The sequence below is a fragment of the Hyla sarda genome, chromosome 4 (genome assembly GCF_029499605.1).
Source record: "Hyla sarda isolate aHylSar1 chromosome 4, aHylSar1.hap1, whole genome shotgun sequence".
In the NCBI taxonomy this organism is placed as follows: Eukaryota; Metazoa; Chordata; class Amphibia; order Anura; family Hylidae; genus Hyla; species Hyla sarda.
In genome coordinates this window covers 372,910,333-373,198,690 of record NC_079192.1, presented here as the reverse complement: position 1 = coordinate 373,198,690, position 288,358 = coordinate 372,910,333, and the positions used below count along the sequence as shown (strand labels likewise).

At 44.1% G+C, this 288,358-nt stretch overlaps 1 protein-coding gene, 1 long non-coding RNA gene and 1 pseudogene across 8 annotated transcripts; 2 read left to right on the top strand and 1 right to left on the bottom strand.

The window, feature by feature from the left end:
* The first annotated feature begins 96,715 nt into the window (after positions 1–96,715).
* Positions 96,716–96,884, top strand: LOC130267921 (U2 spliceosomal RNA; annotated as a pseudogene).
* A 60,912-nt stretch (positions 96,885–157,796) lies between these two features.
* LOC130267294 (uncharacterized) lies at positions 157,797–284,876 on the bottom strand. Of its 2 annotated transcripts, XR_008843131.1 has the most exons (4): positions 284,704–284,876; positions 210,501–210,727; positions 180,812–180,892; positions 157,797–158,090 (listed from the first exon to the last, which is right to left on the bottom strand). It is a non-coding gene; the product is annotated as an uncharacterized LOC130267294 (long non-coding RNA). The 2 variants fall into 2 exon arrangements; XR_008843130.1 differs by lacking the exons at positions 210,501–210,727; positions 284,704–284,876 and adding an exon at positions 192,913–193,037.
* On the top strand, positions 192,972–272,098 carry LARP1 (La ribonucleoprotein 1, translational regulator). 6 transcript variants are annotated; one of them, XM_056516818.1, is made up of 19 exons: positions 192,972–193,379; positions 236,014–236,075; positions 242,262–242,327; positions 250,325–250,484; positions 252,542–252,670; positions 255,670–255,819; positions 257,326–257,488; positions 259,230–259,374; positions 259,485–259,659; positions 260,301–260,473; positions 263,052–263,441; positions 267,858–267,981; positions 268,569–268,774; positions 269,135–269,241; positions 269,402–269,559; positions 269,648–269,792; positions 269,878–269,987; positions 270,069–270,196; positions 270,936–272,098. In XM_056516818.1, the coding sequence occupies exons 1-19, from the start codon at positions 193,145–193,147 to the stop codon at positions 271,131–271,133; spliced, it is 3,024 nt and encodes a 1,007-aa protein (XP_056372793.1). In that variant the 5' UTR covers positions 192,972–193,144; the 3' UTR covers positions 271,134–272,098. The 6 variants fall into 6 exon arrangements, with proteins under 6 accessions (XP_056372793.1, XP_056372795.1, XP_056372796.1 ...); XM_056516820.1 differs by lacking the exon at positions 192,972–193,379 and adding an exon at positions 216,632–216,842; XM_056516821.1 differs by lacking the exon at positions 192,972–193,379 and adding an exon at positions 216,983–217,040.
* Positions 284,877–288,358: the final 3,482 nt, after the last annotated feature.

The following is a 288,358-nucleotide window of genomic DNA, read 5'->3' as shown; positions in this document are numbered from 1 at the left end:
TGAGCCGACCGGAGTGAAACGTTCGGTCCGGTCGGCTCATTTTTGCGCCGTATGCGCTTTTACAACCGGACCTAAAACCGTGGTCAACCACGGTTTTAGGTCCGGTTGTAAAAGCGCATACGGCGCAAAAATGAGCCGACCGGACCGAACGTTTCACTCCGGTCGGCTCATTGAAGTGAATGGCATACGGGAGCACATACGGTTACATACGGGAGCGCGAGGTTTTAGCTCCCTCCTGCCGTATGCGCTCCCGTATGGGACAAAACGTAGTGTGAACCCACCCTAAGACAGGACACTGCTGCATCCATTGATTGGCTGAACTGACCAGTTCCTGCAGAGGAAGAAGTGGTAAGCAGCAGGGACCAGGGGTTGTCGGATGGGCAGTTGTGGGGGATCAGGTAAGTTAAGCATTGCTGCTTTATTTTTACACCACATCCAACCATGTGCAAAATAATTGTTCTTCCCTCACAACCTCTTTAAATCAAGCCACCACTGGAATGTCATAGACAAACCATTGTATTACAGTTTATTCTACTTCTTCTATATGATTTCCAGTAGGAACACAAAAATACATAAATAATATAAAAAATTATAAAAATCCCTACGGTCAACTCCTTCTACGATACTGTGAATAATTGTTTGCTAGATTTCATAATTGTACCGAATTGTTTTATATATTTTGTTTGGTCTACAGACCTCTTTGTTATATTACTGGAAGCTGCTGTATGTCTTGCTATTCTTTCTATAATAAAAACTTCATGGTTTGACCATTATAAAAAATTATAAAAATAGAAATTTATCAATATTTCCCCATTTTTTCCCTGTTTCTCTTCATATTCTCTTCTTAATTTTTTTTTTTCAAATTTCTTCTAATGGAACAAAATTGATAGATGTATAAAAAAAATTATCTTTAAACAATATTTGTAAGTAGGGTAATACATTCCTGAGACATACTGTAGAATTCTTGAATTGGATATCATCCTGCCTATTATTTATTTGAATTCTTCTGAAGAGAATATTGTTTTTGAGTTATTTTTGGAATTTTTGGAATGAGATCAAAATCACATTTTTCCAAATGCGATTTTTTAATTAATAGTATGTTATCTGTTATTACACAACAAAACACCACTGATGTAAAGTCAAGCTATGATAAGGTATCCAGGGATTGAAAAGTAATTACGTTTAGTTGTCCAGACATTTCTCTGACCTAAATTGAATGTTGTAAAACCTATTTACTGACTGTAGTTCGCAATCCAAATCAGTTTCGAGCCCCTCCTGCCCTTCCATGAGTGACACAGACCAGCTGCTGTAGGTATTGAAAGGCTTCTTAAGATGTCAGACACACTGCAATAAGGAACGAGGAAAATTCTCCAGACTGTGTTAAAAGGACGAGGGCTTGGGAGGGGCTGAATCTGTTAAAATTGCAAGAGTTCTGAAGGCGATGAGGTCCACAAGAGAGGAAACCATACCAGCATTACAACCACATGTCACCAGAGTATGCTCTGGGAGAGTCTGTGCAATCTGAAAAGAATTATTGTCTTCATAGCAAGATTACAAAGAAGCAACTAATCATTAAAGCCCAAAGGATTTGTAAAAGGTCAAAAATATAATACTTTTTTATGTTATTTATATAGCACCAACATTGTCCAGATCAATGTACATGGAAGGCACTGAAGGCATACACATGACTATAAAAAGAACCCCATGCAGATTATGGGGTCAGCAGAATATTTTTTATATCTGACATACTCACCTGTCCCGGTCACCCATTACTGCCTGTCCAATGGTTTCAGGTCATGGCTGCTTTTGGCTGTTCCCTATGATGTGTTTTCGCAGTTATGGGAAAACACTGTCTACTCGGCCAGTCACTGGGATTTTTTATTGGGGAGAAGAAGGACACAGTGTTTAATCTTAGAACACGATCCCATTATTCTAGGAAAAAAACTTGGTATGACCCTTGCACTGGTTCGTACTGCTCATATAGGCCCATAGCAGCCATTAAGAATTCTTCTATGTCTTTGAATAGAAGCCACAATATGCCCCAGTCCAGTACTGTGGACATGCAACATGTAATAATAAATACTCTCTCGTACAAATAGCTATTTTATGAATCCATCAAGGACTTAACTATGGTCTACACTTGGCTACATGCACTAGCCCACAATTTCCATATATTCTGACTGATACTAAGGATACTACCAATAATCTATATAATATTAATGATGTCAAGAAGGTGTTGCATGGTTGAGTGATTTAGGATCATTGCTTTTTCAATATATACTAGTAAGTAATACTTCACCTCTAAGCTCCTCTGAACCTGGCTGACATAGGTCAGTGCCCTCAGCCCATACATTTCTCTTTGACTGAAGAGGGGATTTCTTTGGGCATACTTTACAGGCATAAATTTAGCTGCCATGCTTTGATGTAAAGAATATGGACATTTGTTTTTGTTTGTGACTGTTGCTTATCAGCTTATTGCCTCATCCTTGTCTCCAAGAGTTGCTGCTTAGTCAGATTTCTTTGCTTGTGTCCTACCAAGGAGGGCAACCAGGACCACCTTAGCTGCCAGACTCTGCTGATAAGGATGATGGATGAAAGGGAGACTGGCTCCACTGATGGTCCTGAGGCTTCTTGGGATTTTAGTAAAGTCAGGATGGTCTATGGTCCCAATGAAATGTCAGATCACTTGGCAGAAAGAAAGGGCGAAGAAAATCTAAAGTGTCCACAGGATAAGGAGAAGGAAGCAGTATCATTATAGGTTTGCAAATAGCATTCATTTAAGGGGTAGCTTTTTTAGCATGATAGTATCAATTGCCTCTCAACTACAAGGGGGAGGGGATTTTGGAAGAGATAGCTGTTGGCCAAACATTGGCTAACAGCTATCAAACATTGGTAGTGGGGCATGGCGGGGTGTGAGGTCCAGGGCAGATGTTGTTACCTAGGGGCAGATGGTATTAACCCCTTGTGTTCATGACGCCCGGGCATGGTTTAGCCTTACCACCCGAAGGTATACCGCTGGATCCTGGGCTAGGCACAGGGGCAATGAAGACACCGACACCAAGTTACAGACAACGGTAGCTTTACTGAGGGTAGACAGTTAGAACAGTCTATGTAGTACAGCCAGGGCCTAAGGAGGTGACACAGAGGCCTCGCAGGCTTGCTGGGACTTGTAGTTGGAAGGGAGAATTTAGTGGAGGCCACGATGGGTAGACAGATGACTTGACTGACTTGTGACTGACAGGACAGTGACTTTATCTTACTTGCACTTGACTTGTGGCTGCAGGACTTGATGCCTCCACTACTCTGGACATACACACTAGGCACGACTTTACTGGACCTCAGCAGGAAGCAAGAGAGAGCAAGAGAGAGAAGCTAGCTCCACCCTGGGTTTATATGGGGGAGACTAGCAGGGAACCTTTGCGGTCAGCTGGTCACTGGTAACACCTGGGTAACAATCACATGGTACATTTTATTAACCTCTTTAGGACATAGGACGTTCTGGAACGTCCCCACTACCTGGGGTTTGATGCCCAAGGACGTTAGAGAACATCCTGTTGTATTTCCGGTCTCTGCCGCGCGCCGGGCAGAGATCGGAACGGCATGTCTGCTGAAATCTTTCAGCAGGCATGCCATGCAAATGATGAGGGGGGTCCCGGGACCCCCGCATGTCGGCGATCGCCAAAAATCGCATGTCAATTCAGACATGCGATTTTCTCCTATTCCGGGCTGATCGGGTCTCTGGTGGCCCGATCACCCGGAAAATAGGGCTGCTCGGACCTGTGAGTGACAGACCCCAGCATCCTGCAGGGTAGGAGTGAGGTCGCAATGCTGCGATCTCCTCCCATCCCCTGCCATTGGTCAGAACTGATTCTGACCAATGGCAGAGCAGGACGGTGGGTTGCCATGGAAACCCCCCCGTTCTGCCCACCCCTGGATGTCAGGCAGAACGGGGGGAGAACATGGATGCCGGTACCTGGAGGAGAAGACTCGTAGGGCACGGCAATCATCGCAGATATTCATCGGAGATCCCGGCTCAGGTAGGGAATCGACGGTGGGGGGGGGGGGGGAGAAATGAAACTGAAAGTAAAGTGATTTTTACTGTGGCAACCACTAGGAAGGCTGAACTGCAACTCCCAGCATGCCCAGACAGCTTATGGCTGTCTGGGCATGCTGGGAGTTGTAGTTTTGCAACATCTGGAGGGTCACAGTTTGGGGACCACTGTTACAGTGGGGCCCAAACTGTAGCCCTCCAGATGTTGCCAAACTACAACTCTCAGCGTGCCTAGACTGCCCAGGCATGCTGGGAGTTGTAGTTCTATAACATCTGTCCCTTCAGATTTTGCAATTTTCATGAAATTTTTGAAAATTGCTGCTCTACTTTGAAGCCCTCTAATTTTTTCAAAAAGTAAAAAATTTCCATTTTATGATGCCAACATAAACTGGACATATTTTATTTGTGAATAAAAATAAAATTTATTTGGAATATCCATTTTCCTTACAAGCAGAGAGCTTCAAAGTTAGAAAAATGCTAAATTTTCATGAAATTTTGGAATTTTTCACACAAAAAAAGGATGCAAGTAACGCCAAAAATTTACCACCAAAATAAAGTAGAATATGTCACGAAAAAACAGTCTCAGAATCAGAATATTCGGTAATAGCATCTTAGAGTTATTAATGCTTAAATAGACGGTGGTCAGATGTGCAAAAAACGCTCTGGTCCTAAGGTGTAAAATGGCCTGTTCCTTAAGGGGTTAAAGGCATAACACATCTTTTAATATACAACATATATAAAATGGGGAAACAACTACAGGGGGCCCTGAAACACTGATGAACACTGCCTGACAGGGCAGAAAAGTTACGCAACAACACAATCGTGAACTGGGCCCCCACTGTGGCATTATGAAATGTTGTACTCGTGTATTTTGCTCTCAGAAACAAACTTTTGCCATTTAATACAATTGTGTCCATAAACCTTTAATACTAGACATTTGAATGTTCATTTAGCCAACAAATCTTTCTAGGCCGCAATCAGACTCCTCTGGCAGCAGATTTCCTCCCCAAGAACAAAAGGATCAGCCATAGAAACCCAACATGCCACAAACATTTGACGGTTGACCAGTTCTGCCAAAATTGGTGTACTTGGCCAACTTTATAGTGTATAGGGGCAATTAAGCATTGCTCTAGCCAACCACTGCCCTACTGTGTACTGACAAGTGGCAAGAACCCTGAAACAGCTGTCTAGAAGGAGATTCTGGTTTGGCTGCCATTATATAGGGGAGAAGGATTGGGCATGTTTAATTTGAACATCCCAAATCCTTTGTTCCTACAGGAGATAATGCCACAGGTAAAATAAGCAATAGCTTTTTCCCCTATTACCAATGCCATAAACATGCTTGCTGAGACCAGCATTTATGCATGTGGAGAATTCGCAAGAAATATCTGTCAATTGTAATGATTGACTTCTAGCTACTGAGATCTATAGTGCAGAAAATTCACATCAATGCCCAGTCCAGGTCAATATGAACCCCCTTTATACAGAACTTTTCCATAAATTCCATTTAAAGGATTTGATGTCCTAACCACCGGACAGGCCATCAATATCAGCAGTGGTCTGCCCCCTGGCACCTCCACCTCCAAGCTGTTTAAAGAGGCCACGGCACTCAAACAAGCATAGGGTTACTGGGTGTCAGCCCCCCATTGATCTGATATGGGTAGCCTATCGAGAGGATAGGCTATTAATTTTCAAAAATTTAAAAATCCTTTTAAATGGTCAACCTATGAAAGGTTTACCAATAATAGGCATAACTTGAAACTCCTAAGCCCTAATGCAAAGTCTGTAACATAAAACCCACCCCGTGTCCTTTTATAATGTTGTGTCTTCATATGAGGCTCAAGTGCGTCTGCCACCTCAACACCCCCTATAGCCATACCTTCATGTGGGACTCAATATTCTCCTTTATCCAATTTAAATTATGCCAGGAATATGAGCTATAGGGCTTTGTCTGGTAATAATTTGTTAGTAATTGATCTTCAAGTCACCTTCATCATTTTCTACCCATACTTCAGCCTGGTCTGCTTTATTCATGTGGTATCCCTTAATGTTAAGAAAAGTCACCAGTCAATAATCCAATCACGTAATGTCCCAGAAATACCCAGCTGAAATCTATAGGGGAGCCCATCAGGAAGACTTCACCTGCCCTGCAGCACCCCCACAGGGAAAATAAAGTATTACACAGCTTCCAGTGAAATCAATGGGCTGTCTGTTTAATGCACAAACAGTTGGGTCCTCCAGAGAATTAAACACATTTTGTAGTTGCTTTCTGTTCTGGCTGATAGATTAGGGTCCTGATTCCTGAACTCTGGATTCCATAAGAAGGTATTTAAAATTGGGATTTCTAAACCACACAACACTTTAAAGTATAACCACAAAAAATAAAATCCAGCTTTTCCCTAGACTTACAGCCCTGTATGCCATGAGAAATGTGTTTTATAATAGCTTAATTGTCATTGTGTATTACAAGCTAAAAGTCTAAGACTGCCCTACTCTTATGTCCTCGTGACAGTAATTCCTATCGATTTGTAACCGGCTGCATCAACTTGTCCATCCTGACAGCCTGAATAGTGAAAACGATGACTGTATAAGTATGCACATTGATAAACATGGTCATTTGGATGCGCATAATGTTCCTATAAAAATGCAAGAGCACTTGACAGGGAGAGTTGTCATCATATGGGCATAGAAGTAGAGTTGAGACAGTCAAACCTGTAAATTAATTTACTTATAACTATTAAGCTATTACAGGAGTGTTTCAGAGACACATTTCTTACTTTAAGACTGCTAAAAGTATGGTTGAAAGAAAAAGGAACGCGTACTTACCTGCTGCCAATCCCCACCTGTACTGTTCTATTGGCTCAAAAAATTGAGGCTCAAAAAATGGCTGTTTTTAAGGCCAAAAAAATTAATATTTTTTTATTTTTAACCAACTCTTAGCATTTTGGACAATATGGGCTAACCGCATTCTCTCCCATGTCTGTGCCATGTGACTAAGACGATCTCATAATGTAAGTCTAATAGATTATTTTGCTCACATAGACACAGTGTGGGGGCACGGAGAGAAATGTGTGACCAAACAATTACAGCCATAAAATTAGACATGTCCGAACAAAGCACTGTTTGAGTTTGATAGAGCTCATTGGGAAAATAAGACTTTTTTTTTTTGGCCATTTTTAGGTTGTTCTACAGCCAACAACAAAAAACGTGGTCTCAAATGGCTGGAGGTGCTCAACCCCAAATGCAGTTGTGCATTTATACTGGGGAGCAGATCCTGCCCTTGTGGTCCGTTGCTAGGGGCGATCCCCAGCATAAAAATGCATACAATGGAGGATGCCTGCAGCGGACTACAAGTGCCACAATAGAATCCTACACCAGATAAACGGTGTGGATGTGTAACAATTAGAATAATACAATACAGGAATTTAGGTGCACTACTGTGGTAGATGTATACAATGACATTGGCTAATCCCTCAACACTGATGTTAAAATTGAGACATTTGCCAGTGTATCCTTATATGAAGGACATACCAGAGCCCGCACACCAACGCCAAGGTTTCTCAAATGGCGAGGGACCTAACGCTGTTGTCCTACAGCCCCAGAAATAGGTAACAAATCTTTCTTAAAGGGATACTCCAGTGGAAACTTTTTTTTTTTTACATCAACTGGCTCCAGATTTGTAAATTACTTCTATTAAAAAATGTTTAATCCTCCCAGTACTTATCAGCAGCTTTATGCTCCAGAGAAAGATAAGTTGTTCTGTTCTGTCTGACCACAGTGCTCTCTGCTGACACCTCTGTCTATGCCAGGAACTGTCCAGAGTAGGAGCAAATCCCCATAGGAAATCTATCCTGCTCCTGGAAGTTCCTAATATGGACAGAGGTGTCAGCAGAGAGCACTGTGGTTAGACTGAAAAGAACAACTCAACTTCCTCTGTAGTATACAACAGCTGATAAGTACTGGAAGGATTAAGATTTTTTTTATAGAAGTAATTTACAAATCTGTTTGACTTTCTGGCAACAGTTGGTTTGAAAATTATTTTCCCCCTGTGTACCCCTTTAACACATAGGATATTCCCACTCAGCAAATCATTAGTTAAGGTGGGTTACCACTGTGGCCAGTGATTGGCTCAGTGGGCATGTGCAGTGTCAGTATAGATAAAAGGAAGCACTGACAGCAGGGATCAGCAACATCGGAACAGCACCAATGGGGAATAGGTGGCAGGTAAGTATAGATTTCTTTACTTTTTATCCATACGCTTAACAGTTTTAAAAGATAAAGTATGTATGAGGAGTGCCCCTTTAATTTTGCTTTTGTAACTGACAGATCATGATTTTTTTTGAGTCCAGACTATATTTTGCTTTTCTGTCATTAAAGTCGTTCTCAGACTGACTCCATTAATATGCTAATTTTGCATTATATCTGTGATTTGTTCCAGATTCCTACCTATAGTTAACAAAAACCAACCCAATTAAAATATCCATCCATAACTTTTATACTAAGCTAAATTGTAAACTCTTCTCACAAAAACAGTCTGAACCTAATTGGAACATTAAACCATAATATCTCTCAGCTAAAAGCAATTTATACGCAAGTTTTACAGCTTAGAAATGGGGGTAAGAAAAGTGCTATTTTTTTTGTTCACATAAAAATCCATGTGATAGCCACGAGGGGTTATTAATCACTTAAAATGCTTTCAAATCCTTGTATAAAAAGTGATCAAAGGGAACAGGAATATTGCATACATGTGTATGGGAATAGAGTGTTTATGGGTATTTTTCACTAACCCCTGAGGCTTTGCGTTCGTTTTCATTTTTTTTTTTTGTTAGGGTAACTCAACACAAAAAAGTCCTCTTCCATCAATTCTGAATCCACACATTTCATAATGCAATAAGGCACCATCAATGTAGTCCAGAAATCACAGCATTGCCTCTAATGTATCAACATCAGTTCTAGTAGTAGTTAGAGCAGTGGTCCTCTTTCTTCCCTTAGCACTGACATTAGGGTTTCCTATTTCACAATAGTGCTTTCCCCTTAAAGCGTCACAATTAGGCCGCATTTGCACCATGCGAAACCCTGCCTAAATTTATTGCCCATTAACTGTAATAGCATTCCGCAATGTCATTCACACAGCAGAATTTCTGCCGTATAATGATTGATGCGGAAATTCCAATTTCTGCAGTACGGAAAAATATACGTTTGGTCTTATGTTTTTCCGAAATTCAGCTGCAGAATCCCATTGAAGTAAACGAGGCTTGATTTCGACCGAATTCTTGTGGAATTTGCGCAGAATCCATGCAGATACTTTGACTGTTCTATAAAAAAAAAGTCTACTTACTGAGCTGTGGAATAATGTGAAATTATGCTGAAGTCATGCATGAATTCGGCAGGAATTCCGCAAATATACAAAATCTCAATGTGAATGTAGAATTCATGTAGATAGGCAGAATTTCGGTCGTGTGAACGCGGCCTAAAGCTATGTTCACACACCAGAGTTTCTGCATGGAATTTCGCATGGAAATTCTGCATGAATTTATAGCCAGTACACTTCAATGGGATTCTGCTGCTGCAGGAATTCCATTGAAGTGAATCGGCTATAAATTCATGCAGAATTTTCATGCAAAATTCCATGCAGAATTGAGTGCAGAAATTCTGCTGTGTGAACCAGGGTATTTTCACACGGAATTAAGGAAACAGGGTCCCGTTAATGGGATTCTGCTGCACCGTGCACACGGAAGAATTTCTGCCACATAAATCCTGTTTCTATTTCCACAAGGAAATGCATTGCTTTCTATAAGCCAACACATTTCTGAGCGGTACATGAGCCGGCATGTTCTGCGGGCGCTCTGCTGTCAGTGGAATGTCCACACGGGGATTTTCCGAGCGGACAATCCCATATGTAAACATACTCTAAGGCATCCCTTTTTTCCCCAGTAGTCACGACTATGCTTTTTCCCAATAGCTAAAAAGGCCCCACCTTCCCTAGTAGTTTGAGCAATGCCTTCTTTTCCTCAGTTGCCATGTTTCCCCTTATAAGTTGGTATAGCTGCTGATATCCTCCAACAAAAATCACAGCAAATTCTACGCTCTCCCCTAAATTGTACAGTGTGGTCCCTCCGTTTATTTTCAGTAGTGATCAGTTTCCCATAGCACCATAACTGCAATGCCCCCATGTCTCCACAGTAGTTACAGCAGCAGCCCCTCTCTTCCTTTAGTACTTACATTAGTGTTTCCCATTTCCTGTAGTCACAGTTGTGCTTTTCCTCATCTTTCACAGTGGGACATTTTCTGCTCCCCAGTAGCTGTAACAGGCCCCGGACGGTTCTAGTAGTCATAGCAGGGCCTTTCCTTAGTAGCTAGTACCACAGTAGATACCCTTTTATTGCCCATAGTTATGTGCCCACTGTGCCTAATGAGAAATCCAACCTGATTAATAAAATAAGCAAATAACCTATTAACATCACAAAATTTGCATAAATTAAAGGTACAGTGCCTTGTGAAAGTATTCGGCCCCCTTGAACTTTTTGACCTTTTGCCACATTTCAGGCTTCAAACATAAAGATATAAAACTGTAATTTTTTTTGAAGAATCAACAACAAGTGGGACACAATCATGAAGTGAAACGAAATTTATTGGATATTTCAAACTTTGTTACTTTCAGTGCAGCAAACTCTCTCCAGAAGTTCAGTGAGGATTTCTGAATGATCCAATGTTGACCTAAATGACTAATGATGATAAATAGAATCCACCTGTGTGTTATCAAGTCTCCGTATAAATGAACCTGCACTGTGATAGTCTAAGAGGTCCGTTTGAAGTGCAGAGAGCATCATGAAGAACAAGGAACACACCAGGCAGGTCCGAGATACTGTTGTGGAGAAGTTTAAAGCCGGATTTGGATGCAAAAAGATTTCCCAAGCTTTAAACATCCCAAGGAGCACTGTGCAAGCGATAATATTGAAATGGAAGGAGTATCAGACCACTGCAAATCTACGAAGACCTGGCCATCCCTCTAAACTTTCAGCTCATACAAGGAGAAGACTGATCAGAGATGCAGCCAAGAGGCCCAGGATCACTCTGGATGAACTGCAGAGATCTACAGCTGAGGTGGGAGACTCTGTCCATAGGACAACAATCAGTCGTATACTGCACAAATCTGGCCTTTATGGAAGAGTGGCAAGAAGAAAGCCATTTCTTAAAGATATCCATAAAAAGTGTCATTTGCCACAAGCCACCTGGGAGACACCAAACATGTAAAAGAAGGTGCTCTGGTCAGATGAAACCAAAATCAAACTTTTGGGCAACAATGCAAAACGTTATGTTTGGCGTAAAAGCAACACAGCTCATGATCCTGAACACAACATCCCCACTGTCAAACATGGTGGGGGCAGCATCATGGTTTGGGCCTGCTTTTCTTCAGCAGGGACAGGGAAGATGGTTAAAATTGATGGGAAGTTGGATGGAGCCAAATAAAGGACCATTCTCGAAGAAAACCTGATGGAGTCTGCAAAAGACCTGAGACTGGGACGGAGATTTGTTTTCCAACAAGACAATGATCCAAAACATAAAGCAAAATCTACAATGAAATGGTTCACAAATAAACATATCCAGGTGTTAGAATGGCCAAGTCAAAGTCCAGACCAGAATCCAATCGAGAATCTGTGGAAAGAACTGAAAACTGCTGTTCACAAACGCTCTCCATCCAACCTCACTGAGCTTGAGCTGTTTTGCAAGGAGGAATGGGCAAAAATTTCAGTCTCTCGATGTGCAAAACTGATAGAGACATACCCCACGCGACTTACAGCTGTAATCGCAGCAAAAGGTGGCACTACAAAGTATTAACTTAAGGGGGCTGAATCATTTTGCACGCCCAATTTTTCAGTTTTTTATTTGTTAAAAAAGTTTGAAATATCCCAAAAATGTTGTTCCACTTCATGATTGTGTCCCACTTGTTGTTGATTCTTGCTAAAAAATTACAGTTTTATATCTTTATGTTTGAAACCTGAAATGTGGCAAAAGGTCAAAAAGTTCATGGGGGCGGAATACTTTCACAAGGCACTGTATAAAATAATAGAAATGATACATTTGCTGTATTCTATCAAGTACATATTTAGATAAGAGGACAGGGCAAGTTAGATACTAAGAAGTCAGAAGAATAAGAATATTCAGACACCATAGTAGAGAGGGAAGAAGGCATTCAGATCTCAGATTCCAGGCAGACCTCTGACAGGTTGAGGTGTAGGGACCAGGGCGATGACATGACTGAGTCTGTAAGCTTTCTGATAGGAAGAGAGGGTGCTGGGTGATGTGCTAAGAGCTGAGGTTCCTCAGTGGGCCCTTATCTTTCAGCCAAGGCCTGCTACTAGCTATTAAAGGGGTACTCAGGCCCTAATACATCTTATCCCCTATACACCTTTGTGAGCTCTCCGAGTGTGAAGCGTGATGACCACAGGCCCGGAGTATCGTGATGTCACCACTCCGCCTCCGTGTGACATCACGCCCCCTCAATGCAAGTCTATGGGAGGGAGCGTGACGGCTGTGAGTCGTGATGTCACGATACTCCAGCCCAGTGGTCGGCATGCTTCACACTCGGAGCCTCCAGCACTGCGGAGAGCTCACAAACATGGGTGCAGAATGACAGATTGCGGGGTTCCCCAGCGGCGGGACCCCTGTGTTCATAAATCTTATCCCTATCCTTTGGATAGGGGATAAGATGTATTAGGGCCAGAGTGCCCCTTTAAACTCCTTCACTGTATTTGCAGTGACCACTTCTGCAGGAAGGCTATTCCATGCATCCACTACTCTCTCAGTAAAGTAATACTTCTTCATATTACTTTTAGACCTTTGCTTCTTTAATTTAAAATGATGTCCTCTTGTGGAAGTTTTTCTTTTTTTAAATATGCTCTCCTCCATTATTGTGTTGATTCCCTTTATATATTTAAAAGTTTCTATCATATCCCCTCTGTCTCGTCTTTCTTCCAAGCTATACATGTTAAGGTCCTTTAACCTTTCCTGGTAGGTTTTATCCTGCAATATATGTACTAGTTTAGTAGATCTTCTCTGAACACTTTCCAAAATATCTTTCTGGAGATATAGTCAGTGGCATGAGCACTTTCCTCTTTCTACTGCTAATACCTCACCCTACACACCCAAGCATTCTGCTAGCATTTCCCCCTGCTCTATGATATTGTCTGCCTACCTTTAAGTCAATTACAGGCAAATCTCTATGGGAAAAATTAATGCAAATCAGCTATCCTTTAAAAGGAATAAAACTATCTCATACCAAACCAGAGTCTTGTCCAAAAGGAAGAGTCAACCATTTGTAGACAGCTAGCTGTTTTTCGATTCTAGCACCTCATTAGTACAGAAAAGGTTACTTGTTGGCTGAAGAGATTCTGTAGAATCAGCTCAGGGACTACTGACTCTTACTAGGGCAACAGCCGTAAAACAGCTGTCTATAGATGGGTGACTCTTCCTTCTTGGGGGAGATTCTGGTGTGCCTGGTAAGCCTTCTTCCTTCTGGAGGAGAATACAAACATTCTTGGTCAGAAAAGAACAAAAATATAAGGGTTTAGATTATATGTACCGGGTTGTAAAAATGAATGGTTTAATATACAAGCATTTGTTTAATCTATGGTCACCTTCATTGTGACCTTCCAGACATGAAAGCTATGCGAGGTTGTGTCTTGGGCATCATCAAGATCTGTATAGAGTAACTATAATTAAACATCTTTGTGTTTTTCCTCTATATATTTAATTGGAATGCAGGCCAACAAATTTAGATCTTTTGTAACAGGGTCCTTATACTGTAGCTACATATCTTTCCTGCTTCCTTTGTCATTATCTTGTTGCATGGTGGGAATTCCCAGAGCTACAAATATTCACTTCTTATAGAATCCATGACAAAAAGCAAGTGTAAAAAAATGAGGGTACAATTTGGACCTGTGGGGAGGGTGTGATGAGGGCAGATGGAATTACCCTAGGGGCAGATGGTATTAACCCCTTGTGTTCGTGATGCCAGGGCGTGGTTTATCCTCTACACCACCCTAAGGAATACCGCTGGATCCTGGGCTAGACAGGGGGGCAAATAATGACTCCAATGCCAAGTTAAGGAACAACAGCAGCTTTACTGAGTCAGACAGGTATAACAGTCTGTAACTCCCAGCATGCACTGACAGCTGAAGGGCATGCTGGGAGTTGTAGTTATGCAACAGCTGGAGAGGCACAGTTTCGAGACCACTGTGTAGTGGTCTCCAAACTGTGGTCCTACAGATGTTTCAAAACTACAAATCCCAGCATGCCAAGACTGTCCAGGCATGCTGGGAGTTGTAGTTTGGCAACATCTGAAATGCCGCATGTTGCATAACTAGAATGCCCAGCATGCCTGGACAGTATGGGCATGCTGAGAATTGTAGTTGTGCAGCATCTGGAGGGCTGCAGTTTGGAGACCAATGTATAGTGGTCTCCAAACTGTGGCCCTGTAGATGTTGCAAAACTACAACTCCAAGCATGCCCAGACTGTCCAGGCATGCTGGAACTTGTAGTTCTGCAACATCTGGAGGGCCAGATGTTGCAGAAATACAACTCCCAGCATGCCTGGACTGTCTGGGCATGCTGAGAGTTGTAGCTTTTCAACATTTGGAAGGTCACAGTTTGTAGCCCTCCAGATGTTGCAAAACTGCAACCCAAAGCATGCCCAGACAGCCAAAGGGCTGTCTGGGCATGCTGGGAGTTGTAGTTTTGAAACTTCTAGGAGGCCACAGTTGAAGATCACTCCCCTTGATCTTCAGACTGCGGCCCACCCGCACCGTCCCTGCTGCCGCCGGTCACATCTGCTTTCCCACCGCTGCTGCCACTCCCGCCGGTCACGCTCACCGCCACTGCCACCACCAAGTCCGGGCAGCCATCACCAAGGTAACCAAGGGATCATGGAGTTTGAACCCCCACCCCTCCTGCCATTGGTCGGTCAGTCCTGGAGTCGGGGCTGTTTCTGACAGCTCTGATCATCCTTATTTTCTGGGCGATCATGTCACCAGTGACCCGATTAGCCAGAAAAGGCTGTGATGCGAATCACAGTGATCGCCGACAAGGGGGGATCTCAGGACCCCCCTAGGCGATGTCCCAGGATGGCTGCTGATTGGTCCATAAGTACCAGGGAGCCGGGGCGTACCTGTACGCCCTTAGTCCCCAACATAATAAAAAAAACAAATTAAACATAGCATACTTTGCTATAACTGAAAAATAACGTCAACTTAATAATTTTTTTCTTTTTCATTCCAACTTAAGTAAACTGGTCTGACTGACATAACGAAATTATTTATCAACATAACTATACACCCAAAGATTATATATACAATGTAAACATTCTTAAATTATAAGCAAATATACAGATAATTAGTGACAAACCTAATACACTAAATTAAGTCTAGCTGTACCCATCACTAGTGTTGAGCGGCATAGGCCATATTCGAATTCGCGAATATTCGCGAATATATGGACGAATATTCGTCATATATTCGCGCATATTCGCATGTTCGTAATATTCTCGTTTTATTTTCGCATAAGCGAAAATTCGCGAATGCGAAAACTAACATATGCGAAAATTAGCATATACAAAATCAGCATAAGCGACAATTCGCATATGCGAAAATTAGCATATGTTAATTTTCGCATATGCGAAAATTCACACACACAGTAGTATTAGAGCCTTCTTTACACCGCACAAGCTGGAAGCAGAGAGGGGTGATCACTGTGATGTGTACTGTGAAAAAAAAAAACCGAATATTCGTCATTACGAATATATAGTGCTATATTCGCGAATATTCGCGAATATGCGATATTCGCGAATAAATTTCGCATTGCGAATATTCGTGAGCAACACTACCCATCACCCACACCACCCCCACCTGGATAACGGTCAGAGTCCAAACAGTACAGTCTTGTCCTATAACTGACCCACTCCAGACCACCCAAAAAGAACATGAAGTCAGCACATGAGTCCTTTCTTTCTCCACCCAAAATCCATGACCCAACCTAACTAAAACCCAACCACCTACCTATACAGAACCACAAACCCTTTATAGGCCCAAGTTCAGTGCCTGTAAGCCCTTTATCAACATTCACATTCTAAAAACAAAACAAAAAGCTAAGAAGGATGGCAATCCTGATATAAATAAATTTGAACTCTCTCCTTAACTTTACCCTAGCTCTCACTCTATCACTATCCCTTCATTAAACTAACCCTACACTTACCCTATTCCTGTCCCTTTATAACTGCCCCTAACCAAAATAAGGGTAATCGGCCTAAAAGGCCTAATACCTAGGGCACATCAAAAGAAAAACCTCTCCATAGGAGAGAGGCCCTACTGGTACCAAGACTGTTGGGTCAATACTAAACACAGAGCGTTCCACGTGTAGTACCTAACCACTAAACTAACTAAGAATAAAGTGCCCCGGGCTCGGCCACCCAGGGTCCTGAATGCCCCATAAGCCCATTCCGGATAAGTAAGGCCGGCAAGTTCACTTCAGCAGATGGAAGCACCCACCCTGTTGTAAACCCTTGTATTAACTCCTTGGGGACGGAGGGCGTACCTATACGTACCCTCAGCCCGCTACCTGTCTAAAATGCGGGGCCACGCCGTGGCCCTGCGTCATAGCGGGTCAGGCCTGGCCTCTAACAATGACAGGACCCGTGGCTAATAGCGCACGGCATTGATAGCGGTGCCGCACGCTATTAACCCTTTAGACGCAGCGTTCAAAGTTGAACGCCGCGTCTAAAGTGAAAGTAAAGCACTGTCGGTTAACTCAGGGTGCAGTTCGGGATGTCCGCAGTGAAATTGCGGCATTCCCGAACAGCTGTAAAGACAGCAGGAGGGTCCCTACCTTCCTCCATGCTGTCCGATCGCTGAATGACTGCTCAGTGCCTGAGATCAAGGCATGAGCAGTCAAGCGGCAGAATCCTTGATCAATGGTTTCCTATGAGAAACCATTGATCAATGTAAAAGATCAGTGTGTGCAGTGTTATAGCCTCCTATGGGAGCTATAACATTAAAAAAAGAAAAAAAAAGTGAAATAAAAGTGAAAAAAAAAGTGAATAAAGATCACTTAACCACTTCCCGAATAAAAGTTTGAATCATCCTCCCCTTGCGTACGCAAAATAGCGTATTTTTGGTCACTTTTTCTATCATCAAAAAATGAATAAAAAGTGATCAAAAAGTCCAATCAATACATAAATGGTACCACTAAAAACTTCAGATCACGGCGCAAAAAATGAGCCCTCATACCGCCCCATACACAGAAAAATTAAAAGTTAGAGGGATCAGAAGATGACAATTTTAAACGTATACATTTTCCTGCATGTAGTTATGATTTTTTCCAGAAGTATGACAAAATCAAACCTATATAAGGAGGGTAGTATTTTAATCGTATGGACCTACAGAATAAAGATAAGATGTCATCTTTTACCGAAAAATGTACTGCATAGAAACGGAAGCCCCCAAAAGTAAAAAAATTGCATTTTTAATTCAAGTTTGTCGCACAATGATTTTTTTTCCGTTTTGCCGTAGATTTTTGGGTAAAATGACTGATGTCATTACAAAGTAGAATTGGTGGTGCAAAAAAATAAGCCATCATATGGATTTTTAGCTTCAAAATTCAAAGGGTTATGATTTTTAAAATGTAAGGAGAAAAAAACGAAAGTGCAAAAACTGGAAAACCCTCTGTCCCCAAGAGGTTAACCCCTTAAGGACCAAGGGCGTACAGGTACGCCTTTGCTCCCTGGTACTTAAGGACCAAGGGCGTAGCTGTACGCCCGTGGGAATTTCGGTCCCTGCCACGCGCCGGACGTGGACCGGACGGGGGTGACTGCTGATATCTATCAGCAGGCACCCCGTGCAAATGCCCCGGGGGGTTCATCAGACCCCCCCATGTCGGCGATCGGCGCAAATCGCAAGTAAATTCTCACTTGCGATTTGCACCAATTCTGGGTCATACGGGTTTATGGTGATATGGGTCTATGGTGATGCCACCCTTCCTATCCCTGCTATTGGTGGTCTGGACGCGACCACCAATAGCAGATCGGGGGCGGGGGGCTTTACTTTCGGTTTCCCTGTTCTCCCCACCCACAATAGGCGGGGCAGAACGGGGAAACGACAGAGGACCGGCGCCGAAGATCCACTTACCCCGCGGGTGAGGCTGCGGGCGACAATTGGTGGAGGAGATCGGAGTCCAGCGATGTCATGCGGCTGGCTCCCTGGATCCGACGGAAGCCGGTAAGTTGCCTAGCAACATCTGGAGGGTACAGTTTGAGACTGTACACTATACAGTGGTCTCTAAACTGTAACCCTCCAGATGTTGCAAAACTACAACTCCCAGCATGCCCCGACAGCTGTTAGGGCATGCAGGGATTTGTAGTTTTGCAAGAGCTGGAGGGCCCCAGTTTGGAGATCACTGGCAGTGATCTCTAACTGTGGCCCTCCAGATGTTGCAAAACTGCAACTCCTAGCATGCCCAAACATCAGTTTGCTGTCTGGGCATGCTGGGATTTGTAGTTTTGCAACAGCTGGAGGTCCACAGTTTGGAGATTTCTAAATTGTAGCCCTACAGATGTTGCAAAACTGCAAATCCCAGCATGCCCAAACAGCTGTCTATGCATGCTGGGAGTTGTTGCGTACCTCATGCTGATGCACAACTACATCTCCCAGCATGCCCTTCGGCGATCAGTACATGCTGGGAGTTCTAGTTTTGCAACAGCTGGAGGCACAATGGTTGGAAAATACTGATTTAGGTAACAGAACCTAACTGAAGGTTTTCCAACCAGTGTGCGTCCAGCTGTTGCAAAAGTACAACTCCCAGCATGCACGGTCTGTCAGTACATGCTGGGAGTTGTAGTTTTGAAACAGCTGGAGGTTTGCCCCCCCCCCTCCCCCATGTGAACGTACAGGGTACATTCACACAGGCAGGTTTACAGTAAGTTTCCTGCTTCAAGTATTCAAATTTTTTGCCGCAGCGCATACTCCTAGCGGTAAGCTTACTGTAAACCGCCGCCAGTGTGAACGTACCCTAAAAACACTACACTACACTACAAAAACACATAATAAAGGGTTAAACACTACATATACACCCCCTTACACTGTCCCCCCAATAAAAATGAAAAATGTATTGTACTGCAGTGTTTCCGAACAGAGCCTCCAGCTGTTGCAAAACAACAACTCCCAGCATTTCCGGACAGCCACTGACTGTCCAGACATGCTGGGAGTTTAGCAACAGCTGGAGGCACCCTGTTTGGGAATCACTGACGTAGAATATCGCTATGTCCACCCCTATGCAATCCCTAATTTAGTCCTCAAATGCGCATGGCGCTCTCTCACTTTAGAGCCCTGTCGTATTTCAAGGCAACAGTTTAGTGCCACATATGGGGTATTCCCGTACTTGGGAGAAATTGCACTACAAATTTTGGGGGCTTTTTCTCTTTTTACCCCTTATGAAAAAGAAAAGTTGGGGTCTACACCAGCCTGTTAGTGTAAAAAAAAAAAAAAATTTACACTGACATGCTGGTGTTGCCCCATACTTTTTATTTTCATAAGAGGTAAAAGGAAAAAAAGACCCCCAAAATTTGTTACGTAATTTCACCTGAGTACGGAAATACCCCATGTGTGGGCGTAAAATGCTCGGGGGGCGCCCAACAAGGCTCAGGAGTGAGAGCGCGCCATGTACATTTGAGGCCTAAATTGGTGATTTGCACAGGGGTGGCTGATTTTACAGCGGTTCTGACATAAACGCAAAAACATAAATATCGACATGTGACCCCATTTTGGAAACTAAACCCCTCATGGATCGTAATAAGGGGTATAGTGAGCCTGAACACTCCACAGGTGTTTGACGAATTTTCATTAAAGTTGGATGGGAAAATGAAAAAAAAAAGAAATTTTCACTAAAATGCTGGTGTTACCCTAAATTTTTCATTTTCACAAGGGAAAATAGGAAAAAGTCCCCCAAACTTTGTAACCCCATTTCTTCTGAGTAAGAACATACCCCATATGTGGATGTAAAGTCCTCTGCGGGCGAACTACAATGCTCAGAAGAGAAGGAGCGCCATTGGGATTTTGAAGAGAAAATTTGTCCGGAATCGAAGGCCACATGTGTGTTTACAAAGCCCCCATGGTACCAGAACAGTGGACCCCCCCAATATGTGACCCCATTTTGGAAACTACACCCGTAACGTAATGTAATAAGGGGTACAGTGAGCATTTACGCCCCACAGGGGTCTGACAGATTTTTGGAACAGTGGTCTGTGAAAATGAAAAATTAAATTTTTCATTTGCTCAGCCCACTGTTCCAAAGATCTGTCAAATACCAGTGGGGTGTTAATGCTCACTGCACCCCTTATTAAATTCTGTGATGGGTGTAGTTTCCAAAATGGGGTCACATGTGGGGGGGGGTCCACTGTTCTAGCACCACGGGGGGCTTTGTAAACGCACATGGCCCCTGACTTCCATTCCAAGCAAATTCACTCTTCAAAAGCTCAATGGCGCTCCTCCTCTTCTGAGCATTGTAGTGCGACCGCAGAGCACTTGACGTACACACATGGGGTATGTCCATACTCAGGAGAAAATTACCCCCAAAATTTGTAACCCCATCTCTTCTGAGTATGGAAATACCCCATGTTAGGACGTAAAATGCTCTGCGGGTGAACTACAGTGCTCAGAAGAGAAGGAGTCAAATTTGGCTTTTGGAAAGCAAATTTTGCTTAAATGGTTTGGGGGGGAGGGGGGGCATGTCGCATTTAGGAAGCCCCTAAGGTGTCAGGACAGCAAAACAGCATTTCACTAAAATGCTGGTTTTTCCCCAAATTTTACATTTTTACAAGGGGTAATAGGAGAAAATTACCCCCAAAATTTGTAACCCCATTTCTTCTATTACCCCTTGTAAAAATTTAAAATTTGGGGAAAAACCAGCATTTTAGTGAAATGCTGTTTTGCTGTCCTGACACCTTAGGGGCTTCCTAAATGCGACATGCCCCCCCTCCCCCCCAAACCATTTAAGCAAAATTTGCTTTCCAAAAGCCAAATTTGACTCCTTCTCTTCTGAGCACTGTAGTTCACCCTCAGAGCATTTTACGTCCTAACATGGGGTATTTCCATACTCAGAAGAGATGGGGTACAAATTTTGGGGGGCATTTTCTCCCATTACCCTTTATAAAAATGGTAAATTTGGGGAAAAAACTGCACTTTAGTGCAAATTTTTTTTTTTTTCATTTACACATCCGACTTTAACGAAAAGTCGTCAAACACCTGTGTGGTTTAGAGGCTCACTGGACCCCTTGTTACGTGCCTTGAGGTGTTTAGTTTCCAAAATGGTATGCCATGTGGGGGGTTTTCTGCTGTTCTGGCACCGTAGGGGCTTCCTAAATGTGACATGCCCCCCAAAAACCATTTCAGCAAAATTCACTTTCCAAAATCCCATTGTCGCTTCCCTTCTGAGCCCTCTACTGCGCCCGCCGAACACTTGACATTCACTTATGAGGTATTTCCTTACTCGAGAGAAATTGAGTTACAAATTTTGAGAGGATTTTTCTCCTTTTACCCCTTGTAAAAATTCAAAAACTGGGTCTACAAGAATATGCGAGTGTAAAAAATGAAGATTTCGAATTTTCTCCTTCACTTTGCTGCTATTCTTGTGAAACACTTACTGAATGTCATTTTGAATACTTTGAGGGGTGCAGTTTTTATAATGGAGTCATTTGTGGGGTATTTCTAATAAGAAAGCCCTTCAAATCCACTTCAAACCTGAACTGGTCCATGAAAAATTCTGATTTTGAAAATGTTTTGAAAAATTGGAAAATTGCTGCTGAACTTTGAAGCCCTCTGATGTCTTCCAAAAGTAAAAACATGTCAACTTTATGATGCAAACATAAAGTAGACATATTGTATTTGTGGATCAAAATATAATTTATTTAGAATGTCTATTTTTCTTACAAGTAGAGAGCTTCAAAGTTAGAAAAATGCAAAATTTTCAATTTTTTCATAAAATTTTGGAATTTTTCACTAAGAAATGATGCAAGTATCGACAAAATTTTACCAATAACATAAAGTAGAATATGTCACGAAAAAACAATCTCGGAATCTGAATGATAGGTAAAAGCATCCCAGAGTTATTAATGCTTAAAGTGAAAGTGGTCAGATGTGCAAAAAATGAACAATGAAGCAGGAAGTGGTCCATGATTTCCAGCGTGTCCCCGCACTCTTATCGGGGACATCTCCGGTCATCAGAGTTCATGTAGTTCAAGTTGCCCCTTACATGTAGCTTCCCCTGAAAGCAGCATCAGGCCAAGTCCCAAAACTTCTGGGGGATCCTTTTCATGTTCAAAACATACAACCCCACACTCAGATCACGACCTGGGCAGTCCCTGAGCGCCAGAGGCTTCTGGAAGTGGGTCAACAGAACCCGTTTGTCAAGGAACTTGCATGACTGGGTCCTGATCTCCCATACTCCCAGACCCCACCGACGTATCACCTTCAGAGTCGGGATAGCATAAGCCTGAAGATATCCATGGGGTGTACGGAGGTCCTTCACTAGCCCTCTTCTCTCCAATTCCTGGATGAAATGCCAAAACTATTCCCTGCAGGAGATTACCCACAAAGGAGCCCTCTCTTTCTAGAGGTTTGAGATGTTAGCTTTCAAGAAGGTGTTCGTTAAGAACACCACCGGGTTTACCATAGATAAACCCCCTAGTCTCCTCGTGCGGTACGTAACCTCCCTCTTGACTAAGTTCAACCTGTTCCCCCATAACAGTTGGAAAAACAGGCTGTAGATCCTAGTGTTGTAAGCCTCTGGCAAGATACATACGCTGCCCAGATAGATAAACAAAGGGAGCAGGTACAATATCATCAGGTGTACCATTTCCTTGAGGGTCAAAGACCAACCTTTCCACTGGTTCACCTTCTGTGTGGCATCCTGGAGCTTACCATCCAAGTTTTTGGTGGGATAATCATCCTGGCCGAATGTGATGCCTAAGACTTTTGCTGATTCTTGGGGCCTTGGAGGGGTGTCCGGGAGATCAAACGTGGGATCCCCCCTCCCAGCCAAAGACTCTCACACTTATACCGGTTGATCTTAGACCCAGATGCCTCCGAGTAGCCGTCCACATCCGACATCACCCCATCAACCTCCTCTCTCGAGGAGACGAAAATGGTGACAATAATGATGGCCTCCGGCTCCGCTAATGGTCCGTCACTCACCCTCCTAAGGAAGGGATCGATCGCGAACACATATAAGAGCGGGCTCAAAGCACTGACTCCAGACCCCACCTCAAAAGATTGGCCAGACCACCTGAATGTGATGCCTAAGACTTTTGCTGATTATTGGGGCCTTGGAAGGATGTCCGAGGTATCAAACGTGGGATCCACCCCTCCCAGCCAAAGACTCTCACACTTATACCAGTTGATCTTAGACCCAGATGCCTCCGAGTAGCAGTCCACCTCCGACATCACCCCATCAACCTCCTCTCTCGAGGAGACGAAAACGGTGACAATAATGATGGCTTCCGGCTCTGCCAATGGTCCGTCACTCACCCTCCTAAGGAAGGGATCGATCACGAACACATATAAGAACGGGCTCAAAGGACAACCCTGACAGACTCTGGACCCCACCTCAAAAGAGTGGCAGACCACCCGTTCACCAGCGGGAAACTCTCTGCCCCTGCATACAAGCTCCTAAGCCAATTAACAAAAGTACTCGATAAGTCATATCTCAGGAGGATGGACCAGAGGTACTCGTGGTTCACCCGATCAAATGCTTTGGCCTGATCCAAGGTAAGCAAGTACCCAGAGACCTGCACTACTCTGCTCCACTGCCTCCCTGACACTAAGGACAGCACTTAAGGTGCTTTGGCCTGGAAAAGTGCAGTGCTGGGCCTCCGAAAGGAGCCGGGGTGCAAACTTCACCAACCGTTTAAACAGTATCTTAGCCAGAAGCTTCCTGTCAGTATTTAGAAGAGCTATGGATCTCCAATTCTCAATACAGCTCGGATATTTACTCTTTGAGAGAAGAATCAGGGTTGACCTCCTCATTGACTTCGGCAGAGTGCTCAAGGATAGACAGTCATTGAATTCCTCAGTCAAGAGGGGAGCTAAAGACTCTTTAAAGGTCCTGTCCCACTCAGATGTTAAGCCATCCGGACCTGGCGACTTCTTAGGGGCAAGTCCCTCGATTGCCAGTCTCACTTCCTCTTCCCTGATCTCTTCTGCCAAAATGCAAAGAGAGGGGTCTACCCCTGGCTCAGGAATGGCATCAGCCAGGAAACCCGACATCCCATCCCAGTCTAGATCCTTCCTTCCCAAGGGGTGCAAGTAGAAGGATCTGACAACCTCCAAGATCCCTGATCTGGACCGATTCAGAGATCCCTACTATCAATCAGTTCTGAAATGACTTTACTACTCACTGACATCTTGCAGTTTCTGTAAGGATCGGGCAAGCGGTACCTCCCGTAATCCCTCCCAAAAATCAAAGATGCATGTCTATCATACTGACACCTCATCAGCAAGGACTTCACTCTGGAGAGATCCTCTCGGTTACCTCCAGTCGAGACGAGAAGTTCGAGTTTCCTCCTCAGACCCTGTTTCAGGCGATACCTGTTCACGGAGCTGAGGTTTGAGAGCTGGTGGAAGAACCCTGCAACTCACTTTTTCAATATCTCCCACCACTCTGACTTACTACTACATAGGCCCAGTAAAGGTACCTGACTCTGAAGAAAATCCTCTAAGGACTGTCTTACCTCCGCTTCCTCCAGGAGGGACAAATTCAGCTTCCAGTAACCTTAACCCATCCGGGGGGAGGGGGTGTCTCTGAAACATTCAGGGAAAACAAAATCATACAGTCATCAGAGAACTCCACCTCAACCACGGACACTGCGGAAGAGACGGCTTCCTCTTTCAAATTAAACCTGTCTAATCTTGACCTGCAGCTACCTCGATGAAAGGTGAAACCCGTGTGGCCTGAGGGGCTCTGGATGTGGGCATCCTCTAGGCGAGCTTCCTTAACTATATTATTGAGGGCCACACAGTCATAAGTCAGCTGATTATTGGAACCTCTCCTATCTTGGGACCTCGCAACATTATTGTAGTCCCCTCCAAAAATCACTTGCCGTAAAAATAAAGGGCTTAATCTTCATACGACCTTTACGACCCCACCTGGTTTGTGGAGCATAGATGTTAATGAGCCGAAGCTCTTGTCTCTTCATGAAGAAATCTAAGATCAGGCCAGGCACCTCCCCATTTCTAATTCAATAACCCATCGGCATTCAACAGGAGCGGTAAAAAGGACTGCCACCACACTGTACGGCTAAGCCGCAAGAGATCAGTGGGAGGGACCGTTCCTCCACTCTGGCTTTAACCAGAGAGGCTAGATCTGACAACCAAGGAGGGGGAGGAGATTGTATCAAGGACGAGGTAATGGTTTGACAGGTCAATCAGAGGGGGGGGGGGGGGGCAGGGAAGTAAGGCTTCTGTTTTGGACCTGGCCCGTAGTACAAGGAACAGAGGGCTCTGACCTCTTCTTTCTCCCTTTCCTTTTGCCCTTTACTTTCTTTTTTGGGCCTCTCCCCATTCTCCTCATCCACACTTTCATAGTGGGAGGAATCAGAAGGGTCAGCCAAATTGCCTTCCTCTCTGTGAAGCCTCCTGATCTCCTCATCCAGCACGTTCTCCTCCAGGGCCAGCTTCGGGAGCAGGGGCCAGAGCTACCCCCGTCACGTGGGCACTCTCCAGCTCCCTACTCCTTCTACGATTTTCCTCCTGCCTTAGTTTGGCAGGGCCCTTTCTCCACCATACTAGCCCTGTTGCGCCCCCATCCCTGCCCGTACCATCCCCAGGCAAGGCAACTTCACAGCTCTCCTCAGCCGGAGTGGCCGCTGCACAGGCGAAGGCGCTAGGACAACAGCTCTGCCTACAGTATGCGGCCAGATGACCCAACCCACCACACAAAGCGCAGACCTGCACAGTACAGGCTGCGCTAAATTGTGTAGGGCTGCCACACCTGTTACAGACCTTAGGCGGCCTCTGGTAGAAGACCTGGATCCTATTTCGTCCAAGGACGGCGGCTGATGGAATGTGGGCAACTGTACTCCCTGAACGCTTGAGTTTGACGGAAAACGTCCAGGCCCCAGACCAGATCCCCTGCTCATCCAAGTTTTTCTTGGGCATATCCGTCACATCCCCATACCGTCCAAGCCAGGTCATGATGTCATAACAAGAAAGTGACTCATTACGGGTCAAAACGGTCACTTTCTTGACAACGAAATCCCGCCAGCCGGGTTCGTTCTTTGCCACTTTGTAGTTTGACCAGAAGAGTTCGAGACCCTCTGGCCGAACAAAACTGACATCAAACTTGGGCGAACCGTAGGGTTGAATCAGGGCAAAGATGTCACTCGCCCTGAATTCCATCTGAAGGAGGAGCTCAACCACTTTAGCGCTAGGTGGGCACGCATCCTCGCCCCTCCAAATCAGATGGACCACATTCCTACGGTTATTGTCCTTCCCGGTTGTCGGGAGGGACCAGACCACCTCCCCATTCTGCTCTCAGAAAGCCCCCAAACCATGCCTCTCTATCCAGAAAGACAAGTCAACCTCACCCCTTCCCTCTACCTGGATCGACCTGTTGCCCCTACGCAGAGCCTCCAGGAGGCGCTGTTGCAAATGGCCCCTAGAGCCAGACGGAGACAGGGACCCCCTGAACCCCCGGCAGCAACATTAGCATAGCTGGGGGGGGGGGGTGCAGCAAGACCAGAGGACTCCTGCATCACTATAGCCCTCAGCAATCACCCAGCCTCACTCTCCACATCCTCCTCTTCACTATCACTTAGCAGAAGCGCCACCTGTGCCGGCTCAATATAGCTGTCCTGGGTGGTGACACAGGGAGTAGAAACGGGCACAGCATCTTCCTCCAAGACCTGTACACTTTCCTCCACCTTCTCCTCCTCCTTTACTCCATCACCACCATCCTCACTTTCTTCCCCGCCACTACTCTCCCCATCATCCACCTCCACCTTCACCTTACCTGGGGATTTTCTTAGCGGCAATACGATCCTCATTCAACAGCTTCTCCTGGAAGAGACCGCTTCCTTCCAGGATTTCTGCCCTCCGCTCCTCCAGCTTCACAATCTCGCTTTTCAGCGCTGTGATCCTCTTCTTTAGTTCTGGCCTGTTCATTTTGGATCCCATGCTTGCCAGATTCTGAACTCCACGCTGGTCTTCTCTGGCCAACCTCAGCTCCTTACCACACTGCTCATACTCTGAAAACCGTGCAGTCATGCAGGAACAGAAGGTCGCGCTGGATTCCTTGGGCCCTCTTTCTGCCCACATCTCAATGCTTTTTCTCCTCGCCTTCCTTCCACTGGATCTCTGGCTTGGAACCATCGCCTGGGAAGCAGAGCCTGCATTGCTGCAGACTCTGCTAGATCTTCTCCCTCCAGCCGGAATAATAGCTGTCGCTGTTTGCTCTCCACCCCCTCCTCCAGCCTGGAAGAATGGGAGGTGGAGGCCCGGGATTCCCGGGGCTCCATGCAGGGAGACCCTTCCCAAGAGGCTGCCACACTCCTGGTAAAGGTTGATGGTACACCTGCTCTGCTCTGCTGGAAGTCTGTGGAGCTCAGAAAGGGACACACCCAACGCTGCTCACACTAAAGTTCTCTGGACTGTGTGTAGCAGAGTGAGGGAGGAAGTTTTCTATTGTATGGCTTCAGATGATGTCACAGCCTACTAGTAACGCCCCTTCCCAGTTTGTGAATCTGACTGAGCAGAAAATACAGAGCAATATAAAGGTAGAAAACTAAAAAATAATAAAAATAAAGGCAGGAGTGCTTTAAGCAATTATGTCTTTAAGCAATTATGCTCTGCATCACTCCTAAACTCTTTGTGGACAGACACTATCAAGCAATGTTTATACTATGTTTCTTGTAGTAGAAAAAGTCAGTTAGTCCGGCACTGTACCCCATATCCGAGTGATTGCACTAGAATCCCTATGGAGGAGCAAGAGAGTGGGGTGCTAAATCCAGAAAGGCACAAACACAATATTCCAATATGTACAGATAGATGTAAGGATAGCACTCACCACCTCAGGAGATCGTAAAATATTTCTTTATTGCATGTAGATCACAAAGTGACAGCGTGCAATGGAGAACATGATGTGCAGCGGGCGTGGACGCTGGGACGCCCCATCCCTGCGTCCTCACCCGCTGCACATCATTGTTCTCCGTTGCACGCCGTCACTATGTGATCTACATACAATAAAGAAAAATTTCACGATCTCCTGAGGTGGTGAGTGCTATCCTTACATCTATCTGTACATATTGGAATAAAGCGTTTGTGCCTTTATGGATTTAGCACCCCACTCTCTTGCTCCTGCATAGGGATTCTAGTGCAATCACTCGGATACGGGGTACAGTGCCGGACTATCTGTACATGATGTATATACTATACTATCTCTGGATAGTGTCCCCCACTGCTGGGCTGAGCGCTTTGCACCGCTTTTAACATGTCTTCTTTTTATTATAAAAAAAAAAGGCATGTTAAAAACGTAATGTGTGAACACAGCCATCATAACTTTATTAGCGTGGATTTTTCAACATAAATTTACGTTGACACATGAAGTGTTTAACACTTCTTCAAGGCAATATAATCTCTTTCAGTCACTGACTGGTTATGGTTCTTGAAGTAAGCCATTAAACTTCAATAACCCTGTGTATGCCATATTAAAGGGGTATTCCAGGCAAAACCTTTTTTTATATATATCAACTGGCTCCGGAAAGTTAAACAGATTTGTAAATTACTTCTATTAAAAAATCTTAATCCTTCCAATAGTTATTAGCTTCTGAAGTTTTCTGTCTAACTGCTCAATGATGATGTCACGTCCCAGGAGCTGTGCATGATGGGAGAATATCCCCATAGGAACTGCACAGCTCCCGGGACTTGAGTCATCAGAGAGCAGTTAGACAGAAAACAGCAACTCAACTTCAGAAGCTAATAACTATTGGAAGGATTAAGATTTTTTTATAGAAGTAATTTACAAATCTGTTTAACTTTCCGGAGCTAGTTAATATATAAAAAAAAGTTTTGGCCTGGAATACCCCTTTAAATCATATATTATCACATTAATCCAATTAATGCTACATTAACCTCTTAGGTGACCACATTAAAAACTTTCTGGTGCATGAAACTAATAATGTATTTGTTTTTTAAAATATCTCGGAAACCATAGTGGCACAAACGCCCATTTTGCTGCACAAAACAGCACAAATGCAGCACAAACAAATGGTGTATTTTTTTTCTAAAATTTAAGAATATGGGGTGCCAACTTTGCACAGCCCCACTCAAGAACGTCACATAAATAGAAGCTGGAACAGGGGTAACAGGACACTGCAACTTTATGTATTGACTGTGAAGTTCAGGAGAACTTGGATACACCTGGATTTAGGAAAGAAAAGACTCATAATGATGCAAGTAAAATTAGTACCATTTTACTTGTGATTAATGTGCTTCAAATTCCCTTCACCTGTTTTGTCTTACATAAGGAGCAGGAAGACGTTGACAAATACACCTCTTATTCTAAATTACTTGGAGCTGACGTGGGGTTTGGAAGTTAAGTGTCTACTCTTGCTGAACCCTTTAATTTGCCTGCTTAATCTTGTTCAGTGTGGTGTATTAGCAGATGATGGTTTTAACCCTTCTTATCCCATGTAGAAGATTAGTCCAGCAAGTACGATCTGATGCTTTCTCTCCAAGGATAGAAGTGGTTAAAGGAACTTGCATCTCAAAGGAAATTGATTGGAATTATTTCAGCTTAGTTTCAATTTAATGGTGGCCATAAAGAAAAAAAAATACTACCAGATCTCATTATTCTAAGAACCCAAAGAACATAGCTATGAGATTTAAGCCTGCAGACGTCTAGGCTTGATAAAAAATAACATCTGACCACAGCTTCAGGGGGGCTGCCATCTTGATTCCAGATGGGCTAACCTACAGACAAACTCTAACTTTCTCACTTTCACCTGGTACAGCTTTCCTATTCCTACTATCTTTCTATACACCCACTGTATATATCATAGGTGTTTAACAGTCTTGTCTTTATAAGTGAAAAGAATGAAAGGATTAAGTCTAAGTTTCCACTTGTTTTTTGTTCTGGCAGTTTTTGGATATCTGCCACTGCAGTTTTTGAGCCAAAGTCAGAAGTAGATCCATTAGGCTAAGTTTCCACTTGGTTTTTTTTCTGCCAGTTTTGCAAAGTCAGAAGTGGATCCATAAGGGAGGAGAAGTGTAAGTCTTTCCTTTATATGTCCTATTCCTTTTGAATACACTTCTGGCTTTGGCTCAAAAACTGCAGTGGCAGATATCCAAAAACTGCCAGAACAAAAAACAAGTGGAAACTTAGCCTTACAATTACATAGTTGAAAAAAAGAGTCCATCAAGGACAACCTATATCCTTATTGTATCCCTACTGTGTTAATCCAAAGGCAAAAAACCCTTTTGAGGCTGATGCCAGTTTCCCCATACTGCATGCATGACCAATGAAGATTTCAGAATTTGTGTTCTGCACATGAGAGACAGAACATTCATGAATACAAAGCCTGTTTTCTGACTATAAGTAATATTAGGGGGTCGTACTTTCTGCAGAATTTAGTGTTCTGACCCACATTCCTATTGAGTTAGTTAAATGGTGTGGCACTTCTGGAAATCCAAAGTAATCTGCTATAGCCTATAGGAAAGTATTTATTATTCCTGCAGCACCACTACAGGTGAAAAGTAACATTACACTATTCTCAATGGGGGAGATTTATCAAAACCTGTGCAAAGGAAAAGTCGCTTCTTTCATTTTTAACAAGGCCTCTGCAAAATGAAAGAAGTGATCTGATTGGTTGCTATGGGCAACTGGACAACTTTACTTTGCACAAGTTTTGATAAATCTCCCCCAATGTGCTGTACACATGGACATGTCATATCCTCCAAACTGAGAGACTTTCTTTGTAGCCACTCTCCTCTAGTAATAGATAAAACATTCTGGGCAAGATTTGCTGCACCATTGTTATGGGGTCAATCCTGCTAAAGCATTAGCTTCGGCTAAACATTATTGTTGTGCTCAGTTCCGTTCTATGCCTGTTTGGCTTTTATTTTGCACTGAATGAACCCTGAACGGAGCTTAACGGACACCACCGGGATCCAATGGGTCCCATTGACTTTGCAAGGGGTCTGTTGGGTTTCTGTCTGGTGTCAGTTGCTTTAGCGGATAAAAATTTGCAGTATTTTTTTTCTTAGCTATAGTCCCATCATTTTGAAGGACTCAGCAACAGAGTTCCTTATAACGGAGTAGAACGCTGATGTGAACTAGGCCTTACATGATTTGTGTCTATTATGACTTATTTTAGACACTTTTCTGCCACCCTTAACAGAAGGCATGGCTAAGAGGAAACTGGGCATGTCTTTATCGGAAAGGAGGCATGGCTTGTGTGCCACTTTGTGCACTAAAATTATAGAGAAAAGTAAGCCAAACAGTTGATCTAAACCTAAACTAGATTGTAGCTCTGTCAATCTGAAGAAGGGGTAGTTTCACCCCGAAACGTGTCAGTGCTGTATTGCTGTACATCAAATAAAGTTGCTGAACTCTACAACTCCGTGACCTGAGTGTGACGCTCCCTATTTGGATACTGAGCGCCAGCTGCCAAGGTAAATTTTTCTTATCCTCCTATCCTAAACCTAGACTAAGCAGTCTAAAGATGGGCTATTGGGATAAATCTGGAACATTTTTAGATTGTCTAGTTTGCACAGTATATTCGACAGTATTAGTAAATCTGGGCCTTTTTCTCAACTTGAAATTTCCAAATAGCGTTTACCACGACTTATCAAATAATGGCCAAAGCTAAGGCTAAATTTATATCTGACTTCATATAGGAAGGTTGTGCAATTGGGAACCTGAAATAATTTCCCTGATACCTAGAAATGGAAGATGCTGCTCAGTTTCAAATAATTAGGACAGGAGACGTGAAACCGCTAAGAATTTAAGTGTGCCTGTCTCCCATAAAATGGAATTATAGCATATAATGCTGATTGCTCATGCAGCTGCATGCTAAAAAAGGACCACATTTCCATTGCTTCCAATGAGAAACAGCTGAACACCTAAGCGTAGAATAGGGCAAAATAAGGCCTCATTAGCACCAGCTCCTAGTGGAAATGACCCAGGCGTATGGAGTCAAGCCCAGCAGATGAGGCGGAGGGCCCAGGGAGCAGGCCAGCTTTTAAACCTTCATTAGCTCAGCACTTTTGGCATCCCTCCTGAATTCCAGGCAGGTTAACGTGAAAGGACTCCACTTGCTGCTGCTGAATTGGATAAATATGTGAATAAAATTGCAACGTTGACCTAATCGAAGGAGAGTCTGAAGGAGAAATCTGGAGGAAACGTGGTTAAGGGAATATTCGGAGACTTATGAGTATTTGCAGGAACTTTGAAGTGATTCCAGGGGTCAATCGAAATATTTTTTGACACCCTTTGTATAAAGAACTTAATGTTATCTGTGAGATGCCCTATTAAAGAGAATCTTGTGGAGACATTTATGACCCCAGATTCATTTTGCAAAAAAGAAGCGAATAACCTACGATAAAAAATGTAGGGCTGGGTTCACACTACAGTATTTTTGAAAGGAAGTCTGCTTGGAAATTCCGGTGCAGCAGCCTTCCATTGTTTTCAAAGGGATTCTACTGCACCATACACACTGCGGAATTCTCTGTAGCTGAAATTTAAATTTAGGATTCTGATGAAAGAATGAACATGTTCATTATTTCTTCGGATAAGCTCAGAAATGCATTGAAAGTTCATACCACCTTGCCCTGTCAGTTTGGCATATACATTGGCCAGTTAAAAAGGGATTCTGACATATACTATATATACTCAATGGACAGTGGTAGTGACACGGGACACGTTCAGACCACTTTCCAAACATATACATTTATTGTGCAGTATTGAAAAACATGGACGTCTGTGATTTTTAGATCCACACAGTAATAAGAGCTATGATGCCCGCGGTATGACACATTGCTGCTGAGGCTGAAATCTAAAGTGAATACACAAAAAATCCAAGACATAGGGATCTGTCTATAGATTTGCCCTGAGTTTCCAGCAGAGAAATCTGCCATGTGTGGACCCACCGTAATTGTCCTATTAGAAATTAGCAAGCCGCAGTAGTGTTGCTAGGGTTGATACCACTCAATACGTTAGAAAGTGATGTCACCCCAAATTAATTGTTACGAGTAGTGCTGCAGCCAGACGCTCCTGCCCTGTCCTCCCGTGCTGGCTCAGCTGCGGTTCGCATCTTGGTACGCACCCGCATGCGAACGCTAGGCCGTCATTCACTTCCCTGCATCTCTGTCCCCTCCGCTGTCCCTGGCCGCCAGCGCGTGCGTCCCCGCCTCCTAGGGCGCGCGCGCCGGCTCCCTGTGATTTAAAGGGCCAGCACACCATTGATTGGTGCTTGTCTGGGCCTGACCTTATTTAACCCGCACTTCCTCTTGACCCCTGCCGGATCTTTGTGCTCACTACCCTAAGAGAAAGCGTTCCCGTTGAGTATTGTCTTACTGTGTACCTGACCATTTGCTCTGTGACCTGACCTTGCTCCTGTGCCGCCTGCCCTCTGAACTTCTAGCTACATCCCTGACTACACTTCTGTGCCACCTGCCCTGACCTCTTGCCTGTCCAGACTTCGAGTTTGCCTCATCCTTCCTGTGCCATGCATCACCTCGGCATCCTGTGTGGACAAGTCGTATCAGGGGTAGCGACCTGGGTGCTACCTGCTGAAGAAAGTCCATCCCGATTTGCTGCGGGATCTTGTGAAAACCAGCAGCACCTTAGACTCCGCTCCCCGGTACGACCCACGTCATCATCTGTACAGGTTCAGTGGATCCACTTCACCACTGCGGTTACATAAATTTTTTTTGTCTGATGTAACGAATGCCCACAGTGTAGCGTATCAGAAAGAATTATTTCCAGTACACTAATCCAATATACCAGTTGCCAAATAAACGGACAGAGCAAGAAGACGTCCCTCTGCTGCCTTCCCTTACCTAATTAAGCTGGTACATACCACCGTGACTTAAAGCTAAAATTTCTCTCTGCAGAACAGATCCACTTCACCACTGTGGTTACATAAATTTTTTTTTGTCTGATGTAACGGATGCCCACAGTGTAGCGTATCAGAAAGAATTATTTCCAGTACAATAATCCAAAATACCAATTGCCAAATAAACGGACAGAGCTAGAAGACGTCCCTCTGCTGCCTTCCCTTATCTAATTAAGCTGGTACATACCACCGTGACTTAAAGCTAAAATTTCTCTCTGCAGAACTTGACGCCCAGATGGCATTGGCTCCTCACTTCGTCAGCAGACTCTGATCCTCTATATGAAAACTATAATGAACATAATACTGCCAGACATTGTAGTCTGTGAATACAGTGGTCCCTCAACATACGATGGTAATTCGTTCCAAATGACCCATCGTTTGTCGAATCCATCGTATGTTGAGGGATCCGTGCAATGTAAAGTATAGGAAGTTATATTCACCTGTCCCCGCCGTTCCAGACCGCGTCCTCACTGCTCCCGATGCTATCCCAGGGGCTCCCGATGCTGTCCCGCTGCTCCGGGTCCACTTCGGGATCCTGCGGCTTCTTCCGCATCTTCTGCAGGGTCCGGGCCTCGCTTTCTGGTGACGTTATTACGTTGCGGCGCCGGCATGGCATGTGTAGCGACGTAATAACAACGCCGGAAAGCGAGGCCCGGAGAAGATACAGAAGACACCGGAGGATCGCGAAGTGGACCCGGAGCAGCGGGGATAGGTAAGTTAACCTGTCCGGGATGCTTAAACTGCTATACGACAGCAGCTTAAGCATTTTGCGCTGTCGGATAGCAGTTAATGCGATTGCCCCGACATATAAAAGCATTGTATGTCGATGCTGACATCGACATGCGATGGCCTCTGAGAGGCCATCGTATGTCGATTTGATCATATGTCGGGGCCATCGCATGTTGGGGGGTTACTGTATAATGCTGCCACACACTGTTCCCTCTGAATATAATACTGCCACACACTGTGCCATCTGAATATAATACTACCACACACTGTACCATCTGAAAACAATACTACCACACACTGTACCCTCTAAATATAATATAACCACACACCGTTCCCTCTGAATATAATACTACCACGCACTGAACCATCTAAATATAATAGGACCACACACTGTATCATCTGAATATAATACTACTACACACTGTACCCTCTAAATAAAATAACGCCAAACACTGTACCCTATGACTATAATACTGCAACATACTGTAGCCCATAAAACCCGTAATAATACAGACACGTGGCACAGTATTGTGGGGGTAGGAGGGGTGATGAGGCTGATATATCAGCCACATCACCAGCCCCCAAACCCCTTCATTACTGTGCCACATGTCTGCATCCCTCCCCCACATTACTGTACCACATGTCTGCATCATCACTCACCCCCCCACCCCCACATTACTGTGCCTCATGTCTGCATCATCCCTCACTTCCCCTCCACATTACTGTGCCACATCATGTCAGTCTCTCAAACAATCCTCCATCCCTCTGTAATTCACAGGGTGCACCACTCACTGCTGCTGTTCTTGGATCTCCTAATCTTCCTCACATATGCTCCACTGAACTGGTCTGACTCGGACCAGTCCTGATGGCTTACATAGTGGACGTTAGTGTAAGCACAGTCCGCCATCCATCACACTCCGCCCACACCCACATCGACGTCACATACCATTGACAGTGACAGAAGTCACTGAAGTCTGGAGTTTGGTGGGGCAGTGGGGTCACGATCGATTGGTATTCTTTTATGTAACATGATCGCATTACTTCTGTGAGCTTAATCTGCACTACAGATCAAGCTCACAGAAACAGCAAGGACACAAGCAGTTGGCCGCAGGGTGTCACCCCACCAGAGGCAAGCCGAGCCCAGCTAACCTGGTCTCACTCAGAACTTTAGGGTAAATTCAGCTTGCAGAACCCAGGTTATTCAAACATTGTTTGCATTATGTGACATACAGCAGAAAGAAAATAAACAACCAGTAAATGAAATACCATCTTTATTAATTTCATTTATAATAACAGTAACCCCAGTGAGAAACTAGCACACAAAAGACTAATAAAAAAAAACTGTAGGGTAGAAGAGCACATTATCACACAATAATTGTCCGGATTCGGCAGGCTGGAGGTGGATCCTCTGTGTCAGAGAGGGATTGGCGTGGACCGTACCGGTGGACCGGTTCTAAGTTGCTACTGGTATTCACCAGAGCCCGCCGCAAAGCGGGATGGTCTTGCTGCGGCGGTAGCAACCAGGTTGTATCCACTGGTAACGGCTCAACCTCTCTGACTGCTGAGACAGGCGCGGTACAAAAGGACAAGGCAAGAGCAAGGTCGGACGTGGCAGAAGGTCAGGGCAGGCAAGGGTCGTAGTCAGGGGCAACAGCAGAAGGTCGGAACACAGGCTTGGGACATACACAAAACGCTTTCTCTGGCACAAGGCAACAAGATCCGGCAATGCTGGGAAGGGGAAGTGAGGTTATATGAGCAGGGAGCAGGTGGAAGCTAATTAGAGTGATTGGGCCAGGCACCAATCATTGGTGCACTGGCCCTTTAAATCTAAGAGAGCTGGCGCGCGCGCCCTAGAGAGCGGAGCCGCGCGCGCCAGAACTTGACAGCCGGGGACCGGGACAGGTATGTGGCTTGGGATGCGATTCGCGAGCGGGCGCGTCCCGCTATGCGAATCGCATCCCCGTCGTCAGTGTCAGTGCAGTGGTCCCGGTCAGCGGGTCTGACCGGGGCGCTGCAGAGAAGAGAACGCTGCGAGCGCTCCGGGGAGGAGCAGGGACACGGAGCGCTCGGCGTAACAATAATAGCTAAAAAAAAAAGTACAAAGAATAAATATCCTGCAGCAACATATACAATGCATTTGGAAAGTTTTAGAAGGCTTCCATGTTTGTTAATGTGTTAGAAGAAATACATTTACTTTCTTCTCCTCATCATTCTGCACTCAATACCCCATAAGGAAAATAGAAATTTAAGAACATTTTGCATGCTCATATATTTGAAATGAGAAGGAAAGAACTGCCTGTAGAGCTCAGAGACAGGATTGTGTAAAGTCACAGATCTGGAGAAGAGGGTAGAAAATTTCTGCTGCACTGAAGGTTCCCATGAGCACAATGGCCTCCATAATTCCTAAATGGAGAAAGTCTGGAACAATCAAGACTTGTCCCACCAAACTGAGTAATCGTGCAGAAGGCCCTCGGTAAGAGATTACCAAGAATCCCATGGTTACTCTGACTGAGCTCCAAAGATCCTCTGTGCAGATGGAAAAAATTTCCCGAAGGTCGACCATCACTGCAGGGCTTCAGCAATCTGGGCTTCATGGCAGAGTGGCAAGAAAGAAACTTCTCCTCAGTAAAAAATTGCAAGAAAGCACTTAAAGAACTTTCAGAGTGTGAGAAACAATATTCTCTGGTCTGATGAAACCAAGGTTGAACTTTCTGGCCTCAATTTTAAGTATCAACTCTGGAGGGAAATAGGCACTGCTGATCACCTGCCCAATATCATCCCTACAGTGAAGCATGGTGGTGGCAGCATCATGTTGTTGGGGTGTCTTTTAGCAACTGGGACAGTGATAATTACCAGGGTTGACAAAAAGCTGAATGGAGCAAAGTACAGAGATATTATTATTATCATTATTGAAAATCTGATCCAAAGTGCTCTGGACCTCAGGCTGGACCAAAGGTTCACCTTTCAACAAGAGAAGCACATAGCCAAGACATCAAAGGAATGGATTAGAGACAACTCTGTGAATGTCCTTAAAGAGTACCTATCATGATCTAAACTCTCCCTAACCCCCACCCCCATCTGTCCCTGACTCTAACTGACACTATCCCTGTGTTTCTTTTCATTCAAAACCCCCTCTTTCTACCTGATTTATTGTCTTCTTGGCTGCTCATTCAGCCATCCTAGTGTAAGAGAGGAAGGGGGCGTGGCCCAGTATAGAGGCTGCGAACACAGCAGCCGGCAGCTCTGAATCTTCTCCTCTCTGTTCACAGCTGCATGTGCAGAGAGAAGAAAGATCGGAGCTCAGATAGCAAAATGAATGAGGGCTTGCAGTAAGGCAGATTCAGGAGTATGCCCTGCTGTGCTATGAGCACAGTGCTGGCTCCTGCCTGTCTGATTGACAGGCATTGAGCAGTGCTTAGCCTGTCTGTGTCCTGACTGCAGTCTGAGATTTAGGACTCCAGCATGAGTCTGAAATCTATAAAAAGGGCTTGCGCCAGTACTGGTAGTGAGACCATGAGTGGTCATTTTTTAAAGTGGAAAATGAAATGGAAAGAAGCATATTTTTTAATAACAAGCAACTGGAAAATTATTCTGCATACATTAATCTATAATATAACAAAAGTTTTTTTTTGATGAAAGGTACCTTTTAAGTGGCCCACCCAGAGCCCTGACTTGCACTCAATGAAAAATCTCTGGAGAGACCTAAAAATGGTTTCCACTGACGGTCCCTATCGGTCCCTGAGAGGATCAGCAGAAAAAAATTGGCAGCAAATTCCCAAATCCAGATGTGTAAACCTTGTGTCATCATATCCATGAAGACCGAAGGTTGTGATTACTGCCATAGGTGCTTCAGCTAAGTACTGTGTAAAGGGTATCCATACTCATGTCAATAAAATATTTAGGTTTTTCCCTTTTTTAATAAATTAGCAAAGATTTCTATCATTCTGTTTTTTACATTGTCATTATGGGATATTAGGGGAAATTTATCAAAACCTGTCCAGAGGAAATGTTGCTGAGTTGCCCTTGGCAACCAATCAGATCGCTTCTTTAATTTTTTTTCTTTCTATGAAAGAAGCAATCTATTGGTTGCTTTGGTTGCTATGGGAAACTCAACAACTTTTCCTCTGGACATGTTTTGATAAATCTCCCCCCATTGAGTCTAAAATGATGGGGAAAAACTAGATTTGTTTTTCGATTTTGGCACAAGGCTGCAAAATAACAAAATGGGAAAAAAGTCAAAAATGAATCCACTGTATATATTGCATTTTTTGTCACCTTACATCCCACAAAACATAGAATAAATTATGAAGGAAAAGACCCATCTACTCCAAAATGGCACCAAAAACTGCAACTTACCATGAAAATTGGGCCCCAATCCAGCATAAAATTAATAAAAAATGGTAGAGGTCAGCATATGGCGGGGGGGAAATTTGCTTTGTTTAAAGCAAACTCAATAAAAATGAATGCTTTTTTTTTCATATGATTATTTTGTTTCAGAATACATTATATGAAAAAAGACTGGTGCCATTAACTCCTTAATGACCAAGCCAATTTGGACTATAATGCTCAGACTATTTTCTTTTTTCGGTATTCTTTATTATCACATTCTAAGAGCCATAGCTTTTATTTTTATTTTTCCATTGACATAGCCAAATGAGGGCTTATTGTTTTGTGGAACAAGTTTTACTACTTTTGGCACAATATAACAATTTTTCATGGAAAAAATAAATAAATAAATAACTGAATAAATAAATAAAAGACCCACATTCAAAGACCCATAAAGCCCCTGGCTACCATGGAAATACATCAGGACCTGTCAATCATGTCACCGATCCAACAGTTGACCATGGCATGCAAGGGGTGACACTATCAGGATCTGAGGTTTCTCCAGTCCTGGCAAATAGTGTAAGGGATCAACTGTCATGAGGGAGCTGAGCTCCTGTGATCCCCAACATGGGACATAAAAATACCGCTGGTTTACCGACATAAAACACTTAGGGCTTGTCACTAAGGGTAAAAAATACAACACACCTAGCAAAAAAATAAACCCTCATGTGGCTCTGTCAATAGAAAATAAAATGTATAAATATTTAAGGCTCTTAGAAGGCAAGTAGTAAAAGGGGTATTCCAGGCAAAAACTTTTTTTATATATCAACTGGCTCCCGGAAAGTTAAACAGATTGGTAAATTAGTTTAATTAAAAAATCTTAATCCTTCCAATAGTTATTAGCTTCTGAAGTTTTCTGTCTAACTGCTCAATGATGATGTCCCGTCCCGGGAGCTGTGCATGATGGGAGAATATCCCCATAGGAGCTGGACAGCTCCCGAGACGTGAGTCATCAGAGAGCAGTTATACAGAAAACAGCAACTCAATTTCAGAAGCTAATAACTATTGGAAGGATTAAGATTTTTTAATAGAAGTAATTTACAAATCTGTTTAACTTTCCGGAGCCAGTTGATATATAAAAAAAAGTTTTGGCCTGGAATACCGCTTTAACAATTATAGCGAAAAAACTAAAAGTGCTGTGGCGGGAAGGGGTTAATGGGGTAAGAAGAATATGTTTTAATATCCAACAAGAACAAAGAATCTTGCGGGACCTTCCTCTTGACGATTGCCACTGGGGGATTGGCAGGAGATGTCAGTTCCCACCAAAATTTATTGCTTTGGGCGTCTTTTATTTAATGTGGGTGGCCAGTTTGTGATAAAACTGTGCAATAACCTCTATTTAGTGATTTGGGATTTTCCATTAAAGCCATAAAGGGTTTAATATCGGTACTGGAGTTACCAATACAGTACTCCATAGCTGTACATGTTGTATCCTGTACAAATAGTTTTTTCAGATATAATGAAATGAAATAGTTCTATTTTGGCCTAATTCCTTCTGCAGATTTTCCTGACACCCTGACCCAGAAGTGTTACAAAATACCGTAGTACCCAGGATATAAACTAAAAACTGCTTGGAACCATGTCTGCTGAAAAATTACTAATATAGAAAACTTTGCCAAAATGAATAGACATGTGTCAGCTCCCATTACCAGCACTCTGTAAATGTTATAGTCAGTCACATTATAAAGACATCTATATATGTTATCCAAATGAACTGGAGTCTCCAAACATGTGGAGGCAATATGAAATACAACCCCGGACTGCTTTCATCTTTTCACTGTTGACATGGCTTAACTGGGTGAATTTTTATGTGTAATTTAGCATATTTTAGACTCCACTGGCACTATATCGAACCCCTATAATCCATTATAATAGTTTATTATAATAAATGACGGTTTTAATTTACCCATTGGAGATTAGAATTAAGTAGCGATGTAAATGGTTGCCATTCGCAACACCTCCAAGATAGCAAGGTTACACTTAGCGACCAATCAGATTCAAGGCTTCATGTCTTCACAGCAGGTTGGAAATGGAGACATTAGGTTGGTTGCTATGGACACCACTGGCTCTTTTTGTATGTATTAGACTATGTTCATGTGACATTCAGAGCTTACAATTGGCCTGTTTGTTTGAAAAGCACTGCCAAATGTATATATACAACTGTGTGCAGGGCCAGTTTAACCCCATAAAGGGGTACTCCACACGAAAACATATTTTTAAATCAACTAGTTCCAGAAAGCTAAACAGATTTGTAAGTTACTTCTATTTAAAAATCTTGACCCTTCCAGTACTTATCAGCTGCTGTATGTTCCAAAGGAAGTTATTTCCTTTCTGTCTGACCACAGTGCTCTCTGCTGACACCTCTGTCCATGTCAGGAACTGTCCAGAGCAGGAGCAAATCCCCATAGCAAACCTCTCCTTCTCTGGACAATTCTTAAAATGGACAGAGGTGTCAGCAGAGAAGACTGTGGTCAGACAGAAAGGAAATTTAAAAAAAAAAGAACTGTGAAGCATATAGCAGCTGATAAGTACTGGAATGATTAAGATTTTTAAATAGAAGTAGAAATTTTACATAGTTCATAAGGTTGAAAAAAGACCAGAATCCATCAAGTTCAACCTATATCCCTTGTCACGATGCCGGCTGGCAGGTAGTGGATCCTCTGTGCCAGAGAGGGATTGGCGTGGACCGTGCTAGTGGATCGGTTCTAAGTCACTACTGGTTTTCACCAGAGCCCGCCGCAAAGCGGGATGGTCTTGCTGCGGCGGTAGTGACCAGGTCGTATCCACTAGCAACGGCTCAACCTCTCTGACTGCTGAAGATAGGCGCGGTACAAGGGAGTAGACAGAAGCAAGGTCGGACGTAGCAGAAGGTCGGGGCAGGCAGCAAGGATCGTAGTCGGGGGCAACGGCAGGAGGTCTGGAACACAGGCTAGGAACACACAAGGAAACGCTTTCACTGGCACAATGGCAACAAGATCCGGCGAGGGAGTGAAGGGGAAGTGAAGTATAAATAGGGAGTGCACAGGTGAACACACTAATTGGAACCACTGCGCCAATCAGCGGCGCAGTGGCCCTTTAAATCGCAGAGACCCGGCGCGCGCGCGCCCTAGGGAGCGGGGCCGCGCGCGCCGGGACAGGACAGACGGAGAGCGAGTCAGGTACGGGAGCCGGGATGCGCATCGCGAGCGGGCGCTACCCGCATCGCGAATCGCATCCCGGCTGGAGACGGTATCGCAGCGCACCGGGTCAGTGGAGCTGCCCGGAGCGCTGCAGTAGCGAGAGAGAAGCGAGCGCTCCGGGGAGGAGCGGGGACCCGGAGCGCTCGGCGTAACAGTACCCCCCCCCTTGGGTCTCCCCCTCTTCTTAGAGCCTGAGAACCTGAGGAGCAGACTTTTGTCTAGGATGTTGTCCTCAGGTTCCCAGGATCTCTCTTCAGGTCCACAGCCCTCCCAATCCACCAAAAAGAACCTTTTTCCTCTGACCGTCTTGGAGGCCAGTATCTCTTTCACTGAGAAGACGTCAGAAGAACCGGAGACAGGAGTGGGAGAAACTAATTTGGGAGAGAAACGGTTGATGATGAGTGGTTTAAGAAGAGAGACATGAAAGGCATTAGGAATACGGAGAGAAGGAGGAAGAAGAAGTTTGTAAGAGACAGGATTAATTTGGCACAAGACTTTGAAAGGACCAAGATAGCGTGGACCCAGTTTGTAACTGGGGACACGAAAGCGGACATATTTAGCGGAGAGCCATACCTTGTCTCCGGGAGCAAAAATGGGGGGAGCTCTTCTTTTCTTATCGGCAAACTTTTTCATGCGAGATGAAGCCTGTAAAAGAGAATCTTGGGTCTCTTTCCATATGGTGGAAAGATCACGAGTCACTTCATCTACAGCGGGCAAACCAGAGGGCAAGGGAGTAGGGAGGGGGGGAAGAGGGTGACGGCCGTACACCACGAAAAATGGGGATTTGGAGGAAGATTCAGAGACTCTAAAGTTATACGAGAATTCGGCCCATGGTAGAAGATCTGCCCAATCATCCTGGCGGGAGGAAACAAAATGTCGTAAATAATCACCCAAGACCTGGTTAATTCTTTCTACTTGTCCATTGGATTGAGGATGATATGCAGAAGAAAAGTTTAATTTAATCTTGAGTTGTTTACAGAGAGCCCTCCAGAATTTTGACACGAATTGGACGCCTCTATCCGAGACTATCTGTGTGGGCAACCCGTGAAGACGAAAAATGTGTACAAAAAATTGTTTAGCCAACTGAGGCGCTGAAGGAAGACCAGGAAGAGGGATGAAATGTGCCATCTTGGAGAATCGATCAACGACCACCCAAACAACAGTGTTGCCACGGGATGGGGGTAGGTCTGTAATAAAATCCATACCAATCAGAGACCAAGGCTGTTCGGGGACAGGCAGAGGATGAAGAAAACCAGCGGGCTTCTGGCGAGGAGTCTTATCCCGGGCACAGACAGTGCAGGCTCGCACAAAGTCCACGACATCCGTCTCCAGAGTCGGCCACCAATAGAAGCGAGAGATGAGTTGCACAGATTTCTTGATGCCTGCATGACCTGCGAGATGGGAGGAGTGACCCCATTTGAGGATTCCGAGGCGTTGGCGTGGAGAGACGAAGGTCTTTCCTGGAGGAGTTTGCCTGATGGAGGCTGGAGAAGTGGAAATCAGGCAGTCAGGAGGAATGATGTGTTGCGGAGAGAGTTCAACTTCCGAGGCATCCGAGGAACGAGAGAGAGCATCGGCCCTAATGTTCTTATCGGCAGGCCGAAAGTGAATTTCAAAATTAAATCGGGCAAAGAACAGAGACCACCTGGCCTGGCGAGGATTCAGCCGTTGGGCAGACTGGAGATAGGAGAGGTTCTTGTGATCGGTGTAAATAATAACTGGAAATCTTGATCCCTCCAGCAGATGCCTCCATTCCTCAAGTGCTAATTTAATGGCTAGAAGCTCTCGATCCCCGATGGAGTAGTTCCTCTCCGCCGGAGAGAAGGTCCTAGAAAAAAACCCACAAGTAACAGCATGCCCGGAAGAATTTTTTTGTAGAAGGACCGCTCCAGCTCCTACAGAGGAGGCATCAACCTCCAATAGGAAGGGTTTAGATGGGTCAGGTCTGGAGAGCACGGGAGCCGAAGAAAAGGCAGACTTGAGCCGTTAAAAGGCGTCTTCCGCTTGAGGAGGCCAAGACTTGGGATTGGCATTTTTTTTGGTTAAAGCCACGATAGGAGCCACAACGGTAGAAAAATGTGGAATAAATTGCCTGTAATAATTGGCGAACCCCAAAAAACGTTGGATAGCACGGAGTCCGGAGGGGCGTGGCCAATCTAAGACGGCAGAGAGTTTGTCTGGATCCATTTGTAGTCCCTGGCCAGAGACCAAGTATCCTAGGAAAGGAAGAGATTGGCATTCAAACAGACATTTCTCTATCTTGGCATAAAGTTGATTGTCACGAAGTCTCTGAAGAACCATACGGACATGCTGGCGGTGTTCTTCTAGATTGGCAGAAAAAATCAGGATATCGTCCAGATATACAACAACACAGGAGTATAAGAGATCACGAAAAATTTCATTAACAAAGTCTTGGAAGACGGCAGGGGCGTTGCACAGGCCAAAGGGCATGACCAGATACTCAAAGTGTCCATCTCTAGTGTTAAATGCCGTTTTCCATTCATCCCCCTCTCTGATGCGGATGAGATTATAAGCACCTCTTAAGTCCAGTTTGGTAAAGATGTGGGCACCTTGGAGGCGATCAAAGAGTTCAGAGATGAGGGGTAGGGGGTAGCGGTTCTTTACCGTGATTTTATTAAGACCGCGGTAGTCAATGCAAGGACGTAGAGAGCCATCTTTTTTGGACACAAAGAAAAATCTGGCTCCGGCAGGAGAGGAGGATTTACGGATAAAGCCTTTTTTTAAATTTTCCTGGATGTACTCCGACATAGCAAGAGTCTCTGGGGCGGACAGAGGATAGATTCTGCCCCGGGGTGGAGTAGTGCCCGGGAGGAGGTCAATAGGACAATCATAAGGCCTGTGAGGAGGTAGAGTCTCAGCTTGTTTTTTGCAAAAAACATCCGCAAAGTCCATATAGGCCTTAGGAAGACCGGTTACAGGGGAAACCACAGAGTCACGGCAAGGGGTACTGGGAACCGGTTTTAGGCAGTCCTTGAAACAAGAGGGCCCCCAACTCTTGATCTCCCCAGTGGACCAATCCAGGGTTGGGGAATGGAGTTGAAGCCAGGGTAGTCCAAGGAGGATTTCGGAAGTGCAATTGGGGAGGACCAAAAATTCAATCTTCTCGTGATGAGGTCCGATGCACATTAGAAGGGGCTCCGTGCGGAAACGTATGGTACAGTCCAATCTTTCATTGTTTACACAATTGATGTAGAGGGGTCTGGCGAGACTGGTCACTGGGATGTTGAACCTGTTGACGAGAGAGGCCAAAATAAAATTTCCTGCAGATCCGGAATCCAAGAAGGCCATAGTAGAGAAGGAGAAGGCAGAGGCAGATATCCGCACAGGCACAGTAAGACGTGGAGAAGCAGAGTAGACATCAAGGACTGTCTCACCTTTGTGCGGAGTCAGCGTACGTCTTTCCAGGCGGGGAGGACGGATAGGACAATCCTTCAGGAAGTGTTCGGTACTGGCACAGTACAGGCAGAGATTCTCCATGCAGCGTCGTGTCCTCTCTTGAGGTGTCAGGCGAGACCGGTCGACCTGCATAGCCTCCACGGCGGGAGGCACAGGAACGGATTGCAGGGGACCAGAGGAGAGAGGAGCCGGGGAGAAAAAACGCCTTGTGCGAACAAAGTCCATATCCTGGCGGAGCTCCTGACGCCTTTCGGAAAAACGCATGTCAATGCGAGTGGCAAGATGGATGAGTTCATGTAGGTTAGCAGGGATTTCTCATGCGGCCAGAACATCTTTAATGTTGCTGGATAGGCCTTTTTTAAAGGTCGCGCAGAGGGCCTCATTATTCCAGGATAATTCTGAAGCAAGAGTACGGAATTGTACGGCGTACTCGCCAACGGAAGAATTACCCTGGACCAGGTTCAACAGGGCAGTCTCAGCAGAAGAGGCTCGGGCAGGTTCCTCAAAGACACTTCGAATTTCCGAGAAGAAGGAGTGTATAGAGGCAGTGACGGGGTCATTGCGGTCCCAGAGCGGTGTGGCCCATGACAGAGCTTTTCCAGACAGAAGGCTGACTACGAAAGCCACCTTAGACCTTTCAGTAGGAAACTGGTCCGACATCATCTCCAAGTGCAGGGAACATTGGGAAAGAAAGCCACGGCAGAATTTAGAGTCCCCATCAAATTTATCCGGCAAGGATAGTCGTAGACCAGAAGCGGCCACTCGCTGCGGAGGAGGTGCAGGAGCTGGCGGAGGAGATGATTGCTGAAGCTGTGGTAGTAGCTGCTGTAGCATCACGGTCAGTTGAGACAGCTGTTGGCCTTGTTGCGCTATCTGTTGTGACTGCTGGGCGACCACCATGGTGAGGTCGGCGACAACTGGCAGAGGGACTTCAGCGGGATCCATGGCCGGATCTACTGTCACGATGCCGGCTGGCAGGTAGTGGATCCTCTGTGCCAGAGAGGGATTGGCGTGGACCGTGCTAGTGGATCGGTTCTAAGTCACTACTGGTTTTCACCAGAGCCCGCCGCAAAGCGGGATGGTCTTGCTGCGGCGGTAGTGACCAGGTCGTATCCACTAGCAACGGCTCAACCTCTCTGACTGCTGAAGATAGGCGCGGTACAAGGGAGTAGACAGAAGCAAGGTCGGACGTAGCAGAAGGTCGGGGCAGGCAGCAAGGATCGTAGTCGGGGGCAACGGCAGGAGGTCTGGAACACAGGCTAGGAACACACAAGGAAACGCTTTCACTGGCACAATGGCAACAAGATCCGGCGAGGGAGTGAAGGGGAAGTGAAGTATAAATAGGGAGTGCACAGGTGAACACACTAATTGGAACCACTGCGCCAATCAGCGGCGCAGTGGCCCTTTAAATCGCAGAGACCCGGCGCGCGCGCGCCCTAGGGAGCGGGGCCGCGCGCGCCGGGACAGGACAGACGGAGAGCGAGTCAGGTACGGGAGCCGGGATGCGCATCGCGAGCGGGCGCTACCCGCATCGCGAATCGCATCCCGGCTGGAGACGGTATCGCAGCGCACCGGGTCAGTGGAGCTGCCCGGAGCGCTGCGGTAGCGAGAGAGAAGCGAGCGCTCCGGGGAGGAGCGGGGACCCGGAGCGCTCGGCGTAACATCCCTAATGAGTCCCTACTGAGTTGATTCAGAGGAAGGCAAAAAACCCTCATACTAGAGGTAAAAATTCCTTCCCAACTCCAAATATGGCAGTCAGAACAAATCCCTGAATCAACGTTCTGTCCCTATAAATCTAGTATGCCCCCGTCTGTGCTGGTGTAGAAACCTTATTTCCTCTAAACGTAGAGGATGCCCCCTTGTTATAGATACAGTCCTGGGTATAAATAGATCATGGGAGAGATCTCTGTAAAGTCCCCTGATATATTTATACATAGTTATTAGGTCTCCCCTAAGCCTTCTTTTTTCTAAACTAAATAACCCCAATTCTGATAATCTTTCTGGGTACTGTAGTCCTCCCATTCCCCGTATTACTCTGGTTGCCCATCTTTGAACCCTCTCCAGCTCCTCTATATCTTTCTTGTACACTGGTGCCCAGTACTGTACACAGTATTCCATGTGTTGTCTGACTAGTGATTTGTATAGCGGTAGAATTATTTCCTTGTTGGGGGCATCTATGCCCCTATTGATGCACCCCATGATTTTATTTGCCTTGGCAACAGCTGCCCAACACTGGTCACTACAGCTAAATTTACTATTATCTAAGACTCCCAAGTCCTTTTCCACATCAGTCGTCCCAAGTGTTCTCCCATTTAATACATAATCCCAGCCCAGATTTTTCTTCCCAATGTGCATAATCTTACATTTACAGTTTACAGTTTATATCAGGATAGTTAAAGTCCCCCATTATTATCACGTCATTCTGATTTGCTGCCTTGTTTATTTGCCTCAGTAATTGATCTTCTGCCTCTTCCATTATGTTTGGTGGCTTATAGCAAACTCCTATCTGAATTTTTTATTTTTACCTCTATATATTTCTACTCATAATGACTCCACATTATCGTATCCCTCCCGTATATCCTCCCGTAGTGCGGCCTTCAGACTGGACTTTACATAAAGGCAAACTCCTCCCCCTTTCCTTTTTGTCTGATCCTTCCTGAATATAACCCTGTATGTTGACCGCCCAGTCACAGGTATCGTCCAACCAAGTCTCTGTTATGCCCACTATGTAATAATCCTCCTCAGACATCAACCACTCCAGTTCATCAGTTTTATTGGACAGACAAATCTGTTTAACTTTATGGCACCAGTTGATTTAAAAAAAAGTTTTCCTTGGGAGTACCCCTTTAAGGATGTAGTGATGTTATGATTATTTTTGCACTTTCAGTTTTTCAGCCTCACCTTCTAATAGCCATAGGGGCATAGCTATAGAGGTAGCAAAGGTAGCAGTCGCACCGGTGCCCTGGTACCTAAGGGGCCCCAAAGCACATTTGCCCCATAAGAGACCAGTATTATAATTGTCATATGGGGCCCTGTTTCAGATTTTGCATTGGGGCCCAGAAGCTACAAGCTACACCTCAGGCCATAACACTTTAAATTTTCCACCTACAGACCCATATGAGGGCTTGTTTTTTTGCGCCACCAATTGTACTTTTCAATGACATCACTCAATTTACCACAAAATCTACAGCAAAACCGAAAAAAATAAATATTTGTGGGGTAAAATTAAAGTAAAAATAAAAAACTAAATTTTGCAATTTCTTGGGGCTTTGGTTTCTATGCAGTGCTCTTTTTTGTAAAAAATTATACATTATCTTTATTCTGTAGATCCATAAGATTACAATGATACTTAATCAAAATATAGGTTTTGTTTTATTTTACTACTTCCAAAAAATAACCTTTTGAATGAAAATAAGTATGCCTAAAATGTTATTATGTAGATATAGCGTAAAACTCCTCCAAACCCAGCAAGTCCCAGCAAGAGTCAAACAGGCGCTTGAGACCAGGATAAAATCGAAATTTTTCTTTATTCCCATAATGCAACGAGTTTCGAAGAAGTTCCGTTTCATCAGGCATAGGAGCTGGGACAAGGTGTGTGGATTTTATAGGCGAAATCCTTAACCCCTTCAGGGGAAAAGGATTAACCCTTTACAAAATCGATTCAACATAAAGTTGCATTCATTATACAGACCAACATGCATATAAAGGTAGCAAATGCATATATTAAATATAACATAAATATACATATACAAAATATTACACAACTTTTTTATAAAGGAAATTTCATAAAATTATTTCCACAAAAATAAGCAGAAAATAGGAAAAAAAAAAAAAGAAGAAAAATCAAGAAATAATAATTTAAATAAAAACTAATATAATAATATATATGGAAAATATATAAAATTAAATATAAAAAACATATCTCAACGGGCATTTTCTAGGGTTTCATTGAGACCATCGGGAACCAAAGTAGAAAGAGTAAATATCCAAAATGCTTCCCTGTTGTTTAATCTTCTTTAATCTGGATTCGATTCGGGAAATCTTGAGGGATGTTTTCAAGAATAATTAATTTCAACGTGACCGCACAGTCTGAACTGTTTGGCCGACGTACTGAAGCCTACAGTCACAGCTCAAGAGATACACAGAAAAGGAACTATCACAAGTATAGTATCCTTTGGAAGAAAAGGATTTTTTAGTAACATAAGAGAAAAAAGACAATGTTGGGCTACCGATCAGAGAGCAGCACATACATCGAGCACGTTTGCAGGGAAAGGTGACGGGAAAAAAATTATTAATTTTTAATTTGCTCGGTGCGATTACATTTCGAAGGTTGGGGGATTTACGAAAGGTAACCCCTGGTTGGGAGGGTAATAAGCCCTTCATGATAGGGTCATCCCTTAGGATTAATCAATGTTTGGAAAGAATTTGTTTAATTTGCGGCACAATTGTAATCTGTTATAAAATTGAATTTATATGAATTATTAACAACTAGTGTTGAGCGGCATAGGCCATATTCGAATTCGCGAATATTCGCGAATATATGGACGAATATTCGTCATATTCGCGAATATTCGCATATTCATAATATTCTCGTTTTATTTTCGCATATGCGAATATTCACGTGTGAGAAAATTATGTAATAATTGTAATAGACTTGTGAAGTTTAGGGTGATAATAAAAAATAGGGAGAGAACAGTGTTTAACTAAAATAAATTATAAATAAATAAATAAATTATTTTTCTTTTTTATTTAATAGTGAATGATCCAATGCTTTCTTAATTAATGTGTCATATTCTGATTGATATGATTGAGATGGATCAAAAGATGAGGCCTCATAATAATTGGGGTCTGATAAGATATTTTATTATATAAAATGTATCATATTTTATTATATAAAATTTTATTATGGAAGGGGCTTAATCACATTTATTTAAAATAAATCTATCAGTAGTATCATCCACACTAAACCTGTTACACAGGCTTGTAGTGAGGGTGATGCTGATTAAAACGGTACTCACATTGTGTAGATTTGCCCAGCCGTTCCGCCACAAATTGCGTTTTTCTATATATGTTATAGAGGGCCTTGGGGCATGGGCGGAGCTCCGATCCGAGCTTTGGGCACCCTGACGTCATCTTTGCCAGGCGGCGGCTGTGCCCGGCTCATCAATATTCATAAACCCCCTCCCTGTTCCTTCAGCTATGTTAAAGTACTGCACATGCGCCGCTGTAAATCAATGAGAAAACGCAAAATTATTTTTCCACTTTGTGTTTTTCTGTTTGGCGTTTTTTCACTCTTTTTCAGCTCCTTGGCAGTTTTGCAAAATTGCAGCATGTTGAGCCTATGGCATTTTTTCCCCCTGAAATCAAGAAGTCTATGGGAGTAAAAAAAACAGCAAGAAAAATGCCATGTGGGTTTTAACTTTGGCGTTTTTGCATGCGGTTTTTATTCTTTCTTGGACTTTAGCGATCCAAAAAAGTGATGGAGATACCTTTTTTAATAAAATTTTGTAGGGTACCATTAAAAAATAATAATAAAAAAGATACAGTAGTGATGGAAAAATTTGTATTTAATGAAATTTAGCTTTTTTATAACAACATTTTTATAAATTCAGCGTGTGGGCAGGGCACTAAAAATGTAGCCGACAATAATAAAAATGTAGTGTGTGTGTCATTTTCACTTTTTATTCTTTATTTTTAATTTTTTTTAGGTAGCACTGTTCTATGATGGGCGTAGTAGTACCTGCACTAATTGACAGTTCGCCCGTTGCGATCCTTCTATATAATTTATAGATGCGGCCAGCTGCTCTTCTGTGGTCCCCTGCACTGCCGTATATATACACCTATTCATATTTCCCGCAGAGCTGTGATTGGCCAGATGGTTCAAGCCAATCACAACTCTCTATGGGAAATAGGAATATGTGTATGTGTCAGTGCAGGGGACCATAGAAGAGCGGCCAGCCACATCTATACATTATACAGGAGGATCACTGCGGGTGTCAGGAGTGATATCCGCTGTGATCTTTCCTTAACTGCAGGTACTACTACTCCCAACATGGAGCACACTCTGTTCCATGCTGGGAGCTGTAGTACCTGCATTAAAAGACAGATCGCAACAGGTGTCAGAAATTACACTCGCTGCGATCTGTCTATTAATGCAGGTACTACAGCTCCCATCATGGAGCAGAGTGTGCTCTATGTTTGGAGTAGTAGTACCTGCAAGTAAGAACAGATCACAGTGGGTGTCACAACTGACACCTGCTGTGATTGTCCTGTCTATAGCGGAGATGCGGAGCAGCTCTATACGGCGCTCACATCTCTGCACTATACTCCGATCGGCCACTCACTCATTCATATTTCCCGCTGAGAGCGGTGATTGGCTGCAACCATCCGGCCAATCACCACTCTGGGCGGAAAAAATGAATGAGTGATGTTCTATTCACATCACTGGCCGGAGTATAGTGCAGATATGCGAGCGCTGTATCGAGCCGCTCCGCATCTCTGCTATATTATAGACGATCGCATCGGGTGTCACGACTGACACCCGGGGGGAAATGTCTATGAGTACAGGTACTACTACTCCCATCATGGAACAGTCTGTTCCATGCTTGGAGTAGTAGTACTACCTAAAAAAATTTAAAAATAGAGAGAAAAAAAGAGAAACACACACACATTTTATTAAAAATGTATTAAGATTTAGTTATAAAATATAAAAATTTCATTAGATCCATTTTCTTCCATCACTACTGCATCCTTTTTTTATTTTTTATTTTTTGGTACCCAATAAATTTTGGGTACCAAAAAAAAAAACTGCCAAGGTGCCAAAAATGCAATTTCCACACAAATGAAAAAACGCCAGACGCAGGAAATTGCACTGCCGTTTTTCAGGTGTTTTTTCTTTTTTTTTTCAAACCAAAAAACGCAGGACAAAAAAACAAGTAGAAACTTAGCCCTAGAGCTTCACGACAGGCTGACCATGGCATGGAGAATGCCACAGTGCAGTGCTGCACATAGGGGAGGTTTTCGCCTAAGTGCACATGCCCTTAGGGCACATCCTCAAGGGACAGTAAGGCTATCTTCACATCTCTGAATGTCCGCAGGAAAATCTCTGGGCGGACATTCCGCAGTAAGTGGACCACACAGGAATGCACTGTCTCATAGATGGCTATGCATTCCCTGCGGATTCTGCAGAAACAATGGACAGGTTCATTCCTTCAGCGGACATGGAATTCGGAATTTTCATGCATGGAAGTTCCGCCATGTGCACAGTGCAGTGGAATCCTGTTGCTGTTACTTTAATGGAATTTCTGTTCCGAGGTGTAAACATAGCCTAATATGGCAATAAATCCACAGTGGCTAATTCACACTAAATGGATTTTGAAGCAGATTTTAAGCAGATTATGGTAAATCCAATAAAATAAATGTAAAATTAGCAGGTGCAGATTTTCCTGGGGAAATGCAGCGTTTCCTTTGCAGAATCTGTATCGTGTGCGGATTCATTGCGGATTTCGACTTCACCATTGAAGTCAATGCAAATAATCCACATTAAATATTTAGTTTTCTGACATCAAAAGGATCACATTTTGCGCCATTGTTTTACATTACCGCAAATTACCCAAAAACCGAGTTTCATCCATTTGCTGAGGGAGACACTGTTTATTTTGAAGCCCCTGAGCAGAGATGGATTAGGCCCCGAAACTGCCTTTGGTAGACGGACTCAGTGGCTTGTGACGCATTCCTTCACCTCCAATAGACAAATCCCTTCCTTCTACTACATAAATTACACCCGTCTCCCTCTTTGTTTGTTCAGTTTACTGTGATTGCTTAACCCGAATACTGCCGGGGTATAAATCACTGCCGGGGTCATTTATCTCACAAGCAGTCATGCCTTCATTTACTGAAGGAACCTTCTTAACTCATGATAAAGACAACCACAGATCTGCCCTGGTTCCAGTTAACAATAGGAAATGCCATGATACTGACCTCTCTAAAGTCTATATACACCCAAAGTGCTCTGCTGGGCCCCCAGACCCCAATACCCCTTTTCTCATATAAAAAAGGCATATTTTAGGTAAAGAGATCCCCAACTTTGCATCTATACTTGCAGGACAGCCAGACAAACTAGACGGATAAATTTACTGATGAAGATCAGACATTGCTTCTGAATTGGGGTTCAACAGAATCATTTGCAAAAAACGAAATAATAAAACTGTCCAGGACACAAATGGTGGTACCTGAACTTTTGTTGCACAAGATTTTGAGGCAGTCACTGCTATGGGATTTTTGTAACTCTCAGGTTAAAGGGGTATTCCAGGCAAAAACTTTTTTTATATATATCAACTGGCTCCGGAAAGTTAAACAGATTTGTAAATTACTTCTATAAAAAAATCTCAACCCTTCCAGTAGTTATTAGCTTCTGAAGTTTTCTGTCTAACTGCTCAATGATGATGTCACGTCCCGGGAGCAGTGCATGCTGGGAGAATATCCCCATAGGAACTGCACAGCTCCCGGGACGTGAGTCATCAGAAAGCAGTTAGACAGAAAACAGCAACTCAACTTCAGAAGCTAATAAATATTGCAAGGATTAAGATTTTTTAATCGAAGTAATTTACAAATATGTTTAACTTTCCGGAGCCAGTTAATATATATATAAAAAGTTTTGGCCTGGAAAACCCCTTTAAGTTTCCACTTGTTTTTTTTTTTCTGGCAGTTTTTGGATATCTGCCACTGCAGTCTTTGAGCCAAAGTCAGAAGTGGATCCATAAGGGAGGAGAAGTATTAGTTCTTTCTTTATATTTCCCATTCCTTTTGAATACACTTCTGGCTTTGGCTCAAAAACTGCAGTGGCCCCGACATACGATCATTTCAAGATACGATGGCCTCTCAGAGGCCATCGCATGTTGAAGGCAGCATCAACATACGATGCTTTTGTATGTCGGGGCCATCGCATAAACGGCTATCCGGCGGCGCAGACTTCTTCAGCTGCCACCGGATAGCCGTTTACGGTGCCCCTTGTGGTCTACTGACGATCACTTATTTGTCCTCGGGGCCCCGGCGCGTCCTCTTCAGGATCCCTGCATCGTCGGCGCTCTCCTCCAACGTCATCATGTCGCTGCGCACGCTGTTCCGTCATCAAATAGGAGCGGTGTGCGTAACGACGTGATGATGGTGACAGAGAGCGAGGATGCCGGGGACGCGGCGACAGCGATGGACGGCGACATCCAGGGCAGCGGTGGCGAGCGGTGACGGTCCGGAGCGGCGGGGACAGGTGGGTACAACCTTTTAATACCAGTGGCCTTCAACCTGTGGACCTCCAGATGTTGCAAAACTACAACTCCCAGCATGCCCAGACAGCCGTTGGCTGTCCGGGCATGCTGGGTGTTGTAGTTTTGCAACATCTGGAGGTCCGCAGGTTGTAGACCACTGTCCTATACTTTACATTGCACGGATCCCTCAACATATGATGGTTTCAACAAACGATGGTCCATTTGGAACGGATTACCATCCTATGTTGAGGGACCACTGTATTCCAAAAACTGCCAGAAAAAAAAGGCTAGGCAAGGCCTCTGGCTAGGTTTGCACAGAAGTTTTTGTTTTTTTCTGGCGTTTTTTGGCAATATTCCACTGCCGTCTTTGAGCCACATCCAGAAGTGTATTCCAAAGGAATGGGGAATATAAAGGAAGATCTGATACTTCTTGGGAAGAGTTATCAAAACCTGTGCAGAGGAAGAGTGGTGCAGTTGCCCATAGCAACCAATCAGATCACTTCTTTCATTTTGCAGAGGCCTTGTTAAAAAGGAAAGAAGCGATCTGATTGGTTGCTATGGGCAACTCAGCAACTTTTCCTCTGGACAGGTTTTGATACATCTCCCCCAAAGCGACGTCTGCACTTGTTTCCAGGTATCTTGGCCCATTTCTTGAAAGCAAATTGCTCAAGCTGTCTCGGGTGTGAAGGTGCCTTCTCCAGATGGCATGTTTTTTCAATAGGGTTCAGATCAGGGCTCACAGAAGCCAATTCAGAATAGTCCAATGTTTTGCTCTTAGCCATTCTTGGGTGTTCTTATCTATGTGTTTTGGGTCATTATCCTGTTGGAGGACCCATGAACTGTGACTGAGAGCAAACTTACTGAGACTGGGCACATTTCACTCCAGAATGCTGTGATAGTCTTGAGATTTCATTGTACCCTGTACAGATTCAAGACACCCTGTGCCAGATGCAGCAAAGCAGTAGTGTTGAGCGGCATAGGCCATATTCAAATTTGCGATATTTCGTGAATATATGGACGAATATTTGTCATATATTCGTGAATTTTGAATATTCGTTATATTCGAGTTGATTTTTAAACATTGCGAATTTTCGTCAATTGCGAAAATAATTGCGAATATAACTGATTGCGAAAATTACGTCCCTCGCGCGCATGCGCGCTATTACATCATGCGATAACAGAGATCGTTTCCTGGATGCTTGCCAGTGAGATCGCGATCGCGAATAAGTGAAGCGAAGCGAAGATGGTGGGAAGTAATTTCAGCGAAAGTGAGGAGAGAGTTCTGATTTGTGTAAGTATTTTCACCACTGTTAGTTAATTATATTTAACTGCATTTTAGACTAGATTAAAAGTTATGAATCATAACTTTTAATCTAGTCATGATATAAGATCACGCAGTGTTTCCCAAATGTGCTTTGAAAAAAGCAGTTGGGTCTGAGGTAGTACTATGAAGCACAAAGCTCAAAGGACGCTGGAAAAATGGCAGAAGCCGCTCCACTCTCAAAACCACCATGTGAATCTACAAGTAAATACTGCTGGGAGTGATCTTATATACTGGTCGTGCCAGCAAGTTTCCATTGGTTGCTAGGGAGGTTGCTAACCTCTGACAACTGTGGTTGCAGAACTATCATTGGCTCAGAGGCATAAGAAGGGCGTGGAAAATATTCGCGAATATTCGCAATACAAATATTCACAATACGAATATTCGCATGCACAAACTAATCGCCTTAGATTCTCCCCCGCATGGTCTCTAATCATACCAGCAATGCAATTATCCGTCGATGAAGATCACTATAATGTGATCTGTGTTTAAACAAGTTTGGGAAAAAAATGAATATTCGTAATCGCGAATATTATTCGCAATATTCTAAATATTCGCAAATATGCTATATTCGCTACGAATATTCGCATTGCGAATATTCGGGAGCAACACTACAAAGCAGCCCTGAAACATAAGTCTCCTCCATGCTTCACAGTAGGTCCAGTGTTCTTTTCTTTGTAGGCTTCATTTTTGCTCCTGTGAACATAGGGGGGACATTTATCAAATCATTAAGTAGGTTTTTTTTTTTTTTTGCTTAAAATTTTTCATAAAATTCGCATGTGCCACTACTAGAGATGAGCGAACTTACAGTAAATTCGATTCGTCACGAACTTCCCGGCTTGGCAGTTGATGACTTATCCTGCATAAATTAGTTCAGCTTTCTGGTGATCCCGTGGGCTGGAAAAGGTGGATACAGTCCTAGGAGACTCTTTCCTAGGACTGTATCCACCTTTTACAGCCCACCGGAGCACCTGAAAGCTGAACTAATTTATGCAGGATAAGTCCCCAACTGCCGAGCCGAGAAGTTCGTGACGAATCGAATTTACTGTAAGTTCGCTCATCTCTAGCCACTACTCTATTTTTTGTGCAACTTTTTGATTGTGCAGTGCCCTAAGCAGAAAAAAGATACTTGCTTACCAAAGCAAAAAGGAATTTTTGACTTGCAGTGGTCAGAGATTACTAAATTTACATGGAGCAGAAAAAGCCACTACCAAAGCAAAAAAAAAATAATTTGCTTACATGAAAGAAATTTATCAACAGGCTTAAACCAGTTGATAAATAAATCCCACATAAGCAAAAAAAAATTGTGAGGAAAAAATTAATAAAAAAAGGAATACATAAGCAATCATTGATAAATGTCCCCCATAGAGCTGAGGTGACTGCCCAAAAGCTCCAGTTTTGTATCATCTATTCAAAGGACATTCTCCCAGAAGCTTTGTGGCTTGTCAATATGCATTTAGGCAAATTATACATTTTTTTTCTTTTTATGATTTACTGTCCAGTATGCACACCGTTGTTCCATTCCAACAGGAGCTTCAGGAATCCTGTTTTCAAAATTGCAGGGGGTCCCAATGCTCAAACCTACCACAATCAAACACTTATCCACCGACACGGGAATAGGCGATAAGTGTCCATTGTTGCAAAACCCCTTAAATTTTACAATATAAATGATAATAAATGTTTATAATGAGAAGAAAATAAAACCCAAACAAAAATTAGATAAACAATTGATTCTCCTGATCGGTGGGGGTCTCAGCACCGAGACCCTGACCGATCAAAACATTTGATGTGACTCTGTGACATGTCAAAAGTTTTTTGACATGACAGGGACACCATAGATTCCTTACAATTGGACGTGACATGGACAGCTGTGTTATTTTGTAATCCTGAACATCCCCTTTAAAGAATTGCTCAGTTTTTTTTTGTGTCATTCACACTCAACATCACTAAACATACAGCACCATTTGTTTCATTCCAGCAGAGGAACATCTATGCGTTTCATTACTCTAACTTGATCATGTGATCACCAGTTTGACAAAATAATCACAGTGCTTCATGTGTCAGGGGGAGTCAGTCCTGTGTCAGCTGACTTCCTGTGAACTACATAATGACATCATTACCCATTAGAGCGGTCCTGGCAGCTCACAGACCCCTCCCCTCCCAACTCTATCTGTATACTACTGCTGCTATCTTTATGGGATCAGAATTTAAGTAGGTAGATATACACCTCCTCTGAGGCTTTGCTAACACATTGCATTTCTAGCAGCATTCTTATATGTTTTGGCTGTGATTTTCTCAACAACAATGGCACAGTGGTAAACAGCCATAATGTAGTAAAAACGTGTGAAAAATGCAGTAGGAATTCAATGTGCAAACACTGCCTAAAGACTTTAAATCGTCATTAAACACCCCAGCAGTCATTATGGGTCAAATCACGTTCTACTCATAGCAATATTTCTCTAAAAAAAAGTCACTTTGAATAAGAAAATGTTTAAAAACTTCATGTAGAGTGAACTGACACCAAGCCACTTAAGAGTCTAATGAGTTCACACATAAGAACCTCTACACTATACTCTTATACAGTGTGCCTCCAGCTGTTGCAAAACGTCAACTCCCAGGATGCCCGGCCAGCCAAAGGCTGAGAGTTGTAGTTTCGCAACAACTGAAGACACACTGTTTAGAAGACAGTGCTCTAATAATAGATATAATGCTGCGCTGTATAAGAAAAATAAATAGATTACCAGAGTGCTTCTTTAGGCCGGGTCTCCACTGAGTAATTTTTCGCAAAAACGCTGTTAAAAACGCCCATTTTGCTGCATGGCGTTTTTTTGCGAAAAAACGCTGCGGCCAGATGTTAGCTGTAAGTCTATAGGAAACTGCATAAACCCTTATCAACTTGGCGTTTTTGAGTTTGGCGTTTTTTTAATCCTTTTGGTGTTTTTTAGTGATTTTGGTAAAAAACGCTGGATTTCAAAAACGTCTGCTTGCTGAGGGTCTGGCGTTTTTTTCGCAAAAACGTTGCGTTTCCCCCCATAGAAGTCTATGGGAGTGAAAAAACGCAAAGAAGAACGCTATGTTGGTTTTAACTTTGGCATTTTTGCAGGCGTTTTTTAATCTTTTTTGGACTTTAGCGATCCAAAAAAGTGAGGGAGATACCTTTTTTATTTAAATTTCATAGGGTAACATAAAAAAAAATTATAAAAAAAATATACATTAGTGTTAGAAAAATTGTATTTAACGAAATGTATATTTTTTTATAAAGAAATTTTATTTAATTTTGAAACAATAAGCAATTTATGTGGGCGAGCAGGGCACTAAAATGTATCCGACAATTATAAAAATATAGTGTATGTGAGTGTCTTTAACTTTTTTATTCATTTTTAGGTAGTACTACTACTCCCAGCATGGACCACACTGTTCCATGATAGTAGTAGTATAAGTAGTACTTTGACTCACTGTCAGATTGTCCCGGCTGTCACATTTGTCAGCCGCGGCGATCCTCCAGTATACTGTATAGGCTGGCCGCTCTCCTCTGGTCCCCTGTACTGCCGTATATTTACAAATATTCATATTTCCTGCTGAGATGTGATTGGACAGAGGGTTCTAGCCAATCACAAATATCTGGGAAATATGAATATTAGGACATATACGGCAGGGACCTTAGAAGAGCGGCCGGACGGATCTATACTTTAAACAGGATGATCGCAGCTGATGTCTAGAGTGACATCAGCTGTGATCATTTCTACTACTACCCCCAACATGGAGCACACACTGCTCCATGATGGGAGCTGTAGTACCTGCATTAATAGATCACAACAAGCGTCACCTCTGACACCTGTTGCGATCTGTAAAAGTACTACAGCTCCCATCATGGAGCACAGTGTGCTCCATGTTGGGAGTAGTAGTAGAAATGATCACAGCTGATGTCACTTTAGACATCAGCTGCGATCATCCTGTTTAAAGTAGAGATGCAGCCGGCCGGCCGCTCTTCTAAGGTCCCTGCCGTATATGTCCTAATATTCATATTTCCCAGACATTTGTGATTGGTTAGAACACTCTGGCCAATCACATCTCAGCGAGAAATATTAATATTAGTAAATATACGGCAGTACAGGGGACCAGAGAAGAGCAGCCAGCCTATACAGTATACAGGAGGATTGCCGTGGCTGACAAATGTGACAGCCGGGCGATCTGACAGTGAGTCAAAGTACAGTGTGTTCCATGATGGGACTAGTAGTACTACCTAAAAAATGTAAAAAATAAAGGTTAAAAAGTAAAAAAAAAAAACACAAATGCACTTTATTAAGCACATTATTAAAAATGTACTTTTTTTTTACATCCCTACAGCATCCTTTTTTTTAATTTCATTTTTTTTGGTACCCAACAAAGGGTACCAAAAAAATGCCAAAGAGCAAAAAAAAGCTATTTCCACATATAGTCTCAAACGCAAGAAAAAACGCCAGAAAAAAAGCCAAGAATACCCAGGACAGTTTTTCTGGAGTTTTTTCTGGAGTTTTTTTGGCCAAAAAAAAAAAACCACTGCAAAAAACTCAGTGGAGACCCAGCCTAAAAAAAGCAAAGACAGATGTTCATATTTGTTGAAATTGTAGTGTCCCTTTGGTTACAGAAGTCTTCTAGAAAAAAACACTTCACACTTCAGCACGGGATCTACAGATTTTATTCCAGTGTGAAATTACTACTGTGTCTCAGTGGATGTGACGGTTATTTGGTATGACTTTATGGTTACATTATCCAATTCTATAAACCTATTTAATTGTTCTGCCAGCAATATTTACAATTTATTATTGTGGTATCAAATACTGCTCCGATTTCCACAGCATATTGTTGAATAGTTGAGGCATGAGAAACATTCCTCCTAGTTATTACTACTGTACATGTTCTGTTTTATTACTTTTAATTATACATATACATATATATACATATATATATATATATTAAAGTTTCTTTATTATAATTGTTATTATTTATAATATTCTACAGGCTGTGTCCCATATTACAGCCTATCTTATTGACATTTATTTACAACTCCTTTTAGGGTACGATCCCATGTAGCAGTAACACAGTGCACAGCAGGAAATACACTGCGTATTCTCCAATGAGCATACACATAGCTAGCCGGCTATGATGTGCAGCCCTGCCTCCAAACCTCCCTGAACATACAGGGATGCCGCCCGCTAGCTCTGTGTGTATGCTCATCGCAGAATACGCAGCATATTTCCCGCTGCGCAGAGTGAAATACTTGCTTGACATCTGCTGTTGGGGAGAATCGGGGGGGGTCCCATACACCTAAGAAGGAGTTCGTATGGGACCGCTATACCAGTATGTTGCTGGTGTATGTCAGAAGCCTATAGAAAGAAAGAAAAAAGTTGATGCCCATGTATACTGCAGTATACTGGTAACAGTTCAGTTCTTTAATGGTCCACACGTAGTTAGCAGGAAAGGGTAAAAAGGTGCACAATTAAACTAATAACATGGAACATCTTAGCAATAAGGAAAGATGAAAAGAATTATATTTGATTGGTGTTGAGGAGCGGCGTTTCAAGGAGAACCTCAGCCAAAATGTATCCCCTATTCACAGGATAAGGTATAAGTCGATGACAGCGGGGCGGGGGGGGGGGGGGGGGGGGATTAGAGTACCCTTTTAGGTATATAAGTGGTCCATACAAAAGATATGGGGAAAAACTGTTTCAGGTAAAACTCCCTCAAAACACAAGTGGGCACTCCCTCTGTCTGGAGAAATAAAGGTTTAGTTTCCAGGGGTGACATGCCAACTGTGAATTTATGACAGTAAACCAGGAACTGGTCAAAGTAGAAACAGTTAAAGGGGTTATCCACCATAAGGTGATTACCTACCTACCTGCCAAACAGTAATGGACATGCTTAGGAAGGATCTGTGCTTGTCTTGGAGCTAGATGGCTATGTTGTGAGATTACCATAATACTGTGGCTAGCTTTTTGTGAACTAGCTATTTTCTGTTGAAGTTTCCTTCTTCAACTACAAATCCCATAGTTTCTTGTTTGAGGATACTTTCCTCCCTCCCATACATCAGCCACCCCACCCATTGAAACACAAATGAGCTGCATTTCATTCAAAAGACCAGTGCTTTCTAACCAGGGTGCCTTCAGCTGTTTCAAAAATACAGTTAGTTGCAGAATGATCTCTCTCTCACCCAGCAATCGCTCCACCCATTGAGGCAGGGCAGGCTTCTTGTCATTACCTGACTAGTGATGAAATATCTCGGCTGCACTGCAACCTGGGAAAACCTGAGACAACAGTAATTTTGTATGCTGTTAAAAATAAATACTGGGGTGAAAATCACAGAAGAATTGCGAGACCACCGTCACACACAGGTACAGACATTATGTGACCTACACTAACGTTACAGCCACTGTAGCATAATCAAATAAAAAATATCCTGGAATACCCCTTTAAGACCATCAAAACAGGGTTATTTACATTCCTAGAACAAAATAACATTAATGAATTTGCAGAAATATAGAACCACATCCCCTCCACTTCATTCACCCATACTCCTTCCCTTCACCTCCTTGGTTGAACTTGAAGGACATGTGTCTTTTCTTCAACTGCACTATGTAACTAACAATCAAGCAAGTTCAACATCTTTCACCTCCACCAACCTCACCTGTGAACATGCTTGACCAGCAGCGTTTCCAGTTACGATATTCAGAAACAGAAGATGTCCAGCATGGAGATTGCAGTAAAAACATGGGTAATTTTATTGCAGCAAACCAACATATGGAGCATAAGCGCAATGCATTTTGGACCCATCTGGGTGCTTAGTCATGGCAGCATGGTTTGATGCAATAAAATAATTCCTGTTTTTACTGCAGTCTTCTGTTTCTGAACTATGGAACTGGTGAATACGTTCAAGCTATTTTTCATTTTTATTTAGTAAAACACAATAGCATGGTCTGCCATGCTTTTAAGACCCACTTAATAAATCAAATACAGTCACTAGTTGACTTCTTTAAAGCCATTAAATGTGCACTGTAGGATCCCAAAACTTTTTATGTGTTGTTACTGATGAAAATTAAAAACCTTTTGTAATATGGTTGTTTACATTTTTTTTAATATTTAATGAAGAAAAGACTCCTGAAAATCCCACCATTAGGGGTCCCCATACCTACTGGGACACTAATCAATCTTGAAGCAGCTTCAGACTTGTCCATGAGTCATGGACAAGAGATGACTCATGAACAAGGCTGCATAAGCAGACTCATCAATCACCTCCCACCAGCACAAGGAAGGGCATGCCCCCTCCCACCAAAGACCAATCACCTCCCACCACCACAAGGAAGGACACGCCCTTTCCCCTGAGAGGATTTCTAACATTGTGAGCTAATGAAAAGAGGGATTTTTATAATAAAATAGCTGATAGAGGCATACAAATTAGATGTACGTGATCGAGATTAGGCATTACGTAACATTATAATTATTTTTTGTGGGATCTGACAGGTACGCCTTAAAGTGAAAGGGGTCAGTAAACATCAGAATTCCCTGGGAAATGATAAAAGAAAACACTATACTTTCCTACCCCCGGTCCCCTGCTAGTCCTGGCACAGATCCAATTCTTCTTCCGGTCTCCGGCTGCTCATCTATTCAGCCTGCTTCTAAATTCGCAGAGCAGAACCTTCCTGCTAACCCAAACAGTGGTCGAAATGGGACACAGCTTTGGACAGTGATTGGCTGAGCAGAAAGGGCTTGCTCTAAATGCTCATCTCGGAAGCAGGCCGATGAGATGAGTGGCAGGTGATGGGAAGAAAAAAACTGCAGTGAAACCACTGGGGGACCAGTGGTAGGTAAGTGTATTTTTTCCCTATATTACCAGTGCCCCTGCATGATATTATTTTTTGTGCAGCGCAAGACTATTCCTTTAACTATTGAACACTTTTTCATCCTGATTTTTCTCAGAGCAGAATATCGGCTTTTCAGCAAGAACGTTTCAAGCACATTCACAAGTGTATAAAAAAAAGTGTCAGGTGACGCTACTAACAAGTTTCTAGTAGCTGAGGTAAATATTATGACGTGCACACACTAATAACCTAAGGATGTGACATAAACAACTCTGCTTAAAGAATCTCATGGTCGCAGGTATCAAAACAATTTTACAGCAGGCAGTAAAACATTCCACATATTGTATAAGCAAACAAAGGGGCGATAGACATACTAATCTCGTGATGGAAGCTATGTGGAATAATTGTTCTTCCTCTATTTCATGGAACATTTACCTTGTAAATGCCACAGAATTACAATTAACCAACTTCTTTATGTAAGGAAAAAGTTCTAAACATATTGTGTCCAATAAGACTTAAGAGATTTGTCTTTCACTTAATTATTTAAAAACACTGGTAGGTAGTTGTGGCTTTGTTCGCTATGAGTTAGCTCTATTAATAGATCGAAACGCGCCTAAGTGTAATTTCGTTTTTACCATTGCCCCTCAGGGCCGGCGTTAAGGCGGGGCAAACTGGGCAATTGCCCAGGGCCCCCTGCTGCTGCTTAGTGGAGGATCCAACGGGGCAATGGGGCAATTTCCCAGGGCACCCTGCGGGCTGCTCAGTGGCGGATCCAATGGGCAATGGGGAAATTGTGTGTCCATGGGAACGGAGGAGTGAAGCATCGAGGAGGAGGACACGCGCTGGCTGCCATGGTAAGTTACCAGCTTCACTTAATCTTCAGTGCTCCGACCACCGCTCCTCCGGCCCCAGGACCTACTGCTATGGCCTATAGGCCATAGCGATAGATCGTGACCCCTGACCATAGCAGCGGTAGACGGAGCACTGAAGTGGGGCAGTGCACAGACATACAGCCTCCAGCCATACACTGAACTATACTAATGTCAGGGAACATACTGCCAACCTAATGTGGGGGAACTACAACCAAATGTGGGGAGACATACTGTCAACCTAATGTGGGGGAACTACAACCTAATGTGGGGGAACTATACTGCTAACCTAATGTCGGGGAACTACAACCTAATGTGGGGTAAATATATTGCCAACCTAATGTGGAGGAACTATACTGCCAGCCTAATGTGGGGGAACTAAAACCTAATGGGGGGGAACTATATTGCCTACCTAATGTGGGGGAACTACAACCTAATGTGAGGGAACTATACTGCCAACCTAATGTGGGGGAACTATGCTGCCAACCTAATGTGGGGGAACTATACAAAAATATAAAATTGTATGTATGAGGGTCATTTTTTGCGCTGTGATTTGTAGTTTTTATCGGTGCCATTTTTGTTTTGATGGGACTTTTCAATTGCCTTTTAAATATTTTTATGGTATTTGAAGTGACCAAAAATGTGTACATCTTTTAAGTGCACTATTACGACTTTTGGGGCCCCACTTTAGATTTTGCCCAAGGCCACGCTAAGCCTAAAACCGGCCCTGTTGCCACTTTTTTCAGGTTTTTGCTTTTCACTTTTAATATGAATTACTAAAGAATTTTGTATTTTTATCCAGGAGCTGGAACATATTTTTTTTACAGTCTCCAGTGAGAAGATAGCTGTTACACACAACTGTACCACCATCGTAAAAGCTCCAGTCCTGGCTACAAGCCTTTTCCATGCCACAGTCTGATCACAGCATTATATTCTATGTTGCATTCCTCAAAGTAAGTGAAATCCCTTTTGCCAAGAGAACAGAAGGTGATTTACAGGTAGTAGGGCACCATATCAGGGCTCCAAAATTCTAAGAGCTTGTCCAGAGGTGGGGGCAAGAGTTCAACCAATTTCTCAGAAAGTTATATTTTTAGTAGGCTAGGTTTGGTATATTGCACCCAGACTCCATGCCTGTTATACATTGATAATACCCGGTTGGTTATAATTGTTCCTTAAAGGGGTTATCCAGGAAAAAAAACATATTTTTACATATCAACTGGCTCCAGAAAGTTAAACAGATTTGTAAATTACTTCTCTTAAAAAAATATTAATCCTTCCAGTACTTATGAGCTGCTGAAGTTTAGTTGATCTTTTCTGTCTAAGTGCTCTCTGATGACACATGTCTCAGGAACCGCCCAGTTTAGAAGCAAATCCCCATAGCAAACCTCTTCTACTCTGTGCAGTTCCTGAGACAAGCAGAGATATCAGCAGAGAGCACTGTTGCCAGACAGAAAACAACAACTCAACTTCAGCAGCTGATAATTATTGAAAGGATTAAGATTTTTAAATAGAAGTGTTACGCCTAGCGCTCCGGGCCCCCGCTCCTCCCCGGAGCGCTCACGGCGTCTTTCTCCCTGCAGCTCCCCGGTCAGTCCCGCTGACCGGGAGCGCTGCTCTGTCATGGCCGTTGGGGATGCGATTCGCACAGCGGGACGCGCCCGCTCGCGAATCGCATCCCAGGTCACTTACCCGTTCCCGTCCCCTGCTGTCATGTGCTGGCGCGCGCGGCTCCGCTCTCTAGGGCGCGCGCGCGCCAGCTCCCTGAGACTTAAAGGGCCAGTGCACCAATGATTGGTGCCTGGCCCAATTAGCTTAATTGGCTCACACCTGCTCCCTGGCTATATCTGGTCTCCTCCCTTGCACTCCCTTGCCGGATCTTGTTGCCCTTGTGCCTAGTGAAAGCGTTTTGTGTGTTTAAAGCCTGTGTACCAGAACTTCTGCTATCTCCCCTGACTACGAACCTTGCCGCCTGCCCCCGACCTTCTGCTACGTCCGACTTTGCTTCTGCCTACTCCCTTGTACCTCGCCTATCTTCAGCAGTCAGAGAGGTGAGCCGTTGCTAGTGGATACGACCTGGTCACTACCGCCGCAGCAAGACCATCCCGCTTTGCGGCGGGCTCTGGTGAAAACCTGTAGTGGCTTAGAACCGGTCCACTAGCGAGGTCCTCGCCATCCCTCTCTGGCACAGAGGATCCACTACCTGCCAGCCGGCATCGTGACAGTAGATCCGGCCATGGATCCCGCTGAAGTTCCTCTGCCAGCTGTCGCTGACCTCCCTACGCTGGTCGCACAGCAAGCTCGTCAGATCGCCCAACAAGATCACCAGCTGTCGTACTTGACCACCATGACACAGCAACTCCAGTCACAACTACAGCAAGTACAGTCACAGCTACAGCAGCAACAACCATCTCCTCCGCCAGCTCCTGCACCCCTTCCGCAGCGAGTGGCCACTCCTAGCCTCCGCCTGTCCTTGCCGGACAAATTTAATGGGGACTCTAAGTTTTGCCGTGGCTTTCTTTCGCAATGTTCCCTGCACTTGGAGATGATGTCGGACCAGTTTCCTACTGAAAGGTCTAAGGTGGCTTTCGTAGTCAGCCTTCTGTCTGGAAAAGCCCTGTCATGGGCCACACCGCTCTGGGACCGCAATGACCCCGTCACTGCCTCTGTACACTCCTTCTTCTCGGAAATTCGAAGTGTCTTTGAGGAACCTGCCCGAGCCTCTTCTGCTGAGACTGCCCTGCTGAACCTGGTCCAGGGTAATTCCTCCGTTGGCGAGTACGCCATACAATTCCGTACTCTTGCTTCTGAACTATCCTGGAATAATGAGGCTCTCTGCGCGACCTTTAAAAAAGGCCTATCCAGCAACATTAAAGATGTTCTGGCCGCACGAGAGACTCCTGCTAACCTGCATGAACTCATTCATCTAGCCACTCGCATTGACATGCGTTTTTCTGAGAGGCATCAAGAGCTCCGCCAGGAAAAAGACTTAGATCTCTGGACACCTCTCCCACAGTCTCCACTGCAATCTGCGCCTAGGCCTCCCGCCGAGGAGGCCATGCAAGTGGATCGGTCTCGCCTGACCCTGGAAGAGAGGAATCGCCGTAAGGAAGAGAATCTTTGTCTATACTGTGCCAGTACTGAATATTTTTTGGTGGATTGCCCAATCCGTCCTCCACGTCTGGGAAACGCACGCTCGCACCCAGCTCTCGTGGGTGTGGCGTCTCTTGATGCTAAGTCGGCTTCTCCACGTCTCACGGTGCCTGTTCGGATTTCTACTTCAGCCAGCTCTCCCCTCTCAGCCGTGGCCTGCCTGGACTCTGGAGCTTCTGGGAATTTTATTCGGGAGTCCTTAGTGAATAAATTCCGCATTCCGGTGACCCGTCTTGTCAAGCCACTCCACATTTCCGCGGTCAACGGAGCCAGGTTGGATTGCACCGTGCGTTACCGCACGGAGCCCCTCCTAATGTGCATCGGACCTCATCACGAGGAAATTGTATTTTTTGTCCTTCCTAATTGCACTTCTGAAGTTCTCCTTGGACTACCCTGGCTTCAACACCATTCCCCAACCCTGGATTGGTCCACTGGGGAGATCAAGAGTTGGGGTCCCTCTTGTTCCAAGGACTGCCTTCAACCGGTTCCCAGTGCTCCCTGCCGTGACCCTGTGGTTCCTCCTGTATCCGGTCCCCCTAAGGTCATTAAGGACTCTGCCTGCCACAGGAAATGCCTCTTCCCCCCTCCCAGTCCCATCAGGCAAGCCTCTGTGTCCCCTCATGGCCCTCGTCCTGGTGTCACACTGCCCCGTGCCAGGTCTCGCCCTCTGCCCTCTCTCCCCATTCCTACTCCTGCTGTTCTGCCTGCCGTTGAGGAATCCCTCCATCCTTTCCCGGTGTCCTCATCCCAGGGGAGGCAGTTACCGGACAAAGAGAAGGGGAGACCTAAGGGTGGGGGTACTGTTACGCCTAGCGCTCCGGGCCCCCGCTCCTCCCCGGAGCGCTCACGGCGTCTTTCTCCCTGCAGCTCCCCGGTCAGTCCCGCTGACCGGGAGCGCTGCTCTGTCATGGCCGTTGGGGATGCGATTCGCACAGCGGGACGCGCCCGCTCGCGAATCGCATCCCAGGTCACTTACCCGTTCCCGTCCCCTGCTGTCATGTGCTGGCGCGCGCGGCTCCGCTCTCTAGGGCGCGCGCGCGCCAGCTCCCTGAGACTTAAAGGGCCAGTGCACCAATGATTGGTGCCTGGCCCAATTAGCTTAATTGGCTCACACCTGCTCCCTGGCTATATCTGGTCTCCTCCCTTGCACTCCCTTGCCGGATCTTGTTGCCCTTGTGCCTAGTGAAAGCGTTTTGTGTGTTTAAAGCCTGTGTACCAGAACTTCTGCTATCTCCCCTGACTACGAACCTTGCCGCCTGCCCCCGACCTTCTGCTACGTCCGACTTTGCTTCTGCCTTCTCCCTTGTACCTCGCCTATCTTCAGCAGTCAGAGAGGTGAGCCGTTGCTAGTGGATACGACCTGGTCACTACCGCCGCAGCAAGACCATCCCGCTTTGCGGCGGGCTCTGGTGAAAACCTGTAGTGGCTTAGAACCGGTCCACTAGCGCGGTCCTCGCCATCCCTCTCTGGCACAGAGGATCCACTACCTGCCAGCCGGCATCGTGACAAGAAGTAATTTACAAATCTGTTTAACTTTCTGGAGCCAGTTGATATGGAAAAAAAAAGTTTTTTCCTGGAATACCCCTTTAATTTCCAAATTTGGATATTTACTGTAGGTTCCCCCAGTAGCAATACTTATGCCTTGTCTGCAGAATAGAGGGGGGGATATCTGATCACTTGGAATACACCAGATCCCCAGTGATCTTGAGAACAGGAGTTCCTGGGTCTCCCATGCACACTGCTACTCTGTTCATTGTGTTATAGGTGTGCCAGAGATAGCCAAAGACTATGGCCCTCATTTACTTAGAAAATCGGGTTGTAAGTCTATGTTGCTTTCTTACCCGACTGCTTTTTTCTCCTGGTATTTATTATTATGTCGCATCCTGTTTGTCGCACGTGGGTTTTGTAGGTTTTGGTTTCCAACTCCTCTGAGCTGTCGGGGAAAAATCCACAACAATTCAACAAATTCGGGTTGGAAACCTTAATAAATACGTGGGAAAGCTCAGAAATGTCGGGTAACGCCCCTTTTTCGGGTTTGGGAGAATCCACATCGGGTCCGTCGGGAAAAAATGTCGCATAGTGTTGCAGACTGGCGCACGATGTCTGCGACATGGCGCAGACAAAGATGCGACAAAAAAACCTGACAAAAGAGGTCGGGTTTAGAATAGTAAATGAGGGCCTATATTTGTATCTCTGACAGTCCCATAAACAGTATATACATTAATAATGTGCCCACTGCTGCATTGACAGGAGAATCGGGGCTCCTGTTCTAGAGATCACTGAGAGTCAAGTGTATAAGAACGCACTTTAATTAATTACTAATATAGACCCATATATATGTGCACATTCTGCGTTTAGCTGTGTATGCCTTTATATTTTCTTGTTGGATCTTTCTTTTTTCTTCTTTTTTTAAACAAAATGTTAAAAAAATGTATTACTAGAAAATGTTACTTAGTCAAAGTAGTTTTTTTTCTTTTTTTGTTTTTACAAATTAAAAGCCTTAATTTTTATTAAAAGAGCAAAAAAAACTATATGTATACAGTAATAATAAAAAATAAAGATGTTTTGCATTCCATTTATTATTGCTTTGCATAAAATAATTTCACATATTGTTAAAACATTAACAAATGGTTTGGCATATTCCAAAATAAACATACTGAAAGAGAAGTGTATTATGTTATATTATATTATTTAATATTAGTTATTCTTCTAAACAAGGCTCCATTGTGTATAGACAATCTCGAAAAATGCTAAAATTTACAATTTACAGGCAAAATACATCAAAAATGAAACATACTGTCCCGGTAATTTTTTAGGCTGAATTTTAAGAATTCTACCAGTATTTGTGGAATGTAACAAGTTTTTTAAAGCTGCAGCTGGGGAATTGTTCAGATAATTACATATTCCAGTCCGGGCGCTCCTAGCAGTAATGGACTTTTTACTTGTCACATCTGACTTCGGCTCTAAGTCTTGACGCTAACCATCCTTTTCTCAGACTTTTGAGTCTGTCATGCCATCCAGCTCGGGAGAGGCCTGGTGACAAGGCTTAGAGTGACTACAGCAGGCCTGGGACCACTAAATAGATAGAAGGAGGCACTTAGCTGTTTAGTCTACCAATCAGATTGGTGACAAGAAGTCTAGAGCCTGAAAGAATTGAGCTGAGGATGCAGCAATTTTAGTAATGTGGGAATAACTCTAGAAGGTTGGTCCTAGACCTTTAAGACTGTTAACCCTTCTTTATGCATTTTTCCAATTCAAACTAATAATTATAAAAATTCTAAATTAGAATTAAATATAATAATGTTTAATATTATTTATAATATTGTCCATTTTATACTTAAATAAATCATTCAGGAAATAAATGATGGGGGGCTTTTTACACTGTTTCCCATATGCTAAAATTGTCATGCTAAAGTTATTCTGTCGGTCAACCCAACTTAAAAAAAAATTAAACCATAGCATATTATGACCCTTTGTAACTTTTTTTTATGTAGTAAAGTTAAAGGGATATTCCAGGATATTTTTTTTTTATTTGACTATGCTACAGGGGCTGTAAGGTTAGTGTAGTTCATAATATAGTGTCTGTACCTGTGTGTGATGGTTTTCTCACAATTCTTCTGTGATTTTCACCCCAATACTTCTTTTTATCAGCATACAAAATGACTGTTGTCTCAGACTTTTCCCAGGTTGCAATGTGGCTGAGATATGACATCACTAGTCAGCTGATGACAGGAAGCCTGTCTGCTCCAATGGGTGGAGTGATTGCTTGATGGGAGAGAGATCAACCTGCAACTAATGCAACAGCTGTAGGCACCCTGATTGAAAACCACAGGTCTTTTGAATGGATGCAGCTCATTTATGTTTCAATGGGTGGGGTGTCTGATGTGTGGGAGGGAGAAAAATGGAATTATGGGATTTGTAGTAAAAAAAGAAAAAGAAAACTGAAACAGGAAATTCCAGTTCACAAAAAGCTAGCCACAGTGTTATGGTAATCTCACAACATAGCCATTTAGCCCCAAGACCAGCGCAGATCCTTCCTAAGCATGTCCATTGCTGCCTGCCAGGTACATACTAAAATCACCTTATGGTGGATAACCCATATAATACTTTAGATATTTCCACAAATAGCGATACCAATTATTATAAGTTTAGATATTGGGGGATTTTTTTTTAATAGCGGTAAAAACATTTTGATATCTTTCTAATGGTATTTTTTAGTCTCCCTATGGGACTTTACTATGCTATCCCGTGATTACTTGAACAGTGCACTGCAATATATATGTATTGCAGTGAACTGTCAAATTAAATGATCTCATATTGCAGTCTGCCTATAGCATGCTGTAGTAGAAGATCTAACATTGAGAAATCCTTGGCTACTACTACAGCCACTTTGCACGCAATGATTGATCGCTAAACGCTAAAATAATGCAGTTTCTTACTGCTAGAATGGCATTAGTGCTAGCTCCAATTCTAGTCAGTGACCACAGCTGTAGATAGCAGCTGGCAACTGTAGAGTACTTCCTCAACACTTTTTTGCCATAAATGTATGGCTGAATGGGTTAAGGGGTTGATCTGCCATATAATGTATAGGCCAACATTATGTAATGTGCTATAATGTATTCCCATAAAGTACCTTTTTTTTTTTTTTACTTAATTTGAATCAGCACATTTTAACATTTTTTTATATATTTTTATGGCATTCACAGTGCTTAAACAAATATACAATTTTAGGAGAATGCCCATTTTAAACATTTATGACATTTCCAAAACATATGTCATAAAAATACTTTCAGGACCCAAACCTATCAGGTCTCTGGGTTGTTGCCACTGGGATTAGTTAGGAATGATGTGCCTACAGGTGGTTTTCTTTCCTGATGGTATAGGGTGTGCTTATGTGACCCCCAGAATCTTTACCCATGCCATTCTGGGGAGACAAAGCTAGTTGAGCTCAAGGAGCTATGAGCAGGCAGATCCCCCATTCTCATGATTGTTGGGGATCCCAGAAGTGAGGGTTCCTTCGAGTGGATTTTTCATAAGGGTTAGATGCAGGGCTCAAGTCCTGCAGGAATTCATGGGAACGGAGTTCCTGCACTTTCTCCACAGCAGGAACGCAGTTCCCATTAGCAGGAGTCCTGCAGGACCAGCCCTTAAAGGGGTACTCTGCCCCTAAACATCTTATCCTCTATCCAAAGGATAGGGGATAAGATGTCAGATCATGGGGGTCCTGCTGCTGGGGACCCCCGCGATCTTGGCTGCGGCACCCCAGACAACCGGTGCATGGAGCGAACGTCGCTCCGTACCGGATGACTGGTGATGCGGGGCAGAGGCTCGTGACATCACAGTAAGGCCCCCTCAATGCAAGTCTATGGGAGGGTGCGTGACGGCCATCACGCCCCCTCCCATAGACTTGCATTGAAGGGCCGTGAACGTGACGTCACGAGCCTCCGGTGCTGCACCCAATGCTCTAAATGAAATGACGGGTGCAGAAGGGAGAATGCGGGGGTCCCCAGCAGCAGATTTCTAGTACCCCTTTAAGTGGAAATCTTGGGTGAGTTCCCTCACTTTTTTTCCCAGGACTTGACCCTTGTTAGATGTGTTGTGGAAGTTTAACAACTAAAATTGTGCTTTATTCAAGTGAATAGGGAGATTTCAGATGAATAAGACAGTTGCAGAAATTTCTGCAACAAATCTGCCATGTGTGAACTCTCCCTACATGTACAATATGTGTAAACCCCCCGATATAATATAATATTAGGTTTACTGACTACTGCCAAACAATGCTGAACTGTCAGTTATAGAATATATACAGCCTGCAGGAGTAGTTGTGATCTCCACACAGGAAAAATAATAGGAGAGAAATAATTTTCCCTTATACCCAATAATTCTCACCATTCTTTTGATCTTGCAAATACAGAAGAAAATACTGTCATATTTCTGGCAGAACTTGTTCTGTTACATAAGTATAAACTTCATCTTCAATACAATAGAGCGTGTGTACTTAGCAGTACTCTTTATAGTTGCACTTTGATGTGATTCAATAAACATGGAAAACTATGGACAACATCAAGCATGAGATTAAGAAAAAAATAATAATAACATACAGTGACAGGAGTTTGATCCAAAAGTAGATGAGGTCACACGTTTTCCATTCACATGTTGGTTATAACATAATGTAAATAGCACAAACGTGTTGCTATCTACAACAGCCGCTTAGGTATTTTCTCAAATCACTGTAGAAACTATCAAGTTAAATAAGTTTAGGGTACAGAACCGTTGTGGGCACACAGTAGAAAATCTGGATGGTCAGTTAATAAATATTTTAAAGGAGTAGTCCAGTGGTGAAAAACGTATCCCCTATCCTGAGGATAGGGGATAAGTTTGAGATCGCGGGGGTTACGACCGCTGGGCCCCCTGCGATCTCTCTGTACGGGGGCCAGGCTCTCCGGCCAGATAGCGAGTGTCGACCTCCGCACGAAGCGGCGGCCGACACGCCCCCTCAATACATCTCTATGGCAGAGCCGGAGATTGCCGAATGCAGCGCTTTGGCTCTGCCATAGAGTTGTATTGAGGGGGCGTGTCGGCCGCCGCTTCGTGCGGAGGTCGACACGCCCCTTCCCGCGGGCTGTCGGGGCTCCGTACAGGAGATCGCAGGGGGCCCCAGTGGTCGGACCCCCGCGATCTCAAACTTATCCCCTATCCTTAGGATAGGGGATAAGTTGTTCACCACTGGGTTCACCACTGGACTACTCCTTTAAGTGTTCTTTTAAAGGGATGTAATGTTTCACTTCAACTGTGGGGGCACTGCATGGAAATTGAACACTTGCAGTGAGGGTCCCTTGAAGATTGCAGCCCATTGATGGAAGCTCCAGACTTAAATTCTTCTGTAACATGACATTGTACCCATGACTGTTGTCATTGCCCTATTTTAGTCTTTACCCCTTCAAGGGGCTATCACAAGATTAAAAGTTATACTCCATCCATAGGGTCGGACCCCCACTCATCATGAGAGCAGAAGTCAATTGTACCCCAAGAGGAATATCAGCACACATGCTCAGCCAGAACTTTATTCACCATCTATTGCACTTCCTAACATAGCCAAGCTTAGCTTGATCACTCTATACACATGCACACTATCAGCCAAAGGTTCATGTGTTCTCATTGGAGATTAAATTAAAACTTTGCCAGACACCTCTCTGAGAACAAAAGGATCGAGCAGTTAAAATTTAAGATGCCCAATTCCTCTCTCCCATGACATCGGGAAACCCCCATACACCTTGGATGGACAGCTGGTCTCACCAAAATCTTTGTCCAATAACTTGTATAAAGACCTTAAAGGGGAACTCTGGTGGAAACAAGTGGAAGACAAGTGTTTTTAAATCAACTGGTGCCAGAAAGTTAAACAGATTTGTAAATTACTTCTATTTCAAAATCTGAAGCCTTCCAGTACTTATCAGCAGCTGTATACTACAGATATACTACTGATAAATTTGTAAAGTTGTTTCCAGTCTGACAACAGTGCTGTCTGCTGACACCTCTGTCTGTGTCAGGAACTGTCCAGATTAGGGGCAAACCCCCATAGAAAACCTATCCTGCTCTGGACAGTTCCTGACACAGACAGAGGTGTCAGCAGAGAGCACTGTGGTCAGACTGGAAAGAACTTCACAAATTTCTCTGTAGTATATCTGTAGTGTACAGCAGCTGATAAGTACTAGAAGGGTTAAGATTTTTTTTAATACAAGTAATTTACAAATCTGTTTAACTTTATGGCACCAGTTGATTTGAACTTTTTTTTTTCCACCGGAGTTCCCCTTTAATAAAGGTAAATACCAATGTTGATGCTTCAAGAACTTTTATTTAGGGGTCCAAATTGTATAAGCGGGACCTCCTGGCCATTAGCAGAAAAGTATCTTGCAGAAAGGCCAGGAGCTATGAGGAAGCTGAGGGGTGAGCAGCTGAACAGAGTCACCAAAATGTCACAGCAGGAGTGGGGCTGTGTAGAACAGAGTGGACTTCCAAGCATTGTAACCAAGAAGTGTGCCCTGCCTGTGTGAATATGCGTGCATGCCTCCAGTGAAGCAAACTTTGCGCTAAACAGTGAAAACAAACAAACATATAGCTAGCAATATGCCTGTCCCGGAGCTCTGCAGTGAGTTGGTAACCAGTTTATTGGTCAAAATCAGAAGACTCTCAAAACTCGGAACCAAAATCTGCAAAAGAAAAAAGCAGCCGGACATAGTGTAGCCCAAATGACTTGAAAAAAGGTAAAATTTTAATGCATATACTCACAAACATTAAAATCATCTGCACATATAAATTAAAAAAAACAGTATTATAAAAATGCAAAAACCCTGGGTTTTGCTCTTTGTCGGCTTCTTCCAGGGCAAAATTCAGGGTCGTGCGGTGTATATGGGGATTCAAATGTTACTATTTCTTGATATGCGCAGATGATATTAAAGGGGTATTCCAGGATTTTTTTTTATTTGACTATGCTACAGTGGCTGTAAAGTTAGTGTAGTACATAATATAGTGTCTGTACCTGTGTGTGACGGTTTTCTCACAATTCTTCTGTGATTTTCACTCCAATATTTATTTTTCCAGCATACAAAATGACTGTTGTCTCAGGTTTTTCCCAGCTTGCAATGCGGCCGAGACCTGACTCACTAGTCAGCTGATGACAGGGAGCCTGTCTGCTTCAATGGGTGGAGAGAGCAATCTGCAACTAATGCAACAGCTGTAGGCACCTGCTTAAAAACCACACTGATCTGAATGGATGCAGCTCATTTATGTTTCAATGGGTGGGGTGGCTGATGTGTGGGAGGGGAGGAAAATGGAATTATGGGATTTGTAGTCAAAAAAGAAAAGTCAAACAGGAAATACTGGTTCACAATCAGCTAGCCACAGTGTTATGGTAATCTCACAACATAGCCATTTAGCCCCAAGACAAGCGCAGATCCTTCCTAAGCATGTACATTACTGTCTGCCAGGTACGTACTGAAATCACCTAATGGTGGAGAACCCCTTTAATGTATGTAAGTATTTGAATAAAACTTTTACCAACTTTTTAGGCGATCAGTCTACACTAGGTCCACTATTCTAATTTATTTTACAGATTTTGGCTATGCTTCAGGTGGTACTGGTTAGTGTGCATAAAACCCTATTGGCAATGCATTAAAGGGGTACTCCAGTGAAAACCTTTTTTTTTTTTTTTTTTTTTTTAAATCAACTGGTGCCAGAAAGTTAAACAGATTTGTAAATTACTTCTATTAAAAAATCTTAATCCTTCCTGTACTTATTAGCTGCTGAACACTACAGTGGAAATTATTTTCTGATTGAAACACAGAGCTGTCTGCTGAATCACGAGCACAGTGCTCTCTGCTGACATCATGAGCACAGTGTTCAATGCTGACATCTCTGTCCATTTTAGGAACTGTCCAGGGTAAAAGGAAATCCCCATAGCAAGTATATGCTGTTCTGGACAGTTCATAAAATGGACAGAGATGTCAGCAGAGAGCACTGTGATCATGATGTCAGCAGACAGCTCTGTGTTTTAAAAAGAAAAGAATTTCCGCTGTAGTATTCAGCTGCTAATAAGTACAGGAAGGATTAAGATTTTTTAATAGAAGTAATTTACAAATCTGTTTAACTTTCTGGCACCAGTTGATTTAAAAAAAAAAAAATTATACGTTTTTTACCGGAGTACCCCTTTAACTATGCAGAAAAACCTCTGTTGATGAATAATATCTGTTGCTAGATAAACTAAACCAGAGGTCTCAAACTGTGGCTCTTCAGATGTTGCAAAACTTCAACTCCCAGCATGCCCGGACAGCCGTCGGCTGTCCGGGCATGCTGGAAGTTGAAGTTTTGCAACATCTAGAGGGCCACAGTTTAAAACCAATGAGCTAAACTCTTGGATGTGGCATGTTATTTGACTAGATTGCAAGTGAAGAAAAACACAAATACCTGCTCATATATGTAAATGAAGCCATACAAATCTTTTTGCTTATCTAGTGTGAACTAAGTTATAAACTGGTTACCAACAATGTGCCCACTGTATCATCCAATTGTGTGGAGGTTACCACCATGAGCGCTTGCCAAGGCAAAGGTTTACCCACTTCCCCCGGATCGGTAATTTACAACAAAACTATATTTGCTGGGCAGTAATAAAATCATGGACTAATAATGCACAAGCAGAATCTCCTCTTGCATGGCGCAGATTAAAAAACAGCTTACACATTTTTATTTGATTTTTTTTAGACAATTTGTGTCTAGGTATTTAAGGGAACGTTTATAGAAAATTCTACCACTAGAGTTCTGGTTATCATGGCTTGTGTTGACTTAATGCTACTTGACAACATTCATGCAACGTCATATAATAGCTCTGTAATGTATAGTGATCCATGATTTACATATCTCTTTATCAGCAAAACTGGAAAAATGGTTGTGACCCCGGGGCTGCACACAGGTGCGTGAGGAAATGTTTGTTGCTTTTGCCAGTTCAGCGCTAACAGTGCAGGTCCAATGTATAAATGATGGAGAGTATTAACAGTATACACTGCCACAGATGTTTTGGCTACGGTTTCTCCTTTAGATTATAGCAGTGAATGAAGAGTGTATATGAGCCGCATAAAAACATCCATTTCCCCTAGACAGGATATATACTATGTCTACTATATTTGCAATTACTGGGCATGTGATACAGAAAGCCCATTAGCAGAATATACTACCATGAGTCATAGTCTTCTAGTGGCCCATACTTCATGATAGATATAGAGGCTGAGATTTCCCCTCAATTTAGTGACTTGTACTAGTAACACAAACATTCTGTAGTTGACCATAGGCACCCTGTTATGGGGTTGGCACAGACAGCTTTCTATGGCTATTGCCTTCCTATGACTAGCTTAAAAGGGCTGTTACCAGTAAGAACTCTTACAGTATCAAGAGTATAAGAAGTGAATGTCTGCTCCATGGGAGCCTGGAGAACAGATTCCCCCCAGAGGTTAAAGGGTACCTCTCATCAAAAAAACTTTTGATATATTATAGATTAATGTATGCAGAATAACTTCACAATTGCATGTTATTAAAAAATATGCTTCTTTCTATTTAATTTCCCACTTTGAAGAAATGACCACTAGGGGTCTCCCTACCAGTCCTGGCAGCAAGCATTTCAGACTCATGCTGGAGTCCTAAACACTACGAGCTGCCAGTCTGCTTTGTTCACAAAGGAGAACACTCAGAGCTGCCAGCCTGCTTTGTTCACAGCCTGTTTGGCTGTGAACAAAGCAGGCTGGCAGCTCTGAGTGTTTAGGACTCCAGCATGAGTCAGAAATGCTTGCTGACAGGACTGATAGAAAAATACAATAGAAAGAAGCATATTTTTCATTAACATGCTATTGGAAAGTTATTCAACATTCATTAATCTAAAATATATCAAAAGTTTATTTGATGAGAGGTACCCTTTAAGGTGCTCGCTGAAAACCGTAGGACTGTTTATTATTCGTGTACAGTACAGACCAAAAGTTTGGACACACCTTCTCATTCAAAGAGTTTTCTTTATTTTATTGACTATGAAAATTGTAGATTCAGACTGAAGGCATCAAAACTATGAATTAACACATGTGGAATTATAAGCATAACAAAAAAGTGTGAAACAACTGAAAATATGTCATATTTTAGGTGGAAAGTGTCCCCAAGTGCAGTCACAAAAACCATCAAGAGCTACAAAGAAACTGTCTCACATGCGGACCGCCCCAGGAAAGGAAGACCAAGAGTCACCTCTGCTGCGGAGGATAAGTTCATCCGAGTCCCCAGCCTCAGAAATCGCAGGTTAACAGCAGCTCAGATTAGAGACCAGGTCAATGCCACACAGAGTTCTAGCAGCAGACACATCTCTAGAACAACTGTTAAGAGGAGACTGTGTGAGGCCTTCATGGTAGAATATCTGCTAGGAAACCACAGCTGAGGACAGGCAACAAGCAGAAGAGACTTGTTTGGGCTAAATAACACAAGGAATGGACATTAGACCAGTGGAAATCTGTGCTTTGTTCTGATGAGCCCAAATTTGAGATCTTTGGTTCCATCCACCGTGTCTTTGTGCGATGCAGAAAAGGTGAACGGATGGACTCCACATGCCTGGTTCCCACCGTGAAGCATGGAGGAGGAGGAGGTGTGATGGTGTGGGGGTGCTTTGCCGGTGACACTGTGAACCAGCTAGGCTACCACAGCATCTTGCAGCGGCATGCTATTCCATCCGGTTTACGTTTAATTGGACCATCATTTATTTTTCAACAGGACAATGACCCCAAACACACCTCCAGGGTGTGTTAGGGCTATTTGACCAAGGAGGAGAGTGATGGGGTGCTGCGCCAGATGACCTGGCCTCCACAGTCACCAGACCTGAACCCACTGAAGGCAAAAGGGCCAACAAGTGCTAAGCATCTCTGGGAACTCCTTCAAGACTGTTGGAAGACCATTTCAGGTGACTACCTCTTGAAGCTCATCAAGAGAATGCCAAGAGTGTGCAAAGCAGTAATCAAAGCAAAAGGTGGCTACTTTGAATAACCTAGAATATGACATATTTTCAGTTGTTTCACACTTTTTTGTTATGTCTATAATTCCACATGTGTTAATTCATAGTTTTGATGCCTTCAGTGGGAATCTACAATTTTCATAAAGAAAACTCTTTAAATGAGAAGGTGTATCCAAACTTTTGGTCTGTACTGTATGTACAGAGCAAGACAATGTGGTTGTACCCAGTATTGCAACTCAGCCCATTAAAGTGAATAGGGCTGAGCTGCAGTTCCAGAAACAGCCATACTAGTATGTAGGGCACTGAACCTTCATAAACAAACTAGGTGCGCTTAGTCCTGGTGTTCTTCTGATCATGGGAGTCCTTGACAACCCCTTATAAGGGTATCTTTAATTCTTCAATTCTGGTGTCCCAGTACAGGATGTAGCCTTGCATTGTGGTCAGCGTGTCCCCTGCGCTTGGCACAGGAGAGCTATCTCAATCCTCAGAACGTGGAGGTGAACATTGCCCTGGCGTCATGAATTGTTTATTATTACATCCACCCCATAGACACCACATATTAACCTTTTGACATGTCATACATTTTAATTGATCGGGGTACGGGTGTTTTGATCCCTACCAATAGCTAAAGCAAAGGGACAGAGGTGGTCAGTTAAACAATATGACGCTAATAGGCCCTGCTAGGCTCTCCTCGAACACTACTGTAGTGTATAGACTACTTGAATTCATCAAGTAATATATGGACTCTTTATACTTTCTACAAGAGCAGGTGATGTAGAGACTTAATAGACTTTTTAGGAGAGCAAGAGAAGTATGGACTCCACAGACTTTCTTTGAGCCTGTACTCTATTCACGTCACGACAATCAGAGACAAAGAAACAGGGGTGCAGGACTCCTCTCACTACATGTTTGTTTTAGTGACTGGTAGGGTCTCAGCACCCGGACCCCCACTAATCAAAACTTCTGTACATAATTATGACATGTAAAATATTTGGTAACATGTGAGTAATATTAGGGTAGATTACACAGGACCCCATAACTAAGGGCTCCACCACCATCAAAGAAAAATTGCAGTTGTTCCTAGTGCCTACTAGATTGCATATAAGGGACTTTGTTAAATATTTCTATATACCTCAGAAATGTACACAAAGAAGATTTGTTCCAAAACATTAAGGAAGGTCTTTGATGATTATACCCACTTTAAAAGGGTAAAGTGCAGTACAATAGCTAATTTGCTATGTTCCTACAGAAACCCTCTCTTTCTTTTGTCTATACCCTTTTTGATCATTTGAAATGATTCCAAGGACATATCAAGGAAGTATGTAAAGAAATTAGACAAGACACAAGCAAATATATAAATCCCTACAGACATTGGCCCAGATTTATCAATCTGCATGCAACCAAAACTGTCCAGTTTTTCCCCATAACAACCAATCACAGCTTAGCATTCATTTTTCCAAAGCTCGTTAACATATAAAAGTTGAGCTGTTAATGGTTGCTTTGGTCAAAACCAGATAGTTTGGGTTTCAGGCAGATTAATAAATCTGAGCAAATCTTGGTCAGACCCTATGGTGCTTCAAGGTATCGGGACCTACTTTTCTACCTCACTTTGCTCTTTGCATTATTTTCCATATATACATGTATATGTGAATATGTAAACTTTTTTGCTACTATAAAGTTCACAGAAAAATTAGCTTCGAACTTTTTAAGATAGCATTCCAAGTATGAGGATCGACCCATCCTCTAAAGCACCACTGCCCCTTTACAGTAGATTCTTAATCTTGTCTTTATTATTATCAGTAACCCTCATTCATACTATGATGTTCAGTGCCCCCTCTCCTACACCTATCCAAAATTGAAACAAAGTTTTCTAGACTTCATAATTTTTGCAGTACCTCGAAAGAAACTCAAAATGAGTGCCAAAAATAATTTTAGGTTGATTATTCCAGCAGATTCAGTGTGGCCAGAGCTGATGTATTTGAGAACATTGTACACACTAGAGAGGTGCATTAATCCAGTTTAGTGTACCTTATCCAATATTCAAAAGAAAAGATAGATTAGTCTGTCTCCAGGCTGGTTCTTATCTATGGGAATGGCAGGGGGCCGCAATCAAAGTGCTTTGCCGGGCCAAGAGAGATTAACCCCGGGACCCAGAGTACAGTTCTCAGCTGGGCCCCTCTTAACACAACAGACGTCATGCGATATACACTTACTGTATCAGCACACCTAGAAGATTGTATACACAATGTACTCTGGGTTTATATGGAATCGTTTCATACAAGTCTATCTAAAGAACAACATCAATCTTAGACTAGAATGTGCTATTTTTAGTAGCATTTTATATGGGCTTTTCATTTACATTACAGTAAATGGGTCGGGGGGGGGGGGGGAGCAATGGACCATCATGGCCTATCCTTTTAGGTTTCTTTCGATCACTACTGAAGTCAACAGTAACTTATTAAAAAAATTGGCTAATGGAAATCTAACCTGACGTACAATGTTGCTTCATCCAACCACATGTATTGGAATAAGTGGCAAAACAGAAATGAAAAATTATCTCAGACAAACCCAGACAAGCAATATGGTGTCTTTACAACATGGGGTTCTGGGTTATTATTCTGACCAAGGATATCATCTGCATGGAATTCTATATTCTTGCCATGTTTTTGTATGGATTTCCATCTCTATACTTGAATAACATATTGATCTATTGGCTTGTGGTAGGCCTCTGGGGTAGGGATAGTGTAGTTAGGGTATTGTTTCAGTTAACCCTAAGGTTAACCCTAAGGTTAACCCTATTGTTCGTGACACCAGGCTGAGGGCTAGTATGCTGAGGTAATTCTCCGGTCTATCGCCGCCCTTCCCAGTAACGATAGGTGCATGCATAAAATGACTGAAGGTCCACAAGGTAGTTGAACTTGAACTTGGATAAACTTTACTTAAAGGCTTGCGGTACATCCAATGAACAGTAACAGTCTCATTAATACAGTCTCCATACACTTCAGTGACTGACAGTTGTTGCGGACCTTGACTTTTGTTATAAGTCGCTGAATTTAGGGTAATTTGCGAATATCCGTTCGGATTTAGGGGATAGATATGGTCCGGTGATCTTGCAGAGTGCTTAGGGATCGATTATACTCACAGTTTAGAAGATATCAGCCATCGCCGCAAGGCTCGGGCCTAACTCACTGATGACAGCAGCGCAGATCCTTCCCTGTCAACAGCCCACGAGGAAAGAGAGCTAACAATGGCCGCCGCTCCCTTATATGGGCAGGGGCAGAGTCGTTTCTATTGGTCCGAGTAACTGTCACTCACCGTTACAAGGAATGATGGGTGAAATACGTCATAGGGACCTCCAAAGGTCCTTAAGCAAAAACCATAGAGTTTACCTGACCACGTGACCCGCAGGTCCTGCCACACTCCCTACAGGTAATTAACCAATTATATACATTTGTACAATTATATTTATAGAAATCCTGAGTAAACTGTAAGATAACTAATACCTAGATGAGAGGTGACAAGGGGTGGATTAGATAAGAAGAACCCCGACGTCCTAGGGACTGTGGCTATGGGGACCTCTATACAGGTACCGTATAGGATGCGGTACCAGGACACCACAAACCCCCTTACTTAAGAAAAGTCGACCTTGACGCCTGTCCCAGGCAGAGGAACTAGGACTAGACCAGGATGATACTTATAAGTTTGCTATACATCCTAAGTAAACATTGAACACATTTACATTCTCTGATATCCTTACTAGTATCTGGGCTAGACAATAGAAATCTATCTAGACATTGGTGCTATCTAGACATTAATGAAGCTATCTAACCTTTAGTTTCTAGCCTCTCAGACATTTTATTAAACTTACTATACAATTAGGCAGCTAACTGACATCTAGTTACTAGCTCCTAAGACATTTTTATTAGCTCTCTACACATTTTATGAGGCTAACTAGACATTAGTATAGCTCTATATACCTTTAGCGTCAAGCTGACTAGACATTTTACTATCTCACACATTTTTCTTTTTTGCCAACTGTAAGTTACCTGTTATTACATGAAAATTATACTGGCTAGCCGGAAGCTAGGTCACAGTAAGGTTGGCTGCTAGGGTCTATCGGCTACACGCTACTTACCCCTAGAGCACTTCAAAACAACCCAACTAGGTTACCCTTAAAAATATGTGTCTAATTCTATATTCGCAAGAGCACCTACTGGCCAGGTAGAGCATCTCACACATGTAACACAGAGAAAAGAAGTATGAGTGTACCTAACAGTGGCAGGAATTGGGTATCAATATGCTACAATTCCTAAGTGTTACTTGAATGTGAGAAATATTTTGTTTTTGTGTATTTACTAGAGACTGAGGCCGTACATTTAAGTCAGTAATCTAGAGTACTGTATGTGCAAGTACTATTTTAGCCCCTTAAAGACTCAGCCCATTTTGGCCTTAAGGACTCAGACAATTTAATTTTTACGTTTTCATTTTTTCATAACTCTTTTATATTTTCATCCACAGACTAGTATGAGGGCTTATTTTTTGCGCGACCAGTTGTCCTTTGTAATGACATCACTCATTATATCATAAAATGTATGGCGCAACCAAAAAACACAATTTTTGTGGGGAAATTAAAACGAAAAACGCAATTTTGCTAATTTTGAAAGGTTTCGTTTTCACGCCGTACAATTGATGGTAAAAATGACGTGTGTTCTTTATTCTGAGGGTCAATACGATTAAAATGATACCCATTATTACGTACTTTTATATTATTGTTGCGCTTAAAAAAAATCACAAACTTTTTAACCAAATTAGTACGTTTATAATCCCTTTATTTTGATGACCTATAACTTTTTTATTTTTCCGTATAAGCGGCGGTATGGGGGCTCATTTTTTGCGCCATGATCTGTACTTTTTTTTGATGCCACATTTGCATATAAAAAAAATTTTATTAATTTTTTATAATTTTTTTTTAATAAAATGTTTTAAAAAAGTAGGAATTTTGGACTTTTTTTTTTTTCGTTCACGCCGTTCACCGTACGGGATCATTAACATTTTATTTTAATAGTTCGGACATTTACGCACGCGGGGATACCAAATATGTCTATAAAAAAAATTTACGCTTTTTGGGGGTAAAATAGGAAAAAACGGACGTTTTACTTTTTTATTGGGGGAGGGGATTTATCAAATTTTTTTTACTTTTACATTTTTTTTTATTTTTTTTACACTTGAATAGTCCCCATAGGGGACTATTCATAGCAATACCATGATTGCTAATACTGATCTGTTCTATGTATAGGACATAGAACAGATCAGTGTTTTCGGTCATCTTCTGCTCTGGTCTGTTCGATCACAGACCAGAGCAAGGAGACGCCGGAAGCCGGACGGAGGAAGGAGAGGGGACCTCCGTGCGGCGTTATGAATGATCGGATCCCCGCAGCAGCGCTGCGGGCGATCCGATCATTCATTCAAATCGCGCACTGCCGCAGATGCCGGGATCTGTATTGATCCCGGCACCTGAAGGGTTAATGGCGGACGCCCGCGAGATCGCGGGCGTCGGCCATTGCCGTGCGGGTCCCTGGCTGCGATCAGCAGCCGGGATCAGCCACGCATGACACGGGCATCGCTCCGATGCCTGCGGTTATGCGCAGGACGTAAATGTACGTCCTGGTGCGTTAAGTACCACCTCACCAGGACGTACATTTACGTCCTGCGTCCTTAAGGGGTTAAGGGCAATCTTCCTTATTATTTTTGTTGAGACAGGTGCTAGTGATAGGCGACAGCAATAATACTACCCTCGGAGGAGCTGGGGTGTCACCTGTTGAGCAACCTACTAAAACACCTTTAGCATTCTATACATTTGTATGTACAGGAATCATTTACGTTTTTAGTGTTGAGTGTACACGTGCAACACACTGACATTTTTCGTGTACAGCTCTGACTCACTTTTTATGTACATAGACATTTGACTATCTTTCTATGTACAACCTTTACTTACTGTTTATGTACACAGACACAAAGCAATTTTTTCTGTGTACAGAAATTACATACATATTTATTAGACATTTTACACAGTCATCAACACTCCAACATGGTTCAGGAGCATTCACCTGATAAGTGCAACATTTAGCATAAGAGTTCTTATGAAACTGCTGGTATATACATAAAACAGACGTGTACGAATCAGCAGTCCACCTACACTAGGAGTCCAATTAAAGGAAAATATACAAAGTGGCGTGTAAGGATCAGCAGTCCACCTACACTAAGAGTTCAATTAAAGGGAAAGGTAAACACGGCCTTAACCACAACTCAGCCGGGTACAGTCCTTAATGAATCTCCTACAGGATAGGAGTCTCTTGACTTAATAGTCAGGCACAAGCTTAGTGGTTACATTGCTGAACTTTGAACTGGAACAATCTTAGCACAGTCCTGCTAGGCACAATTCTTGAACTTGGTTGCTGCAAAATAAAAGTGGTTAACACAAGAAACAATCTGACATTACTTTAAAGTCCCTTCAGTGAATATTCTTCTTTATTCTTGTTGTGCCTCTCTTGGTTCCCCTGTACCTCCCTTCATCAGGGGCAGGTTGTTACGCCGAGCGCTCCGGGTCCCCGCTCCTCCCCGGAGCGCTCGCTACACTCTCGCTACTGCAGCGCTCCGGTCAGATCCACTGACCCGGTGCGCTGCGATACCGCCTCCAGCCGGGATGCGATTCGCGATGCGGGTGGCGCCCGCTCGCGATGCGCACCCCGGCTCCCGTACCTGACTCGCTCTCCGTCGGTCCTGTCCCGGCGCGCGCGGCCCCGCTCCCTAGGGCGCGCGCGCGCCGGGTCTCTGCGATTTAAAGGGCCACTGCGCCGCTGATTGGCGCAAGTGGTTCTAATTAGTGTGTTCACCTGTGCACTCCCTATGTATACCTCACTTCCCCTGCACTCCCTCCCCGGATCTTGTTGCCATTGTGCCAGTGAAAGCGTTTCCTTGTGTGTTCCTAGCCTGTGTTCCAGACCTCCTGCCGTTGCCCCTGACTACGATCCTTGCTGCCTGCCCCGACCTTCTGCTACGTCCGACCTTGCTTCTGTCTACTCCCTTGTACCGCGCCTATCTTCAGCAGTCAGAGAGGTTGAGCCGTTGCTAGTGGATACGACCTGGTCACTACCGCCGCAGCAAGACCATCCCGCTTTGCGGCGGGCTCTGGTGAAAACCAGTAGTGACTTAGAACCGGTCCACTAGCACGGTCCACGCCAATCCCTCTCTGGCACAGAGGATCCACCTCCTGCCAGCCGGCATCGTGACAGTAGATCCGGCCATGGATCCCGCTGAAGTCCCTCTGCCAGTTGTCGCCGACCTCACCACGGTGGTCGCCCAGCAGTCACAACAGATAGCGCAACAAGGCCACCAGCTGTCTCAACTGACCGTGATGCTACAGCAGCTACTACCACAGCTTCAGCAATCATCTCCTCCGCCAGCTCCTGCACCTCCTCCGCAGCGAGTGGCCGCTTCAGGCCTACGACTATCCTTGCCGGATAAATTTGATGGGGACTCTAAATTTTGCCGTGGTTTTCTTTCTCAATGTTCCCTGCACTTGGAGATGATGTCGGACCAGTTTCCTACTGAAAGGTCTAAGGTGGCTTTCGTAGTCAGCCTTCTATCTGGAAAAGCTCTGTCATGGGCCACACCGCTCTGGGACCGCAATGACCCCGTCACTGCCTCTGTACACTCCTTCTTCTCGGAAATTCGAAGTGTCTTTGAGGAACCTGCCCGAGCCTCTTCTGCTGAGACTGCCCTGTTGAACCTGGTCCAGGGTAATTCTTCCGTTGGCGAGTACGCCGTACAATTCCGTACTCTTGCTTCTGAACTATCCTGGAATAATGAGGCCCTCTGCGCGACCTTTAAAAAAGGCCTATCCAGCAACATTAAAGATGTTCTGGCCGCACGAGAAATCCCTGCTAACCTACATGAACTCATTCATCTAGCCACTCGCATTGACATGCGTTTTTCCGAAAGGCGTCAGGAGCTCCGCCAGGATATGGACTTTGTTCGCACGAGGCGTTTTTCCTCCCCGGCTCCTCTCTCCTCTGGTCCCCTGCAATCCGTTCCTGTGCCTCCCGCCGTGGAGGCTATGCAGGTCGACCGGTCTCGCCTGACACCTCAAGAGAGGACACGACGCCGCATGGAGAATCTCTGCCTGTACTGTGCCGGTACCGAACACTTCCTGAAGGATTGTCCTATCCGTCCACCCCGCCTGGAAAGACGTACGCTGACTCCGCACAAAGGTGAGACAGTCCTTGATGTCAACTCTGCTTCTCCACGTCTTACTGTGCCTGTGCGGATATCTGCATCTACCTTCTCCTTCTCTACTATGGCCTTCTTGGATTCCGGATCTGCAGGAAATTTTATTTTGGCCTCTCTCATCAACAGGTTCAACATCCCGGTGACCAGTCTCGCCAGACCCCTCTACATCAATTGTGTTAACAATGAAAGATTGGACTGTACCATACGTTTCCGCATGGAGCCCCTCCTAATGTGCATCGGACCTCATCACGAGAAAATTGAGTTTTTGGTCCTCCCCAATTGCACTTCCGAAATTCTCCTCGGACTACCCTGGCTTCAACACCATTCCCCAACCCTGGATTGGTCCACTGGGGAGATCAAGAGTTGGGGGCCCTCTTGTTTCAAGGACTGCCTTAAACCGGTTCCCAGTTCTCCTTGCCGTGACCCTGTGGTTCCCCCTGTAACCGGTCTCCCTAAGGCCTATATGGACTTTGCGGATGTTTTTTGCAAAAAACAAGCTGAGACTCTACCTCCTCACAGGCCTTATGACTGTCCTATTGACCTCCTCCCGGGCACTACTCCACCCCGGGGCAGAATTTATCCTCTCTCTGCCCCAGAGACTCTTGCTATGTCTGAGTACATCCAGGAAAATTTAAAAAAGGGCTTTATCCGCAAATCCTCCTCTCCTGCCGGAGCCGGATTTTTCTTTGTGTCCAAAAAAGATGGCTCCCTACGTCCTTGCATTGACTACCGCGGTCTTAATAAAATCACGGTAAAGAACCGCTACCCCCTACCTCTCATCTCTGAACTCTTTGATCGCCTCCAAGGTGCCCACATCTTTACCAAACTGGACTTAAGAGGTGCTTATAATCTCATCCGCATCAGAGAGGGGGATGAATGGAAAACGGCATTTAACACTAGAGATGGACACTTTGAGTATCTGGTCATGCCCTTTGGCCTGTGCAACGCCCCTGCCGTCTTCCAAGACTTTGTTAATGACATTTTTCGTGATCTCTTATATTCCTGTGTTGTTGTAAATCTGGACGATATCCTGATTTTTTCTGCCAACCTAGAAGAACACCGCCAGCATGTCCGCATGGTTCTTCAGAGACTTCGTGACAATCAACTTTATGCCAAAATGGAGAAATGTCTGTTTGAATGTCAATCTCTTCCTTTCCTAGGATACTTGGTCTCTGGCCAGGGACTACAAATGGATCCAGACAAACTCTCTGCCGTCTTAGATTGGCCACGCCCCTCCGGACTCCGTGCTATCCAACGTTTTTTGGGGTTCGCCAATTATTACAGACAATTTATTCCACATTTTTCTACCATTGTGGCTCCTATCGTGGCTTTAACCAAAAAGAATGCCAATCCTAAGTCATGGCCTCCTCAAGCGGAAGACGCCTTTAAACAGCTCAAGTCTGCCTTTTCTTCGGCTCCCGTGCTCTCCAGACCTGACCCATCTAAACCCTTCCTATTGGAGGTTGATGCCTCCTCAGTAGGAGCTGGAGCGGTCCTTCTACAAAAAAATTCTTCCGGGCATGCTGTTACTTGTGGGTTTTTTTCTAGGACCTTTTCTCCGGCGGAGAGGAACTACTCCATCGGGGATCGAGAGCTACTAGCCATTAAATTAGCACTTGAGGAATGGAGGCATCTGCTGGAGGGATCAAGATTTCCAGTTATTATTTACACCGATCACAAGAACCTCTCCTATCTCCAGTCTGCCCAACGGCTGAATCCTCGCCAGGCCAGGTGGTCTCTGTTCTTTGCCCGATTTAATTTTGAAATTCACTTTCGGCCTGCCGATAAGAACATTAGGGCCGATGCTCTCTCTCGTTCCTCGGATGCCTCGGAAGTAGAGCTCTCTCCGCAACACATCATTCCTCCTGACTGCCTGATCTCCACTTCTCCAGCCTCCATCAGGCAAACTCCTCCAGGGAAGACCTTCGTCTCTCCACGCCAACGCCTCGGAATCCTCAAATGGGGTCACTCCTCCCATCTCGCAGGTCATGCGGGCATCAAGAAATCCGTGCAACTCATCTCTCGTTTCTATTGGTGGCCGACTCTGGAGACGGATGTTGTGGATTTTGTGCGAGCCTGCACTGTCTGTGCCCGGGATAAGACTCCTCGCCAGAAGCCCGCTGGTCTTCTTCATCCTCTGCCTGTCCCCGAACAGCCTTGGTCTCTGATTGGTATGGACTTTATTACAGACTTACCCCCATCCCGTGGCAACACTGTTGTTTGGGTGGTCGTTGATCGATTCTCCAAGATGGCACATTTCATCCCTCTTCCTGGTCTTCCTTCAGCGCCTCAGTTGGCAAAACAATTTTTTGTACACATTTTTCGTCTTCACGGGTTGCCCACGCAGATCGTCTCGGACAGAGGCGTCCAATTCGTGTCAAAATTCTGGAGGGCTCTCTGTAAACAACTCAAGATTAAATTAAACTTTTCTTCTGCCTATCATCCTCAATCCAATGGGCAAGTAGAATGAATTAACCAGGTCCTGGGTGATTATTTACGGCATTTTGTTTCCTCCCGCCAGGATGACTGGGCAGATCTTCTACCATGGGCCGAATTCTCGTATAACTTCAGAGTCTCTGAATCTTCCTCCAAATCCCCATTTTTCGTGGTGTACGGCCGTCACCCTCTTCCCCCCCTCCCTACTCCCTTGCCCTCTGGTTTGCCCGCTGTGGATGAAATATCTCGTGATCTTTCCACCATATGGAAAGAGACCCAAAATTCTCTCTTACAGGCTTCATCACGCATGAAGAAGTTTGCTGATAAGAAAAGAAGAGCTCCCCCCATTTTTTCTCCTGGAGACAAGGTATGGCTCTCCGCTAAATATGTCCGCTTCCGTGTCCCTAGCTACAAATTGGGACCACGCTATCTTGGTCCTTTCAAAATTTTGTGCCAGATTAATCCTGTCTCTTACAAACTTCTTCTTCCTCCTTCTCTTCGTATTCCTAATGCCTTTCACGTTTCTCTTCTTAAACCACTCATCATCAACCGTTTCTCTCCCAAACTTGTTTCTCCCACTCCTGTTTCCGGCTCCTCGGACATCTTCTCCGTAAAGGAGATACTGGCCTCCAAGAAGGTCAGAGGGAAAACTTTTTTTTTGGTCGATTGGGAGGGTTGTGGTCCTGAAGAGAGATCCTGGGAACCTGAGGACAATATCCTAGACAAAAGTCTGCTCCTCAGGTTCTCAGGCTCTAAGAAGAGGGGGAGACCCAAGGGGGGGGGGGTACTGTTACGCCGAGCGCTCCGGGTCCCCGCTCCTCCCCGGAGCGCTCGCTACACTCTCGCTACTGCAGCGCTCCGGTCAGATCCACTGACCCGGTGCGCTGCGATACCGCCTCCAGCCGGGATGCGATTCGCGATGCGGGTGGCGCCCGCTCGCGATGCGCACCCCGGCTCCCGTACCTGACTCGCTCTCCGTCGGTCCTGTCCCGGCGCGCGCGGCCCCGCTCCCTAGGGCGCGCGCGCGCCGGGTCTCTGCGATTTAAAGGGCCACTGCGCCGCTGATTGGCGCAAGTGGTTCTAATTAGTGTGTTCACCTGTGCACTCCCTATGTATACCTCACTTCCCCTGCACTCCCTCGCCGGATCTTGTTGCCATTGTGCCAGTGAAAGCGTTTCCTTGTGTGTTCCTAGCCTGTGTTCCAGACCTCCTGCCGTTGCCCCCGACCTTCTGCTACGTCCGACCTTGCTTTTGTCTACTCCCTTGTACCGCGCCTATCTTCAGCAGTCAGAGAGGTTGAGCCGTTGCTAGTGGATACGACCTGGTCACTACCGCCGCAGCAAGACCATCCCGCTTTGCGGCGGGCTCTGGTGAAAACCAGTAGTGACTTAGAACCGGTCCACTAGCACGGTCCACGCCAATCCCTCTCTGGCACAGAGGATCCACCTCCTGCCAGCCGGCATCGTGACACAGGTGTAGAATTGACATAGCTTTGCCACACCACATTGGTGAGGATGGAGTGATGGATGGCAGCATTAGAAGGGGACACAGGCTTTCTAGCCGGGATCAAAGTGGGGTAATAGGGCTTGAGCACCATCTCCAAACTAGGATGGACCCATGACTCTTTCGTTGGTACCCTGGAAGCAGGCAAACTCTCCATTTCAGAAGAGGGCCTTGGTACATACGTTGGTACCGGTGCAGGAGGCAAACTCTCATTGCTCCGAGAGGGTCTAGGTACGGTCTTTGGTGCCCGAAATTTGGGCTTACTCTCCTGAACTTGAGCAGGACTTGACCCTAGAAGGTATGTAGAAAATGAAGAACTTGGCTCTTTGCTGTACATAGGAGATGATGAACTTGACTCTTTGCTGTACATAGAAGATGATGAACTTGGCTGTTGAAGCTCCTCCTCCTTGGGTACGCTGGTGGAGGCTTTAGGAGCAGACCTTTTCGGCCTCAAGTTGAAGAGATCGGACTCCCAATCGGTTGTGGGAAAATACTTGAAGGGAAGCTGTGTTGGGGCTGTTGGTCTGGTGACCGCTGCAGCCCATTCTCTACGAAGGCTCTGGACGGGGGTGTACTCCACAATTTCACCCACCTCCAAGGTGTAGAACTTCTTATGGAGGTATGGCCTTTGCACTGCTCGCCGGTTTACGAGGATGGTCTGCCCAGTGTGGCAGTCAAGGCGTGTCCCATAACCTCTGACCTTGTCGAACTTGGCCACAGTTGCTCTTCTTCTTTCTAATGGCTCCTCCCCTTCTCGGGGGTGATCCCATTTACTAATGTACAATGCCTCCATTTCTTTGGTGTTTTCTTGCTACCGTACTTTCTCTTCATGAGGCAAATGCACGTGCTTGGGGGCATAGAGTTCTTTGTGTCGGGCCTTTAGCTTTTCCATCAATTCGGCCAGCTAGGCTTCTTGACGAGCCCTTTCTTTTTCTGCAGTTGGGATTGATGGGAGTGACTTCCCAGGTAATGGTTGAAGTACTCTGTGCATGTACTCGATCAGCTCCGGCTCATCTCCATTGCGGCAATTTTAGTAAGCACGGTCGTGCACTTGGCAAGCTTGATCGAGGTATGACCTCAGGGCTGGAGGAGGAAGAATAGGCCGCCTCTGGCGGGGTACTCACTGCAGACTCCTCCGATGGGATCTCGGCCCACGAGCCACAAGTTCTGTGGTGAGGGGACAATCTCACCGGTGATGCACCTCCAGGTGTCCCTGCGCTCTCCGCTGGAGGTGTCTCTGGCCAATCGTCATCATCATCAGGCAGTGGGGGAAGATTGCAGGCCCCCTCTTCGTCCAATGACAACCGCTGCAGACGGTCAGCAAGTTCTTGGAAAAGTCGGTCTGCGACTGCCACAACTTTTCATTGTTCCGGCGCAATTTTTCCATCTTCACCCCGTGGAACGCTGCTCTCCGCCATGTCTGTACTCTCTGGCTCCTTGTGCATACTGAAGAGATCGCTGTGTGTGGCGTCTTTTATAGTGGGCTTCCCCAAAATGGCGGCCGGCAGGAAGGATGTTATCGATGCAGCCCTGACTTCCGGTCCCTCCAGAGACAACTCCTGTGTCTCCAAGTTCCCTTTCGGCTGTGAGACAGCAACTTGGCAGCCACGCCCAGGGGCGGGGCAGGGCGCAGCGCGGGCTTTCTTCACGCGCTTTTCCGGCAGCAGTTCGGCTCTGCCTGTGCCGACCGGACAAAAGTATCGCAGCATGAACTCATTGCGCAGTTTACACATCTTAGTTGTAGATGAATTTTCGCCTCCCCCCTTACTTTTCTCGTGGCCCCCTTGTATGGTGCACCACAAGCACCGCTCCCGTACACAGCAACACGGTTTACAGCACATGAATAAAGTTTGTTTTCTGGGGGGGGGAGTACACTTTCACTAGTGGCCACTGTAGTAGGCACACACCCGAATCCTGTTCGTGATGCCAAAAAGGCTTTGTGGTAGGCCTCTGGGGTAGGGGTAGTGTAGTTAGGGTATTGTTTCAGTATATCAGGGGTTAAGGTTAACCCTACTGTTCGTGACGCCAGGCTGAGGGCTAGTATGCTGAGGTAATTCTCCGGCCTATCGCCGCCCTTCCCAGTAACGATAGGTGCATGCATAAAATGACTGAAGGTCCACAAGGTAGTTGAACTTGAACTTGGATAAACTTTACTTAAAGGCTTGCGGTACATCCAATGAACAGTAACAGTCTCATTAATACAGTCTCCATACACTTCAGTGACTGACAGTTGTTGCGGACCTTGACTTTTGTTATAAGTCTCTGAATTTAGGGTAATTTGCGAAGATCCGTCCGGATTTAGGGGATAGATATGGTCCGGTGATCTTGCAGAGTGCTTAGGGATTGATTACACTCACAGTTTAGAAGATATCAGCCGTCACTGCAAGGCTCGGGCCTAACTCACTGATGACAGCAGTGCAGATCCTTCCCTGTCAACAGCCCACGAGGAAAGAGAGCTAACAATGGCCGCCGCTCACTTATATGGGCAGGGTCGTTTCTATTGGTCCGAGTAACTGTCACTCACCTTTACAAGGAATGATGGGTGAAATACGTCATAGGGACCTCCAAAGGTCCTTAAGCAAAAACCATAGAGCTATGGGGACCTCTATACAGGTACCGTATAGGATGCAGTACCGGGACACCGCAGGCTCATTTGTCGTATATTATGCTGCTAGTTATGAGATAGGAAACAAGGGGGTAAATATTTTACTGCAATGCCACGGCAAACACTGAAAATAACGGGCTTTCCTCCAGAGTGAGAAACACTTTTTGTAGCCATTCTAGTAGACGAGGTTCTTGAACATTCTCTATTATTTCTGAATTCTGTAGAAGAGTATTAAAAATAATAAACCTAACTAAGATCATAATGAGTTGCACCTAAACTTGTAAAGAAAAATGTCCATGTCAGGAACTGTCCAGAGCAGGAGAGGTTTGCTATGGGGATTTGTTCCTGCTCTGGACAGTTCCTGACATGGACAGAGGTGTCAGAGGAGAGCACTGTGGTCAGACAGAAAATAACTATAACTTCCTCTGGAGCATACAGCAGCTGATAAGTACTTGAAGGATTAAGATTTTTAAATAGAAGTAATTTACAAATCTGTTTAACTTTTTAGCATCAGTTGATTTTATAAGAAAATGTTTTCCACTGGTTAGCAGGACCACTCTGCTACATGTAAAACTCATTCAATTGACCTTGACTACTTCCCCTATCCTCTTCATGAGGACCACATATACAGACTATATGCTAAGTGAGGCTCACAGTTTCATGCAGGTCCTACATCAGAATCTTCATACAGTATATGTCACCACTATTGAGATAGTTATGCTAACCAAAGACAAGATTGTTGTCAGTTGAAGAATGTTATATTCTTTGGCCTCTGATCCAATGTCACTAAGGTGTTGCTATAGGAAGAATCAAGATCAGATTCCCAAGATCCGAAAACAGTGCTGTTTACTAAACCAACATGGTGCCCAATGTACAAAAATGGTCAGCTTCCAGTTGACTGTCAGTCAAGAAGGACAGGGATGGGAAGGGGGCCGGACCATGTTCCTTTAGGGGCTTGGTGATGCCTCTTTGACACTTGGCACCAGAGAATTAAAGCATTTTTCTATTGCTTCTCAGTCTTTTGGCTAAGATCAAGTGTAGTATCTGTTCTTATTAGGCAGTCCACTGGTGAGGATGGATGACTGCATGGTGGAGCAGGTGTACCAGGGTTTTCTGGGGCCTCGGGTACTTTTGTGCCTCGGGGAGTGGTGACCCTGAGGTGCCTAAACTCACTGAAAGGATGAGACCCACTGAGTTGAAGCACTGCACCATAACTCTTTACCTCTGGCACTCACCCTTGGTATCCTGTCCTTCTGGCTAGGATCAGAGGAATTTTTATATATCCGGCGGGATGTCCAGGCAGTATGTCTGCCCTCATCCGCTTATTCATTTATTTATTTATTTTTTGTCACTGTGCCACTTTGCGTGTTTGTGTGTTCACAGGCTTTGTCAGGGTGTGGTAGCCCATTTTGGGTGTCCCTCCTCCTTTGTGGTCCCTTAGTAGCTTCAGTGAAAGGGACATCGAACCTGGAACCTCGCAGGTGCCTTTTTTAGTGTGATATGTTTGTGCCTCAGCTATAAAAAATATTTTTTTTTCTATGTTACAGAAGCACTGATGTGTCTCCTTGCCCTAACAGCTATCTAACAATGTCAGCAGTTCGGAACGTGAATTGCAGCTCATTGATTCCCCTTAACGTGCAGTAGGAATCAAGGAATCAAGTATGGAATCTTCTAAATATAATCTTCTGAACTACCCATGGTAGCACTTGCTGTGATGTCATTGCGTACAGCATTGGAAGAAGGTAAAACAATGAAGGCGCCGCCACTCAACTCGCATGCTGGGAAGTTCCTAAAAGCCTGCCTTGCGAATCAGTACATGCATTTTTTAATATGATAATAGGAAAAAATGTTATGAATCTCATCAAGTTTATTATATTAAAATGTCCTAATATGTTAAATAATAAGATGTAGGACCATATGTTGTACATCTTTGAAAACATTACTCTTTCTAATATATTCTCTAGAAGAGCACAGTATTCGGCACTTCACACAATGGCAGAACACAGGGAGACCCAGGTAAATAAGAAATTCCCAATAGACACTGCACAAAAAGTCCAAGTAATCCTGGTGGTGCTCACTAGTAAAGATTAGCAGTCCCACGTAAGAGCTATCAGGGACGTCCACCACTATGGGCTAGTAGAAGTGTTATGCAGCACAAAACTGCACCATAGCCCAAAGTTCTTCCCCCTTCCCTGCCACGCGTCTGTGATAGTCCTTGAATGTCTTCATTTCTGGATAAAAAATAATGATTTTCTTCAAGCTGCATTCCCGGTGAGTACCCTATTCTATTATTTCTACTGGTTCCAATCGTTCTAATATACTCCATAAGAATAGTTATTTTCCTTTTTATAGAAATCATGGCTTATAAAATCATGGCTTTGTCCAAGCTGAAGCACAGGCATGGACAAAGTCCAGTAAATGAGGGTAAGATAGTACTCAAAGTCCAGTAAGTGCTCTCCCCTGTCTGATAGTACTCCTCTGTGCTCTCTCCTGTCTGCTAGGACTCCTCTATGCTCTCTTCTGTCTGATAGCACTTCTCTGTGCTCTCTCCTGTCTGATAGGACTCCTCTGTGCTCTCTCCTGTCTGATAGGACTCCTATGTGCTCTCTCCTGTCTGATAGGACTCCTGTGTGGTCTCTCCTGTATGATAGTACTCCCCTGTGCTCTCTCCAGCCTGATAGCACTCCTCTGTGCTCTCTCCTGTCTGATAGTACTCCTCTGTGCTCTCCACTGTCTGGTAGTACTCCTCTGGGCTCTCTCCTGCCTGATAATACTCCTCTGTGCTCTCTCCTGTCTGATAGCTCTTCTCTATGCTCTCTCCTGTCTGATAGTACTCCTCTGTGCTCTCTCCTGTCTGATAGGACTTCTCTGTGCTCTCTCCTGCCTGATAATACTCCTCTGTGCTCTCTCCTGTCTAATAGCTCTTCTCTATGCTCTCTCCTGTCTGATAGTACTCCTCCGTGCTCTCTCCTGTCTGATAGCTCTCCTCTGTGCTCTCACCTGTCTGATAGGACTTCTCTGTGCTCCATCCTGTCTGATAGCACTCCTCTGTGCTCTCTCCTGTCTGATAGCACTCCTCTGTGCTCTCCCCTGTCTGATAGTACTCCTCTGTGCTCTCTCCTGCCTGATAATACTCCTCTGTGCTCTCTCCTGTCCGATAGCTCTTCTCTATGCTCTCTCCTGTCTGATAGTACTCCTCTGTGCTCTCCCCTGTCTGATAGTACTCCTCTGTGCTCTCTCCTGTCTGATAGCTCTCCTCTGTGCGCTCTCCTGTCTGATAGGACTTCTCTGTGCTCCCTCCTGTCTGATAGCACTCCTCTGTGCTCTCTCCTGTCTGATAGTACTCCTCTGTGCTCTCTCCTGTCTGATAGTACTCCTCTGTGCTCTCTGTCTGATAGTACTCCTCTGTGCTCTCTCCTGTCTGATAGTACTCCTCTGTTCTCTCTCCTGTTTGATAGGACTCCTCTGTGCTCTCTCCTGTCTGATAGGACTCCTCTGTGCTCTCTCCGGTCTGATAGCACTCCTCTGTGCTCTCTCCTGTCTGATAGTACTCCTCTGTTCTCTCTCATGTCTGATAGGACCCCTCTGTGCTCTCTCCTATCTAATAGTACTCCTCTGTGCTATCTCCTGTCTGATAGGGTTCCTCTGTGCTCTCTCCTGTCCTATCAGATGCACAGACGAGTACTATCCCACCCTCACTTCCTGAACTTTGTCCATGTCTGTGCTTCAGTTTGGAAAAAGACACGATTTTTTAAGCCATGATTCCTATAAAAAGGAAATAACATTTTCTTATGAAGTATATTAGAAAGGTTTATGTTTCGCAAGATGTACAGCATATAAAAAGTTTTTGTATCTGACAGAGCCCATTTAAGAAATAAAACAGCCACATGATATGGTCGTACAAACTGCATAAAAGAGTTACATTCGTCCTAAGTTTATTCTCCCAGCTTATCGAATAGCAATTTACCGGCCATGTGCAGGGTTTATAAATAGCCGAGCATACACTGTAACTATTTGGCCCATGTTCTGGTGCACATCTGTTAAAAAGTTTATCTTATTTTACAGTGTTACAATGTAATCTTTATAGATAATGTATCAAAATAGCTTTAAAAGCTGCTAAATTTGAACAGGGTGAAAACCTTGCTAACTCATGAATTGTTATTTTATTTTCTGATCAATACATACATTTTTCAATTTTTTGGGGAAACCTAACAATACACTAAAAAGGTGTCTTTCCTTCTAAACAATACAAGTTAGGCAAATGTTCCTGTTCTCTAGCTAGAGCTGAATTTTGTGCCCCAGAGCTGTTCTTCCTATGCAAACATAGTCAGCCATTTTCCTTTGGTCGCCCAGTCAGCCCCATAGAATCACAGACATTGCCAGAGTGTTACCCTGCAAAAATTGAATGTTGTAAGTATTTATCAGAAGAACAATACAAAGACTGAACAACCCCTAATGAAAACATTTAATGCATGGATACATTTCCAAAATTCTCTTTATTTTTAGATTTTTTTTCTGGGAAGCAAACAATGTATTCATGGCACACAGAACCTCCTTTACCAGGCGGCAGAAGGATTTTCCATCTTTACTAAGGTCAAATGTGAGGGCAAGTTCATTCACTTCTGCTTTCTCTCTACCTTGGTCTCCTAGGACTTAGTTCAAAGTAGTCAGCATCGACTGGTTCTTTAGGGAAAGCCGTGTGTTGTTTGTGAGTTGGAGACATCTTTTTCTGGAGACCACCATAACAGTTCTGAGATTTCACAGCTCCATAGGTTGACTAGTAGTGGGCTGAAGGTAGAGGAGGCTAGGTTAGCAGGGATGCAGTTATTCTAGTTGTGTGTTACATTATTGTCAATGCTGGATCAGTAATCCATGATAAATATAAAAAGTATATTGGAATACATTTAAATTGGATTTTATTGGATTATAACACATTATTAAGTATTCTGTTTTATTGTGTGGTCCAAGAAAAGGCTTATTCTGGCATTGTTGGAAGTCGGCCCTGCTATCCAAGCTGGTTACCCTGCTAAACTGCTGAAAACTGGCTTTGCTGTGGAGGTACCGTGATCCTTCAAGTTACAATATTAATTGGTTCCAAGATGACCATTGTATGTTGAGACCAGAACTCTATGGAAAGAAACCTGGTAATTGGTTCTGAAGCCACCAAAATGTCATCCAAAAATAGGAAAAAGTGAGGATTAAAGAAAAATAAGTAGATAACGCAAATCCTTACATATATAAGTAATAAAAATCTGCTGGAAGCTGTAAATCATTGTCTATGTCAGTGTTTCTCAACCAGGGTGCCTCCAGCTGTTGCAAAACTACAACTCCCAGCATGCCCGGACAGCCGAAGGCTGTCCGGGCATGCTGGGAGTTGTAGTTTTGCAACAGCTGGAGGCACCCTCTTTGGGAAACACTGGTCTATGTACAGGACAGAAGCTTCTTCAGGGTCTTTTACAGAACACGCAATGTCCTAATAAACTGGGAGTTGTAGTTTTGCAACAGCTGGAGGCACCCTCTTTGGGGTTTTGCAACAGCTGGAGGCACCCTCTTTGGGAAACACTGGTCTTCAGGGTCTTTTACAGAACACGGAATGTCCTAAAAAACTGGGAGTTGTAGTTTTGCAACAGCTGGAGGCACCCTCTTTGGGGTTTTGCAACAGCTGGAGGCACCCTCTTTGGGAAACACTGGTCTATGTACAGGGCAGAAGCTTCTTCAGGGTTTTTTACAGAACATGCAATGTTCTAAAAAAAAATTAAAATAAAGTAAAATGGAGCCGCCCTAACCTGATGTCCAAAGGAGCAGCTAACCCTGGCACAGGTAAAGAGTGCAGAACATGTAATACCTCCCTGTACTGTAGGGGGCGCTACCAGACACCAGTCAGTGCACACACTTCAGTAATACAGGTAAAGAGTACAGAACATGTAATACCTCCCTGTACTGTAGGGGGCGCTACCAGACACCAGTCAGTGCATACACTGCAGGAATACAGGGGTTTTACCAGTGAAATGTCCATCTGATTGGTCAGTTTCGCAGACTCTATAGCATTGTATGTTGAGTCTGGTTTCAAGTTACAATGGTCCAGAAAAGACCATTGTGTGTTGAAACTATTGTATGTTGAGGCCATTATAAGTTGAGGGATCACTGTATTGTTCAATACTAACACTGCTGTGCTGGTACCGATAAAACTTGGAACACTGTTGAAAGTTGACTTAGTATTGCATGGGAAGACGGTTGATACCTAGCTCTGGTATGGGGCATCCAACTCTGTTATGGGGAACTATTGAGAGCTGGCTCTAATATGGTGCAAAAATAAATAAATAAATATAGTAGCACCACCAGTTTCAATTCAGCAGAGCTATCCTAATATTGCTATCTGCATGCAATGTCAAGCCTCAACCTCATGGGCCCCAGAAAATACAAAGAAAATTGCTTTTATTCCCCAAATGACATACAATGTTTTGGTTGTTGCATGCTGCCTTTGTCAAATACTACAAGATTTTTGTTCAGTCTCCTTTGGCTTCAATATAGGGCACTGTTAAAATCCAGTTCTGTTATTGGGTTTTGCTGTCAGCTGGTTCTATTATTGAAGAATAGTTAAAAAGCTAGATTTGTTATGGGGGAGATCTTGACTTTGTTATTGGACACTGTTAAGAAATGGTTCTATGGGGCAGTGTTGAAATCCAGCTCTGCTATGGATGAACTGTTAATTTATTTATATTGGCTATGTTGAAAGCTGGCTCTATTATGGAGGTACAGTTAAAAACTAGTACAGCTGTACTGGTACTGATTAAACCTGGGGCACTGTATAAAGTTAGCTCTGTTATAGGATATCTGTTGATACCGGGTTCTGACATGGAGCAATGGGCTGTGTTATGGGGCACTGCTGAGAGTTGGCTCACTGTTGCATTATAATTCTATTATAGAAGCACTGTTAGAAGCTGGCTTTGCTATGGGTGCACTGTTGAAAACTATCATTGCTCTGCTGTGATTCATAAAACCTGGGGCACTGTATAAAGTTAGCTCTGTTATAGGATATCTGTTGATACCGGGTTCTGACATGGCGCAGTGGGCTGTGTTATGGGGCACACTGAGAGTTGGCTCCCTGTTGCATTATAATTCTATTATAGAAGCACTGTTAGAAGTTGGCTTTGCTATGGGTGCACTGTTGAAAACTATCATTGCTCTGCTGTGATTCATAAAACCTAGGGCACTGTTGAACATTGGCTCTGTTGTGGCAAAACGGTTGATACCTGGCTCTGGTATGGGGCAAATGGCGCTGTTATGGGTGAACTGTTGAAAGCTGGCTCTGATATGGGGTCCTTTTGAAATACAATTCTATTCTTAGTGTTCTGCTGGAAGTTGGGTCTATGATGAAGGAACAGTTAAGAGTTAGATTTGTTATGGGGGAGCTATTAAAAGCTGGCTTTGTTATGGGGAACTGTTGGAAGTTGGCTCTGATATGGGGCACTATGGAGGTACTGTAAAACTTAGCACTGCTTGGCTGGTACTGATGAAACCTGTGGAACTGTTAAAAGCTGACTCTGTTATGTGGGCACTGTTGAGAACTGTTAGCTGAAAACTGTAATGCCTAACCAATAGGTGAACTGCTGAAAGCTGCTTCTGGTATAAGGGAAATGTTAAAAATGCTTTATTATGGGGTTCCATGAGCCTGAACATTTTTCTCAGATGTACCAATCACAACACATATTTATTTCCTGTTTTCCCTGCTTTCCAACCCCCTCTATACAGTACATCAGTTACCTCCTTAAAGGGGTTATCCAGGAATTGAAAAACAGAGCTAATTTCTTTCTATAACAGCTCCACATCTGTCCCCAGGTTGTGTGTGGTATTACAACTTGGCTCCATTGATTTTAATGGAACTGAACTGCAGAACCACACCCAACCTGGAGACAGACTGAGAGCGTTTTTTGAAAGAAATTAGCTCTGTTTTTTTTTTTTTATACCTGAATAACCACTTTAACGGAAATCTGTCACAAGTTTCACCCGCACCAACCAAATGTACTGGCTGGTAGTGTGGGTGACACTGATTGAAATTGTACGTTCTGTGTCTGGATCCATCAATCAGTTGGTGTCTTTATTTTTCAGAATATGCAAATGAGCAGTCTTGGGGCATGGGTGGGGCCATGATCTTGGCCTCGGGCACAGCGATGTCAGCCCTGTTCAGCACTCGTCTCGGCTAACTAATATTCACTTTATTCCCCACTCTTAGGGGGACATTTATCATTAGGTAGACACAGATCTAACCCTTTACACTGCCTACCTAATTTACACTTTTGCGCAAAATTTACAAAAAATGCGTCCTTTGATAAATGTTGCTCAAATATAGAAACGCCCCCCCTTGCTCTACCGTGCACTACTTCTCTACCTCACACTTCACAGAGCTGCTGTTCGCAGACCTGTGGCGCTTTCCTGCGGTGGGCCCACAGAATTCTGACTTCCCTCCTATCCTCCCGGGTTAGTTCCTTCTTATATTTCCAAGTTACCTTATGCTAAAAAAAATTAACATGTTTCTAGGCTAATTTTCTTTTTTCATATTACTTTCAGGTTAATAAAGTGTTATGGCTGATCCCAATGCTTGTGAATTCCCTTCAGAGGTTGTAGTATAATAGTCAGTCTATCGCAAAAAGACTAAATAATCGGAGGCGGTTCTAAATCTGTATTACATAATGCTGGACAGATTCTGACAGCTTTTTACGTGGCCTCCTAGATGGTGTATATTTGTCGGGACTTTGGCAAAGTTTGTGCGTGTAAACATTAAAGACGCAGTTGATAAATCGATGTTCACTGCATAATCAGCTCTACCGTACACAGTCACAGAGAATTCCACAGTAAAACTTCTATCAAAAAGTACAGAAAAAAACAGAATTACGCAAAAAAAATTACGCAATATAGACAGTGAAAACGGTGTATATATAATGATAAATGTCCCCCTTAATGCCTACTGCACAAAGCAAAACTACAACTCCCGGCATGCCCGGCTGTATGACCCGGGTTCATGACTCAAACTTGAACTTTAGACACATCCATTACCATTGGCACAACTTTTTACCCCTAAGGATTTGGCAAATACAGGGCTACGTTTAGTGTTAAAATAATTTGCAGCCTTCTACCTATTCCACTTCATTGGCCAGAAAAAGTATGTATGGGCATTCCTGGGAATAGTGCAGAGCACCGCGCAAATAAGAACTTTCCATAATCTTCATAGGCTAAGAATTATCAATCTTCGTATTTTTGTTGGAACCCTTTCCCCTTCTGATTCTTGCTATAAAAGGAATTGTGTCTGTCGGTGTGTTTGCATTGGTGTGTCACACACTCACATTTTTCGCACTCATCTGGTTTTCATCCCCCCGGTACACGGTAATTGCTGATTTGCCGAATTTCTCTTTTAAAGAATTTCCTGATTATGGCAGCAGAAAGCAGAGAGTTTATTACCAGTGTGACCAGTGTATGACCAACGAAACCAGTTACATGCTTATCCTCACTGAGTAAAGGAAATCTGTCACCATGAAAAACAACTCTAAGCTACTATAATGTGCAGACAGTCAAATAGACATGTAAAAGGTGGTTCTTATAGAAATCTCAGCTTGTTACAGATCAACAGTTTTATTAATTTCACACATCTCATCGGTTTCATGGAGCAGTCACTTCACATAACTTGTTTTCAGTGCGATCCTCATAGTGCGTCTGGAGATCCACCAAGATAAGTTCTGCCAAAATACCAGCTCGTGCCCATCCTACTATGTTTCCGAGATGTTGGACTTTACAGCAGCCTGTCCTCACTTGTCCTAATGTAGGTTTGCACCAGTCACTTAGTGATAGGGTTGCCACCTGGCCGGTATTTTACCAGCACAGATGGTATTTTGGCTACCCTGCCGGTATTTATATATTAAAAATACCGACAATGCAATGGCCGGTATTTATCCAACCAATCCTCTAACTTGTGGATGGTTGCACCATATGCTATACCAGTGTTTCCCAACCAAAGCGCCTCCAGCTGTTGCAAAACTACAACTCCCAGCATGTTGGACTAGATAGTAGTACACTGCTTAAAAAACTAAAGGGAATACTTAACCCCTTAAGGACTCAGCCCATTTTGGCCTTAAGGACTCAGACAATTTAATTTTTACGTTTTCATTTTTTCCTCCTCGCCTTCTAAAAATCATAACTCTTTTATATTTTCATCCACAGACTAGTATGAGGGCTTGTTTTTTGCGCGACCAGTTGTCCTTTGTAATGACATCACTCATTATATCATAAAATGTATGGCGCAACCAAAAAACACTATTTTTGTGGGGAAATTAAAACGAAAAACGCAATTTTGCTAATTTTGGAAGGTTTTGTTTTCACGCCGTACAATTTACGGTAAAAATGACGTGTGTTCTTTATTCTGAGGGTCAATACGATTAAAATGATACCCATTATTATATACTTTTATATTATTGTTGCGCTTAAAAAAAATCACAAACTTTTTAACCAAATTAGTACGTTTATAATCCCTTTATTTTGATGACCTATAACTTTTTTATTTTTCCGTATAAGCGGCGGTATGGGGGCTCATTTTTTGCGCCATGTTCTGTACTTTTTTTTGATACCACATTTGTATATAAAAAACTTTTAATACATTTTTTATAATTTTTTTTTAATAAAATGTATTAAAAAAGTAGGAATTTTGGACTTTTTAAATTTTTTTTCGTTCACGCCGTTCACCGTACGGGATCATTAACATTTTATTTTAATAGTTCGGACATTTACGCACGCGGCGATACCAAATATGTCTATAAAAAATGTTTTTTACGCTTTTTGGGGGTAAAATAGGAAAAAACGGACGTTTTACTTTTTTATTGGGGGAGGGGATTTTTCACTTTTTTTTTACTTTTACTTTTACATTTTTTTACATTTTTTTTTACACTTGAATAGTCCCCATAGGGGACTATTCATAGCAATACCATGATTGCTAATACTGATCTGTTCTATGTATAGGACATAGAACAGATCAGTGTTTTCGGTCATCTTCTGCTCTGGTCTGCTCGATCACAGACCAGAGCAGGAGACGCCGGGAGCCGCACGGAGGAAGGTGAGGGGACCTCCGTGCGGCGTTATGAATGATCGGATCCCCGCAGCAGCGCTGCGGGCGATCCGATCGTTCATTTTAATCGCGAACTGCCGCAGATGCCGGGATCTGTATTGATCCCGGCACCTGAGGGGTTAATGGCGGACGCCCGCGAGATCGCGGGCGTCGGCCATTGCCGGCGGGTCCCTGGCTGCGATCAGCAGCCGGGATCAGCCGCGCATGACACGGGCATCGCTCCGATGCCCGCGGTTATGCTTAGGACGTAAATGTACGTCCTGGTGCGTTAAGTACCACCTCACCAGGACGTACATTTACGTCCTGCGTCCTTAAGGGGTTAAAGGGGTACTACCATGGAAAACTTTTTATTTTTTAAACGAACTGGTGCCAGAAAGTTAAACAGATTTGTAAATCACTTCTATTAAAAAATCTTAATCCTTCCAGTACTTTTTAGGGGCTGTATACTAAAGATAAATACAAAAAGAAATGCATTTCCTGTGATGTCCTGACCACAGTGCTCTCTGCTGACCTCTGCTGTCCATTTTAGGAACTGTCCAGAAAAGCATATGTTTGCTATGGGGATTTTCTCCAGTTCCTAAAATGGACAGCAGAGGTCAGCAGAGAGCACTGTGGTCAGGATATCACAGGAAATGCATTTCTTTTTTTGGATTTCTCTTTAGTATACAGCCCCTAAAAAGTACTGGAAGGATTAAGATTTTTTAATAGAAGTGATTTACAAATCTGTTTAACTCTCTGGCACCAGTTGATTTAAAAAAAAAAAAAAGTTTTCCACGGTAGTACCCCTTTAAACAACACAATGTAACTCCAAGTCAATCACACTTCTGGGAAATCACACTGTCCACTCAGGAAGCAACACTGATTGACAATCAATTTCACATGCTGTTGTGCAAATGGAACAGACAACAGGTGGAAATTATAAGCAATAAACAAGACACCCCAATAAAGGAGTGGTTCTGCAAGTGGTGACCACAGACCACTTCTCAGTTTCTCTGCTTCCTGGCTGATGTTTTGGTCACTTTTGAATGCTGGCGGTGCTTTCACTCTAGTGGTAACATGAAATGGAGTCTACAACCCACACAAGTGGCTCAGGTAGAGCAGCTCATCCAGGATGGCACATCAATGCGAGCTGTAGCAAGAAGGTTTGCTGTGTCTGTCAGTGTAATGTCCAGAGCATGGAGGCGCTACCAGGAGACAGGCCAGTACATCAGGAGACATGGAGGAGGCCGTAGGAGGGCAACAACCCAGCAGCAGGACCGCTACCTCCACCTTTGTGCAAAGAGGAGCAGGAGGAGCACTGACGGAGCCCTGCAAAATGACCTCCAGCAGGCCACAAATCTGCATGTGTCCACTCAACGGTCAGAAACAGACTCCACAGGTGTGGGTTGTGCTTACAGCCTAACACCGTGCAGGACATTTGGCATTTGCCAGAGAACACCAAGATTGGCAAATTCACCACTGGCGCCCTGTGCTCTTCACAGATGAAAGCAGGTACATCTGCAGAACATTCTGCTGCCTGCAACATCCTCCAGCATGATCGATTTGGTGGTGGGTCAGTAATGGTGTGAGGTGGCATTTCTTTGGGGCCGCACAGCCCTCCATGTGCCTGCCAGAGGTAGACTGACTACCATTAGGTACCGAGATGAGATCCTCAGACCCATTGTGAGACCATATGCTGGTGTGGTTGGTCCTGGGTTCCTTCTAATGCAAGACAATGCTAGACCTCATGTGGCTGGAGTCTGTCAGCAGTTAATGTAAGAGGAAAGTACTGATGCCCGGCCTTTTCCCAGACCTGAAACCGATTGATCACATCCGGGACATCATGGTGCTTTAGTCCAGGTCTGGCAGGACATTTTTTTTTTTTTTTTTAAGAGCCGAGGCAAGTGCTCTCTATCACCCAAAGTGCAAGAAAAAGTGCAAACGTGTCACACAAAAAAAACGTGCACAAAGGATGCGGTCTATCGCTAAGCTCTTCTCCAACTAGAGAGAGGCCCCCCAACAAACCTACCCTTCACCTCCAGGCCAGAAGGCGCCTGCAAGGATCCAGGTTCGATGCCCCTTTTCGCCAAAGCTACTAAGGGGCCAAAAATGCTCCTGGCTTCAACCTAGGCGTTAACCAAGGTATCAGCCGAGTAGCCGTATACTGATGGCATCTTGACCGAAGCCAAGATGCCCAGGGGTTGCAGGGAGGTGGGGAGCCAAAAGGCCACACACAACTCCCCTAGACCACCAGGAGGGACACCCAGAAGAGCTATTGCACCCTGACAATCCTGTGTGCAAATAAAGACACAAACGTGGCACAGTGACAAGACATAAAAATAATAAATAAGTGGACGAGTGCAGATATACTGCCCGGTCATCCGGCCGGATCTATAAAAATTTCCCTGATCCTAGCCAGAAGGCCGGGATACCAAGGGTGAAGAGTAATAGTACAGTGCTTCCACTCAGTGAGTTATAACACCCAGTGAGTTTCGGCACCTCAGGGTCACCACTCCCCGAGGCACAGACGTACCTCGACTCTACACCCTTCTACCTCATGGCGAGACCCGGAGGAAACAGGTCACATCAGGGCAGCCATCGAGCTGATTCCTCAGAACCAGCCCCGGAACGCCCCGGTACACCTGCCCCCACCATGCAGCACCCATCCCCACCAGTCTCACACCAGAGTTTCCCATCCACTGGCGGAAACTGATAAGAACAGATACTAAACTTGATCTTAGCCAAAAGGCCAGGTCTGGGAGGACATCCCCCAGGAGACCATCCACCACCTCATCAGGAGCATGCCCAGGCGTTGTAGGGAGGTCATACGGGCACGTGGAGGCCACACACACTACTGAGCCTCATTTTGACTTGTTTTAAGGACATTACATCAAAGTTGGATCAGCCTGTAGTGTGGTTTTCCACTTTGATTTTGAGTGTGACTCCATATCCAGACCTCCATGGTTGATAAATTTGATTTCCATTGATAATTTTTGTGTGATTTTCTTGTCAGCACATTCAACTATGTAAGGACGGAAGTATTTCATACGATTAGTTCATTCATTCAGATCTAGGATGTGTTATCTTAGAGTTCCCTTTATTGTCCGGGCATGCTGGGAGTTGTAGTTTAGCAACAGCTGGAGATACCCCTGGTTGGGAAACACTGACCTATACTATATACTGCTATATAGTCTAACACGCTGGTAGTTGTAGTTTTCGTTTGGGGCAGCTGATGTCCCACAGGCTGTATCAGGGCATGCTGGGAGTTGTAGTTAGTAACTAACTATCTGACTAACTATCAAAACAAAAATGCAAAAAATGAGCCCTGATACAGGCCCATATAAGGAAAAATTTAAAAAAGTTATAGGGGTCATAATAGGACAAAATTTCCCCCACATACGTGTATCCTGTGATGTTACGCATATATAATTGATTATGCAAATTAGCATGCCCGGTATTTTTTGGCAAGAAAGGTGGCAACCCTACTTAGTGAGCCACAGGGTGTGAGGTGAGGTGTAAGGGGCAGATGGTGTTGCCCATGTGTAGATGGTATTAACCCCTTGGTGTTTGTGACACCAGGGTGTGGTTTTCCTGTATAACCACCCGAAGGTAGTACTGCTAGCCCTAGGTCAGGCAGGGGCAATAAAGAGTCTAAGACCAGGTTAAGGGTAACTGTAGCTTTTACTGAGGTTAGACAGGTGGTACCATCTATACAGTTCAGCCAGTATGCCAGAGAGGTGGCCAGTGACACAGAGAGACCTCGCAGGCTTGCTGGGACTTGCAGTAGGTAGACTGACTATAATGCAGGCCATGGTGACTAGACAGTAGACTTGACTTGACTGACTTGATGACTGACAATTAGATGACTTTAGCTTACTTGCAATTGACAGGTGGCTGCAGATGTTTGGCTTCCCTTATATATGGGGCCCCTCTCTTTGTATCCTTACCTTCTATGAGTTTGGGTCCATATTGTATTCCTGTTACTGGAGGCGGGCCCACCACCAAGTATTGTGCCCCGGGCCCTCTTTCAACAATCATTTGGTTCCAAGTGCAGGGGTAAAGTTTAGTAAATGGAATAAACAACATGCTTGGTCTCTACTGAATACAGAAAGGTGGAGCACCCTCATCTCTGCCCCTTTTTCTTTCTGTTTTACATGCACTAACACACACTGGAAGGGGGTTGACAAAAAGGGCATCTTCTGGAAATCATGCAAATAGTTATAAAAGAAGTTTAAATGGGCACTGTCAGATACAAAAACTTTTGATATATTGTAAAGCATGTATAACCAATAGGTTTTGCAATTGCTTTCATTAGAACATTTTCAGTATTTCATACTGAAAAAGCCAGTCAAAGAACTGCCCCCCCCCCCCTGCCTGCTTGGACACATACTAGTCCTGCTGTGTCCATGCATCATCACCTATGTCATGGACACACTTCCTTGATTGACAGCTGTGAGCGCAGGGCTCAAAGCTGGAGGAAAAATTCTCTCACTGTCAGCTTGTGTCCCGCTACTGTCAGTGAGGACAAGCTGGGAGTTGTAGTTTTGCTAATGCTAGGGGAGATGTGAGCAGACAGCATACTGAGGGAGGGGGCGGAGACCTGCACAATGAGGCCACGCCCCTCCCTTTGAGAGGAATTCAGACTAGTATGCTAAATTAAAAGTGTAATAAAAAAATAAATAAAGGTGCTAGACACATAAAAATTAGATGTACATGGTGAGGATGAGGTACCGAGTGATATATTAAAAAAATGTTGTTGGATCTGACGGGTACACTTTAAATATTTTGCTTAAAAAGAGAACTTAAAATTATTCTATTCCATTGTGCTGTACAGGAAACTAAATTACCCAGAAGAAACCCACACAAACACAGGGAGAACATACAAACCCCATGCAGACGTTGCCTCAAATCCTTATCTAGGGAAAATTTACATGAATGCAAAAGATTTTCTGCAACAAGTCTGCAGTGTGTGGATCATTTCTATTAACACTTCTGTTCTATGTAAATCATAAAAGCCTAGAAAGTAAAGCCATTCAGTATGGCTTACGTGTATAGCAGTGGAAATGAATATTAGAAATATATTTCTAGACATAGTAGTCCTAAAACATTTACTGATACACATTAAGACATTAAACAAACCATTTCACTCCTTCATAAATGTTTCATTGTGACGTAGCAAGAATTTTCCTTTAGCTGTCATATATCTGTAGGAATATCTGTAATTCATTCATCTCGAATGTCCCATAAAAGCAAAGTGATGCTCAGTGCAGACCTCTGCTGGAGAAAATGACAAAAAAAAAATCCATTCACTGCTGACTTCAGGTGCTAGCCGAACAATAGGGGTGAATTGTAATGTTGAGATGGGGAAACACATATGGGGAAATTTATTTAAGACAATCAGGTTTCAACTAAATCTATATTAGAGTAAGATAGTCCAAATTTATTAGAGATGCAGGCCTCTGTGACCAGGGTAAGTGGTCCTTGGACTAGGTCCCTCATAATTCGGCTAGCTTGAGTGATGCATCTCTTTCTATTCACTGCTAGGGAGAGATGCATTACTTAAAGGGTACCTCTCATCAAAAAAAACTTTTGATATATTATAGATTAATGTATGCAGAATAACTTTACAATTGCATGTTATTAAAAAATATGCTTCTTTCTATTTAATTTTCCACTTTGAAGAAATGACCACTAGGGGTCTCCTTACCAGTCCTGGCAGCAAGCATTTCAGACTCATGCTGGAGTCCTAAACACTACGAGCTGCCAGTCTGCTTTGTTCACAAAGGAGAACACTCAGAGCTGCCAGCCTGCTTTGTTCACAGCCTGTTTGGCTGTGAACAAAGAAGGCTGGCAGCTCTGAGTGTTTAGGACTCCAGCATGAGTCAGAAATGCTTGCCGACAGGACTGATCGGGAAAAATACAATAGAAAGAAGCATATTTTTCATTAACATGCTATTGGAAAGTTATTCAACATTCATTCATCTAAAATATATCAAAAGTTTATTTGATGAGAGGTACCCTTTAAGCTGCTGGTCGGGGCAGCGACCACCAGAGGAATAGTTACCCGGGTCACTGCAGCATTGTTAAACTATGATTACTCTGACATGCCACAACATATCAGAGTGCGGCTATGTTCACACAGGAGAATGTACACACAGAAAATTTCCGTGCAGACATTGTCCCGACAGCAGAGCACCAGCAGAATATGCCAGCGCTAGGACCACTCAGAAATACACCATCTCATAGACGGCAATGCATTTCCATGCGGACTGTGCAAAAAAAAGACATGTCAATTCTTTCTGCAGAGGCTGGTATCTGAATTTCCATGGCAGATGTTCCAACAGGCCACAGCGGAATTTCTGAGCATGATTTTTCTGCAAGATTCCGCTCAAAAATTCTTCCTTATGAACATAACCTAATTCATAGTGTATCAAACTAACAATGCCTGCACTAGTTTTATGCTGCCAGCAATTTAGGCAGCATAAAACTGATGATGGGTGGCCTTTAGACCCATTTTTTTTTTTTCATTTTTGCAAGGGGTAAATGGAGAAAAAGCCCCAAAAATTTGTAGTATGGAAATACATATGTGGATGTAAAGTGCTCTGCGGGCGCACTACAGGGCTCAGAAGGGAAATCAAGAGAAAATGTTGCTGAAATAGTTTTTGGGGGCCTTGTCGTCGCATTTAGGGAGCCCTGATGGTACCATAACAGCAAAAAAAAAAGAACACATGGCACACTATTTTGAAAAACTACACCCCTCAAGGAATGTAACAAGGGATACAGTGAGACTTAACACCCCATAGGTGTTTTACGAACTTTTGTTAACCACTTAAGGACACAGGGCGTACAAGTACACCTTGACGTCATGGTACTTAAGGACACAGGGTGTACCTGTACACCCGTGGGAATTCCGGTCCCTGCCCCTCATCGGGTGGGGACCGGTCCAGAATGCCTGCTAAAATTATGAGACACCCCCCCCCATGTCATCAATTCAGATTTGTGATTTGCAGAGATTCCAGGTCAATCGGGTCCCGGTGACCCAGAAAAAAAGGGTGAAAGGTGCTATCCGAGATGGCACCTATCACCCTTTAGCAGCAGGAGTGAGGTGGCGGCCGATGAATCAGGACTCCTGCTGTGGGGGTGTCTCTAATGGCACCTGCTCCGCCCCTATTCTGGAGGGCGAGAGCAGGTGCCAGGAGTCATTACCTGGCATGGGGGCCCCAATCCATGCCATCGGCGGTGGGATCGGGGCCCCAGGGGCAAGGCAGCAGATAGGCAGGAGGACAGAGCACAGCAGGAGGAGGTAAGGCTGGCCCCATGCTGTTGCTTAGCAACAACTCCCAGCATGCACAAAAGGGCATGCTCGGAGTTGTTGTTATGCAACAGCAGAAGGAACAACTATAACTCCTAGCATGCCCTGTGGTAGTTTGTGCATGTTAAGGAGTTGTAGTTATGCAACAACTGGAGGCACATTTTTTCTATGAAAAAGTGTGCCTCCAGCTGTTGCATAACTGCAACTCCCAGCATGCATGGACAGCCAAAGGGCATGCTGAGAGTTGTAGTAATGTTCCTCTAGCTCCCAGCATGCCGTTCGGCTGTCAATGCACTGACAGACCGTACATGCTGGGAGTTGTAGTTTTACAACAGCTGGAGGCACACTGGTTGGGAAACACTGAGTTAAGTAACAAACTCTGTGTTTTGCAACCAGTGTGCCTCTAGCTGTTGCATAACTACAACCCCCAGCATGCACAGACAGCCAAAGAGCATGCTGGGAGTTTTAGTTTTGAAACAGCTGGAGGATTGCCCCCCTTATGTGAATGTACAGGGTACATTCATGCGGATGGGGGTTTACAGTGAGTTTCCAGCTGCAAGTTTGAGATGCAGCAAATTCTCTGCTGCAGCTCAATCTCCCAGTGGGAAACTTGCTGTAAACCCCCATCCATGTGAATATACCCTAAAAACACTACACTACACAAAATAAAGGGCAAAACACTAAATATACACATACCCCTACACAGTTACCCCCCTCCCCCCCAATGAGAATGAAAAACATCTGGTACGGAACTGTTTCCAAAACAGAGCCTCCAGCTGTTGCAAAACAACAACTCCCAGTATTGCCAGACAGCCATTGACTGTCCAGGCATACTGGGAGTTTTGAAACAGCTGGAGGCACCCTGTTTGGGAAACACTGCCATAGGGTAATTTTGGTATCGGAGGCAAGTGTAATTCTTGCATCTGGGTCCGTCCCTATGCAAATCCCTAACTTAGGCCTCAAATGCGCATGGCGCTCTCTCACTTCAGAGCCCTGTCATATTTCAAGGCATTAGTTTAGTGCCACATATGGGGTATTTCCGTATTTAGGAGAAATTTCCAAACAAACTATGGGGGCTTTTTCTCCTTTTACCGCTTATGAAAAGGTAAAGTTGGGGTCTACACCAGCCTGTTATTGTAAAACAAAATAAAAATTTTTACACTAACATGCTGGTGTTGCCCCATACTTTTCATTTTCACAAGAGGTAAAAGGAAAAAAAGACCCCCAAGATTTGTAACGCAATTTCTCCTGAGTACGAAAATACCCAATATGTGGACGTAAAATGCTCAGCGGACGCACAACAAGGCTCAGGATTGAGAGCACACAATGAACATTTGATGCCTAAATTGGTGATTTGCACAAAGGTGGCTGATTTTACAGCGGTTCTGACATAAACGCAAAAAAATAAATACCCACATGTGACCCCATTTTGGAAACTGCACCCCTCAAGGAATGTAACAAGGGGTATAGTGAGCCTTAACATCCCACAGGTGTTTGACAAATTTTTGTTAAATTTGGATGTAAAAATGAAAAAAAAAAATTCCAAAATAGTATGCCATGCAGGTTTTTTTTCTTTTTTCTGTTCTGGCACCATAGGGGCTTGCTAAATGGAACATGCCCCCCAAAAACCATTTCAGCAAAATTTGCTTCTGAACACTGTAGTGCGCCCACAGAGCACTTTCAGTCCACACATGGGGTATTTCCACACTCAGAAGAAATGGGGTTACAAATTTTGGGGGGCATTTTCTCCTATGACCCCTCGTAAAAATCTAAAAATTGGGGGAAAAACTGCATTTTAGTGAAAAAATTATTTCATTTACATATCCGAATTTAACGAAATGTTGTCAAACACCTGTGGAGTGTTAAGGCTCACTGTACCCCTTGTTACGTTCCTTGAGGGGTGTAGTTTCCAAAATAGTATGCCATGTGGTTTCTTTTAGTTTTTTGCTGTTCTGGCACCATAGGGGCTGCCTAAATGCGACATGCCCCCCAAAAACCATTTCAGCAAAATTCACTCTCCAAAATCCCATTGTCCCTTCTGAGCCCTCTAGTGCAACCACAGAGCACTTTACATCCACATATGAGGTATTTCCTTACTCGAGAGGAATTGGGTTACATATTTTGGGGGGATTTCTCTCCTTTTACCGCTGGTAAAAAAAAATCAAAAACTGGGTCTACAAGAACATGCGAATGTAAAAAATGAAGATTTTGAATTTTCTCCTTCACTTTGCTGCTATTCCTGTGAAACACCTAAAGGGTTAACACACTTTCTGAATGTCATTTTGAATACTTTGAGGGGTGCAGTTTTTATAACAGGGTCATTTATTGGGTATTTCCAATATGAAGGCCCTTCAAATCCACTTCAAAACTGAACTGGTCCCTGAAAAATCCCATTTTGAAAATTTTGAGAAAAATTGGAAAATTGCTGCTGAACTTTGAAGCCCTCTGATGTCTTCCAAAAGTAAAAACATGTCACCTTTATGATGCAAACATAAAGTAGACATATTGGGGGAGATTTATCAAAGCTGTCTATGTCCCACATCAATATAGAACAAACTACAGAGCATTAGGCTAGTCTATTGTGAGCCTAATTTATCAAAGGTTGCATTGGCTCTTGATGAATTCTGCGCACGGACTACTTGATCTATGCTTTAGATTGTATTTAAACCTGCTCCAGCATGGTACTTTCAGCCGATGCGACTTGTCGCTGAAAAGTCGCTTTTGATCAATACAGCACCAATGCAGTTTTCTGTCTAAAATAGACTGGAATGCATCATGTTCTAAAAATCCTCTAAAGCAAAAGTCGCAAAAAAGCTGCGCATATTTAGACTGCAACTTTCTGTGCGACAAATTTAGACAGGAAAAACCAGTCTAAATCCTTTGATAAATCTCCCCCATTGTATATGTGAATTCATATATTATTTATTTGGTATGTCTATTTTCCTTACAAGCAGAGAGCTTCAAAGGTTGAAAAATGCAAAATTATCAAATTTTTCATGAAATTTGGGAATTACTCACCAAGAAATGATGCAAGAATTGACAGAAATTTACCACTATGTTAAAGTAGAATATGTCACAAAAAAAACATTCTCGGAATCAAATTCATAAGTAAAAGCATCCCAGAGTTATTAATGCTTAAAGTGGCAGTAGTCAGATGTGCAAAAAATGCTTTGGTCCTTAAAGGGGCACTCCGGTGGAAAACATTTTCTTTTAAATCAACTGGTGCCAGAAAGTTAAACAGATTTGTAAATGACTTCTATTAAAATATCTTTACCCTTCCAGTACTTTTTAGCAGCTGTATGCTACAGAGAAAATTCTTTTCTTTTTGAATTTCTTTTTGTCTTGTCCACAGTGCTCTCTGCTGACACCTGATGCCCATATCAGGAACTGTCCAGAGTAGGAGAAAATCCCCATTGCTAACCTATGCGGCTCTGGACAGTTCCTGACACAGACAGAGGTGTCAGTAGAGAGCACTGTGGACAAGACAAAAAAGAAATTCGAAAATAATTTCCTCTGTAGCATACAGCGGCTAAAAAGTACTGGAAGGATAAAGATTTTTTAATAGAAGTCATTTACAAATTTGTTTAACTTTCTGGCACCAGTTGATAAAAAAAAAATGTTTTCCACCAGAGTACCCCTTTAAGGTGAAAATGGGCTTGGTCCTTAAGGGGTTAAAGTTGGGAGTGGAAATGAAAAATTAAATTTTTTTTCACTAAATGCTTTTTTCTTTTTTTTTTTCCCATAGGAGAAAACGCCCCCCAACATTTTTAACCCTATTTCTTCTGTGTATGGAAATACCCCATATGTGGATGTAAAGTGCTCTGCGGGCGCACAACATGGCTCAGAAGGGAAGGAGCGATATTGGGCTTTTGGAGAGAGAATTTGGCTGAAATTGAAGTCTAGGGCCATGTGAGTTTACAAAGCCCCCATGGTGCCAAAATAGTGGACTCTCCAACATGTGACCCCAATTTGGAAACTGCACCCCTCAAGGAATGTAATAAGGGGTGCAGTGAACCCCACTGACGTTTGACAGATTTTTGAACAGTGGACAGTGGATTTTTGAACAGTGGACATTTTCACGGACCACTGTTCCAAAAATCTTTCAGACACGAGTGGGGTGTAAATGCTCACTGCACTCCTTGTTACATTACATGAGGGGGTGTAGTTTTCACATGTGGGTGTTTTTTTCTGCATTTCTGTCTTAACAAATATCAGCCACCCCTGTGGAAATCACGAATTTAGGCCTCAAATGTACATGGTGCTCTCTCACTCCTGTGGCATGTTATCCGCCTGCAGATCGCTTTGCGTCCACATATGGGAGATATCCATACTTGACAAATCACTGATATATGGAACATAAATCCAATTTAGCTAATTACTAACGCAAGACCAACCAAAATAGCTAAAATTTTACAACTTTTATTAAATCCAGTTAAAACCTATAGTTACTATAAAATGGGTACAGAGTCGTCGGTCTATAATACATAAAGACTCAAAACAGGGTAGATTCCCTCCAGGGTCGATCCCCTATTTAACACCCTTATCAAACCCGACGCGTTTCCCCGTGGGTTAGATATGTCCACGGTTCATCAGGGGTTATACTTAAACCCCGGACACACAGTGGAGAAGTATATCTTATAACTTATTCTATTCAATGTATAACAGGCAGGAAGAACACATAAAACACACAGCAAGCAGGGTTAATAAATGTACGATATAGTTTCTGTGGGATTCCTCTTCACGGATAGTCTCCAATAGTGTCTTTGATAACCAATAGACCCAAGGTCCTTGATATGACCTCCAGGTTTAGTGCCACTTCCTGAATGTCAGAGTACATCAAAGAGCGCCCATATGATATGAAATAGGCTAATAAATACAATTATTTTCTTCCTCAGCAATGGCCCCTCCGTGTGTATATACTGATGATAACCAAGGTACTGTTATAGCTCCCACAGAATCCACACTTTAAAGATAGGTTTCCTTTATGTGAGGGACTATGTAGCCAATAATAATTCCCACACTTCCTATCCTTCACTGCAGAGAGGCTCAATATATCCCTGACTGCCACAAATCCACACAGGTAAAACTCCCCTGCTTGCTTAAGGTCTACCCTGTCTCCACTATGATCCGGGTACGGATAATGACCATACCAGACTCCGATCTTGTGTCACAAATTTTGGGGGGCTTTTGCGCCTTTTACTCCTTATTTTTTACACAAACATGCTGGTGTGGCCCCATACATTTAATTATAGTAAACGTGTCAGGCTGCTGAGGCCACACACCTCCGCTAGGTCCCATCCACAAGGCCACATAAAGTTCTGGACAGGTAGCACTGCAGGCTCAAGGGACAGCTGCTTGGGCCCTCCAGGAATGATTGGACCCAGGGCAGCTGCCTCTTTTTCTCTGCATTAAAGAGATCCCTGTGGCTATTTGTACACCTATAAGTCCAGTGTTTCCCAACCAGTGTGCCTCCAGCTGTTCAAAACTACAACTCCCAGCATGCCTGTACAGCTGTTTTGAGTTGGGAGTTGTAGTTTTGCAACAGCTGGAGGCGCACTGATTGGGAAACACTGTATTAGCCCAGTCAGATAGAAAAGTAAACTTATCCGCATTATGCTAACAGGCAGAAAAAACTGAATTGAGGTCAATTATATGAGAGATCAAACTCATATAAAACCCATAAAAGAATAAAAAGAAAATAAAATGTGCAAAATTGCAGCTTTTTCACCCTTCTCTGCAAAAAAGAGGGAGCAAAGGTTCTTCCAATACAGTATATATATCTAAAAATAGTGACAGTAAAAAAAATAAGAGAGTTCGTCCTGGAAAGAACAAGTCATTATACGGCCATGTCTATGGAAAAATTAAAAGGTTATGGTGTTTGGAAGGAGGGGAAGAGGAATTTAATCAGAGTGTAAATAATGGGTTAAAGATAACTCCACCCTGAACTTTTGGAAAAAAGTGGAACTATATCAGATGGGTGGCTCAACTCTTCCCTTTTTCAGAATAGATTGTGGGATAACAGGTATCGTAATTTGGCACAATATGTTGGCATTATTTATTATTTATTCATTCATTCATTCAAAATATTGTGGTTGTATAGGTAGTATGATAATATTTCTATAGACTTCTTTCTTTCCAAAACTTATGAAAAGGAGATTCTACGTATGTTTTTGTCCAAAGTCTCCACAGACCTTCTTGTCAGTAGTAGTAGTAGTAGTAATACAGTACTAGTAGTAGTAGTAATAGTAGTAGTAGTACAGTAGTAGTAGTAATAGTAGTAGTAGTAGTAATAGTAGTACAGTAGTAGTAGTAGTAATAGTAGTAGTAATACAGTAGTAGTAGCAGTAATAGTAGTAGTAATACAGTAGTAGTAGTAGTAGTAGTAGTAATACAGTAGTAGCAGCAGTAATAGTAGTAGTAATACAATAGTAGTAGTAGTAGTAGTAGTAGTAGTAGTAGTAGTAATAGTAGTAGTAATACAGTAGTAGTAGTAGTAATAGTAGTAGTAATACAGTAGTATTAGCAGTAATAGTAGTAGTAATACAGTAGTATTAGCAGTAATAGTAGTAGTAGTACAGTAGTAGTAGTAATAGTAGTAGTAATACAATAGTAGTAGCAGTAATAGTAGTAGTAATACAGTAGTAGTAGTAGCAGCAGTAATAGTAGTAGTAATACAGTAGTAGTAGTAGCAGCAGTAATAGTAGTAGTAATACAGTAGTAGTAGTAATACAGTAGTACTAGTGGTAGTAATACAGTAGTAGTAGTGGTAGTAGTAATACAGTAGTACTAGTGGTAGTAATACAGTTGTAGTAGTGGTAGTAGTAGTAGTAATACAGTAGTACTAGTGGTAGTAATACAGTAGTAGTAGTAGTGGTGGTAGTAGTAGTAATACAGTAGTACTAGTGGTAGTAATACAGTAGTAGTAGTGGTAGTAGTAATACAGTAGTACTAGTGGTAGTAATACAGTTGTAGTAGTGGTAGTAGTAGTAGTAGTAATACAGTAGTACTAGTGGTAGTAATACAGTTGTAGTAGTGGTAGTAGTAGTAGTAATACAGTAGTACTAGTGGTAGTAATACAGTAGTAGTAGTAGTGGTAGTAGTAATACAGTAGTACTAGTGGTAGTAATACAGTTGTAGTAGTGGTAGTAGTAGTAAAAATACAGTAGTACTAGTGGTAGTAATACAGTAGTAGTAGTGGTAGTAGTAATACAGTAGTACTAGTGGTAGTAATACAGTTGTAGTAGTGGTAGTAGTAGTAGTAATACAGTAGTACTAGTGGTAGTAATACAGTAGTAGTAGTAGTGGTGGTAGTAGTAGCAGAAGTAGTAGTAAAGCAGTACTATGCTAACAATCAGCTAATCTATGAAAAGTGACGCATCAAATATTAGCCTTTTGGACATGGAAATTCCAGGTTTTGCACTAAAAAGACTCTTTGTTTGTTTTAGGTACCACCAGCTGTGACACATGTGGTACAGGTTTAAGTTTATTTTTAATTTACAGGTATAGTCCCAGGATGCTGTTCACATAAAAGTGTAGAATTCTCTCATATTTACTATTTTCATAAATGTTCTTTTATTATTCAAGAAGAAACGTTACCCTCTTGTGTAAAGTTTAGATTATGCTGCCATCTTTAGGTGAAATTGGAAACTGCACTCCTAGAGAGAGTTATGGCTGCTTGCCTGGGAATTCCTGCTAGAACACTAGGGGGCAGCACTAGAATGTGAAGAATGGGTGTGCAATATTATCATTAGGACATTTTGGCTCACACTAGTGTACACTATTATAGAAGAACAGGGGCTGGTGATATTTTACAATCTGTGACCTTTGTATGGGCACTATTCTGTATGGGGTTTGCACTGCTTTATTGGATATTATTAGAGAGTTGTTATTACAATACTATTATTATGCTGCTAGAACACTAGGGGGCAGCACTAGTTTAAAAAAATGGGAGTGCAATATTATCATTAGGACACTGGCTCACACTAGTGTACACTATTATAGAAGAACAGGGGCTGATGATATTTTAGGATCTGGTGCACTTGCATGGGCACTATTCTGTATGGGGTGTGCACTGCTCTATTGGATACTATTATTATGTTGTTCTCTATTGTAATAATTATTCTAGTCGATGTGACAGGAGCAGGTTTATGCATTCTGCTATTAATATACAATCATGGCCGTAAATGTTGGCACCCCTGAAATTTTTCTAGAAAATGAAGTATTTCTCACAGAAAAGGATTGCAGTAACACATGTTTTGCTATACACCTGTTTATTCCCTTTGTGTGTATTGGAACAAAACCAAAAAAGGGAGGAAATAAAGCAAATTGGACATAATGTCACACCAAACTCCAAAAATGGGCTGGACAAAATTATTGGCACTCTTAACTTAATATTTGGTTGCACACCCTTTGGAAAGAATAACTGAAATCAGTTGCTTCCTATAACCATCAATAAGCTTCTTACACCTCTCAGCCGGAATGTTGGACCACTCTTCCTTTGCAAACTGCTCCAGGTCTCTTATTGGAAGGGCGCCTTTTCCCAACAGCAATTTAAAGGTCTCTCCAAAGGTGATCAATGGGATTTACATCAGGACTCATTGCCAGCCACTTCAGAACTCTCCAGCGCTTTGTTGCCATCCATTTCTAGGTGCTTTTTTACATATGTTTGGGGTCATTGTCCTGCTGGAAGACCCATGATTTCGGACGCAAAGCTTTCTGACACTGGGCTGTACAGTGCGAACCAAAATCCGTTGCTAATCCTCAGATTTCATGATGCCTTGCACACATTCAAGGCACCCAGTGCCAGAGGCAGCAAAACAACCCCAAAACATCATTGAACCTCCACCATATTTCACTATAGGTACTGTGTTCTTTTCTTTGTAGCCTCATTTTGTTTTCGGTAAACAGTAGAATGATGTGGTTTATCAAAAAGCTCTATCTTGGTCTCATCTGTCCACAAGACGTTTTCCCAGAAGGATTTTGGCTTACTCAGGTTCATTTTGGCAAAATGTAGTCTTGCTTTTTTATGTCTCTGTGTCAGCAGGGGGGTCCTCCTGGGTCTCCTGCCATAGCGTTTCATTTCATTTGAATGTTGACGGATATTTTGTGCTGACACTGATGCTCTCTGTGCCTGCAGGACAGCTTGAATATCTTTGGAACTTGTTTGGGGCTGCTTATCCACCATCTGGACTATCCTGCGTTGACACCTTTCATAAATTTTTCTCTTCCGTCCATGCCCAGGGAGAATTGCTACAGTGCCATGGGTTGCAAACTTCATGATAATGTTGCGCACTGTGGACAAAGGCAAATCTAGATCTCTGGAGATGGACTTGTAACCTTGAGATTGTTGATATTTTTCCACTATTTTGGTTCTCAAGTCCCCAGACAGGTCTCTTCTCCTCTTTCTGTTGTCCATGCTTAGTGTGGCACACACAGAGACACAATGCAAAGACTAAGTGAACTTCTCTCCTTTTTATCTGCTTTCAGCTGTTACTTGCTCCAGGGGAGTTTAAGGGAGCATCACATGCTTGAAACAATCTTATTTTTCCACAATTTTGAAAGGGTGCCCATAATTCTGTCCAGCCCATTTTTGGAGTTTGGAGTGACATTATGTCCAATTAGCTTTTTTCCCTCCCTTTCTTGGTTTAGTTTCAATACACACAAAGGGAATAAACCATGTGTATAGCAAAACATGTGTTACTGCAATCCTTTTCTGTGAGAAATAATTCATTTTCTAGAAAAATATCAGGGGTGCCAACATTTACGGCCATGACTGTATATGTTTATTTTGCGCAAAACTAAAGTGTGGTAGACTAACATTTTTGTCTCCTGCAAACAAAAGTTCTTGAAAACATCTGAAAAGTCATTGGTAGACTGTGTTTGTCCTATAAAAGTCAAGGGCCACATTATAGTGTATGTTAGAGTACCTTTTTGATATTACTATAACAGTAATGGAAGCCAAAAAAGTAATGTGAGTGGGGCTTTATAGATACAGTGCAGAGGTAAGTGTGCGATGCATGCAGTGCAGATCTGTGGGTGCGAAGCATAGTTTGTATGTGTGTGTGTATCATGCATGCAGTGTAGAGCAGGTGTGTGTGTGTATGTTTGAGTGTATGCATAATACATGCAGTACAGAGCAGGTGTAAGTATTTGTGTGTGGTGTAGGTCTGTGTATAATGTATGCTGAGTAGGTGTGTGTGTGTATAATGCATGCAGAGTAGGTGTGTGTGTGTGTGTGTGTGTGTGTGTGTGTATAATGCATGCAGAGTAGGTGTGTGTGCATAATGCATGCAGAGTAGGTGTGTGTGTGTGTGTGTGTGTGTGTGTGTATAATGCATGCAGAGTAGGTGTGTGTGTATAATGCATGCAGAGTAGGTGTGTGTGTGTGTGTGTGTGTGTGTGTGTGTGTGTGTGTGTATAATGCATGCAGAGTAGGTGTGTGTGTGTGTGTGTGTGTGTGTGTGTATAATGCATGCAGAGTAGGTGTGTGTGTATAATGCATGCAGAGTAGGTGTGTGTGTATAATGCATGCAGAGTAGGTGTGTGTGTATAATGCATGCAAAGTAGGTGTGTGTATAATGCATGCAGAGTAGGTGTGTGTGTGTATAATGCATGCAGAGTAGGTGTGTGTGTATAATGCATGCAGAGTAGGTGTGTGTGTATAATGCATGCAGAGTAGGTGTGTGTGTGTGTGTGTGTGTGTGTGTGTGTGTGTGTGTGTGTGTGTGATGCATGCAGAGTAGGTGTGTGTATAATGCATGCAGAGTAGGTGTGTGTGTGTGTGTGTGTGTGTGTGTGTGTGATGCATGCAGAGTAGGTGGGTGTGTGTGTGTGTGTGTGTGTGTGTGATGCATGCAGAGTAGGTGTGTGTGTGTGTGTGTGTGAGAGAGAGAGAAGACATGGGGATGTATAGAATGATATTTGTGTATGAGTACACAGTGCGGAGTTACAGCACAGCAGGGGTGCTGTTTGTGGGAAAATCAATTACGTGTGTCGTATTTTCAATGTGTTTTACATACTTTTTTTTTACATAGTTTCACCTAAATCGACAAAGGGATGTGGTATAGTTGCCAAAAATCGGCCAAACATGATGAAAATTCATACAAGGTGCTGACAAAGGGTACAGGAGGCAGAGGAGCAGCAGTCGGGGTGCACTGTGGTGGGCAGTGAGCAGCAGGGAGCTCTAGTGTGGTGAGTGGGGTGTCTGTGGGTTCACAATTGTGTGCCTGCCAGTGCTGAGGCTATATCACTGGTGCTATCTATAAGTGACTGCTACCCTGTGGGGAATCCAATGTACTGCACTGTAGAGATAAAGCATCAGCGCCATCTACAGGTCACATCAAAATACACAGCTACAAAAAGTCAAGAAAATTGCTGGTCCACCATATAGTGAGAGTATTCTAAAAGTCAAACAAATCATTAAAATTCAAAAACTGTAATATGAATTTTAATGGTGAACACAAAGAATGAAGTTCTAGAAATGTTGGATCAATTATTTTACAATCCTTTTGAAGAGCCTTGTATTGTGACACCACTTTATCATGTCTGTACTATGACATCACTGTTTATTATCCATGTACTGTGACACCACTTTATCATTTCTGTACTGTGACATCACTGTGTGTATAATCCCTGTACTATGACATCACTGTTTATTATCCATGTACTGTGACATCACTGTGTTTATTATCCCTGTACTGTGACATCACTGTGTGTATTATCCCTGTACTGTGACATCACTGTGTATATTATCCTTATACTGTGACATCACTGTGTGTATTATCCCTGTACTGTGACATCACTATATTTATTATCTCTGTACTGTGACATCACTGTGTGTATTATCCCTGTACTGTGACATCACTGTGTGTATTATCCCTGTACTGTGACATCACTGTGTGTATTATCCCTGTACTGTGACATCACTGTGTTTATTATCCCTGTACTCTGACATCACTGTGTTTATTATCCCTGTACTGTGACATCACTGTGTGTATTATCCCTGTACTGTGACATCACTGTGTATATTATTCCTGTACTGTGACATCCCTGTGTATTATCCCTGTACTGTGACATCACTGAATATTATCCCTGTACTGTGACATCACTGTGTGTATTATCCCTGTACCCTGACATCACTGTATACTATCCCTGTACTGTGACATCACTGTGTGTATTATCCCTGCACTGTGACATCACTGTGTGTATTATCCCTGTACCCTGACATCACTGTATATTATCCCTGTACTGTGACATCACTCACTGTGTTTATTATCCCTGTACTGTGACATCACTGTGTACAGTATACTATCCCTGTACTGTGACATCGCTGTGTGTATTATGCCTGTACTGTGACATCACTGTGTTTATTATCCCTGTAATGTGACATCACTGTGTGTATTATCCCTGTATTGTGACATCACTGTGTGTATTATCCCTGTACCCTGACATCACTGTATATTATCTCTGTACTGTGACATCACTGTGTATTATCCCTGTACTGTGACATCACTGTGTATATTATCCCTGCATTGTGATATCACTGTGTATTATCCATGTACTGTGACATCACTGTGCATATTATCCCTGTACTGTGACATCATTGTGTGTATTATCCCTGTATTGTGACATCACTGTGTGTATTATCCCTGTACTGTGACATCACTGTGTATTATCCCTGTACTGTGACATCACTATATTTATTATCCCTGTATTGTGACATCACTGTGTGTATTATCCCTGTACTGTGACATCACTGTGTATATTATCCCTGTACTGTGACATCATTGTGTGTATTATCCCTGTATTGTGACATCACTGTGTGTATTATCCCTGTACTGTGACATCACTATATTTATTATCCCTGTATTGTGACATCACTGTGTGTATTATCCCTGTACTGTGACATCACTGTGTATATTATCCCTGTACTGTGACATCATTGTGTGTATTATCCCTGTATTTTGACATCACTGTGTGTATTATCCCTGTACTGTGACATTCCTGTGTATTATCCCTGTACTGTGACATCACTGTATATTATCCCTGTACTGTGACATCACTGTGTGTATTATCCCTGTACCCTGACATCACTGTATACTATCCCTGTACTGTGACATCACTGTGTGTATTATCCCTGTACTGTGACATCACTGTGCGTATTATCCCTGTACCCTGACATCACTGTATATTATCCCTTGTCACGATTCGGCTTACAGGTTGTGGATCCACTGTGTCAGCGAGGGATTGGCGTGGACCGTGCTGGTGGACTGGTTCTAAGAGACTACTGGTGTTCACCAGAGCCCGCCGCAAAGCGGGATGGTCTTGCTGCGGCAGAAGCAACCAGGTCGTATCCACTAGCAACGGCTCAACCTCGCTGACTGCTGAGAAGGCGTGGGACAGAAGGACTAGGCAGAGGCAAGGTCAGACGTAGCAGAAGGTCAGGGCAGGCAGCAAGGATCGTAGTCAATATGGATAGCAGGAGATCAGGTAACACAGGCTTGGACAACACTAAACGCTTTCACTGGCACAAGGCAACAAGATCCGGCAAGGGAGTGCAGGGGAAGTGATGAGATATAGCCAGGGAGCAGGTGGAAGCCAATTAAGCTAATTGGGCCAGACACCAATCATTGGTGCACTGGCCCTTTAAGTCTCAGAGAGCTGGCGCGCGCGCGCCCTAGAGAGCGGAGCCGCGCGCGCCAGCACATGACAGCAGGGGACCGGGACGGGTAAGTGACTTGGGATGCGATTCGCGAGCGGGCGCGTCCCGCTGTGCGAATCGCATCCCCGACGGCCATGTCAGTGCAGCGCTCCCGGTCAGCGGGTCTGACCGGGGCGCTGCAGGGAGAGAGACGCCGTGAGCTCTCCGGGGAGGAGCGGGGACCCGGAGCGCTCAGCGTAACAGTACCCCCCCTTAGGTCTCCCCCTTTCTTTGTCCGGTAACTGCTTCCCATGGGATGAGGACACCGGGAGTGATTGAAGGGTTTCCTCAAAGGCAGGCCGTACAGCAGGAGTGGGAATGGGGAGGGAGGGCCCTCTGCATGGCACGGGGCAGGGTGACACCAGGACGGGGGCCATGAGGAGGCAAGGCACAGTCCAGATAAGCCTTGGGGGAACCAGGTGTAGGAGGAGGCACTGAGGCTTGCCTGACGGGACTGGGAGGGGGGGAGAGGCATTTCTTGTGGCAAGCAGAGTCCCAGTTCTTGATCTCCCCGGTGGTCCAGTCAAGGGTGGGAGAATGAAGCTGGAGCCATGGCAGACCGAGGAGGACCTCAGAGGTGCAGTTGGGAAGGACGGAAAATTCAATCCTTTCGTGGTGGGGTCCAATGCACATTAAGAGGGGTTTTGTGCGGTAACGCACGGTGCAATCCAATCTAACTCCGTTGACCGCGGAAATGTAGAGCGGCTTGACGAGACGGGTCACCGGGATGCAGAATTTATTAACCAAAGAATCCAAAATGAAATTCCCAGAGGCACCAGAGTCCAAGCAGGCCACGGCTGAGAGGGAGGAGTTGGCTGAAGGAGAAATCCGCACGGGCACCGTGAGACGTGGAGAAGCAGACTTTGAACCAAGAGACGCCACACCCACGTGAGCTGGGTGCGTGCGTTTCCCAGACGTGGAGGACGAATAGGGCAATCCACCAAGAAATGCTCGGTACTGGCACAGTACAGACAAAGATTTTCTTCCCTAAGGCGATTCCTCTCTTCCTGGGTCAGGCGAGACCGATCCACTTGCATGGCCTCCTCGGCGGGAGGCCCTTCAATCACTCCCGGTGTCCTCATCCCATGGGAAGCAGTTACCGGACAAAGAAAGGGGGAGACCTAAGGGGGGGGGTACTGTTACGATTCGGCTTACAGGTTGTGGATCCACTGTGTCAGCGAGGGATTGGCGTGGACCGTGCTGGTGGACCGGTTCTAAGAGACTACTGGTGTTCACCAGAGCCCGCCGCAAAGCGGGATGGTCTTGCTGCGGCAGTAGCAACCAGGTCGTATCGACTAGCAACGGCTCAACCTCGCTGACTGCTGAGAAGGCGTGGGACAGAAGGACTAGGCAGAGGCAAGGTCAGACGTAGCAGAAGGTCAGGGCAGGCAGCAAGGATCGTAGTCAATATGGATAGCAGGAGATCAGGTAACACAGGCTTGGACAACACTAAACGCTTTCACTGGCACAAGGCAACAAGATCCGGCAAGGGAGTGCAGGGGAAGTGATGAGATATAGCCAGGGAGCAGGTGGAAGCCAATTAAGCTAATTGGGCCAGACACCAATCATTGGTGCACTGGCCCTTTAAGTCTCAGAGAGCTGGCGCGCACTCGCCCTAGAGAGCGGAGCCGCGCACGCCAGCACATGACAGCAGGGGACCGGGACGGGTAAGTGACTTGGGATGCGATTCGCGAGCGGGCGCGTCCCGCTGTGCGAATCGCATCCCCGACGGCCATGTCAGTGCAGCGCTCCCGGTCAGCGGGTCTGACCGGGGCGCTGCAGGGAGAGAGACGCCGTGAGCGCTCCGGGGAGGAGCGGGGACCCGGAGCGCTCGGCGTAACATCCCTGTACTGTGACATCACACACTGTGTTTATTATCCCTGTACTGTGACATCACTGTGTACAGTATACTATCCCTGTACTGTGACATCGCTGTGTGTATTATCCCTGTACTGTGACATCACTGTGTTTATTATCCCTGTACTGTGACATCACTGTGTGTATTATCCCTGTATTGTGACATCACTGTGTGTATTATCCCTGTACCCTGACATCACTGTATATTATCCCTGTACTGGGACATCACTGTGTATTATCCCTGTACTGTGACATCACTGTGTATATTATCCCTGCATTGTGATATCACTGTGTATTATCCATGTACTGTGACATCACTGTGTATATCATCCCTGTACTGTGACATCATTGTGTGTATTATCCCTGTATTGTGACATCACTGTGTGTGTTATCCCTGTACCCTGACATCACTGTATATTATCCCTGTACTGGGACATCACTCACTGTGTGTTATCCCAGTACTGTGACATCACTGTGTATATTATCCCTGCATTGTGATATCACTGTGTATTATCCATGTACTGTGACATCACTGTGTATATTATCCCTGTACTGTGACATCATTGTGTGTATTATCCCTGTATTGTGACATCACTGTGTGTATTATCCCTGTACTGTGACATCCCTGTGCATTATCCCTGTACTGTGACATCACTGTATATTATCCCTGTACTGTGACATCACTGTGTGTATTATCCCTGTACCCTGACATCACTGTATACTATCCCTGTACTGTGACATCACTGTGTGTATTATCCCTGTACTGTGACATCACTGTGTGTATTATCCCTGTTCCCTGACATCACTGTATATTATCCCTGTACTGTGACATCACTCACTGTGTTTATTATCCCTGTACTGTGACATCACTGTGTACAGTATACTATCCCTGTACTGTGACATCACTGTGTATATTATCCCTGTACTGTGACATCCCTGTGTATTATCCCTGTACTGTGACATCACTGTATATTATCCCTGTACTGTGACATCACTGTGTGTATTATCCCTGTACCCTGACATCACTGTATACTATCCCTGTACTGTGACATCACTGTGTGTATTATCCCTGTACTGTGACATCACTGTGTGTATTATCCCTGTACCCTGACATCACTGTATATTATCCCTGTACTGTGACATCACTCACTGTGTTTATTATTCCTGTACTGTGACATCACTGTGTACAGTATACTATCCCTGTACTGTGACATCGCTGTGTGTATTATCCCTGTACTGTGACATCACTGTGTTTATTATCCCTGTACTGTGACATCACTGTGTGTATTATCCCTGTATTGTGACATCACTGTGTGTATTATCCCTGTACCCTGACATCACTGTATATTATCCCTGTACTGTGACATCACTGTGTATTATCCCTGTACTGTGACATCACTGTGTATATTATCCCTGCAATGTGATATCACTGTGTATTATCCATGTACTGTGACATCACTGTGTATATTATCCCTGTACTGTGACATCATTGTGTGTATTATCCCTGTATTGTGACATCACTGTGTGTAATATCCCTGTACTGTGACATCACTGTGTATTATCCCTGTACTGTGACATCACTATATTTATTATCCCTGTATTGTGACATCACTGTGTGTATTATCCCTGTACTGTGACATCACTGTGTATATTATCCATGTACTGTGACATCATTGTGTGTATTATCCCTGTATTGTGACATCCCTGTGTGTATTATCCCTGTACTGTGACATCACTGTGTATATTATCCCTGTACTGTGACATCATTGTGTGTATTATCCCTGTATTGTGACATCAGTGTGTATTATCCCTGTACTGTGACATCACTATATTTATTATCCCTGTATTGTGACATCACTGTGTGTATTATCCCTGTACTGTGACATCACTGTGTATATTATCCCTGTACTGTGACATCATTGTGTGTATTATCCCTGTATTGTGACATTACTGTGTGTATTATCCCTGTACTGTGACATCCCTGTGTATTATCCCTGTACTGTGACATCACTGTATATTATCCCTGTACTGTGACATCACTGTGTGTATTATCCCTGTACCCTGACATCACTGTATACTATCCCTGTACTGTGACATCACTGTGTGTATTATCCCTGTACTTTGACATCACTGTGTGTATTATCCCTGTACCCTGACATCACTGTATATTATCCCTGTACTGTGACATCACTCACTGTGTTTATTATACCTGTACTGTGACATCACTGTGTACAGTATACTATCCCTGTACTGTGACATCACTGTGTGTATTATCCCTGTACTGTGACATCACTGTGTTTATTCTTCCCTGTACTGTGACATCACTGTGTGTATTATTCCTGTACTGTGACATCACTGTGTGTATTATTCCTGTACTGTGACATCACTGTGTGTATATATCCCTGTACTGTGACATCCCTGTGTATATTATCCCTGTACTGTGACATCACTGTGTGTATTATCCCTGTACTGTGACATCACTGTGTGTATTATCCCTGTACTGTGACATCACTGTGTGTATATATCCCTGTACTGTGACATCACTATATTTATTACCCCATACTATGACATCACTGTATTTATTATCTCTGTACTATGACATCACTTTTTATTCAGCCAAAAATCTATCTAGTTTCTCCCAAGGGTCCGCAGGTATATGCTGGCGTTAAATTCAGCTCTGGTCCCGACATTAGAGAACCTAGAGTTCTCGCTGGGATTAGAGAACGCAATTTGCCGTCAGTGGAGGGGGTAATTTCAGAGTATGCCATTTTATGACGGGCCACGATTGGAAAGCCTCAGACAACCTGCTAGAGCAAACTGGCCACTTTCTACGATCTCTCCCACCACTAGATCATTTTCTCTAGAGCCTGATGAAATTTGAGATAATAATGATTCAAATGAACCTTTGAGAGATAAACTATCCTTGACAAATGGGCTTTTGACCACATTACCATCTGTAGGTGTCCCCTCTTTTGCGTATAAATGGGAAACAGACCTCCCTCTCAGAGAAGCAATGGTGCAACATTTTTCAACTGGTACATGAAACATCAGTTCTCGCCTCCATGAGGCAGGGTATAAAATACTATTGAGGTTGTATAGAGTTACATACATAGTTAGTACGGTCGAAAAAAGACATACGTCCATCAAGTTCAACCAGGGAATTGAAGGGTAGGGGTGTGGCGCGATATTGGGAAAGGGATGGGATTTTATATTTCTTCATAAGCATTAATGTTATTTTGTTCCAGGAATGTATCTAAGGCTGGGTTCACACTAGGCAGGGGGGAGCTAAAAGCTCGCGCTCCCGTATGTGACCGTATGCGCTCCCGTATGTCATTCATTTCAATGAGCCGACCGGAGTGAAACGTTCGGTCCGGTCGGCTAATTTTTGCGCCGTATGCGCTTTTACAACCGGACCTAAAACCGTGGTTGACCACAGTTTTAGGTCCGGTTGTAAAAGCGCATACGGCGCAAAAATGAGCCGACCGGACCGAACGTTTCACTCCGGTCGGCTCATTGAAATGAATGACATACGGGAGCGCATACGGTGACATACGGGAGCGTGAGCTTTTAGCTCCCCCCTGCCGTATGCGCTCCCGTATGGGACAAAACGTAGTGTGAACCCAGCCTAATCCTGTTGCTGAGAATTGCTGATACCACTTTACCCATATAACACTGGTCCGACCCATACAATGGATTTATCATTAGCCAGTGTATAGACCTAAAAATGAACAACTCTTAACAGGTCATAACACCCAGCTCTGCGTATTAGTGTAATAAATGGTTGAATGTCATCACAGCAATATTGGAATTATATTCCATGTGAGACATTTTCGTCTCTGATTTCACACTTATCTAATTGGACTACAATACAAAAGGAAATACATGAGGCTAATAGAAACTTTAATTCTAATCACTTTATTTGTACTCACCTGAACACTCATTTTTCCTTTTAAAATTAACATATAAAGATTAGTTTTAACCCCTTAAGGACAATAGACGTAAATGTACATCCTGATGTGATGGGACTTACATTTACGTCGTGTACATGATGCGAGCACTGGAGCACTGGCAGACATCAGCGATATCCGTCATTAACCCCTCAGATGCCGTAATCAGTACAGATCACGCAATCTTCAGCAGTGCAGGTCTTCTGGTGTTCAGCGCTCCCATAGAAATGAATGGAGCGTGTGTCGTCTGCAGCACACACTCCTTACTGAGCATGTCGGGTCCTGTCCCGGAGATCACGGGGAGACCTGTGGATAGGGGATAAGTTAATTTTTGCAATAGTTATCCTTTAAGGACAAATGGGCTGTGTCCTGAAGGGGTTAATATAGACACATGAGAAGAAGGAATTTTTCAACCCTCTGGGGTTTTTGTTGGATTAATGTGACATAACAATGCTCCACTGTGACAAGCAAAATTGGGACATCATATTTTGGATTCTTACATTACAAGTTTGAATTGTGACATCAAAATGCTCCACTGTGGCATCCCAATTTTGGATTGTGTCATCACAATGCTCCATTGTGATATAACAATTCTCCACTGTGACATCACAATGTCCCAATTAGACATCAAAATTGTTAATTGTGACATCCCAATGCTCCATTGTAAGATCTAAATTTTGGATTGTGACATCGCAATTCTCTACTTTGACATATCACAAGGGAGCATTGGGGTGTCACAGTGGAGCACTGTTATCACAACGTTCCATTGTGACAGCACAGTTTTAATTTGTGACATCACAATGCTCTGCTGTGACATAACAATGCCATTAAAATGCAATGACATCACAATTTTGGATTCTGACATCACAATGCTCCATTGTGACATGACAATTCTCCACTGTGACATCACAATGCCTCATTTACAAAGGGAGAACCAAACGTTGCACATCCTTTTGAATTGTGCAGAAGAGGGGTTCTTTTATTGACACAGCCAATATTGTCAAAATGATTAACAAATGACAGATACTCCTTAATGCTGGTATGGTAGTGTGAAGACCCATGAACATTATTATTCAGGGTCCCCAAATACACTCAGACCACCTTTGGGATTATCCAAGCATGGTAAGGCAAGCTCAGGAGCTGTATAGCTTCACCAGGGAGCTGTTCTTCTTCTGTTCTCCATTTGTGTTCCAGCACCAGATTACCTGACTGAGTGAATTAAAATATCGTCCTGACCTGTCAAAGGTATAAAGTCATTGTGTAGATGCCTGAATTCCTGCTCTTCCTGGGGGATGTCTTCTGTCAGTGCAGATGATGTTGTGCATTGGCTTAGAAAATGTGGTCAGGGGAGGTAGAAACATGAGCTGTTTTTCACATAACCTAGCAATAGACAAAGTCAGACAATGTTCTGTAACATGGTAACAGTTAATTATCTGTGTGTAACATGATGATCAATGCGGCAAGGATGTAACGTGCCCACGGGTTACATTACACTGCTGCGCAACCTGGCAACCCTGAAACACGTGGATGCAAAGTAGAAAAATTCTGCAAAAATCCCAACTAGAAGCATTACTTCATACAAAACGGCAGCTTTTCTCTTGTTCATAGGCTTTGTTTGATACAGTTGCAGGATTCACTTCTATGGTGTTGAGCTGCGCTACCAGATTCAACCAATGGACAAAAGTGGCTCTGTTTTTGAAAGAAAGCAGCCATGACGTTGTAATTACAGGCAATCCCTTAAATACTATTGAGCAGAAAAAAATATCTCCTATCCAAAGCATAGGGGATATGTGTCAGATCACGGGGAGTTCAACTACTGGAACCCCCTGTGATCTCCTGCATGGTACCCCCACAGTCCCTAGAAATGGAGCATGTCGACCCCCACGGGTAGCGATGGCTGACACCCCCTCAATGTTTCTCTATGGGAGAGCCGGAGATACAGCGTTAGGGAATCTCTGGCTTTCCCAGAGATACATGGAGGATGGGGTGTCATCTGTCATCTCGTGTGGGGGTTGACATACTCTGTTCCTGGGGACTGCCAGGGTGTCGTGCAGGAGATCTCAGGGGGTCCCAGCCATTAAACCCCCCACGATAGGGGATACATGCATGATAGTACTCCTTTAGGGCCGAGTTCACTTATGTCTACCAATCTAGCCAACCTAGCATCCCAATGTGTGATCCTGAATAGGTGCCCTCTGACATGGTTGCACTGGACTTAAAAATGCTGCATGCTATATTTCTTATTACAATACCTAAAATTCACACTATACAAGGATTAGAAAGAACACTTAAGTCTTCATTGAGAAATTACATAAAAAACAATTAAAAAGGGACAGCAGAGCTGACAACTAGAGATGAGCGAAGTTACAGTACTTCAATTTTGCACGAACCTCGCTCTGGGGCTGGAAAAGGTGGATACAGTCCTAAGAGGCTAAAGTCAGCAACCGCCAAGCCGCGAGGTTCGTGACAAATCGAATTACTGTAACTTCGCTCATCTCTAAAAATAAATTGCATACACGTTGTTACGCCGAGCGCTCCGGGTCCCCGCTCCTCCCCGGAGCGCTCGCTTCACTCTCCCCGCGGCAGCGCTCCGGTCACGTCCTCTGACCCGGGGCGCTGCGATTCCGCTGCCAGCCGGGATGCGATTCGCGATGCGGGTAGCGCCCGCTCGCGATGCGCACCCCGGCTCCCCTACCTGACTCGCTCTCCGTCTGTTCTGTCCCGGCGCGCGCGGCCCCGCTCCCTAGGACGCGCGCGCGCCTGGTCTCTGCGATTTAAAGGGCCACTGCGCCGCTGATTGGCGCAGTGGTTCCAATTAGTCTTTACACCTGTGCACTCCCCTATATCACCTCACTTCCCCTTCACTCCCTCGCCGGATCTTGTTGCCTTAGTGCCAGTGAAAGCGTTCCTTGTGTGTTCCTTGCCTGTGATTCCAGACCTTCTGCCGTTGCCCCTGACTACGATCCTTGCTGCCTGCCCCGACCTTCTGCTACGTCCGACCTTGCTTTTGCCTACTCCCTTGTACCGCGCCTATCTTCAGCAGCCAGAGAGGTGAGCCGTTGCTAGTGGATACGACCTGGTCACTACCGCCGCAGCAAGACCATCCCGCTTTGCGGCGGGCTCTGGTGAAAACCAGTAGTGGCTTAGAACCGGTCCACTAGCACGGTCCACGCCAATCCCTCTCTGGCACAGAGGATCCACTACCTGCCAGCCGGCATCGTGACAGTAGATCCGGCCATGGATCCCGCTGAAGTTCCTCTGCCAGTTGTCGCTGACCTCACCACGGTGGTCGCCCAGCAGTCACAACAGATAGCGCAACAAGGCCAACAGCTGTCTCAACTGACCGTTATGCTACAACAGTTACTACCAAAGCTTCAGCAGTCATCTCCTCCGCCAGCTCCTGCACCTCCTCCGCAGCGAGTGGCCGCTCCTGGGATACGCTTATCCTTGCCGGATAAATTTGATGGGGACTCTAAGTTTTGCCGTGGCTTTCTTTCCCAATGTTCCCTGCATCTGGAGATGATGTCGGACCTGTTTCCCACTGAAAGGTCTAAGGTGGCTTTCGTAGTCAGCCTTCTGTCCGGAAAAGCCCTGTCATGGGCCACACCGCTCTGGGACCGCAATGACCCCGTCACTGCCTCTGTACACTCCTTCTTCTCGGAAATCCGAAGTGTCTTTGAGGAACCTGCCCGAGCCTCTTCTGCTGAGACTGCCCTGTTGAACCTGGTCCAGGGTAATTCTTCCGTTGGCGAGTATGCCGTACAATTCCGTACTCTTGCTTCAGAATTGTCCTGGAATAATGAGGCCCTCTGCGCGACCTTCAAAAAAGGCCTATCCAGCAACATTAAAGATGTTCTGGCCGCACGAGAAATTCCTGCTAATCTACATGAACTTATTCACCTAGCCACTCGCATTGACATGCGTTTTTCCGAAAGGCGTCAGGAACTCCGCCAAGATATGGACTCTGTTCGCACGAGGCGTTTCTCCTCCTCGGCTCCTCTCTCCTCTGGTCCCCTGCAATCTGTTCCTGTGCCTCCCGCCGTGGAGGCTATGCAGGTCGACCGGTCTCGCCTGACACCTCAAGAGAGGACACGACGCCGTATGGAGAACCTCTGCCTGTACTGTGCTAGTACCGAACACTTCCTGAGAGATTGTCCTATCCGTCCTCCCCGCCTGGAAAGACGTACGCTGACTCCGCACAAAAGTGAGACAGTCCTTGATGTCTACTCTGCTTCTCCACGTCTTACTGTGCCTGTGCGGATGTCTGCCTCTGCCTTCTCCTTCTCTACAGTGGCCTTCTTGGACTCTGGATCTGCAGGAAATTTTATTTTGGCCTCTCTCGTCAACAGGTTCAACATCCCGGTGACCAGTCTCGCCAGACCCCTCTACATCAATTGTGTAAATAATGAAAGATTGGACTGTACCATACGTTTCCGCACGGAGCCCCTTCTTATGAGCATCGGATCTCATCATGAGAGGATTGAACTTTTGGTCCTCCCCAATTGCACCTCGGAAATTCTCCTTGGTCTTCCCTGGCTTCAACTTCATTCCCCTACCCTGGATTGGTCCACTGGGGAGATCAAGAGTTGGGGGTCCTCTTGTTCCAAGAACTGTCTAAAACCGGTTCCCAGTAACCCTTGCCGTAACTCTGTGGTTCCTCCAGTAACCGGTCTCCCTAAGGCCTATATGGACTTCGCGGATGTTTTCTGCAAAAAACAAGCTGAGACTCTACCTCCTCACAGGCCTTATGATTGCCCTATCGACCTCCTCCCGGGCACTACTCCACCCCGGGGCAGAATTTATCCTCTCTCTGCCCCAGAGACTCTTGCCATGTCCGAATACGTCCAGGAGAATCTAAAAAAGGGCTTTATCCGTAAATCCTCCTCTCCTGCCGGAGCCGGATTTTTCTTTGTGTCCAAAAAGGATGGCTCCCTTCGTCCTTGCATTGACTACCGCGGTCTTAATAAAATCACGGTTAAGAACCGCTACCCCTTACCCCTCATCTCTGAACTCTTTGATCGCCTCCAAGGTGCCCACATCTTCACTAAATTGGACTTAAGAGGCGCCTATAACCTCATCCGCATCAGAGAGGGGGACGAGTGGAAAACGGCATTTAACACCAGAGATGGACACTTTGAGTATCTGGTCATGCCCTTTGGACTGTGCAACGCCCCTGCCGTCTTCCAAGACTTTGTCAATGAAATTTTTCGTGATCTGTTATACTCCTGTGTTGTTGTATATCTGGACGATATCCTAATTTTTTCTGCCAATCTAGAAGAACACCGCCAGCATGTCCGTATGGTTCTTCAGAGACTTCGTGACAACCAACTCTATGCCAAAATTGAGAAATGTCTGTTTGAATGCCAATCTCTTCCTTTTCTAGGATATTTGGTCTCTGGCCAGGGACTACAGATGGATCCAGACAAACTCTCTGCCGTCTTAGATTGGCCACGCCCCTCCGGACTCCGTGCTATCCAACGCTTTTTGGGGTTCGCCAATTATTACAGGCAATTTATTCCACATTTTTCTACCATTGTGGCTCCTATCGTGGCTTTAACCAAAAAAAATGCTGATCCCAAGTCCTGGCCTCCTCAAGCAGAAGACGCCTTTAAACGACTCAAGTCTGCCTTTTCTTCGGCTCCCGTCCTCTCCAGACCTGACCCTTCCAAACCCTTCCTATTGGAGGTTGATGCCTCCTCAGTGGGAGCTGGAGCTGTTCTTCTACAAAAAAATTCTTCCGGGCATGCTGTCACTTGTGGTTTTTTCTCTAGGACCTTCTCTCCAGCGGAGAGGAACTACTCCATCGGGGATCGAGAGCTTCTAGCCATTAAATTAGCACTTGAGGAATGGAGGCATCTGCTGGAGGGATCAAGTTCTCCTGTTATTATCTACACCGACCACAAGAACCTCTCCTACCTCCAGTCTGCCCAACGGCTGAATCCTCGCCAGGCCCGGTGGTCTCTGTTCTTTGCCCGATTTAATTTTGAGATTCACTTTCGTCCTGCCGATAAGAACATTAGGGCCGATGCTCTCTCTCGTTCCTCGGATGCCTCAGAAGTTGAACTCTCTCCGCAACACATCATTCCACCTGACTGCCTGATCTCCACTTCTCCTGCCTCCATCAGGCAGACTCCTCCAGGAAAGACCTTTGTTTCTCCTCGCCAACGCCTCGGAATCCTCAAATGGGGTCACTCCTCCCATCTCGCAGGTCATGCGGGTATCAAGAAATCTGTGCAACTCATCTCCCGCTTCTATTGGTGGCCGACTCTGGAGACGGATGTTGTGGACTTTGTGCGAGCCTGCACTATCTGTGCCCGGGATAAGACTCCTCGCCAGAAGCCCGCTGGTTTTCTTCATCCTCTGCCTGTCCCCGAACAGCCTTGGTCTCTGATTGGTATGGATTTTATTACTGATTTACCCCCTTCCCGTGGCAACACTGTTATTTGGGTGGTCGTTGATCGATTCTCCAAAATGGCACATTTCATCCCTCTTCCTGGTCTTCCTTCTGCGCCTCAGTTGGCTAAACAATTTTTTGTACACATTTTTCGTCTTCACGGATTGCCTACGCAGATTGTCTCGGATAGAGGCGTCCAATTCGTGTCTAAATTCTGGAGGGCTCTCTGTAAACAACTCAAGATTAAATTAAATTTTTCTTCTGCATATCATCCCCAGTCCAATGGACAAGTAGAAAGGATTAACCAGATCTTGGGTGATTATTTGCGACATTTTGTTTCCTCCCGCCAGGATGACTGGGCAGATCTCCTCCCATGGGCCGAATTCTCGTATAACTTCAGGGTCTCTGAGTCTTCCTCCAAATCCCCATTTTTCGTGGTGTACGGCCGTCACCCTCTTCCCCCCCTCCCTACTCCCTTGCCCTCTGGTCTGCCCGCTGTGGATGAAATTTCTCGTGACCTTTCCATCATATGGAGAGAGACCCAAAATTCTCTCTTACAGGCTTCATCACGCATGAAGAAGTTCGCGGATAAGAAAAGAAGAGCTCCCCCCGTTTTTTCCCCTGGAGACAAGGTATGGCTCTCCGCTAAATATGTCCGCTTCCGTGTCCCTAGCTACAAGTTGGGACCACGCTATCTTGGTCCTTTCAAAATTTTGTGTCAAATTAATCCTGTCTCTTATAAACTTCTTCTTCCTCCCTCTCTTCGTATCCCTAATGCCTTTCACGTCTCTCTTCTCAAACCACTCATCCTCAACCGTTTTTCTCCCAAATCTGTTCCTCCCACTCCTGTTTCCGGCTCCTCGGACATCTTCTCGGTCAAAGAAATTTTAGCTGCCAAAAAGGTCAGAGGGAAAAATTTTTTTTTAGTGGACTGGGAGGGTTGTGGTCCTGAAGAGAGATCCTGGGAACCTGAGGACAACATCCTAGACAAAAGTCTGCTCCTCAGGTTCTCAGGCTCTAAGAAGAGGGGGAGACCCAAGGGGGGGGGTACTGTTACGCCGAGCGCTCCGGGTCCCCGCTCCTCCCCGGAGCGCTCGCTTCACTCTCCCCGCGGCAGCGCTCCGGTCACGTCCTCTGACCCGGGGCGCTGCGATTCCGCTGCCAGCCGGGATGCGATTCGCGATGCGGGTAGCGCCCGCTCGCGATGCGCACCCCGGCTCCCCTACCTGACTCGCTCTCCGTCTGTTCTGTCCCGGCGCGCGCGGCCCCGCTCCCTAGGGCGCGCGCGCGCCGGGTCTCTGCGATTTAAAGGGCCACTGCGCCGCTGATTGGCGCAGTGGTTCCAATTAGTCTTTACACCTGTGCACTCCCCTATATCACCTCACTTCCCCTTCACTCCCTCGCCGGATCTTGTTGCCTTAGTGCCAGTGAAAGCGTTCCTTGTGTGTTCCTTGCCTGTGATTCCAGACCTTCTGCCGTTGCCCCTGACTACGATCCTTGCTGCCTGCCCCGACCTTCTGCTACGTCCGACCTTGCTTTTGCCTACTCCCTTGTACAGCGCCTATCTTCAGCAGCCAGAGAGGTGAGCCGTTGCTAGTGGATACGACCTGGTCACTACCGCCGCAGCAAGACCATCCCGCTTTGCGGCGGGCTCTGGTGAAAACCAGTAGTGGCTTAGAACCGGTCCACTAGCACGGTCCACGCCAATCCCTCTCTGGCACAGAGGATCCACTACCTGCCAGCCGGCATCGTGACACACGTAACTACCCTATATACACTTAGGGCCACCAGTATATACTACATATACATTTGTTACAAAAAAATGCAGCAATTCATAAATACAGATGCACATGTGAACACTGAAAAGTCCCAGCGTCAATGGATCAACACATGGCAAATGGGAAATAGCATACCAAACCCACAGATATGAAAATTTCACAGTGAATGGAAGTAAGTCTTCTTGGGTAAACAGGTAAGTATAACAATGCACGTTTCCCATGCTCTATATGCGTATCCAGTGACTTCCACTGTGCACATACCCTCACAGTTTATCAGTATCCCAATGCCGTTTCACCATTGGGCTTCCTCAGGGAGTCATTAAACTTGTGGTTTGTATGGTATATAAGTACTTGTGCAGCCATTCAGAAGCAAACAAACATTAATTTATAAATATAAAACAACAGGTACCTGTATGCTAGCATGGTATCAGTGGCGGCCGCAATCTTGGTCTGCTCTGCGCATGCGCAATGACGTGGCGTGTCTGCCGACATCATTCCGCAAGTACTGGAACATAGCGCCTGCACAGTGCAGATCAATGGGGTTAAACAGAGTGCGCAAGCGTATATTGGAGAACTCCGTGCGCAAGCGCACAATCAAGACTTGCGGGCGCAATGTATCATGCGAATATTCAAAACCCAACTAAGCCACAAGGCTTGCGCATGCGCAGAACACAATAAACATGGCACTATATAATGTATAATAAAGAATATAAAGTATAGAATATAAAAGCCAATACCAGTGATAATATATAAGAAGAGAGACACAAAGCCCCATTATACAAAAGAGTGAGTGAAGGTGCATGTGTGAGAAAGGTGCAACTGTGATGACAAAGCATGCAAATAAGGTGACAAAATAATTTGAAAAAAAAATGAAACACACAAACCCCTAGTGAGATACCAGAATAAAGCTATATAACAAAAAAAAAGTACCTCGCGCCACGCCTTTCCGACTGTATGTAGCTGTGATCAAAAGCATTTTTTGGGGTGATGAAAGTCTGCAAAAATAAGGTAAAAACATTGCTGTACACACCATCCGCACACAGTACAAAGGCTGTGTGTAGGTTATAGCATCCAGAGTTCATAAAAGTTGCGCTTTAAGCTTAAGAAATTCATATCGTTCATATGATTGTTCTCACCCTTGCCAAATTTACAGGGGTCTAGAAAAATGAGGTACGAGGCACTGCTTAAACATCTGACATAGAGTCTGCTGAGATAAAGGGGTTATCTACTTTTGAGGTCAGGATCCCATGAAAACGAATATAGCTTTCTCCTGGGGATCGGTTGTATTCTGTGGAGAACCTCATAGCAGGTGTTTAATTCTATTGCAGTGTCACCACAGAAGAAATGAAGCAGGTTACATAATTAGCTTCACTATATTAAGTCAGTACCCCCTAAAATAAGTGTAACTTGCTGAGCAGGCCCCATTGATCAGCTGTATTCTACAGGGTAACCTCACAGAAAGTGTTCAAATCTATTAGGGGCGGACTGGGTCTTTCAGAAACAGATGCACTCTGGCTTATTGATGATGGTCCGGAATGAGGTACCCACTCTATTTGCAGAAAATCTAGGCACTTATAACAGCTCTGTTCTGTATAATATAATGCCTGCAGCCTAGTTGCAGTGAGATGATGATCATAGAGGCTTCCCACAGTTACAGTCCCATTGCATATTCCATCAACCTTGATATTGACGTTAGATTTTGGCGGTCACTGCTGACTTCCTTTTAGATTACCCCCCAGCTCTCTCGCACTCCCTAGTCCTTTTCTTCTTTATTTCAAAGTTGTGCAAACTTCCGGATGTCTTGCCGCAGCCGGTGTGGATGCCAGTGTGTTCTTGAGTACTGGTTATTGCTGTTTCTTACCAACAACTGACCATAATGCTTTAGAGGTACTCCGGCGGAAAACTTTTTTTTTTATCAACTGGTGCCAGAAAGTTAAACAGATTTGTAAATTACTTCTGTTAAAAAAAATCTTAATCCTTGCAGTACTTATTAGTTGCTGAATACTACAGAGTAAATTCTTTTCTTTTTGGAACACAGAGCTCTCTGCTGTCATCATGACTAGTGTTGCTCACGAATATTCGCAATTCGAATATTATTCGCGAATATCGCATATTCGCAAATTTCGCGAATATAGTGCTATATATTCGTAATTACGAATATTCGTTTTTTTGTTTTTTTTTTCACAGTACACATCACAGTGATCACCCCTCTCTGCTTCCAGCTTGTGTGGTGTAAAGAAGACTCTAATACTACTGTGTGAGACTGGCGTGCGAAAATTCGCATATGCGAATTTTCGCGTATGCTAATTTTGTATATGCTAATATTCACATATGTTAGTTTTCGCATACGCGAAGTTTCGCATATGCGAAAATAAAACGAGATTATAACGAATATGCGAATATTCGCGAATATATGACGAATATTCGTCCATATATTCGCGAATATTCGCGAATTCGAATATGGCCTATGCCGCTCAACACTAATCATGACCACAGTGCTCTCTGCTGACACCTCTGTTCTTTTTAAGAACTGTCCAGAGTAGGAAAAAATGTTGCTCTGGACAGTTCCTAAAATGGACAGAGATGTCAGCAGAGAGCACTGTGATCGTGATGTCAGCAGAGAGCTCTGTGTTCCAAAAAGAAAATAATTTCCTCAGTAGTATTCAGCAGCTAATAAGTACTGGAAGGATTAAGATTTTTTAATAGAAGTAATTTACAAATCTGTTTAACTTTCTGGCACCAGTTGATTTAAAAATAAAAAGTTTTCCATCGGAGAACCCCTTTAAGGTGACTGCCAAATACTGTGCTATCTTGCTGGAAAATAATCTGAAGATCTCCCTACACGTCTCTTTCAACTAATAATTTATTCACCAAAAGCAACAATTCCGAAGTAGATTTACTTAGGACTCTGCTTTTTCCCTTTCTTCTGCTATTTCTCCTGAAAATGTATGAATAATGTTCGAATCCCCCTTGTAAATAGGGCATGTCCTAAATCTGTGAAAGAGAAGAAGGTCCTAGTCAGGAGACCACCTTCTATGACATTCATATGCCATAATTAACATTTATTACAGTTTACATGCACTATCACACCTTTACCAGCAGATGTCAGCAGAGTTGTCATATAATTTCTGACAACTCTGTCAGCAGCTGATCCTGTATTAGATACTACTGAAATAAGGCGAAAATGGAGAGGTGCGCTCCTAGTGGAATACTGCGATCTTTAGGGTGCGGTGAGGCATGTAGACTCACTTTGAAGTAGTAGGCCCAGTGGGATGGCTACTTCAGCGTCCTTTGACCATGACCTCCAGGTGACGGTATAGTATAGAAGAGCAGAAAAAAGTAGAAAATGGACATACTGGATGGCGCCTTCCCCAATAAAGTGCTATGCCGAAATGGTAAAATGCAATTTAAAAGTTTCGAACCCAGACCGGGTTCTTCGTCAGGCAGTAGGTATTACAAGTATAGAGCGCGCCAACTTTACATATACAAACATTCAAATGCTACCGGGTCACAAACAGAAACATTAAATTTGATTCTTACACAAAAAATAAAAAGATAAAGGGAATACAATACATATAAGAGAACACTAAAAAGATTCCATAATAAATGCATAAAAAAGGGTTTTGAAAATACTAAGATCAGCATATTCCATAGCGCTGAATATCTCCGATTGAGAGCTCATATTTGTTGCCCATAGTACCGCCATAGTTCTATAAGGTAAGTCGGTTGTGAGACAGATCGCATCTGCAGATCGACATTTTTGCCATTTTGCAGCGCTGGAGAGCCCTGCTATGGAGGCCATTATGCTGGGAATAGTATCTATCCGGTTCTCCAAGGTCAAGTAACTATAAGGGAGATCGGCAAAAAACTATAAGGGAGATCGGCATCAGATTGGCGCATAGTTTCTCAGGATGAGTTGGTTACAGACCAGATCACAATTCCAGGTCGTCATTATTGCAGCGCTGGAGACCCCTACCACGGAGCCCACTATGCTGCGTACAATTTCTCTATGGTTCCCAGGGGTAAGTTTGCTGTAAGGGAGATTTGCATTAGATTATTCTGTATATCGTAGTTGTTTCTGACTGGTAGGTATGTTACCGCATTTTTTTGCAGCGCTGGAGGCATGTTGACACATTATTTTTTGCAGCACTGGAGACAGTGCGTAATTACTCAGGGACTTTGACGGAGAAGATAAATAGAATGTATTTGATGCATGTCATATTCATAACTTGTTCAGTGTAGCTTCTATTTCCCGGTGGACCGAATAGGCCTAAGGTGTGTTACTAAATAGATGAATATAATTAAATTGTTGCGATATAAAGTAACGGCGTTGTTCACATTGTTACATGTTTCAAAATTGTTTGATATAGCTTCAGTGCTCAAAGGTAGGTTGACCACAGGGAAAACCATCAGAATATTATTCTCTATGCTGCCATCGATAACAGTCTTTTTCATTCAGCAAGATGTGTTATTCGGCATCCATACTAATAGTCAGGGTAAGCTCATTACACTTTCTTACATTTTGTTACAGCGAAGTAACTTGTAGAGCAATTGTTCAGATTCAACAAGTGTTATATTCATAGTGGATAGTTAAGCAACATTAAAGTTTTGCAGGGCAGGTTCCCCTATTAAATGGTACATGCATAATATGACTATTAAACGTTAAAGGTTGAAGGGCCCTCCTATTGGACATAACAAGAGGATTATATATATATATATATATTGTCACAATTCGGCTGGCTGGAGGTGGATCCTCTGTGCCAGAGAGGGATTGGCGTGGACCGTGTCGGTGGACTGGTTCTAAGTTGCTACTGGTATTCACCAGAGCCCGCCGCAAAGCGGGATGGTCTTGCAGCGGCGGTAGCAACCAGGTCGTATCCACCGGCAACGGCTCAACCTCTCTGACTGCTGAGATAAGCGCGGTACAAGGGAGTAGACAAGAGCAAGCTCGGACGTAGCAGAAGGTCAGGGCAGGCAGCAAGGATCGTAGTCAGGGGCAACGGCAGGAGGTCTGGAACACAGGCTAGGAACACACAAGGAAACGCTTTCACTGGCACAATGGCAACAAGATCCGGCAAGGGAGTGCAGGGGAAGTGAGGTATAAGTAGGGAGTGCACAGGTGAAGGTACTGATTAAAACCTCATGCGCCAATCAGTGGCGCACCGTCCCTTTAAATCGCAAAGACCCGGCGCGCGCGCACCCTAAGGAGCGGGGCCGCGCGCGCCGGGACAGCACAGACGGGGAACGGGTCTGGTAAGCGAGTCGGGATGCGCATCGCGAGCGGGCGCGTCCCGCATCGCGAATCGCATCCCGGCTGGGAACATTATCGCAGCGCACCCAGTCGGCAGGTCTGACCGGGGCGCTGAGAATAGGAGAACGCTGTGAGCGCTCCGGGGAGGAGCGGGGACCCAGAGCGCTCGGCGTAACATATATATATATATATATATATATATATGAGCCATGTCAGAGGAATGTAATTAGCACATTGCTCATTATATAGAGTGATATAAGTAACCTTTGGTCAGAGGGTCACTTTAGTAAAATATATAAATATAGAATAATAAATACAAAATAAATAATAATAAATAAAAATAATTGAACAATACAAAAATTATAACAGGTGTATGAGCATTTGGAGATCAATTCGACTGGCTAAATGGTGGTCTCTACCATTTCATTAAGGCCACGAGGGGAGACAGTACTGAGCTTAAACATCCAGAACACCACATTTTTTTTAGGAGTTCGAAAGGAACTCAAAGGGACCGCCATGGGTTCAAAGGTCGCAGCAGCTTACGCTAATTTGTTCATGGAAAATTCAGTTTTATCACCATATATCATCATCTACTGCAGGTACATTGATGATGTGTTCTTTATCTGGAATGGACCTGAGAAATCTTCTGATATTCTCCTTACAACTCCGAATAGCAATGACTGGGGCAATTACATTGGAATCTAGCTCTGAAAAATCCATTTTCTGGACTTTGCATTTCTCACAATGAAAAGAATTTTATTACATCCACATTTTTCAAAACAGTCGATGTCAAATGCTATTTAAAGTTCGACAGTGGGCATTACAAACAGTGGTTAAGGAACAAGGTAGGTCCATGAAGTAAAAACTTTTCTTAATATTTGGTCTATGTTTGTTAATTCTGCAAAGCAATGGTTGGGTGGTCCTCCCTACATACTGGAGACCACAGGTGCAGTCAATAAGATAGATAGCATATGACAACTGGCAGGTCAGTCTATGTTTGAGCTGGAATGTTTATTTCGTTGTATTTGATGAAATTTCATTGACATTATGCTTGATCTATTTGCAACATTTGCATCGCTTCGATCCACACTTAAAACTTCCCACAGGTATGTCATTTTTTCTATTCCTTTGTTTATGTTGCCGGATTTGACTCGGAGCCAGTTGATTTTTAAGGGTCGGAGCTCTACGAAATGTGATATGTGGGCAGTCGGGAATCTCCCCTTTTAGATGTACATCGTTCTTTAATATGTGCCAATTTTGCTTGAGCACCTCTCTTATCCTTCCTACAGAGTTACTGAAAATAGTGATGAATTTGTTTTTTTGTTTTTGTACTTGTTTTTCTATATTTTCTTTTCTTTCATCCTTATCTGGATTCAGTCATTCCTTTTGTGTTTTCTTGCATACTTGTTGAAATGCCTGTTTATTAATCATCTTTGGATATTTCTTTTTTTTAAACCGGTTTTCCAGAATTTTTGCTTCATGTTTGAACGTTTTGTCATCTGTACAGTTTTTTTTGGAGCCGTTGGAACTGGCTGTAGGGCACCTACAGCCAATTCCAATGGATCCCAAAAAAATGTACAGATGACAACATTTTTGTGTAAGAATCAAATTTTATGTTTCTGCTTGTGACCTGGTGACCCGGCAGCATTTGAATGTTTGTATATTTAAAGTTGACGCGCTCTATGCTTGTAATACCTACTGCCTGATGAAGAACCTGCTCCAGGTTCGAAACCTTTAAAGAGATTATCCAGGAAAAACTTTTTTATATATCAACTGGCTCCAGAGAGTTAAGCAGATTTGTAAATTCCTTCTTTTAAAAAATCTTAATCCTTTCAGTACTTATGCGCTTCTGAAGTTAAGGTTGTTCTTTTCAGTCTAAGTGATCTCTGATGACACATGTCTTGGGAACCGCCCAGTTTAGAAGCAAATCCCCATAGCAAACCTCTTCTAAACTGGGCGGTTCCCGAGACAGGTGTCATCAGAGAGCACTAAGACAGAAAAGATCAACCTTAACTTCAGAAGCTCTGATAGGATTAAGATTTTTTAATAGAAGTAATTTACAAATCTGTTTAACTTTCTGGAGCCAGTTAATAGTTTTTTTTCTGGATAACCCCTTTAAGTTGCATTTTACCAATAAAACGCCATATTGTTTATTACATTTTGGCATAGCACTTTATTAGGGAAGGTGCCATCCAGTACGTCCATTTTTTTTCTGCTCGACTGTATTAGATACTAAGGCTGCTTTCACATTTTAAAAATACTTCCGTTATAAACGTCCGTCATAAAAATCTTGAAAAACGGCCGCTAGAAAATCCCATTATAGTCTATGGGATTTTTCTAATAGCCGATTTAACCCGTTATCGTCCGTTATTAATAACGGCCATTATTTTGTGACGGGTGATAGTAACGGGAGAAATAGTGCATTCACTATTTCTCCTGTTCATTCGCCTGTCACAAAATAATGGCTGTTATTAATACCGGGCGATAACAGGTTAAAAAATCCCATAGACCAGTGGTCTCCAACCTGCAGACCTCCAGATGTCGTAAAACTAAAACTCCCAGCATGCCCGGACAGCCGTTGGCTGTCCGGGCATGCTGGGAGTTGTAGTTTTGCAACATCTGGAGGTCTGCAGGTTGAAGACCACTGCCATAGACTATAATGGGATTTTCTAAAGGCCGATTTTCAAGATTTTTATGACTGGCGTTTATAACGAAAGTAGTTTTATAGTGTGAAAGCAGCCTAAGCATATGGGGGGATATTTATCAAAACTTGCATAGAGGAAGAGTGGTGCAGTTGCCCATAGCAACCAGCAATCATTTTGAAAGAGGCCCATGAATAATTAAAGAAGGGATCTGATTGGTTGCTATGGGCAACTGCTCTACTTTCCCTCTGCACCGGTTTTGATAAATCTCCCCCATGGTTCTGTATTAGATACACTGTATATTCCATTACATTCGGTATTATACACACTGTATTGTCCATTGTATTTGCTAACTTATTATTAAAAAATGAATGAAATACATAAAAGTATTACATTACTAAGAAGTCCTGGGATAATTGAAAATGCATACGTGTTTGATCACTAGTAGACAATAGAACAGTGTGAAAACATCAAGTTATTGGGGAGATTTATCAAAACCTGTGCAGAGGAAAAGTTGTCCAGTTGCCCATAGCAACCAATCAGATCGCTTCTTTCATTTTTAGGAAGGCCTGTGAAAAATAAAAGAAGTGATCTGATTGGTTGCTATGGGCAACAGGACGACATTTCCTCTGCACAGGTTTTGATAAATCTCCCCCATTGTCTATGGCTTCCATTACAGAAAGATTTGATGATTCAATGTGTTTGTGGCTGTAATATATGGTGGCAATAGGGAGAACAGGGGTTCCCTCACCCCCTGAGGCAACCATTTATCTTAAAGGGGTACTCCGCCCCTAGACATCTTATCCCCTATCCAAAAGGATAGGGGATAAGATGTTAGATCGCCGTGGTGCCGCTGCTGGGGACCCCGGGGATCACGGCTGCGGCACTGCGCTATCATTACAGCACAGAGCAAGTTCGCTCTGTGCGTAATGACGGGCCATACAGGGGACGGAGCCGCGTGACGTCATGGCTCCGCCCCTCATGACATCACGGCCCGTCCCCTTAATGCAAGTCTATGGCAGGGGGCGTGCCGACCCGCCGCGCCCCCTCCCATAGACTTGTAATGAAAGGGGTGGGCCGTGACATCATGAGGGGCGGAGCCGTGACGTAACAATGCTCCGGCCCCTGTATTGCGCGTCATTACGTGCAGAGCAAACTCGCTCTGTGCTGTAATGAGCGCAGTGCCGCAGCGGGGTTCCCGGGACTCCCCAGCAGCGGCACCGCGGCGATCTGACATCTTATCCCCTATCCTTTGGATAGGGGATAAGATGTCTAGGGGCGGAGTACCCCTTTAAAGGGGTACTCTGGTAGAAAAAAAAATATTTTAAATCAACTGGTTATAAAGAAAGTTATAAAGATTTGTAAATTACTTCTATTAAAAAAAAATCTTAATCCTTCCAGTACTTATCAGTTGCTGTTTACTACAGAGAAAGTTCTTTTCTTTTTGAATTTATTTTCTGTCTGTCCACAGTGCTCTCTGCTGACATCTCTGTCCATGTAAGGAACTGTCCAGAGCAGGAGAAAATCCCCATAGCAAACATATGCTGCTCTGGACAGTCCCTAAAATGGACAGAGATGTCAGCAGAGAGCACTGTGGACAGACAGAAGAGAAATCCAAAAAGAAAAGAACTTCCTGTGGAGCATACAGCAGTAATAAGTACTGGAAGGATTAAGATTTTTTTAAGATGTCAGCAGAGAACACTGTGGACAGACAGAAAAGAAATCCAAAAAGAGCTATGGGGATTTGCTCCTGCTCTGGGCAGTTCCTGAACTTTCTCTGTAGCAACCAGCAGCTGATAAGTACTGGAAGGATTAAGATTTTTTAATAGAAGTCATTTACAAATCTGTATAACTTTCTGACACCAGTTGATTTAAAACAAATAGTTTTCCACCGGAGTACCCTTTTAATGGAAACTGAGGAGTAGATATGTTAAAATCCAACATGTCCGAACCCCCAAACATCAGTCACCAGGGCACCAAGGGGCTTCCATATTCCATACTAATTATCAATTGATCACATAATACTTGTCAGACTGTTATCTCTTGTATGGTCCTAAGCAGAAGCCTCCCATAGACTTAGAAATTTGTCTCCCCCATTGCTCCCCCATGGAGTTATTCTAATAGGGCTGCATTATGGAATTGCTACGTATGCAATACATATTCATTCAGTATTAATGTAAGACAGTGTTTCCCAACCAGGGTGCCTCCAGCTGTTGCAAAACTACAACTCCCAGCATGCTCGGACAGCCGTTGGCTGTCCGGGCATGCTGGGAGTTGTAGTTTTGCAACAGCTGGGGGCACCCTGGTTGGGAAACACTAATGTAAGCATTGTACAAGGTGGTGACATGCATCAGAGAATCTTGACACTTCCCTGGCGACTCTGTCCATAACATACACACAGTCTCTCTGGCAGCCTGTCACTGAGGCGTCACCCTATACTATACACTCTCTCCGCTACCCAGTGACTGAACATTCAAGAACTCCCTCTATTGTATGTGTGGGGTTTTGTAAGCGCTTGTTTTGTTGGATACCATAGAGAATCAATCAGCAGGTTTTATCATGGCACCAATGCCCTGCCGCCTCCCCTCGCTCCCTGCCTGTGTGGTATTATCAGCGCTCCCTCTGCCTGAGGCCCACACCCATAGTCTGCAGTTAGCTGGGGCTGGATGCTGCTGATTACAATGCATAGGACATGGGTGCTACCACTTTGTACAGCCTTCTCTGCAGTCAGCATGTTACTAAAAATTCTCATATCAGTAAATTCCTCTCCCGTCAATGAGCAGTAGTCGTTGCCGATTGGGCAATTGCTTCACACTGACAAAAAAAAATAAAAATAAATGTTGTGTCAAGTTCATATCGAAAGTGGGAAAGCGTTGTTTTCTCTACAAACTCACAATACAATTACAATTTCATTTCAGGTGTTTATATGGCGCCAACATATTCTGCATCACTGTACAGAGGTTGTATGTTGATCGCATTAGGACTCATCATCTAATTTGACTATTTTAGGCAATTATAATCCAGACGTATTTTTTGCCTCCATATTACTGAAGTCCAAGCCTGAATGCGCGTCTATTGCTCTGAAGTGAAGGCATCATAAGTCATTAGATCTGTGATACAATTTTCTAAAACCGGTCTTAGACCTCGCACAAGTATATTGGTCAATATTGTGTGTCACTATTTCTAAGTCAGAATCAGTGGAGACTGCACAGAAAAGAACTATAAGGGTACGTTCACACGTGCAGATTTTTTAGTGGGTTTTCCGCTACGTATTTGAAAGTGGGCGGGCTCTTCTCAGATTTTCCGCGGCGGAATTTATGCTGCAGAAAATCCGCCACAATCCCTACTGACTTCAGTGTACATTCCGCCGTGGGAAAACGTCTGCGGACAGCCAAGAAGAGCCCGCCCACTTTCAAATACGCAGCGGAAAACCTGCTAAAAAATCTGCATGTGTGAACGTACCCTAAGGGTGGGTATAAATTACGTTTTGTTAATATGGGAACCAGATCTGGCTGGTGGGAGGGAAAACCGGGCGATCTCATTCACTTGAAAGAGCCGACAGGATCTATGTAGTGACTCTGGTCGGCTCATTTTTGCCCTGTATCCGTTTTTCTGACCTAAAACCTCGGTATACCATGGATTTAGGTCCAGTCACAAAACCGGAGACAGGGCAAAAATTAGCTGACCGGAGTCACTATATGACTACGGTCGGCTCATTCAAATGAATGAGATGCGGGCCGGGTCCGGCTAGGATACGGGAGTATCCGGTTCCCATATTTACAAAACGTAGTGTGAACCCCCCCTAGTAGAAAGATTTGCCTCTCTACTACATTTTGGCCTAGTTTTAGCCTAAGTGTTATCCCATGATTGAAAGCTATCTCCTATCCACAGGATAGAGGATAACTAATCAATCCATGCAAATTGGACTGCTGTGACCCCACAAATTACAAAAAGGAGGTCAATTGAGGGAATTGAGGGAATGAAACAGCAGAACCGCTTCATTTATTTCATCTGGGACTTCCAAATATTGCCAAGTGCTGAACTCAAAAGCCCCATAGACAGTGAATGGAGCATTGGCCGAGAATGCACACTGCCAATCTATTCACTTGAATTGGTGGGGGCTTTATCCCAGCTAGATGACTTTTAATCTTAAAATAAATCCTTTAAAAATACTGATGCATAATGCTGTCCCAAATATGTACGAGTAATAGTGCTCTCAAGGAGATTTAAAGGGCAGACTGCTTGAAAAATATATAAGACAAGCCCTATATCTACAAGCTTTTTGGTTGTGGCAATTACAACAACGCTCGGGTCGCCACTGATGTCCACTTCCTGGTACCCAGCCCTGACACACAAGAAATGCCAACTCAGCCAATCACTGGCCACAGCCGGGACATCCTCAGCCAGTGGTAGAATGAGTGGGCATTTACAGCTAGTTTCTGTGTCTGGCCAGGTACTAGAAAGTCATCAGGTACAGTATTAGATCGGCAGTGGTGGGGGATTGGGGAGGAAAGTAAGGCTTGTTTAGTTGGTTTGGTTTAGTCTGCCACTTTAAAATGTAAAAATGTATTGCCGAACAACCAACTTAAACCCATTGGGACAAGTTTATATTTGAACCCCTGAGTTTTCTGAGGAACACCTGACCTAAAATGAATGCTGAGCTCCGTCCCATTCATGGTCCAACAGCTATTTCTCCTGACCTCCATACGCATGCATGCCTGGCTTGGCAAACCCAATTGAACCTCTCTAAAGAGACCTGAAAATGGCTTCCAACGATGGTCTCCATCCAAGCTTGAGAGGACCTGCAGAGGAGAATGGCAGAAAATTTCCATATCCAGGTGTGCAAACCTTGTGGCATCATACCCAAGAAGACCGGAGGGTGTAATCACTACCACAGGTGCTTCAACATAGTAAAGGGTATGAATACTTATTTCATTGCAATATTTAAGTTTTTTTCTTTTCAATAAATTAGCAAAGATTTTTAACATTCCGTTTTCATTTTGTCATTATGGGGTATTCAGTGCAAAATGATGGGGGTAAACTTAAAGGGGTACACCGGTTGAAAACCTTTTTTTTTATAAAAAAAATTTTTATAAAATTTTTTATTAACTGGTGCCAAAAAGTTAAACAGATTCATAAATTACTTCTATTTAAAACATTTTAATCCTTCCAGTACATATTACTGCTGTATGCTCCACAGGAAGTTCTTTTCTTTTTGGGTTTCTTTTCTGTCTGTCCACATTGCTCTCTGCTGACACCTCTGTCCATTTTAGGAACTGTCCAGAGCAGCCCATGGGGATTTTCTCCTGCTATGGACAGTTCCTTACATGGGCAGAGGTGTCAGCAGAGAGCACTGTGGACGGACCGAAAAGAAATCCAAAAAGAAAAGAATTTCCTCTGTAGTATACAGCCGCTAATAAGTACTGGAAGGATTAAGATTTTTTTAATAGAAGTAATTTACAAATCTGTTTAACTTTTTGGCACCAGTTGATTTAAAAAAAAAAAAAGTTTTCCACCGGTGTACCCCTTTAAAGTTTTGTTTGTTTGTTTTTAGCACAAGGCCGCAACATAGCAAAAATGTGAAAGAAGTAAAAGAGTCTAAAAACTTTCCAAATACACTGTATATTCACTAATATTCTCTTCATTGTAATCTGTATATCATTTGCTATATGGCTCCATGTCACAGATCTGTGTTCTATTTTACAGATAAACAGAAATACGGTAGCAATAAACATCATTACATTAATTGAAGAGCTACAGCTAAAAAAAAATTAAATCCTTCTGGGATTCTCTGTATTAGTCGTCTTTCAGGGAGTTGGGGAGAATAAAGATGTTTTCCTTTAGGGAGAGATGTTGGTAGCTTAGAGAGGCAATGCTATCCTTAGGTGACAACTGCTGGAGATATTGGCTGTGTCTTACACTTCTGTAATACCATAAGTACTTTTGACAGTCTGGGCTATTTTAGGCCTGACTGTGTTTATTGATTTTATCTATGTGCTGGTCAAAAAGCTATAAACTTTTTTATTTTTATTTTACAGAAATACGAATTTTTTTAATTTTTTTTTCTAATTTATTTTTTATTTTAAATCAATTATTTTTCATATATTTGCCCCTTTAGCTGGAGTTTTGATTTTCACAAGTAGAGTTGTTTGGTCTCAAATAGCTTTATCAATTTTTTTGTTTTACTAAATAACTGGAAAATAATGAAACAGACAAACAGTTGTTAAAATGTTATATCTTCTTCGTAATCTGCCTCTTAAATTCACTAAATCGACAATTAGACACCTACAATTATTGGTCCTAAAATTTATTTGACAGCACAAAAAACCCAGCGCATCCTCTAATGCCCAAACTTATATTACCAAGCCATTCAACTTAGCCAACTACAAAGATGGTGGCATAATGATATCACAACCCATTGGGCAGCATCTAATGGGGTTACCCTCTTTAAAAGTAGCATTATGGACATTATGGCCCCGCTTATAATATCCCAACCTCAGTGGCAGGTCTGAGCATATGGTCTTATGTACGTTTTCATCATATTGTAAATCCTATTAGGTACAGTGTTTCTCCTCCTGAAATTCTTCAACGTATGCTCCCCACCACAGATTTATCTGAATGGATTAAAAAGGGAATTCACTTTTGAGGGGATATTAGTGAAAAAGGCATATTATTACCCTTTAATGAGGTACTCCGCTGCTTAGCATCTGGAACAAACGTCATAGCCCCGTCCCCTCATGCCATCACGCCCCGCCCCCTCAATGCAAGTCTATGGGAGGGAGCGTGACAGTCGTCACGCCCCCTCCCATAGACTTGCAATGAGGGGGCGGATGTGACATCAAGAGGGGGCGGGGTTATGATGTCATGAGCTACCGGCTCCAGCATTTGGAACAGTTTGTTCCAAATGCTGAGCAGTGGAGTACCCCTTTAATGTTATATGTAACAAGTACAGAATTGTATCTAATGACTTTTTTAAATACTTACAACGCTGAAATGGGGGGATAGAGAGACTCCCCGGGACCTGTGAATTTTTTTTTTCTTAAATCTATGGGGAATAAAGGAAGTATATCTAGGGCATACAAGGCACTACAATCCACATAGCCATTACCACACCTTAAAGGGGTACTCCCGTGGAAAACTTTTTACTTTTTATTTTTAATCAAGAGATGTCAGCAGAGAGCTCTATGTTCCAAAAAGAAAACCATTTCCTCTGTAGTATTCAGCAGCTAATAAGTACTATGATTTTGTAATAGAAGTAATTTACAAATCTGTTTAACTTACTGGCACCAGTTGATTTAAAAAAAAAAAGTTTTCCACAGCAGTACCCCTTTAAGTTTCAAGAAAATGGGAGGATTTGGGCTTATCTATTTCACAATCTTCAAGGGTTGAAATATATTCCTTACCCACCAACGTGTCTCATAACATTTCGCACTTGGAGTCATCTAGTAAATTGATATATCAGTGGTATCTTACACCAAAGTGGATGTCAAAAATGTACCCCAACATATCTCCCATATGTTGGCGTTGCAAGAAAAGGCAGGGTTCAACAACGCACCTTTGGTGGGGATGTAGGTTATTACAGCAGTTGTGGGAAGAGGTCTATAATTTATTAATAAACTTACAAGGGTCCGGCGGTGGCACTACTATTTCTAGGGGTAGAAAAAATACCATATAAAAGTCGCCTTATTGTGTTCCATGTATTGGCTATTGCTCGGATTACAGTTGCGAAGAGATGGAATACTCCAAAAGAACGGAAATAATTGCCTCCTTTCAGTATGGATGCATTATGGAATAACGAAGACTGAATTGAGTGGGGAATCTAAAACGTCAAGAATCCAGAACTTGATGTGTAATGAAATTAGGGAGAAATTAAGTGGTTTGACTTAGATAAGAAAAAGAGTTAGATTTATAATTAGAAAATAAATAATAAGGTAGTGGAGGAAAAAATGTAACAACAATAAGAAACGGGACACTCACTGGTTGTGTGAGAATGGTGAATGATTGGAAGGATGAAGTTGCTTCCTTTTATTCTTATTTATTTCCATGTAATTGTTTGTTGGTTTTTAGTTATAGATTACTGTATTGTGTATTGCGGTTTATGTTTGTTTATTATGGAAGAAAAATTTTATAACAATAATTAAAGACAAAAAAATGTAATGTAAAAACAGGGAAAAAAAAACATGATAATGCAGATACTAGATCTTGAATAAGCAGCTTGTCCACTTTACCCAGCTCCAAGCGATTGCAGGATGGCTGGCAGCAATGATGACTTGTATGCAGACAGCTAAGGCTCTTTTTACTGTTTGGGATACCAAAGGTGTTGGAAAAATGTGGAGCCTAAAATGTTTGTCTGACAGGTTCTGTGGAGGTGAGTCACGGCTGGAGGAAATAGTCATTCATGATGGTTTGGGCTGGATGGAGAAGAAAAAAAAAGTGAACAACCCCGATTAGAGAAAACTTCACCTGTGCATCAGCAAATGTTACTACTCTTTAATCCCTTATATGGTCTGTAGTAGTATGATAGCAGTATTATTTAGGCAGTATTTAGGGGCATTGCTGGATATAACTGCACTGTAATCACTTATATGGTCTGTAGTGGTAATGATAGTGGTTATGGTGTGGTGGTATTATTTAGCCATATAGGGGCATCACTGATATAATTGTATTATAATCTATTATATGGTCTATGGTAGTAATAATGGTGTTGTCAGTCTGTCAGTATAGAAGATCCTCCTCAACACAGGTGATAGACTAGCAACATTATTGTTGTTAAAGGGAACTGGGAACCTGTCATCAGTTTTATGCTGTCCAAACTGCATGCAACATAAAACTGGTGCAGGCATCACCAGTCCAGGACACTATGAATTACAATCATATGCTAGTCAACGGGACCTGCAGCTGCTCCTTATCTGCCCAGCTTGAGTCTATCCCTGGCACTCAACCGGCCTGGTAGGGAGCACCTGCGGCATCCATTCTGAGGACTAGTAACTCAGGTGGCATTTTTAAACTATGATTACTTTGAAAGGCTGAAGTGTATTATAGTAATTAATAGTGTCCCGGACTGGCGATGGGTGTATTAGTTCTATGCTGCCTGCGGTGAACGGACCGGGGTGACTGCTGATATCGATCAGCAAGTACCCCGCGCAAATGCCCAGGTAGGTTATCGGACCCCCCATTCACACCGGCGATTCGAGGCGATTCCGGTGATGCGGGTCACGTGTGGCCCGGAGATACATGGTGATCGGGGGTGTAGAACACACCTCCAATCACCTCCTGTATCTATGGGGAGGTGGCGATTTCGTCACCCCCCCCCCCCCCCCAGGATCGTTGCTATTGGCCGGACGATCATTCGACCAATAGCAGTCGTCAGGAGAGGAGTTAACATCCCCTTCTCGCGGCTCTGCCAGCTTACTGAGTTCAGTCAGTGGGCAGAGCTGCAAGAAGGAGCCAGGGACCCCCCCCCCCCCCCTCTGTGAAGATCGGAGCCCCTCAGGGCAGAAGACACCTCTTTGGAGCAGGGAAAGAATACAGCAAAGGGACAGGTAGTAGTTAAAAGTAAAAAAGTGTAAAAAAAAAAAGTAACAAAAATATAAATTCCCCCCCCCGACCCCCCTAATAGGTCCTAAAGGGTCTGCCACAATTTTTTCTGCGTGACCCTGGCCCTATTAGGGTTTCAGTGCGCTGCATTTGCCCCCCCCCCCCCCATGTAACGGTGTGTGATTTACAATCACACACTGTTATAGATAAAGTTACACCAAGCACACACACCACTTCGGTAGCAGAGGCATACGCTTTTCTTGCCTCCGACTCCGAATCTGTTAGTGAGGACGAGGAAGATCCTACATTCCTGTGTTCTTCCTCATCATCTAGTACTGATGATGAGTCCCCTGTATGGTGGCAGAGGTGCCGCCAGGTGAGGCCACGCACCCCCCATGATAGTGACCCAGTAGCCGACACTAGTACGAGCGTCCATGCCGCTCATACTAGGAGTCCGACCCCCCAGACAAGTGTACCGGAGCCCCCTTCGGGTGAACCTGTCTGGGGACCCCCAGAGGGATATCAGCCAAGGATTCCTGAGTTTTTTGGCGACTCAGGAATCCGGATTGACAATGCTGGTTACACTGAAATTGACTATTTTAGTAATTTTTTCAGTGACAGCTTTGTCAATCTAATGGTGGAGCAGATGAATCTGTACGCCAAGCAGTTCATCGCCCACCACCCAGATTCTTTATTGGCCAGGCCCAATGAATGGTACGCCATTGATGCAGCAGAAATGAGGACATTTGGGGGCGTGTTTGGGGAGTGTAATTCTTTAAATGCTACATCCAATACTCAAAATTCTGGTAATCCAGCGCAAAAACTTCAATATTCAGTGTGGGGAAGAGGCAGAACAAAGCAGTAGAAGATTCTAAGATTTTAATTTGGTCCCTTTGTTTTAAAGGCTGGGTTCACACACAGTATTTTGATCAGTATTTTTTTTATCAAAAACCAGAGAAAACTATAATGGACAGATTTGCAAATATTTCTGTGTTTTGGCCCCTCTCCTGGTTTTGGCAAAAATCACTTACCAAATACTGACCAAAATACTGTGTGTGAACCCTGCCTTAGGAACCCTTCCCAGATAGATAGCCCAGTTATAGCTATCTATCTGTAATGCCACCAGATCGTCCCACTGCTTATCTCGGCTCCTCCTTCTCCCTGCAAACTCCGGATATCCTCCTCTGTTCTGTCTCAGACGACAACAGTTTCTGCCACACCCCTAGGTGCTGCACGGGTGCACAGTCTGTTTCTTTAATGTTTGTGCATGCCCTTGATTCCTGTCATCCTCCAATCCCTGGCACCACCTATATGAGAGCAGTCCTCTCTTCCTGTGGTGCCTAAGCAATAGTGTAGCTTGTCTACAATAAATATGTACCTCTGTTTGACCCAAGGCCTCCTACCTTACTTTGCCTTTGTCTGATCCTGCTTGTACCTTCCTGATTCTCCAGTGCATGACCCGGATTGATGACCGCGCCTCTGTCTGCTGATCAAGCCTGCCTCACCTGACTGCGACTGAGCTACATAGCTCTGCTTTTCTAACAGCCTCAGCTACTACACCAAGTCTGCTCTGCTTCATTAGACACTGTTGCTGGACTAATACCATCTATAGTGTCAAGTTGCCACACCTGCCTGACCCCCGGTGCATGGGCATCTGCCATTTAACCAGGACCACTCTTGGCAATGGTGACCTTGTGTCTCCCTAGCAACTAAAGTCTAGATTCTGCATTCTGAAGAAGGATAAAGGGTGAAAACCAGGGAAACACTTAGGCCATGTTAAAGGGGTTATCCACCATAAGGTGATTTTAGTACGTACCTGGCAGACAGTAATGGACATGCTAAGGAAGGATCTGCGCTTGTCTTGGGGCTAAATGGCTATGTTGTGAGATTACCATAACACTGTGGCTAGCTGTTTGTAAACTTGAATTTCATGTTTGACTTTTCTTTTTTTGACTACAAATCCCATTTTCCTCCCTCCCACACATCAGCCACCCCACCCATTGAAACAAAAGACCTGTGGTTTTCAATCAGGGTGCCTACAGCTATTGCATTAGTTGCAGATTGATCTCTCTCCCACCAAGCGATCGCTCCACCCATTGAAACAGACAGGCTCCCTGTCAACAGCTGACTAGTGAGTCAGGTCTCTGCCGCATTGCAAGCTAGGAAAAATTTTGTATGCTGTTAAAAATAAATATTCGGCACAGGTAAGTTTAGTGTTAGGTCCCGGGCCATTTGAGAAACCTTGGCGTTGGTGTGCGGGCTCAGGTGTGTCCTTCATATAAGGATATACTGGCGAATGTCTCAATTTTAACATCAGTTTGAGGGTTAGCCATATGTCACTGTTTACATCTACCACAGTAGTGCATCTAAATTTATGTGTGACACTTCTAATGTAGCATTTGCCCACTATGGACACTGTTTTACATATGCATCTGATAATTGTTTCCTTTTTTCCTTTACCCCCCCCCCCCCTTTTTTTTTGCCAACCCCCCTTGTTCTCCTCCCCCCGTTTTTCTTTGCCTTCCGGGTCTTTGCCTTCCTCTCATTCAGGTTTTCAGTTATTCTGCCAACTCCTAACAGTAGAGTACCCCTCCCTTTATTAGCAGTATTAACACTGGGTATGTTTACCTATGTTTACATCACTGTTATCCTTATGCAAAGGTGGCTATCCTCTTGGCATTTTCCTATCTGTGATATCTATTATGATGGCACTTCTGCTGGTAAGGACATTAGCACATGCGTAGTACTGCTTCTCTATTGGCAGTCACTCTAAGTTTTACTGCATGCGCACATTGATGGACAGATTTTTATTCTAAGTCCTAACGCATGCGCACACTGTTAGCTGTATCGCAGCTGAGGAGAAGTCCCAATGGGAGAATGATGGGAGAATATCCCCATAGGAACTGCACAGCTCCTGGGACGTGAGTCATCAGAGAGCAGTTACTTCAGAAGCTAATAACTATTGGAAGGATTAAGATTTTTTAATAAAAGTAATTTAACTTTCCGGAGCCAGTTGATATGTATAAAAAAAGGTTTTGCCTGGAATACCCCTTTAAGTGCTGGGATTCTTTTAACAAATATTGTTCTACCATATCCACAAGCACCATTACTACAGTGCCAACTTTACAACTACTGGATTTTCCTCTCAGACTCCTAGGGGTGTTACAAAAATGCCATAAAAGCACCATGTTGTGTTTTTTCCACCAATTCTTCAATAGAAATCCTCACGTGATGAAAGAATCACAAATTGTAATGAAAACAAAAAAAACACAGGGGATGAAATGCAAAAGAAAAAAATACACACTTATACACACTATTTTGGGGGGGGGGACTCCACAAGAACTGTATCTTGTAAGTAAAAAAAAATAAGGGAGCAGTTTTTTTGCTGAAACTTTTTGGCCAGGAAAGAAAAAATTAGTATAATCCGAGCCTTATAAAGACAACGGTGCTCTATGGCCTCCACAAATACACATCTGAGGAAGGAGCACTGCTTTGTATGTCCAAAGATTATCAAAAGGAAAAACAGAAATCCGCTTATGTGTTGCTGTTGTGCAGCAAATACACAACAGCTTACAAGGCTCTCAACAATGACATGAAAAGGTGCAGCTACTGGGTGCCAGTTAGGATTACAGGTCCACCGGAGTAGCGAAGTATAGTTAGGACTGTGATCCTGACCAGCATCTGTTCTATGTAATCACTGAGAGCCTTATAAGCTGTTGTGTCTTTGCTACACAATAGCAACAGGTGAGTGGATTTCTACCTGTATTTCATATTTGATATTCTTTGGCCACGCTACGCTATGAGGAGCTCTGCCGAACCCCTTCTTTTTTGCATATAGATCTCTACACAGCCCTGTCTCTGAGCTCTACAGGCAGTTCTTTCCGCCTCATGGCTTGGTTTTAGCTTTTATATGCATTGTCAGCTGTGAGACCTTATATAGACAGGGCTGTGTCTTTCCAGATCCTGTCCAATCAGCTGAATTTACCACAGGTGACCCCCAATCAAGGTACAGAAACATCTCAGAGATAATCAAGAGAAATTGTAGGAGCCAGAGCTCAATATCACACGTCATAGCAAAGGGTCTGCATACTTATGTCCAGGGAAAATGTTAGTTTTTGTATTTTAATAAATTTGCAAATGTTTCTAAAATTCTGTTCTGTTTTTACTTTGTCATAATAGGATATTGAGTGCAGAATTATAGGGAAATTGTAGATTTTTTTTAAATTAAAAAAATTAGAAAAAAGTCAGAAAAAGAGTCAGAAAAGTTTCTGAATGCATTGTGGATTGAGTAAAAGAAGCTATAGACTCAGTGAACTCTACTTTGAGAAATGCTGACATCCCTTTATGTAAATTTAGAACAGGGGTCTCAAACTCAAATTATCCGGGGGCCACTGGAGGTAGCAGCTGGGTGAGGCTGGGCCACATGCGCCCCTTACATAAAATGCCCCCATCATGCGTCCCTCACATATAATGCCCCATATAATGCCCCCATCATGTGGGGGTTCCCCACATGAGGTAGTAGCAGGTTCCCCACATGAGGTAGTAGCAGGTTCCCCACATGAGGTAGTAGCAGGTTCCCCACATGAGGTAGTAGCAGGTTCCCCACATGAGGTAGTAGCAGGTTCCCCACATTAGGTAGTAGCAGGTTCCGCACATTAGGTAGAAGCAGGTCCCCCACATTAGTTAGAAGCAGGTTCCCCACATCAGATAGAAGCAGATTCCCCACATTAGGTAGTAGCAGGTCCCCCACATTAGGTAGTGGCAGGTTCCCCACATTAGGTAGTGGTAGGTTCCCCACATTAGGTAGTGGCAGGTTCCCCACATTAGGTAGTAGCAGGCCCCCTACATTAGGTAGTAGCAGGTCCCCCACATTAGGTAGTAGCAGGCCCCCCACATTAGGTAGTAGCAGGCCCCCCACATTAGGTAGTAGCAGGCCCCCCACATTAGGTAGTAGCAGGCCCCCCACATTAGGTAGTAGCAGGTCCCCCACATTAGATAGTTGCAGGCCCCCCACATTAGGTAGTAGCAGCCCCCCCCCCACATTAGGTAGTAGCAGGTCCCCCACATTAGGTAGTAGCAGGTCCCCCACATTAGGTAGTAGCAGGCCCCTCACATTAGGTAGCATTGTCATTTCCCCCCCTCCCGACTCTCACACACACACAGACAACCTTACCTGTCCTGAGCTGCGCTTCCCCGGCAACGGCCTGACGAGTGAAATCACTGACGTCCTCCTGTGCGGGTCTGCGGAGGGACGTCACATGCACAACGTCCCTCATCAGACTCGGGCCGGTGCCAGCCAACCGGAGACACGGAGGAGGGCGGGGTAAGTGAAGCCTTCCAGTGTAGTGAAGAAAACTGTGTCCTGAAGCGTTCTGTGTTCCGAACAGCTTCAAGACACAGTTTTCTTCACAACACCGGCCGTCGTGCAATACAAATGACATATACCTGGTGCGGGCCACAAGCTTTCGTTCCGCGGGCCGCAAATGGCCCGCCGGCCGGGAGTTTGAGACCCCTGATTTAGAGGAAACTGAAGTGCAAAGGGCTTACTAGAGAGGACTCCGGGTCTTCCATTAACCCTAACGGCTGTGTTCACATCACATACTGTGATATCTGCTTAGTTAATATACCTGGAATGCGCCAAACGTACATGCTAAGATTATCCAAACTTCCGCCTAATTTGACAGAGATGAGAGAAAATTGTTGCTTATTACATATTTTTAAAAAAGCCATATTGCATAGTATACTTTTTTTTAACATTCTTTATGGATAATGGAGACCTCTGCTGTCAGGAATCTCTTAGTTTTTAAACTTAACAGGGTCAATTTACATGATGTGATTGAATATAAAGCAAAATAGAAAGTGAAGCTGCAGGACCTAAACTTCAAAATAGACCACAACCTTTATAAAAACATTCTGTAACTTTTGCTTTTTATGAATTACAGTGGTGATCAAAAGTTTGGGCACCCCAGGTAAAAATTTGTATTAATGTGCATAAAGAAGCCAAGGAAAGATGGAAAAATCTCTAAAAGGCATCAAATTACAGATTAGACATTCTTATAATATGTCAACAAAAGTTAGATTTTATTTCTATCATTTACACTTTCAAAATAACAGAAAACAAAAAAATGGCGTCTGTAAAAGTTTGGGCACCCTGCAGAATTTATAGCATGCACTGCCTCCTTTACAAAGCTGAGACCTGCCAGTGTCATGGATTGTTCTCAATCATCATCTTGGAAGACCAGGTGATGTCAATCTCAAAGGATTTAAATGCCCAGACTCATCTGACCGTGCCCCAACAATCATCACCATGGCTTCTTCTAAGCAGTTGTCTAGAAATCTGAAACTGAAAATAGTTGATGCTCACAAAGCTGGAAAAGGCTATAGGAAGATAGAAAAAACGTTTTCAGATGTCAATATCCTCTGTTAGGAATGTAATTAAGAAATGGCAGACAGCAGGAACAGTGGAAGTGAAAGCAAGAGCTGGAAGACCAAGAAAAATATTAGACAGAACAGCTCGCAGGATTGTGAGAAAACGATTCAAAACCCACGTTTGACTGCACAATCCCTCCAGAAAGATCTGGCAGACACTGGAGTTGTGGTACACCATTCCCCTATAAAGAGATACTTGTACAAATAAGGTCTTCATGGAAGAGTCATCAGAAGAAAACCTCTTCTACGTCCTAACCACAAAAATCTGCGTTTGAACTTTGCAAATGAACATATAGACAAGCCTGATGCATTTTGGAAACAAGTTCTGTGGACCGATGAGATTAAAATTAAACTTTTTGCCGGAATGAGCAAAGGTGGATCAATCATGCTTTGGGATTGTATTTCAGCCAGTGGCACAGGGAACATCTCACAAGTAGAAGGAAAAATGGATTCAATGAAATTTCAGCAAATTTTGGATGCTAACTTGATGCCATCTGTGAAAAAGCTGAAGTTAAAGAGAGGATTGCTTCTACAAATGGATAATGATCCTAAACACATCTCGAAATCCACGGGGGATTACATCAAGAGGCATAAACTGAAGGTTTTGCCATGGCCTTCACAATCTCCTGACCTCAACATAATTGAAAATCTATGGATAAACCTTAACAGAGCAGTGCGTGACAGACAGCCCAGAAATCTCAAAGAACTGGAAGACTTTTGTAAGGAAGATTGGGCAAAGATACCTCAAACAAGAATTGAAAGACTCTTGGCTGGCTACAAAAAGCGTTTACAAGCTGTGATACTTGCCAAAGGGGGCAGTACAAGATATTAACTCTGCAGGGTGCCCAAACTTTTGCAGATGCCATTTTTTTGTTTTCTGTTACTTTGAAAGTGTAAATGATGGAAATAAAATCTAACTTTTGTTCACATATTATGAGAATGTCTAATCTGTAATTTTATGCCTTTTGGAGATTTTTCCATCTTTCCTTGGCTTCTTTATGCACATTAATAAAAATGTTTTACCTGGGGTGCCCAAACTTTTGATCCCCACTGTATACTCAAATATTAGTGACCTAAAGGGGATGTCCAGGAAAACATATTTACATCTACTTCTGACCATTCACTGTGTATGGCTCTGGCAAACAGCTGATCGACATGGGTGCTACATGATGGCACCTCACCAGTCAGGTCTTGATGGCCTATCCTGACGATAGGCCATAACCCCTATAATGTCCTCATTTAACATACATTGCAACCTCTCTAGAAAACCACCTTTTTGAGAAGAACATCCCCTTATGAAGACCAGTTTTTGTGTGACGAATTTTGAGTCCACCATACAATTTGCATAGTGAGAAGACCACACATGTAGAAGACTCCTTTTCGGTGCAATTTTGTGTGGTCTTCTCAAACAGTTTTCAAAGTATATGCCAACAAAAACTTCGGGTGTATACATTACCTTTTAGTCACAGCCGGGCATTAAAGGGCTTTTGGCTAAGCTGCCGTCTCTTGTGCCAGGATCATGGGAGCTCAGCTGTCAGTATGACAGTCAGGGCCTCGTAATCACTGCCAGTATAGTGGAAAAACCTCCATTCCTGGCAGTTAAACCTGTTATATGACATGGTCAAAGCATAATCATGGCATGTAACAGCACATATGGGCCGGGTTCTGATATGTTTTTATGGCAGCTAGAGTCTTTATGAAGGCCCCCAGGTCTGCCATGGATATGCCTGTATACAGCCGTGAAGGAGGCACGACTGTATAGATTGTTTGTCAGCATAGGGCTAGGTTTCCACACAGGTTTTTATCTGGCTTTTTTGGAAAATTGCCACTGCAGGTTTTAAGGCAAAGTCAGAAGTGGATCCAGTAGGAAGGAGATGTATTCATCCTTTCTTTATATTTCCCATTCCTTTTGAATACACTTCTGGCTTTGGCTCAAAAACTGCAGTGGCAGTATTCCAAAAACTGCCAGAGCAAAACCTGTGTCTATTAGTCTTAGGGACGTGACTCATGTTTTGGGTATGCAATTATAAAGTTTTAATCCCACCCTCTCAGACTCCTAATCACACTCCCTGAGCTTAGCATCCACACCCCATTTCCCACCCATCTGACTATTCAGTAAAAATTTGGGAAATGCAGGGGGATATGAAGAAAGTAAAAACAGCATTGGAATCAGGGCACCCAAGGCTACACAATTATAGTTTTGGATTGAACTTTTTAAGCTATGGACCTTATCTAGTTTAAAAATTGACTCTGAAAAATGGAACACATATCAATTAATGCCGACAAAACTTATCTAGAGTAGATATTCTTCTGGATTTTATCTTAATAGTGTTTTATGTATTAAAATGGCACTCAGAGCTGTGTACAATGCTATCCAAACAAAGCAAAATGTTGTATATTTAGCAAAGTCCTTCACCCAATTATTTATCAAAGAAGGTCACAGGACACAGAGCATCAAACTTTGTCCTCACCGCTAGGACAGTCTTTTCAGTAAAGTTGACATGAGCCCTGGCCGCCCACTCACATGACAAGGCCAGTTCATCTGATGCTACCAGTGCCATCTCTATTATTATCATGGCTGTAGACTGTGTTAGAAGTGTGATGAAAGCTTCTGCGCCTCACCAGGTACCAGGATCACCCAACTACCAGGTGGCACTTACTTCCTATGTGAAAGAAGATTTTAGGGCACCCTCAGATGTAAGTGTTACTTACACGCTCCCAATAGCCATGTCTCTTGGTTTTACTTAGCAGATAAGGGGTAGGTTTGGTTAATCATTGCTTATTTGGCACCAACTCCTCCCTTATCTGATTCTTCTTTCACCTCTTTGTTCTTGGGCATTAAAAACACTGTTGTTATATGAAATTTTATTTTGTTCTGCAGCTACTACTATGTCTGTAGAGAAAATTCTCCACCACTGCCCAGATTGTGTCTCAAGTCGCATGCAAGCGTTTATGGATGAATTGGGCAAGACAGCTGAGAGATGTCCAATCCTTATCTCAAGTCATTGGCCATCTTAAAGTAATTCTGCTGTTCACTCGGAAGACAATTTAAGGTGGCCATAAATTTGAGCCACTAAATTTAGCAAGACTGGTAAACGATCTAATGTATATGGTAGCCTCCCAACTTTGCTGCTGATGTCAGGAGTTTAGGGTCAGAAGGATCAATCATGTTGGGTTTCAACTGCCCACTTATTTTGTTCTCAGTGGTGCCTGGCAGCGCCTTTCTCCCAGCGGGGGGAGGTGAGTGTAGTAAGGGTTCAGTAGCACAGGTAAAGAAACGTGCTCACGTGACGTGAGAGTGAAGAATTTGAATAATGAAGCTGGGAGCAGGCTACAGACACAATATATATGAGGCAGGGGAGCCTGGCCAGCCGGCTCCCAGCCTCCAATGCGTGCTGGGGCGCATAAGGAATAATGCTATTTACTACCATAAGGCTTGACCTAAGAAACAGATTTAAGTGACCCATCATTTTACAGCTCTTCAGCTGTCAGATTCTCTTTAAGATAATACAGTTCTGTACAGGTTTAACTTGTATGAAGCTGTATTATGGCTCCAAGAGCACACTATGTAATCCTGCTGTATCTCAGGATGCATACAAAGTATTTCTTTGTCAGTGACCTTGCTGTATCTCTGTAGGCATACAGAGTATTTCTTTGTCAAACTGTACATTAATTCATCAGAGGAAAGAAATTATGGTAGCTCCATTGCATTCTGTATTATGAAGGTAATCTGGGGTGAATTCTCCTGTAATACAATGTTGTACTTTGTACTTTGTAATTTTTGCAAAATTAATCCAGACTCCCTATTAGGCCTCTAAATTAATTTACACCCCGACCAGATTTCAAAATGAACCGAGACCGTAACATATTATTAATCCAGACCCTATATGTCAAGGTCCCAGCACTCACATGTTCTGCTAGAAACTTTGCTTATTGAAGTCTCATATATAAGCGCATACAGGACATGTTCTTCAGCTGTCTGTTTAGACAGCTGAAGAAGTCAAAGTGTTGCTGAAATGCGTCCTATATACCCTAATAAACAATGATTCTAGCAGTACTTAGTCACCTTATGGGAGATTTATCAAAACCTGTGTAGAGGAAAGTTGCTGTGTTGCCCATAGCAACCAATCACATTGATTCTTTAAAGGGGTATTCCAGTAAAAAACTTTTTTTCATATATCAACTGGCTCCAGAAAGTTAAACAGATTTGTAAATTACTTACTGTAAAAAATCTTAATCCTTTCAGTACTTATGAGCTTCTGAAATTAAGTTTGTTCTTTTCTGTCTAAATCCTCTCTGATGACACCTGTCTCAGGAAACGCCCAGTTTGTAAGCAAATCCCCATAGCAAACCTCTTCTAAACTGGGCATTTCCAGAGACAGGTGTCATCAGAGAGGATTTAGACAGAAAAGAACAACCTTAACTTCAGAAGCTCATAAGTACTGAAAGGATTAAGATTATTTAATAGAAGTAATTTACACCACTGAAGAAGGGGTACTACTAATGTGCTTTGAACCCCGAAACGCGTTTGGTCACTGTGATTGAGCCTTTGCTAGTTTTATCCAGTTCCCACTACGGTTACACAGCGTTTATTGGAGAGTTCCTTTCTGGAGAGAAATTATTTATTTACCACCTATTATCCACCTACTTTATGGATCCGAATTGATATCTATTTGCCAAACCGGTACAGAACCCTCCACTACTGGAATATTGTTCTAAAGTTCGTTGGAGTTATACGTTTATCTGCACGTATCAATTATCTGCATCCAACGCTATCCAGTGCTTACCAGCCTCCCGCACAAGGTCAGCTGACCTGCCATCAGCTGACCTCTGACGTCAGACGCCAAGGGACAGCTCGCCGGTGAGAGCGGCTGCACATCTTGCGACCATCACGCCGCCCCGGCTAGAGCGCATCTGACCATCTTCCATCTGCTTACCAGCGGTGCGGTGAGTGGCAGAATTGTGCCAGACATTATATTTCTTTTGCAGACAACTTGAATGTGGAGTGGAAAACCGGTAATAGTGATCTAGCTTCAATATCCATTATACAAACTGATCTGTATGCTATACCTGCTACTGGACATTATTATATTACAGGACATCTTTTTTTCAGGACAATTTTAGGATACTTATTTACTTTACAGGATACAACTTTACAGGATATTTAATCATTGAATATTCATTGCATAGAAGGTTTTCTGACCAATACGTTTATCAAACAGATTTTTCTTTCTAGGAGGAACGTTTCCATTTTTTATTTTTATTTTTCATGCTTAGATCTCCATTTTTGTACACACCAGATACACTATCATTCTGATAAGTGTAGCATTATATGCAACAGTAACATAATTGTATCACTATATAACTGGCAGCTATAGTAGATACATTGGTTACATCAACCTATGTAATTGAGAGTATCATCAATACTATTCATGTTCGCTCTGTAGTGTAACACCTAATTGCTCTTATATATTTTATTGTACCTTTTAACCATTTGTGCGCCACCGTAGGGCCCTGCGGGAACGCATTATTTAATATCTTATAATAAACAATTTATTATTTATCAGTTCAATCATTATCTTTCTTTTTCTCTATTTTTTTGATACCAGACATCTACCATTCAATCTTTTTGATATTGAGCTGAGGACTAATAATCTATTTTTGCCACTTTTTCATATCTCTCTGTGGGGGAGAGCTTTTAGTTAAAGGGGTATTCCAGGAAAAAACTTTTTATATATATCAACTGGCTCCAGAAAGTTAAACAGATTTGTAAATTACTTCTATTAAAAAATCTTAATCCTTTCAGTACTTATGAGCTTCTGAAGTTTAGGTTGTTCTTTTCTGTCTAAGTGCTCTCTGATGACACGGGTCTCGGGAAACGCCCAGTTTAGAAGCAAATTCCCATAGCAAACCTCTTCTGAACTGGGCGGTTCCCGAGACACGTGTCATCAGAGATTACTTAGACAGAAAAGAACAACCTAAACTTCAGAAGCTCATGAGTACTGAAAGGATTAAGATTTTTTAATAGAAGTAATTTACAAATCTGTTTAACTTTCTGGAGCCAGTTGATATATAAAAAAAAAGGTTTTTTCCTGGTTAACCCCTTTAACCTCGCTCATTTTATTGTGATTGAGCTACACATATCTGTTTACATAATTTACAAATCTGTTTAACTTTCTGGAGCCAGTTGATATATATAAAAACGTTTTTACCTGGAATACCCCTTTAATTTTCACAGGCCTTTTAAAAAAATGAAAGAAGCGATCTGATTGGTTGCTATGGGCAACTCAGCAATTTTTACTCTAGACAGGTTTTGATAAATCTCCCCCCTTGACTTTTTTTTTACAAATACCTACCTCTATGTGCACCATTCTAAAATGAATCTATTCCCCAGACCCTTAAATAAATAGACACCACAGATCAGACCGTAACATTAATTCAGGTCCCAGACCAAACCCTAATATTACTTCTGACCCCAAACCAGAACCTAAAATGAATACACACCCCAAACCAGACCCTAGCATTAATTTAGATCCCAGACCAGACATAAAATGAATCCAGCTTCTATGCCAGATTCTAAAACTGATTCAGATATTAAACCAGACGCAAAAATAAATTCAGACCATAAAATATTATTCAATTAGATCAAAGACTAGACCCCAAAATTGGGAAGATCAGGATGTTGTATGCATGGTATATACTTCGTCCTGATGCTGAAACAGTATGCCAGCATAACTGAAAATAAACAAAGGATGGTAAGTATTGTGTCAGGGATGGTAAGGGAATTTGTCTTAAGAAAAATACCTATTGATGAGGTTTTTATGTTAACCATATTTTGGAATGATGTTTTTGGTGATGATTTTTATTTATTTATTTTTTGCATTTTACTATCTATATTTTATAATAATCCTGAAAGCCCACAAACAGTTTGCTGGAGACAAGCAGACTAAAGATTACTGGGACCATGTCCTGTGGTCTGATGAGACCAAGATACATTTATTTGGTTCAGATGGTGTCAAGTGTTTGTGGCGGTAACCAGGAGGAGTACAAGCCTAAAGTCAAGCATGGTGGTGGGAGTGTCATGGTCTAGGGCTGCATGATTGCTGCTGGCACTGGGGGGCTACAGTTCATTAAGGAAACCATGACTGCCAACATGTATTGAGGCATACAGAAGCAGAGAATGATCCCCTCCCTTTTGGAGACTGGGCCGCAGGGCAGTATTCCTACACGATAACAACCTCAAACACTCTTCCAAGGAGACCACTGCCTTGCTAAAGAAGCTGAGAATAAAGGTATATTCACAGGACATCAAGCTGCTTGGAGATGGTCTGACAGTCTTTACCTTTAACCTGCTTGTCTATAATCTTATTATTCTTTAGACAACTCTTTCTTTGACTTTCTGTAGTCAATCTTCAATGTGGTAAATACCATGACACCAAACGACTACTTTTCCCCTTATAAATAATCAGACTGACGGATGACAAGTTTGGACATCCCTTAGTTTAAAGGGGTACTCTGCCCCTAGACATCTTATCCCCTATCCAAAGGAGATCTCCGGGGTCCCGCCGCTGGGGACCCCCGCGATCTTGGCTGCGGCACCCCAGATATCTGGTGCGCGGAGCGAACTTCGCTCCGTGCAGGATAACTGGTGATGCAGGGTGGAGGCTTCTAACGTCACAGTCACGCACCGCTCGTGACGTCATGGCCACGCCCCCTCAATGCAAGTCTACGGGAGAGGGCGTGACGGACATCATGGCCCCTTCCTATAGACTTGCATTAAGTGGGCCTGGCCGTGACGTCACGAGGCTCCGGCGCTACACCCGACGCTCTAAATGAACGCCGGGTGCAGCAGGGAGATCGCGGGGGTCCCCAGCGGCAGGACGGATCAGACATCTTATCCCTTATCCTTTGGATAGGGGATAAGATGTCTAGGGGCGGAGTACCCCTTTAACAAGTCCATATTGTGACGTTATTTCCTATCTTTTCTAGGGGTACCATGATTATTGTCCAGGACAGTTTTATTATTTTGTTTTTGGTAAAATTATTCTCTTGAACCACTATTCAAAAACAATGTCTGATTTTCATCAGGTAATTTTCAGTAAATGTTTATTTATTATTACTTTTGTCAATTTCAAGTTATTTTAGGGAGCACTGTGGGTTCTAGCGATGTTAGACATCTTATTCCCTATTCAAAGGATAGGGAATAAGATGTCTGATTGTGGGAGTCCAGCTGACCAATCCCCAATCCTGCCCCCCCACCCCGGTAAGCACCACGTCCGGACCCCCGCGATCAGACATCTCATCCCCTATCCTAGCAAAAGAGTACCCCTTTATGGTAGGGTCACACGTAAAGGGTCCTCAGCTGCATATTTTACGCTGCAGATCCGCCGGTGACCCGACCCATAGTGTGCCTCCAGCTGTTGACACCTCCCCGCCTCCCTGGCCTGCTCGCAGCGGCAATGATATTTGCTGCTCCTGATGCTCGTGATGTATGTGACATAACGTGAGCAGCAGCTGATTCATTGCAGATTTGTTTGGCAGTAATGCAAATAATTTCTCACTACCTTCAAAGGCCTTCTCACCTGCCTGTCTGCAGAAAGACGACAGAAAAACCTCTAATGAGATAAAAAGGCGAACATGACCTATATAAAAGTGACATCTATTGAAGCTCTTATACAGTTTTTCCCATTGCAAGTCATGATTTCTTGGATCACGTGATTGAAGATTTCTCAGAAAGGTTGTAGAAAAAGTTATTTTTTAGGCAGAAAACAAAAACTATGGAGGTCTTTGGGAGAAAACTACTGAGAGTTAGTTACCATTATCTGGGAATTTCTCTGGGAGCCCTTTTACATGGGCCAATGGGATTAGCACTTCCCAGTGCTCAATCTTGTGGCCCTTAAATTTATCATTATCGTCCGAACATTACCTGTTTACACATGATGTGCTGCTAATATCAGGTGCAGGATAAAAAAACATTTTTGTTCTATTTTTGGACATATGCCGGACATATATAAAGCCAGCCTTAAAGGATCTACTTCTCTATAGAATTAGAAGATCCACATAACATTCTGTGTATTTTTCCGATTCTTCAGTTCTACTTTATGTAAACTGGCCCTATGTAAGTCCTCAACAAGGCATAGAGAGACATGTAGTTACCAGAAATATTGCCTGCGGACAGTGATGGGCAGAAGTTGAATTCTAAAAACCAAGTTTTTGGTGACATGGGGAAAAACAGAACAAAATATATCTACATACAAGCTGGCCCATTGGTATGACTAAAATCTTATTTACCAGTGGCCATAATATTCCTCTGGGACTTGTAATTTTATCAATGTAGGAAAACTTGGGCTGCAGTTTCTATTCAATGCCATGGGAGTTAATTTCATTGCAATTTATGGTCTTCTGCTCTGGTCTGAGATCGAGCAGACCAGAGCAGAAGATGACTGATAACACTGATCAGTGCTATGCATAGGGCATAGCACTGATCAGTGTTATCAGTCATCTTCTGCTCTGGTCTGCTCGATCTCAGAGGATTGCTATTGATAGTCCCCTATGGGGACTATTAAAGTGTAAAAATGAAAGTAAAAAAAAAGTTTTTTTTAAAAGTAAAAAAAATAAAAATATGAAAAATCCCCTCCCCCAATAAAAATGTAAAATGTCTTTTTTTCCCATTTTACCCCAATAAAGTATATAAAAAAATAATTAATACACATATTTGGTATTGCCGCATGCGTAAAAAAAAGAGCCCTCATACCGCCGCTTATACGGAAAAATTCAAAAGTTATAGGTCATCAACATAGAAGGATTTTAAGCATACTAGTTTGGTTAAAAAGTTTGCAATTTTTTTAAGCGCAACAATAATAGTAAAGTAGATAATCATGGGTATCATTTTAATCGTATTGACCCACAGAATAAAGAACACATGTCATTTTTGCCATAAATTGTACAACGTGAAAACAAAACCTTCCAAAATTTGCTAAATTGAGGTTTTCTTTTTAATTTCCCCACACAAATAGTATTTTTTTGGTTGCGCCATACATTTTATGGTAAAATTAGTGACGTCATTATGCAGGACAACTGGTCGCACAAAAAAACAAGCCCTCATACTAGTCTGTGGATAAAAATATAAAAGAGATACGATTTTTAGAAGACGAGGAGGAAAAAACGAAAATGCTAAAATATAATTGGACTGGTCCTTAAAGGGGTATTCCAGGAAAAAAAAAATAATTTTTTTATATATATCAACTGGCTCCAGAAAGTTAAACAGATTTGTAAATTACTTCTATGAAAAAAATCTTATTCCTTTCAGTACTTATGAGCTTCTGAAGTTAAGGTTATTCTTTTCTGTCTAAATCCTCTCTGATGACACCTGTCACGGGAAACGTCCAGTTTAGAAGAGGTTTTCTATGGGGATTTGCTTCTAAACTTGGCATTTCCCGAGACAGGTGTCATCAGAGAGGATTTAGGCAGAAAAGAACAACCTTAACTTCAGAAGCTCATAAGAAATTAATAGAAGTAATTTACAAATCTGTTTAACTTTCTGGAGCCAGTTGATATATAAAAAAAAGTTGTTTTTTTTCCCTGGATAACCCCTTTAAAGAACTCCAGAATACAAAAATTGTCCCCCATACTGCCGGCAATAAAAAAATTAAATAGATACATACCTTCCTTTGCTCCCCCGATGCCTCCAGTAACCAGCTCCGGCCTCCGCCACGATCCCCTCCCTGGTTGCTGGTGGTTGGCGAGTCATTCTGCACTCAGCCAAACACCGGCCGCAGCGAAGTCCCGACTCGGCCGGCGATAGGCTGAGCGGCAGCATGACGTTTTTGGCCACAGCAGCAGGTGCCGGTGTAGTGAAGTATTATGTGTATTGAAGCGTTCTCACACTGCCGCTCAGCCTATCGATGGCCGAGTCGGGACTTCGCTACGGTCGGTGATTGGCTGAGTGCAGTATGACTCACCAACCACCGGCAACCAGGAAGAGGATTGCGGTGGAGACCGGAGCCGGTTACCGGAGGCACCGGGGGAGCGAACGAAGGTATGTATCAATTTATTTTTTTACTTCCGGCAGTATGGGGGACAATTTTTGTATTCTGCAGTTTTCCTTTAAGGTCAAAATGGGCTTGGTCCTTAAGGGGTTAAAGAATTATCCTTCCCGAGAAGTTTTCAGGGAAAAATATGGAGAAATACATCACTAGTGTTGCACTACAACACCACATCGTAATGACATCACTGTAGCCACTGTGACTACTCCAGTATCATGTCCGTGTGATATCACTATAGCCACATTGACTATTACAGTAACATGTCCACATGACCTTCCCATAGCCACATGACTACCTGCCTCATGATATTTTGTCATGGCTTTAGTACTGTATGTCACTTAATGATTTGATCATGTGAATACCCATGGCTGCCTTCATGGGGAGGAACCTTTATAAAAGATTTGTAAAGAATTGTTAAAGCCATTCTAGTAGTTAGGTAAAAATAATCACTAAAATGTATCTGTCACTTTAAAAAAACTTTTGACATGTCCTAGAGAAAATGGCAGCTGACTTATACAATTCCATAGACTTACATTGTAAAATTGTCTTGCTTAGGCTTAGTTTTCACTTGGTTTTTTGTGTGCGTTTTTCCCAATAAAACGCCAAAACGGCCCCCATGGCGCTTTTTCATTGAAAAAAAGCTGCGGCCAGATGTTAGCTGTAAATCAATGAGAAATCGCAAAATTCTTTTTCCACTTTGTGTTTTTCAGGTTGGCATTTTTTTAAATCCTTTTGGCGTTTTTTTTAACTTTTTTTGCTCCTTGGCAATTTTAAAAAGTCACAGCATGTTGAGTCTATGGTTTTTTTTTTTACCTGAAATTGTGGCGTTTTTCTCCCATAGAAGTCTATGGGAGTAAAAAAAACGCCAAGAAAAATGACATGTGGGTTTTAACTTTAGCGTTTTTACCGGCAGGTTTTTATTATTTTTTGGAGATATTGATGGAAATACCTTTTTTAATAACATTTCGTAGGGTATTATTAAAAGAAATACTAAAAATATACAGTAGTGATGGCAAAAAATTGTATTTAACGAAATGTATCTTTTTTTATAACAACATTTTAATTCATTTTTAAACAGGGATCAATTTACGTGGGCGGATAGGGCACTAAAAATGTAGCGAACAATAATAAAAATGTAGTGTGTGTGTTGTTCCCTTTTTATTTTTTTTACATTTTTAGGTAGTACTACTACTCCCAGCATGGAACAGACTGTTCCATGATGGGAGTAGTAGTACCTGTACTAATTGACAGATCGCCCCGTATAATGTATAGATGCGGCCGGACGCTTTTCTATGGTCCCCTGCACTGCCGTATATATACACCTATTCATATTTCTCGCAAAGAGCTGTGATTGGCCAGATGGTTCCAGCCAGTCACAACTCTCTGTGGGAAATATGAATAGGTGTATATATACGTCAGTGCAGGGGACCATAGAAGAGCGGCCTGCCGCATCTATACATTATACAGGCGGATCATAGCGGGTGTCAGGAGTGACATCCACTGTGATCTGTCCTTAACTGCAGGTACTACTACTCCCAACATGGAGCACACTCTGCAGTTAAGGACAGATCACAGCGGGTGTCACTCCTGACACCCGCTGTGATCATCCTTCCTCCCTGAGATGCAGAGCGGCTTTCTCCTGCGCTCACATCTCTTCTGTACTCCGGCTGGCCACTCAGCATTCATATTTCCCTCTGAGAGCTGTGATTGGCTGCCACCATCCGGCCAATCCCCACTCTGGGCGGAAAATATGAATGAGTGATGTGAATTTCTATTCAGATCACTGTCTGGCCCGGAGTATGGTGCAGAGATGCAAGCGCTGTATAGAGCTGCTCCGCATCTCTGCTATATTATGGACGATCGCATAAGGTGTCAGGAGTGACACCCGGGGCAATCTGTCTATAAGTACAGGAACTACTACTCCCATCATGGAACAGTGTGTTCTATGCAGGGAGTAGTAGTACTACCTAAAAAAAAAAAAGTTACAAAAAAGTGAAAAACACACACATTACATTTTTATTATTGTCGGCTACATTTTTAGTGCCCTGCCCACCCATATAAATTGATCCCTGTTTAAAAATTTATTATAATTTCGTTATAAAAAATATGCATTTCGTTAAATAAATTTTTTCCATCACTACTGCATCTTTTTTTTTTCTTGGTACTCAACAAATTTTGAAAAAACATCAAAGGCGCCAAAAAATCATTTTCCACTCAAAGACAAAAAACACCAGAAAAAACACAAACGCAAGAAAAATAAAACGCCAAACACAGGAATATGCTGTGGTGTTTTTTCTGGCCTTTTCTTCTTGTGTTTTTTAGGGCCACAAAAAAAACAAGTCGAAACTTAGCCTTAGCATGGTCTTCTCCAAGCAAGTTCTAGCTATTGGTCACAGTCTAAACGCTCAGAGCTTGACCTATCAACAATTTTGACACATCTCTACCACATGCCAAAAGTTTTTTTTTCAAATGACAGATGTTTATATCTATGATCGATCCTTGGGATAGGCCATGTATATCAGATTCAAGATGGTCAGATTACTGTGACCTCCACCGATTAGCTATTAAACAGTTACTCCGCTACGCAGTGTCCGGAACATTGTATTCCAAACACTGTGTGCGGGCTTCCGTGTTCACGCCCGCCCCCTTGTGATGTCACGCCCTGTCATGTGACATCACGTCTCGCCCCCTCAATGAAAGTCTATGGGAAGGGGGCGCGACAGCCGTCGCGCCCCCTTCCCATAGACTTTCATTGAGGAGGCAGGCCATGTAATCACAAGGGGGCGGGCGTGAACACGGAAGCCAAGCACATCTCCATACATTCAGCAGTGCATGAACCTGGTACTGCAGTTTATCCCATTCACTCCAGCTGCAATACCAGGTACAGTTTTCAGAGCTGTTCCAGGTAGGAAGTGTCGCTTGCATTAGGGCTGCGGCCCCTTGACTCAGACTAAAATTTATGCCCTATCCTAAGGAGAGGCCATTAATATAAAAGTCCCATAACACCCCTTTATAGCGCTTGTCTCATAATAAAAAGCCACATCTGTGCCCTAATAGGGCAAGTAGAGGTCATAAATCAGGGCCTCCTGCTCAGGACTTCACTCTATGGACCAGAATGAAAATCGGCATGACGGCATCTCAATGTCTGTCAGGTAAGGCTACATTCACACTAGGATTAAGCAATACAATCGCCGGATGAATTCACACCACGATTTAGCAATATGGTTGCTGGATCCGGCGGGGAAATTGAAACCATCTGACTCCATTCGGCTCATTCAAATGAATGGGATGTGGCACTAATCTGGCAGGGATACAGCAGGGGACGTTTTTTAAATTTCCCTGCCGGATCCAGAAACCATATTGCTAAATCATGGTGCGAATTCACCCTTATGGTGTATGTACACGTACAGTATTTTGCGCAGATTTGATGCACAGGATTTTATGCTGCAGATTCCAATGTAAACTAAATGACAGAACACAGCTTCAAATCCTGCTCATCAAATCTGCACAGGATACTGTACGTGTGAATAGCAGTGGCTGCTGCATGGCAAATGTCTGGGTACTTGCCCCGGCGGCTTTTAAAAAGGAGTTGTCTTTGAAATGTACATAAATTAATATAAAGTAACGAACCAATCAAACCATTTTCATATTGATTCCATGGAATTCAGCAGTTCTGACAACATCACTTAAAGGGGTTATCCAGGAAAAAAACTTTTTTTATATATCAACTGGCTCCAGAAAGTTAAATAGATTTGTAAATTACTTCTATTAAAAAATCTTAATCCTTTCAGCACTTATGAGCTTCTGAACTTAAGGTTGTTCTTTTCTGCCTAAGTGCTCTCTGATGACATGTGTCTCGGGAACCGCCCAGTTTAGAAGAGGTTTGCTATGGGGATCTGCTTCTAAACTGGGCGGTTCCCGAGACAGGTGTCATCAGAGAGCACTTAGACAGAAAAGAACAACCTTAACTTCAGAAGCTCATAAGTACTGAAAGGATTAAGATTTTTTAATAGAAGTCATTTACAAATCTGTTTAACTTTCTGGAGCCAGTTGATATATAAAAAAAAGGTTTTTTTCCTGGATAACCCCTTTAATTGTGATGGTCGCAGTGTAATGCTTACTTTCTCCTGTGGTGTCGCTGTAGGGGAATTGATCAATTGCTGACAGGTTCACCAACTAAGGATCCGGATAGCAGGATTCTCCTGATAAAAAAAAAAAAAGGTTTGTTCATAGAGGACTATCCCTTTAAGAAATAATAATGCTTTAAAATGCACCACTACCAATACATAGGGGCTTAAAGAACAAAAGTCCAGCTGCGTCCAGTGCTTATATGATATTTATAGGTTTTAACGCAACGTAATATAGGTCAAAGTGTGGGGGGAGGAAGCTGTTTACAGTTTATAGCAAAACTATGTAATAGGGGACATGAAGGGATTTGTAATCACAGATCCGCACCCCCTCCCCTCTGGAAGCACTGGCCTGGTCGTCCCCATGCTGTGCAGGCATGCTATGGTCACATAGATCCTTTAATCCCATCCCTGTGTTCCCTGTACATTGCTTGTACAATAGCCGCCTGGGGTCTGATGCTGGCATTGCATTTTCCTTGATAGTCGAGTCTTTTTTTTTAACTCTGATTCGCTGACCAGTTGCTGACTGTGTGCTATTGGGATGCTCTAGATACATTGCAATGCAACAACCAGCGAGGGTGACTGGGTGACCCACCCGCCCAACTGTTTGATGTGGGTCATTTAGAAGTTTTCATCCTATAGAGGGGGTGACCACTAGCTTACTTCACATGTAACTTTTTGTGAACTATCATATAGCTCACTGTTTTCCAACCGGGGTGCCTCCAGCTGTTGCAAAACTACAACTCCCAGCATGCCCGGACAGCCGAAGGCTGTCCGGGCATGCTGGGAGTTGTAGTTTTGCAACAGCTGCAGGCACCCTGGTTGGGAAACACTGATATAGCTAAAGAGGTAGTCACTTTGCTTTTCCTTAATAGATCATGTAATGGTGACAGCAGGTGGTCCCTATTCAGGATGCTAGCAATTAGGCTGGGTTCACAACACGTTTTTTAAGTACGTTTCCCGCGATTAAACTAATATGGGGCATGGAACATCTTAGCTATGAGGAGCGATTAAAGGAGTTACAATTGTTTAGTCTTGAGAAGAGACGTTTAAGGGGGGATATGATAAACGTATATAAGTATATTAATGGCCCATACAAAAAATATGGAGAAAAACTGTTCCAGGTTAAACCCCCCCCCAAAGGACGAGGGGGCACTCCCTCCGTCTGGAGAAGAAAAGGTTTAGTCTAAAGGGGCGACACGCCTTCTTTACTGTGAGGACTGTGAATTTATGGAACCGTCTACCTCAGGAACTGGTCACAGCAGGAACAATTAACAGCTTTAAAACAGGGTTAGATACATTCCTGGAACAAAATAACATTAATGCTTATGCAGAATTATAAAACTACATCCCTTTCCCTTATCCCCTTACATCCTTCCCTTCAATTCCCTGGTTGGACTTGATGGACGTATGTCTTTTTTCAACCATACTAACTATGTAACTATGCATACATTTTCATTATTGAAAACGTATGGAACTGTATTGAAAACCGTATACATAGACAAATAATTGAAAACCGGATGCATCCGGTTGCGTACGGTTTGCTTGCAATATGGTTTTCTCCTGTACTCAAAACCGTTGACCACGGTTTTGTCTCCGGTTTAAAAACTGTACGGCAACCGCATGTTTTTTTAACATGGACGTCAATGGGAAACGCACATGTATACGGTTTTTACTTTGCACATGCGCATTTAGATCCTAAAGTCCGCCCCCAAGACCCCTCCCATTAAAAATGGACAAAATTTTCAAAAACTTGTTTTTTGTTTTTTTTAAATAAAACGGACGGAACTGTATGCACTTTTAAAATCAGTATACGGTTTAAAAACGCATACGGTTTACTTTTTCCCATACTGTTCCATCCGGGTTTTTTTGCCATACGGTTTTCTTTAGAAAAACGGATTGAAAACAGTATGGCAAAAACGTGATATGAACCCAGCCTAAGGGCTGGTTCCCATCACGTTTTCTCCCATACGGGAGCGCATACGGCAGGGGAGAGCTAAAACCTCGCGCTCCCGTATGCCTTTCTACGCGCTCCCGTATGTGATTCATTTCAATGAGCCGGCCGGAGTGAAACGTTCGGTCCGGTCGGCTCATTTTTGCGCCGTATGCTCTTTTTCCCCGGACCTAAAACTGTGGTCAACCACGGTTTTTGGTCTGGTTGTAAAAGCGCATACGACACAAAAATGAGCCGACCGAACGTTTCACTCCGGTCGGCTCATTGAAATGAATTACATACGGGAGCGCATAGAAAGGCATACGGGAGCGCGAGGTTTTAGCTCTCTCCTGCCGTATGCGCTCCTGTATGGGAGAAAACGTGATGTGAACCAGCCCTTAGCCAGATAATTCAGGACTCCCTTGTATTGTATACCGCAGGCAGCTAGTGATTTTTGTTCTTGTCTCTAAAGTGGGAAAGAACTATTTGCTCAGCCATAACCCCAATAATATCAGGGATCTTAAAACTATAGGGGGGCGGGGGGATTGATCATGAGCACAGCGAGTCTTCCCAGTTGCTGCGCAAAAATTCATCATCTTAAACACGTAACTTCATGAATTTGCACAAATGACAGAAAGACCCTGGATAGTGCAATAATGTTGAAAAGCTCATGCGCATTCATACCCCAGCCGGTCACTTGAGGACGTTTGGGGCTGGTGCCCTTTAAAGTGCTGTAAAGCAGTAAGGCTGCAATCATATCACACGAGAACTCACAGGGGAATTTGAAAACCAGCTGCTGCTGTATTACCGCCGGACCCATCCCGTACCCCATTTATTTCAATAAGGCTGGGTTCACACCACGTTTTTGCAATACAGTTCCCGTATTAGGTTTTTGATTTAAAAAAAAAAAAGAAAAACGGATTCCTCAAAACCTGACTAAACTGTATCAAAACGTGGTTACAAATTTTAATCCGTATACGGCTGAAAACCGTATATGGTTTGAAAAATGATGTCCGGTTGCATCCACTTTTTAAGAGAAAAAATTATAAGTTTTTAACTTTTCACTCCATTATCAATAAAGTTTCCCTTGTTTGATTGAAATTCCAAGAAAAAAACTGTGCAAAGTCAAAAACTGTACGGTGAAAACCGGATGGAACCATACGCACATACGGTTCTGTACAGGTCCACTTGACTCCCATGTTAAAAAAAAAAAGTATATGTTTCAATACGGTTTTTCACCCGGACCAAGAACCGTGGTAGGCTATGGGTTTGGATACGGGGGAAAAAAACTGACAAAACTGTACAGGATGCAAAACGGACACAACCGGATGCATCTTTTGGAATACAGTTTTCAATGAAAAGCCAATGCATACGGTTTTCAATACAGTTCCGTACGGTTTTCAAATTGAAAATATATATGGGAACTGTATTGCAAAAACGTGGTGTGAACCCACGCCTCAGCCAGACAGAGTCAGCTAGAGACTCCAGGAGGGTCATTTTTGGACCGTATGCGTTTTTGTTTCCGGACTAAAACTATAATGTGCTAGGGTTTCAACAAAAACGTATACGGTCCAAAAATGACCCAACAAGAGCCACTAGCTGGCTCTGTAGAGCTGATTGAAAAACAAAAATGGGGAACGACACGGGGCTGGTGGGGATAAGCAGCATCCGTTTTTTAGATTCTCCCGCCTCTGTATGCCCCAAACATGATGTGAAGGCTGCCTAATCGGAAACACGGGTAAAATACTGGTGCAAGGAATGAGTGAGAGGCTCTGACCATGACTGAACACACACCTCACTGTGAAAAGCAAACCGGTAGTACTGCTAACACGGAGGATTACCTCATGTTCACTACACAAATACCATAGAATAGAGGAAAGTGCATACAGTATGACTCATAGTGTATATATAACATAAATCACCTCAGGGAATGAGAGATTCGTTTTCTCATTGAATGCAAAATGTATAACGTGAAGTACAGCTACTGTGTAACATGAGGTATAACCTATAACTCCACTCAAAACTCACAAAACTAGTACCTGAGCCTCACATGCAGGAAATATGGTTAGGAATATGGCAAAAGATATGCTTATATATATCCTGGCGGGGTTCAACTACTATATCAGTAGGACTTAGGAAAAAAATACATTATAAAGGTAGGGTAACATGTAGCATATACACTGTGTATTTGATGCAAATACTATTTGATGCAAATGCGTATTGCAAAATCTATGGGTGATAATTATGTGGTGGCCAAATACAGGAGTTGTACCCCTGTACCCTTGCTGCCCTGTCAGGCACCTCCCTCCTGTGTCCCCTGGCCGAATAACCCCCCCCCCCCACACACACACACACCTGTTCTTGTGTATTCATTCATATGTATGTTATCTAATGTATTATGCCTAAAATGTGTTATAGCTTTAAGAACAGTTGACATGTGATTAACCTGATGTCATGTGATTGTAACCCAGTGAGGTATCAGAGACCATGTGACCTAAGGGTGGCCTATGGGACCCCTCCTAGTCTCCCCCATATAAGCCCTGGGACGAGCTAGTTATCTCTCTTGAGTTCCAGTCTAAGTCTTTGCTGAGGTCCAGTGCAGTCAAGTCCTAAGAGTGTGTCTGGAGTCCAGAGGAGGCCTCAAGGCAACTACGCAGCCACAAGTCTACAAGTCCACAACACCCAGTTGTACAAACGGGGTATAGTCAGTCTCAGTCAAGTCAGTCAAAGTCAACCTGTCTTCAGTCAGCGTGGCCTGCATCAAAATTGTCCCAGTCTACTATAAGTTCAAGCAAGCCCTAAGGTCTCTGAAGTCACTGGTCACCTCCGTGGTCCTGGCTAAGCTGTATAGACTATTCCACCTGTCTAACTCAGTAAAGCTAACATTGTTCCGTAACTTCTCATCAGAGTCAATATTGCCCCGTGTTTAGCCCAGGATGCAGCGGTATACCTTCGGGTGGTATTGAGAATAAACCACACCCTGGCGTCAAGAACACAAGGGGTTAATGCCATCTGCCCCTAGGGTAATTCCATCTGCCCCTAGGGTAATTCCATCTGCCCTGCATCACACCCTCTACCACAACTTCTTCCATATAAATACCCATGTGCATCAAAAATGCAGCGTATACACTACTTGAGACCCAACCCTTATGGGTTTTATGATAAATTTGATTTACGACAAGCAAAATAGACTTAGGAGACGGCACTCACCATCCTGATTTGTGCTTTATTCAATCCGTAAAAGCATCGCAAGTACAGGCGGGTATGGAGATGTGAGGCAGGGGCAACCGGAACAGGCCGTTTTGTGCGTGTGATGCACTTCCTCTAGCCGGTACAGGCTTGAGGAAGTGCATCACATGCACAAAACGGCCTGTTCTGGTTACCCCCGCTTCACACACCTGCTGTCTGCATTTCAGCTGATATGAGATTGCGGTCTAGGTGAGTGCCATTAGAGATCACAAGACACTGCGGTCTGCCATACTGTGCTCTGGGTGGCATTAAAGATCTGTGGATATTACATGTCAATCTATGAACGCCAGTAAAGAGTGCTAGGCCAAAGGTGCTCCTGTCTATGTTTTAGTTGATAATGCCAATCTATGAGTGCCTCTCTAGAGTACAGAGAACTGTATATACTATGCTATACTATGCTTTAGCTGCCAGCTAAATGCCAGCTAGTGCTGTCTGCTATGTTGTGCTTTAGCTTTCTACAATTCCGCTAATAAGACACACCCGTCAGTGGAGTCACTGGAGAGCATGCTGCTGCTGTCTGCCACTTTGTGCTTCATCAGTCTACATTCGGTGAATAAGACATGCCAGTCATGAGAGGGACTGCAGAATACCAGGCGCTGCCACCTGCTATGTCTAGAGTAACAGCCGTTGTTGTCTGCTTGTGCTCTGGAATAACAGACTTGCATGTCATGTGAACAGCTACATTACAGCTGAAATGTACAGCTAAGGCGAAGTATGGCAGGCAGCAGTGACTGGCACTGTAGACTGGCACTGTAGACTGGCACTCACAGACATAGACACAGCTGCAGCAGGGTATGGCAGGCTGCAGCTACTGGTTCTATGGACTGGTATTCATGGACTACCCCGGCTGTCTGTCATTATACCGTGCTCCAAAAGCTCTACCCACTAGGACACACCCACTCCACTGTGCCAGCCTCTACTGCAATCCTGGCACAAAACTGGGTTGGGAGTGGTTTGCGTGTTAACAAATTTGCTGCACCTGGTAATAACCACATGTTCTCAACCTTATCATATACAGTGGTCCCTCAAGTTACAATATTAATCGGATCCAGGACGACCATTGTATGTTGAAACCATCGTATGTTGAGACCATGACTCTATGGAAACCTGGTAATTGGTTCTGAAGCCACCAAAATGTCATCCAAAAATAGGAAAAAGTGAGGATTAAAGAAAAATAAGTAGATATCTAATACAAATAAAGAAAATCCTTACATATAAAAGTAATAAAGATCTGCTGGGAGCTGTAAATCACTGTCTATTTCAGTGTTTCCCAACCAGGGTGCCTCCAGCTGTTGCAAAATTACAACTCCCAGCATGCCCGGACAGCCTTTGGCTGTCCGGGCATGCTGGGAGTTGTAGTTTTGCAACAACTGGAGGCAACCTCTTTGGGAAACACTGGTCTGTGTAGAGGACGGAAGCTTCTTCAGGGTCCTGTACAGAACACGCAATGTCCTAAAAAAAGGAAAATGGGGCCGCCCTCACCTGGTGTCCAAAGGAGAAGCCAACCCTGGCACAGATAAAGAGTAGAGAACATGTAATACCTCCCTGTACTGTAGGGGGCGCTACCAGACACCAGTCAGTGCATGCACTTCAGTAATACAGGTAAAGAGTAGTACAGAACATGTAATACCTCCCTGTACTGTAGGGGGCGCTACCAGATACCAGTCAGTGCATGCACAGGGGTTTTACCAGGGAAATATCCATTCTGATTGGTCGGTTCTTCCAGCCATTGACACGTTTCGCAGATTCCAAAGCATTGTATGTTGAGTCTGGTTTCAAGTTACAATGGTCCAGAAAAGACCATTGTATGTTGAAACTATTGTATGTTGAGGCCATTGTAAGTTGAGGGATCACTGTAAATGGGATTTTTGTAAATCCCACTCACTAAATCTGGTAAAATACCACACCTGCTAAGAATGACCGCACTGACCTGACTAGGGGCTACTGTGTATACCACCTTCTATAGATCAGCCCCCCTAGTGGTAGGAGCTTACAGTATATCTGAGGATAAGGCTGTCAGTACACAGAATACAGCAGACAAGCTTGTAAAGCCAATAGTAATATTGTCTGACTCCCTACAGACGTGCATGCTTATTTCAGTAGGGTGAGGGGGGGTAGGCCATTGCCAGACACCTTTGACAACACTAAGCTCATAGGGATCACATATCAAAGTAGGTATAATATATGAACATGAAAACTTACGAGGTATTGTCTAAACTTGATATAATTGAGACACTCGACTGGAGGGACCACCTTTGTGACCTACATTACATGACTGGCCATAGCAGTATAAAGGTTTGACAAGATGAGGCTTCTGGTGATAGCAGCTGATGCCGGAGGGTTAGAGAAGCCAGGCCTGTGACAATCGGCTGATCATTGTGCCAGCTTCCATATGAAATAACCGCATTAAAGGGGCAGCCCCATCTCACACAGAGAACCGGCCCTACTGCTGGTGCTGTGCTGTGCTCTTTCTGAGCCTGCATTGTGCCATAATATTGACTCTATGTTGGGAATTTCTCATTTGCACATTTACTCCACTTTTTTAGCTACCACTTTGTCCCTTATGCCAATAATAAACGCATCAGTCGTGTGATGTATGACAAATTTGTGGATTCCCACACCACCCTTCTAGCAGGGCGAGATTGTGTAAGCTAAGCCACCAAATGCACCCAAAAAAAATCGACACCAATGCATAAAAATGACGTGAAGACGGCTATGAAAGTAAAGCGCAAGACAAGTGATAACCCCAATCATCCCCCCCCACCCCCCACCATGGACTGGTTTCAAGGCTCCATGCACATATTGGCCCTCATTTACTATTCTAAACCCGACTTCTTTTGTTGGGTTTTTTTGTCGCATCTTTGTCTGCGCCATGTCGCAGACATGGTGCGCCAGTCTGCGACACGATGCGACATTTTTTCCCGACGGACCCGATGTGGATTCTCCCAAACCCGAAAAAGGGGCTTAACCCGACACTTCTGAGCTTTCCCACGTATTTATAAAGGTTTCCAACCCGAATTTGTTGAATTGTTGTGGATTTTTTCCCGCCAGCTCAGAGGAGTTGGAAACCAAAACCAACAAAACGCACGTGCGACAAACAGGATGCGACATAATAATAAATATCAGGGGAAAAAAGCAGTCGGGTAAGAAAGCAACATAGACTTACAACCCGATTTTCTAAGGCTGCATTCACATCACGATTTCTCCAATTTCTCCATCCGACCTGAGTACACGATTTTTATAACTTAAAATCGTATGAAATCGTATATAAAGTCGGATTCATTGACCTCCATTAAAAATTCGGATCCATTACACACATCCGATTTGATCCGCATCCGATTTCACACGATTTTTGTTCAGGTCTGAAATCGTGGTCAACCCCGATTTCAGACCCGAACAAAAATCGTGTTTTTTAATGGAGGTCAATGGATCCGACTTTATATACGATTTCATACGATTTTAAGTTATAAAAATCGTGTACTCGGGTCGGATGGAGAAATCGTGATGTGGATGCAGCCTAAGTAAATGAGGGCCATTATAGCTGCTACAGCTAGGATGACACTGTGGCCCAGATTTATCAAACTTTGTGAGGGAAAACTGGAGAGATTTTTCCCCAGCAACCAATCACAGCTCAGCTAACGAGCTGTGGTAAAGTGAAAGCTGAGCTGTGATTGGCTGCTATGGGAATATCACTCCAGGTTTTTCCTTCACAAAGTTTGATAAATCTGGGCCTGTGTCTTTTGGATCACGTTATGATTCTTGTACTTATTATGCACTAAAAACCATGTGCATGTCCTATTGTTTTCATTTGGAGTCATTTTTTGGTGTGTATTTTATGCCAGAATAAGGTACATGACACTTAAATGGGTATTCTGAGTAGTTTTCTATGTGGTGATTCTTATACAGTGATCCCTCAACTTACAATGGCCTCAACATACAATAGTTTCAACATACAATGGTCTTTTCTGGACCATTGTAACTTGAAACCAGACTCAACATACAATGCTTTGGAATCTGCGAAACGTGTCAATGGCTGGAAGAACCGACCAATCAGAATGGATATTTCACTGGTAAAACCCCTGTGCATGCACTGACTGGTATCTGGTAGCGCCCCCTACAGTACAGGGAGGTATTACATGTTCTCTACTCTTTATCTGTGCCAGGGTTGGCTTCTCCTTTGGGCATCAGGTAAGGGCGGCCCCATTTTCCTTTTTTTTAGGACATTGCGTGTTCTGTACAGGACCCTGAAGAAGCTTCCGTCCTCTACACAGACCAGTGTTTCCCAAAGAGGTTGCCTCCAGCTGTTGCAAAACTACAACTCCCAGCATGCCCGGACAGCCTTTGGCTGTCCGGGCATGCTGGGAGTTGTAATTTTGCAACCGCTGGAGTCACCCTGGTTGGGAAACACTGAAATAGACAGTGATTACAGCTCCCAGCAGATCTTTCTTACTTTTATATGTAAGGATTTTCTTTATTTGTATTAGTTATCTACTTATTTATCTTTAATCCTCACTTTTTCCGATTTTTGGATGACATTTTTGTGGCTTCAGAACCAATTACCAGGTTTCCATAGAGTCATGGTCTCAACATACGATGGTTTCAACATACAATGGTCGTCCTGGAACCGATTAATATTGTAACTTGAGGGACCACTGTACTTCCCTTCCTCGCTCCCGCCACATCTATTCTCCCTTAGTCGCTTGCCATGTTTGGGGTTGGTGCATGCACTGCTTGCTCAGCCAATCAACGGCCACAACGTTGTCCCACCTCAGCCAATGATTGGTTAAATGGCCAATCCCAAACAAAGCAAGTGCTCTGCAACGGAACTGGCTCCGGGAAAACGGTGGTAGCAGGAGTAAGGAAGGTAAGTATATGTTTTTTTTATAGCAGAGAAAAGACAGCGATCGGCACTATTGAAATAAATCCAGGTGACTAGTCCACAGAGTGCTAACAACTTCCCATATCAGCAAACACCTATCGAACTTCCACCGTGCTCTACCCCATACAGATGTGACTGCATGACATCAATAGATAAAACAGAAGACGAGGGGGGGGGGGGGGCACTTGCGAGTCAAAGTCTCTCCATAGCGCAGGTCGCCAGGGATCGCAGCGTGGTGCAGTGAACAGCCCCTTTCGCGCCAAAGGCGGGTGCTTCTTCAGACTACCTAGTCTGACAAAGCACCAACCTTCGGCGTGAAAGCGGCTGCTCACTGCACCACGCTGCGATCCCCGGCGACCTGCGCTATGGATTATTAACTGCACCTTAATAAAGTCAATGGGGGACATTTCCTAATCTAGTCTATTCTGGGTATGCTTATAGACCAGCGTATGTGGTAGTCTCCTGTCTATTGTGCTCCTAATTTATCAAAGGTCTCACAGCCCTTGATAAATTCTGTGCTCAGACTTCAGGGTCTACAGCTTAAACTGCATTTAGACCTGCTCCAACATGGTCTGACATTTCAGCGTATTCTGGGCAGATGTGACTTGTCGCACAAAAGTCGCACTTGATAAATTCAGCACCAATGCATTTTCCAATGCATTTCCGTCTAAAATAGACTTGCATGCATCATGTTCTAAAAATCCTCTACAGCAAAAGTCGCAGAAAAGTCGCACATATTTAGACTGCGACTTTCTGTGCGACAAATTTAGACAGGAAAAACCAGTCTAAAGCCTTTGATAAATCTCCCCCAAAGTCTGCACCTTTCAAGAGACTTCGACTCGTAAGTGCCCCCCCCCCCCTCTTCTTCTGTTTTATCTATTGATGTTATATTTTTTTTTTTTACGTTTGGATTATGGACACTTTTGGATCACAATGTGACCCCTTTCATTTACCTTGGCCCTGACACAGTGCAATCACAGCAAAACATTACAGTAATGTTCCCCAACCAGGGTGCCTCCAGCTGTTGCAAAGCTACAATTCCCAGCATGTCCGGACAGCCTTTGGAGAAACATTACAGCAGAGCAGTGTTTCCCAGCCAGGGTTCCTCCAGCTGTTGCAAAACTACAATTCCCAGCATGCCCAGACAGCCTTTGGCCAGACATTACAGTAGAGTAGGGTTTCCCTACCATGGTACCTCCAGCTTTTGCAAAACTACAATTCCCAGCATGCCCAGACAACCTTTGGCACAACATTACAGTAGAGGAGGGTTTCCCTTCCATGGTACCTCCAGCTTTTGCAAAACTATAATTCCCACCATGCCCTGACAGCCCTTGGCAAAACATTACAGTAGAGCAATGTTTACCAACCAGGGTGCCTCCAGCTGTTACAAAACTACAAATCCCAGCATGCCTGCACAGATTTTGGCAAAAACATTACAGTAGAGTAGTGTTTTCCAGCCAGGGTGCCTCCAGCTGTTCCAAAACTACAACTCCCCGCATGCCAAAGGCTGTCTAGGCATGCTGGGAGTTGTAGTTTTGCAACAGCTGGAGGCTCCCTGGTTGTTAAACACAGCAGTAGAGAATAGGCCTTTAAACTGTGGACCTTCAGCTGTTGCAAGACTAAAACTCCCAGCATGTCTTATGATATTGAGCCCTTAAAACAGTGGTCCCCAAGCTGTGGCCCTCCAGATGTTGCAAAACTACAATTCCCAGCAGGCCTGGACAGCCGTAGGCTGTCCAGGCATGCTGGGAATTGTAGTTTTGCAACATCTGGAGGGCCACAGTTTGGGGACCACTGCCTTAAAATAACCCATTAGAAGTGTGAAAGTCCTGGAACATTCTAACGCAGTAGCTGCTGTAAAACTACAACTCCCATCATGCATAAGAGCCTGCTGACAGGCCATGCTGGGAGTTGCAGTGTGTACATAAGGGAGCACTGCTCTCTGTTCGCCTTGCACTCAGAGGCATGAATGGGGCTCCAGCTGACCCTCAGCCCGCATCCCCGCCCCCTTCCCTCCTCCCCCCCCGGACCCACCGAGGACGCGCACGTCGGCGTGTCTCAGAGCGCGGCCCCGCACAGCCCATCGCGTGGTCTTCCTTGGCTTCCATATTGCAGCGGTAACCTCGGGATTCCGCCCGGTGTGATCTAGCGCCTGGAGATCTGCTGTCCTCGTCCCCTCCCTCACGTGATCTGTGCAGAGCGGACACCGCGGCTGGTCTGCGCTCTCGTCCCCGCCCGGGAGGAGGTGGTGTGGGGGGCAAGGGACATGGCGACTCAGGTAGAGGCTCCGCTCATGCCACCGCCGCCCCTACAGCAGCAGCCGCCGCCGGACGCGGAGGTGGAGGAGAGACGATCGGACGGAGCTAAGCTGGAGCATGGGCAGGACGGCGAGGATGGTCTGGGGCGCCGGGAGTTCGTGGAGGCTCCACCGCCCAAGGTGAACCCCTGGATCAAGCCAAGTGGGGGCCCCGGCGGCCCGGTGAATGGGCAGATCTCCGCAGGTGGGTGAGATCGCTGCACTTGGGGTGGGCTGCCAATGCTGAGTACAATGCACTGTGATCGCAGGTTACCGGTGGGTGCTTTGATCTCTGTACTGGGGGGGCGGCTCATTTTTGGGGGTCATCTGATTATTGAGGTGCCCATAAGGTCACCTGCTTACTAGGCTTGTGATAAGGGGGGGCGGTGACTGCACTGGGGGAGGAGGAGAGGTGTCCATTCCCCAGTCCACCCTTTGATGACACTGCAGTCTGGCCTGGGTGGAGGAGGCTATAGAGCTGGCTCTCTACCAGCACCCAGACATTCGATGGGTCCCCACTGCCATGCTGATGACGTGATGTCGGGAGGTGGGAGGGGTCTGATCGGTGCAGTTCAGGGGGGACCCACCGATCCCTGTTAGAACCCCGGCGGCGGGGCGTACCACTCGCTTTCTAATGGACCGTTCCATGTGCAGAGTCCAACGTTCCTTTTTAGAACGTTCACGGTCCAACGTTCTACTAGCCCCGCCCACCGCTGCTACCCAGCATTCCGCTGCAGACAGGCAACGTGGGTCGCTGCTCCTAGGCCTGAGCGCCTGTGTGCGCCGTGCACTCGGGATATAACGCTCCCCCCCCCCCCCGTGCGATCGCCTTGTGTGACCGGTTACCTTGTCTCCCTATCGTACGGTCTGATCGGCTACAGGAGTGACAGATCGTTCCCTCCCCTCCCCCACCTCCTGTGTGCTCGCCATGTGGGTGACCGGAACTTCACGCTGTGTTCTCCTGGCTGCTGCAGTACTACAGCACCTGTCACTTCATGATGGGGGTTGTAGTTGTGCACCAGGTTGGAGAACATAACCCTGATCTCTTATTTGGGGGGTCGCGCAGCGCCCATAAGGTTTGGCGGGGGCCTTGGCAGACTCCCAGGCTGCAGTGTAAGGATATAAATAGCTCCCAGCCTATAAGTGGCGATCAGTGGCCATAAATCTCCGCTCCACGAGGGCAGGGGGTAAGAAGTGCTGGGAGGAGTGCACATGTGCCAAGCAGTTTTGGCACCTCCTTGTTCATCTCCATGTGCCAAGTCTACAGACTGCTATGGGCTCAACAGCAGCCATAGAGTTAAACTGGAATAAGGAAAGTTCTGGTTCTTCTCTTCCCGGCCCGGCTCCACTTATGGACCCGTGTGTAGTCAAGTGATCCCACAGCCTGGGATTCTCTGGCTGTTGCAAAACTACAACTCTCAGCATGCCTTGACGTGTAACAGCTAAAAAGCTTTGGCTGTCAGCATGCTGGGAGTTGTAGTTTCACAACAGCCAAAGAGGTATGAAGTCTAGGCATGCTGGGAGTTGTAGTTTTGCAACAGCCAGAGAGGTTTGGCTTATGACATGTTGGGGAATGCTGGGAGTTGTAGTTGTTTAACAGCCGGAGAAGTTGGCTGACTAAGTATAGTGGGAGTTGTAGTTTTGAAACAACCAGAGAATTAAGGCTGTCAAGGCATACTGGAAGACGTAGTTTTGCAACAGCTGGAGAGGTTTGGCTGTCAGCATGCTGGGAGTTGTAGTTTCTCAACAGCCAAAGAGGTTGGCAATCTAGGCATGCTGGGAGTTGTAGTTTTGCAACAGCCGGAGAGGTTTGGCTTATGACATGTTGGGAATTGTGGCTTTGAAACAACCACAGAGATTTGACTGTTGGGGCATGCTGGGAGTTGTCTGACTAAGTATATTGGGAGTTGTAGTTTTGCAACAACCAGAGAAGTAAGGCTGTGAAGGCATGCTGGGAGCTGTAGTTTTGCAACAGCCAGAGGTGTTGGCCGTCTAGGCATTAGGGCTAGGTGGTATGGCCAAATATGTGTATTGCGGTATTTTTGTAACTTATGGCAGTTCCACGGTATATAACGGTATTCCGACCCCCCCCCCCCCCCCCCCAAAAAAAAAATTGTTAGCCCAACGCTGCGCTGTCTCCACCGGGGTACTACTCGCATCACCTGCAAGCGCTGCTCTCCTCGTCCTCCTGTTTGTTGCGGCCGCCGGCGCTGACACACTATACCAGTGGTCTTCAACCTCTAGATGTTGTAAAACTACAGCTCCCAACATGCCCGGACAGCCGTTGGCTGTCCGGGCATGCTGGCAGTTGTAGTTTTGCAACATCTACAGGTCCGCAGGTTGAAGACCACTGCTCTATACTGTATCCCTATGCCCGGGCGGCAAAAGGTAAACAAAATAAACTTTAACTCATGTTCCGACGTCGGCCTTACGCTCTTCCTGGGGACGTGAACGTCGGACAGCCGTCAGCCTATCACTGGCCGCAGCGGTGTTCTGCCTCGGCCGGTGATAGGTTGAGTGCACTGTCATGTAAGATGCCGGCTTCTTACATGACAGTGCACTCAACCTATCACCGGCCGAGGCGGAACATCGCTGCGGCCAGTGATAGGCTGACGGCTGTCCGACGTTCCATTCCCTAGGAAGCTGGTCCGGACCGACGGGGAAGGTGAGTTAAAGTTTATTTTGTTTACCTTTTGCCGCCCGGGCATAGGGATACAGTATAGAGCAGTGGTCTTCAACCTGCGGACCTCCAGATGTTGCAAAACTACAACTGCCAGCATGCCCGGACAGCCAACGGCTGTCCGGGCATGTTGGGAGCTGTAGTTTTACAACATCTGGAGGTTGAAGACCACTGGTATAGTGTCATCCCCGGCGGCCGCAACAAACAGGAGGACGAGGAGAGCAGCGCTTGCGGGTGACATATGTGAGTAGTACCCCGATGGGGACAGCGCAGCGCTGGGCTAATAATGCGGGGGGTGGGCAGAACAGCGCTTGCGGGTCACATATGATTAGTTTCCCCATGTGGGGACAGCGCAGCGCTGGGCTGATAATACATTCCCGAGGGGGAGGGGCCAAACCGACATTGCGGTATGGGTTAAAATTCATATAGTGCAGCACAACAATTTCGGTATGAACCGGTTTGCCGCCCAGCCCTACTTGGCATGCTGGGACTTGTAGTTTTACAAATGTCTGAAGTATGGCTTTCAAGGCATGCTGAGAATTGTAGATTTGCAACAGCCAGAGAGGTTCAGCAGTCACTGAATGCTGGGAGTTGTAGTGCTGCACCTGCCAGGGGGTCACTGATGTGGTCACTAGGCCTCAGTAACATGTCCGCAGTGCAGCCCAAGCAGTGGTTATAGGATCGGATGTCCCTCTAGATAAAATCAGTGGGGGGGGGGGGGGGGGAAATAATCTCGTCCCACTCTTATTTACAGCTTTATGGTATTTGGGGGAAATGAATTCGGAGTGGAATCTGCTTGTGGCAGGATCCCGTAGATCTCTCGGGATTCTTCTGCTCAGTGGACACTCAGAAGCGGAATCTGACATGGATCCAAAGGATAGGGGATAAGATGTCAGATCGCCGGGGTCCCGTGTCTGGGGACCCCGGGGATCGCTGCTGCAGCACCCCGCTATCATTACTGCGCAGAGCGAGATCGCTCTGTGCGTAATGACGGGCGATACAGGGGCCGGAGCATCGTTACGTCACAGCTCGGCCCCTTGTGATGTCACGGCCCGCCCCGTCAATACAAGTCTATGGGAGGGGGCGTGGCGGTCGTCACGCCCCCTGCCATAGACTTGCATTAAGGGGACGGGCCGTGATGTCATGAGGGGCGGAGCCATGACGTCACGCTGCTCCGGCCCCTGTATCGCCCGTCATTACGCACAGAGCGAACTCGCTCTGTGCAGTAATGATGGTGGGGAGAAGATGTCTAGGGGCGGAGTACCCCTTTAAAGGGGTACTCCGGTGAAAAACTTTTTTTTCTTTTTTTAAATCAACTGTTTCCAGAAAGTTACAGATTTGTAAATTACTTCTATTAAAAAATCTTAATCCTTCCTGTACTTATTAGCTGCTGAGTACTACAGCTGAAATTCTTTTCTTTTTGAAACACAGAGCTCTCTGCTGACATCATGACCACAGTGCTCTCTGCTGACATCTCTGTCCATTTCAGGAACTGTCCAGAACAGCATATGTTTGCTATGGGGATTTCATTTTACTCTGGACAGTTCCTAAAATGGACAGAGATGTCAGCATTGAACACTGTGCTCATGATGTCAGCAGAGAGCTCTGTGTTTCAAACGGAAAATAATTTCCACTGTAGTATTCAGCAGCTAATAAGTACAGGAAGGATTAAGATTTTTTTTTTCTGTATGCTACAGAGGAAATTCTTTTCTCTTTGAATTTTTTTTGTCTTGTCCACAGTGCTCTCTGCTGACACCTCTGTCCGTGTCAGGAACTGTCCAGAGCAGCATAGTTTTGCTATGAGGATTTTCTCCTGCTCTGGACAGTTCCTGATACGGGCATCAGGTGTCAGCAGAGAGCACTGTGGACAAGACAAAAAAAAGAAATTCAAAAAGAAAAGAATTTCCTCTGCAGTATACAGCTGCTAAAATGTACTGGAAGGATAAAGATTTTTTTAATACAAGTAATTTACAAATCTGTTAACTTTCTGGCACCAATTGATTAGAAAAAAAAAATTCCACTTTCCCACTTTAAGAAGATAAATTGCGAGCTTTTGAGACTACCGAGCAGACGTACGGAGCCCCAGAATCTTGATCTGTCATTTTCTTTAGTTGGCCATTGAAAATTTAGGACTGGGTATTTTTTTTTTTTTTTTTGGCTAATGTAATTTATTTTATTTTTTTTGCCTAAAAAGATACATTTTGGCTAATAAAAAAACTGCTGTCATTTAAAAAAAATAATTTTTCTTCACTCACTGGTCATTGGTGGCATAAAGGGGTCCCCCCCTCTTATTAGTTAATGGATTTGCAATGATCGGCTAATCTGATTAAAGGAGACTGCAATCCCTCCAGTTATCGTCAGAGGAAAAATGATTGAAACAATAAGAACAGTATTTTTCAAACAGTGTCTCGAGCTGCTGCAAAACTATAGCTCCCAGCATGCCCGGACAGCCTTTGGCTGTCCGGGCATGCTGGGAGTTGTAGTTTTACAACAGCTGGAGAAATACTGTTTGGAAAATACTGAATTAGGGTATGTTCACATGTACAGGATCTGCTGCATATTTTCTGCAGCTGATGTTGCTGCCCATTGAAGTTATTGGGTAGCAAAATCAGCGGCGCAAAATATGCAACCTGTGCAAAGGCAAAGTTTCCCATAGCTACCAATCAGATCGCTTCTTTCATTTTGCAGAGGTCTTGTTAAAAATGAAAGAAGCGATCTGATTGGTTGCTCTGGGCGACTGGGCAACTTTTCCTCTGGACAGGTTTTGATAAATCTTCCCCTAAGTGTTCACACAAGACATTTAACCTGATAACGACCATGGACGTCTATTCTCGTCCAATGGCCATTAACGGGGTAGGACGCTATTAACCCTTTAGATCGCCGCTGTCAAAGTTCACAACGGCGTCTAAAGGTGCATGTATCCAGTCCCTGGTGGTTCAGTGGGGTGGATCGCCCCCATATAGGGGGGGGAATACCTACTACTGAGGTAGCCTGAGGGCTCCTACTGGGTCGGCTCAGAATGATACAGCCTGGCTATCAATCGAGCGCAGAGCACACAGGTCAATGGGATTGTATGTAATCCCATTGATCTGTATGAGGAATGAAATGATTCCTCCTAAAAGTCCCCTAAGGGGACTAAAAGTGTAAAAAATAAAAAATAAAAAAAGTTTAAAAACACACACATTGACCCTAACGTTTAAATCACCCCCCTTTTCCCAAATTTCATATAAAAAATATATAACCATAATAAAAATAAACATATGTGGCATCGCCACGTGATTAAATGTCCGAACCATAAAAATATATAATAAATTAAACCGTGCGGTCAATGGCGTACGCACAAAAGAAATTCCAAACTCCAAAATAGCGTCTTTTTGGTCACTTTTCATACCATAAAAAAAAGGAATAAAAAGCGACCAAAAAGGCAGATCAAAACAAAAATGGTACCAATAAAAATTTCAGATCACGGCGCAAAAAATTAGCCCTCATACCACCCCGTACGCGGAACAATAAAAAATAGTTATAGGGGTCAGAAGATGACAATTTTAAATGTATTAATTTTCCTGCATGTAGTTATGATTTTTTCCAAAAGTCAGACAAAATCAAACCTATATAAGTAGGGTATCATTTTAATTGTATGGACCTACAGAATAAAGATAAGGTGTCATTTTTACCGAAAAATGTACGGCGTAGAAACTGAAGCCCCTAAACGTTACAAAATGGTGTTTTTTCTTCAATTTTGTCGCACAAGGATTTTTTTCCCCCATTTCAGCATAGATTTTTGGATTAAATGACTGATGTCATTACAAAGTAGAATTTGTGGTGCAAAAAATAAGCAATCATATGGAATTTTAGGTGCAAAATTGAAAGGGTTATGATTTTTAAAAGGTAAGGAGGAAAAAACGAAAGTGCAAAAACAGAAAAACGCTGCATCCTTAAGGGGTTATTACCGCCGCAATTTTACCACTATTTACTGAAGTTTCAGTGAAATGTTAGAGATTTTTCATAATTGCAATAAGATTGCGCTATTCACTGTGAAACTGCATTTTTTTAAAATCACAATTTTGGGATAAATAGCGGTAAAATTGCGCCTGTAGTCAGCAGTTACCACAAAAAAAAAATATTCCTGTGTTAATAAAGTGTGCGCTAAATGCATCAAACTAGCAAATCTGCATTAGTTTAAGGAGCCTTTTACACGTCGGTGTTCACACACGGTAACGCACGGCGGACCATGGGTAGGGTCACACGTAGCAGATCTGCAGCAGGTTTCCTACAGCTGATATTCCACTTGCAGAATTTCCACTGCGAATAATCTTCAGGCGGATTATGTCAAGTAGAATTTCAGCTGCGGGCTACTCGCTACGGATGTACGTTGTGTGACTCTACCGTTAGGGTATGTTCACACGGCGGAATTCCGACGGAATATTCTGCATGGACATTCGGTTGAATTTCCGTGGAAATCCATATTCTGGCATCTTGTCTTGTCTATTCTTTCTGCGGATTCCACTTAGAAATGCGTTGCTGTCTGAGACGGCACATTTCCGAGCGGTCCTAGCGCCCGGCGGATTGGGCAAATGTGGGCAATATCTGTCCCTGTTTTCTTGGTGGACGTCCCGCACATTTGTGTAAACCAGGCCTTAGATTGTAATGCAGGACTAAAATAATCATCTTGAGTTGGTGAACGTTTTGCTAAAATGGTCACCCGCACTATAATCCAATACACAGAGTTATAGTACGGGAGAACAGGAGACTGATGCGGGGTCTCGGACTGCTATACCTACCTGCAGTCCGGAACCCCGATCCTCCAAAGGTCCCCCCTTTCAGCGCTGACTTGCGCTCTGGAGGTGGGCCCGCCGGCTGGATTTAAATATTCATAAGTATTTGTCTCGTGAGCGCTCAGTAGGCACGAGCCCTCACATGACCAACGCTCATGAATTTATTTATCGAGCCAGCAGGCCCACCTCCAGAGCGCAAGTCAGCGCTGAAAGGGGGGGGGGGGACCTTTTGGAGGATCGAGGCTCTGGACTGCAGGTAGGTATAGCAGTCTGAGACCCCGCATCAGTCTCCTGTTCACCTGTACTATAATCCGGTGTATCTGGTTATAGTACGGGTGACCGTTTTCCTTTAAGATGGTGTTCACACCCTCCTTTTTAATTGCAGTAACTAAATACAATGCCAGGAATGAATTTTGGGGGGAAAAAGTGTCCTCTATTCATGATCTGTTCCTGGCTTTGCATTCAATAATTTCAATTAAGAACCTGAACATGTAAACACAGCCTTAGGCTGCATTCTCACCACGATTGCAGCCTACAGTTGGTGGATCAGGCTGGGGGAGGGGAAAACCGGGAGCTTCCATACCACAACGGACCGGCGCTGAAATCCATTCACTTTAATGAGCTGACCGGAGTCAAACGGTGACTCCGGTTGGCTCATTTCTGCCCCGTATCCGGTTTTGTGACGGGACCTAAAACTGGATTTTAGCGCCGGTCCAGCTGGAGTACGGGAGTGCCCGGTTCTCCCCTCCCCCAGCGGATCCGGCAACCGTTGGCTGCAATCATGGTGTGAATGCAGCCTTACATTGGTCAACTATTGGGAACATTAATTCAGCTGGTAATTGGCCTATATAAAAGTGGAAAGATCTGATAACCTTATTTATTACCCTTTAGGGTCTATTCACACGTACAGTATTCTGCGCAAATTTCATGTAAACTAAATGACTGAGCACAGCTTCTAATCGGCAGTAACAAATCCCGCGCATCAAATCTGCACTGTATACTGTACGTGTGAACGGATCCTTAATGTTTTTTTTCACATGGGTCATAAATGTTGCAAACTTTTGCAAATCAATAGCCACATTATTTCTGGGGTTAGAGGGGTACTCAGCTGCTCAGCGTTTGGAACAAACTGTTCCGAACGCTGGAGTCGGGAGCTTGTGATGTCATAGCCCCGCCCCCTCAATGCAAGTCTATGGGAGGGGGCGTGTCATCTATCACGCCCCCTCCCATAGACTTGCATTGAGGGGGCGTGATGTGACATCATGAAAGGGGGGGGGGGGGGCTATTTCATCACGAGCTCCAACTGTTCCAAACGCTGAGCAGTGGAGTACCCCTTTAAATCAACACTGGGTATTGCTGCTGCAGATTTTCAGTAAAAAAAACTTATTTAGCTACATGCTCATTAGAGATGAGCGAACTTACAGTAAATTCGATTCGTCACAGACTTCTCGGCTCGGCAGTTGATGACTTATCCTGCATAAATTGGTTCAGCTTTCAGGTGCTCCGGTGGGCTGGAAAAGGTGGATACATTCCTAGGAAAGAGTCTCCTTGGAATGTATCCACCTTTTCCAGCCCATCGGAGCACCTGAAAGCTGAATTAATTTATGCAGGATAAGTCATCAACTGCCGAGCCGAGAAGTTCGTGACTAATCAAATTTACTGTAAGTTCGCTCATCTCTAATGCTCATGCTTCCACAGCAAAATCTGCATCTGTAAAATGTTGTTACAGATTTTGACTTTAAAATAAATGGATAAAATCTGCAAAATATTTGCAACCTGAACTGATTTGCTGCAAATTTAAATTTCCCACTGCAGCTCGTTCTCAGGCTTCTGTGCAGGTAGCCAAAATCTGGTGTTTTTGTTCCAAAAATGGATATGCTGCATTCCCCATATCCTAAACAACTCATGCACGTCACTTGCGGCGAGTTTTAGGCTTGGTACACTGAGCCGGACATATGTGAACCCAGCCTAACAATTCAAGGCGTTACCTCTTTATTAATGCAACTTTAGCAATGGTTTGATCCCTGGGGGTCCGCAGACTGTATCTAAGATCTGTGAGCGGTCTGTTGGACCCCCACAAACTGATATTGATGGTATATCATAGCAATTTGCCATCAATTTCTTTATATGACACTTTAGGTTACGTATTTTTCGCGTATAAGACGCACTTTTTCTTCCCCAAAACTGGCGGGGAAAAGTCGGTGCGTCTTATACGGCGAATACACCCCTATCGCGGCGGTCCCTGCGGCCATCAACGGCCAGGACCCGCAACTAATACAGGACATCACCGGTCGCGGTGATGCCCTGTATTAACCCTTCAGATGCGGCGATCAAAGCTAACCACCGCGTCTGAAGGGAAAGTGACACTAACCCGGCTGTTCAGTCGGGCTGTTCGGGACCACCACGATTTCACCGCGGCGGTCCCGAACAGCCCGACTGAATAGCCGGGTTAGTGCTTACAGGACACCAGGAGGGACCTTCCCTGCCTCCTTGGTGTCTTCTCCGTTCAGGGATCCCCTGTATGGCCGGCGCTCTCCTTCCTAGTCGTCACGTACGTGCGTCGGCGTGCGTAACGACGTGATGGCGGTGACGGAGAGCAAGGATGGCCGGCCGGCAGCAGAGACGTTCCAGAGCGACGGGGACAGCGATGGAGCGACATCCAAGGCGGCGGTGACGGGTCCGGAGCGGCGGGGACGCGTGAGTATTACCTCCTATGCAGTGGTCTTCAATCTGCGGACCTCCAGATGTTGCAAAACTACAAGTCCTAGGAGACTCTTTCCTAGGACTGTATCCACCTTTTGCAGCCCACTGGAGCACCTGAAGGCTGAACTAATTTATATAGGATAAGTCATCAACTGCCGAGCCGAGAAGTTCGTGACGAATCGAATTTACTGTAAGTTCGCTCATCTCTAAACACAATCTTCTTGTCCCTCATGACAATCCACCTGTCCTGGTACACAAAATAATTTTAACCACTTAAGGACCCAGGGCGTACCTCCACTCCCGTTCTATATCGCGGTGCCGCAAGCTATTAACCCTTTTAGACACAGCGTTCAAAGTTGATCGCTGCGTCTAAAGTGAAACTAAACTAATGGCGGTTAGCTCGGGGGGGGGGGGCTGTTCGGGACCGTCACAGTGTCGGACACGGGGAGGGTCCCCCCCCCCCCCCCCCCCCCCCCCCTTACCTGCCTCTGGGTTTCCGACCGCCAAATGACTGCTCAGTGCCTGAGATCCAGGCATGAGTAGTCAAGTGGCAGAATCATTAATCGATGGTTTCCTATGAGTAACCATTGATCAATGTAAAAGATCAGTGTGTGCAGGGTTATAGCCCCTATGGGAGCTATAACACTGCAAAAAAAAAAAGTGAATAAAGATAATTTAACCCCTTCCCTAATAAAAATTTGAATCGCCCCCTTTTCCCATTTAAAAAAAACCCCACTGTAAATAAAAATAAACATGTGGTATTGCTGCATGCAGAAATGTCCGAATTATAAAAATATATTGTTAATTAAACTGCACGGTCAATGGCGTACGCGCAAAAAAAATTCAAAGTCCAAAATAGCGTATTTTTGGTCCCTCTTTATATCATGAAAGAATGAATAAAAATAATCAGTAAGTACGATCAATATATATCACGCCCCCTCCCGTAGGCTTGCATTGAGGGGCGGAGCGAGACATCACACGGGGGCGGACGCCGCCCGCCCTGTGGTCGCCGGTAATCAGTCCTGGAACGAACACGCTCTGGGGACTGATTACAAACGGGGAGCCGCGTGCAAGATCACGGGGGTCCCCAGCGGGCGATAGGATTTCTACATCCCTGGGTAATTTTTTTTTTTTTCCTCTACTAAAACTGACCCCTGAGGGAAACCTGACAGACCCTATTCAAAGTCAGTGGGACCCAGCACTGTCTGTTGTGCTCCAACCCATTTAGGGTCCGTTCGGCACAAACAAAAAGTTGAACAGGGCAAAGCACAATTCTAATGTGAACGTAGCCTAAGAAAAAGTGAATGAGTTCCATAGCTGCCATATTACAAGGATCTCGGAAACAGCTCCAGCTTATACTAGCATAGCAAGAGTCCAATCAGTCTACTAGCCACAGATGCAACCAATGAAGAGGCATAACCAGGGCTCAAGTCCTGCAGGAACGGAGTTCCTGCACTTTTTCCAGAGCAGGAACACTGTTCCCATTAGCAGGAGTCCTGCCCTTGAGTGGAAATCATGAGTGAGTTCCCACACTTTTCCCCCCAAGGACTTCACCCCTGGGAATAACCCTTTATGAACATTGCCCCCAGGGTCCCTACTATTCCATATGATGCCTTTGTCTGGTACAGTATTATGCCATAAAATGTTTATTTACAATTGGTGGAATTTTATTATTATAGTTGTAGCTAGGAAAAAAAGTAACCATTTGGGGTTTAAAGGGGGAAATCCAGATGTAGCAAATATTTAACAATTGGCCCAGTACTAACCTGACCCTGATTCCCCCTCCACTTAGCTAGTCCCTTCCTAAAGATGGTCACTGAGCTATGAGCTGTTGGAATGGCAGCTGTGGGGGATCTGGCCACATGACTATAACCTTTTTGATTATTATTATATATTTTTTATTTCGCGTCGCCCTGAACAAATTGTAAAATATTTGTCTTGGAGCTCAATTCTGGGGCCCCTCTCAAAATCTGTTTAAGGCTATGTTCACACGGCGGAAAATGTGCGGAATGTCCACATGAAAAACACGTGCCGACATTCTGCACATTTTGGCTAATCGGCTGGTGCTAGAACAGCTCAGAAATGCACCATCTCATAGTTGCTTGCGGAATCCGCAGAAAGATTAGGCATGTGTATTCTTTCTGCAGACGCTGTAATAGGAATTTCCGCTGCAAAAATTCTGCCATGTGAACTGCGGGATGTTCCGTGCAGACTTTCCGCACAAATTCTGCCGTGTGAACATACTCTAAGAAATGGGACATGAGGACAAAAACAGCTGCAAGCAGTATTTTTGACCTGTCAGATATTGCTAAATAAAGAACATCAGATGAATATCTAAGGCTAGGTTCAGACTACGGAATTTCCGCCGGCAATTCCGCTTTGAAATTGCAGGTGGAAATTCCGCTTGCTAAAATGTATAGTGCAGTGAATCGGTGTCCGTTCACAAATTCACACTTCGGAATTTGTGAACGGGAAATATGCTTGGAAATTTCCACCTGAAGAATGGCGTTGCTCTTTCTTCAGACGGAACACATTGCAGTGTCCGCGCGGTCCTAGCGCCGACTGATTAAGTCAGCGCTGGCTGCATTCGGAATCTCGGGGCGGAAATTTTCTGCCTGGAGATTCCGTAGTCTGAACCGAGCCTTAAAAGGTCCTGTTAAAGGAGAATGTCCACCCCTGTTTTTCTGCCTTGATGGAGTCTTCAACCATGAATCTGGCCTTAAAGGGTTTATTCAAAAATTACAACTTTAAAAGGGTACTCCGGTGGAAAACATTTTATTTTATTATTTTTTTTTTTTAATCAACTGATGCCAAAAAGTTAGATTTGTAAAACACTTCTATAAAAAAAATCTTAATCCTTCCAGTACTTATCAGCTGCTCTATACTACAGAGGAAATTATTTTCTTTTTGAATTTCTTTTCTGTCCTCAGTGCTCTCTGCTGACACCTCTGTCCGTGTTAGGAACTGTATAGAGCAGGATAGGTTTGCTATGGTGATTTTCTCCCCTTTAAAAAGTACCCCCTTTAAAAAAACTTTTTGTAAAGACACTAAGGCTATGTCCACACGTGTGAACAAGTGTCGCATATCTTTAAAGCCTATTGAATTCAAAGGGATTTCGCAGTTCCATTCACACAGAATTTTCCCTGTGGACGTTCTGCAGCTAAAATTTCACATTGCACGTTCCACAAAAATATCACCAAACCAAAATATCACCAATCCCGCAGGGGGGAAAAAAACCAATCACGTCAATGGGCTTCCACAGTCAAAGTCTGCAAAAATTATAAGACTGGATATATTTTTGTGGAACGTGCAATGTGAAATTTTAGCTGCAGAACGTCCACAGGGAAAATCCTGTGTGAATGGAACTGCGAAATCCCATTGAATTCAATAGGCTTTAAACATATGCGACACGTGTGAACATAGCCTTAGTGTCCTTACAAAAAGCTTTATGTAACAACGGTGCCCATATATATATATATATATATATATATATATATATATATATATATATATATATATATATATATATATAATTAGTATACTATGTTTTGAGGTCCGGTCAGAAAACTGGATACGGGTCAAAAATTAGCCGATTGGAGTAAAACGGTGACTCCAGTTGCCTCATTAAAGTCAATGGATTAGGGCTTCGGTCCGGCTGGGGTACGGGAGTGCACGGTTTTCCCTGCATGTGCCCTAACTAACGTTATTTGTGACTGGAGAAAAAAACGTTACATGCACTAAGTTTTCTCCCGTCACAAATATCGTCCATTATTCATAACTGGCGATAACGAATAATCAAAAAATCCCATAGACTTGATGAGTCTTTGTGCTGGACCCCACGATCTCTAGATACAGCTGAGAGAAGCATGCAGCTGTGCGCTTCAATACTCTGGCTTGGTGCTCAGTCTGATTCATTGCAGAAGGTCCTTGACTTATAATGGACCCCATCTCCAGCGATGAGTAAAGTGCACAGCTACGTGCTTCTCCGGCTGTATCTGACTGTAACACTTTAATGTTCATCTGGTGGAAGGTTACCTTCTTTGCCCGATACCTGCCCACTATTAAAAGAATCAGAATACAGATTTGCCAGAAGATCCCATGCAAGTCTATGGGGATTCTGGCAAATCCGTATCCTGAACGCTTTAGTCTTGGGCTACGAAGTTGCGAAGACTTAAACAGGTATCCTGCTGCCGGACCAACATCGGCGTTCCCCTTTATCCCCTAGAGGGCACAGGTACAACATTGGGGACATGAACGCCAACCAATCAGAGGCTCATCATCTGTCCTGTAAAAAGGTGATAAGTTGTCATTTTGGGGTAATCCTTTATAAGGACTTTTATGCAAAGTCAAAATTCTGAATGGTCGCTTTAAATTTACCAAATATTTACAGGCATCTTTTATGCTGTTTTCTAGGTCCATCGAGGTTGAACATAGGGCTGGGCGGTATACCGGTTCATACCGAATACCGACATTTTTGTGCTGCTCGATATGAATTTTAACCTATACTGCAATAACGGTTTGGCCCCTCCCCCTCGGGAATGAATGAATGAGCCCAGCGCTGCGCTGTCCCCACATCGGGGAACTAATCATATGTGGCCCGCAAACGCTGTTCTGCCCCCCCCCCCCCCCCCCCAATCAATTATCAGCCCAGCGCTATCCCCATCGGGGTAAATACTGATATGTCGCCCGCATTCGCTGCCCCTCCTCATCCTCATGTTTGTTGCGGCCGCCGGCGCTGACACTCTATACCAGTGGTCTTCAACCTGCCGACCTCCAGATGTTGCAAAACTACAACTCTCAGCATGCCCGGACAGCCGTTGGCTGTCCGGGCATGCTGGGAGTTGTAGTTTTGCAACATCTGGAGGTCGGCAGGTTGAAGACCACTGCTCTATACTGTGTGGTATCCCTATGCCCGGGCTGTAAAAAATAAACTTTAACTCGCCTCCCGTTGGTCCGATACCGGCCTCATCTGCTTCCTAGTGAATGGAACGTCGGACAGCCGACAGCCTATCACCGGCCGCAGCGATGTTCCGCCTCGGCCGCTGATGGGCTGAGCCCACTGTCATGTAGGAAGCTCTGGCCGGCTTCTTACATGACAGTGGGCTCAGCCCATCAGCGGCCAAGGCGGAACATCGCTGTGGCCGGTGATAGGCTGACGGCTGTCCGACGTTCCCGTCCCTAGCGTAAGGCTGACGTTGGAACATGTGTGAGTTTATTTTGTTTACCTTGTGTCTGCGGCGGCAACAAACACGAGGAGGGCAGAAGGTGACATGTGTGTATTTACCCCGATGAGGGCAGCGCTGGGCTGATAATTAATTTTTTGTTTGGGGGGGGGGCAGAATAGCTCAGCGCTGGGCTGATAATTAATTTGTGGGGACGCGCGCGAGGAAATACCGTTATATACCGCGGAACTGCCGAAAGTTACAAAAATACCGTGATATGCAGATTTGGTCATACCGTCCAGCCCTAGTTGAACATCATAGTCAATGCATTAGCACTGGCCTAAATACAGTAATATTTTAGTTGCCCTGATTATATACTTTGTGCATTGCAGGCTGGTACTTCATCGCTGTATGCACCTACCTGTCTAATTTCTGACTATTCCCTTGTGTTATGATGGAAGAATTGTGACTGCAGCTCGAGAGTATAAAACGGGCTGTAACTCTGGATCAGTACAGGATAATGTATAGACTTACAAAATGACTAAACCTTTCTGATACAGATTACAGGAATTGGCAGAGGTAAAGACTAGAGATGAGCGAATTTACAGTAAATTCGATTCGTCACAAACTTCTCGGCTCGGCAGTTGATGATTTATCCTGCATAAATTAGTTCAGCTTTCCGGTGCTCCGGTGGGCTGGAAAAGGTGGATACAGTCCTAGGAGACTCTTTCCCAGGACTGTATCCACCTTTTCCAGCCCACCGGAGAACCTGAAGGCTGAACTAATTTATGCAGGATAAGTCATCAACTGTCGAGCCGAGAAGTTTGTGACGAATCGAATTTACTGTAAATTCGCTCATCTCTAGTAAAGACCTAAAAGGGGCTGCCCCCACCCCTGAAACACCAAGCTTGACCATAGGTGAACATCAAAGGGTCTCTCATTGTGTCCTGCAATAGAAGCCAAAAAGAATGACCCTTAGGCAATCCTCCTCACTTGCCAGAGGAAATAGCGGCATGTGCATAGCAGCCACACCTGGGGGGCACCTTTGTGTTTTCTCTGTGGGTGGGGGGAGTATGCGCTGACATTGCTTCTTGCTTTAAGATGCAGATAACATTAACATTACATTACAAAAGGCTTGTTAGTGGAAGAAATTTAGCATTTAGAGGACTTTTTTCCATCTTGTATCACTGGTATATGTCATAACTTTATTATTGGTGGGGGCAGCGCTGACGTTTAAAGGGGTACTCCAGTGGATTTTTATTTTTTTCATCTACTGGTGCCTAAAAGTTGCAGATTTGTAAATTACTTCTATTTAAAATCTTATTCCTTCCAGTACTTGTCAGATGCCGTATGCTCCACAGCAAGCTGAATAGTTCTTTTCTGTCTGACCACAGTGCTCTCTGCTGACACCTCTGTCTGTGTCAGGAACTGTCAAGGGTGGCAAAGATTTGCTATGGTAACTACGGTGAAAAACAATATTTTCAAACCTTTTTTTAAAAATCAACTGGTGCCAGAAAGTTATACAGATTTGTAAATAATTTCTATTTAAAACTCTTAATCCTTTCAGTAGTTATCAGCTGCTGTATGCTCCAGAGGAAGTTCTTTTCTCTTTAAATTTATTTTCTGTCTGACCTCAGTGCTCTCTGCTGACACCTCTGTCCATGGCAGGAACTACTCAGAGCAGGAGAAGTTTGCTATGGGGATTTGCTCCTACCCTGGACAGTTCCTAAAATGGACAGAGGTACCAGCAGAAAGCACTGTGGTCAGACAGAAAGGACATTAAAAAAAGAAAAGAACTTCCTGTGGAACATACATCAGCTAAGTACTGGAAGGATTAATATTTTTTAATAGAAGTAATTTACAATTCTGTTTAACTTTCTGCCACCAGTTGATTTAAAGAAAATTAAATTTCCACCGGAGTACCCCTTTAACAGTGCTTGTATGGATAACCCACTGTTGCTATCACATATCTCACATTTAATGAATTTTTTTTCATAAGATTTTACCTGCGGCTGTGGACTCGGGTAGACTTTCTCTTAGGGTAAATTTACATGAGATCAGAAGTGTGCCGGTTTTTCTTGCGGATATTCATTGGAGAAATCGGCTGAATGAATCAAGATAATGTAACAAACATCATCCAAATGCTGTGAAAATCCCCAGGATGTCGATTTGTTGCATAATTTTTCGCATTAGTCGCTGTTTTCTCAGTAGTGGTGTCTTGTGCTGGGTTTTGCTGTAAATTTTGAAAACCAAAAAATTTTTTTAAATTTTTTTTTTTTTAAACCAAGCAGTAGCTAATCGGCTCCAAAATTTGTGTGATTTTGCGGATTTGCTTCAGGATCTTTCCACATCCAATCCAACCCCTGTGATCTTACATGAGGGTGGTTTTACATGCAGCATTTTGGGGGAATTTTTTTTTATTTGTGTAGTGATTTTACTATTGTACTAAAAAAATATATACTTGCTCACGCCTGGTGTTAGAGTTGCTAAATTTGTTATTTATTCACTATAGTGTTTTTTTTTCTTTTTCATGAATGGCATTTGATTTCAAACAAAAGGCTACCATGTGAATGCAGCTTTAGAATATGTTCACAGCAGGGATGTGGAATTCCTATCGCCAGACGCCCGGGACATACAGTTCCGGGCGGCGGGCAGGTGAATTTTTCTGGACCTGACAACCGCGGAGGCGCTCAGCAGTCAGTATGGAGCGGGCTCCCGACTCCTGCACGCTCTGTGCTCTGCAGTCCCCCGGCTGATTTCAGTAAGCTGGGGGCCACCGCGGCTGGCTATTAACCCTTTAGATTGCCGCTGTCAAAGCTGACAGTGGCATCTAAAGGGACATGTGAATGCTCCCTGGTGGGCTAGTGTGGTAGATGGCCCCCCCCCGGCCCGGACAAGTGGATCATCATGAGGGACAAGTAGATTTTGCTCGTTTTTAGGCCACAGTTATACACTGCTAATTGATTTGAAAGGGAGTCCACAATCCAATTTAGCTCACGTTCCCACTTGGCATATACGCAGCATATTTCACGCTGCGCCGAATCTGCAGCAGTGGGAAATACACTGCGTATCCCTTGCTCACCATACACAATGGCGTTCCGGCAGCAGCCCCATGTGTGTAGTGAGTTTTGGAGGCGGGGTCGTGTGTTGGCGTGACTGACGTGTGGCTCCGGCTCCAAAACTCACTACACACATAGGGCTGCCGCTGGAAAGCCTTGTGTGTACGGTGAGCGAGGCATACACAGCGTATTTCCATCTGCTGCAGATTTGGCGCAGCGTGAAATACGCTGCTTATATGCCAAGTGGGAACGTGCCCTTAGACAGAATGTCCGCAGTGGGCATTCTAGACTATTAGACCCATTGGAATCCATGGGGCTTTAGACAACACAGAATTCCACAGCAATTTCAGCGGAATTTCAGGCAGTAAACATACCCTTAGTTTTATAGCAGGTATTTTGGCATTCTATGAAATGGGGTTAATCTGTGTCCAATAATCAGGTCCATATACAAATACACTGCAGAAGTCTGAGGCTACCCTTGGAATTTCTGCAGTCTATTTTGCTGCACAGACACTGTGTGAACATACCCATAGACTTTCTGTAAAATACTTTAGCAGGTGTGTAGCTTAATAAAATGGTGGAAAAACCGTTCCTCGGGATTTCCATACAGGGGCAGGTTCTTTGTAAGTGTTGGTGTTACATCCTGACAGGTGCTTCACATAGAGGGAACCGCGATTATGCGTTTTGTGCCGTTAATCTCCTAATCTCCTCCATTCCAGATAAATACATCTGCTGTATTCCCGGGAACAGATCAGATGCTCTTGGCATATGCTGGTTTTGCCATTCTATTTAGGGAAATCGGCTTTTTGGTACAAGTCTCCGCTTAAAATAAAAATGTTGCGATATGTGAATGACAGTGCCCCCATATCTAGTTGTTTTAGGGTCCTTCTTCAAGCCGTCACTGTATTAACTGGGCAGATTTCTCCTCTTAATCATCACCTATATTTTGGTCAGCGTGGCCACATGAAAACGTGGCCATCATTCACATGGTGTTGAGCTTAAAGGACATCTGCAGCGTAATTAACACTTATAAGTATTTGATCGCGGGGGGTCCGACCGTTGGGACCCCCTGTGATCTCCTGTACGGGGCCTCCGCTGTCCCGTGCAGGGGGCGTGCCAGCCGCAGCATGACGTTGCAGCCGGCACGCCTCCTCCATACATCTCTATGGGAGAGGCGGGGAGGCAGTGTTCCTGCCTCCCAGTCTCCCCCATAGAACTGTATTGGGACGGGGAGGAGACGGGGCGTCACCGTCGACCTCTAGGTTGACGCTACGCGCCTTAGCGCTCACTATGAGCGCTAAAGGCGGCGCCCCGTTAGGGAGATCGAGGGGGGTCCCAGCGGTCGGACCCCCCCGCGATCAAACACTTATCCCCTATCTTGTAGATAGGGGATTAGTGTATATTGTGCTGCAGTTGTCCTTTAAAGGGGTACCGGTGGGAAAAAAAATAAAATAAATTCGCTGCCGGCCGAAGAACGGGAGTAGGTGAGAAGACCTCCCCGCCCAGGGGACTACTTACGGCGGCGGTGACTAGTTTCTAACTTCATATCTTCATCATCCCTGGAGGCAGGAGCGTCCCCCGGGGATGGTGAGGACAACAATTTTACCCTATATAATGCTTTGCCAAGCATTATATAGGGTAAAATCTGATGATTGGTTCCCTTTAAAGGACAACTGCAGCGGTATGACACCTATCCCCAGGATAGGGGATATGTTTGATTGCGGGGGTCCGACCGCTGGGTCCCCCCCCCCGCGATCTCCCTAACGGGGCGCCGCCATTAGAGCCCCCTGTCTCCTCCCCGTCCCCATACAGTTCTATGGGGAGACGGGGAGGCACGGAGGAGGCGTGCTGGCTGCAACGTCATGCTGCGGCTGGCACGCCCCCTGCACGGGACTGCCGCGGCCCCGTACAGGAGATCACAGGGGGTCCCAGCGGTCAGACCCCCCCGCGATCACTTATCCCCTATCCTGTGGATAGGGGATAAGTGTTAATCACGCTGCAGATGTCCTTTAATTCTGGCTTGAATTAAAGTGCTGTTGTCTTTTTAATGGTGTTTCCGCTGTTCTCTCCACACCGAGGAATTTCTGTCAAGGAAATTCTGACTTGGAATTGTATTCCGCTAGAAGATTAAAGAATAGACTTCATTGCTGTCTGAGACGGCACATTTCCCGGCCCTATCACCCGCTGGATTATTCTGTGGGGATATTACGCACGTTTTACGCCCTGTGAACATGGTCTAAGAGAAAACATGAGGTTTGTGTACTTTGACGGGACAGTTGGCTAGCCCCCTGTAGACATATTAGGCCCCTGTCATATCACATTATGGAGATCTGTTCTCTTGTATGTCCTTGAAAGGAAGGTTGGGCAATGGCACAATGTTGAAGGGAAACTTTTTCTAAGTAGAAGAAATGTGATCGTATCTGATCATCCAGTTGAATTCCCTGAACATTATGTGAAAGAAGGTCTAAAGGCTATACACATGGGATTCATTTGCCTGATGGCTATCTCTTCCACTAGACTTGCATGGGACTTCGGGCAAATCTGCGTATTTCAGTGTATTTCATGCTGCGGATGTGCCAGTGGCAGTCAGAGCTTTGGCATAGCAAGCTCCCTGCTGCGACCTGGTAGCTCTGTGTGCCTGCTTGCATTTTGCAGAGCTACCCACTGCAGAAGGGAGCTCGCTCTGCAGTCAGCGCATCCGCATCCTAAAATATGCTGCTGATGCGCTGTGACCCCTGACCTTAAACAGATATGCTCCTGCCATAGTGTGATTGCAGTTACACTTAAATGAAATGTCTAATGTTCATGGACTGCTTGGGTCTAGATCTCTGCTAGTAGCATTATATAAAGGTGTCGTACTCTATACTGCTGCACTTCATTACCATAGATCTTATCTACCTGCATTTTGCCAGACATTGCTTAAGGCAAGAATGGATAGATTCCAGCAGAAATGCACAGAACAGGTTAAGCTAAGACAACTGATGGCATTCTCTTTTAGGAAAATACCTCTGACATTCAGGTGGCATAACAGGTTTCCTTCCATTTTTCTTTAATAAAAAAAAAAGTAAAGTAGGATGATGTGAAATGTTGAGTTTTGGAAAAGCTGTGATCTACACTTGTAGCAGTGTACAGCTCTGAATTAGGACTTGCAAAATGGTGGCTGCAGTCAGGTGGTCAGGTAAGGGTTAAAGCAGCGTTCAAAATCTTAAAGTAACGTGTTGTTGTCAGCGTGCCCTGTATGTTGACATAGCGTCCCTATGAGTATGAATGACAGATCATACTGTGTGCCGCCATATGGTGTTTCCACAAAGCATCATATACTCATAGAAGTGGGAATATTTCTGTAATACAGAATCTGAGTGGAGACATATAGTTGGGTAGTAGAACACTACAGGCGCCATCTTACAAATGTACAATTAGTACCATGCCAGGTCTTACAGGAAAATCAGATTTCATTGGGCCCTAACATCAGTCCAGACTTGCATATAACTGATCCATTATACGGCTTGACTTAGCACACACCGAAAGTTTATATTCTTGGAATTTCAATCAAACAAGTGAAGCTTTTTTCATAATGGAGTAAAGTTTAAAAACGTATTTTTTTTTTCTTAAAAAACGGATGCAACCAGACATCATTTTTCAAACCGTCGACTGTTTTCAACCGTATACGGGTTAAAATTTGTGCACACGTTTTTGATAGTTTAGGCTGCATTCACATCTCGGTTTTACACTACGGATGCCGGATCCGGTTGGGGGAGGGTCAAACTGTGCACTCCCGTACACCAGCCGGACCGGCGCTAAACTCCATTCACTTTAATGAGCCGACCGGAGTATACTACGGTTTTAGAACCGGTCACAAAACTGAATCCGGGTCAAAAATGAGCCGACTGGAGTCACCGTTTGACTCCGGTCGGCTCATTAAAGTGAAAGTTTAGCGCTGGTCCGGCTGGGGTACGGGAGCGCACGGTTTGCCCCTCCCCCAGCCAGATCCGGCATCCGTAGTGTAAAACCGAGATGTGAATGCAGCATTAGTCAGGTTTTGAGGAATCAGTTTTTCATTACAAACCTGATACTGGAGCAGTATTGCAAAAACGTGGTGTGAACCCAGCCTAACAGTCTTTGACTGAAAAGACCTGTAAACAATACGACCAGCAGCAACAGGCCTAATATATACTGTACTTCTAGAATAGAAACCTCGACTCCACCATGGGTCAGGCTACCTTAGTGTTTCCCAACCAGGGTGCCTCCAGCTGTTTTAAAACTACAACTTCGGGCATGCTGAGAGTTGTAGTTTTGCAACAGCTGGAGGTACCCTGGTTGGGAAACACTGGTCTACCTCATGGCCACGGAGGACTGAACCTTGTAGTTTGTATATGTACCTTGGCAACAAACTTGTGTGTGCGACTCCTCTATGACTCCCATGTTATGTTTTTCGATTCCTATGGCACCTACAATCCTGTTTGTGTACAATACTGCTCTCTGTGCTATACGAAGCAGCCATTGTGCTGATAGATGTTGGCATACAGGATTGGCAGTGTGGATTTTCACAATGCATATGTGGCTTGGAGAGGTTTAACCATTTGTCTGGGTGGGGGTTTCTTGCCTTTGCTTATCCTCTGCTAGGAGTGGAGGAGGGGGAGACCTGTTTATCCAGCCCTCCCCCCCCCCCCCCCCCCCCCGATGAACGTCTCTTTGCACCTTTTCTAAAACCAGTTTTGTCATTGCAGGTCATGGCCTTATGTAGGTTCCCACATCCATCGTGCCCTGACAGATTTCAGGGTATGATGGGAGATGCCATTTTGCAACAGCTGGAGAATCGTAGTTTGGGAAAGACTGGTGTAAAGAATAGTGTGGTGGGGATTTAGGCAAAGCTTCTAGATCTGTATCCAGACCCTATGGGGGAGATTTATCAAAACCTGTATAGAGGAAGAGTGGTGCAGTTGCCCATAGCAACCAATCAGATTGCTTCTTTCATTTTCCAGAGGTCTATGAAAGAAGCAATTTGATTGGTTGCCATGGGCAACTGCACCACTCTTCCTCAATGCAGATTTTGATAAATCTCCCCCAAGGATTTTAGGCTTCGGGGTAGATGGAGGAACACGTTTTACCTACTCTTCCCAAACTGGTACAGAAGCCTGTATGTCTGAATTGCCCCAGGCAGCTGACAAGCATAGGCAAGCTTTGAAATGCCAGTGGTCGAGTGTACGGGCTCTACTATTGCCCTTTTCTAAGGCAGTATGACCAGTTCGCTGGATGTGATCACCATAAGAACTGACCGCTATCAACCAGGAAAGTATACAAAGGATATAAAGAAAAATTACATCAAAATAATGCATTTCAATAAAAAAAATGTTGGCTTCTTACATGACAGTGCGCTCAACCTATCACCGGCCGAGGCAGAACATTGCTGCGGCCGGTAATAGGCCAACGGTTCTGACATTCCTGTCCCCAGGAACCAGGTCCGGACCAACGGGGGAATGTAGGAAGGTGCGTTTAAAGTATATTTTATCTTTTGCAGCCCGGGCATAGGGATACTGTGTACAGTACAGAGTTCCAGCATTGGTGGCCTGCAACAAACAGGAGGATGAGGAGGGCAGCGCTTGTGGGTGACATGTGATTAGTTCCCTGATGGGGACAGCGCAGTGCTGATAATTAACTTGGGGGGGGGGGGGGGAAGAGCAGAACAGCGCTGGCCGGTCACATATGATTAGTTCCCCGATGTGGAGAAAGCACAGCGCTGGGTTGATAATTCATTCCCGAGGGGGAGGGGCCCAACCGGTATTGCGGTATGGAAAAAATTTGTACCAGGCAGTAGGGATCGACCGATATCGTTTTTTTAGGGCCGATACCGATAATCAGTGGAGTGGATAATCTTATTCCGGTATAAGTTATCGGCTATTTATCCCCCTGCGAAACCGCTGCAGATCATTGATTTAAAGCGGACGCTTTAAATCAATGCACTGCAGTGGCTTTTGCGGTGCCATAGGCCGCCGCCACCCCGCTTCTCTCCCCTGCCTGTCCGGGGGTCCTGAGACCTATCACCGCCACCGCTCCCCCCCCGCCGCACTGCGCCTAGGGGTGCCTCCAGCTGTTGCAAAACTACTACTCCCAGCATGCCCGGACAGCCGTAGGTCGGGGGGGGGGGGCATTATCGGCAAGGTAATTGCCGATACCGATAATGCCCAAAATCGTGATTATCGAGCGATATCTGCCATACCGATAATCGGTCGATCCCTACCAGGCAGGAGAAAAATTTTGGTGTTCAGTATGAACCGGGATACCGCCCAGCACTAGGCAGCACCATGTTCAAAATATTAAAAGGCTAAATTTGTATCAGGTTATGGTCCTATGACTGGTTACAAGTTAGTTAGGTGAAGTGCGCGGCAGTGCGCACCTTGCTCCCAGTCTGTCACTCAAACCTGAATCGTTCCTATACACTCTAATGCAGAGAATAAGTTGGACTGAGGGCCTGGCTGGGGAGTGAAGGGCGCTGCTGCCCATTGTGCAGGATTATAACTCATAGCAGGAAAGAGACTTGGGGCGATCTACATTCTTGACATGTCTGTCAAGTTTTTTAATGAAAGGTTATGCACCAAGTAAAGGTGCTGTCCTCTTCATAAAGTGTGCTTCTTCACTACTGTATGTGTTTTTGGATATCTGGTGAGCAGAGTTGAGCATACTTATGGTAAATTGGCTTGTAGCGGACCTCGCGGCTCGGTCGTTGATGACCATAAATTAGTTCAGCTTTTCAAGTGCTCCAGTTGCCTGGAAAAGTCTGGGCTGTCAGTCTTAGGTTTCCTAGGACTGTATCCACCTTTTCCAGGCAACTGGAGCACTTGGAAAGCTGAACTAATTTATGGTCATCAACGACCGAGCCGCGAGGTCCACTACAAGCTAATTTACCGTAAGTTCACTCAACTCTGCTGGGGAGTTTGTCACATATTGCTGGCAAATGGGTTGATAAATGTGTCTAAAGCAATTGTCGCTAACTCAGTTGGTGCGAAACGCTCTGAGAAAGGTGCAAAATGTTATTAAATCTGGGGTATGGTATGCTAAAGTCCCTTCTTTATACACCTATGAAGATTGTGGACTATGGGGGAGATTTATCAAAACCTGTGCAGAGGAAGAGTGGTGCAGTTGCCCATAGCAACCAATCAGATTGCATCTTTCATTTTCCACAGGCCTCTTTAGAGGCCTGTGGAAAATGAAAGAAGCAATCTGATTGGTTGCTATGGGCAACTGCACCACTCTTCCTCTGTACAGGTTTTGATAAATCTCCCCCTATGAGCCCATCATACCTCTGGGTGTTGAGACCTTGTGGTTGGACTAGTAACCGCACTGATAGGTCAGGTAGTTAAACACTAGATAACTGTTACAAAATCAGAGTTAAACGGAGCTGCAGGGCAGCATTAAACAGCGCTGCTGGGGTTGGATTAACTATTCACGTTACAGAGCTGATGCAACAGGTCGAATGGAGAAGTCTCTTCCCCTTTATAAGACTGTCACTGTGGGCCAATTGTGTTCGCTGCTTGTGTATTATTTATTTTTTACCCTAAGGAGTCGGAGTACTTAATAGCTTAACCCAGTGTTTCCCAATCTTTTTCGGCTCTGGGAACCCCTCGGAATTTTATTAAATTTTTTTTCCGAACTTGACGAGCAAAAAGAAAACAGCTGGCAATACACTATCTATTTATCTGTGGGTGTGTAGATTACTGTGCTGCTTTACATAGCAACTTACAAGTGACATCTTCTAAAATCAGCTACGTTCCCTTCTCTTCTCCATCTGGTCCGCGCCATCATAATTTCTTCCAGTCACAATTCTTCACCGTTAAACCTGCAAAACAAACCTATTAGGCTCCACACTCTTCCAGCATCAGCCTCCAGATTCCCCTTTTACAAGTGAGGAGGAATACCGGGGCGTATAAGTGTAAAGGGGTAACAGGGGTGTAGAAAGGTGTACATGGATGACAGGGGGGGGCGTAGGGGGGGACAGAGGGGTGTACATGGGTGACAGATGGTTGTAAAGAGTGTAAGGGGTGTAAATGGATAACGGGTGTTGGGGGGGTGAAGAGGAATGTACATGGGTGACAGGGGACATAGGGGGGTAACAGAGGGGTGTACGTGGGTGACAGAAGGGTGTAGATGGGTGAAAGGGGTGGACAGGGGTGACAAAAGGACAAGGGGGTGAATAGTGGGGGTTGGACATTGGTGATAGGGGGGTGGTGAACATGGGTGACAGGGGCGGACAAGGTGGACATGGATGACAGGAAAGTGGACAAGGGTGAAAGGGGGTAACAGGTGACAAAGTAGGTGGACAGGGGTGAAAGAGGAAAGAGGGTGCATTACCTTAAAGGGGTACTTTTTATTGAACTGATGCCAGAAAGTTAAACAGATTTGTAAATTACTTATATTAAAAAAAATCTTTAATATTTAAATGTTTGTGTTGTCCACAGTGCTCTCTGCTGACACCTCTCTCTAGAGCAGGATAGGTTTGCTATGGCGATTTTCTCCTGCTCTGGACAGTTCCTGATATGGGCGTCAGGTGTCAGCAGAGAGCACTGTGGACTAGACAAAAAAGAAATAAAAAAAAAAAATAGAATTTCCTCTGTAAATTACAGCTGCTACAAAGTACTGGAAGGGTAAAGATATTTTAATTGAAGTCATTTACAAATCTAAAAAAGGAGGGGAGGGAGAGCACTCATAGGAGCAGTATCACCTTAACGTATGTATGAAGCGGTCCTCAGCGACCTCTGACAAGGTCTCCTTGCGGGGTGCACGTATAGCGGTATAAAGTATACAATTTGAATGCAAAAAGAAGCACATACGTGCACCACCGCAAAGGGGGACAATCGAGCTTGGAGGTCCGGTGGTTGTGACGGGATTTTGGGAATAAAATGTTGTTAAAAAAAAGCAGCTATTTTGGACTTATTTTTCTTTTTACGTTCACGCCGTTCACCGTACGTTATCATTAACATTTTATTTTAATAGTTCGGATATTTACGCATGCGGCGATACCAGATATTTATATAAAAAAATTTTTTTACACTTTTTAGGGGTGAAATTGGGAAAATGGGACAATTTTACGTTTTATTGGGGGAGGGTTTTTAAATTTTATTTTATATATATATATATATATATATATATATATATATATATATATATATATATATTATTTTTTTTTTTTACACTTTAATAGTCCCCCATCATTTGATTGCTAATACTGTCCAGTGCTATGCATAGGACATAGCACTGATCAGTATTATCGGTCATCTTCTGCTCTGGTCTGCTCGATCACAGATCAGAGCAGAAGACCCGTGGAAGGCAGCGGAGGCAGGTGAAGGGACCTTCGTCTACCGTTCTGGATGATCGGATCGCAGCGCTGCGGGCGATCTGATCATCCATTTTAGTGACCACGATACTGCAGATGCCATGATCTGTATTGATCACGGCATCTGAGGGGGTTAATGGCGGACATCCGCGCGATCGCGGATGTCCGCCATTACCGCTGGGTCACTGACTGCTATCAGCAGCCGGGACCTGCCGCGCATGACCCGAGCATTGCTCCGATGCTCGCGGTTATGTATAGGACATAAATGTAGGTCCTGGTGTGTTAAGTACCCGCTCACCAGGACATACATTTACGTCCGGCGTCGTTAACCCCTTAAGGACGCAGGACGTAAATGTACGTCCTGGTGAGGTGGTACTTAACGCACCAGGACGTACATTTACGTCCTAAGCATAACCGCGGGCATCGGAGCGATGCCCGTGTCATGCGCGGCTGATCCCGGCTGCTGATCGCAGCCAGGGACCCGCCGGCAATGGCCGACGCCCGCGATCTCGCGGGCGTCCGCCATTAACCCCTCAGGTGCCGGGATCAATACAGATCCCGACATCTGCGGCAGTTCCCGATTAAAATGAACGATCGGATCGCCCGCATCCGATCATTCATAACGCCGCACGGAGGTCCCCTCACCTTCCTCCGTGCGGCTCCCGGCGTCTCCTGCTCTGGTCTGTGATCGAGCAGACCAGAGCAGGAGATGACCGATAATACTGATCTGTTCTATGTCCTATACATAGAACAGATCAGTATTAGCAATCATGGTATTGCTATGAATAGTCCCCTATGGGGACTATTCAAGTGTAAAAAAAAATGTAAAAGTAAAAAAAAAGTGAAAAATCCCCTCCCCCAATAAAAAAGTTAAGTCAGTTTTTTCCTATTTTACCCCCAAAAAGCGTAAAAAACATTTTTTATAGACATATTTGGTATCGCCGCGTGCGTAAATGTCCGAACTATTAAAATAAAATGTTAATGATCCCATACGGTGAACGGCGTGAACGAAAAAAAATAAAAAAAGTCCAAAATTCCTACTTTTTTAATACATTTTATTAAAAAAAAAATTATAAAAATGTATTAAAAGTTTTTTATATGCAAATGTGGTATCAAAAAAAAGTACAGATCATGGCGCAAAAAATGAGCCCCCATACCGCCACTTATACGGAAAAATAAAAAAGAGGTCATCAAAATAAAGGGATTATAAACATACTAATTTGGTTAAAAAGTTTGTGATTTTTTTTAAGTGCAACAATAATATTAAAGTATATAATAATGGGTATCATTTTAATCGTATTGACCCTCAGAATAAAGAACACATGTCATTTTTACCATAAATTGTACGGCGTGAAAACAAAACCTTCCAAAATTAGCAAAATTGCGTTTTTCGTTTTAATTTCCCCACAAAAAGTGTTTTTTGGTTGCGCTATACATTTTATGATATAATGAGTGATGTCATTACAAAGGACAACTGGTCGCGCAAAAAACAAGCCCTCATACTAGTCTGTGGATGAAAATATAAAAGAGTTATGAGTCCTTAAGGCCAAAATGGGCTGAGTCCTTAAGGGGTTAAGGGGGTTATCCAGGAAAAACTTTTATATATATATATTTCAACTTTCTCCAGAAATTTAAACAAATTTGTAAATTACTTCTATTAAAAAAATCTTAATCCTTTCAGTACTTATGAGCTTCTGAAGTTGAGTTGTTCTTTTCTGTCTAAGTGCTCTCTGACACCTGTCTCAGGAACTGTCCAGAGTAGAAGCAAGTCCCCATAGCAAACCTCTTCTACTCTGCAGTTCCCGAGACAAGCAGAAATGTCAGCAGAGAGCACTGTTACCAGACAGACAAGAACTACTCAACTTCAGCAGCTGATAATTATTGGAAGGATTAAGATTTTTTAATATAAGTAATTTACAAATATATAAATTTCCTGGATAACCCATTAACGACGCCGGACGTAAATGTATGTCCTGGTGAGCTGGTACTTAACGCAATGGGACGTACATTTACATCCTATACATAACGGCGAGCATCGGAGCAATGCTCGGGTCATGCGCGTCGGGGGCCGGGAAGCTGGTCAGGGGGCCAGCGCACCATTCACATTTATCCCCTTCCCTTCCTGGCCTGTGACTCACGGCGTCGCAGGGGTGCGCTGTGTGCGCACGTACAAACAATGCACACGCAGGCTTCCCTCGAACCCCCTCCCTCCAATATATTCTATACTGTATTATTTTCTATATTATATATACCGTATTTATCGGCGTATAACATGCACTTTTTAGGCTAAAATTTTTAGCCTAAAGTCTGTGTGCGTGTTATACGCCGATACCGCCCCAGGAAAGGCAGGGGGAGAGAGGCCGTCGCTGCCCGCTTCTCTCCCCCTGCCTTTCCTGGGGTCTAGAGCGCTGCTGTCGGCCCTTTTCACCCCCTGGTTATCGGCGCCGCTGCCCGTTCTGTCCCCCTGACTATCGGTGCCGGCGCCGATAGCCAGGGGGAGAGAAGCGGCGCCGACAGCCAGGGGGAGAGAAGGGGCAGCGGCACCCATTGCCGGCGCCGCTGCCCCGTTGCCTCCCCCCATCCCCGGTGGCATAATTACCTGAGTCCGGTCCGCGCTGCTCCAGGCCTCCGTCGTGCGTCCCCGGCGTCATTGCTATGCACGGCGCGGCGCTCTGACGTCATGCGCCGCGCCGTTCAGCGCATAGCAATGACGCCGGGGACGCACGACGGAGGCCTGGAGCAGCGCGGACCGGACTCAGGTAATTATGCCACCGGGGATGGGGGGAGGCAACGGGGCAGCGGCGCCGGCAATGGGTGCCGCTGCCCCTTCTCTCCCCCTGGCTGTCGGCGCCGCTTCTCTCCCCTTGGCTATCGGGGGTGAAAAGGGCCGACAGCAGCGCTCTAGACCCCAGGAAAGGCAGGGGGAGAGAAGCGGGCAGCGACGGCCTCTCTCCCCCTGCCTTTCCTGGGGATGTATCGGGGTATACACGCGCACACACGCACCCTCATTTTTTCATGGATATTTGGGTAAAAAACTTTTTTTTACCCAAATATCCTTGGTAAAATGAGGGTGCGTGTTATAGGCCGGTGCGTGGTATACCCTGATAAATACGGTATATAATATTTATTTTACAGGCAGGGCCTGACAGTACCAGTTGGGAATCACTGGCTTAACCAATGAGTGGGAGTGAGAAGAGGGGTGGAGCGAACCCTTCCCAGCTGCTGCTGGTTACAGTCTCTATCTAGGGTTGAGCTGAGCTGGAGCTCCTGGTGATGGGCCATTGATGATCGTAAGCTGTCGGTCATGGTAGGGTGGGGTACGTAAAGGTGGGGCTTTAATCTGTGGGGAAGGGGTACGTCGAAGACATTGCTTTGTTGTTGTGTCCAAAAATAACTTTCCTGGTGTTGGAGCTGTAATTGTGCGATTCATGATGATTCTATGATGATCTGCTTGTTTTGATATATACACAACTTTCTATCGTCAGCGAGCAATGGGCTTGAACCCAAAGTATAGCAGATGACGTGGCCCATGGATGGTTGAGCTAATCCGTTACTAGTCCTGGTTCCAGTGTCCTCCCCCTAGATCCCACTCTTATTTGTCTCGCACATCAATCATGCGTATTTGATCAGAATACTATCAGATCCTTGGGACAGCTGTACAGAGAACTACATTGTGTCATGGCTTTGTTATGGGCGTACTCAAGGATATCAAAGATTTCATGGCTCGGTATTTGTACACTTTAGATGTTTGCTTTGCTGCCACATGACTATTGGTAACCCTTTAGTGCCGTATTCATAGCTGGCATTGTGCTGGGGCTGCTTGTACCTGAACTTCCAAGCGTCTCGATTTCTCCCTTTTTTTAAGTCTTTAAATAGAAGTGGGGAGTTTCCATTGCGCGCCTTCCCAGGGGTCTTTTTAATTTGCACGGTTGTTTGCAGAAAGTATATTGGGCGCTGTACCTGGTATCACCTGCCTCTCCATACACCTTGGATTTCTACGTTAGCAGCTGTGTTCATCTCTCCTAAGGTGAGCCTTGTGGAAGAGTAGTTCTTGCATTGTGTTCAGGTATCAGGAGGCCCTGTATGAACAGTGGATGCTTTACAAATAGAACGATTTTCTCATCGGTATGCAATGTGCCCTCGTGGAATGACATATGTCAACCTTCCCTGTGTTAAAGGGAATTGAATGGGGGAGAATACAGGAAGGCAACCTTAGGATCATGCAAATAGTCAGCCAGACCCACTGATTTCTGTGCCTTACGTGTATGGGGGAGGGGGTTACTTGGCGAGAACAGAAGGATTAAGCATGTTGCATTTCAACATAAAAAATCCTTGGTTATTACAGTATATGAGCTGCCACCAGGGGTGTCTGGCAGCAGATAATTCTCCTCAGAACCGATTAACACATGCACACTCAGCCAAACTGAGCATCCATACACACATGGAGAGTCAAGAAGAATAGCTTTAGCTTGAGTGTTGATCCAGAAACTGTTGAAGTTGTGTGACCACCCTTCACCTCCGTGTCCAGCTGGGAAAAAGTTTGCTGAAGCTGCAAGCTAATTGTTTCCTTTCTGCAAACTTTTGTTTCACATGCACTATCACTGGTGGGGGAGGGATGATAGGGGAGATACAATGGGGAGCCAGCATTATAATGCAGTAGGTTTATTTTATTTTTAATCACTGGTTTTGTTGCCCATGGGTAGGCAGCATACTGGAGACATTTGGACCATCTTACCTTTTCCAGTGGCCAGGGCATAGGGGCTTTCGTGGACTTTAAAGGGGGTACTCCTCTGGAAAAGATTATTTTTTTTAAATGAACTGGTGCCAGAAAGTTAAACAGATTTGTAAATGACTTCTATTTAAAAATCTCCAGTACTTATCAGCTGCTGTATGTTGCACAGGAAGTTCTTTTCTTTTTTAAATTTCCTTTCTGTCTGACCACAGTGCTCTCTGCTGACACCTCTGTCCATTTTAGGAACTGTCCAGAGTAGAAGCAAATCCCCATAGCAAACCTCTCCTGCTCTGAGGAGGTGTCAGCAGAGAGCACTGTGGTCAGACAGAAAGGAAATTCAAAAAGGAAAGAACTTCCTGTGCAACATATAGCAGCTGATAAGTAGAGATGAGCGAACTTACAGTAAATTCGATTCGTCACGAACTTCTCGGCTCGGCAGTTGATGATTTTTCCTGCATAAATTAGTTCAGCCTTCAGGTGCTCCGGTGGGCTGGAAAAGGTGGATACATTCCTAGGAAAGAGTCTCCTAGGACCGTATCCACCTTTTCCAGCCCACCGGAGCACCTGAAAGCTGAACGAATTTATGCAGGAAAAGTCATCAACTGCCGAGCCGAGAAGTTCGTGACGAATCGAATTTACTGTAAGTTCGCTCATCTCTACTGATAAGTACTGGAAGGATTAAGATTTTTTTAATAGAAGTAATTTACAAATCTGTTTACCTTTCTGACACCAGTTGATTTAAAAAATGTTTTTCAGAGGAGTACCCCTTTAATGCACAATGAAAACGTCTGCCAATATCACATTTTTAGGGGTATTGAACTAAACATAATGCATTGTTTTGGAACAGTGCAAAACTAGGGCTCTTTGTAAGGGTTACAAGTAGTCAGACCATGCTATAGAGCAGTGTTTCTCAACCAGGGTGCCTCCAGCTGTTGCAAAACTACAACTCCCAGCATGCCCAGACAGCCGAAGGCTGTCTGGGCATGCTGGGAGATGTAGTTTTGCAACAGCTGGAGGCACCCTGGTTGAGAAACACTGCTATAGAGACTAGAGATGAGCGAACTTGCAGTAAATTCGATTCGTCACGAACTTCTCTGCTCGGCAGTTGATGACTTATCCTGCGTAAATTAGTTCAGCCTTCAGGTGCTCCCGTGGGCTGGAAAAGGTGGATACATTCCTAAGAGTCTCCTAGGACTGTATCCACCTTTTCCAGCCCACCGGAGCACCTGAAAGCTGAACTAATTTATGCAGGAAAAGTCATCAACTGCCGAGCCGAGAAGTTTGTGACGAGTCGAATTTACTGTAAATTCGCTCATCTCTAATAGAGACATTGAGATGTGTGAATAGTGTCCGTACTGTTGATATCTATCTTGTTCGCTGGTGTTGATCCGGGTGTAATGCGATCTTCACTCTGTTACTGCACCTGAATCAACGTTACTTGGGTTTCCATTAACCAAAGACCGAACTTATCAGATCTGAGTGCAGGGTATGAGCTGTCGCCCAGCGATTGGCTTGGCACGTTTCGAGCATGCTGTGCCTCCCATCCTACAGGGATTTGCTGTTCCTCCCAGCTCCCAACTAGAGGTCATCATGTGCAGCCTCCGGCATAAGTCAATAGTTAGTTTTTTTTTTTTTTTTCCATCTTATGCCTGGATTATTCTTTTGTATATTGTCTTTTACATTTAGGTTATGCAAATATTCCGTTTTGCAGCTCAACATAAACAAAGCTAAAGTACCAGAACAGTTTTTTTTTAACCCCTATTTCACAGATTTTGGTAGAATGAAATATATATATTTTTTTATACCCGCAATCCATTGGTCTAGATATCCTGATTAATCATCCAACTAAAATTGGTCCGATCACCAGGAATTTTAGTCTGGCACTTTGGCTGCTCGGGGGCTGGTCTATGGGATCCATTGGTCATGTGACTGGCTGCTGGACATAACTATTGGAGGGTGAGAGGAGGTTATATGTACAGTACTGTCATGTAATGGCACGTGTAACATACCTTTTTATAGTCACATAGGCTTTCAGATAGTTTTTGCTCAGCTTTGTTAGTCAGAAAGGGTCGCCTTGTCACAGTTAAAAGGGGTTCTCCGGTGCTTACACATCTTATCCCCTATCCAAAGGATAGGGGATAAGATGCCTGATCGCGGGGGACCCCCGTGATCTTGCACGCGGCACCCCGTTTGTAATCAGTCCCCGGAGCGTGTTCGCTCCGGGTCTGATTACCAGCGACTACATGGCTGGCGGCATGTGACGTCACGACTCCGCACCGTGTGACGTCACGCTCTGCCCCTAAATGCAACCCCTTTAATGCAGCATTGTTCCGCCAAGCTTACCAAAGCCTAAAAAGTTAAACATTTTGTGTATGTTCAGACTACGGATTTGTAGCTGAATATCCGCTCGTGGAATTCAGCGAGCGGAGATTCAGTCTGGCAGCCAGCGGCAGCGGTAGGACCGCGCGGCACTGTTCCGTCACCATTGGCTGCTATGCAGTGCTTGCGCACTTCCGCACAAAGAATGAACATGTTCGTTCTTTGCGCGGAACAATTTCAGCGGCAAAATTGTCCGCCGCTGAAATTCCGCAGTGTGAACGGGTCTCGCGGAAGACTCATTCACACAGATGCTAACGTTCACTGTGCGGAATTTCACTCGCAGAATTCCGCACACGGAAGTCCGCAGTGTGAACATACCCTAAAGGCGAAATCCTGTATTTTTGTTCTTATCACCTTTCCACAGGATAGGGGATGTCTGATCGCAGGGGTCCAAGCTCTGGGACCCATCCCCCCCCCCCCCCCCCCCCGAATTCTCCTGCCTAGCACCCCTTGTGTTCTGAAGATTTGTGTTCAGAACACAGTCTTTCCTTGCGCATAGATTGACTGTGGGGGACACGTCCCCTCCATGCACTATGGGAGAGCCGGAATGTATTTGAGAGAAGTCTTTCCTTTATACCTGTCCTCCCGTTATGATCTTTTTATTGGCTTTGTATTAAATAATTGCAATTAAAACCTGAACGTGTTAAAATGCCCTAAACTTATGCAGTTGTCTGTTCCTACCAATTTATAAATGATTCACCCAACAGTTTGTGATGGACTGCCCAAAATTAGAAGTTGTCCACTAACCACACAAGCGATGGGGGTCCAACCACTGGGACCCCCACAGACCATCAGAACTGAGATCGTGTCCTGCATACTTCACCTCAGCTCCATTCACGGGACTTAACTTTTTTCAAGTTCAGCACTTGACAATGTTTGGAAGTCCTCAAGTAAATGTAGGAGTGGCCGAGCAGTTGCGCTGTAATCCATTCACTTAGGGGTACATTTGACTTCAATCCCCGTGTTCGGTGAGGGTCTTAATGGGGTACTCCGCTGAAATTTTTTTTTCTTTTAAATCAACTGGTGCCAGAAAGTTAAACATATTTGTAAATTACTTCTATTAAAAAATCTTAATCCTTCCTATACTTATTAGCTGCTGAATACTACAGAGGAAATTCTTTTCTTTTTGGAATGCTCTCTGATGACATCACGAGCACAGTGCTCTCTGCTGACGTTATTATTATTATTATAAATCTTTATTTATTGTTGTCCTTAGTGGGATTTGAACCCAAGGCCCCAGCACTGCAAGGCAGCATGCTAACCACTAAGCCACCATGCTGCGCTTAGCATACATCTGCTATGCACGGTTGCTAAAATGGACAGATGTCAGCAGAGAGCACTGTGCTCGTGATGTCAGCAGTGTTCCAAAAAGAAAGGAATTTCCTCTGTAGCATTCAGCAGCTAATAAGTACTGGAAGGATTAAGATTTTTTAATAGAAGTAATTTACAAATCTGTTTAACTTTCTGGCACCAGTTGATTTAAAAGAAAAAAGGTTTTCACAGGAGTACCCCTTTAACAGTGGACCCCTATCGATCAGTTAGCTATCCCTTTTTTCTTTTTATTGGATTTTAGGCTTCATAACAATCTGTTGTGGCCTCTGTAATGGAAATCACGGTGCAGTTGCATGAAGGTGCCTATCAAAGTCAAAAAACGCGTGCCTGACGGAACTGGTATCAAAAACTTTGTCCGAAAATAAAGTGGCCTAAGGGGGAAATTGGCTTTCATATAGTCTTGTATCACTTATCTATATTTTAAAAATTGTATGCCCCCTTTGCCAAGTCATGTGTTATGTTGGAAATATGCCCCAACATGCATCGCCTTGACTCCATTAACCATGTTATGTCAGCCACAACCACAGGGGCTTAAGGGTACGTTCACACTGCACAATTCCCGCGGAATTCCGCGCTGTAAACATTACCATCAGTGTAAATAGGTCTTCTGCTAGACCCATTCACACTGAGGAATTTCAGCGGAGGCCAATTCTGCCGCTGAAATTGTTCTGAGCAAAGAACGAACATGTTCATCCTTTGTGCGGGAGTCCGCGAGCACTGCATAGCAGTCAATGGTGACGGCTTAGTGCTGCGTGGTCCTACCGCCGAAGTGTTTTTGGCAGCGGCCGCCAGATGGAATCTCTGCTTGCGGAATTCTGAGAGTGGAGATGCCGTAGTGTGAATGCACCGTTAGTATTCATCTCATGCATGGAGCACGTGCCAGTGCTAGAATCTGTCCTCGGAGAGCCCACTGCGGTGTAGCACAGGGATGTCGCCCGTAGCCCTGGATCTCATTTCTCCAAGGTTTCAGTTGCTGTTTATGTGTAACCTGCTTTCTCAGAAGAATTGTTGGGGGCAGGGCAGTATCTGTACCGTGAAATTCCATTAATCTCTTCTTATATATAGCTTAGACCTTGACCAAAGTCACACTGGGGAAAGCGTCCTCCTTATTGAAAAACGTACACCCGGCCTTATCCACTTTTTTTTTTTCCCTTAAATGCTGGGAGGAACCTCCTATTGACTCAGGTGCTGCTTCTCATGGCCGCTCAGCTTGCATGTCAAGCTGTCACTTTTCCATCCTAAAATAGCTTCCCCTTGAAACATGTTATGGTCGGTGCAGCACCCAATGTGTGAGAGACACGTCTCCCTCCATATCTGTGACTCACAGCTGGTCCTGGCCGGTCAGGTGTGAACAGGAATAAAAGGACGCTGTACTTGCTAATGTTATCTCATTATTTATTGATACATGATAAACCTGGCAGGATTAAATGGAGCCATTAGAACTACTCTTCACCATTTCCTTCTAGTGTAAAAGGGGTTTTGAGGTCTCCTGAGGCAAAAAAAAAGTACAATTTGGCTGCCAAAATGTGATCTAAAAATTGAGTCATGATGGTGGCCATATTGAAAATCCAGTGAGGATCCCTTTTCCTCATAGATAAGAGTGGAATCTAATTCTCCGAATTTCTCAAACTTAGAATTCTGATGTTTTTTTTCTTTCCAGTGGCTCAGTATGAGTCGCTGCTGAGGTAACATTTATTGGGCTGGGCACAGCTGTTTGAAAGGAGTTCTTCTGAACGATCCATACACTTATTATGGTAGTCATTAGAGATGAGCGAACTTACAGCAAATTCGATTAATCACGAACTTCTCAGCTCGGCAGTTGATGACTTATCCTGCATAAATGAGTTCAGCTTTCAGGTGCTCCGGTGGGCTGGAAAAGGTGGATACATTCCTAGGAAAGAGGACTCCTAGGACTGTATCCACCTTTTCCAGCCCACCGGAGCACCTGAAAGCTGAACTCATTTATGAAGGAAAAGTCATCAACTGCCGAGCCGAGAAGTTTGTGACGAAACGAATTTACTGTAAGTTCGCTCATCTCTAGTTGTCATTATGGTTGTCACTCAGCTTTTCCAGTTATATACCGTATATATAAGCCGTATATATCCATATATACCGTATATATAAGCCGAGTTTTTGAGCACGATTTATCTTGCTGAAAACGCCCCCCTCAGCTTATACTCGAGTGAAAGCTCCACCTGTCAATCCCTTGATCAGTGGTCTTCAACCTGCGGACCTCCAGATGTTGCAAAACTACAACTCCCAGCATGCCCGGACAGCCATCAGCTGTCAGGGCATGCTGGGTGTTGTAGTTTTGAAACCTCTGGAGGTCCGCAGGTTGAAGACCACTGCGGCCTCCGTCCTCATCCAGCCCCCCCCCCCCCCCCCCCTGTTTTGTACTCTCCTCCCCTCAGCGAGAAGTTAGGGTGAGCTGGTCCGGGCCATCTATGCTGCAGGGACCGTCCGGGGGGATGGCTGTCCATTTTCACCAGGGGGGCCTCTTCTACGCGCTTCGGGCCCGGAGTAGTGACGTTGCCTTGACTACGACGCACAGGGACGTTGCGCATGAACCCTCCCCAGTGGTCTTCAACCTGCAGACAATGGCTGTCTGGGCATGCTGGGAGTTGTAGTTTTGCAACATCTGGAGGTCCGCAGGTTAAAGACCACTGATGAAGGGATTGACAGGCGGTGATGATGATGGGGGGGTCTGGATGATGACATGGGAGGATGATGTATTTCCCACCCTAGGCTTATAGTCGAGTCAATAAATTTTCCTGAGTTTTGGGGGTGAAATTCTTCGTGTTTTTATTTTAAACACACTGTACAATGTACCAGGCCACACTTGGTGTATGCTGCCAGAACATAGTCACTAGGGGGGGAGATTTATCAAAATGTGTGCAGAGGAAAAGTTGTCCAGTTGCCCATCGCAACCAATCAGATTGCTGCTTTCATTTTTCACAAGCCTTGTTAAGAATGTAAGAAGTAAGCTGATAGGTTGCTATGGGCAACTGGGCAACTTTGCCTCTGCACAAGTTTTGATAAATCTCCCCCCTAGGTGATTCTGTTTGTGCCTTTGAAATCAGTCGCATCTGCCTCACTCCGCTACAGTATAGGTTGGCATCCCGTTCTCAGCAGAATACAGAGACGGATACCGGTTACAGAAGCCCTTAACGCAGTGTCAACCTAGCCTTAGGTAATATGTGAGGTTATACTGACTGGGCATACCCTGAGAGTACCCTGATAGTCGTAGAATAATTTTCATTGATTTCTTAATAAGAAAGTGTCTCTATGAAGGATCTCTCCATGTTTAGCTGCTGGGCATGGAATAGCAGAGCTGTCACAAGTGAGCGTGTGTGAGATCACATGGGCCCTGATCCTGCTTTGCTCGGCCCCCTCCCCAGCTGGATTTCTTCCTTATATAAATGGCCAATCTTTGCTGGAGCCTTTCCTCCTCCTCCTCAGTCTTAGGAAAGGGAACACTTGATCCTTAACCCCTTGTGTTCTGTCTTCTGTGCAGCCTGTTTGTATTCAGGTTAATCCCGCAGTGTTGCTGCTTGACAGGAATACAGTGGCGCTGCAGCCATGTGTGCTCCAGACACGCCCCGGGCACTGTCACTGCGTCTCTGGGCCACGTCACACCAGCTACTTCCATATGTTTTCTGAAGGACGTCTTATCACTCATGCAATGCCTGCCCTCATGCTGCAAGCCCCTGATACACCAGTTATGTTATAATCTCAAGTAAAGGCTAGATAAATGTATGGCTAGGAACCCAGGGACAGCGTAGGAAGAATAACTGCAATTTTTATAGATGTTACAGTGGGGTGAAGTATTTAGTCACCAATTGTAATTTTCATCATAGGTATACCTCAACTATGAGACTTAATGAGAAAAAAAACATAAAATCACAGTTGAATTTTATTTTTTTTTTTTTAAAGAATTGTTTTGCAAATTATAGTATGGTGGAAAATAAGTATTTGGTCACCTACAAACAAGCAGGATTTCTGGCTCTCACAGACCTGTAACTACTTTAAGAGTCTCCTCTGTCCTCCACTCGTTACCTATATTAATGGCACCTGTTTGAAATTATCAGTATAAAAGACACCTGTCCACAACCTCAAACAGTCACACTCCAAACTTTTACTATGGCCAAGACCAAAGAGCTGTCGAAGGACACCAGAAACAAAATTGTAGACCTGCACCAGGCTGGGAAGACTGAATCTGCAATGGGCAAGCAGCTTGGTGTAAATAAATAAACTGTGGGAGCAATTATTAGAAAATGGAAGACCTACAAGACCACTGATAATCTCCCTCGATCTGGGGCTCCACGCAATATCTCACCCCATGGTGTCAAAATGATCACAAGAACAGTGAGCAAAAATCCCAGAACCACACAGGGGGACCTAATGAATGACCTGCAGAGAGCTGAGACCAAAGTAACAAAGGCTACCATCAGTAACACACTACGCCGCCAGGGACTCAAATCATGCAGTGCTATAAGTTTCCCCCTGCTTAAGGCCCCGTTCACACTACGGAATTCTCGCGGCTGAATTCCGCAAGAGGAGATTCCGCCTGGCGTCCGCCGCCAAAGATACTTCGGCGCTAGGGCCGCAGGGCGCTGAGCCATCACCATTGACGGCTATGGTCAGCTCGCGGAATCCACGCAAAGAATGAACATGTTCTTTCTTTGCGCGGAACACTTTCAGCGGCGGAAATATCCGCCGCTGAAATTCCGCAGTGTGAACGGGTCTCGCAGAGACCCGTTCACACTAATGTTAAAGTTCACACCGCGGAATTGCGCCCGGAAATTCTGCAGCAATTCCGTAGTGTGAACGGGGCCTTAGCCAGTACATGTCTGGGCCTGATGAAGTTTGCTAGAGAGCATTTGGATGATCCAGATGAGGACTGGAAAAATGTCATATGGTCAGATGAAACCAAAGTAGAACTTGTTGGTAAAAACTCAACTCGTCGTGTTTGGAGGAGAAAGAATGCTGAGTTTCATCCAAAGAACACCATACCTACTGTGAAGCAAGGGGGGGGGGGGGGGTGGAAACAGCATGCTTTGGGGCTGTTTTTCTTCTAAGGGACCAGGACGACTGATCTGTGTAAAGGAAAGAATGAATGGGGCAATGTATCGTGAGATTTTGAGTTAAAACCTCCTTCCATCAGCAAGGACATTGAAGATGAAACATGGCTGGGTATTTCAGCATGACAATGTTCCAAAACACACCACCCGGGCAATGGGGTGGCTCCGTAAGAAGCATTTCAAGGTCCTGGAGTGTCCTAGCCAGTCCCCAGATCTCAACACCATAGAAAACCTTTGGAGGGAGTTGAAAGTCCGTGTTGCCCATCGACAGCTCTAAAACATCACTGCTCTAGAGGAGATCTGCATGGAGGAATGGGCCAAAATACCAGCAACAGTGTGTGAAAACCTCGGGAAGACTTACAGAAAACGTTTGACCTCTGTCATTGCCATAAAAAGTATTGAGATTAACTTTTATTGATCAAATACTTATTTTACACCATAATTTGCAAATAAATTCTTTAAAAAATCAGACAATGTGATTTTTATGGATTTTTTTTCTCATTAGGTCTCTCATAGTTGAGGTATACCTATGATGAAAATGACAGGCCTCTCCCAGAAAAGCTGGGCACAGCTGCTGAATTGGCAGCTCTATGCATGGTCACCCAGCTTTCCCGGAAAACCTAATTACTAAAGCTATGTGCATGTTGCGTTTTTTCCCTGCATGTCCAGGTACATACTGGCACCTTGTCTACAAGGGTTGGTGACAGGCCCACTGAGATTACCAGACAAGGCATACCAGTCAGCTAGCGACCACATTCGGTCTCTTTCCCATAGTTGATTACTTTGTTTTTTAGACTCTATTAGCCCTGCTGTCAATACACCATGGTATATGTCGGCAACCCTTTTTTGACAGGTTGCAAATGTGTACTTCAAATCTTAAAAAATTTTTTATGGGGAAAACCTGATTTATACATAGCCTAAAAATCATGTGTTGATAGATATTTTTTACCTATATTTTACTTTATGTTTAGGTTTTAATCATGTTCCTACTTTTACTGAGTTTGGATTGGAGCGGCTTGGCTTTGTCTAATTCTGGATCACATCTGACCCATCCCTGGGTTGTGAACCTGAATTCCTGACACGCTTTCTGGATGTTTGAGCTGTGTACAGATTTCTGATCTATTGGCCAGCCTATGGTTTTTTTTCTTTGTTTTATTTTATTTTATTTTTTTAAACCGTCAGTGACCTCTTTTATACCAGGCAGTGATACACTGAACAGAGAAGCTGTGATGTGTGATTCAAAGTTAGCTGGTTCCTCTGGGCCAGTGTTTCCCAACCAGTGTGCCTCCAGCTGTTGCAAAACTAAAACTCCCAGCATGCCCGGACTGCTTTTGGCTGTCCCGGCATGCTGGGAGTTGTGGTTTTGAAACAGCTGGTGGCACACTGGTTGGGAAACACTGCTCCGGGCAATGCTATTCCTGCATTTTAATATGTATCATACATGGGGTGTAGTCTTCCAGGCTCAAAGCTTTAATAGGACTAAAACTGAATAGTATGTAACTGCTTTAATTCAGATGTTACCATTATCTTTTACAGTTCATTTCTTAATGGTTATCGTTTTGAGTCTTTAGACTGTAGTGTCATAATAAATTGTTGTTTTTTTTTCAGATCCTCCAGCGCCTGCCAAGGTGGTGAAAGCCAGTGCCAATCGGCCTAGACGAGGCAGCAAGGTAACGGTTTTTCTGCTAATCTTGTGCATGATTGTGGGTCTGAACTCATTGGGACAACTTTCACAGACTAGCATGTAGGGCTGGGCGGTATGACCAAATATGTGTATCACGGTATTTATTTATTTTTTTTTAACTTACGGCGGTTCCACGGTATATAACAGTATTTTCACCCCCCCCCCCCAAATCATGTGACCTGCCAGCGCTGTTCTATGGAGACATAAAAAGTGGAAAAAAGTTGAAAAATGTAAAAATAAAAAGTGAAAATCCCCTCCCCCCAATAAAATTGAAAATTGTCCTTTTTTTTTTCATTTTACCCCCAAAAAGCGTAAAACATTTTTTTAAATAAACATATTTAGTATCTCCATGTGCGTAGATGTCCAAACAATCAAAATATAATGTTAATGATCCCGTACGGTGAACAGCGTAAACGTTAAAAAATAAAAAGATTTACAAAAATGCGGTACAAAAATATAAAAGTATCTAGCTATGGGTATCACTTTAATCGTACTGATCCACACAATAAAGAACACATAATTTTTACCATAAAGTGTACAGTGTGGAAACAAAACCCTCCAAAATGTGCAAAATAGTAATTTTTTTTCCTAAAAATTTCCTCCCTAAAAAGAATTTTTTTTGGGTTCGCTGGGCATTTTATGGTAAAATGAGAGGTTTCATTACAAAGTACAAATGTTCTCACAAAAAACAAGCCCTTATATGGGTCTGTAGATGGAAATATAAGAGTTAGGATTTCAGAAGGAGAGGAGGAAAAAATGAAAACGCAAAAATAAAATTGGCCTGGTCCTTTAAAGGAGATATCCAGTGCTGAAAAGTACTTATCACCTATCCTAAGGCTAGGGGATAAGTTTCAGATCGCGGGGGTCCGACCGCTGGGGCCCGCGATCTGCGGTACGAGGCACCAGCAGCCAGCGAGAAGGGGGCGTGTTTACCACCGCACGAAGCGGCGGCTGACACGCCCCCTCAATACAACTCTATGGCAGAGCCAGAGCACTGCCTTCGGCAATCTCCGGCTTTGCCATAGCTCTCTATTGAGGGGTGTGTCAGCCGCCTCTTCATGCGGTGGTCGACACCCGCTATATGGCCAGCGAGCCGGTGCCCCGTACAGGAGATCGTGGGGGGCCCAGCGGTCGGACCCCCCGTGGTCTGAAACTTATCCCTTATCCTTAAAATAGGGGATACGTTTTTCAGCACTGGACTACCCCTTTAAGGTCAAAATGGGCTTGGCCCTTAAGGAGTTAAAAAGGATATGATAAAAACTTGGCAGCTTTCCTTCAAACAATTCCATTCCGTGGGTTGTGTGTGGAATAGAAACTCTATCGATTCACATGCACCCTGTGACTTTTTCATATAACTGGCCTTGTTGCCCAGAGTGACCAATTTAAGGCTAAGCTTTAAAGGGGTACTCCAGCCCTGAGACATCTTATCCCCTATCCAAAGGATAGGGGATAAGATGTCTCACCACGGGGGTCCGGTCGCTGGGGACCCCCGCAATCTTGTATTCACCCATCTGTTTTAACTGCACGCCGCGGTGCCAGCTTACAAACAGCCGGGTGGCGACCACGGGGGCCGTAGTATAGTGACGTCACGACTCCACCCCCGTTTGACGCCACCCCTCGCTGTGCAAGTCTATGGGAGGGGGCGTGACGGCCATAACTTGTGTAGCGGGGGCGGGGTGTGACGTCACACGGGGGCGGAGTCGTGACATCACTATACTCCATCCCCGTGGTCGCCACCCGGCTGTTTGTGAGCTGGCACCGCGGTGTGCAGCTCAGACAGATGGGTGGCGAATACAAGATTGTGGGGGTCCCCAGCGGCGGGACCCCCACGGTGAGACATCTTATCCCCTATCCTTTAGCCCTGAGACATCTTATCCCCTCTATCCAGAGTACCCCTTTAAATAGGCAATGTCACTTTAAAAATCTTTTTGACCAGTTGTAGTGAGATGTTACCAAATCTGATCGGTTGTGATGTGAATACTATAGGATGATCTGAGAGAAGGGCAGCAAAGTGTGTTCTCTACCAGCTCTGTGCCACGTGACCAAGACAGATTTAAGGATTGGGATCGTCCTCAGCACAGAGTTGGGAGAGAAGTGCTCGGCTATACTCACTCCTGAACTTACAGCAGCATTGGCAATTAAGTCTCAAATACATTGGCTTGCTGACTTTCATCCGATTACCTTTACCAGTGGTCTCAAAACGTGGACCTTCAGCTGTTGCAAAACCTCTAAGGGATTGGTCCCCCTATTGAAATCTCAAAAGTTTTTTTGGGTTTTGTGTTTTTTTTTAAGTGAGTTAGCTTTTTTTTTTTTTTTCTGGCAAAATTGTGGTCAGGTTGCTGTGGAAAACGAGGCCAATTTTCCTGTCTTTGCTTCCTGCATGTTGATCTTTGGAGCGGGTAAAGCTCAGACTTTCTGCAAGTTGCCGCATAAATGGTATATTTTTATTATGTATCAAGGCACCCAGTACAACATACCGTATTTTTCGCCCTATAGGACGCACCGGCATATAAGACGCACCCAATTTTAAAGGTGCAAAATCTAGAAAAAAAAGATTCTGAACTCAACAGTGGTCTTCAACCTGCGGACTTCCAGATGTTGCAAAACTACAACTCCCAGCATGCCCGGACATACTGTCCGGGCATACTGGGAGTTGTAGTTTTGAAACATCTGGAGGTCCGCAGGTTGAAGACCACTGGTATAGGAGGTAATACACTCGTGTCCCCGCCGCTCCGGACCCGTCACCGCTGCCCTGGATGTCCCTCCATCGCTGTTGCCGCGTCCCCGATGCTCCGGACGATGACGTCGTCTTTTTCCCCGGGATCCATGCTCTCCGTCGCCGTCATCACGTCGCTCCTATTGGATGACGGGACGGCGTGCGTGATGACGTCGAAGGAGAGCGCCGGCCATGCAGGGGATCCCGGCACAGAGCAGACACCGAGGAGGCAGGTAAGGTCCCTCCCGGTGTCCTGTAAGCTGTTCGGGACGCCGCGATTTCACCGCAGTGGTCCCGAACAGCCCGACTGAGCAGTCGGGTTAGTGTCACTTTCGCTTCAGACGCGGCGGTCAGCTTTGAACGCCGCGTCTGAAGGGTTAATTCAGGGCATCACCGCGATTGTTGATGTCCTGTATTAGCCGCAGGTCCGTCTTATACAGCGAAAAATACGGTAACAGCAGATTTATGTAAGTGCAGCCCCTTAAAAAATAAATACATAAAAAAAAAAAAAAAGAGCCACACACCAAAAAGCATTAGAGGGCTGACTTATCCCGGGAGCCAACGCACCAGAAACAAACTGCAGTTGGATCACAAATCTCCATTTTATTTTCTATTGTTTGTGGATATTCTTGTATAAATAAATTGGGTCCCCAGCGGTGGGACTCCCGCGATCAGGCATCTTATCCCCGGTATCCTTTGGATAGGGGATTAGATGTCTAAGCACCAGAGTACCCCTTTAAGGGAATGCAGACAGCTTGGTGCACAAAAATCTAAAAATGGTGAAACCCTGCTACCCCAGCCCTGGTTTTCCCACCTGCTACCATGTAACTTGTGCTCTCCGACCTCCTTGGATTTACATGTCAGTGCTGCCCATTTCTTGTTTTTCTAGTGGGTGACATAATTTGGTAAAAAATGGAGCAATGCTAGGCTTAGTTTAACACCCATACCAGGACATAGCATCTGTTATCCTCTGGCTACATTTATTATTATTATTTCTACTGGATGACACTGTATGTAATAGAGGGGTTGGCTATTCCACACCTTTTTATTTTTTGCAGTATATTTATGTATGTCGGGCAGACTAAGGCAAATAATCTTATGGCCTCTGATAGGCTAGTGTGCATTCAGTATGTATGTCCTTATGCCGTACGTGGTGTGAACATAGCCCTAACTATAGTCACAAAGCTTAAATCTGAAGTATATAAAGTTATAGGGATGTTACAACAAAATTCACTTAAATACTATAAATCTGTGATATATATATCTGTGTGTATGTTCAGTAGAGATGAGCGAACTTACAGTAAATTCGATTCGTCACGAACTTCTCGGCTCGGCAGTTGATGACTTTTCCTGCATAAATTAGTTCAGCTTTCCGGTGCTCCGGTGGGCTGGAAAAGGTGGATACATTCCTAGGAAAGAGTCTCCTAGGACTGTATCCACCTTTTCCAGACCACCGGAGCACCTGAAAGCTGAACTAATTTATGCAGGATAAGTCATCAACTGCCGAGCCGAGAAGTTCGTGACGAATCGAATTTACTGTAAGTTTGCTCATCTCTAATGTTCAGCATCACTTCCAAACAGCTAAAGATATTTTCATGAAACTTGGCACACATGTTACTTATGTAAACTACAAACATAGGCTAGATAATTTAACCCTAACCTACCCCCATTTGCGACGGTCTGGGTTTTTGTTTAAAGTCCCATGCAAATCTATGGGAAATGTATGTTCCAGCATGACTTTCAAATGGCTGGAGATATTTTGATGAAGCTTAATACACGTTACTTTTATGTCAAATAAAAATGATAGTTAAATTAACCCTAACCTACCCTCTTATGTGAAGGGTGGGGTTTTTGTCTTAAGTCCCATGGAAGTATATAGGACTTGCAGTACCTTACTCCAAGCTCTGCTCTGCATCTCCTGGTCAATGTGGCCACACCCCTCCCGCATGCCACACCCCATCTCACAAAGCGACGCCCACCATTTAAGCCACACCTCTTTTATTTTCACTCTACAATCTCTTAATCACAACTCAGCCCCACCTGAGGACGTAATGTGAGGACAAGTACTTTCTCCTATGTTGCTTTTCCTCCACCAAGGATAAAACGGGCAACGCCGGGTGCTAGTATCTGATAAGTGAAGGATGCTGTAAATTTCTTTGTATACAAATAACTTTGAAAAATAAAAATTTCGTAGAACTCTCTGCAGACCCTGATCAAGCATGGATTGTTGCAAGCTAGAGTTCTGGTTGTACAGGATACAATCTAAGTTTACCATAGGACACTTCTGCAGTTTGCCACCTTGGACTCTGCACGTAAGTGATTATAGGGAGGAATTAGTCTGACTACTACAATGTCTAAACAACAACAAAAAAACGTGGTCTCAAATGGCTGGAGGTGCTCAACCCCAAATGCAGTTGTGCATTTATACTGGGGGAGCAGATCCTGCCCTTGTAGTCCGTTGCTAAGGGCGATCCCCAGCATAAAAATGCATACAATGGAGGATGCCTGCAGCGGACTACAAGTGCCACAATAGAATCCTACACCAAATAGACGGTGTGGATGTGTAACAATTAGAACAATACAATACACAAATTTAGGTGCACTACTTTGGTAGATGTATACAATGACATTGGCTATCCCTCAACACTGATGTTAAAATTGAGACATTCGCCGGTATATCCTTATATGAAGGACACACCAGAGCCCGCACACCAACGCCAAGGTTTACTACAATGTCTAGTGTGATCTCAAGAATGGTACTCCTGGAATTCCCATCTGGATGGAGAAGTGGTGTGCATTCTGAACCGCCACTCCAATCCAAACTGCATGTGGCTAACCTCAGCCTCTCTGCAGACAATAGTGGCAGTCAAAGATCCCACCGCTCCATTCTGACAAGCACTTTTACAGGCCTGAGATTGCAGGGGTTCCAGTGGTCAGACCCCAAAGTGCCCCCTTCCCAAAACCATACCATACCCCTTTAACTTCCCACAAACTGCTAAATTGTATTCCAATTTAAAACCCTTATCCTTAGGGCCCATCCAGTTTTTTTTCTGAGCAGCTATCCACTTAGAAAATCCGGTTCAGCAGTCTCCCATTGTTTTCAATGCACCATTCACAATACAGAATTTCGGATCCCAGAAACATGTTCATTCTTTCCGCAGAATCCGCTCTTAAGAGGCATTAATGTCTACTGAGACAGCAAATTTCCGAGCGATCCTAGAGGTGGCTTGTTTTGCCCACGTCCACTACAAATATTCACCGTGTAGTGAATGGGCCCCAAGGGTTTGTTCACATGTACTGTATATGCTTCAGATTTTCACTGACAGGTATGTGTGAACATAACCTTTAGGAACAATATTATTGGTCAATTCCAGGTGTTTGTGTTACTCTAATATATTGTTAATGGATGCTGATAAGCAAGTACTACAGTATATACATTTTTTCCTCTTTTGGCAGGTTGGAGACTTTGGTGATGCCACCAACTGGCCAACGCCTGGAGAGATTGCCCATAAGAGCACACCGGTAAGAGCTGCTTCTACTGAAAGCTATACAGCTGTTTGTTTAGCTCATTGAATATTAGTTGTATTGAGGATAGGTAGTCGTACACCTTTTTAATAGCTGTCTGCAGAACTTGTTTGCTCGATAGCTTTTTCTCCTGTTCTTCCCGTAATATAAGAGTTCAATCTTGTATATTAAAGGTGTACTCTGGTGGAAAACAAATGTATTAAAATGAACTGGCTCCAGAAAGTTAAACACATTTGTAAATTACTTAAGGACCCCATAAGTAATTTACAAATTTGCTTAAAGGAGTACTCTAGTGCAGAGTATTCCTGCTCCGTCCTGCCCGGGCTGCAAAATAAATGAAAATGAACCATCACTCACCTCCCTGGGTTTCCGCGAAGCACCACTACAGCTGATCGGTCCTCCGGTCCATCCTCTTCATACTTCCGGGTGTAACGAAGTGTCACAAGGCGCTCAGTCTATCCCCGGCCGTCGCAATGTTCTGCCTCTGCCGGCGATAGGCTGAGCGCCATGTGACGCTTCGTTACACCCGGAAGTATGAAGAGGATGGACCGGAGGACCGATCAGCTGTAGTGACGCTCCGCGGGCACCCAGGGAGGTGAGTGATGGTTCATTTTCATTTATTTTGCAGCCCGGGCAGGACGGAGCAGGAATACTCTGCACTAGAGTACTCCTTTAACTTAATATACCCTTACGGACTAGGGATCGACCGATATTGATTTATTTTTTTAGGGCTGATACCGATAATCTGCGACCTTTCAGGCCGATAGACGATAACTTATACTGGAATATCGGTATAAGTTATCGGCTTCTTTTTTTTTTCCCATTTTTGAACTTTTGTTTTTTCCTCTTCACTTTCTAAGACTTTCAATTTTCCTCCTACAGACCCACATTAGGGCTTGTTTTTTTTTTTGCGCCACCAATTTTACTTTGTAATGACATCAGTAATTTTACCACAAAATCTAAGGCGAAACCAGAAAAAATATATATTTGTTGGGCTAAATAAAAAAAAAAAGCATTTTGTAACTTTTGGGGGCTTCCGTTTCTACACAGCGTGCTTTTCGGTAAAATGACACCTTATCTTTATTCTGTAGGTCCATATGATTAAAATGATACCTTTATGTTTTTTACTTTTGTTAAAAAAATAACTTTATTTGTAAATTAGTAGGTTTAAAATGTCCTTTTCTGACCCCTATAACTTTTTTATTTTTCCATATGCGGAGCGGCATGGGGGCTCATTTCGTGCGCCATTATCTGAAGTTTTCACCAGTACCCTTTTTGTTTTGATGGGACTTTTTGATTGCTTTTTATACATATTTTTTACAGTATATACAAAGTGACCAAAAATATGCAATTTTGGACTTTGGATTTATTAATTTTTTATAAGCTATTTTATGTTATATTTTTATAGTTCGGACATTTACACACGCGGCAATACCACATGTTTATTTTTATGTTTTTATATTTTTTATATGGAATTTGGGAAAAGGAGGGTGACTTAAACTTTTAAAAAGGAAGGGGTTAATGTGTGTTTATTTTTTTTACTTAAACTTTTTTCTTTTTTTTCTTTTCTTTAGACTTTTAGTCTCCTTAGGGGACTTTTAGGAGGAATCATTAGATTCCACATACAGATCAATATGGTTCCATAGAACCATATTGATCAGTGTGGTCTGCGCTCGATTGATAGTCTGGTCCTGCCAGGCTTTATCATTTTCAGAGTCGCAGTCAGCACAGAAGGAGAGGTAGGTCCTCCGGCTACTTCAGCAGTTCCAAAAGAACACACATGAGGGAATTCTTTCTTTTACAGTACTATGAAATTTGCAACATGGTGAATGTAATATCATTGTTGAAATGTGTCTTAATCTTACTACGTAATAACCGACGTCATTACATCAAGATTGTCCCGACTATGAATGTGATGACAGCAAAAATATTGAATTTGCAATGGTGAGAAAAATGTAATGACTGTAGTTCTATTGGTCCTTGTTGAAGGGACATAATACTGACAGATTACTCTATGGGTCCTACAGTGCCCGGACGCCCACGTCATAAGTTCTCTGGAGGTACCTACTCGTAAATTTAAGGTGGGCATCTGCTTGTCTTCTAATCCTGCTCTGTACACGTTGATTTGGAATGTGTGGTAATTGGCATGAATGGCAGCGGCCGGCCCCTGCTCTCTACTGCAGTTACATGTAAAGCGAGGATCTTGAAAGCCGCTGTGTGACACCAGGAATAGCAGGTCCCCCCGAGCAGGATTTCCATTTAGGGGATGCCCTTCTTCCAAGACCTCCCACCAGGTCTGCTGCTGGCAGTCTCTATTCTGGGCCGGGAAGCCTCCGATGCTGCATGCACTGCTCTCTGGGTGAAGGCTTCACCCCCCGGATGTATTTTTAGGATCCTGAGTAGAGAAACTTGGCTTGGGAGCATGTGGAGGTTTCGGATTTCATTAGCTCTTTGAGGACACAGGTAAGGGAGATGTTGCAGTCACTTGGTTAGAAAATGTGTCTTTAGCCAGTTTCCTGCAGTTTATACATCAAGGGTGTACGGAGCTTTAGCTGGTTGCTGACTTTGTCACATAAAGCGGAGTTGGGTCTTTGTAAAGACACAAATCTTAATTTTACACATGTAACCCATTCAGCATTGCATTGTGATAACATGGTTTGGATTGATACATTCAGTACTGCTACATCTAGACGCTGCATTTCATTACTTGTTCTGTTGTCGTCTTTCTCTTGCTTAAATGGTCATAACCTAAAATGACTGCCTGGTGACTGCCTTTTATCCCCTGGTTAATCTGCAGATTACGCCTCCTCACCTCCTGAACTAGGTGGATTACTGGACTAGACTGCAATGCAGATACTTGTACTTTTAGGAATGAATAAATCCACATGCTCACTGGCTCTTCTGCTGTTGCCGGTGTTTTGGGGCTAGGTGCCAGTCCTGTGAGTCCACCGTCTGCTGGCTACTCTGGCATTTAAAGAGTACCCCTCATGATCTTGTTACATTTTATTATCTTCCCAGTTCGCTGCCCCCATCACGATAAACCACTCCCTGCCTTTATTTATATTATTTGTTAGTTTTCTTCCTTGATATTGCTCTGTATTTTCTGCTCACTCAGTCAGATTCACAGACTGGGAAGGGGCGTTACCCAGCAGGTGTGACATCATCTGAAGCCATAAAGGGGAGAACTTCCTCCCTCACTCTGCTACACACAGCCAAGAGAAGTTCAGTGTGTGAGATGAGCTTTGATTGGATAAGGCTGCACACACCCCATAGCATTTAATTTTGGACTTCTGTCAGGCCAGCAGGAGTCTAAAGTCTGTGCAAAAGATGGGGAAAAATGTGCTCTGGACGAGTAGGGAGACACCCAGTGGCAGCTTTTTTAACCACAAATAAAACATAGAATTTTTTTTTTTTAAATAAAGTACATTAGAAAGATTGTATTTACCATAAGGAGAGCAATAGCAAAACTTTTAATGAGTGACCATTTAAATCTATTTGCAAGTTCTTGGCATTGTCTATGGTAGTGGAGGTTGTGAGTTGCAAGTACAAACATGTACCTGGACTTAGTCAGGGTGGCTGTAGGACATGTGACATGGTTGGGGGTTCTTAACAAGGTCTTGGTTATGGCCAAGGACAAAGTCTTATATGCATGGAAACCTAGTACATATAGTAATGCATTAAAGGGCTACTCTGGTGAAAAACATTTTTTTTAAATTTTTAAATCAACTGGTGCCAAAAGGTTAAACAGATTTAAGCCAATAATTTATACCGGAATATCAGTATAAGCTATCGGCCTGAAAGGCCACAGATTACCGGTATGGGCACAAAAAAAAATCGATATCTGTCAATCCCAACTTTTTAACCAAATAAGTGCGTTTAAAATCACTCTGTTTTGCTGACCTATAACTTTTTAATTTTTCCGTGTTAGCAGCGGTATGAGGGCTCGTTTTGCACTGTGATCTGTATTTTTTTTTTATACCACTTTTGCATGTATCAAACTTCTAATACATTTATCAATTTTATTTGGAATAAAATGTTATAAAAAAAAAAACAGCAATTTTGGACTTTTTATTATATATTTTTGTTTTTTACGTTTACGCAGTTCACCGTACGGGATAATTAACAAATTTTAATAGTTCGGATATTAATGCATGCCCTGATGCCAAATATGTTTAGTGTTTTTTTTTTTTACTTTTTGGGGGTAAAATGGGGAAAAACTGACAATTTACATTTTCATTGGGGGAGGGGATTTTTTCCTCCCCCCCCCCCCCCCCCCCCCACACTTTAATAGTCCCCATAGGGGACCATTTATAGCAATCATTCGATTGCTAATACTGTTCAGTGCTATCAGTCATCTCCTGCTCTGGTCTGCTTGATCTCAGACCAGTGGAAGGCAGTGGAGGCAGGTGCAGCACTGCAGATGCTGTGATCTGTATTGAACACAGCATCTGAGGGGTTAATGGTGGACATCCTTGCGATCGTGAATGTCCGCCATTACCGTCAGGTTCCTGGCTGCTGTCAGCAGCCAGGACCTGCCGCGCATGACCAGAGCATCGCTCCGATGCTCGTTGTAATGTATAGGACGTAAATGTACGTCCTTTGTTGTTAAGGGGTTAAGTAAGCCTTCATCTTATAAAGACCAAACTAGATTAGTTTAAATGACAATTCAGTCATGTGTCTAAATAACCTCCATTAATATTTGCATGTTATATGCCTCGAGTTACTGGAGGTAGAGGTTCCTATACAAATGGAAGGGAATTGTCCTATCTAAGCCAGTGAATTATCCAACACGCTGTCATTTAGGCCCCTCTTACGTCATGTTTTTAGAGTCCATCACAAACGTACACGGCACTGGCCCATTAAGGTTAAAGGAAGTGTCCTAATAAAATCATTCATCACCTGTTCAAAGATTGTTTCATGACATCACTGTAGCTCTAATCACTAGGGCCCCCGCCGATCACAAGAATATTGGTACTCCTTGTGAATGGAGCGATGGTGCGCTTATGGTGCCGCTCTAGTCACCGCTATGTAATTGTTGTGTGTGACCTCAGTCAGTCCCATAGCAGTAAATGGCGCAATGGTAGCGCCAGTACCCTGACACTGCGTTAGTTACTAAATTCAATGGGCCCGCCTTAGTATTTGTCGGAAACATTTCTTCTGTATACCAGTGATGTAGAAAAAATAGATGGGAATGAAGGCCAAGTGGCAAGACATAATAAGTAAGTTCCTTAACGGCAGAAGACGGCCCCGTGTGTAGGATGGTTAAAAAAAAAAAAAAATCAGAGTTTCGCTGCAAAATCTGCACGTTCTACATTTGGGTTTGCTGTGGATTTAATTTGTAGACAGTGTAAAGGGGGAAATCTGTGAATTTCCTTAGAATTGACATTCTGTGGATTCAGTATGCACCCCACATGCCAGTTAGGGTCTATTCACATGTACAGGATTGTGAGCAGATCTGATGCGCAGGATTTCAAGCTGTGTTCACTCATTCAGTTTACATTGAAATCTGCAGCAGAAAATCCTGCGCATCAAATCTGCGCAGAATACTGTACGTGTGAATAGACCATTAATGTGGAGATATTTTTCTGCAGCATGTGGATATATAAAATCTCATCCACATGCTGCAGCTGTATTCTGATTTCTTCCTGCATGGAGAATCTGAAAGATTTTCACTAGATGCGGAGAATAAGCATTGGTCTTATACTGGGATTGACCATTCCTGGTAGGGATCGACCAATTATCGCTATGGCCGATATTATCGGCCGATAATCACGATTTTGGGCATTATCGGTATCGCCAATTACCTTGCCGATAATGCCCCACCGTGACCGCCTGTTGCAAAACTACAACCTCCTGCATGCCCGGACAGCCGTTGGCTGTCCGGGCATGCTAGGAGTAGTAGTTTTGCAACAGCTGGAGGCACCCCTAGTTGGGAAACACTGACCTATACTATACACTACTATATAGTCCAACATGCTGGGAGTTGTAGTTTTGCAACAGCTGGAGGCTGTAGGGTTGTTTGTTACATCTATTTAAAAGGGGTACTCCACTGCCCCAGTGTTCAGATCATTTAGTTCCAAAAGCCCATTTAGTGATACCGTGATACTTTAGAAAAATACTGTAATACTCATTTTTGGTCATATCGCCCAGCACTACCCCACCGCCCTGGCCCCATTGCCTCCCCCATCCCCGGTTTTATAATTACCTGTTCCCGGAGCCCAAGCTGCTTCTTGCTCCTGCTGCTTCCTGCGTTACGCTGTGCGCAGTGACGAGTGATGTGCGCGACGTGACGTCAGTCAGTGCGCACAGTGACAGTTCAGGAGGACGCCACTGGAGCCAGATGTAGAGTGGACCCCGGGAACAGGTAATTATAAAACCGGGGATGGGGGAGGCAATGGGGCCGGTGCGGGGGGTCGGTCGCGGCGGCGGTCGCGGTGCGGCGGGGGGAGCCGTGGTGATGATAGGTCTCAGGACCCCTGGACAGATGGGGAGAGAAGTGGGTGGCGGTGGCGGTCTATGGCACCGCAAAAGCCACTGCAGTGCATTGATTTAAAGCGCCTGCTTTAAATCAATGATCTGCAGCGGTGTCCTGGGGGGGATAAATAGCCGGTAACTTTTATACCGGAATATCTGTATAAGTTATCGGCTATCGGCCCTAACCTCCACCGATTATCGGTATTGGCCCTAAAAAAACTATATCGGTCGATCCCTAATTCCTGGTAGAAACAATTCCCTTGTACTCTATATAGTATAGCTGACTGCCTATAAGTGTAACACTTGTATGTCTTATTGGGACCTAAGGATTTCATAGTGGACTCTGCATTACATTTAGGCTAGGTTAATACTACCGAATTTTCATCTGAAATTCCACTCGGAAATTCCTGTGCAGCAGAATTCCATTGCACAGTTCACACTATGGAATTTCAACAGCAGAAGTTCCGCTGCTGAAAGATCTTGCTAAAAAAAAATAATCAGAATGCCCAGAAAACATTAGTCTGTCTATGCGTCTGGCTGGGCTGAAAACTGCAGCATACCATGGTTTTCAGTCAGGACAGAAAAACGGATACGGGGCAAAAAAAATTAGCCGACCGGAGTCACTATCTGACTCTGGTTGGTTCATTCAAATGAATGAGTTTGGGTCCGGCTGGGATACGGGAACGCCCAGTTTCCCCATCTCAGCCGGATCAGGTCCCCCGTATGGACAAAACGTAGTGTGAATTAAGCCTTTCATAAGAAAACCACTATAAACACCTATTCCAATAATAGCTAATGATGACTTCCCACAATACCCCCAATCAATTGCTAGAGTGAAGGCGTACATCAACTCTCCTCCATTGATATGAATGGGACAAATCACCTGGCAATGGAGCCTTGGATTGCTTTGTATTATTGGGGACTGTGCAGCCGTATTCTCCTCATCTAATTGATTATCCTAATGACCGCCATCATTTATTATACCTGGAAAAGCACTTTAATCCTTTTTGTGCAAAAGGTTTCTCTCTAATTTTATAATAGTCTGTATGGCCCCTAATACCAGTGTCTAATGTTCAGGACTCCAGGAAAGCTGTGTGACAACGCTGTATGCACTGTATTGGTGGACGGTTCCAGATTTAGTTTTGTTTGATTGGTCACAAGTCTTTCCGCCTTATTCCTAATCGAGACAGTCTACTATTGTTAGTGTCATTAGGTCAATATGGATGACTGATCAGGTGACCAGAGTAGTGTGTGGTGACATTATGGACGTCTGCTTTTAAAAAGTAATTGTTCAGTAAGTAAGTTTTTATATATTCCATTAAAAAGGGTTCGTTATTGCCTATAGTGTTGGATGTATATGCATCATCCATGCAGGGAGCTGCACGCGTGTCACATGTAGGATTCCTCAGGTTCGTTATACTGTAGTACAGTGCTCCCCAACCTGTGACTGTCAGCATCGGCTGTCCGGGCATGAAACCTAAACAGTCCCTTATGGTAACTGGTTACTTCTTTTCCTCTAGCCTCCTCAGAAACTACAGCCTGCCCGGAAGTCATTCGGCAAGAAGGAGATGAAAGAAGAGAGCGCCGATGGGAAGGAGAACCAAAGAGTAAGATCTGATGAGTCCAGCGAGGAGAAGAACGGGGATGACGACGGGCAGAGATCAGCTCACAAAAAGAAAGGTACTTTAATAATGTCCTTAATGTGTTTCAGACTCTTAATGGTTTGTGCATTATGCTGAAGGACAGGCAGCTCTGACAGCTCTCCCCGATTACCTGCACTTTCTATGTTTAAAGGGGTTCTCCGGTGCTTTCACATCTTTTCCCCTATCCAAAGGATAGGGGATAAGATGCCTGATCACGGGAGTCCCGCTGCTGGGGACCCTGGGATCTTGAACGCGGCACCCCATTTGTAATCAGTCCCCGGACCGTGTTCGCTCCGGGTCTGAATACAGGCGACCACCGGGCCGGCAGAGTGTGACGTCATGCCTCCGCCCCCGTGTGACGTCACGCTCCGTCCCTCAATGCAAGCCTACGGGAGGTAATGTGACAGCTATCACGCTCCCCCTCCCGTAGGCTTGCATTGAGGGGCGGAGCGTGCAAGATCCCGGGGGTCCCCAGCGAAGGGACTCCCGCGATCAGGCATCTTATCCCCTATCCTTTGGATAGGGGAAAAGATGTGTAAGCACCGGAGAACCCCTTTAAAGGAGTAGTCCTGTAGTGAACAAGTGGTGAACAACTTATCCCCTACCCTAAGGATGGGGGATAAGTTGCAGATCGCGGGGGGTCCGACCACTGGGGCCCCCCCGATCCCCTTGTACGGGGCCCCGACAGCCCGCGCGAAGGGGGCGTGTCGACCCCCGCACGAAGCAGCGGCCGACACGCCCGCTCAATACAACTCTATGGCAGAGCCGGAGTGCTGCCTTCGGCAATCTCCGGCTCTGCCATAGCGATGTATTGAGGGGGGCGTGTCAGCCGCCACTTTGTGCGGGGGTCGACACCCGATATCTGGCCGGAGAGCCTGGCCCCTGTACAGAGAGATCAGAGGGGGCCCCAGGGGTCGGACCCCCTGCAATCTCAAACTTATCTCCCCTATCCTTAGGATAGGGGATAAGTTTTTCACCACTGGACTACCCCTTTAAGCAGCTCTTGCTGGACCAAGACAATCGGTGCATTACCTGGTTGACTATTGATTTAAATGATAGGTCTATGATGCTACAATTTTCCTACAGGTGAAATGTATGACTTGTGATCAGCCTAGCGTCTCTTGGGAAAGGGCCCTATTACACACGGCTATTAGCAGCAGAACAGGCAGATATCTCCCTGTGTAATAGGGCCAGTAGCTAGCCAATGAATAAGCAAACACCCATTCGTTGGCTGAGCTCTTGGCTTTAATTTCTCAAAAAATAATCGCCCGATAGCTGCACGCTTCCCCATGTGACAAGGGGATGGGTGAAAAATGAAATGACTGCAGCAAAGGGCCACACAAACTGTGGGTCACTGCCCACACTATTATGCCTTGTAAAGGGCTTGCTAACTGGGCACCAGTCTACAAGATCAGCGCTCGCTCAGAGCGTGCATACACCTGTGTAATAGTGCCCTAAGAGTCACTGACCCCAAATCTAATGGTTCAATCACTCATTCATTTTAATCTTACGAAAGTCGTTCTGCTTCCAGAGTGTTCCCATTCCCTGGAAAAGTCTGGCAAGGCACAGTCCACGGTCTCATTGCAGATTTCTTCAGGGATTTTAAACACTTGGAAAGCAGACTTTTTTATTTTAAATTTTTTTTAAAGACTAAATTGATGAATTGATGGCCAATTTATTGGATTTAGGTTCTGCAAACATTACTGTAGATATTAGAGATGAGCGAACTTACAGTAAATTTGATTCGTCACAAACTTCTCGGCTCGGCAGTTGATGACTTTTCCTGCATAAATTAGTTCAGCTTTCAGGTGCTCCGGTGGGCTGGAAAAGGTGGACACAGTCCTAGGAGACTCTTTCCTAGGACTGTATCCACCTTTTCAAGCCCACCGGAGCACCTGAAGGCTGAACTAATTTATGCAGGTAAAGTCATCAACTGCCGAGCCGAGAAGTTCGTGACGAATCGAATTTACTGTAAGTTCGCTCATCTCTAGTAGATATGCTCAACTCTGGTTGGGAGTTTTTTTTTTTTTTTTTTTACATTGTATCTTGACAAGGTTTTGTTTATGATTTTTATACTGAATTTTTTTTTAACAGGAAATAAGCATAAGTGGGTTCCCCTGCAGATCGAAATGAAGCCAGAAGGGCCTAGAGAAAAAACTGCTTCAAGGAACAATCGTCAGAATGAGCAGCAGCGTCATGCCCTCAACAGGAGTGACCCCAAAGGTACCGTTGCTCCCTCATTCTAACAATGTGGGGCAGTTAATCAATACTTGACAGCAGAAAACTGGCATTTTAAAAGTTGCTATTTTTTGCATAACTCTCAGATAAGATGTGAAGCATTTGATAAATTCCCTTGTGCACGAATACTGTCTTGTCTACCTAGTTTTCTGGGTCTAATACTTCTTGTCTACCTAGTTTTCTGGGTGTCTGCTGAAGTAGGATGAGCCTCTGTTCATTCACTATTTAAGCTTTTTTAATTGCTGAGCAAACATTTACACTTCACCCTAAGATGTGCAGTTATAGGACGTGACTCCCAGATACCCTCTGTTAAAGCGCACATCACTTCAGATCCCCGGCAATTATTTGGCTCTGTTATTTTGACTGTTTGCATTTTATTTGAAGATTAAAATATAATCTCAAAGGTACATTTACATGTCAGTTTACCTTCAGAAAAATCCATTGCAGAATGTACAGCAGGAATCTGCGGGTATGCTACGGATATGACTGCAGATTCAGTAATTCATATCCGGGCTACCGGACAGGATTTCTGCTTTTGAATCCATTTATTTCAACACAAAATCGGCGAATGAGCTGCAGTGCGGGTTCCCATTGCAAACATGTTGTTCGCGTTTGCATAAAATGTGGTGTCTGTACACTTTTCAATCAATTATCCCATTTCAATAGGAAAAGAGTTAAAGGGGATATTTTTCAGGTTTGGTAATTAAAAAAAGAAAAAAATTAACTTGTACATATTTCCCTCCTTACCAGGCTCTGGTATCAGGAGGGTCCTGCCTGGGGCCACTGACACATTAGATTATTTAAGCTGCTGATCGTAGCATCTGCAGCTGATAAAGCTCCCAGTGCCCCTCTGCCAGTCACTGACTTGGGCAGGACACCACTGTGCTCAGTCATTTGCAGAGCATCTGCTGCAGACGCTTCGATCTGCACCTCTGAGAAGTGAAGTGTCGGGCTGCATACAGGACCCCCTGTGAGGGAAGTATTTTTATTTTTTTATTTAATTTTTAAATTGCCTACCCTGGGTACATTGCTCGAAGAACAAATTTTCACTGGGTAACCCTTTTAAGATTTGTCCATTACCCTTATGCAAATTCGTAAGCACCATATGGCTGCCAGTTAAAGGGGTACTCCGCCCCTAGACATCTTATCCCCTATCCAAAGGATGGGGGATAAGATGTCAGATTGCCGGGGTCCCGCTGCTGCAGCACCCCGGGGGATCGCTGCTGCAGCACCCCGGGGGATCGCTGCTGCAGCACCCCGGGGGATCGCTGCTGCAGCACCCCGGGGGATCGCTGCTGCAGCACCCCGGGGGATCGCTGCTGCAGCACCCCGGGGGATCGCTGCTGCAGCACCCCGGGGGATCGCTGCTGCAGCACCCCGGGGGATCGCTGCTTCAGCACCCCGGGGGATCGCTGCTGCAGCACCCCGGGGGATCGCTGCTGCAGCACCCCGGGGGATCGCTGCTGCAGCACCCCGGGGGATCGCTGCTGCAGCACCCCGGGGGATCGCTGCTGCAGCACCCCGGGGGATCGCTGCTGCAGCACCCCGGGGGATCGCTGCTGCAGCACCCCGGGGGATCGCTGCTGCAGCACCCCGGGGGATCGCTGCTGCAGCACCCCGGGGGATCGCTGCTGCAGCACCCCGGGGGATCGCTGCTGCAGCACCCCGGGGGATCGCTGCTGCAGCACCCCGGGGGATCGCTGCTGCAGCACCCCGGGGGATCGCTGCTGCAGCACCCCGGGGGATCGCTGCTGCAGCACCCCGGGGGATCGCTGCTGCAGCACCCCGGGGGATCGCTGCTGCAGCACCCCGGGGGATCGCTGCTGCAGCACCCCGGGGGATCGCTGCTGCAGCACCCCGGGGGATCGCTGCTGCAGCACCCCGGGGGATCGCTGCTGCAGCACCCCGGGGGATCGCTGCTGCAGCACCCCGGGGGATCGCTGCTGCAGCACCCCGGGGGATCGCTGCTGCAGCACCCCGGGGGATCGCTGCTGCAGCACCCCGGGGGATCGCTGCTGCAGCACCCCGCTATCATTACTAGCATCGTTACGTCACGGCTCCGCCCCTCGTGACGTCACGGCACGCCCCCGTCAATACAAGTCTATGGGAGGGGGTGTGGCGGTCGTCACGCCCCCTGCCATAGACTTGCATTAAGGGGACTGGCTGTGATGTCATGAGGGGCGGAGCCATGACGTCGCGCTGCTCCGGCCCCTGTATCGCCCGTCATTACGCACAGAGCGAACTCGCTCTGTGCAGTAATGATGGTGGGGTGCCGCAGCGGCGATCCCCGGGGTCCCCAGCAGCGGGACTGCGGTGATCTTGCATCTTATCCCCTATCCTTTGGATAGGGGATAAGATGCCAGGTGCGGAGTACCCCTTTAACTAGACCGGCAGCGTCACTGCCATCAACTTTGCTGGAGGTATTGATGCGGTCATACCTAGAAATATCAAGATTTTTTTAGTTTGTTTTTAGTTTTTTCTTTTAGTTTTTAATCTGTATTGTGTATGGTTATTGCAGCTAATCCTCGTTTGTTTGAATGTAAGTTGGGCTGCAATACCAGATGCAACCCATGGAAAGAGTGGGACTGTTTCCAACATGAAGAATTCTTTGTGGAAGCTCCTAAAACAGGGATTTCCAGGACTATAAAACAGCGCAAGAATAGTAGAATAATACATTCCCTGAGGCTCCAAAACTCCTAAATGAAGGGTCAGACTATGCCATTGCTGGTAAAGCTAGGAAAAGTTTATTTGGCGCTTTATATTTTTTGCACTTTTGCTCACTACAGACATGGTGGCTTTCTTAGCCTATATAAATTGCTATAATTGCTGGTTGAAGGTTCATTCTGTTGTATGTTGGTTAAAGAAAAAAATCCATTATTTATTTTGCTGTAAATAAACCTTTAAAAAGCAAAGTATTTTTTTAAAGGAAACCTAAACACAGTTTTTTTGCTCTTATACTAAGTGCATTGTGTTTTCTACAATAGCTTGGTATCCTGATAACAAGCAGGAGAGGGACTGGCCTGACTATGACGACACTTCCAGTGTGAAAAGTGAAGGTGCCATCCGGGGCGGCTTCAGAGGAAGAGGCCGTGGACGGGGAAGAGGGAGAGGACGTGGCCGTGGGGGCACTCGCTGTAAGTACATTATATCTTAAGGACACCCACAGACCCCATCCATGTTGCCATGGAAAACTTTATAAAGTCCATAGGACTAATAGATTTTCTGCAGACTATTATGGAATTGTCTGGCATTGCCCTCTGTGATAGAATGTGGTTCCATTGGAAGACACTCTCATGCATTGATCTTTCCCCATCTATGCGTATGTACTTGCATTGATACAGTAACTTCACTGCAACACTAGACATGTGATCCCCATACCTATAGTTATTGCTGAAGAAAAATGTAAAAGTATTCCTTCTGGAAATGAATACCGCGTTACCGTCTTCACTAGGTTTGTGTCTACACTATGACTGGGCCAGACTGACAATCATTGATAATAGAAATGGTAATGCTTAATGTCAATTTGTTCATACATTTCCAGTTGGAATAAGAGAATTCTGGGATATGAGAAACTATGCTCTATTCATGGAATACAAATACAGTGGTCCCTCAATTTACAGTGGCCTCAGGTTACAATATTTTCAACATACAATGGTCCCTTCTGGAAACCATACCCAACATACAATACTATGGACAGTCCAGATCTGTAAAGCTTGTCAATGGCTGGAAAAACTGACCTATTTGGGCATTTCACTGGTAAAACCTCTGTATTACTGAAGTGAATGCACTGACTGGCTGTCTGGTAGCGCCTCCCATCGGTACAAGGAAGAACTACATGTTCTGTACTACTCTCTGTGCCAGGGTTAGCTGCTCCTTTGGACACCGGGTGAAGCTGGGTTCATTTTTTTTTCTAGGACCCTCTGTGTACTGTACAGGTCCCTAAAGAAGCTGCTCTCCTCTACATAGACAGTAATTCACAACCAGCTTGTTCTTACTATTATATATGAGAAATTGCTTAATCTGTGTTAGCTATCTATTTTAATTTTCTTTAATCCTCACTTAGCCCTATTTTTGACATTTTAGGCTCAACATACAATGGTTTTTAACTTAAAATGGTCAGCCTGGAACCAATAACATTACTTGAAGGAGTACTCCACCCCTAGACATCTTATCCCCTACCCAAAGGATAGGGGATAAGATGTCAGATCGCCGGGGACCCCCGCAATATAGGAAGCAGCACCCACCTGTAACTGCTTCTGGAAGTGCTGGAGGTTCTCTGGCTAATTCCTCCCAACCACTGGGACGGAAGATTGTGACATCACGACTCCGCCCCTGTGTGATGTCACACCCCGCCCCCTCAATGCAAGTCTATGGGAGGGGCCGTGACGGCCGTCCCCGTGGTCGGGAGGGATTAGCCAGAGAACCTCCAGCTCTTCCGGAAGCAGTTACAGGTGGGTGCTGCTTGCTATATTGCGGGGGTCCCCGGCGATCTGACATCTTATCCCCTATATGGATAGGGGATAAGATGTCTAGGGGCGGAGTACCCCTTTAAGGGACTACTGTAGTTACTAATATAGACACGTCGGGGAAGCTGATGGGACCTCTGAGTCTTGAATTAAAATAATTTTTTTCCTCCACAGCTCATTTTGACTATCAGTATGGGTACAGGAAATTTGAAGGAAGTGATGGGCCCCGGGGACCGAAATATTCCAGTAATATCACCTACTACTATGACAACACAAGCAGTTCTGAGCTGTATGGTGTCGATCAGGAGCTGCTGAAGGATTATATCAAGAGACAGATGTAAGTTGGATATTTGGGTACTTTTCTTGATAGCTAAAAATGTTTTGTGAAAATGGATACTGCAAAGAACTCTGTAATAGCTTTGTTTTTATTCTACTGGCATTGTCACGAATGTCCCTCCATAGACAAGAGTATAGACCAATTCAGTGATCGTAAACATGTGGCTCGCTAACTGATGCACAACTATCACTCCCAGCATGTTCTGACAGGACACCCCCATCCTTTGTTTTTAAGACACCCATTTTCAGAATGAAGACAGTCTGGCGATCTATGGCCACTTCTGGAAATATTCAATTTTACTTTCTGGTTATGTATTACATGATGGCCAAGTCTGCCACTTTGGACTTGGACTTTTTGGTAGAAAGTTTACACTAAAGTCAGAGGCTCGGCTTGAAGCCTTGGTCAGTAGTTCCATCAGATTTGGTGGAATGGAAAGCACAGAATTAGGCACTGTTCATCCAGTCAAAGCAATAAAGGTTGAAGAAAATCCCCGGACCCCATTATGAATCAGTAGATTCTCATTCGATGGATCCAGCACTGCCATCATTATAGTAAACCACCTCCATATTATATCTGATTGTGACATACAGACAAGGATTGTTGTCTTCTAAGGGTGGAGATAGAGATATATATATATATATATATATATATATATATATATATATATCTATGTGGAGATATATACACATATATACACACACACACATATACACACACACAGCAACAGGAGAATGCTTCTTTGGTTTTATAGATAGATAGATATAGATATATATCTCTCTATTAGCAGTCAGCCACACACATCCCCCACATGTGTGTACAATATATGGAAGACGGGTCCTGTCAAAATTGGTGGGTTTAGCAGACATTAAAGGGGTACTCCGCCCCTAGACATCTTATCCCCTATCCAAAGGATAGGGCACAAGATGTCAGATCGCGAGGGTCCCACCGCTGGGGACCCCCGGGATCTACCATGCAGCACCCACCTTTAGCGGCTTCCGGAACCGCTGGAGGTCCTCAGGCTGAGTCCATCTCGACCACGAGGACGGAGCATAGTGACGTCACGGCTCCGTCACCGTGATCGCATGAGCGTGACGTCACACGGGGGCGGAGCCGTGATGTCACTATGCTCTGTCCCCGTGATCACCAGTAATCAGACCCGGAGGGAACACGCTCCGGGGACAGATTCTAACAGGGTGCGATGTGGAAGATCGCGGAGGGACCCCTGCTATCAGGCATCTTATCCCTTATCCTTTGGATAGGGGATAAATGTCTAAGCCCTGGAGTACCCATTTAATCTATGTATGGCCACCTAAAGGGGTTGTCCTCTCTCCAGAGGATAGGTGGAAACTAAGTCGGACCACTGAGAATTCCACTGATCCTGAGAGTGGAAGAATAATGTCCTTAGTAAATGGGTAGCAGTGCACATGTATTCTCTGCACCATTCATTCTCTATGGGGTTTCTGAACATCTGGAGGGCCACAGTTTGAGACCACTGCTGTAGATAGTAAATTCATTTGTGGTCTAGTATACATGCTGCCATTCCATTCACTTGGAGGGGGAACAATTGACCTCCATTCTCATAATTGGTGGGGGTGAAACTGGTAGAATCCCCTTTAATCAGCCAGTGATTCCCTTAATCTGTGTTAGCTCCATAATAGGGAAAGTTGCCATAATAGCCATAACTGGAGACAGAAATTGCTTTACACTTACAACATTGTAATGTAATCCTATTGTTTTTCAGCGAATATTACTTCAGTGTGGACAATCTACAGCGAGACTTCTTCCTGCGCAGGAAGATGGACTCTGAGGGTTTCCTGCCCATCGGGTTAATAGCAAGCTTCCATAGGGTGCAGGCTCTCACCACGGACGTTGGGCTTATAGTCAAGGTGAGGCAGCGGATCCACAAGTCATCTGCCATCAGCTATGTTTTACAATGGATGGGGGCGGTGTTGTTTGGTTTACCTTGTAATAATTTTATGTAAATCTTGTTTTTAAGGCACTAAAAAATAGTACAGTTGTAGAAATAATCGACGAGAAGATCAGGCGAAAAGACGATCCTGACGCTTGGCCTCTGCCTGGCCCTTCTCTTACGGACTCTTCTCAGACGGACTTCACCCAACTGATCAACTGCCCGGAGTTTGTACCAAGGCAGGGACACCAGAAGGAGACGGGTGAGTGCGGCTGTGGGCAGTAGTCAGGGCTGTGTGTATTTCCACGTGACATGTCGCCCATAGAAACCAGTCGAAGCTCAGCTTTCAATTCTTAATCTGCAACAAATGAAACCTGCGTTTGGTTGGTTGCTGTCGGCAACAAGGTAAGTGTTAGATAAATGAGGCCTCAGGTCCAGGCCTGTATGCATTGTGGATTATTTCTTAATGCAGCGGTTTTCGTTTTACTTAAAATATCTATAGAATTTCCCTTGCCAACCCATTCTGACATGTAGTGTGATGCAGTAACCACCAGGTGGTACTAGTGCGAAGGCAGTGATATGATATCTGAAGAGTGCAGGGGCCTGATTCGGACTAAAAGCCCCAAACGTTGCCATGGCGACTGTGCCACATTGTTCTGTATAGTCCTGCTGTCTGTGATAAAACACTGTGTGAGGGAGATTTATCAAAACACCTGTGCAAAGGAACTTGACCAGTGGCCCATAGCAACCAATCAGATCACTACTTTCATTTTTCAGAGGCTCTCGCCACTGGTTAAAAATGAAGGAAGCAATGTGATTGGTTGCTATGAGCAACTGGTCAATTTTTCCTTTGCACAAGTTTTGATAAATCTCACCCTGTTTGATCCTCTTTTACATTTCCAGAATCTGCGCCCGGCTCCCCACGGACTTCCAGCCCCACTTCAGCTAATAAAACCGAGGAAGTCAGCAACCTCAAGACGATGCCAAAAGGACTTTCTGCCAGTTTACCAGACCTGGACTCTGAGAGCTGGATAGAGGTGAAGAAACGGCCAAGGCCTTCACCAGCCAGATCAAAGGTTAGTCAGGAAAACCTTTGTATCTGACATAGATGAAGCCAAAGTTCAACATTGATTTTTATTTTAGCCTGGTCTGGACCCATAGCCCGCTCGTGCATTGTATTAAACTGTGGTTATGTACATTGACTATATTTTACCTTGTCATGCCTTAATTTTATTCTAATGTTCCCAGGCTTTAATTTTCCAGCTTTTGAAACTGTACAACTCCCAGCATGTCCTAACATACTAGGAGTTGTTGTGTTGTGAAAACTTGTGTCACTACTGTAGGTTGTAATTGTTCTGTTACAGTTCACATTGACTTCTCACACGTTTGTGTTTGTCATGTTTCCTCGTTTTTGTAGGTTTTTCTTTAGTATTATTATTATACACAAGGTAAATCAGGAGAGGAACATAATGTGAAATTGATATGCATACATTTTTATATACCCAATAACTGAACTTTGCATTAAAGGAGTACTCCGGCGCGCACTTTTTTCCTTTTATCCCGTCCGGGCTGCAAAATAAAAGAAAACACACTTTCTCTTACCTGCCAACGAGCCCCCAGAGCTCCTGTATACTCCGGTACAGGTGTTCGGTCCCCTGGCTGTATTCTTCTTGTTAGCCCGGCACGTCACACGGAGCTTCAGCCTATCACCGGCCGAGGCGGGACATCGCTGCGGCCGGTGATAGGCTGAAGCTCCGTGTGACGTGCCGGGCTAACGGGAAGTAAGAAGAATACAGCCCGGGGACCGAACACCTGTACCGGAGTGTACCGGAGCTCTGGGGGCTCGTTGGCAGGTAAGAGAAAGTGTGTTTTCTTTTATTTTGCAGCCCGGACAGGATAAAAGGAAAAAAGTGCGCGCCGGAGTACTCCTTTAATATTGGGGGGTCTTCTGTTCAGGATCCTCTTATCCTAGCCAGATTGAATAGAGGTTATAAAGAGGGTCTCGTGTTGTAAAGAACTTGTCCTGCATTACCTAGACAACCCACTGATTTAAATGGTCTCTCTGAAATAATCAGTTGACCTGTGGTGGCGCTGCAGAGAAATTACAGCTAATAACTGGGGGTCTATGCAAGAGGACACTTGGTTATCTGATTGTCAATGGGCTTTTCTACAAATAGATTGATCAAAACAGAAAACCCTTGAGTTATACTGCCCACAAAAAGTGGTTATACTGAAATAAAAAAAAAATCGTCTTTCTTCCAAAAACAGCACCACATTTGTCCTCGGGTGTACGGTATTACAACTCCTCTCCATTCACGTCAATAGAATTGACTTGCACTACCAGACACATACTAAGGACAAGTGTGGTGCTGTTTTTTCTAATCCTTGATAACCTTCTTTTAATGTCTTTTGTTAAAGGAGTAGTCAAGTGGTGAACCCAGTGGTGAACAACTTATCCCCTATCCTAAGGATAGGGGATAAGTATGAGATTGCGGGGGGTCCGACCACTGGGGCCCCCTGCGATCTCCTGTACGGAGCCCCGACAGCCCGCGGGAAGGGGGCGTGTCGACCTCTGCACCAAGCGGCGGCCGACACGCCCCCTCAATACAACTCTATGGCAGAGCCGAAGCGCTGCCTTCGGCAATCTCCGGCTCTGCCATACAGATGTATTGAGGAGGCGTGTCGGCCGCCGCTTCGTGCGGAGGTCGACACCCGCTATCTGGCCGGAGAGCCTGGCCCCCGTACAGAGAGATCGCAGGGGGCCCCAGCGGTCGGACCCCCCGCGATCTCAAACTTATCCCCTATCCTTAGGATAGGGGATACGTTTTTCACCACTGGACTACCCCTTTAAGGCATCATTTGTTATGGGCCCGAGGTGCATTATTAAAGTCTTCTGAATATACTAATGGTTTCTAATAGAGATGAGCGAACTTACAGTAAATTCGATTCGTCACAAACTTCTCGGCTCGGCAGTTGATGAGTTTTCCTGCGTAAATTAGTTCAGCCTTCAGGTGCTCCGGTGGGCTGGAAAAGGTGGATACATTGCTAGGAAAGAGTCTCCTAGGACTGTATCCACCTTTTCCAGCCCACCGGAGCACCGGAAAGCTGAACTAATTTATGCAGGAAAAGTCATCAACTGCCGAGCCGAGAAGTTCGTGACGAATCAAATTTACTGTAAGTTCGCTCATCTCTAGTTTCTAACGCTCTTAATTTCCTTACCAGTTCTTTGTAAGTACTCCCTATGCATAAGCGATAAAATATTCTTGGACCATCATATCTCTTATTCCTAGAGCAATCCTAAGGATCAGACTACTGTACAGAAGTTATGACCACTGTATGTAATATCGAAGGTGTCTAATATGGTTTAGTAACTTAAAAGGACCCCTTAAGTTTGTCTACATTCTGCATCAGATCGATAAGGAGAAAAAAGTTCCTGTTTATTCCTATGCCCTAACTGAATATATAATTATCTCTAAGCTTTGACATGTTTTCTTTTATAACCATTTTTTTTTTTATAAATTTTTTTATCAGTACTGTATTTACTTAGGAGGAATGTAGTAAATTCTACAGTTTGGATGAATGATTGTATGTTCTTTCCAGCTCCAGGGATGCTTGGCTGCTGCTAGTACTAATGCCTCTTTTGAATTAACCTAGAAGCCAGAGGAAGTAAAGCAGTCCGTACCGCAGACAACGCCCGCCCCAGTGACGACCCCCAAACCATCCAAAGAGCAAGATGAGCCCGAGGAGCTGGACTTCATGTTTGATGAGGAGATGGAGCAGATGGATGGCAGGAAGAACACCTTCACTGACTGGTCAGATGAGGACTCGGATTACGAGATTGATGATCGGGATGTTAACAAAATTCTTATTGTCACCCAAACGCCACCATCGTTGCGCAAGCATCCTGGGGGAGACCGTACTGGCAACCACACGTCTCGGGCGAAGATGAGCTCAGAATGGGCCAAAGTAATAAACGATGGTCTGTTCTACTATGAGCAGGACCTGTGGACAGAGCAGTTTGAGCCAGAGTATTCACAGATTAAGGTGAGTGAAAGAGGGGACATTTCCAAATCTGACAGGCTGTTCATCCACACTAAACCCCAATACACAAGGTTATCATGCGGATGAGGTATAACTAACTTAAATTGGTCCCTGCCTCCATTGCAAGAATGCTGATTCTCTTCTGGCTCTGTCCTGTATGTCACTCTATCTTATGCATATTCATTATTCTTCACGCTAATGTCTGAGTCATTACAAAAGTGAAGATATGACCTTTAGAATAAACTGAGAAATTGCTTAACCCCTTAAGGACCAATACGAATAAACCTGTACGCCCCTGAAAGACCAGGCCTGTTTTTTCAAATCGGGGATGTCTCTCTTTATTAGAGAATAACTCTGGTAACGTTTTGCCAATCACGATAATTCTGACATTGTTTTTTTGTCACAAGTTGTCCTTCATGTACATAGTAAAAGTAAGCTGATATCATTTGTAGTTTTTTTTTACAATGTAAAAAAAATCATGAAATTTTTACAAAAAATTATGATTTTTTGCTATTTTAACACTAATAGGTTGCATATATTTATACATACTGACCAAATAGTTTATGAAACTTATACTTTCAGATGTCTACTTTATTTTGACGGCATTTTTTTGTTTTTCATTGACATTTTAAATTGAAATTTTGAAAATTTGAAAAGTACATCTTTTTTTGTGTGCTATGCAAGGTTTGCAGAAAATTAAAAGGTAGTAGAACATAGGAACTGCCCCCCAAATGACCCCATTTTAAAAACTAGACCCCTTAAGGTTTTCGCTAGGGGGTACAGTGAGTATTTTAACATCATAGTTTTTTGTCAGGAATTATTACAAAGTCAATGTTAAAAATTCGAAATTTGCAATTTTTCACAAATGCATCATTTGGGGGGCATATTTTTTGTGCATCACTTCTGATATTGAAAGAAATGCACCCTATATTTTATTTAGCTGCTTGTCCCATGTTCGGAAATACCCCCGCTTTGGCCGTATATGGTTCCTTGGCCGCGTGGTAGGACTCAGAAGGAGAGGAGCGCCATTTGGCTTTTAGGGCAGAACAGTACCCCCACCCCCACAAGTGACCCCATTTATATACCGCACCCCTAGAAGTTATTGGCTGGACCAGGGACCTCTCTGATTGGTCCTTGGTCGGCTGGAAGTATAACGCGTCTGTCTGTGACAGTTAAGGCTCCTGATGGATATATCCGCCATGTTGTGGGAATAAGCACCCGTTCTTGGCGAATATATCCATCACTGCTGCGGCTGGGTAGCTCAGTGTGTCCGCTCATGACTGCCGGCGGGAAATCCGCCGCTATGAGTGGACACACAAAGCTACCCAGCCGCAGCAGGGAGCTCATTACCGTGACTGCTACATAATGTGTAGGATCACATGGGGACATCCGCAGCATATTACATGCTGCGGATGTCCGCCAATGCGATCCTACACATTATGCATTTTTTTTTTATTAGGTTCATTTAATAAATGTATTTTTAATATATATGTGTGTGTGTGTATATATATATATATATATATATATATATATATATATATATATATATATATTATAAATATTTTTTTTATTTTTTTTTACACTTTTATTTTATTTATTTATTTATTTTTACACTTTTTAATGCTTTGGAATACTTAGTATTCCCAAGCATTGCAGTTATATGCTGCCTGCCAGTTTTCACTAGCAGGCAGCATATTAGGACGTGCCTCTGGCACGTCCTACAGGCAATACCCAGGGCAGACCTGGGGGGTCTTTGTAGGACCCCTGGCTGCCCAGGTATGCAGCAGCACCCCGCAATGCTCCAGGGTGCTGCAGGAGAGACAGAGGGAGCCCCCTCCCTCTGTCAGAACTCCTTACAGCGCGCGGTGACTTCTGACCGCGGCTGTAAGGGTTAAACTGACGGGAGTGAAGTGAACTTCATTCCCGGCAGTGCGGCAGGTCCCGGCCAGCCGCGGCCACACACAGCACCCCACGATCGTGATGCGGTGTGCTGCAGAGGAGACAGAGGGAGCTCCCTCCCGCTGTCATAACACTTACAGCCCGCGGTCACTTCCGACCGCGGCTGTAAGGGTTAAAACTGCCGGGACCGAAGTTTACTTCGGTCCTGGCAGTGCAGCAGGGTCCCGGCTGTGTGATACAGCTGAGTCCCTGCCACGATCTCGTGGGTGCACTGGGCAGCACCCATGAGAATAATGGACGAGTATAGACGTCCAGGTGCGGGAACGGCCGCCAACCTGGACGTCTATACTCGTCCGTGGTCGTTATCGGGTTAAACTGCAAATACCTAATGTGTTACCTAAAACACTTCCTTTTTGGAGGGGGAGGAGGTGGGAGGGAGATATTGTGTTGGACAGTCCAAGAATATGTTTCGGGGAAAATCAGATTACGTAAAGCTTCCTTGCATCAGCATATTACAAGCTGCCATTTTTCTGAATACAGACTTCTGGCCTTTGTAAAACAGCTAATATTGTGAAGCAAGAAATCTTAGGGGATGTCAAATTCCCCATGGTTTTTTCATTGATTCCTAATATAGAATTTTTCTTTAGGCATTTTGGTAATTGGCGCTAAGGTAGACAGCCAATAGGCTAGAGAACAGTTTCAGAATACCAATTTACAATTTGCCAGAGGGGAAGAGTAGCTACAAAGTGTCTCACTCTAAAGACATCTCTGGGCAGAATTTCTGCCGGAGATCGAGCCGGCAGCACTAGGACCGTGTGGAGTAAATTCCCGTCCTCATAGATGGCAATGTGTTTCTGAGCAGATCGCCCAAAAGATCCACCCAGAAATGCATTGCAATCTATGGGGCAGCAATACAGTCTGCTCGGTCCTAGCACCGCCGGCTCTATCTCTGGCAGAAATTCTGCCCAGAAATCCTGTAGTGTGAACCCAGCCAAACTGTCACAGATTCAAGTTGATCAGCAGTGGACATCTTGTGGTCAGCTTATTTGTTAAAGGGGTATTCTGGGAAGTATTATTGTAAATTATGTTAGGGCTGCTTCCAATCTGATGGAATCCAGTCCCACTGCTCAGCATTTCCTGGTGTTGGCACAGGGAATTGCCCACTCAGCCAGTACACCACTGCCTCCAGTGATTGGCCCAGCAGTTACCACCCTGTACACCGTAGGTCTGGTGGGAAAACCGCATACGGGGCAAAACTGAACCGACCGGAGTCAGTGTTTCCCTCCGGTCAGCTTATTGAAATGAATTACATACGGCAGGGATACGGGAGTGCCCGGTTTTAGCTTCCCCTAGCCGTATGCGGTTCCGTATGGCTGAAAACGTGATGTGAACCCAGCCTTCCACAGTGGATTTAGTCTCCATCAGATTGGTGTCAGGGGAGTGTGAAGTGTGAGTATAGGTTTTTCATTTGTTTTCCATAGAATACCACTTTAATGGTCCCTTCTAACTACTAGAGACAGCCTAAAACCTTGAAATCCTTCATGAAGTTCTGTTGTGGTATATCCTGCTGCCCAACAATCCGTATTGTAGAGGTGTCTACCCTGTAGTGGCTAAATGTATTGCCTGTGTGATGCGTTCTTGTCGGTCACATGCTCTTTCAGCACTTTCCAGGTCTGGCCTTGCATTCTGGATATTATAGCCCTGTGACTTGTCAATGGGCACATTCTAGTCCTGTTTAGCTGGATTGGAGAGCTGGGCATGATCAGTAAAGTGGTGTCGGAGGCACATAGGACATTGCCACCTTGTATGAAGATTTGCTGGTACTTCAGATAAGTTTACATCTGGCTGTACTTTGAGTGTATCTTGTTAGAGATTTGTACATTTTTCAGTGGTGCTTTTGTCGCCGGATCTTAGGCAGACTTGTGTATCCTAGACGGAGTTCTTCTGGAGATCCTACGATCTCATATGTTCTGGAGACTTATTTTGAAGTATACTTTGTGCTTTGCTTTTTTACATTTGATACACCTATTATACTCAAATTGCCACCTTAACAATGTTGACTGCAGTTTTAGGAGATAAGGGCCAACAAGTCTTTCTACGTGTAGTCCCCAATCGCCTGTGTAGAAAACAATGAGGTGTTTATTTCCTCTAATCTGTAACAAAATGGTAAAACTAAATTTTTTTTGGAGTTTGGTATGAACCATTTGTATGTAGGTCCTATAGGAACCTCTTTAAATGACTGCACTTTTAAGTTACATAAGAAAAAGTTTAGAAACTTGATCTTGGCAGACTTTCCATGTGATGCCACCTTTTCCTTTTGGTCGTATTGGCATAACAAAGAATATGGTATTATCTGTTGATGATAGAATAGAACCTGGACTAGTGACTGGAGGTGAGGAGCAAGGGGTTTGCTCACAGACCACTAAAGAGAGATTTAAAAAAATAAGTGGACCCTTTTAAGAGTCTTACAAGCAGTGTTTTGAAGCGCCCTTTATGAATCTATATCCTTTCTTATTGCAGCAAGAGGTGGAGAACTTTAAAAAGGTGAACATGATCAGCCGGGAACAGTTTGACACTTTAACCCCAGAACCCCCTATCGATCCAAATCAGGAAGTTCCACCCGGACCTCCAAAATTTCAGCAAGGTAATGGTCTAGCATATACATTTTTTTTACATTTCTTTCTGTAATGTAAATGCTTATTTTACACTGTAGCTCTTTGCTGCATGTGATATTCAGTATGAGAGTTTTATGCTTTTGCGCTCATAGACCAGCGAGAGGGTGGGTAGAGGGGATTTTCCTTAGTTGCAAAACATATCTGGTGGACAAACTGGTATAAGAGTTTAGTTCTCCTAGAGGACATATAGCTGACCTACTAAGGTAAGGGAAAACTTGCTGACCTGTTAGGATCCCCACTGATCACAAGAGGTCAACTGTACCCCAATTGAGTTGAACCTGCGGTGCACGTGTTTAGACTCTGCTGAATTAATTGACCCCTCCGGTCCTTAGTGTTCAGCCCTCTGCAATGTCCAGGAGTCGAGCAGTTGAGCCTGCTCACTGCAGCTCCATTCACTCAGGGTACACTTGACCTCCATTCTTTTGTTCATTGGAGGTCCCAGCAGTAAGACCCCACAAGTCAGATAGTTTATTGCATTATCCTTATTTTAATTCTTGCGGTAACAGTCTTTTATTTGCATCTTGGAGTTTCAATCTCTGCTTTTATTACTCTACAGTTCCCACAGATGCCTTGGCTAACAAGCTGTTTGGTGCTCCTGAACCCTCCTCTATTGCCCGCTCCCTACCAACCACAGTCCCAGAATCTCCAAATTACCGCAATGCCCGTACGCCACGTACCCCAAGAACTCCCCGGTTGAAAGATCCCACTCTTACGCCTCGGTTTTACCCTGTTGTGAAGGAGGGCAGGACAATTGATGCCAAGGTGAGAACGTGCTTTTATTACATTATTTCCCGGTTATATATAAATAATCTAGAGGTTAGCCTAATGGTTAGATGTATTCAAGGCATCTGACCTGCAGACGTTGACCATTCCTCTGATCTCATAGTAATCATTGGAGCTGCTTACTGAACATCTAGGACTCCCAGAATCACTAGAGAATAGAGACATAATACCGAGAAAATGTCAATGTAGCCTTGGTCATAACTGACTGTTTTTAGATTTCAACAGAAGTAATGGCTATTAACCCTTTTATGGACACAATATATTTTTATTACAGTGGCTTTCATGGTGTTTTTTTTTTATTAGGATAGCCTATCATTAAAATGTTTTTTCTGCTTTTAGACACCAAGAAAAAGAAAAACGCGTCACAGTTCTAATCCACCCATGGAGTGTCACGTTGGGTGGGTGATGGATTCTAGGGAACATCGACCACGAACTGCCTCTGTGAGGTAAGTCCGGAGCAGGAGCTTATAGCAGTCTTTAAGATGTTTGCAGGGCTGCAATGTTTGTACCCAGTTGTACTCAGAGGACTTTTCCTAATCCACAGGACAATAAATCTGTCTATACATATGTGACTGCCTTTTAAGAAATACATTCATTTTATTGCAGCTCTAATGCCAGTCCCTCTGAGGGTGCTCCGTCTTTAAGCAACTATGGATGTACACCTCAGTCTCTGCCAAAGTTCCAACATCCTTCTCATGAGCTGCTGAAAGAGAATGGATTCACACAACACGTTTACCACAAGTACCGCAGACGTTGCCTTAATGGTAAGGATTGCTGGGTGTGTGGTCGATTGACATTCACCCCTCTATGATTTTGAAAGTTTTTCTGATTTTATTTATTTATTTTTTCCAGAGAGGAAACGGCTAGGCATTGGCCAGTCCCAGGAGATGAACACGCTCTTCCGTTTCTGGTCTTTCTTCCTTCGAGATCACTTCAACAAGAAGATGTATGAAGAATTCCGGCAGCTTTCTGTAGAGGACGGAAAGGAAGGCTACAGGTCCATAACTAGTTCATTGGTTTGGCTGTGTCACCTTTCACTCCTGGATGAATGTTTCCTCATTAACATTTTGCTTCCTCTTCAGGTATGGCTTGGAGTGCCTTTTCAGATATTACAGTTATGGCCTAGAGAAGAAGTTCCGAGTCGACATATTCCGGGACTTCCAGGAAGAAACCAGGCGGGACTATGAGACAGGTGAGTAAAGTGACACCTTCATGATGTATATTAACTGTTATGATGATCTTTGCACTGGAGTAATATTTATTTTTATCTAAGGTCAACTGTATGGACTTGAGAAATTTTGGGCCTTTTTGAAATATTCCAAAGCCAAAAGCCTGGATATTGATCCAAAGTTGCAGGAATACCTGAGCAAATTCCGCCGGCTAGAAGATTTCCGAGTAGATGTAAGTAATGCTGCAGTGATTTGATATTGGAATATGGTGGTTTGGGTACAGCCTATTCTCTACATGTTTAAGGCTGGAAGGCTTCATAAGCTGCTTATGCACATCTGTTATGGACATGTCTGACCAAAGTCTTACAGTTGGGTTGTAGTTATAATAGGCTATCGGTTTTTAGATTTTTAGGGGGGGGGGGGGCAGCTCCCACATTAGCTGACTGTGAAGGCTCACTTCGCCCCTCTATCTTTGCTTGGTAGTGCTCTTTAAGCTAAGACTGAGTAGCAATACCAGGTACAATAAATACCAAATGTATAAAGAAGTGCCTGATAGACAATGGAGAGACAGCACTAGATGGGCCACTGGGTGGAGGTGCTCAGTGATCATATTGATGACCCAACCTTTGGGCTTCTGTACAGAAAAACATGTATGCTTTCTTCTAGCATGCTTTCTTCTGCACTACAATTGTTGATAGGGTGTCTGGTACTTCAGTTTAGTCATATTCATGTGAATGGGGCTGTAATGTAGTACAAGACTGATGGCTAGATGGCTACAGACAACAGCGGTCTTTCCTAACTCCTCCAACAAACCCCCCCCCCCCCCGGTTGCATGGAGCACTGTCTGCACATGCTGCATGCATTGTCAAAAATACCAGAGTGCAAGTTTGAATACCCCTTTAATCTAAAGCAAATCCTTCCGAATCTTTTCTGACTGGTGGTATAATGGGATTTCTACCTTCTCTTTCCAGCCACCAATGGGAGAGGATGCAGGCTCCAGGAGACGTTCCTCTCTGTCTGCAGGTGAAGGTAGGAGGAGATATCCTTCTCAGTCTTCCAGCAAAGGATCAGGTCACCAGTCATCTATCACCACAAAGGAGGACGCCAAAGGCCAAAGCCAACCCTCATCTGTCACCTTGGATTCAGAAACATCTGGAGGAGGAAAATAGAGAGCTTGGAAAGAATGATGATTTTTGGGGGGGATGGGTGAACATGTGGGAGATTTCCTGGCCGTGGGGTGGAATGTATGGTTCGCAAACATTTTGACTTCCCTCCACTTCCTATCGGAAACAATGATCCAAAAATCAGAGACTCCACATTCTGGAGAAAACGGACTGATCCCATGGCTTTCCTGCAAGGGTGGCGGATGCTTATCCCAAAAGAAGAAATTTTTAGTTTGCTTAGGGATATAAAATTTTAGTTTTTCCTTTTTAAGCAGGAACCTGGAGGAGGGGCTCATGTTGGGAGGGAGAATTTTTTATTTTAAATTTTTTTTTTTCTTTTAAATTATTGAAATGCTGCCCTCCCTTTGAGCAGGGGGCTGCCTGGGTGGCAGAACAAGTGCAGGCCTCATCTCTGCTCTCAATGCTAAATGGGCTACCAGAATTTTGCTGTTACAGGCTTCGAAAGGACAAGATGTAATCATCCTACACATCTTTGCTTTGAAATCCATTGGGGGTCCACTTGCCGTCGTCCTGTAGCTCTGAAAAGGATTCTTCCCTTTGCAGCGTTGGAGGATCTAACAGTTGTCCACCAGATGGCTCTGTGTCTCTCGACTTAATTCAATCCTACAGCAAAATCTTTCAAAATAACGCCTACCCACAGCTCATTGCTTTCACGACAACCCTGCGTTTTTTTTCCTTTTTAAAGATATATATATATTTTTATTTGTTTTGTTTTTATTGTTACTTCAGACTGTGAAAGAGAAAACTACAGAGAACTTTATTAGCAAATGGCTGCATAAGAAAAATGGGGAAAAAAAACTTTAAAAAAAAAACAAAAAAAAAATAAAAAACAAAAAACTGCCTTCACTTTCCCTTTAAAACTATTGTAAGCGATGATTAAACAGAGTACAAAAAGTTGCCTTATTGTAACCTTGAAACTTGCAGAGAGCTGTCGGTTTCCTTTCCCCCCCCCCCCCCCCCCCCCCCCCCCGGGAATCGGCAGCAGCAGCCAATCAGAAGCAAAGACTGCAGAGTGGCGACAACGTGTGGCAACAATTTCACCCCTTCTCATCACTGCCACCTAGCTGTACCCAGAGGGTTGTTACTGTGTATTCACAGAACCGTATGTCACTCGATGCAGAAAATGACTGTCAGCCCCCTCCTTTCCCCGACAAGTATTGAGTTATGGTCATAGGGTGTTGGCGTGTGTACTTGTATGTATATGCGTGTGTATATATATATTTCTTATATACATGCATAGATGTATACACACTGAGAGTTGGTTGTTGTGAATCTGCAGTGTCTCTTTAGGCATATAATTCTATCAAATGTTGGGAAAAGCCCTGGTCCTCCATGTCCACGATGATCCTGGGTTCTCTACAGGCTGAAGATAACAGAATTCATCAATTTTTTTTGACTAACCATATCACTGCCACATTATCATCTTGGCTCTTAAGCTGGTACGTTTGGTAAAAGATCAACATTTCTTGGTTCTTCAAATAGCATGGCTGTTTCTTTATAGGTTGATAAGAGCAGCTCAAACATGGTGCAGAATCCTATTTGTATAGTTTCGGAAATCTTATCTGGGCATATACTGCCATTCCATACAATGTGAACTGACATTTCATACTATTGGTCGGGTCAAGGCGAGCTTTTAGGGGAACCTTGAGAAGGTTGTGTGATGCCACAAGACAAATGCAATGTCATCCTAAAATGACTGTATCATCCCTTGGCTTTCACATAAGCCCCCCCTCTAGCCCATGCTTTGATCTTAGATTTCAACTTGGTGTCCCTATTGGGGTAGCAGTTTTGTGGGCCGAGCCATTCACCGCCCTGGTGTGTTCGATGGATCTGGCCACAAAATCTCTTCCCTGCTTTGTTTCCAATTTCAAACAGAGAGATCCTCATTTCCTACCTTAATTTTTAGCTCTGTGCTTTCCCCTTTGAATGCTGAGTTTATCACTTCATGCCGTCATTCATTATGCAATAGGGTTTTATTGCATTAAATAATTTAGGGCTGGATCCTTAAGGAAATATTTTAGTGCCGTTGACTTAAAGGAAGCAAATAGTTCCCATTTATTTTTCTTGCGGCTGAAAAGAAAAACAATTGAGTTCACCATTGCTGGTGTCTGGCTGCCAGACTTTGGGTACCCTACTTTTTCTAGTAGAGTGGTCTTTCTTTTGTGGAGTATGGGTGAGGGGCAGGAATGAGTGTCTATGTAACCCTCTTAATCCCCTTGAAGTCATCTTGATGGTGCTTTAAGACAACCTCTCGATACCCCCTCCTATTTTTATATTTATGCAGCGGAAAGGGTCAGTCGTAGCCCGAAATATGCTTTTGTTTAATTTTTTTTGAGGGGGGGGGGTATGTTTGTGCTAAGAAAAAACCTATATCTTCTATTATGTATAGATATATTATATATAGATATTGGTCATGACTACATGGTTACGCCCTTGCCTGGCCTACATTTTTATAGAGGTGACTACATGTCCGGTTTTTGGTTTCAATTGTACCTCTCTGAGTTTTTATTTGATAAAGTAAAAATACAATTTCCAAATGTGTCGCACCTTATGCAAGTTATGACTATTCTAGTACTGGTTGCACTGTACCGGTATCGAGCTACCTAGTGCCAGCAAAAGGAATCTCTTTATACCATTGCCCACTTTTGGTGCCTGGTGCGTATTTGGTATTCTAGTGGCATTTTGGCCCTAGCATTTTGGCTTTACTTGTTAGGGAGCTTACACTACTGTGTTCTAGGCTTCACAACTGTTCAAGATTCTAAAGGCCTCAAACACTTGGCTTCCAGAAACTCTTATCAGGTTCTGGCATCATCAGAATCTCCAATCTCTTTCCAATGCAATCATATGCCGACCTCAGATCCCACACACATGCAAAGATTCGACTTTTAACTCCATGCAAGCTGCTTCCCCTCGACATGGAATGCTACGAGTACATAATCTTGCCCGTTCTACTCCAGTAAATCATTAAAGAACAGACAAATTTAAAGCAAAAACATAAAAAAATGTAAAATACTTGAATGAGCGCTTGTATTATAACATTAATATTATTCAGAGTATCCATTCTTATTGCGTTATGATTTGCTTATAGCTGTGCTTTAGTCATGGTAATTTGTGGTAATTCTACTTTTTCCTTTTTAATACAAAAAAAATGTATAAAAATAAAAACCTTAAAAGACCAAATTAGGCGCGGTGTGGTTGATTTAGTTGGTTATCATATTGGTGTTTCTTTATACTACTGGGATGGACCCTGATGTACCGAAAATATAGGCAGCAGGGATGCAACTGCCATGTGGTGAATGGGGGCAGGAAGGCTTTTTTTTTTTTTTTTTTTTTGGTACATGATTAAGGGTCACCTTTTATTATCCTGCTTGTGATCAGGAAATGATCTCTAAGAAGTGATCTGTACATAACAGGACGCTTCAGCCTATGGTGAGGCTCGGTGCTCCTGTGATGCCTCCAGTGTCATGCTCCATTCCAGCAATAGTCTTCCTGAATCTGCAGTGTGCCCGTATCATCTACAAAAGCACCCGGGCCCGAAGTGTCAGACTGCTTTTGTAGACAAGCTTAACGATCGCTGGACAAGAGCAAGAGACTGGAGGCATCACAGGAGCACTGGAGGTAAGAGTTTCTTTTTAATTTTTTTTCTGTTTATATCCCACACAATCAGCATCATTCTCCAACTTGAAATTCAGAGAAGTGGATCTTCAGGGAGACATATCTTTGGACCGAAGGTATGTATTGTAGTCAATGACCTCTCATCGGACCCATGTTCATCCACACTAACTCAGTGCATTGTTATAGAGTTAACAGGATGACTGTTTTCCTTTTAACGTTTGTTCGATATGCAGTAATAGTAACAGGAGGTCCTGAAACACATTGAATTATTTAAACTTTAAATAGGAATTTGATTTGCTGAGGTCACTATACCACTCTTGGTGCAGCATCAGCAGTTTTGATTTTGTGCCACACCCCAGGTCTTTATGGTTGCTTATCATAGCAAGTGCAGCACCCCTAGTCTTGCGTAAAACTGACACGAGAGCAGTTTTTGACTAAAGGGTACAGTCCCATGTAGCGCTTACGCAGTGCAGCGGTAATTACGCTGCATATTCTCCAATCAGCCTACACACCGGAGGCAGCCCTGTGTGTTTGGTAAGGTTTGGAGGTGGGACCACGCACTTGCATGACTGTGACGCGCTGCCCTGCCTCCAAACTTACTTCACAGGGCTCTCGCTAGGTAGCCCTGTGTGTATGCTAATTGGAGAATACTCAGTGTATTTCCTGCTGGGAAGAGTAAGTGTAAGTGCTATGTGGACTGTACCCTAAAACCACTTCTGGCAGCTGCAAGGAGGCCAGGGGACATTTGATCTTGAGATGGATGCAGGTTCTGGCTTTCTGAGCACTTCCAGCAGTTGCAAGTAGGGCTGGGGTGCTCTGATCATGTGATAGATGCATCTATCAGACACCTATAGCATGTCCTATGGTTAGGTCACAAATATCTCAATAGAAGCACTTTTAACTATATTGTAATTTTCTTTTAAGGGAGTAGTGTACTTACAAGTAACTGGAGTCCGTTGTGCCAGGGCTGCAAAAAAAAAAAATTTTTAACTCTCCCTCCCCCATTCTGCTGTAACGCTGCTACACCTGTTTGGTCCTTCGGTCCGCTCTTCTTTCAGATGCCTGGATCGTCACACTGTGCTCAGCCTATCACCGGCTGAGGTGGGACATCCCTGCAGCCAGTGATAGGCTGAGCACAGTGTAACAATCCGTGCACACGGAAGAAGACAGAGCGGAGGACTGAACAGCTGTAGCGGTGCTACAGGGGAACGGAGGAAGAGGAGTTAAAGTTGTTTTTTTGCAGCCCGGGCACAACTGACTTGTACTTGTCAGTACACTACTACTTTAAATACAGGTCTAGGTTATTTCACATGGCATCCACAAATAACATTTAAGATGCTTCTCAGCGCAGAGATTACTTGACAAGACATAGGTATCAAAATAATAATGCCGAAATATGGTGTCGAATTTAATTTAATTGCTCCACTCATTCAAAGCTTTAACATTTTTTGACTACTAATCGTGGTCACTGAGGAATACTATGTCCTTTTCTATAAGGAAGCAAAATGGAATGACCACCCACCTTCTTTGTTGCTCATGGAGGTGGTTGTGTAACAACTTTGCAGCAGGAGATAAATTTACAGAGAGGGTTAACTGAAGTCAAAGTTCCCGGGCTGCTTCTCTCTCTGAATAATAGGGTCAAGCAGTTAAAATCTGACATGGCCAACTGTTTGGAGGGAGAGTTGAGAGGACCCATGTTTTTTCTTCTCATTTCAGATCAGTGTATGAACAAGACTACTTCGGATTCGGTGGACTTAGACTGACCAGGGGGTTTTCTGTTTACTAATAAAATGGTTAACGAGGTTTTGTGGGGGAGTGTTTTTGGTTTAAAAGTTTTTAAAAGGTTTGGTTTTGTTTTCTAAATTTACTTAACAGGCTTAGTAGTGGGAAGCTGTTTTATAGACAGAATCAATTACTTAGCCAGGGATTAGCGTTAGCCCCAAAAATAGCTAGTGCTTACCCCCAATTATAACCGCAGTACCCACCGCCATAGGGGTACTGGGAAGAGCCATTACCAACAAGCCTGGAGCGTCAAAAATGGTGCTCCTGGGCCTAGGCGGTAATAGGCTGGCATTATTTAGGCTGGGAAGGGCCAGTAACAATGGTCCTCGCCCACCCTGATAACGTCAGGCTGTTGCTTGGTTGGTATCGGCTGAGAATGAAAGTACGGGAAACCACACACACTTTTAAAAAAAAATATATTATTTATGCCAAAACCGTGTAGGGTTACCCATATTTTCATTCTCAGCCAGATACCTACCAACCAAGCAGCAACAGCCTGACATTACCAGGGTGGGCAAGGACCATTGTTACTGGCCTTTCCCAGCCTGTTACCACCTAGGCCCAGGAGCACAATTTTTGATGCTCCAGGCCTGTTGGTACCGGCTCTTCCCAGTACCCCTGTGGCGGTGGGTATCGGGTAATAATTGGGGGTTAGCACTAGCTGTTTTGGGGGCTAACGCCAAGCCCTGGCTTAGTAATGGATTGTCTATAAGGCAGCTTCCACTACTAAGCCTGTAAAGTAATTTAAAAAAAAAAAACACATTTTAAAAACTTATTCCAAAAAACACTCTCCCACAAGCTTGTTTACCCATTTTATTAGTAAACAAAATAAAAAAAAAATTAATTGTAGTAGTCCACCAAATTCAAAGTAGTCCTCTGCATACACAGATCTAAAATGAGAAGGGGGGGGGGAAACAAATTGGTTAGTACGTTTAGGGGATGGGGGGGGGGCAAAAGTTTATATATATAATATTTCCAATATAAGCAGCAAATCAAGAAAAATGAAAAAAAGGCAGGATGCATGCATGCTGGAGCCACGGTCCTCTGGTTCCTTAATTCATATAGTAGTAATATGCAGCACACCGGAGTAAACTTAAAGTGCTTTATTCTGCTGTACATAAGCGACGTTTTGCCAGCCCCACGCCAGCTTTCTCAAGTCCCAAATCACTTGAGAAAGCTGGTGTGAGGCTGGCGAAATGTCGCTTATGTACAGCAGGGAATAAAGCACTTTAAGTTTACTCCGGTGTGCTGCATATTACTACTATATATATGTATTTGTGTGTGTATATAATATATATAATTTTTATTTTAACATAGTTCATAAGGTTGAAAAAAAGACCAGAGTCCATGATGAGTCCCTACTGAGTTGATCCAGTGGAAAGCTAAAAAAAAAAAAAAACTCATACTAGAGGTAAAAATTCCTTCCCGACTCCAAATATGGCAGTCAGAATAAATCCCTGGATCAAGGTTCTGTCCCTATAAATCTAGTATACATAACCAGGGATATTGTTACTCTACAAAAATGCATCCAGACCCCTTTTGAACTCTTTGAGAGTTCCCCATGACCACCTCCTCTGGCAGTGAGTTCCATAGTCTCACTGCTCTTACCAGTCTGTGCTGGTGTAGAAACCTTCTTTCCTCTAGACGTAGAGGATGCCCCCTTGTTATAGATACAGTCCTGGGTATAAATAGATCATGGGAGAGATCGCCGTATGGTCCCCTGATATATTTATACACCACACCACATTTGCCATGCGCCAGTCCTGGGGAACAGTCCCTGTCACTATAGAGTCCCTGAATATAAAAAATAGCGGTCTGTTTATTACGTTACTTAATTCCTTTAGAACACGGGGGTAAATGCCATCTGGACCTGGTGATTTGTCTATTTTGATTTTTTTGTAGGCTGCACTGTACTTCTTCCTGGGTTAGACAGGTGACCTGTACTGGGAAGTTTACCTTATCTCGCTGTATTTCACCTGGGATTTTTTTTCTCGGTGAATACAGTGGAGAATAATTTGTTTAATATATTAGCTTTTTCCTGATCCCTGTCTATAATTTCTTCCTCATCATCATTTTTTTAAAGGGCCCACACTTTCTTTTTTGACCTTTTTGCTATTTATATAGTTAAAGAACATTTTGGGGTTAGTTTTACTCTTTAGTCTTTCTGTCTCCATTTTTGCAGCTTTTCAGTTTTTTTTTCATATTTTACATTTTCTCTACAGCTTTTTAATGCTTCTTCACTGTCGTCCTGTTTTTAGTAGTTTAAATACTTTATTTTTGTCATTTATTGCCCCCTTAACATTTTTATTCATCCATATTGGTTTTCTTTTATTTCTAACCTTTTTATTCCCATAAGGTATATACATCTTACAGTGAGAATTTAAGATATTTTTAAGTCTCCCATTTAGTGTCAGTATTTTTGTTTTTGAGGACATTATCCCATTTTATATTAAGGGCTTCTCTGAGTTGGTCTAACTTTGCCTTCCTAAAGTTCATTGTTTTTGTTACCCCTCACAAGATTCCATTATTGCAGAACAAGTTATAATGTATCATATTATGATCACTATTTCCTAGGTGTCCTACCTGCACATTCGTTACTCTCAGGTCTGTTGGTTAATATTAAGTCTAGTAGGGCGCAACCTCTGGTCTGGCCCTGCACCTCCCGCAGTGGGACCTTCAGGCTGGACTTTACATAAAGACAAACTCCTGTCCCTTTCCGTTTTGTCCAATCCTTCCTGAATAGACTACAACCATGTATGTTGTTTGCCCAGTCACAGCTATCTTCCAACCAAGTCTCTGTTATACCCACTATGTCATAATCCTCCTCAGACATCAACCACTGCAGTTCCTCTGTTTTATTGGACAGACTTCTGGCATTAGTCAACATGCAATTCAATGGTGTATGTGTTTCCCCCCCCCCCCCCCCCCCCCTATGATGCCTATCCCTATTAACTATTCTAACCCCTCCCTCTGCTCCACCCCAAGGTGCATAAGTCCACCCTCTCTATCTACACTATCTTCCCTCTCTATGTTGTAGAATCCCTCGCCCTTTGCCAATCCCTAGTTTAAACACTTCTCCACCCTTCTAGCGATCTTCTCCCCAAGCACAGCTGCACCCTCCCCATTGAGGTACAGCCCGTCCCTACGGTAGAGCCGGTATCAGACAGCGAAGTTGGCCAGTTCTCCATGAACCCAAACCTCTCCTTCCTACACCAGCTTCTGAGCCACTTTTACCTCCCTAATCTCCCGCTGCCTCTCTAGTGTGGCTCGGGGTACAGGTAATATTTCAGAAAATATTACCTTTTGGAGGTTCTTGCCTAAGTCCCTGAAATCATTTTTAAGGACACTCCCCCTAACTTTGTCATTGGTGCCTACATGTACCATGACCGCTGGGTCCTCTTCAGCCCCACCCAGCAACCTTTTCAACCCGATCCGCAATGTGCCGAACTCGAGCATCAGGTAGACAACTGTTCGGCGATCCCGGTCTTTGTGACAGATCACCCTGTCTGTCCCCCTAATAATTAACCCCTTAAGGAACTAGCGTTTTCTACTTTAGATTTTTCCTCCTTACCTTTTTAGAAATCATAACCCTTTCAATTTTGCTCCTACAAATCCATATGAGGGCTTATTTTTTGCGCCACCAATTCTACTTTGTAATGACATCAGTCATTTTACCCAAAAATCTACGGTGAAAAAAAATCATCATGCGACAGAATTGAAGAAAAAACACAATTTTGTAAATTTTGGGGGCTTCTGTTTATATGCCGTAAATTTTTTGGTAAAAATGACACTTTATCTTTACTCTATAGGTCTATACAATTAAAATGATACCCTACTTCTATAGGTTTGATTTTGTCGTACTTTTGGTAAAAATCATAACTGCATGCATGAAAATTAATACATTTAGAATTTTCCCCTTCTGACCCCTATAACCTTTTTATTTTTCCGCGTACTGGGTGGTAGGAGGTCAAATTTTTTTGCGCTGTTTTAATTGGTACCGTTTTAGTTTTGATTGGACTTTTTGATTGCCTTTTATTCCTTTTTTTAATGGTATAAAAAGTGACCAAAAATATACGCTATTTTGGAATTTTTATTTTTTTGTGTATGCCATTGACCGTGCGGTTTAATTTATTATATATTTTATAGTTCGGACATTTACGCACGCGACAATACCACATGTTTGTTTTAATTATGTTTATATATTTTTATGGAATTTGGGAAAGGGGGTGATTTTAACTTTTAATAAGGAAGGGGTTAATGTGTTTTTAAACTTTTTTTAAACACATATATATATATATATATATATATATATTATAATTTTATTTAATTTTTTTTACACTTATAGTCCCCTTAGGGAACTTTTAGGATGAATCATTTGATTCCTCATACAGATCAATGGGGTTCCATAGAATTCCATTGATCTGTGTGCTCTGCGCTTGATTGATTGAAGCCTGGTCCTGCCAGGCTTTATCATTCTGAGCACCGGAGCCAGCATCAACGGAAAGGTAAGCCCAGCTGGGGGCCGGCCGGTATGACGTAGGCTCGGGTCGAGAACCTGAGTCCTACCCCGTTAACTGCACATGGACGAGCATAGACGTCCATGGTCGTAAACGGGTTAAGTCCCCCAGTACCTGTCTGGCCTGAGCTGCACTCCTTACTGGAGCAGACACCACCCATGGTGGTCAGAGGCAGAGTCCTGCTGCAGTACTGCTAGCTCTGAAATGGCATCCCCCTCATCTGCCAACCAGGCAAACTTGTTGGGGTGTACCAGATCAGGACTAGCCTCCCTGACACTTTTCCCTCTACCCCCGTTTTCTGGCTGCCCTGCACCTCCGTCTCCCTATCTTCCCCATCTTCTACCCCAGAGAGTGCTTTCTTAGTGAGCAGGAGACTCCTCTCGAAGTTGTCAATGCGTCTGTGTTGCCAGTTGCTCCTCTAGATCCAGGATCTTGGCTTCCAAATGAACAACTTGCACAATAATATGCACCGTCAAACTGCTGTTCAAGGATTGCATACATTGTGCAAGATGTACACCGGACTGCATTTTCCAACATGGAGGCCATCAAGTTATGGGGATTTCACAAAGTAACGCTCACAGCGATCTCCCTCCTGCTTTCAAACTCCTGTTTTACAACTCTCCTGTTTTACAACTGCCTCTCTTCCAAAGCAACACTCTGACAGGTCAGAACTGAGTCCCAAACTAAGATGTAAGCACCTGTGACCAATCTACCCCTCCACGTAGAGGTAGAGTAGAGGAAAAGGCTGTTTAAAATTCAGCGATCCCTCTGTGCAAATGTAAGTACTCATGCAAGTCACTCCAGCTCCACAGATTCACTCTGCACAGCAGATATCTCCTGTCTTACTACTCTTTCAACTGCCTCTCTTCCAAAGCAACACTCAGAGCAAGCACGTGCGTGCGTGTGTATATATATATATATATATATATATATATATATATATATATATATATAATCTATCGCAAATTTTTAACACAGGTACGCCTACTTTCTAGAACAGAAAAGTAGGTAAGAGGCTTCTGGCAGTGACAGCCAATGCACAAGAGACTTTTGGTAATCTGTACTATACCACTTCAATCGCCAACAAAATGGCTCTGCCTAGTGGAATTGAAAAAAAACTACAAAACCCCCCCCTCTTCTGCATACAGACACCTAGAGAAAGGTGTAGACAGTCAAGGCCAGATTTGCAGCAGTCAGTTTACAAGTGCCTTGCTTTCACCAGATTCCTCATGTTCGCTCCCTCTGTTGGTCAACAGTGGGAAATATGACAAGTTATTTTAAAATGTTTCATATTTTGTCATAACATTTGGTGGCACATTCCCTTTAAGACAGTATATGGGCCCCTTTACACGTCTGACAAATGTGTAGCTAAAGGGTAGGGCTACACTTCTAGGTCTACACTTCTAGGTCTACACTGCAGAGTGTGCTTAAGCACAAACTTATTTTGAAGGGTAATGATGAGTTGAAAATACAAATAGATCGTTCCATGACCCCCACCACACCTATATATACTATCCTTGTAGGGTTGTGCAACAGGATAGGCACAACTCTCTCGAAAGCATATAGGTAAACCGGTATCCTTCTCAGGAGACCCAATCCAGCTGCCCTGAGGGTGTGGATAAGTAGGTGATGGCAGTGCAAAAATAAGGTATAGAAGCGCTGCTGAATTGTCGTACAGTCTGTACCACAAAAGAAGCCCAGATGGTATTCTGTAACAATGGGACACTTTTTGGCATCAACATGCTGCTTCCTGGTTGGCTGAGAAGTGCATTTGTGATGCATAATCACAGATGCACATGGCAGCCAGGCAGGAGGCATTTCTCAATGAGCCTGAAAAAGGCATGAAACTCATTGTTACACATTTGTAAATCCGTGTTGAAGAGACTATAAGGGAGATTTATTAAAACCCGTGCAGAGGGAAACTTGATCAGTTGCCCATAGTAACCAATTAGATTGCTTCTTTAATTTTTAAAAGGGCCTCTCAAAAATGAAAGAAGCAATCTGATTGGTTGCTATGTGCAATTAGTCAACATTCCACCCCATCACGACAGCACCACCAGAGAGATGGACTCCTCCAGGAACAGAAAATCTAGAGTACAAAATGGATACACATCCCTCTCTGCCTCAGTGGTTTCCTGTTCCTGCAGGAAGCCTGGAGTAGTCCATGCCTCGGTGGTATGGATATCTTGATGGTGGGGCTGGTAATATCCTCCATAAGTTGGGCTATTTAATTAACTACTCAACAGAAAGTTTTTTGGGGCATTTTGTTTGACCCTTCAGTACAAGATAGAAAAGGCTAAGATAGAAAAGATTATCTCTTCAGTCAGTGAGATGATTAGGTCTTCCTGTATTTCTATTAGGAAGGGGATGTCAGTCTTAGGTTTGTTCACAGCAGCCATCCCAGCAGTTCCTTGGGCCCATTTTCACTCTCGAGTTTTACAATTAGAACTACTTGACTTGTGATGTTCTTAACAAGAGTTGGTTAGACGCATTGTGTTGCCCCCTCAAGTTCTGGCTTCTTTAGACTGGTGGTTACTGAGTGATAACCTTTCTAAAGGAGTAGATTGGGTTTGTCGGGACCCTTTAGTCATCACTACTGATGGGGTGCTCATTTGAGTAACCTTAATTTTCAGGGCCTTTTGGGAAGAAGAGGTGATGGTCAGATCCTCACATTTTTATTGAGCTTTTAGCAGTGTCTAGGGCTCTTGAATTAGCTAGGGATTTAATTCGGGGCTCTAATGTAAAAATCTTCTCTGATAATACCACTACTGTGTCTGTCATAAATAGGCAGGGAACTACGAGAAGTCCATCCTCCTTGGCTTTTGGGTGCAAAGTTCTTCAAGCGTTGGACCCTCCCTAATACTTCTCTGGTATTCTCTCTGGTGGTGCTGTCGTGACGGGGTGGAAAGCAGGTAATTACTCACCGGTAATTCTATTTCCTCGTAGTCACGACATCACCACATACTATTCCCACCATTGTTTCTTGTTCTTCTCACATGAGGTGTGTTCACTGTGGTGTTGTAAAAAAAAAAAAAAATATATATATATATATGCTTCTTAAAGTCTCGGTAATTCACTGAGGCAGAGAGGGATGTGCATCCTTTTTATACTTCCTGGAGGTGGAGTCCATCTCTCTGGTGGTGCTGTTGTTACTACGAGGAAATAGAATTAGTGCCGAGTAATTACCGGCTTTTTCCTCTACACAGGTTTTGATAAATCTCCCCCTATGTAGTTAAATACAGCAGTGCTCATCCAGAAACTATTTTTTGTGCAATTGAGAAGACAGACATGTTGAGAGGGCAATCAATTGGGTATTTCCTGATTGTCTTAAGGTGGTACACATATGGGGATACATATTTCTGTAGAGCCGACTGTAGAAGAACAAAGAATGATTAATAAGCCCCCCTGAGGCCGTATCTTATATAAACCCCTGAATGACAGGCAGAACTCGTGATTTTATTTCTTCTGAAGTAGAAGAGCAGATAACAAGGCAAAGTATCACCTCCATACTAGGTGTTTATCTGGTCCCTGGAGTGTGTGGGTATATGACAGGCTGCATACTGGGGGTTTCCCTAGTCCCTCAGCCTTGTCCCAAGTTTTGGTGTTTCCTCTGCTCTCTGTGTTTTCCGTGTGTCAGGTACCTTCACACGAGTCCTCTGCTTGTTAACTTCCTGTGGATTCCCTTCTCCCCATGCTGGCATCCCACGTGTATCAGATGGTGTTTGCCGGGGCTTCTGGGCGCAGGCGCACAGTTGAGTGTTACAGGGGAGAGTGCTGGCGCATGTGCCGGCTGTGCATACTGCAGCGGTTATTGTTCCAGGTTGCAGCAGTTGAGCACGTGCACACTGCACTGGCTGCTACACTATGCCCGTAGTGATTTGGGCGCATGCGCAGTACAGCGATGGCATCCCGGGTTGTCTGGGAGTGGCTGCCTGAGTGGGGGTTTTAAAATTAGCCTGCTCAGGAGTCTCGCTAGGCTCATTCAGAGGCAGAAGACTCTTCAAACACCGCAGGTATGGTTGGTCTTGGCGGCTATCTACTTTTAGCATAGTTTACCTTTCCCCTCTCTTTTATATTTTGATATATTATCATTCATGGCTTTTATTTATGTGTTCATGTCCCATGAATGTGGAAAAAGGAAGACACGCCATAATGTCTGTGAGGATTGCCAAACACCATTACCTGAATCCTGGGAGGATAGGAAATGTGATAGGTGTGTCTCAAAAAAAAATCAGGGAGCTGTATGTCTCCAGATTCCTTCCTATTCTTACAGCTTTCTTCAATCTTTGATGACATGAAATCCTCTGACTCCGCAAAAGGCTAGTAAGAAAACTAAGCTTAAAGAGGACCCCTCATCTTCTTCTAGCACACCGGATGGGTTGGATAGCGAGGAGCTAGAAGTTTGTGAAGTGGAAACCATAGAGGATGTATACCGTCTTCAAAAAGAAAAACTGCAGTCAAGCAGGTTTTGGAATCATCTGAGAAGGTCTCTACTACTTTCCTCTGGAAAATCATGTGTGGAAAAGGATTGGGCCAGGCCGGAGAAAAAAAATTGACCCAAGAGCTAAATTTAATACTGCTTATAAATTTGATCAAGCGGTCTGCTCGAAATGGGATGTTCCACCTAAAGTAGATCTAGCTGCTGCTAGACTTGCTAGAAAATCCATCTTCCCTTCGGATGAATCATCTCTATTGACGGACCCCATGGAAAGGAAAGCGGACTCTCCCTGCAAAAAGTCTTACCTGTTGTCCGCTGCTTCGGCCAAGATTGCTACCTCTTCTGTTCCAGAGTCCAGGGCCTTGCGTTAATGGCTTAGCCATTTGCCCATGACATCAAGGATGGGCTTTCGAGAGAGGATCTAGTTAAGGACATCTCGGCGATGAAAATTGCAGCGTATTTTCTGTGTGATGTTCCTCCTAGATGTGTTGAAATTCTCATCTAGAACCATGGCACTATCCAACGCTACCAGAAGAGCATTATGTATCAAAAATATGTGGGCCGTACAACTCAGCAATTACATCTACGCTTAAACCAACATCACAATAATATTAAGAAAGGATTCCTACAACATGGACTGTCCCGACATATCACCATATCCCATAATAAAGATGATCAACATGTTATCTCAATTATTCCGATTGAACATATTCCTACAAATATACCTAATCGTTTTGAAGTTCTGTGCCGCAAAGAGATGTATTGGATTTTCACTTTACATTCCTTGCAACCGTTCGGTTTAAATGAGGCCACCGAATTGATTCGATAAAAAGCACTTTTCCACATAATCCTGATCAAATTGATATATTTACTTTTTATATTCCTAACCCCTTTTTCATATTCACAACATTCATTTTGTTATACTATAATTAATAATAGATCGATATCCTTCTATTCCTGTTTGTGCTGGCTGTGGAACAACTTCTGTGTTTGCCGTCTCCCATCCACGTACGCTGCCACAGGACTAGATGTGTGTTTTTTGCATCAGGCCCAGCCTCGGCTCCCAAGGGAACATTTGGCAGACAAATTATTTTGGGATAGCGGTCGCCATCAGCATATCCTCACACCACTGTTTCTTGAACACCCACATCATGTGATGTTTTACGTATTTTATATATTTTGGTTATGTACTTTTGAGATGTTAGTATATTCTTCATGTTTTATATGACTTTTAATTGTTTTATGGTATACCTCTGTATGCTGCCAATTACTACTGTCCCGCCTAATAGTTTTCGCGGGTCTTTTTTTTTTTTTATAAAACTGACGTATTTGACTGTGGACGAAACGCGTAGTCCACAGCGCTAAAAATAAAAGAATCTATTTTTATTTCTTGTGATCACTGGATTCATTTTCCACTACCGGATGAGCGCCAGGAGGAACGGTGCCATCATTCCAGATACACCAATAGGAGCCAGATTACTTTCTTCAAGAACATATGGTGCATGTTATCATCGGATGCCTGGGTTCTGGACATCATAAGGAGAGGCTATTCTCTAGAATTCAGGAAAATTCCACCAGAAAGGTATCTCGTCTGCAGGAACAGTCCAATAGTCTCCAATCTGGTGCATCGATTTATCCAGAAAAATGTTCTGGAACTGATTCCTCTTCAGGAGAGGAAGAGGGGTCATTATTCTCGGGTATTTGCTGTCCCCAAAGCTGGAGGAGATTGGAGGCTCATCATAGATATCTTTTTTTCTGAATCTGTTTTTCCACAAGAAAAGCTTCAAGATGGAGTCCATTTATTCGGCTTGTCTAAATCTTAAGAAAGGGGATTTCATGGGGTCAATCGACCTACAAGAGGCTTATCTTCATATCTCGATTCTGAAGAATCACAGGAAGTTTTTCAGGATAGCAGTGGAGAATCCAGAAAGGATTCAACATCTTCAGTTTACCTACCTTCCTATCGGGATAACGTCAGCCCTTCGATTCTTTACAAAAGTTTACAAAACTTTGATGGCAGCTCTCAGACTCCAAGGAGTTTGTGTTACTTCGTACCTGGACGACAGGCTAATAAAAGCCCAGTCCAGAGATCTTCTCAAGAGCCATCTGGAGTTCGTGATTTAGTTTCTTCAACAGCATGGTTTCCTAGTAAACTTCAAAAAATCTCCCTTGCCTCCTACACAGAGGATCAACTATCTAGGGTTCACAATAGACTCTCAGGAAAGGCGTCTTTTTCTTTCAGAGGCAAGATCTTCAAACATAAAAGGGTAAATCACTGCTTTCAAATACTGGTTGATACTCTGATCAGGACAAAGGACCGCGGGACCTGTATTATCCACCGACTGGTTTATTAACAATACGTGTTTCGCTGCGCGTGCGCAGGTTCCTCAGGCAGGAGGGCTATAACATTGCAAAAAAAAAGTTGATAAAGATGATTTTGGCGTATGTGCAAAAAAAATTCCAAAGTCCAAAATAGCTTATTTTTTTGGTCACTTTTTATACCATAAAAAAATGAATAAAAAGCTACAAAAAGTCAGATCAAAACAAAAAATAGTATTCATAAAAACTCCAGATCACAGCGCGAAAAAAGAGCCCGTACACGGGGAAAAATAAAAAAAGTTATAGTGGTCAGAAGATGAATTTTTTTTTACTGAAAGGGGCACTATGTATCTGAAGCTCCCAACATCTACAAAATTGTGTTTTCCCCCCCAATTTTGCCCCCCAATTTTTTTTTCTGGGTTCGCTGTAAATTTTGTGGTGAAATGATTGATGTCATCACAAAGTACAATTGGTGGTGCAAAAAATAAGCCTTCATATGAGTCTATGGGTGCAAAATTGGAAGCGTTATGATTTTTAGA

Excerpts from the sequence above, each read along its gene's own strand:
- LARP1 (XM_056516818.1), top strand. The coding sequence starts at position 193,145 with ATGGCGACTCAGGTAGAGGCTCCGCTCATGCCACCGCCGCCCCTACAG. Across the intron at positions 259,375-259,484 it reads ACGTTGGGCTTATAGTCAAG|GCACTAAAAAATAGTACAGT; the intron begins GTGAGGCAGCGG and ends CTTGTTTTTAAG. Across the intron at positions 267,982-268,568 it reads ACCTCCAAAATTTCAGCAAG|TTCCCACAGATGCCTTGGCT; the intron begins GTAATGGTCTAG and ends ATTACTCTACAG.